Source organism: Bos mutus, chromosome 15 (assembly GCF_027580195.1).
Source record: "Bos mutus isolate GX-2022 chromosome 15, NWIPB_WYAK_1.1, whole genome shotgun sequence".
NCBI classification, from domain to species: domain Eukaryota; kingdom Metazoa; phylum Chordata; class Mammalia; order Artiodactyla; family Bovidae; genus Bos; species Bos mutus.
The window spans coordinates 30,468,262-30,740,018 of NC_091631.1; the positions used below are offsets into that span (position 1 = coordinate 30,468,262).

The window sequence follows — 271,757 nt, forward strand, 5'->3', positions numbered from 1 at the left end:
CACTGTGCTGCCTGGTAAGCCCACAGCCTCCATTTCCCTATCTGTAAAACTCAGAGAAATGTAAAATGAAATATGAATTCCCTAAGGGGCTGTGTGTGAGGATTGGATGTGGGAGAAACCCTTGGATCAAGTTTCCTGAAATGCAGGGTAGGGGATGCAGGTAAGGATAATGTGAGATAGTAAATGTTTGCTATTTAGTAATAAAAGATGTTCTTGTGTGGGTTGTCACTGGGGTGGGAGGAGGCTGGCCTGCTTCGGAAAGTCCAGGAAATGGAAGGAAAGGGCAGAACACAGGTTTGGGGACAGTTGGGTCCTGGGGCTGTAACTACTTGTGATAAGATTGGGGCGATTTGTGAGCTGGAGTGCTCAGGCAGTCAGGAATTCAGTCCCTGGTCTCTATCCAACATTTCTGGCTCCGTGAGTTCACTCCTCTGGGAGAGATTGTCAGGGAGGGGGTCAGAGCAGGACTGAGGCTATTATTTTCCAGAAAAAGAGACTTGAGGCCCAAGTGGGAGAAGGATGGTACTAATGCCCATGTCCTAAACCCCAGAACCTGGATATGTTACTTTGTATGGCAAAAAGGACTTTGCAGATGTGATTAAGGGACAGCTCTTGAGATAGATTATCCCGAATTATCTGGGTGGGCTGATATCATCACAAGAATCCTTATAAGAGGAAGGCAGGAGGTTAGAGAGTGACATAGAAGATATAAAGATGGAAATAAAAGGTTGGAGTGACATGAAGAAAGGGCCACCAGCACAGCCTTGCATGTGGTCTCTGGAGGCTGGAAAAGGCAAGGAAATGGATTTTTTCTAAAGCTTTCAGAAGGAATGCAGTCCTGTTGAAACCTTAATTTTAGACTTCTGACCTCCAGAACGGTAAGAGAATAAATCCATGTTTTGTTGTTGCTGTTGTTAACCCTTGGGACGTCCCTAATGGTCCAGTGGTTAAGAATCCACCTTGCAACGCAGCAGACATGGGTCTGCTCAGACATGGGTCTGCTCAGACATGGATCCCTCATTGTGCTTCACAGGTGGCGCTAGCGGTAAAGAACCTGCCTGCTAATGCAGGAGGTATAAGAGACGCGAGTTCAATCCCTAGGTTGGGAAGAATCCTTGGAGAAGGGCGTGGCAATACACTCCAGTATTCTTGCCTGGAGAATCCCATGGACAGAGGAGCCTGGCAGGGTACAAGTCCATAGGGTTACACAGAGTCGGGCACGACTAAAGCAATTTAGCATGTACGGGGAACTAAGATCCCACGTGCCTCGAGGCAACTAAGCCCGCATGCCACAACTACTGAGCCCACGCTCTCTGGAGCCTGTGTGCCACAGCGTCACAGCTAGAGAGTCTGTGTGCTGTGATGAAACATGCCTCAGGATGCAAAGAAGATCCCATGTGTTGCAACTAAGATCTAGAGCAGCCAAATAGATAAATATTTTATTTTAAAAAATCTTTAAAAAGTTCACCCTTTAAAACATATTTACTTTTATAGCATGTTTCTTTTATTTCCTTATTTATCTGGCTGCATTGGGTCTTAAGTGCAGCACACAGGCTCTTTAGTTTCAGCATGTGAATACTTGTTGTGGCATATGGAATCTAGTTCCCAGACCAAGGATCAAACCCAGGTCCCCTGCACTGGGGCATGGAGTCTTAGGCACTGAACCACCAGGGAAGTCCCAATCTATGTTGTTTTAAGCCACAAAGCTTTTGGTAGTTTGTTACAGCAGCCCTAAGAAACGAATACAGACCCAAGGTCACCTGGGGATTGATGGTGGACTTGGAACAGAGTTAGAATCCTGTTAGTCCAACTCTCTCAGTTTAAGCCTCCTTGCTCCCTCCATGCTTCAGCTGAGGTTTCTAGGTCAATGTGCAGCTCCCGGGGGCAATGACTGGACCCTTATCATATGTATTTCACTTGACCTTGACAAGAACCCTGTGGGGCAGACAGTGCCCCTACTTTACACATAGAGAAACTGAGGTTCAGAGGTGAAGTGTCTTGGTCAAAGTCAGAGCACACAGTGAGGAATCAATGGACTAGATCCCAAACCCAAGTCCTCTGTCTTTCCCTGGATGGTTCAGATACTGCATGCGTCCAATATATGTATTTTGGTCTCTCATTCATTCGTTCAACAAATATTGGGCATCAGCTGATTGCTGGTCACTGTGCTCAGTGCTGTGGATCCACTAGTAAACAATCATGACATTCAGGGAGTAGGAATCCTTTGTTCTTGCAGTGTCCACATAGGTCAAGTCACAATGTTCCTGTAAACCTCCAACAACACAAATATTATTCTCTGTTCTGCAACTTTTTATCTCTATATGAAGGGGAAAGTGTTATATTAATACCTTTAAAGGTAGGATGGAGCCTTGAAAATGGGCTATCATGTATATTTCAGACTATAGGCAACATTCGTTTTTAAATTAATTTTTATTGGCTTATAGCTAATTTACAATGTTGTGCTAGTTTCTGCTGTACAGCAAAGTAAATCTGTTATACATATATGTATATCCACTCCTTTTTGGATTCTTTTCCCATATAAGTCATTACAAAGTATTGAGTCACCTCCCTGTGCTCAACAGTAGGTTCTTATTAGTTACCTATTTTATATATATAGTAGTGTGTATATCGGAGAAGGCAATGGCACCCCACTCCAGTACTCTTGCGTGGAAAATCCCATGGATGGAGGAGCCTGGTGGGCTGCAGTCCATAGGGTCGCTAAGAGCTGGACACGACTGAGCGACTTCACTTTCACTTCTCACTTTCATGCACTGGAGAAGGAAATGGCAACCCACTCCAGTGTTCTTGCCTGGAGAATCCCAGGGACGGCAGAGCTTGGTGGGCTGCCGTCTATGGGGTCGCACAGAGTCAGACACGACTGAAACGACTTAGCAGCAGCAGCAGTGTTTATATGGGGCTTTCCAGGTGGCGCTAGTGGTAAAGAACCCACCTGCCAATGCAGGAGACATAAGAGATGCGTTTTTGATCCCTGGGTCAGGAAGATTCCCTGGAAGAGGTCATTCACTTCTCACTTTCATGCACTGGAGAAGGAAATGGCAACCCACTCCAGTATTCTTGCCTAGAGAATCCCCATGGATAGAGGAGCCTGGCAGGCTATGGTTCATTGGGTCACAAAGAGTTGGACACGACTGAAGCGACTTCACACACACACACACACACACATACAGCGTGTATATATCAATCCCAATCTCCCAATTTATAGGCATACACAGCTTTCTTCACTTGAAGCAAAAACAGTAGAATACAGAAGTTACAGTAAATCTAATGTGGAGTCAGATTTGTTCTGTTGTGCCTGCAACCACTATTCCCCTATCCTCTATGAATTTGACTTTTCTAGGGACCTCATATAAGTGGAACCATACAGCTTTTGTCCTTTAGTGACTGGCTTATTTCACTTGGCATAATGTCCTCAGGGTTCATTTATGCTCTGTTCTCATCAGTGTTTAAGGTAACTGGTGTAGAGGATGTTAAAACTAGGATGTAAGGACTGAGGGAGCAGAGTGAAGGCAAGAGAATTTGCCCAGCAGGTGAGGGTTTTGCTCTGTGCTTTCTCACAACAAACAAGAAGCAGCCCTAAGACTGCACCCTGCCCCACAGAGCACCCCTGCAGGCTCACTGCTCCCCAGCCTCCACTGAAAGCCTGTTCACATCTCCGGGTCTCTCTGCCCGGGGCTGTTCAAGTGTGTATGACAACGTGATTCAATGTCTATCTAGGCGTGAGGACATATGCATTGCCTGTGTCTTTTCTATTGGTGCCGTAACAAATTACCACACATTTTGTGGGTTAAAACAGCACATGTGTATTATCTTACAGTTCTGTAACTTAAAGTCCAACTTGGGTCTTGCTGAGCTACCACAAGGTGTCAGCAGGGCTATATTCCTGTTACCAAGTCTGAGCTTATATTGCTCCCTGCACAACAGGCCAATAAATGGAGAGATGAGTTGTTGAGGCAAGGAATAGCAACTTTATTTGGAAAGCCAGCAGACTGAGAAGATGGTGGACTCATTTCCCAAAGAACCACCTTACCTGAATTAGAATTTAGGCTTCTTTTACACTCAAAGGGGAGGGGGTATGGCTGGTTGTTGCAAACTTCTTGATTCAGGAATCCTTTGTTCTTACAGCTGTCCAACACCTGGTCATAATTCTCCTTTAGGTCTCCAGCAAGACAACTGTTATTTTCTGTTTTGCCCATTTTTATCTCTAAAAGTGTTGTACCTTTAGAGGCCAAAGTCTTGAGAATGGGCTATTGTGTATATTTCAGGCTGTAGGCAATATTCTTTTAGTGATTAACTTGCAGCAAAAGCAATAGAATACAAAAGTTAAAGTAGAAGAAACAGATCCAATATGCAGTCAAATTTGTTCTTCCCTACAACATTTCTTTCTGGAGGCTCTAGACTGAGAATTAGTTCCCTTGCCTTTTCCAGCTGCTAGAAGCTGCCTGCACTCCTTGGCTTATGGTCCCTTTTCCCATCTTCAAAGTCAGCAGTGTAGCATTTCCTTGTTTCTTTTTCCTTTCTCGTATTGTTTTGTTTTCTGACCAAAGCTCTTGGGAAAGATTCTTCAATTTTAAGGACTTGTGTAGACAGACTGGGCCCACCTGGGTGATCTGGGCTATGCTCACCATTTTAAGGTCTTTAATCACATCTGCAAAGTCCCTTTTGCCCTGTAAGACATGCTCACAGGTTCTGGGACTAGCATATGAGCATCTTTAGGGAGCCTTTATTCTGCCTAGCACCCTTGTGTGTGCTGGGAGTGTGCACCGGTGACTGTATGTGCATGTTTGTGTCCCCTCAGCCTTGCCATCTCATACGGAGGGCCTCTCTTCCCACTTTTTGTTTTTGCTTTGATCAGAGTGAGGAAACCTTAGCTATAGCAAGCAAATATGAGCAAATCCTCCATGCAAGTAGGGGCCTAGCCGGAGCACTATTACTGAGCAAGTTTCTGTGTGCTTATCAGAGAAAGTGCCTCCAAGATCCCTGGAGGGAAATGAGCTCTGGCAGCTGCTGGGAATTCAGGCAAGGGGCTGTCTGGCTGGGATCGGCCTGCCACAGGTGCAGACTCCTAGGCTGACTTCTTGCCAGAATTGCTGCTGAATGCAAGTTCCTGTGCCTGATGCACAGTGAGGCCAAACAGCCCTGAAATGTTGGAGTTTCGAGCAGAGAAAGGTTTAGTTCAGGGCCATGCAAGGAGAGTGACTCAATGGGTGGCTCATGCCTGCAAAAGCCCTGAACTCCCCGAAAGTTTTCAGCAAGGCATTTTTAAAGGCAATGTGAGGCAGAGGCATGGTGGGTTGTTGCCAACTTCTTGGTGTAGGAATGGTGTTTTCTTGCAGCTGGTCCCGTAAGTCAGGTCACCACGTTCCTGTAAACCTCCAACAAGACAAATGTTAGTCTCTGTTCTGCAAATTTTTATCTCCATGTGACGGGAAAAGTGTTATATATACTCTTAAAGGCCAGAGCCTTGAGATTGGGCTATTCTGTAGATTTCAGGCTGTAGACAACATTCTTTGCTTTTTCAAAAAATTGAGATGTAATTGACATATAACATATTCATACAAGATGTACAACATAAAGATGCAAAGTTTGTATGTACTGCAAAGTGATCACCACAATAAATTCAGTCAACATTTGTCCCCAAACAAAACATTTTTTTCTTATGATGATAACATTTAAGATATACTTTTTTAGAAACTTTCAAATATACAGTATTGTTAACTACAGTAACTATGTAATGCTGTAAAGTTTGTAAAATATGGCCTTCAAGGGCCTAATGATTTGCTTTATGCCTCCAAATTAGATGGGGGACTTCCAGGGGATGAGGACTCAGATATGACTCCTCCGTGAGTCCCCATCACTAAGCACAGACTGGCTAATAAGAAAGCTTTGTAGAGCGAATGCAAGATTGACCTTCTTGAGTTGTGGCTTCAGTTTGGAAAAGTCACTTCACTTTTCGGAACCTCATATTCCTCATATGCTAGCTAACTGGGAGCAGAATTTCCAGGACTGGGGTGAGAATAAGAGGAAATGACAGGTGTGAAAGCTCTTTAGAGAACAACTATCCCTTGGAATACATAAAAGATGGTAAATGTGATATTTTCCTCTGTCCTCTACTAGGGCCAGCCATACTCCTCAAGGACCATGGCAGCATTGAATTCACATCACTCAGCTATAAACCATCCTGGATCCTGGAGAATTCTCTGCATAGAGCCATGGACTTATCACTCCAGCCTGCAGACTTTGGATTTATCTCTGACTGTTGGGAAATACCTATCCCCACCCTGCCTTCTGCTTTCAGCCCAGGCCGTTTTGTGTAAAACCCAACGAAGGAGCAGGTAACATCTGAGGACAGAAAGGGCCAGGTTGGGGGCTTCCCTGAAAATCCAGTGGTTAAGAATCCACCTTTCAATGCAGGGGACACGGGTATGATCCCTGACCTGGGAACTAAGATCTCACATGCCCTGAGACACAGCCAAAAAAAAAAAAAGAAGAGAGAGAGAAAGGGTCTGCTCAGGGAAGTGCCTTCCAGGGACTCACACCAGAGCTGGAGACATGGTTTGTATATTATGCTAGAGAAAATGAAAGCGGGGGGATGGGGAGGGACCTGCCTGGGGTCTCCAGAAGTCAGTCATAGAGCCAAGATAAATCCCAGGATGCCCGACTCTCATCCCATCCACTCTATCTTATGGCCACCAAAGCCCTATGGCATCAGAGTCCCCTAACATTCTTTCTCATCTCTATCCCCAGACACCTAGTTCAGTGTAAAAATTTTCTCATTATCCTCCAAATACATCATTTGATTTTAACTCCATGCATTTGCATGCAATATGCCTTTTTGTGCATCCCCTTCTCCCACTTGTCTAGCAGGTAAACTCCTATTCATCCCTCAAGGCCCATGCAAATGTTTCCTTTCCTCAAACAAAATCTAAACTCATTTTATCCAGAACCCATTCATCTCTCCTTCCTCTGTGCTCTTATAACACTCTCCTTATACACTAATTTTAATATTGACTACTGTCTCCTATAACTGTCTATAACTATCTTAGTTTTCACTAGACTGTATTTTTCTCTAGAACACGGATTATTTCTACTTCATCTCTTTGTCTTGGGGCCTGTCAAGGTGTCTAGAACTCAGCTGGCACTCAAACAATATTGATCAAACAGTGGAACAAGTGAAGGACCATGAGGCAAATTTTTAACCTTTCAGAGTCTCGATTTATTTATTTGTCTGTACCTTGAGGCTTGCAGGATCCTTTAGTTCCCCAACCAGGGATTGAGCCCTTGGCAGTTAAAGCATGGAGTTCTAAGCACTGGACCATCAGGAAATTCCCTTAGAGTCTTAGTTTATCATCCTTGAAATGAAATGAAAAAAAGTCAAACACTTGGCAAGGATAAATAGTGGATAATGAATGTAAAGCAAATGGCACCATCATTAACTCAGTTTCCTGAGCCGAAAATAGGGTATCACATCAAATTTCCATTTCTCCTCCTTTTCCCCCTCCCCCTAGCCACCATGGCTTGTTGAACCTGGCCCAAGATCTAGGTAAGAAACTGTCTGTTAGTGGGGAATTTCCATCAGACCAGAGCCATCAGGAAGGATGGAGGTAACGAGTGCCAGGCATAGGGACCTTGTAACTAAATTAAGAAGCAGAAGGAGCAACTGATGGGAACACTGAAGGAGAGATAAGGGATCAAAAAGAAGGGAGAGGTCAGACTGGGTTCTGAGGATTTAGAAACCACTCAGTGTCTGCCCTCAAGAAGCTCCTGGTCTGCTGAGGAAACAGAAATAATTTTATACAGAAGCCCAGTACAGTGCAGCACTACCTCCTCCTGATACCCCTTTCTTTACTTGGATTCCAGGACACCACCCAACTTACCTGGGTTTCTGCTTATCTTTTTGGCCCTTCTCAGTCTAGTTTTCTGCTTTTCCTAGTTTCCTCAAAATTCTGAATTTTGAAGGAAATGTTCTTACATCTACACTCACTCCTTTGGTGGCTTTAAACACCAATCCTGTGCTGATGACTCTTAAAACTGCTATTTCCAGTCTTGATCTCTCCTTCCACCTTCAGAACTATTCCCCCTCCCTCTCCCTCAACATCCCTACTCTAAAGGACATCTCAAACTCAAAAATGACTCCAGATGTTTTTCCCCCCAAACCAGCACCTCTCATGTCTTTTCCTGCTTCTGCCACTATCCCCAACTGAATTTCTCTTTATAAAATTGCCAGAGTAACTCTGTTAAAACGTAAACCAGGTTGTGTAGATCCTCTGCTCATAACACTTCAAGGGATCCTGAACACAGGGTAAAAGCCGAAGTGCTATTGTGATCTGTGAAGCTGTCCTCTCTGGCTCCTATCTCTATCCTCATCTTCTCCCCTTCTCTCCATAAAACACTACACTATAGCCATTGGAGGCTCTTTGCACTTGCTCTTGCCTTGATGCTCTTCCCTAAATGTCAGAATAGTACCGTCTTTTTTTCTTCAGAACTTTTACTCAAAAGTCAACTTCCCAGTAAGGTTTTCCTCGGCCCTGTACGATAAAACATCTCCTCTACCAACATTTTATTCCCACTTCTCTGATTTATTTTTTCTCCTTAGTATTTACTGCAATCTTAAAATTATATTTTATTTAGCTATCTTTTTATCTCTCTCATTAAAACGGAAGCACCATGAGTCTCTTCATGATTTTGTTATTGTTGTTTTGTTTTGTTCACTATTGTACCTTCTTTACTTAGAATAATGATAGGCATATAATAAGGTACTCAGTAGATACTGGTTGAATGAATGAAAAAAAAAAAAGGTGGACATTTCCAAGGGGCAAATTTTACTCTTTAATGAAAAACTTTGTAACAACCAGAACTGCTTGGAAACAATTTGAGTCCATATGCACAGTACAGTAACTCTTAAATATGTTATCTCATCAAATTCTCACATCAGTCCAAGGTAGGAAGAAGCCTGGGCAGAAGAGGAAACGGAGTCCAGACACGGAAAAAGGATTTGTTAAAAGGCACACATTGGGTCAAGCAGTAGTGAAATGATGGATGATTGCTGGCCTTGAAATGGGCTGGTGGGTGATGGAGCTTAATGGGCACTGGGTTTGAAGGAATTCCGTTGCCAGAATGTATTATGATTTCTGGAGAGGAAGCTGAGTCAGAGGTCAGAATGAAGGCATCAGCAAAGGAGTGGGAGAGATGTGACAAGGCTGACCCCCTAAGCGGATTTAGCACAGACCTGGAGAGGGCAGCTCAATTCCCCAGTAAGAGAATGCTACGCCTGAGACTGAGTAAACACTAAAGCCCTTAGAAACTCTGGAATGCAGACTTGGAAAGGCAATCTTGAGATCAGTGAAAGGAATTCCCTGGCGGTCCGCGCTTCCAATGCAGAGAGCGAAGTTTGGATCCCTAGCCAGGGAACAAGATCCCACATTCCCTGGGGCTGCCCGTTCCGCTCCCCCACCCCCCGACCCCCGCCCCCCAAAAAAGACCAGGGAGTCCACTGCAGGTCTGCAGAGTCTGGCTTCCCTACTTGACTCTGAGGTCTTTGAGGGCAGGGACTATGTTCCTAGATTTAGCTCCCGCTTCTAGCAGGGCCTGGAATACAGAATATAATAGGGACCCAAATATTTCCGTTGAAGGCATACATAAATGAATGTATCCACCAAAAGGGGAAACTGAAGGAGAGAAAGGACAGACAGGAACAGCGAGAGGTAAAATCACCCAGCGACTCTGAGGTAGAAGTAGACTAATTTTCCTGGTACGCGGCGACAAACAGTCCTAGAACGAACGCTGGTCGCCGCCAGCTGTTTTTCAGCAGGGATTGGCCAGCAAATAAGGCCTGGGGAAGGAGAGGCGGGGCTACACAGGGCCGTTGGTGCGGGCTAGGCTAGAGAGGTCGGTTGGCTGAAACTCAAGGCTGGGCCGACAGAGCGGGCGCGCCAAATTTCCATACAGCACGTGACCGACGTATGGAACGTCACTTCCACTCTGGCGGGGCGGGAGCGGGAAACAAAAGAAGAGCAAACACGCATGCGTTTGGTATGTCCCTGGTTCTGGTGGGCTCTTCCGGTCAGGCAGAAAGAAGTGCTTCCGGGTCGCCGCCGGCTGCCGCCTCCCGGCGCGGTAAGTACAGAAGCTAGGCTGCGGCTCCTGACTCCTCGTCCCTCCTTCCCTCCCTATCTCAGAGAAACCCCATTCTCCTGATCCGCCTCCTCAGGAGCTGCCTGCTCACACTCCCCTTAACATTAAAGCGCTCCAACTCATTGGCCGCTTCCTCGAGAGTAAGCCCCACCCCGTCACACAAGACCCGTCACTCATTGGTACCACTTCCAGTCACTCAGCATTTCTTCCAGTTAATTGGCCTTACCCTGCCGCTCCTTTCGCGATTAGCGACCCTATAAGGGCAAATGCCTGTCCGAATCCCGCCCCTGCCTTCTTGTTGGTCAATTCCACGATTATTATAATAATAAGCAGAGAATGGGTGGTGGCTTTACGACGCTGGGTTGGTCTTTCGGAGCCGCGTTCTTTGGCCCATCAGTACTTCTGCGGGGGGGGAAGGGGTGTTATTGATCCTGTTAAACGCGCCGGGAAGCTGCGGTACACAGAAGGGCAGCAGCTAGCCCCGGATTGGTCAAATAAATTAGGGCAAGAACAGAATTAGACGTAGATCCTTTTCTTCTCATCTCTCGTGCCTGGCCTGGATCTACTCCCCGCAAGCGTTCCCCCCAGTTTACCGTGTGACCTAGAGCCAGTCGTTGCCTGTTGCTGGGCCTCAGTTTTCCTGTGAACTGGAAAGTTTTAATTCAGATTCTCTGGGACCTTCCTTGTCAGCTCCCTCAGCCGCTTAAGCCGAGCTGAGTTTATGTACTCTCTCACATGTTAGTTCATCTATTCAGTCTTTCATCTACTTATTTACTCATGCCTTTAGAATGTCTTACTGAGGCATACTTGCAAGTGGTAACACCTCCCTTCCCTGCCCCCCCGTTTGGCTGTGGTTCATTATAGAGGTAGTTCGTGTCCTAAATTTCTGACACTGGGTAGGTATGGGGTGGGGCAGCATGGAGGAGCAGAAAGTAAGTCTGGTGTTTGGAGGGGATAGAGGTAGTTTCAGTAGAGTCTTGCCATCTTTAATTTTGTTGAATTTTGTAATGCCAGTCTGCATTCTGGTTTCCTGTCTCTACATTTGGCTTCCATTCTCTTCCCTCCTTGAACAGCTTACAAACAGCTTTACTTAGCCATAAAGTAAATTACTAATTGTTATAATAATGGTGAAGTGAAGTCGCTCAGTCGTGACCGACTCATTGCGACCCCATGGACTGTAGCCCTGCAGGCTCCTTGGTCTGTGGGATTTTCCAGGCATGAATACTGGAGTGGGTTGCTATTTCCTTCTCCAAGAATAATGGTGAGGGTGGTATGTTGTTGTCCCATTTTACAGACGAGGAAACTGAGGCTCAGAGGTTAAGTGACTTGGCCAAGGTCAAAAACAGCTAGTAAGTGGTGGAGCCAGGACTCAAACCCAGGTCTGTCTGATTCCCACAGGGAAGGGGTGTGTCTCTGCTACTGTCCACTCCACCCAATCCCCAAGTCAAAATGTAAGCAAACAAAATCTAAAACCACACACATCTAAGAGAGCTGGATTCACCTGACCCTTTCCCTTAGTCTAGGAGCCATGTCCACCTTGTTCCCCTCACTGTTCCCCCGTGTGACTGAGACACTGTGGTTTAATCTGGATCGACCCTGTGTGGAGGAGACAGAGCTGCAGCAGCAAGAACAGCAGCATCAGGCCTGGGTGAGTGAGAACCTAGCATAGCAGGGGAGCTTCAGTCAGGCTCCCCATCCCCCTTCACTGGCCTTACCCTGGCCCTACTCTGCAGATCTGCCCTGGGGGAGGTTTTTGTCCTGAGCTGGGGGCCTAGGTTCTCACCTTTGTGTTACCCTAATCTGCTGAGGACTGTGGGCCCTCTAGGCCAGATCAGAGCCCAGGCTCTTTTCCCTAAAACACAGGAAGTATTTTTTGACCGTCTATCGAGGACTTTGCACATGTCATGTTCTAGGATGGTAGTGTCACTTCATTCTTACCATAATCTTATAAGGAAACCAAAGACCAGAGAGTTTACATAGGTAGATCAAATTCATAATTAAGTGGCAGATGACAGGAAAGAGACTGAATCTTCCTGAGAGTCGAGGAAGCTTCTCCTCCACACTTGGGGGGTCTTCTTGGGGGCAGGGCAGGTGAGTGCCATGCCTTTGACTGCCCTTCTTGGGCCCCAGCCTTGCTCTCCTCCCTGTTTGGCCACAGCTCCAGAGCATTGCAGAGAAAGACAACAACCTGGTACCTATTGGCAAGCCGGCCTCAGAGGTGAGTGGCTCCAGCAGGTGGGGCCTATGTGGGGCTCAGGTGGACGGAAGCTCTGATCTAATTCTGAAGGTCTGACCTCTGACTCCAGAGTAGGTGTGGTCCTCAACTTTGGTGGAGGCCAGAAAGAGGTGAGAGGGAGGGTGGGTAGTGGGCTCAGCACTAAGGTCGTGCACCAACCAGCTAGACTCAAGTGGGACAGGATCAGGGAGTGGAGCTCATTCACTGGCCTCAGAGAGAAGCTCCAAGTGGGCCAGTCCTTGAAGTGGCCCAGGCAGACCTATGGAACCTCCGAGCTCTTCCCTGCCTCACCAGCACTATGACGACGAGGAAGAGGAAGATGAAGATGACGACGAGGACAGTGAAGAGGACTCAGAGGATGACGAGGACATGCAGGACATGGATGAGATGAATGACTACAATGAGTCACCTGATGACGGAGAGGTCAATGAGGTAGGCAGGGGTGTAGCCAAGGGTACGAAACCCTGGATCTTGCCAGGGGCAGGATCTGGGACTGGGGCTGGTTGGGTGGCTGAGGCCCCTCCCCACCCACACCCAGCTTCCTCTGCAGGTGGACATGGAAGGCAACGAACAGGATCAGGACCAGTGGATGATCTAGGTAGACAAGAAAGGGTGGTCTCAAGAAAGGGGGTCCAAGGACCGCCCTGGACCCCCTGCAGAACCAGCTGATCACCCACCCCCATGCCCCACCCCAGTGCCTGAATCCTCATCCTCGGGCACTTCCTCAGCTGCTGCCAGGACCTGATCTTCTTGGTCCCTCCCAGGCCATCAGTCTGCCCTTGAATCCCCTGGGCCTAAGCCCAGCCCCCTCCCTTCTAGCTAGCACGTCACCCATTGTTTGTCAGATCTAGTTTCTTTCTAACTTTCTTTAATAAAGACACAGGACTGATTTTTTTCCCCATGTCTATTCCCTATTTCTTGGTGGAACCTAGAGGAATCCAGCATCTTTTCTTGAGCTTCGGGGAAAGGGTTTTCAAGGGACTTCAGGCAGATCTACCTGGCCGTGTGGGCTGGGGCTGCTGCTGCTAAGTTGCTTCAGTTGTGTCGTGGGCTGGGGCTAGGGAAGGCCATAGTAGCCCTGGCTGTCATCTGAGGCTCCACTGCCATTTCCTCTGGCCCAGCTTGCACCCAGCCATTCTTGCGAGGCCTCTAACTTAGTGTTTACTGTTTTCCTTTGATTCCACCTGAAATGGCATGGGGTTGGGGAGAGTCGGGGGCAGGTTCTCTGAGGCCCAGAACTGAGAGGCCCCTGCAACTCTCCTAGTCAACTTCCTTGGTGTTAGAACAGATTAAATCTCAAAACAGGGCAGAGACTCCCATGGAGTAACCTAGCAAGTCAGTGACAGGGCTGGGTTGGGAGCTCAAGTTTCTTGCCTGTCAGTCCATGACTCTAGACTGGAAGGAGAGGAACCAATGGAATCAAACAGCCTGACAGAACTTGAGGCCTCAGGTTAGCGTGGAGCCAGAGTGGGACAGAGGTGGGAGGAGAGCCCCTCTAGCCCTGAGCCCAGCCTATGTCAATCCACAAGCAGGGAATCGAGGGGAGGGGATATTCTGAGGTCCGTGCTTGGGGAGGGGTGGGGGGAGGCAGCAGTAAGTACCCCTGCACCTGGACTCAGCCAGGCCCTGCATAGGTGAGCTGGGCTATGCCATCCTTGATGGCAGGGAAGTCAGGGAGGCCAGTGTGGTGGAGGCGGCAACGGTAGCGGCCACAACTCTTGGCATACTGCAGGAAGCGGGGTGCGCCAGGGAAGAGCACATGGTCAGCTAACACAGTGGCACCAGCTGGCAGCAGAGCATGGCCTTCCAGAAGCTGCAGGTCCCGCAGGTAACATCGGGGCCGGTGCGCCAGGAGCACCAGGTCAGCCCGACTCAGCTGGTATTGGGTTCTTAGGCGTGGGATCACCTCCTCTGATCTCCCCACGATGAGCTCCACCTGTGGAGGGAGACAATGGAGGTGAGGTTGGGAGGGACAACTGTTCTCCCACACCAGACCCCACTGGCATTTGGCTTATTTTGTGCCAGGCCCTGGCCAAGGTCCCCATGTGTGTTCTCATATTTCCTCTGGCTTCAGAACAAGAAATCAGAACCAAAATTGTGATTTCCATTTTACCACTGAAGAAGCTGAGGTTCACAGGACAAGTGTTTTGCCCAGGATCACATAACTAACAAGAGGCAGACTAAGGTTTGAACCCAAATGGGTTCCAGAGACTTTCCTCTTAACTGCTTCTTTGTCATCCAGCAGCAAATATGTGCCAGTGACTTGGAAGAGGAAGATAGTTCCTCTCCAAGGTCACAGTTCCTAAGAGGAGCTATTTCTTTCTCTTAAGTGGGAGACAGGGGAGGCTGACTAGTGTAAGGCCAAGGGTGGTAGGAAAGAGATCAGGGGTGGGGAAGTGGGGCCTGACCGTGTGCTCATCAAAGCCAGCCAGGCGGATGAGTTTTTCAGCCACTGCTGCCGTGCGTGGATCCCGCTCCACGGTGAGAAGGCGACCCCCAGGGGGCAAAGCACGGGCAATAAGCAGTGTGGAGTACCCGCAGTAGGTGCCCAGCTCCAATGCACTGGCAGGGGCCTTCTCCTCCACCAGCCGCATCAGGATCTGACCTGTGGGAGGAAGTAGCTATTGCAGCAGACATGGGAGATGATGCAGGGGGCCTCATAGAAAGGGGTCTCAAATGCCCACTTTCCTCACGCAGCCCCCAACTGGCTAGAATCTCATTTCTTTTTTGGGTTATAGTCCTAGTAGCCCCATTGGTCTCCCTGCCTCCTTCACACCAGCCACTAGGAATCTTTCTAACAAATCTGACCCTATTGCTTCCTATTGTTTCCTATGATCCTAAAGGCCTTTGGGATTGAACATGGGATCCTCAGCCTGACATTCAGAACTTTCTTAGACCTGATCCTGTCCTTCCTTTCCGGTTTCAGCTCTCAATTCTTCCCACCACAACAATCCTGAACAATTGCGCCCAGAGTCAACCATGCTGGCTCATTCCTTCATGCCATATTCAGATACACGGCTGGCTTTGTCCTGCTCCACCTCTATCCTCAACTACCTGGCCAACTCGAAAGCAATCACTCTAGGCTCAGATCAAATGTTGCTTTCTCTGGGAGGGCCCAGGTGGAAAGCACCACCAAAATCCTAAGAGATCTTTGTTAGACCTTCCAGTTTCATTCTCCCTTGTTTTGTTCATTGAAATATCTTTCTAACCATTGAGTTGGATGAATCTCTTAAATAAGACTCCAAAACACATGTGCTGGGAGGTGGGATTCAGACAAATCCAAGCAGACAGCTACCCTGAATGGGATGGGGGAGCCTCCATGGTGGGGGAGAATTACAGACCCATAATTACAAGGTTATGGATTATGTGCTGAGATGTTTATTCCCTGTTTTATGCCCCCTTTGAGGCCAGCCTTTGTGGCTGATTCATCCTTGTGGCTTCTACCTCTTTCTTCCCCAGCACTTAGCACATGCCTGATACAAAACAGGTGGTAAATTTTACTGGATGAATGAGTAATTTTACCCAGCTCCCTGCTTTGCAGAGGAGAAAAAAAGAGACTCATTGAAGATCAAGAATCTGCTCAAGTCACCCAGTAAGACAATGGCAGATTGCGGATCTTCCTTCACCGTCTTGGAGGTGCTTCCTGGAGCAGAAGGCTAGGGAACACTGACCTTTGGCAGGCCCCATGTGGCTCAGGTACTCGCAGTGGCTGCTCCAGTGATCCAGAGTGGTGAGGATGTGACCAGGGTCCCCAGGCAGGGCGTGGGTGAGCACGTAGCTGAAGGCCCGCTCCTCCATCCGCAGCCCTGACAGGCAATCTCGGAGGCTCCGGAGCAAGACTGTGCGAACCAGGAGTCGGAAGTAATGCCGGTACCTCACCAACAATGTCACTACCAGGGGCAGGAAGGCCAGCGCGATGGCAGGGGACATGGTCCCTACCTGGGCCCTGGGGTGGAGGAAGGGAGGGAAACCACACATGTCATTTGCCTGTCATTTGTGCAGCCCTTACCAGTGGCAATTATCCCCGTATTTTATACACCATGGCTCAGAAAGGCTAAGTTCGTTGTCCAGAGTCACACAGAAGAACTAGGATTTGAATCCAAGCTGGTCTGATTCCAAGCCCACACACTTTCAAGGACTCCATGCCACCTAAGTTCAGCACCCAATCCCAAACCATCTCTTCCCACTTCTGGACCCTGGTACACCTTCATCTTGTTCCCTTCATCAGTTTTGTATCATCTCTGTAGTCTCCCTTTTCAGGACCCCTTTCACCAGTTCCTGCCTGAGTTCTCCTCCCACCTTACCCAGCGCCTGCTCGGTCTCTGACCCATTGCTACTGCTAAGTCACTTCAGTCGTGTCCGACTCTGTGCGACCCCATAGACGGCAGCCCACGAGGCTCCCCGGTCCCTGGGCTTCTCCAGGCAAGAACACTGGAGTGGGTTGCCATTTCCTTCTCCAATGCATGAAAGTGAAAAGTGAAAGTGAAGTCGCTCAGTCATGTCCGACTCTTAGCGACCCCATGGACTGCGGCCTACCAGGCTCCTCCATCCATGGGATTTTCCAGGCAAGAGTACTGGAGTCGGGTGCCATTGACCCATTACTGTGTAGCAAAATAGCATAACTCTGTAGTCAGGAACTCCTTCACTGTCACTGCTCTGCGTCAGTAAAAGGCCATCAAAATACTCCATAGTGTGTTAGGATGAGATATCCTTACCACCACAGAACTCTCCCTCTGTCAGCATTTCCCTGGAAGGTGAGAACGATCCTTGATTGGCATATTTATTCTCCAGTTCTGTCTCCCCTCTCCTGTACTCCCCTCCTCTGTCCTCTGAGAATTCCCTTCACAGTCACATAGACACACAGCACACACTTTCCCCTAACTCAGCCTCTTTTCTCTCCCTCATCCCAAGACACCCACCCCACTATCCCCATGGACCCTGTCTTCTCCTGTGCCCTGGACCATTTTACCCTTTTGAGGCCACTGGTGGTAGTTGGTGGGGGGTGGGGATAAAAAGCATGTATGAATGGGGTTAATAGGTAGGTGAAGTGAAGTGAAAGTTGCTCAGTCGTGTCCGACTGCGACCCCATGGACCATACAGTCCATGGAATTCTCCAGGCCAGAATACTGGAGTGGGTAGCCTTTCCCTTCTCCAGGTTATCTTCCCAACCCAGGGATCGAACCCAGGTCTCCTGCATTGCAGGCAGATTCTTTACCAGCTGAGCCACAAGGGAAGCCCATAGGTAGGTGGGTGATGGTGAATCTGAACTGGTGTGCTTGGGAACCCACATTCCAGGGCCCTGCTTACCTGGGCTGCAGGCTCCTGCTTGGGAAGATCAGAGCATAGGACAGGAGGGGGAGTCCTTGGGGTGAGGAAGAACCCTAAGGCAGGCTGGACTTGCTCTCAATTATTGATGCTGAGGCTGCTGTTGTTACCTGAGACCTGCGGTTCAAGTTACCAGCCCCAGAACGTGCTGGAGCTGCCTCCTACCCTTCAGGATCCCTCAAAGAACTTACAGAACTCCAGGACCTTGATTTGAGGGATAACAGAACTACTCCAGGACCTTGATTTGAGGGATAACAGAACTACTTGGTTTGGTGACATTTCCTCCAACCCCTTGATCCAAGACATGGGTTATGGTGTGAGCCAAGGTGATGGGGAGGATCATCATTTATGATGATGATTTATTAATTCCAAATAATGTATTATTTAATAATTTAGTAATTAACCCCAAATTATTTATTAACTTATTAATAATTAAATAGTAATAAAAACAATAATTTATTATTTAATAATTTATTAATTCGAATTATTTTATTAATAAATACTAATTAAATAGTAATAAATAATAAATAGTAATTTATTAATTCCAAATTCTAAGCCAGTGCTCAGGATCGAGTCACAGAGAAGAGTCAGATCCTGTCCCTGTCCCCAGGAACTTCACCTTTGGTAGAAGAGACTGATACAGGGACAGAGAATACAATATAACGTGATCACTAGAATGCGTGCTCCATGAACACCGGGACTTTTGGCAAGCAGACCAGGTTGGGGAGACAGACAGTGTGTCAGCCCATGGGTGCAAAGACCAGAAAGTCAATCAGGAAACTTCCTAAGTATTTCCCTGCGGTTGGAAACGCAGAATCTACAAGATCTTGCACGACAGTCTTGGACTTGTGTTCAGAGTCCAAGGGAAGATGTGTGATGGTTCTAACAGCACTGACTATGAGCTTTGTGCGTTAGATTACTCTGCTGTAAAAAGGCAGGATTGAAAAGAAATGCCTCAGGCCAAAGAAATCATCGAGGTGGCCTCTACCTCCTCCACCAGGATTGAGCTCCACTCTGCTTCCGTTTGTGAAGGTATAAAGTCCCTTCTTCCACTCTCAGAGCCCTACTCCAGGTTGGGGGCCACACCCGCTGTGTGAGCCCGGGCCTGGGGCCAGCTAACTAGGCCTGTGGGTGTGTACCCACACTGCGCTCTTGGAGCATAGGGCCTGGATTCCACTTGCCCTTCTAATGTCATTCAGGAGAGTATTTCATGACCGCAACTGGTATAAATTCATTCACTAGCCCACAAATATAGCCTAGTAGCCTCGGGAACTCATACACTTCACACGAAGACCTTTACACTCTGCAGTGGAAGTCTCCAGCTGAGACCGGCAAAAGCTAAAGTCATGTGATCCACCCCTCCCTTTCCTTGCGTCACGTGTCTGACGGCCTGTCACGCAGGGTGTGCCTTCCCATTGGTTGGCTATGATCACGCGGTAGGGGCGGGGCCGGAAGCTTGGGTTCTGGCGGCAGCCACGGCCCCGAAGGCGCTCGGGGAAGGGCTAGGCACGGGGGAGGTGGTTACTTGCTGGATCCTGGTGCCGGTCATGTGACCGGAAGGGCTCGTGACGGACGCCGTCCCTCCTCGGCGCGGCCTGAGCGCCCGGCCCGACCCCCGCCATGGGGTGCTGCTATAGCAGCGAGAACGAGGACTCGGACCAGGTGCGGCCGCCGCGGGCGGGGCTCGGGAATGAGGGCTGAGACCCTGGGGCATGGGGCCCAGAGAAAAGTGTGCAGAAGAGGGTCACCTGGACTGCAGGGCTTACTGAGTACGGAGGCCCGGAGGGGACAGATTACAGAGGAGACGCCGGGCCGGGCTCCTATTCCTTTTAAAGCCCGAGTTCTTTCTGCACACCCCCCACGTTAAGATGTGCAGGCAGCCGCCTGTCCCGCTGAGCTCCTGCCCCTTCCCCTACTTTCAGACGTTTACAACTTAAAGGGTCCTCAGCCTCCGTCTCTGGGAAGCACTCCCTTCCCAGCTTCTTGTGCCTTCTCTGTGCTTGTATTAGTGGGCTTTGTGAATCCATTGTAGAGGTGGGTAAGCTGAGGCTCTTGAATTGCCCCGATATGAATCAGGAATCTGTGTATACTCTGAATCCTTGGGGTTGAAGAAGGAAGGTCACTGCTGGTTTGGAGTCAGGGAAGGCCTCTGGAAGATGGTGTCATTTGAGCTGATCAGTGAAGGATTTAACAGACACAGTGAGGGCATTGAGACGGTGGGAATTTGGAAGGCAACAAAACGGGTTTAGCTTTGGCTAGATTGCGAGGAAAGAGAGGTGGGATGGGAGCTCACTTTGGCCTGCCTCAATGCAGTCTCCGCCTGGGGCCTGAGGGCTCCTGTACCTAGAGGGGTGTTCTGGGTATTCGGCTGTAGATCTGATTCCTTGGCAGGAAGGGTTAGGCTGGGGCGGCCTGTACAGTTTTAAATTCTGCCTCTTCCCCTTGGTGTATTCTCACTTCTTGCTACACTTTAATCCCTGCCCTGCCTGCCTAACCTTTTTGAGGAGGGCAAGACCTTTTCAAGAAGAAGTCCCAAGTCTCACTTGCTGTCTTGGTTGCCACTGAGCCTGGATTCTACGTTTCAAAACATATTGACAGGAAAACTGTAGAAAGATTTCAACAAGTAGTTCACAGTCTAGAGAAGTAGATGGTCACAGAAATGGATTTGTCACTGGTATAGGGGAAGTAGGTCTTTCCTCAGTGACTCACATGAATCTATTTTGGGTCAAAGACTTAAGCTTGGGAAGAAGTCATTTGTATGGGAGGCATGGGTGGCCCCTGGACCTCACTAAGTCTCCACACACCCAGTGAACATATATTCATATTTCTGTGCCTTATGTTAGGCGTGCCATCCAGGCAGTACTTCACACTTCACCTCCGGTTAGAAATTGGAGACAATACCTGTTTCTACTGGGAAAGCTATGGCCTAATGGGAAATTGTCCCATAAAGTATAATAATGGACTCTTGCACAGAATGAGTCAAGGGTTGACTTTTTGTGAGAAAGGATACCAGCTTTTGGAATTTCTCATTGGAATTTCTACTGTCCTGAATCTACACCTTCCCCTTGATGGGCTTTCACTTCTGGTGCTAGCTCCCAGAGATGGTGCTTGATCAGTCCTGGGTGATTTTTTTTTTTTTTTTGACGGTGGACCATCTTTAAATTCTTTATTGAACTTGTTACTGTATTGCTTCTGTTTTATGTTTTGGCTTTTTGACCAAAAGGCATGTGGGATTTTAGCTCCCTGACCAGAGATTGAACCTCCTCCCCCTGGAAGGCAAAGTCTTAACCCTGGACTGCCAGGAAAATCCCTGTCCTGGGTGATTTGAGGCCTCAGGTGAAGAAGGTCTGCTTTCCTAGTCTATGAGCCATAACCATTCACTGTCCACTCTCTCAGATCTTGGGCAGGCCTCTCTCCCATTCTCACATTGGACTCTTTGTTATAATAATAAAAAGAAATGTACATTATGTTACAGTTTTCAAAGATCTTTTACAGTTATTTTGCTGGACTCTTGTCCAACATCTGTCCTATAGGTTCTAGTTATGTCTATTTAAAGGTGAAGAAAAAGTTGAGAGAGGCTAAGTGATTTAGCCAAGTTTATAAAACAGAGGGCTTCCCAGGTGGCACAGTGTTAATGAATCCACCTGCCGTTGCAGGAGACGCAAGAAATGCAGGTTCAATCCCTGGGTCAGGAAGATCCCCTGGGGTAGGAAATGGCAACCCACTCCAGTATTCTTGCCTGGAAAATTCCATGGACAGAAGAGCCTGGTGGGCTACAGTCCATGGGGGTCTCAAGAGTCAAACACGACTGAACGATTGAGGAGACACACACATGCGCACACAAAACTGAGAAGTGCGACAAGCAAGGTGTTCTGCTGCCAAGGCCTGTCTTTATCCATTGTGCTAAGCAGTGTCTTCTGGCTGTACCCACAGATCAGGTGGCCAGTCATAGGCAGACCACATACATGTCTGTGAAGAGAAGATGGTGAAACTCTTCCCAGGTTGACATTGACTTTAGGACAAATCTTGATGTGAAAAACCCTCCCCCGTGTTCCATTCACCCTTTTGGGGGTGGGGGCGATGTTATTTGTCCGCTCTGATGGTGGTAGCATGGCCTCTTCAACGAGTTTAGGGCCCAGGAAAACAATCTTGTTCTTTTTCTTCTGTTTGGCCCTGCTGGGTCTTCACTGCTGTGAGGGCTTTTCTCTAGTTGTGGCGAGCAGCATCTAAGTTGTGGTGTGTGGGCTTTTCGTTGTGGTGGCTTCTCTTGGTGGAGAGCACTGGCTCTAGGGCATGCCAGCTTCAGTAGTTACAGCACTTGGGCTCAGTAGTTGCACAGAGCCCTCCTGGGCTCTAGAGCACAGGCTCAGTAGTTGTGGCGCACAGGCTTGGTTGCTCTGTGGCAAGTGGGATCGTCCCAGATCAGGAATCGAACCTGTCTTTCCTGCATTGATAGGTGGATTCTTTAGCACTGAAACCCCAAATAGCCTTGTTCTTAAAGGATCCCGGATAGGGGAGAAGTGGCCTTGTCCTGCAGGAGCATCTGTCTGAAGTGTGGCTGGGGAAAAGATGGACATATAGAAAGCAACTCAGGCTTTATTATGGAGCCAACTTTCCTTAGAGATCGTTTAATCTTTGGCACATGTTTTGTCTTTCAAGTTCTTTAATACTTAGCCTGTATTTTAGGTGGGTCAGGGGGTGTCTAAAGGAGTTGGGAGCTGATGAGGCTGGAGCCTAGAGCTTCTGTCTCACGCTGTTGGGAACGAAGGACATGGGCAGCCTAGGCTTGAGAAAGAAGAGGAATGTCAAAGGACTGACCTTGCCTAGGGTGGGGCAGGAGGAAATGTGCTCTGTAAGGAGAGTTGAGCTGTTGGCAGGGGAGCTGGGAGCCTGCAAGCGTGAAAGACTGTAATAGGAACTGAGATGGGCCTGGAACGGAGCGCTAAGGAGTCTGGTGGTCTGGCACTGAAGGCTGGTGAGTCAACTCTAGCCAGGATGGCCCCTTGTCCCTAGCATCGTCCTGGGTACCCTTATTCTTTATACTTTGGATACCCAGTATGACGGCTTATCCATTTTGCAGCTGACACAAAGCCAGCAGGGATTTACAGCTGATGGGCTCAAGGCAGGGTTGTATTCAAAAAGATCGCAGTAGATTAGATCAAGGGACTAAAACAAGATGAGGAGAAATAACACGTAGCATTATATAGGACCAGGGAGACTTGGTTTGGTCTCAGGTCAGTTCAGGGGTTGTGGTGATTGGCACAGGCCGGCAGAAACAGGACTGCTGACGCTAAGGAAGCCACGTTCACAAAGGTGTGGCTTGGTGAGGGCGGGAGCAGCTCCATGTTCAGGGGAAGGTACTCTGGGAGCACCGAGTTAGGTTCTGGGAATCCCACGAAAAGAGGAAAGGAGAGTGAATGCCTGAGAGTAGAAGGGGCCTACCCTCAGGAAGGGACCTTTGGATGGCAGGACCCAGAGCCTGCAGCCGGGACTCCTGAGATAATATGAGGAATGGCCATCGAGAGGATGAGCTTGCTTTCCCTTGGGGCCCAAAGCCTTGTCTGGCCTCACAGGGCCTCTCGGAGCAGACAGTCTGACCAGAGAGGATCTGGTCTCGGGGATCAGAAGGGCCATACTCGGGCTCCTGATTTGTATCAGTGTCCCCTCTAGACCCCACTGTTTTTTCCACCTTCTCTGGCTTCCAGCCTCCAATATCCTTTCCTCTACCAGGTGCTGGACTATTTCCTGCAGCTGCAAGGCTGTGACTAAATACCTACGTTGTGCCTCTGTCCATCTTTTCAGGGCCTCTAGGACTGCTTGGTTCCACTTTAGCTCATCCTAGACCACCACCAGCCTAGCTCCCAAAAGCAAGCAGGATCTTGGTCCTGGAGCGAACGCTTCTATACAGTTGGGCACTTGGGATTTTCCTAGTAGAAATATTTTTGGTGCTTAAAGGTCAGAGCTGGGCTAAGAGGAGAGCCCAATACAGGTGGGTTGGACTAAGGGCCTTGGGGCTGATGTCTCCCCTGTGGTCTCTCCTAGGACCGAGAGGAGCGGAAGCTGCTGCTGGACCCTAGCAGCCCACCCACCAAAGCCCTCAATGGAGCCGAGCCCAACTATCACAGCCTGCCCTCTGCTCGCACCGATGAGCAGGCGCTGCTCTCCTCCATCCTCGCCAAGACAGCCAGGTGGGCATCACAGGACTGGGCCTGGGACAGCGCTCCTCCATCCATGTTAAAGACTGGGATGGGGGGCCAGACCCAGGATGCAGGGGACAGGTCAGTGGGAAGAGGCACTCCTGGGCCCAGTCGTGCTCCCGTGAGCAGGCAAGGACACGATTGTCAGATAGGCTTCGAGTTGTCACCTGGCAGGGAGTCTGTTCAGCCCTCTCGGAAGCACTTCTCACGTGCTCTCTCTCCTTTCCCCGAAGCAACATCATTGATGTGTCTGCTGCAGACTCCCAGGGCATGGAGCAGCACGAGTACATGGACCGGGCTCGGCAGTACAGGTGAGCTCCCGGCCGCTTGGAGCCTGAGGCCGCTGGGCCCTCCCTCTGCCTCCCTCTCCTCCAGCTGTGGAGCCTGGGCCCCAGTCCAGGCTCCTGGTCTGGGTGTGGCCCAGGAGGGTGGCCACAAATCACTCGGGTGCCTCAGTTGATGTTCATGTTCAGCTTGCCCTGTGACCTCCAAGGGTGTGGAGAGCAAAGGACGTGGGCCTGGAGAAGCTTTGCGGCGAGCCCAGAGAGGCTTTGCGGCGAGCTAAGGCCTCGTCACCTGCTTCTCTGGTCTGAGGGATGAGGCCTGCCTGGGCTGGTTGGGCCGACTACTGTGGCCTGACTGCCTGTCCCCACCCCCACCTCCCCTCCGCCAGCACCCGTTTGGCTGTGCTGAGCAGCAGCCTGACCCATTGGAAGAAGCTGCCGCCGCTGCCGTCTCTCACCAGCCAGCCCCATCAAGTGCTGGCCAGCGAGCCCGTCCCCTTCTCCGACTTGCAGCAGGTGAGCCACCCCTCGCCCCACCCTCTCCGCCTCTGAGGAGGTGGAGAAGTAGAGGGAGGGAACCCGGTAGCCTGTGGGCCCTGCTGTCTCCCACCTCACTCTTTTTCTCTCCTCCCCATGTCCTCTTTCAGCCTTCATTCTTTTTCTATTCTTTGTTCTTTCCGCCCGCCTTTCCCATCCGTGCCTTTCTCTTTGGCTCCCCGTCCCTCATCATTCCCTCCTCCCTGACCATCCAATCCCCCTCTCCCACTCCGGATCTCCCTTCTCACTCCTCTGTTTCTGTTTGTCTCTCCCCGTCCCCCTGTCCCAGGTCTCCAGGATAGCTGCTTATGCCTATAGTGCACTTTCTCAGATCCGTGTGGACGCAAAAGAGGAGCTGGTTGTACAGTTCGGGATCCCGTGAAGAGAGGGGGGGTCCCTGGACAGCTCTTCTTCTCCTCTCTTCGCTCCGTCTCCACCCTGCCTCCCCTGGCCCCCAGCCACACTGCGGCTTATACAGTATCCTAACCTGCTACTAATCACAGAAGAAAGTGGAGGAGGAGGAGAAGAGTGAGGCGAGAAGCCTGAGCAAGTGAGGATGCAGCAAGGGAGGGTAGAACCATTTACTGGCCTTCGAAGCTCTGGCCAGGGGTGGGGTAGGGGTCACAGGGACAAGGCCCGGTAGCTCTCCCCCGTCACTGGGAAGGTGGAGGTGCCAGTGTGGGGGTGGTCACTAGGGGGCCTATTAGGGCCCCCTGCCCACCCTTCCTTGGCTCACTCCTGTCCCCCGTCCCTGACTTGGTGCTCACATGCACCTCACGAGGGCTTGTGACCAGGGTCTGGATGAGCTTGAATTTGAACGAGTTGAGTTTGTATTTCTAGCACCCTGGGTTTTTACATGTTTGGGGTTTTTTGGTTTTGTTTTGGTTTGTCATCCTCGATAAAGGACATGTATCCATCTGTGTGTTGGTTCCCGCCCCTCTGTCCTGCCCACCACCCTCCTTACTTGTGGCTACTCCAATCTGTGAGCGGCATGATGGACGAGGGGGAGGGGGTATCTTCTACGGGCACTAAATGGAATCCAGGAGATTCCCAGGTCTTAGCTTAGACTCGACCCGTGCTAACCTCAGATTGGATAAGACTGCTTGTCCCTTCTCCAGCGATGGGAACACTATCAAAGCTGAACAGGCTGAACTCTGAGGCAGCCATCATCCTTGTGGGCATTGCCTCAGGCTCAGTGGAATTCCCAGGAAGCCCAGTGAGGGGGTGGAGGTCTGCACACAGACCAAGAGCACCTGATAACGGATTCAGCAGACACACAGTTTCAAGCAGAGGATTGTTTTTATCAAGTGGAATCTTAAGCAGAATCATAACACGTAGAGGATTGTTTTTATCAACTGGAATCTTAAGCAGAATCATAACACATAAAACATGAGTGAGGAACTACTCTGATCTGATTGAAGTGGGGCATCCAGAGGTCACAGCCCATCTTCCTGGCCTCCTGTCACAGAGGCCTCTGGGGCATCTCTACAGGACCTTGATGCTCTGCGAAGCAACTCTAACCTCAGGATATCTGAACTAAAGAACGCCAAAGGTCCCAGACAGGTTAGATACATTTTCCAGGGCTATGCCATCAGCTGAGGCCAGTGGGCCTTTCTTTCCATTTCCTCCTTGTTTCAGTGATGTAAGACCAGAACATGATGCTGGTTACCTGATTTGGGGGGCGTCTTTGCATGGGACAAGGTGATCTGCCGAACAGTTCAAATCATTTATTGTCAAACCAAACGGACCACCCTCAGGCCTTTAGGACTGCTGGGGTCCTGGGAACCTCAGAGTGCATTGTGCTTTATCCGGACCTTCTTCGGTTTGATGTTCATGCGTTTCCACACTTCAGCCGTTGTGCGGTCTGCTTTGGTGACCCCACTGAAGTCGAACGTGGTGATGTGGGGCAGGGTGCACAGCACATATTGCCTGTGGGGAAGACTTGGGCTGGGGGCCAGCCCCTTGGAGGACCCCTTTCCCCCTCCACCAGTCACTCCTGTCTCCCCTGACTGCAAGGAATGGAGGGACTTGAGTTTGGAGGAGACTGGATTTATCCTGACTGGCAAGCAAGAAATGCCTAAAGCCTTCTCCTCCCTTCCCCGGTCCAAGCAGAGCAGAAGGATGGTGTTGGGTTTGTAACCCATGCTCTCCTTTCCCTCGTGGGGGCCTAGCCGGAGCCCACATCCAGGGCAGGGGACTCACCTATACCCCTTCTCCTCTTCAATGGGGTTCCCGTGCAGGGTCAGGCTCCGGAGCTGAGGGAGGGCAGCCAGCTTGTTCACTTCTCCAAGGCGCTGGATGCTGTTGCCATGGAGATAGAGGACACTCAGGTTGAAGAAAGTTGTCAGGACCTGTTGGGAAAGGAGCCTGGAAGCTAGACTGGACAAAGCCGTGTATCTGCTCAGGACTGACTGGTGGCCAAAAAGGAAGTTTGGGGAACAACCTGTCACCTTCACAGCCATGCTGGATTGAGATTGACTTTAGCATTTCATTTACCTTTGAAGGGGTTCAGGGGCACCACACTGACAGCACTGTAATCCGAGGGGCAGGAAGTACGGACCTGGGTCCCACCACTGCCACTGACTTGGCAGGCACCTGTGTGCTCTCCCAGAGCCTTAGCTGTCCCTTCACTGAAGACCATTCCAGCTTTAGTGTTCTAAGATTGTCACAACAGGGGACAGTACCTTGCTAGGTACATCAGAGCTTTTAAAAGAACAGTTAAATTGAGATCCCTGCACCTGGGGAATAGTTTCCAAGTCATACGATAGCTCCTGCCTTTCCTAACATAGAACTTGGATGAAAAGAGGCCAGCCAGTCTTGTTTGTTCCTTCGCATTTAGCCTGAGTTCATGGAAAGTAACTGCTGTTCTTTTAGTGACTACCTCTATTGAAGAAGTTGGCACAAAGCACAGTGGGTGCCCAGTAAGCTACAATTTTACTTTAGCCTCCTACGCGAGGGCTTGGTGTGTGCTGGTTGCTTTTCGTACGTTTTCGTTTAATCCTCACAAAATGTTTATAATGCTGGCCTTTTTATCCCCATTTTTCAGACAGGGAGGTTGAGGTTTTCAAAGGTTAGGAGCTTACCCAAGGTCACAAAGTCAGTAAGAGTCACATCTAAGATTTGAACCTATAACTGTGTGAGCCCACAGCTGTGTGCTTTGCACAGCACCATGCTGCATCACTACTTCCTTGACAGTGTGGGAGGTGGGGAGACTGGGGCTGGACAAGGTGGCTTTGGGCCCGCCCTGACTGGACTCACAGGATCAATGGAAGTCAGGTCATTGAAGGACAGGTCGATCCAGGCCAGGTTCTCTGGATGCTCCAGGAGCTGTGAAACTGCATGGTTGAAGTCTCTCAAGTCAGTGAGGACATTGTTGTTTAACCACAGGGACTGGGTCATTGACTTCCCCGACTTCGCGTGCCTTACTGGTCGTAGCCCTGTCCGGGGCTCCTCGCTTAACAGATCTGTGGGCACAGAGTGAGCTTTGGGTATGTTATCTTTGCTTTTCTGGCTCTGGGGGGTGGGAAGGGACAGAGCTGGGAGGGTTTGTAGCTAGAGGAGCTGGCAGGGCCATAACCCCATGCTCGTGTCTTGTGCAACTGCATGCACTGTCCCACAGGCCCCAGCAGTTGGAGCTGGGATTAAGGGCCAAAGACTTCCCTTCCCAGGCTCTTGGTTTGGGTCACATGCTCATGTCGACTGTCATTAGGTTCTCTGTATACCACCCCTTGGAGAAGGAAATGGCAACCCACTCCGGTGTTCTTGCCTGGAGAGTCCCAGGGATGGGGGAGCCTGGTGGGCTGCCGTCTCTGGGGTCGCACAGAGTCGGACATGACTGAAGCGACTTAGCATTAGCATACTACCCCTGTGTGGGAATTGGAGGGAGGCACATTTTATAGATGAGGAAACCAAGAACGAGATGTTGGACCTGAGCCAAGATGCTAAAACACAAAATCCAGGATTAGCCACCAGCAGACCCTATAGAGTTTCACTTCAGTGTTAACACACTCTGGATGTCCGTCCCCTTCTTCTGTTAATAGTAACTATGTGCATCGTACTGGACATACAGTGGTGAACAAAATGAGCGAGAGGCTCTGTATGGTAATAGAGCAGGGGTAAAGCAGATGTTTGTCTTGGAGGCATCACGTGGGCAGAATGAAAGCAAAACAGTCAATGTAATATGATAAATGGTCTTTAAATTGTGGAAGCACAGGCGAGGGGCTCCTAACCCAGTCTGAGACCTCAGGCAAGTTTCCCAGGGAAGGCTGAGCCTGAGCTGGATATCTCAGTGGGTTAGGAGACATTAATCAGGCACAGGAGTGGAAAAGGTGAGAAGAGCGCTAGCAAAGGCACAGAGGTGTGGGGTAGCATGGGCACACACGTATGTGCTGTGCAAGGGGGCAAGGAGGGGAGAGGAGGCGAGGAGCCTTGAAGACCAGGTTGAGCATCTTAGACTTTATCCTGTAGGAGGTGGGAAGCCACTGGGGGGTTGAAAGCAAAGGAGATGATTCACATCTTTCAGAAATGAAAGATCGCTCTGAAGCTTCCATTTTGGCTTTCAGTCATCCAAGCAAGGATGAAGGGGACACACAGCATGACTTGACGGTTGACTAGATGTAAGGGTAGAATAATATTCAAGGTGTTGTTCAGTTTCTTGGTATTTGGGGAAATGTCAGTCCTATGGGGTGATGGGGATGAAAAGGAGAAGCACGGTTGGGAAGGTGGGAGTTCAGGCTTGGCCGTGGCATGTCTGAGGTTCCTCTAGTACAGGAAAGAGGAGCAGCCAAGTAAGCAGTTGGATACGAAAGTCAAGCTCAGGAGAGACAGACTTGAGAATCATTAGCATAGGCTGTATAGAAGTTAGTAAAATAGATGAGATTGTTCAAGCAGAGTGAGAGGAGAGGGGGAAGGAGAGAGGAAGAGGGGGATTCCATTTAAAGAAGTCAGTGAGTCACCAAGGCAGGGCAGGGAAAACCAGGATGGGATAGTTTTAAAGATGCTCAGGGAATCCATAGTCTGTAGGAGTTTCAGGGAAATAAACTGAAAAGTAATTTTGGCAACTCAGAAGTCCTTGGTGACTGTTGAGGGCTGTTTCAATGAAATGACAAGGGCCTGGGGGCAAGCTAGATTGGAGTGAGTTCAGGAGCAAATGAAAGGTAAGGAAATATAAACAGGTGGTATAAACAGCACCCTCAGAAAGTTTGGCTGAGGAGTAGAGTTGGAAATAGAGCAATTTTTTTTTTTTAAAGAGCGATCTTAGAACCCATCTGTATGGACCCCTTCCCTTCTTTTTTTTTTTTGTTTTTCAACAAATAAGGACCATGCAGAGAATGGGCTCTGCCTAAGCTCACAGACTTGTAAGTGGCAGAGCCAGAACCACTCATCAGCTCAGCTGAGGTGATTAGATGTTTCCTGTTGTTCCTATTATGTATGCCTTTAGTTACTTGTCTAAAGCTGCCTCCCAGAAAGGAAATTATTTAGTATTTTCTGAACTGGCCAGCTTGTCTTCAACCTCCCCTCAGCTCTGACTGGACACGCTTCTCTTCCACCCCTACCCAACTTGAACTCAGCTGCAGGTCAGGCAGCATCCACCAGATGGCTCTCTGTATTAGTCCTGGAGTGAGCACAACCCACAGGTGGGGCCTGAGGGTGGGGGGAGGTGGCAGGAGGGTCCTGTCCTGGAGGAGAGTACCCTAGCTTATGAATAAACTAATCCTGACCTGTGTAGCCTCACATCTCCTGACTTCGAACCCTGAGATGAAAGAGGAGTAAAAGTTAAGATCAAAATAAACCTGCATACGGACTAGTCTCCAGTTTGAGGAGGCAGTGGCTTGGGAATACCACCAAGCATAGGGCTGATCCCTAGCTCAGGGGGAGCTCCTGGGGATGGCATTGCCTAAAAGTTGAGGCTGCCTGGGGTTGCTGTTATCACAGGTGGAGGAGGGAGTCCAGGTTGCTATGGTTACTGAGAATCAGACTCCATCACAGCACTGCATTGCCCGAGGATCAGTCAAAGCTGCCCTGTTCAGGGTAGGCCAAGATAGGGCTGGAAACTGGACCAAAACACCAACATTCAAAGAACTGGGGATTGTCTACCTCCAGGATGATCTGAGGAAAACATAATCTGTCTTCATATCTCCTGAAGGGTTGCCGTGCAACTTTCCCCATGTGTCCCCAGAGGGCAGGAGTTAGTCTGATGTGAAGAACTTCTGTATGTCATTGCTCACCCTGGAATGGAAGGGTTGGGAGGTGTGTGGCGTTGGACTCCCTAAGCTGTAGGAGTAGTTAGAGGACTGTGCATTGGAGGTGGTAGGCTGTTTGTCTTCTAAAGTCACTGTCATTTCAGATTCTGTGCTCCATATATTAATTCGGGAAATTGTGTACCAAGTTCCCCCAAACCACCCTGTCCTCTAACCCCAATTCTAAGTAAATACACCAAGTGCTGTGGAGAACCTGAGGCAACTGGCCTTTTGGGGCTTAGATGTACCTCTCTGCTTGTCCCTTCCTTGCTTAGCAAGAAGCACCATGCCTGGCATACGTGTACAGACTGACACACATATTTAGAAGTGCTTAATCATAGTTCGGTGCTCAGTATTTAAGTACTGAATGAAAGGGCATCTGTACAGATTATGTTTGGTGCTGTGCAGTTATCCTTGGTCATAGTAACTTCTCTCCTCATTCTGAGGACCGTGGAGGGCAGAACTACATCTCCCCACTCAGAGCTAGGAATTCCCAGGGTGGGTGGGAGTCATACTTCCTTCTTTCTCTGTCACCTCAGCTATCTTGTGCATAGCCATTATTTCAGCTACAACCCTGTGGAACATGGACTCCCATCAGTCAGAAGTGATGGTGTGCATAAGAAAGGAAGATCACAGCCAGTGGGTGTGTGAGAGAACAAGCAGGAGTTATTGTTGTGACTGATGTCAACCCAAGTTATAAGTACCCTAAACCCAAACCCAAGTAGTATCCAGTATCCTTGATAACTATTCATCTGCTTCTTGAACTTACAGGTGGCCGCTGATTACCTAAGAGAGACAACCAAAACCAGGTAATGCGTCTAAGATAGGCCAGCCTGTGTTCTGTGAGGGCAGACGTACTGATGTGTTTATGAGAGCAGATAACAAAGACAGAAGAACTTCCCTGGGAAGCATATTACCTTGAGAATATGATCTTGCTGAAGCCTCCCTCTGTCCCCTCCTGAGAGGTACTAACTGCCCCCTTACAAACACACTGAAAGATAAGATGAGCGTGGGCAGTGCTGGAACATGCAATAAGTGTGGGTGATAATGGAATAAATGTGGGTATGACCGGAATGAATATAAAATTTGTCAATAACTATTTTGACTGCAAACATTCCAGTTTGTTAGTAACAAGACCGTGCATGTTTCTACCGGTGATCAGGACAGGCTTGTGTCCTGAGATAGGAGAGAAGGTTCTGCCTGTTGACTGGGATGCTGAAGCAGCCTGTATTTTTCTTTTATTAGTCTCTTCTCTCCAAGTAAGAAATGGAGAATAAAACTATCAGCTGATAGACGAGCTCCCCAGTTTTCTTCCACCTGACTTTCCTGCTGTAGCCTGGATTCTTTTGAAGAACATCAGTTACCCTAAAAGCCCCCTGGGTTCCTTTCAGATGTGCTGATTTTTTAAAAGGTCAGATTCTTCCACTCCCACCTCCCTACCCACTACTTCTCCCCAAAATGATGACAAAAATCCCATAGGCTTATGAGAAGAATCTCTTTAGGCTTTTAAATAAAGGGCTGGTTTCTCCCTAGGGACCACACCCAGCCGGGCTGCCATGGTGAGTGGAGTGCTGTGCTCTGGGGGCTGACCTTGGGTCACGTGGATGCTTCGGAAGGAGTAGTCAAGAGGGGGCTCTTGCACCGAAGTGTTCATATAGTTCCGTTTGTTCATAGCTCAGGCCATCATTTGTCAGGTGTAAGCATGGGCCCTGGGAATCCGGGTTCAGCCTGGGAGGACAGAGAAGGACTGGTGTTCGGCTTTTGGGTTTTCCCCAGAGCCCTCCACCCCAGCTTTGTGTGGCTGCATTTCTACTTGAAGATCCCAATCATGATTCCTTGCATTTGTAGGGTACTTCCTACTTCTCCAAGCACCTTCACATCCCTGAGAGTTCACTGACAGTTAAAACACCTTCTACTTTCCAGATGAAGAAACTGAGACCCCAGGGTGAAAGCACTTGCCCAAAGTTAAGCCAGTGAGTCAGCTGAGGACTGCCATTATAGTCTCCTGAATCCTACTCTGAGACCCTTCCTGCTACTCCACAGTAGTTACCACAGATACCTATCTTGATACCTATCCTCTGATGACATCAGCTGGGCTATTCTGTTGCTTAATAAACCCCTGAGGGCCTGTAGTGAATTTGGTGTCTGCCAGCCCTTTGCAGCCTGACACAGATGGGGATTTGCTACCTTCTCTGCTTGTCTGTCAGCCCCCGTCATCTTTCCATCCAAAGACCTTACTTTCAGCTACATCCTGAATGTAGTTGTACATATATAAACACACACACATACACATAAAACCAGAGTCTGCCTCACTCTCACTCACCTGTCACTGATGCCTGAAACTCCACCATTAGGGATTCACTCCTTTGGGTTCAGGGATTGTTCCCTGTTAAAATGGAAATACCCCCAGAGGGGTGAACAGTGTTACCGTCATTTACAATGTGGTGTGAATTGTCTTATCAGATCCTTTCCAATTTGTTGGCTCAAATAAAGCTGAGAATTTTCCCAGACTGGGCAGAGCCATGAGACCACCACTCACCTGGGGAGGGGAGAGCTGGCACACTTTGCCAGAGGGGGTTTGTATGTGGCACAAACAGAAGGTAAATAGACTGACAAGCATGTGTCCCAATCAACCTCCCCTTCTCATGCCATCCACCACTGTCAACTTTGCATTTACTACTTCACTTGTTTTCTTAAAGGACTTGAGGTATTTTTATCATAATAACACGCTCATGGAAAAGGCTGATTTGTAGAAAAGAGCTGTCCTGATAGAAATATAATGAACGTCACAAATGCTGGCCATGTGTGTAGCTTTTTTCCCCACATACATAATTTGAATTTTCCTAGTAGCTGTATAAAGAAAAGTCAAAAGAAACAGGTGAAATTAGGTTTAGTAATATATTTTATTTAACCCACTATGTCCAAAATGTCATTCAACATATAATCAATATTAAAAATTGAGATACTTTACACTTACAGCACATCCCAGCTGGAACAAGCTACCTGTCAAGTGCTCAGTAGCCGCATGTGAATACAGGCTACCATACTGGACAGTATGGATACAGAAAATGAAAACATGGAAGAGAAAGATTAGAAGCCAGAATAAAGGAAGTGAGAGAGAAGTACCAGGGAATTAGAAAACTCTGCTTATCCCCGAAATTTCCTGGAAGCTGAAGCAAAAGGGGAAAATTTAGCATATGTGGTTCTCATCATTTGATTCAAATAAACAAATCATTTGTATGCAGAGACAATGAAATTCACAAATGTTATTAAAATGGAATTTCTCTTAAAAACCACAGACCTGGTAGCTTGTAATTCCACTTAAGCTTAATACAGTCCAGGTAAATTAGTTTTTTGGTGACTTAACATATGCAAGGATAGAGTGGAACAGGTTTAGAGGAATGGAAAGTGAATTTCTTCCTCTCAAAAAAGCAGCAGCCTCAGGAATTCCCTGGTGGTCCAGTGGTTTCACTGCTGAAGGTGCAGGTTTGATCTCTGGTTGGGGAACTAAGATCCCACAAGCCGTGCAGTGCAGTCAAAAAATAAAATATATATAAAAAAGTGAGATCTGTCAGCACACTTACAGGTTAGGAGAAAAAGCATTCTCAACTGAGTTCTGGGAAAATGCTGGCTTGAGTCACTTGACAGCTGAATTGTCAAGTGTGGGACAGACCTGGTGGGCATGGGTTGTCAGGAGTTCTCAATCATTGGATATCAAATCTACAGACATGACAAAAAACACTTTATTCTTTTGTAGAAATAGAGGAAGGTGGCTTGTGTTCTCACCTAGACTTGAGGACCCACAATGAGTTTGATGCCTCTGAGTAAGACTGGATATTTTCTCAAAGTGAGTCCTGTGTTGGGACCTCAGAGTTCAGCCCTACAGGACATGGATTTTAGTTTACAGTATTTAAGGGCAGATTTTTATCATTAGTCTCCTTGACCATCAGAGAACCTCAGTGGTGTTCCAAAGGGCTTCTGAATTTGTGTAGCACCAGCTCCTGGTGCATTTTTCTGGAAGAGTTAGTATTAAAAAAATGGAGCCCCGATAGTTGGATAAATCAGCCTATTGGAAAGGGTTATTAGTTTTCTCCATTTAAACAACAGCTCAGGCTGTGAACTAGTATTGGGTCTTATTCATCATCTAATACAGGACCTGGCTTATAGACACTCGGGAAATGTTTGTGGGAGGAAAGAATTGAGACACTGCCAAATACAAGGATTTCTGTTTTGGGAGTGTTGATGCTAAACTGCTCTTTCTAACAATTGGCTTCAAGATTCAGCTGTTTGAGTCCACACCTCATTCATAGTAAGATATTTAATTCAATTCTTCGAACATTTGTTGAGTGCCTGCTGTTCTATGCCTGACCAGAAGCAATGAAGCCAAGATACAAATAATAGAACCCTGTCTGTCATGAGTACAGGAAGGCCTGCTGGGTTGCTATTGGTTGTAGAAAACCAGCCTGCATCCAGTTCTAAGAAACAGCTGCATACTTAGTGGATACTCTTGTATTTCAATACTCAGCTCTAGTGTACCCTCTTCAAAGACTTTCTTTCCAAATAAAATTGATCATTGTGTCCTGTATTAATTCTCTGGATGAACCTTATCATGGTCTCCCCTGTATCCATCTCTTTTGCCCTCTGACTTTTAATAGTTCCATCCACTCTGATGCTTGGTTCAGCCATGTGACTTGCTTTGGCCAAAAGGATGCTGGTAAACATGAAGCAAACAGAAGCTTAAAGAGAGGACCTGCCCTCGTGCTCTTTGTCAGTGCCAAGAGAACACCGCTAGCCTGCTGGAGGGATATGAGAAACACGAGTAGGTGAGATACATGATAAAAAGAGCCAGCGATCCCAGGTGAAGCCATCCTAGACTAGCCTATAGCCAGCCCACCCGAGTCAAGATCAGGAGAGTCATCCAACCCACATGTGACTGCAAACACATGAATGAGTCCAGCCAAGACCAGATGAAACACATGGCTGACTCAGAGACCTGTGAGCAATAATACATGTTTATTGTTTTGAGCCACCATGTTTTTGGATGGTTTGTTATGTAGCAGTAGCTAACAGATACATGCCCCCACTGTACTTTGAAAAAAATTTCATCACAGCCTGTTTCCTCATTTGTAAAATGGAGACAAACCCTGTCTTGAAAACTGTTGTATGTCCTGTAACAGAGGTTCAATAAATAAAACCGGTTGTTCTCTCTGTACTCATAGGCTTGAGGACAGGGACAGAAAGCAGACTTCTTTCTCTCTTCCCACCTTCCCACCTACCCTGCAACTGAGCCTAAAGTGAAATGAAGTCGCTCAGTTGTGTGCGACTCTTTGTGACCCTGTGGACTGTAGCCCACCAGGCTCCTCTGTCCATGGGATTCTCCAGGCAAGAATACTGGAGTGGGTTGCCATTTCCTTCTCCAGGGGATCTTCCCGATGCAGGGATCAAACCCAGGTTTCCCACATTGCAGGCAAACGCTTTAACCTCCGAGCCACCAGGGAAGCACTGAGCCTGAGTATTCACTAAAGGCTTGATGGACAAATGGATAAATAGAAAAATGAATGAATGAATGAATGAATGATATCTTCAGGGTGTCACATAGTTAGCCTTGAAGTGACATATGTGAGGAGAAGTGTCAAGCTGTAAGGTTGCCTTATTCACTCCAGTGGCTGTTTCTGGAGTCTTTCTCCAAAGCTGCTATTCAGCCTCATGACCAAGAGCTAGTCAGACCCTAGTGCCTTCCTCATTTGCCTACACTGATTGACTTGATGAATGACAGGGTTAGGGGCATACCTACTCTGTTTCGAAGTTTTTCTTGCAACTGGAAATATCATTTACTGTTTTTTAACTTTGAAAGTTAACATGATAGCTGAACGAAGTCAAATAGCATAGAGAGGTACATAGAGTAGCAACTAAAAGTGTGACTCCCCATCTCACTCTCCAAGAACGCTCATGATTTACAGTTTGGGAATACAACCTCCTATAAGACATACATAACAAAAATATATTTTAAAATGAACACATTCTGTCTATTCCTTTGTAAACCTATTTTTTTTCCTTTTCAAATTATTGTAGATTATTTTACCCTTTTTAATAGCTGCAGTTTTCCACAGAATTTGTGTGTAACTTGCTTTACTTAATTTAACTTCATTTAATCAATCCCAAGTTGGTGATGGAAATTTGTTTTCAGTTTGGGGAAACTGCTAACAATTGCAATCCCTTCCCTCTCAGGTAAGTAGCAACATGATGGCCCAGGAAGCTTTGAGAAATATTCAGATGAAGAGATCTGATAGGAGATTCAACAGCCTGGCCCCAGTAAGAGCTATTTATGGGCTACAGGTGGAAGGAAAAATCGAAGAATGTCATGAAAAGTTTGCCACATAATCTAATGTATTCTGGGAAGATACATCTCCAGGTACCAAAGGGAGGCCCCAAATTCAACCTGGTTCTTGCCCCTCCTCCCCCAAAACACTTCCATTTCTTAGCCTCACCTCCAATTTCGCAGTCCAGCCAAATTCAACTACTCAGAGTAAGTTTCCTGTGCCTGCCTCTGGGCTTCTGCACATCCAGCTTTCTCTGCTTGGTGTACAGTTTCTTCTTTTCTGCTGTGCTAACTTTTAATGACTCAGCTCCGGTTTCCCTTTTTTTCCCCTGAGAAGCCCACCCTCATATCCAAGTCTGGTTGTGCAACTTTTCTTCTGGCCTCCCAATGCACCCTTTATTTACCCTGGTAGCACTCATAACATTAAGATTATCTCCTAACTACCTGTGTTTACATAAATTCCACTGGGGCAGAAGCCATGTTTTTCTCATGGCTGTATCCCTACAGTGGTGGCAAGAGTTATTTAGTTGCTTAATCATGTCTGACCCTTTGTGATTCTATGGACTGTAGCCCACTAGGCACTTCTGTCCATGGGATTTCCCAGGGAAGAATACTGGAGTGGGTTGCCATTTCCTTTTCCAGGGGATCTTCCTGACCCAAGGATCAAACCTGTATCTCCTGCATTGCAGGCAGATTCTTTGACTATTGAGCCACCCCGGAAGCCAGTGGTGGCAAGTAGTAAGTACTTAACAATATGTTAAATACTGTATCAGTGAATAATACTATAAAGGAGAGGGACACAAAGTTGCTATAATTGAGGGCTCTGAGCTGGTCTGGGCTCAGTCAGGGGAGCTATTCCTGAAGAAGTGACTCCAAGAAATCTGAAAGATAAATGCAAATAACTATGGCATAGGGAAAAGATGAACATTTCAGGAAGAGATAACAGCATGTGCAAAGGCTCTGTGGTGAGTGGTTTCTTGGAAATTTTGAAGACCTTAAAGAAGGCCATATAACTGGAGGGAGAATGGGAAGGAAATTGTATGGTTAGACTGGAGGTTGGAGAGGTGGGCAGGAGCCAAGTTGCTGCTGCTGCTGCTAAGTCGCTTCAGTCGTGTCCGACTCTGTGCGACACCATGGACAGCAGCCCACCAGGCTCCTCTGTCCATGGAATTCTCTAGGCAAGAGTAATGGAGTGGGTTGCCATTTCCTTCTCTGGGAGCCAAGTTGAGATGTTGCCTAATGCTAAGAGCAGTAGGAAGCCCAAGGTATATTTTTAATTGGGAATGTTGTGGGGGAAGTGAACAATATCAGATTGGCATTTTGAAGGATTAGTCTTGTTGCAGTATGCAAAATGGCTGGGAGGGAAGGCAGGAAGGATGTGATGGGAGCTAGGACTAGAAAAAAAGATACTTAGAAGTAAAGTTGACAAGATTTTATAATGGATGGGAATGGAAGAGGTATTAAAGATAACTCATTTTTTTTACTTCTGTAATGGTGGATACAGTGAGACATTGGAAGAGATCCTGGCTTGGAGTACATAGAGATTATGAGTTCAGCTGAAGACATGCTAAAGCTGAAACTCCAGTACTTTGGCCACGTCATGCGAAGAGTTGACTCATTGGAAAAGACTCTGATGCTGGGAGGGATTGGGGGCAGGAGGAGAAGGGGACAACAGAGGATGAGATGGCTGGATGGCATCACTGACTCAATGGACGTGAGTCGGGGTGAACTTCGGGAGTTGGTGATGGACAGAGAGGCCTGGCATGCTGCGATTCATGGGGTCACAAAGAGTCGGACACGACTGAGCGACTGAACTGAACTGAACTGAAGACATGTTTGTATGTCTTTGAGATATATGAAGGAGCTATTAAAGATGCAATTGGTTCTATAGATCTGGAGCTTGGGGAGGAGGTTGGGCAGGGTTGGAGATACATACTTGTGTACTGATGCATATAGGCGGTAAACAAAGATGTGGATAAGACAATTCAAGAGGAGAGTGAGGTGGGAAGTTAGCCTAGGACAAAGCATGAGGGAGCTTTAAGATAGTAAGTGACTCAATTAGGGTCAGTTAGGAGTCAACCAGAAGCTAGCTAATCATGGCAGGACCAGACAGGTGCTGTATTAGATTGTTTACTTCTTGTTTAGTTAAATCTGTTTGATTTCCATTGCCTTCATTCTCTCTAGTTCCCTTTCCCCATTTAAACTTTCAAGGAAAGATCTGAAACTCATTCAGGGTGAAATGTCAATAACCCAATGTAGGCTATAAAAGGGTCTTTTGCCCCAGGGCAGTTAAACTACTTTGAAAAAGTCCTTAAGCTTATTGAGAGGCTGTAGGCTCAAGCTAGAGACTTGGCTGGAAGATGGCAAACTGGGGTCTAGTCCTAGTTGTCACTGACTTGGTGTGTGGCCTCCGGCAAGTCACTGCTCCTCTATAGGTTTCAGTTTTCCAATCTGTGATATGGGAATAAATATCCTTGGACTCACTAAGTTCAAAAGAAGACTGGATGTGAAAACACTAGTTAAGTCGCTAAATATAAAAAACCGGTCATGAATACTGTTAAAAGGAATGAAGCTTTAACTGCAGAACTTGGAGAAGCAGACCACAGAGTAGTGTAGGGAGAAAATATAATTTAAGGACAGAACCCCTAATAAATATGTGAGGGAAGATCCTGCTGACTCTCTGAAAAGGAGGCCCTACCCTGGGGTCTTCCTGCTTGGAAGGAAAGGGGCAGTTCAAGCCCCAGAAAGTTTCCTACATCGCCAGAATTAGGGACTATGATTTACTCTAATCCTACTCCCAGGTTTTGAAGACTTAGTCGACCAGAGGAAAACCAACCCCACGTTTGACGGCGTTTCAGATCTCCCAGGATATGTCACGGATTTGAGACAGTAGTACTGCGGGGAGGGATCTGTCTGGGTGTGTTTCTCAGAATTCCCTTCACTCCCCTCGCCCATTTATCCCACAAAGGTTTGTGTCTTGTTCACTGTGAAAAGGAGTTAGAGGCAAGGGGTGGGGGGGTAGGTCTCAGGTTCCCAAGAAAGCAAGCTGTTAAGTCTTTCAGTGTGCCCCTCCCCTCTCCACAGAGTTCTTGTACCCTAGAGCAGGCTTCCTGTTTTCCCTCCCAACTCACCCGCAGTGGCTTCCCCTCCAGCCTCGAAGTCCACTACCTCAAGGTTACTCAGCGCAACTCCATGGTAACTGTTTACGTCACCACGTCCCCTCTAAGAGCCGTAGGCGCTGCCGCGATGCCTACCGGGAACTGTAGTTCCTCAAGGGAAGGGCTCCAAAGCCGCGGGTGGTGCTGGGATTTGCAGTCGTCTTTGCACTCAAGCCGCGGGCCAGGGTCCGGAAGTTGTGGCACCCTTTTCCCCCTCTCCAGTGGCCCTCACACTTCCTTTACCCCGGTCCTTCAGGCTGCTTTTGCGTGCGACGCCAGCCTACAGGGGCCAATCGCAGGGCGACGAGAGGGGGCGGGACCATAGTTTAAACTAATTGTGCGCTCACAGCGCTAGCGCGGGCCCGAGAAGAAGGCGATCCTGGGGAAGTGAGAGTCGGAGCGGGAGCGCGCGGCCAGGTAATCGGCGCGGGCCCGCTACTAGCGTGCGGCTGGGGCGCCTCCAGGGATGCCCGAGTCTAAAAGAGGTGCTGAGGAGGCGGGTGCGGGCGGAAGGCCTCCTTCATAAGCGAGGCTGACTGGGGAGAGTCTTTCGAGGGTAAGGTTTGTAAGGAAAGGGCCTTGTCCGAGAGGAAGGTGCGGGGCGTGCTTAGGGGGAGGGTGTGTTTGGGGGCGTGTCCGTGGAATTGTGTCGGGGGGCCGACGCGGGTGTGGGTAATGCAAGTTCCTGAAAGGAGTGTCGCCGAGGGTTTCTGTAGTGGGAAGTCTTCGCCTATTATTGTTAACAATAGTGGTAGTAGTAATAATAAACATTTTCTGAGGACCAACTACGTTTCAGACACTGTGCCACACCCTTTATATGGATCATCTTTTTAATATTCCTAACACTTTATTATAGTTTATTACAGATGGGCCGCCTGAGGTTTATGTTCAGCTTGGCCCCGGTTACATAGCTCGTGCATAGTTGGCTATACAGGGGTTTTTTGTGGGTTGGGTCTAAGTGAAGGGGAGGGATTGTGTTGGCTGTGAGGGTCGTCTTCGACGAGTCAGTTTCTTTTGAGTCTCACTTTTTTCATATGTAAACAATGAATTTACCTGCCTTATCTACTTTCCTGGGGTTATTAGGGTCAAATCAGGTGAGCTGTTTCTTGCAAGCATCTTGGAGAGTACACATTTTTGAGTATAAGTGTTGTGACTGCTGTGAATATATGGGAAGCTAGAGGGAATGTTCAAATCAGGTAAGGCAGCCTTCAGCCTGCAGGGTTGAATGTGTTCCCTCCCTTTCTGATCCTGTGTGGTATTTTCTCCTTCAGAGGAAGAAGCGCATACTTCTTTGTGAAAGCTGCCAAAGTACTCTTTTCTTGGCCCAAGTTCAAGCAAATGATGACTAATAATTATAAAGCCTGAATCCTAATCCATAGCCAAAAATTATACTCCCCAAAACTAGCAGATCTTAACCAAAAGCTCATATAAGGGACATTTCTATTTAGAATGTTCTTTTTTTAAATTTGTGGAATATGGGAGTGGAAAGAATGCCTTGAACTGAGACTCGAGTTCTAGAACTGTTAGGATGAGGGAAAGCCCTGCCACAGATGGCTAAACAGAGCTGATCAGGAAATGTTTTGGCAGCTTTGTCTAATTGATAAAACCATACGGTCAGTAGGTATGTTGGAGGCCATTTATTTCAGCACAGTGTACATTAAACAGACTCAAGATGATCCTTTCCAAGAATGAGACCACCCCCAAATGTTAGAACAATTCTAATAAATAGCATAGTTTTGTGCTTTCAGTGGTTATTTCATTTTACTGATATATGTTTACTGTTTTTTTCATCATTCTTTCCTGCATTTTATTTCTTCTTTTTCATCAAATAGATGAATACATACTTCTGATTTTTTTTTTTTTTTTTTTTGGGACCATATTATGCAGCATGTCAGATCTTAGTTCTCCCACCAGGGATCAAACCCATGTCCCCTGCAGTGGAAGTATGGTGTCCTAATCCTGGACTGCCACAGAATTCCCCCTTCAGATGTTTTCTTAATGAGAGTCTGTTAGTGGTAAATACTCTGTTGGAAAATATCTTTACTTCCTTATCAATCTTGATTGATAGTTTAGCTGGGTACTAGGCTTCCAATTATTTTTCCCCCAGCACTTTGAAAGTATCATTTTACTGAAATTATGGCTTTTTGTTGTTAACTCTTGAGAACTGTGTTCACAATTTAACTATTATTTCGTTGTATGTAACCTGCCTTTTTCTCTGGTTCTTTTTAAGATCCTCTTTTTTGTCATTTGTGTTTTGCAGTTTCATTACATGTGTGGATTTAATTTTATTCTACTTGGGCTTATAGTGATGCCTCAATCTGAGGTTTCATACCTTTCAGTTTTCTAAAGATTCCCAGTCATTATCTCTTTATTAAAAAAAAATGTTTTTCCATCTGTCACCATACAAAGATGCTACATTATACCCACTCCCTCAGCAGCCACCTGTTTGTTCTCTGTATGTGTGAGTCTTTCTGTTTTATTATGTTTTTTTCATTTGATTTTTAGATTCCACGTGTAAGTGAAATTGTACAATATTTGTCTCTCTCTGTGTGACTTATTTCACTCACCTAGTACATGTTATCACATGTACTTACCATCCATGTTGTCACAAATTGCGAGGTTTCATCCTGTCTTACTCCTTGGAAGGAAAGTTATGACCAACCTAGACAGCATATTAAAAAGCAGAGACATTACTTTGCCAACAAAGGTATGTCTGGTCAAGGCTATGGTTTTTCCTGTGGTCATGTATGGATGTGAGAGTTGGACTGTGAAGAAAGCTGAGCGCCGAAGAATTGATGCTTTTGAACTGTGGTGTTGGAGAAGACTCTTGAGAGTCCCTTGGACTGCAGGGAGACCCAACCAGTCCATTCTAAAGATCAGTCCTGGGTGTTCTTTGAAAGGAATGATGCTAAGGCTGAAACTCCAGTACTTTGGCCACCTCATGCAAAGAGTTGACTCATTGGAAAAGACTGATGCTGGGAGGGATTGGGGGCAGAAGGAGAAGGGGAACAGAGGATGAGATGGCTGGATGGCATCACTGACTCGATGGACGTGAGTCTGAGTGAACTCTGGGAGTTGGTGATGGACAGGGAGGCTTGGCGTGCTGCAATTCATGGGGTCGCAAAGAGTCGGACACGACTGAACGATTGAACTGAATATTCCATTAGATTATATGCCACACCTTCTTTATCCATTCATCTACCCATGTGCATTTAGGTTGCTTCTATATCTTGGCTGTTGTCAATAATGCTGCAATGAACATAGGGGTGTATATATCTTTTCTAATTAGTTTCCTTTTCTTTGGATAAACACCCAGGAGTGGAATTGCTGAATCATATAATAGTTCTGTTTTTAACTTTTTGAAGAACTTCCATACTAACTTCCATAGCAGCTGCACCAGTATACATTCCCCTCAACAGTGCATGAGGACAGTTTTGTTCTTTAGGATTGTTTTGGCTATTCAAGGTCTTGTGTTTCCATACAAATTTTAGAATTACATTATTTGTCTTAGTTCTGTGAAAAATTACCTTGGTATTTTGATAGAGATTGCATCAAATTTGTAGAATGCCTTAGGCTAGTATGCTCATTTTAATAGTATTAATTCTTCTAAACCATTAGCATGGTGTATCTTCCCATTTGTTAGTGACATCTTTAATTTATTTCACCAATGTCTTATCTTAAGTTCAGTTGCTCAGCTGTATCCTACTCTTTGCAAACCCATGGACTGCAGCACTCCAGGCTTCCCTGTCCATCACCAACTCCTGGAGCTTACTCAAACTCATGTCTGTTAAGTTGGTGACGCCATCTAACCATCTCATCCTCTGTCTTTTCTTAGTACAGACTTCTTACCTCCTTAGATTTACTACTAGGTATTTTATTATTTTTGATGCAGTTGTAAATAAAATTGTTTTCTTAATTTCTCTTTCTGATAGTTCTTTGTTAGTGTCTAGAAACAATAGATTTCTGTATTTTAATTTTATATTCTGCAATTTTACTGAATTTATTAATTGGTTCTAATGGTTTTTTGGTGGCACCTTTAGGATTTTCAATAATACCATGTCATCTGCAAACAGTGACAGTTTTACTTCTTCCTTCCGAATTTGGTTTTTCTTTTTCTTGCCTGATTGCTGTGGCTAGGACTTCAAATAGTATGTTGAGTAAAAGTGGTGACAGTGGGTGTCCTTGTCTTGCTCTTGATCTTAGAGGAAATGCTTTCAGCTTTTTACTATTGAGATGCTGTCAGCTGTGGGCTTGTCATATCTGGTCTTTATTTTGTTGAAGTATGTTCCCTATGGACTCACTTTGATGTTTTTTTTTAAATCATATACAGATGTTGAACTTTGTTTCTGCATTCATTTAGATGATTTTTATTCTTTAGTTTGTTAATACTGTGTTTTACATTAATTGATATTGAACCATCCTTGCATCCCTAGAATAAATCCCACGTGATCATGGTGTATGATCTTTTTAATGTGTTGTTGAATGTGGTTTGCAAATATTTTGTTGAGAATTTTTACAACTATAAAGTGATACTGACCTATAATTTTCTTTTTTTGTGTGATATCTTTGTCTGATTTTGGTGTTTGGGTGACACTGGCCTTGAAAGTGAATTTGGAAGCATTGCTTTCTGTAATTTGTTAGAAATTTGAGAAGGATACGTGTTAACTCTTCTTTAAATATTTGGTAGAATTTCACCTATGAAGTCGTCTGGTCCTGGACTTTTGTTTATTGGGAGTTTTTTAAATTGCCAATTTGATTTTATTACTGGTAATTGGTCTTCATATTTTCTATTCCTGATTCAGTCTTAGGAGGTTGTATATTTCTGGGAATTTGTCTGTTTCTCTTAGGTTGTCCATTTTTTGGCATATGCCTCTTTAAATAGTGCCTCTCCCTGATCTCGTATTTAACTTATTTTGAGCCTTCTAGTGGCTTCCCTGGTGGCTCAGCAGTAAAGATTCCAGCTGCAGTGCAGGAGACACAGGAGACTGGGGTTCAGTCCTTGGGTTGGAAAGATCCCCTGGAGGGAGGGTATGGCAGCCCACTCGAGTATTGCCTGGAGAATCCCACAGACAGAGGAGTCTGGTGGGCTGCAGCCCATAGGGTTTCGAAGTGTCAGACATGACTAAAGTGATTTAGTGGCGGCGGCAGCAGAGCCTTCTAATTCTGTCCTTCACATCTCTTATTCTTTATCATTTCCGTCTCTATCTTTCTGTGTTACTTCTGGATAATTTCCTTTAAGCTAGAATTAGTTTATTTTTTGAATTCTTATTTCATTCGCTAAGTTTTTCATTTATACAAGCACTGTGGTTCATTTCAAATCTGGCTGGCTGTTTCTTGGTATCTTGCTTTTGTCTTGTGTTTCCAATTCTTCTATAATAACTTCAAATAAGTTTAATGTGTCCTGTTTTTGAAGTTTTGGGGATATAATCCTGCCATTTGCTTTAATGACTCTGTTCATGATGGATTGTTTCCTCAAGTATTTTATAATTTTGGATTGTGAGCTCATTCAAAGGAGTATCATCTACGGTGGTCTTTTTAAAAAAGCATATTTATTTATTTATGTATTTATTTTTGGCTGCACTGGGTCTCCATTGCTGCTCTCAGGCTTTCTCTAGTTGCTGTGAGCGGGGGCCTCTTTGTGGTGCACAGGCTTCTCATTGCACTGGCTTCTCTTGTTGTGGAGCATGGGCTCCAGGTGCTCGGGCTTCAGTAGTTGCAGCACTCGGGCTTAGTTGCCTGCAGCATGTAGAATCTTTCCAGAGCAGGGATGAAACCCATGTCCTCTGTATTGGCAGGCAGATTCTAACCACTAGACCACCAGGGAAGTCCTATGGTAGTCTTGTGTAGCTTGAGTTGAGGTCAGTTCTCTGAAGAAAAGCTTTTTTTTTTTTAAATCAACTTTGCTTAATCATAATTTGTGTACAATGAAATTTATTTTAAGTAAAAAGTTTTGACAGATTTATACACCTCGAAAAAGTTGCCCCAGTCATGATACAGAGCATTCCCATAACTCCCAAAAGTTTCCTTATGCCTCTTTACAGTTCATCATTGGCCCCCAAGAACCAAGTAATCTAATTACTGAAGATTAATTTGTGTTTTCTAGAATTTTATCTAGAAAATATATACAGAGTATATGTTTGTGTCTGCTTTCTTTCAGGTAGTGTAATGCATTTGATATTTATGTATTTAGTGCATATATCAGTGATTTGTTACTTTCTGTTGCTGTTGCCAAAGAATGCTCAAACTACCACACAGTTGCACTCATCTCAGGGGCTTCCCTGGTGGCTCAGGGGTTAAAGTGTCTGCCTGGAATGCGGGAGACCTGGGTTTGATCCCTGGGTCGGGAATATCCCCTGGAGAAGGAAATGGCAACCCACTCCAGTACTCTTGCCTGGAGAATCCCATGGAGGGAGGAGCCTGGTGGGCTACAGTCCAGGGGTCTCAAAGAGTCGGACACGACTGAGCGATTTCACTTTCACTTTCTTTTTCACACACTAGTAAAGTAATGCTCAAATTCTCCAAGCCAGGCTTCAGCAATACGTGAACCGTGAACTTCCAGATGTTCAAGCTGGTTTTAGAAAAGGCAGAGGAACTAGAGATCAAATTGCCAACATCCGCTGGATCATCAAAAAAACAAGAGAGTTCCAGAAAAACATCTATTTCTGCCTTATTGACTATGCCAAAGCCTTTGATTGTGTGGATCACAATAAACCGTGGAAAATTCTGAAAGAGATAGGAACACCAGACCACCTGACCTGCCTCTTGAGAAATCTGTATACAGGTCAGGAAGCAACAGTTAGAACTGGACATGGAACAACAGACTGGTTCCAAATAGGAAAAGGAGTACATCAAGGCTGTATATTGTCACCCTGCTTATTTAACTTATATGCAGAGTACATCATGAGAAACGCTGGACTGGAAGAAACACAAGCTGGAATCAAGATTGCCGGGAGAAATATCAATAATCTCAGATATGCAGATGACACCACCCTTATGGTAGAAAGAAAAGAGGAACTCAAAAGCCTCTTGATGAAAGTGAAAGTGGAGAGTGAAAAAGTTGGCTTAAAGCTCAGCATTCAGAAAATGAAGATCATGGCATCCAGTCCCATCACTTCATGGCAAATAGATGGGGAAACATTGGGAACAGTGTCAGACTTTATTTTTTCTGGGCTCCAAAATCACTGCAGATGTTGATTGCAGCCATGAAATTTTTTTAAAAGATGCTTACTCCTTGGAAGGAAAGTTATGACCGACCTAGACAGCATATTAAAAAGCAGAGACATTAATTTGTCAACAAAGGTCGGTCTAGTCAAGGCTATGGTTTTTCCAGTAGTCATATGTGGATGTGAGAGTTGGACTATAGAGAAAGCTGAGCACCGAAGAATTGATGCTTTTAAACTGTAGTGTTGAAGACTCTTCAGAGTCCCTTGGACTGCAAGGAGATCCAACCTGGGTGTTCATTGGAAGGACTGATGTTGAAGCTGAAACTCCAGTACTTTGGCCACCTGATTCGAAGAGCTGACTCATTTGGAAAGACCCTAATGCTGGGAAGGATTGAGGGCAGGAGGAGAAGGGGACAACGGAGGATGAGATGGTTGGATGGCATCACCAACTCAATGGACATGGGTTTGGGCAGACTCCAGGAGTTGGTGATGGACAGGGAGGCCTGGCTTGCTGCGGTTCATGGGGTTGCAAAGAGTCAGACACGACTGAACGACTGAACTGGAACTGTTGCTAAGTAGTCCTCCTTTGTATGACTATATCATACAGTTTTGTTTATCACTTTTTTAAAATTTATTTTTATTGTAATATTTACAATATTGTGTCGGTTTCTGCCATACATCAACATGAATCAGCCATAGGTATACATATGTCCTTGCTCTCTTGAACCTCCCTCCCACCTCTCACCCCATCCCACCCCTCTAGGTTGTCATAGAGCACTGGGTTGAGCTCCCTGCATCATATAGCATTTCCCCACTGGCTATCTGTTTTACATATAGTAACGTATATGGTTTCAGTGGTACCTTCTCCTTCCCGCACTGTGCCCACAAGTCTATTCTCTTATGTCTGTGTCTCTGTTGTTGCTCTGCAAATTGGTTCATCGGTACCATTTTTCCAGATTCCATATATATGTGTTAATATATACTTGTTTTCCTCTTTCTAACTAACTTCACTCTGTATAACAGGCTCTAGGTTCATCCGCCTCACTACAGGTGACTCAGATCTGTTCCTTTTTATGGCTGAGTAATATTTCATTGTAATTATGTACCACACCTTCTTTATCTATTCATCTGTTGATGGACATTTAGGTTGCTTCCTTGTCCTTTGTAAATAGTGGCCTTTGTAAATAGTACTGCTATGAACATTGGGGTACATGTATCTTTGAGAACTGTGGTTTTCTCAGGGTAAATGCCCAGTAGTGGATCCTCTGTGTCATATGGTGGTATTATTCTTAGTTTGTTTAAGAAATCTCCATATTGTTCTCCATGGTGGCTGTATCAATTCACATTCTCACCAACTATGCAAGAGGGTTCCCTTTTCTCCACATCCCTTGCTAGCATTTATTATTTGTAGATTTTTTGATGATGGTCATTCTGACTGGTATATCATTTACTGTTGATGGACATTTGGGCTGTTGGCAGTTTTTGGCTGTTGTGAATAAAATTGCTGTGAGCAATCATGTACAAATCTTTGAGTGAACATACATTTTCCTGACTCTTTGGCGTGAAATGGCTGGGTCATATGGCAAGGTATTTTTAATTTTTAAGAAATTACCAGTTTTCCAAAGTGGTTGTACTATTTTATGTTTCCATTGCAGTATCTGAGAGCTTTGGTTTTTTAATTTTCTTACCAACATTTGGTATAGTGAGTCTTTTTAATTTTAGCCATTCTCATGGAGATGTAGTGTTTTTGTGGTTTTAATTTGCATTTTCCTGATGATGTTGAACATCTTTTCATGTATTTATTGGCCATTTGTGTGTCTCCTGCTACAACTTTGTATTTGCTTCTTTGGGAACTCAAGGCTGTTCCCAACCTGGGGCTAAAATGTCTGTAATTTTTCTTTTAGATTTCTAGGCCACAGATTTAGTATAAATTTTTAAATTCCAAATCCATCTCTTGTGTGCACCCAGGTTATTAATTCCTAGGAAGTTTTTTTCCTCCTACTTTACTACGTTTGTAAAGCAACCTTCCTTATTTTCCTGTGGACAGTTTTTTTTTTTTTCCTAGTCTCTTTTTACTGAGGGTCTCAGGGTCACACAGAGTCAGATGGGACTGAAGCAATTTAGCACACACACGCAGCCTTTGTATATACAGAGATCTCAGTTGCTTTTTATGAGCTCAAGATCTGAAGTATGAGGAGGTCACATATTCCTTACATTGCTAGGACAGCTATGCCTCACTAACCCAATTTTCAGCTTCTTTTGTTTCTGTTTCCTGGGATTTCTTTTACTTTCTTGTGAGTTCAGTTTATCTAGTGTCAGAATCCTATCAGGAAAATAGAAACCACACACAGGTATTTTAAGAGAGTGAATTCAGTAAAGGGGTTTAGTTTAAACCTTTGTTGGAGGGCTGAAAGAGCAAAAAGGGGAATCTTCAGGTAACTTATATTATAACTGCATTAAGCGGCTGCTTCATCCAGGACTGAAAAACAAAGGGAGAAGATTGGGGTTGGCAGAACTTAGAATTCTGGAGGGATCTGGTGGGACTGCGCCTGGATTCTCTGAGGAGAAGGCGTTGCCTGGTGTTGCTGGTGTCTCAGGAGCCCATAGGAGGGGCCTGGGGAGCCAGTTTTGGTTGAGCCCTGCTCTGGTGCCTCGAAGAGGGAGTTTGGAAGGAAGCAGGGAGAAACCAACTGCAGTTGTCAGGAGCAGAGAGCCACAGGAAGAAGGAAGTCCCTGGCAGCCTCCTCCTGCGTTCAGTTTTTCCTGTTTGCACCCCGTTAACAGACCCTAACTGGGAGCCAGCTGGCAAAGGTGAAGTGGTATTGGAAGAGTCCAAGCCCTGGCAACACAGAGCAGACCATAACCACAGGGTAGGTGTGGTTCTAAGAGACAGTAATTTAGCAAGTCAAAAAGGATTTTTATTCTATTTTTCTGGGCATTTTCAGGCACATTTAGTAGGAAGATTTTCAGGTTACCTGGTCCATTATATCAGCAGTCAGTAACAGCGATAGCTGACTTTGTTTTTTTTTTCAGCATATAATGTGAGCCCGGCACTGTTTTAAGCACTTTACATGAACTGCTTCCCAAAGCTCTATCGTACTATTGTTGTTACTATAACTTAGTTTACCCAAAGCCATACAGTTTGTAAGAGGTGGAGTTGGTGTTCTGATCCAAGCATTCTGGGTTCCGTAACATACATTCTTAACTTCTCTGTTGTGCTGAGGGTTCCTTCCCTACATCAAACCAGAATCTATCCTCCTCTGACTTCCACTTGCTAGTTCTGGTTTTGTCTTCTTGCAAGGGGTCATATGAGTCTTTCTCCTCATCTGCATGACAGGCATGCATACATTTGAAAAAGTTTTCATGCTTCATGCCATGAATTTCAGACACTTCACCAGGGTGGTTATCATTCTTCCTCTGCATGTATTCTCTGCTTTTCAGAGGTGGGACATAGATTAGTCTTCTACTAACATGTCCTTATTACCAAATTCAAACTTAAATTGAAGAAAGTAGGGAAAACCACTAGACCATTCAGGTATGACCTAAATCAAATCCCTTATGATTACACAGTGGAAGTGAGAAATAGATTTAAGGGCCTAGATCTGATAGATAGAGTGCCTGATGAACTATGGACTGAGGTTTGTGCCATTATACAGGAGACAGGGATCAAGACCATCCCCATGGAAAAGAAATGCAAAAAAGCAAAATGGCTGTCTGGGGAGGCCTTACAAATAGCTGTGAAAAGAAGAGAAGCGAAAAGCAAAGGAGAAAAGGAAAGATACAAGCATCTGAATGCAGAGTTCCAAAGAATAGCAAGAAATAAGAAAGCCTTCCTCAGCGATCAATGCAAAGAAATAGAGGGAAACAACAGGATGGGAAAGACTAGAGATCTCTTCAAGAAAATTAGAGATACCAAGGGAACATTTCATGCAAAGATGGGCTCGATAAAGGACAGAAATGGTATGGACCTAACAGAAGCAGAAGATATTAAGAAGAGGTGGCAAGAATACACAGAAGAATTGTACAAAAAAGATCTTCACGACCCAGATAATCACGATGGTGTGATCACTCATCTAGAGCCAGACATCCTGGAATGTGAAGTCAAGTGGGCCTTAGAAAGCATCACTATGAACAAAGCTAGTGGAGGTGATGGAATTCCAGTTGAGCTATTTCACATCCTGAAAGATGATGCTGTGAAAGTGCTGCACTCACTATGCCAGCAAATCTGGAAAACTCAGCAGTGGCCACAGGACTGGAAAAGGTCAGTTTTCATTCCAGTCCCAAAGAAAGGCAATGCCAAAGAATGCTCAAACTACCGCACAATTGCACTCATCTCACACGCTAGTAAAGTAATGCTCAAAATTCTCCAAGCCAGGCTTCAGCAATACGTGAACCGTGAACTTCCTGATGTTCAAGCTGGTTTTAGAAAAGGCAGAGGAACCAGAGATCAAATTGCCAACATCTGCTGGATCATGGAAAAAGCAAGAGAGTTCCAGAAAAGCATCTATTTCTGCTTTATTGACTCTGCCAAAGCCTTTGACTGTGTGGATCACAATAAACTGTGGAAAATTCTGAAAGAGATGGGAATACCAGACCACCTGACCTGCCTCTTGAGAAATCTGTATGCAGGTCAGGAAGCAACAGTTAGAACTGGACATGGAACAACAGACTGGTTCCAAATAGGAAAAGGAGTACGTCAAGGCTGTATATTGTCACCCTGTTTATTTAACTTATATGCAGAGTACATCATGAGAAACGCTGGACTGGAAGAAACACAAGCTGGAATCAAGATTGCCAGGAGAAATATCAATAATCTCAGATATGCAGATGACACCACCCTTATGGTAGAAAGAAAAGAGGAACTCAAAAGCCTCTTGATGAAAGTGAAAGTGGAGAGTGAAAAAGTTGGCTTAAAGCTCAACATTCAGAAAACGAAGATCATGGCATCCGGTCCCATCACTTGATGGGAAATAGATGGGGAAACAGTGTCAGACTTTATTGTTTTGGGCTCCAAAATCACTGCAGATGGTGACTGCAGCCATGAAATTAAAAGACGCTTACTCCTTGGAAGGAAAGTTATGACCAACCTAGATAGCATATTCAAAAGCAGAGACATTACTTTGCCAACAAAGGTCCGTCTGGTCAAGGCTATGGTTTTTCCTGTGGTCATGTATGGATGTGAGAGTTGGACTGTGAAGAAGGCTGAGCACCGAAGATTGATGCTTTTGAACTGTGGTGTTGGAGAAGACTCTTGAGAGTCCCTTGGACTGCAAGGAGATCCAACCAGTCCATTCTGAAGGAGATCAGCCCTGGGATTTCTTTGGAAGGAATGATGCTGAAGCTGAAACTCCAGTACTTTGGCCACCTCATGCTAAGAGTTGACTCATTGGAAAAGACTCTGATACTGGGAGGGACTGGGGGCAAGAGGAGAAGGGGATGACAGAGGATGAGATGGCTGGATGGCATCACCGACTCGATGGACGTGAGTCTGAGTGAACTCCAGGAGTTGGTGATGGAAAGGGAGGCCTGGCGTGCTGCAATTCATGGTGTTGCAAAGAGTCAGACACGACTGAGCGACTGAACTGAACTGAACATGACCTGAGCTGGATTGATGTTTTGGGTGGCTCTGTCAGATTCATGCTTCCTGTGAGGGTGTATGGCCTCTCCTCCCACCATAGGCAGCCTTCCCTGACACCCCCAGCCAAATGGCAAGCTTTTCAGTATGAACTATGTTCCAGGTCTCTACCATCCTGTATTAGTTTGGTTTATTTCTTTTATTCTAAATGCAGGGCTTTATATTTAGTCCTATTAAATTATACATTTGCTATTTTTGGTACATCAAACTTGTTAAGATCTTTTTGCCATATCAAATCTAAAAACATTGTATTTTCTTTTCTTCACAGTTTATAATTCCAGAGTTTAACAAACCAACCTTACATGTTACATTCTGTCTTTGGTAAAACATACTAAATTTGGTAGGTTTGAGAAGCAAGCTGAATGTTATACCTCTAGAGATCTTGAGGACTTCCCTGGTGGCTCAGAGGGTAAAGCGTCTGCCTTCAATGCAGGAGACCTGGGTTCGATCCCTGGGTGGGGAAGATCCCCTGGAGAAGGAAATGACAACCCACTCCAGTATTCTTGCCTGGAAAACCTCATGGATGGAGAAGCCTGGTGGGCTACAGTCCATGGAGACACAAAGAGTTGGACACGACTGAGCAACTTCACTTTCACTTTCTTTCACTAGAAATCTTACTTCAGTTGATGGAAGTTTGGGGGGAATAGTTTTGACTAGACTTTCTGCTAAATTGTGGGAGGAGCTATCCGGAAGTGACAGAATCTTGGCTGTCAGTGAGGGGAGGAGAGAGTCAAGGTTAAGGGCTGGCCATTGGGCAGTCAGTCACCCTAATAAGGGACCACTTGGCAGAAGTAAAATGATCTGGTGTCTGAGGAGAGGAGAGGGAGCATATTGCACAGCATGCTGCTGGGCTGAGGCCTCTGTTGGTAGCTGTGGCAGCTGCCCTTTCTGTCCTCTTTAAGGACCAGTTTCTTTGAAGTCAGTGCAGGAAGTGCCAGTGATTCAGCCTTGCATATTTCTTCTGCCTTATTGCAGCTAAGGACTGGTTTGTCTGGTGAGGAGTAAAGACCGCGCAAATATTTCAGGCTTATTTATTTGACTACTTGAGCGCCTTCCTGTGATGGGCCAGAGACGCTTTGTAGGCTGTTGAGTTTTGGGTATCCTGTGGTAAGGTGGATACAGAGCCCTTTGTCTTATGTGTGGGTAACGACTGCATTCTGCCCTGTAAGGGGGCATTTGCTGAGTGTCTGACTTCTGGATGGTCTCAGTGAGGGATGAGGTAACAAGAGCTTTGATTGCCTACTTTTCTGGCTTGCTTATGGCATGACAGTATGAGTTTGAGGGAATCTTCTGGTTCACTTGGAGTTTGCCACTGTACCCCTCATGCACTGCTGCCAAGTGGACTCTGTCTGGTTTGCTGACCCCCAAAGCCCAGTTTCCTTGTGCAGTGAGCAAATACATAATGTGTGTCTATTTCACCTCTCACAGAGCTGAGTATTTACAGATATATATATACACACACACCTACACACACACACACATATGTGTATATATATATATATAATATATATAAAATACAGGAGTTACGTACTCCCCAGGCTCTTCAAATCTACAGATACTTTACAGGAATAATGTAACAAATGTTTCTGTATTCTTCACCTAGGTTCACTGTTAACATTTTGCTGTCTTGGCCTCTGTCCTTCATTTTCGGAACCTTTTGACTAGTAGATGTGAACTTCATATTACTTCATCCCTTAAATAGCTTAGCAAGTATTTGCTGAAAAAATCAGAATATCTTCCCATGCTAACCACAGTAAAATTACACTCAGAAATTCAGTACGTTTGTCCAATACTTGTTCAAGTTGCTCTGGTTTTTCCAGTGATATCTTTCATGGATTTTTTTTGTCATTTCAGGATCCATTGAAAGATCATGCATGTGTTAGTTGTCATGACTTTGTCATGCCCTTAGTATGCTTTAACTTTGAACAATTAAAAAAAAATTATCTCTTTATTTGCTGCGTTGGGTCTTACTTGTGTCACGCGAGATCTTTTGTTGTGTCTCATGGACTCTCTAGTTTTGGCGCATGGGCTCAGTAGTTGTGGTGCAAGGGCTTAGTTGCTCCACAGCATGTGGGATCTTAGTTCCCTGACACCAGGGATCTAACCTGCATCCCCTGCATTGCCATGCAGATTCTTAACTACTGGATCACCAGGGAAGTCTCAACTTTGAACAGTTTTTAAATCTCTTTTAAATGCCTTTTTGTCTGAATGCCTTTTTGTCTGTCATATCATTGACATTCTTTAGAGTTCAAGTTAGTTGTTTGCAGAATGTCTCTTAATTTGGATTTGTATTTCCTCTTGATTATTTGTGATTTGTCTTTCCTCTTGATTAGATTCAGGATCAACATGTTTTTGGTAGAACTAGGTAGGTTACTACAGTAGTTTGGTAGTGAAGCTAGACAGGGAAGCAGTGTTCAGTTTTGCGTGACAGTATATAATTTAGCACCTGATTATGTTTTCTGATCTGTAAGCCCCACAGGAATTGAGTATGGAGTTCAGTAGGACCTAGAGGAACCAGGAAAGACTTTAGCTGGAAGATGACAGAATTTTGGGGGCAGTTAGACAAACTGCTCTTTGGACTTCTCATCCTGCTACTGAAGTTACATATATATATCATGAAAAGTGAAAAGTGAGTTTCCTCTTCAGAGTTTAGAGCTCTGTATCTTCCATGGTTTTTGTACTGCTGGGAAGCCTAATAGTTTAGAGCTCTTGCTTTGGTTTCAGATAGGCCTGGAGACTGTGCTCAGCATTTTTCCAGCTGCCCAACCTTAGGGAAGTTTTCTTACACGAAAGCTAGAAAGACTATTGGTAACTCTTTAAAATGTTACTGTGATGCTTATAGTGCAATATTGCCTAAATAACTTGAATGAAAATATTTTAATGCCATTATGTGGGGGCCACACTTCCTAGTTTTTCCGGGTGCCTCACTGGAACATTCATTTCTATTACCTGCCAAACCTTGGAAGGGGCTTGAATTTACCACTGCTGGATAACTAAAGGCATAGAAATGAGAAAGGGCTTGGCTCATGAGAGAAGTGAGAAGACTGCCTTGATTAGTTCAGAGTGTACACTGTGGAATAGTGAGAAACAAGGTCGAATAAATGACTTGAGGCCATGTAATGGAGGGCTTGGGAAGTTAAGCCAAAGAGATTGAATATGGTGCTTAAGGAAGAAAACCATGGAAGGTTTTTGAGCAGGCGGGCAACCCTTGGAAATGTGAATGGTACGGAGTGTCTTGAGGAAGGACCTTTCCTGCTTTGGAGACTGGAATTCTAGTAGGGCAGAGTCTTCCCTGTGCTGACCATGTTGGGGTGTGGTTTGGGCTGTCTTGCCACAGGAGGCCAGACTTTCTGCCCCAGTGACTCTTCCTGCTCTGTCACTGACTCACCCCGTTGACCTAGGCTGGGTGGCTTTCCTTCCGGTGGCTGGCTGATCTACAGAGCGCTGGGGCTGCCCAGGGTGAGGTGAAGCCGAGCTGACCCACAGCTCTTCGGTGAGATGGGGGCATGAACAGCATTCCTGTCCTTTTGCCCCTTCCCTGGGTTGAGGCTAGTTATAAGCCAGATTGCCAGGGATCGCTTTGTCCCAGCCTTAGAAAGCTGTTCACCAGGAGGTAAGTCAAGATGGTTCCTGCCCTCTCTGCTTTTTCATAGGTCAGTTTTTCCTCAAACAGGATTTCTACTACTTTCTTTTTCCTTGATCCAGGTCCTTCTAAGTAACCTCTTTCACTTACTTGAAGTAAACAGGTTACTGCAGGAGGTGGGCAGAGATGTTTAATAAATATATTCTTCTAGCTGTAGGAGTGTCTCGGGGGGCTCACTGACCCCTGTTGTAAGGTAGTTTACCCAGAATTCTTGTGAACTAGACATCGAATGAAGGCTCAAACTCATAGGGAGCGACTGCAGAGAAGTTCTGGTTTTAAGCTATCATTTCTTAGCAACTGGGTTTCAGAACCATTCTTGGTATGCATTAGTGTCCTGAGTTAAAGACAACAGTGAGGAACAGGAAGGGGGAGGTGCCTGGATTAGGATATGCTTGTGGTTTATGCTAGGAGTTAGGGTGACTAGGTTTCTAGTCCTGATTACTCCTCACCAGCTGTGTGATCAGGGACCAACTGTCTAGCCCCAGTGGACTGGAGTTTTCTCATGTAAAAATGAGCAGTTTATATGATCTGCTGAAAGATTTCTTCCAGGGCCAAAATCTATGATTATATAATGTGTGGTTATAAATCAGTATAATAGTTTAAAAGGCAGTTCCCAAAGGAGTATTTGTAAACTTTAGGAGACTATTTTGATTACCATCTTCATTTGATTTAACAAGATGGGAAAGGTTTGTTTGAAAGGGTGTCACTTCCTTTATACTCACTGTGCGTTTGCTTACTTCTAGGTCAAGGTGACTAGATAGTGGAGAAAATTAACCTTTCTCGTGGAAGTCCTTCTAAATCACAAATGTGTTAAGGGCCAAAAAGTGTTGGAACATGTTGCTGTGGAACACTTCAACTGAGGAGCCACTGCGGTCCCAGCTCCAGGAGACCCACAGCCACAAGTTCTGTAGGCTACAGCAGCCACTGCTCACCAGCACGCCATGGTCCATCGGGATGCTTCCCAGGTGGCGTGCTGAAGCAGATGATTTGGTAGCTCCATGCTTTTGCAGGAGAAGTGATGTACCAAGTTACTTGATTTTTTGTTGTTGTTTACTTACTAGGTTTGGTCAGCACTTTGAGAGACAGTGGGGTTGTTGGGAAGGGGGTGGTCAAAGCAGAGGGGCTCTCCAGTGCATTTCAGTTAGGCTGTCTGTAGTACCCTTGAATCTGTGCCAGGCAATGGTGGTCTTGTTGATAACTAGTCAGAAAAATAAGGTGTTAGGCATCCTAGTCAAAAGATTCTGTCACCAAGATACTCTGTGATCATTCACAATTAATTCTCTTTCTTAAAGCCATGTTTTCTTCATTTATATATTGAAAAATTTAGATACTAAGAGTTCCAGATCTGAAACCAGGTAGGCCAAAGGAGGTTTGAGGTGGGAAAGGATCTGTTTGTTCTAAGCTGCTTGACTATTAGACAAGGGGTAGAAGTGGAATTCCTTTTTAGTACTTGAATTATAGCAACTGTGCTCTCTACTCACAGTCACAGCTGAGTGATCAAACGTGAAGCAGCTATTGAATGAGAAGCAGGCCCTGGGAGCTTTCTCCTGAAAAACAATCACAGGACTTGTTGGTCCTGAGAGAAGTAGTCGTTCCCTGGTAGGACCTATTGTTTGAAGGAGGTGGGGGTGAATGTCATCAAAATGGACAGTGTGGATATTGTGATTTAGATGGTTTAGAGAATTTGTTCCCTGCTGTTGTTAATTTCAAGCCTCTCTTTAAAGAGATTCTCTTAATGATTGGAGCAGTGTGGGATTCATTTAGAGAAAAGGCCCCGAGTAACCACAATTAGAAATTAAATGCCTAAAAGCGGAGCCAGTTGCTGGAGAGACTGAAGTGGCCTAATCAGTTGCTTTTCAATACTCAGGTCCTAGGGCGACAGCAGCCAGACAATAGGCTGCTTGGTGAGCTCGCTGGGTACTAGGCTGGGAGATTTGGGCTCCCAACAGAGGAAAAGGTGACCTGTAGTATCCACACCGGAGAAAGCAATGGCACCCCACTCCAGTACTCTTGCCTGGAAAATCCCATGGATGGAGGAGCCTGGTGGGCTGCAGTCCATGGGGTCGCTAGAGTCGGACACGACTGAGCGACTTCACTTTCACTTCTCACTTTCATGCACTGGAGAAGCAAATGGCAACCCACTCCAGTGTTCTTGCCTGGAGAATCCCAGGGACGGGGGAGCCTGACTGAAGCGACTTAGCAGCAGCAGCAGCAGCAGCAGTATCCGCACCTCTTAATCTCTCTGTTTCTCTTCTTTCCCTCAGTGCCCTTTAGTTTTAATTAGGATTGTGTAAACACACCCAGCTTGCCAGTCCCCTTAAAGTGGCAGGCCCATGACAGCTTTTTGCTGGTCACTCTTACCTAGGTATGTGGCTTTAAATTAGAGGGCTTGTCCTCTGACAGTTCAGCTTCACTGGCTGCCTCACTGAAATAATCCATTAGAAGAGGGCCAGTTGGCTGTCATTCAGTCGGGCAGCATTATTTAGCACCTGTGGTGTGCAAGCATTGTGCTGGAATGGAGCTGATAGGTGAATAAGATGGTTTCTGCTCTTCAGGAGCTTAGTCAAGTGAAACATATATGCAGCTAGTGTCGACCCAAGGAGGAATGAAATGAGGTGTGTAGAGGAACAAGCAATATGGGAGCATATAGAGGAGACAACAGAGTTGTTCCTGAATTGGGGGGAACAAGGAGAGCCTCTGAAGGGACAAAGCATTTGAGCCAGGTTGTAAAGGGTGAATTAGAATTCCTTAAGTTTATAATTTTATTTATTTATTTATTTCTGGCTGTGCTGGGTATTCCTTGCTCCAAGGGTTTTTCTCTAGTTTTGGAGAGGGGGGCTACTCTCTAGTTTCTGTGTACGGGCTTGTCATTTCGGCGGCTTCTGGTTGCAGAGCACTGGCTCTAGGGTGCCGCGTCAGTAGTTACGGTTCCCAGGCTCTAGAGAACAGGCTCAGTAGTTGTGGTGCATGGTCTTAGTCGCTCTGTGGCACCTGGGATCTTCCTGGATCAGAGATTAAACCTGTCTCCTGCATTGGCAGGCAGATTCTTTACCCTGAGCCACCAGGGAATCCTAGAATTCCTTAAGTTTAGAAGGGCATTTTGGAGGAGGTTATAGAATGGCAGCAGCACAGAGCCTGGGGAAATGTTTGGCATATCTGGGAAAGTGCTCCTGAGATAGAAGATACTTTGGAGGAATGAGCTGGAAATGAGGCCGGAAAAGATGTTTGGTTGGATCTTAAGGAACAGTAAGAGTCATACTAAGAGATTTGGATTTTATTCTGCATGAAGTTAGCTCATGAATGTTTTGGATTAGGAGTGACACGATCCCAGCTGTGTGATTTAGGTTTTGATGTGTTTTTCAGGTGTAAGATCTTCGATTTCAGGGTTGAGAAGGTGGTTATCTTGGTTCTTTACAAAGTTTGTCAGGCATCTAATGTTTAGGTTCTTTATTCCTTAGTTATATTTTCTAAGAAAGAAAAGTAAGTGAAGTCTCTCAGTCGTGTCCAGCTGTTTGCGACCCTATGGACTGTAGCCTACCAGGCTCCTCCGTCCATGGGATTTTCCAGGCAAGAGTACTGGAGTGGGTTGCCATTTCCTCCAAAAGCAAGAAGACAGGAAGTAGTCAGCAGTGTCCCTTTAGACTGAGCTTTCCTTACCCCTCAAAGATGAAAGTTTTCTTAGACATATATATCATGCAGTCTTGTTTCATAGGTTGCTTACTACTGCTTATTCTTTGAGGATAAAACCCATCATAAGGGGTCAACTTCTGATTATATAGTGGAAACCAATGACATTTTGTTGAATTGGTTGAAAAATAGTATATAATCATTGTAGGAAATATGAAAAGTACAGAAAAAATACAGAAAAATATATAAAGAAAAAGCTAAAATCATCCATAACTGTACCATCTGGAGAAAAACACCTATTTTCATTTTGGTATTTTGTACCTATGCATATTTCTCTGGAGTAGTCCAGGTCATATAGTACCTACAGTTTTGTCTTCTGCTTTTTCTCTGTTTCCCCTTGGTTTTCATTATATGTGTGTGTGTGTTAGTTGCTTAGTTGTGTCTCACTCTTTGAGACCATGGACTGTACCCCACAAGGCCCCTCTGTCTACGAAATTCTCCCGGCAAGATTACTGGAGTGGGTTGCCATTTCCTTCTCCAGGGGATCTTCCTGACCCAGGGATCGAACTCAGGTCTCCTGCATTGCAGGTCCAGTGCTATACAGCGGCTTCCCACTAGCTATCTGTTTTACACATGGTAGTATATATATTTCAATCCTGATCTCCTAATTTGCCCCACCTTCCCCTTCGCCCTCCATGTCCACATGTTCATTCTCTATGTCTCTGTCTCTATTCCTGCCCTGTAAATTGGTTTATGTGCACCATTTTTTCTAGATTCTACATGTATCCTTAATATACAATAATTGTTTTTCTCTTTCTGACTTAACACTCTGTATGACAAACACTCTGTATGACAAACTCTAGGTCCATCCACATCTCCAAAAAGAACCCAATTTTTTCCAGCCTTTTTATGGCTAAGTAATATTCCATTGTATATATGTATCACATCTTATTTATCCATTAATCATATAGGATTTTTATAGTGCTTTCAGTTTTTTCTATTTTAAACAATACTGTAATACTTTGATACAAATTATAAAAGTAATATACATAATAAGTAAGTCCCTTGCACTTCACCCTTTATCCTAATCTTACTCTACAGAGGTAACAATGACTTATTAATAGTTTTTATTACTTTACAATTTATTAGTAATTTCTTTTGTATCTTTGCATGAACATTATTATGCATAAGTTTTGGTCAGTATTTTTTGTTATTATGATTTATATCTGCAAGTGAATTACTGGGTCAAATAATGTGAAATTAAATTTTCCTGATTGTATGTCATGGTACAGTTTAGAAAACTTGAAAAATAAGATTTTTAAGGGAGAAAGTAAGAGAGATCCATAATTCGACAAATCAGAAATAAACATTATTTGACCTGTTTCCTTATAAATATACACATGCACGTTCATACTCACAAGTGTGCAGATGTGTGTGTATGTATCACATACACATCTGTATATGTAGTTTAAAAAATAAATGGTCGTACCCACTAACACTATATATGCTGCTTTTAAAATTCAACATTCCTTGTGTCATTAAAATTATTTAAAATATTTTTAATGACTGCATAAGGCTCATATGCATGTATCTTAATTTATTTGAGTTATTGTTAGATATTTAGTTTTTCTCCAGTTTTTCATAATGTTAAATAATTATATTAGTACCTATATATGTATTTATATTTCAGATAATTTTCTAAACTTTTATTGCTGTGAATGGAATTATTTGATCAAAGAACACCAAACTTTTTTTTTTAGCAGTCTCACTTTAAAATTTTTTGGTAAAATATGCATAACAAAATTTACCATTTTAACATGTTAAATTTATAATTAGGAGTACAATTTAGTGGCATTAAGTGTATTTACAGTGTTGTGCAATCATCACTGCTATTCATTTCCAGGACATTTTAGCATCCCAGACAGATTCTCTGTACCCATTGAACAATAGTTCCCATTCCTTCCTCTCCCACTCCCTGGTAACTTCTGTTCTACTTTCTATCTCTATGAACTTGCCCATTCTAGGTACCTCATAAATGGGATCATACCATTTTTATCCCTTTTTGTCTAGTTTATTTCACTTAGCATGTTTGAATATGAACATTTTTTAGGTTCTTAATATGTATTGCCAAATTTCTTCCCAGAGAATCATTTAAAGAATGCCTGATTACTTACATAAGAAAATGTGCTGTTCCTTTTTAATCATTAGTTTCTCAATTAAAATCCTAGATTGTTATCTTTCCATTATTATATTAAATTATATAATTTAATACATATTAATGGGCTTCCCTTGTAGTATGCTGCGCTGCTGCTGCTAAGTCGCTTCAGTTGTGTCAGACTCTGTGCGACCCCATAGACGGCAGCCCACCAGGCTCCTCTGTCCCTGGGATTCTCCAGGCAAGAATACTGGAGTGGGTTGCCATTTCCTTCTCCAATGCATGAAAGTGAAAAGTGAAAGTGAAGGCGCTCAGTCGTGCCCAACTCTTAGCGACCCCATGGACTGCAACCTACCAGGCTCCTCCGTCCATGGGATTTTCCAGGCAAGAGTACTGGAGTGGGGTGCCATTGCCTTCTCCGTCTAACACGCACAGACTTCATCAGTTCCAATTATTGGTACATATCCTAGAGAAATATTAGCTTGTATGTAAAAAGGTTCACTATTTATCGCTGTAGCATTCTTTCATAATACAAATTATACAGTATGACTGTAGGTAGGTAGACCAAACACACGCACACTTTGTCTAAATACACACACATTGTGTATCCACACATATGTGCATGTGTGTGCATGCTTAGGAAAAGTCTGAAAGGTTATACAACAAACTTCCAACAGTGGTACTTCTGAGGAAGGGACTGCCATTGGCAAACAAAGGTTAAAAGTTTGACAAATGGGGTGTTTTGCATTTTACTCTCTGTACTTCTTTATTATATTATTTCATGGTGATAATGTATTCTCCCTCCTTCCCACTTGTTTGGATAGCTGGTGGGCCGGGAGTGTGACACAGTAGAATTAATTCACCAAGCCAGCTCTGCCCACGTCAGTTGAGCTGGAAGCAGCTGCTGGGCTGAGAGCAAGGAGCGCATGTGCGAGGGCCTGGGAGTCCACTGTGCACAGGCGGCTGGGAGAGGCAGCCAGACAGGCCAATTCTGATTCACCAACAGTCACTATCGTATGTCTTGTCTTGACACTCTCCAAATTGCTTTATTCGTGGTTATCACACAGGGCCCAGAGAGGAATTCAGTGAGCGTGTAAAGCATGGATGTTGATAGGAAAAAAAGCAGTCATGTTTGGGACAACAAGGAACGTGTGTGAAAAGAAATACGTACAGGGATATTCATTATAGCACTGTTTGAAATCTAACACGGGAAATATCCACGTCCATCAATAGGAAAATATGTGAACACATTATGGTATATCTTTTATATGCACTGTTATTATACAGTTTTTTTAAAGTATGAGTTAGAATTAAATTTACTGACCCTTGGGATCTTCATAATCAATTATTAAGTGAGAAAAGTTGCAGAGCAATGTTAATGTGTAAACCTAGTTTTTGAAAAATAGAGAACAATTAAAAAATCCTCAAAATATAAAAAATATACTTGTGCTTATGATTTTGGGGGCCTGGAAAAATCTGATAACATTTCTTTTTTTAAAATTATGGTGATCTATACACAAGCCTAGGAACTGAATGCCTGCAAGTTGTACATTTAACTTAATTTTTGGCCACGCTGCACAGCATGTGGGATCTTAGTTCCCTAACTGGAGGTGGAACCCACCTCCCCCACCCCCCGCAGTGGAAGCATGGAGTCCTAACTATTGGACCGCCATGGAAGTCCCTAATGTTTCTTATCTTATGGGAGGACTTGGAGGCTGAGAGATTATGGGAGGCTAATTTTGTTTTTATCTAACTTTGTATTGCTTCATTAGTTTTACAGAACAAGGAAGATAAACTTCCTGAGTAAAAAATGAAGTTTCCTAAATAGTTTTTCATCTTAATTGATTTCTAAGAGGTACTTTAAATTTTTTTTTTAGTGAGTTAATGAAGTAAAAATAGAGTTATCATGTAAATCCCTTGGGTTTAGTATCTGGGTAGTAGAAAGAGAACACAGGAGTAAGGGAACCAACTTTGTAGTTGTAGTTCTAAACTTTCTTATGTGTGAGCTTTAATTTAATAAGGTCATTTAACAACTGTTAAACAAGGGCCTCAGTCTTTTCATCTGTAAAATGAAGAGCTTGTACCAGGAGACAGTGGTCTCCAAGGTCCTTTCTAGGCCTGACATTCCACAGGTTTAGGGTCCTACAGTTCTACAATTGCAACACCTCTTGAGATTTTAGATTGTATTTCATTTACTTTTAAATGCCTTTTGTTTTTGTTACATTTTAACAGTCTGAAATTAAAATGCATTTTATAATTGGCACTGGCTATTTTTTCACATTTTTATTATCTCTAAAATTGAGATATCTTATCATTGAAGATACAGGATAGTTCTACTTTTCAGTGCCTTTTTTTTTTTTTTTTTCATTGACTATATATTGTTGGCCCCTTTCTGGGCTTCCCTTGCTCCTGATCCCAACAGATTCACTCATATCACCTGGTCGTTCTGGGTAGGGAGAAGCAGGTGGGTGGATATGGTATTTGAGTGTGCAAGGATTTTGTACTTAATTAACTGGTAGGTGTCCTATATGTAGCTGCTGCTTGAGAAGTCAGGAAAATATACATATAGTTCTGAGGCATCCAACGTAATGCTTCTGAATTTTGATTAGTCTGTCGTAGTTTTGCCTGGTATTTACTTTTTACAGTGTAACACACGTAGAACAGCTTGTAAAGTATATAGTTCCTGAAGTTTGCAGAAAGTGAGCACATCTGTGTAACTGGTGCTACATCAAGAACAGGAGCAGCACCCAGCACACCCACCCTTCCAGTCATTGTCCCCATGCGGTTTTCTTTTTAAAAGGAGTGAAAGTATATGTCAGGATAGCTCATGGTTCTCTTGGGTGAGTCTGCTGGAAAGGGCTCCAAGTCTGGAGCCAGAACATCAGAGTTGCATCGTGGTCCTATCGCTCTTTCGTTGTGGAACCTTAGGGGAGATACTTTTCTGAACCTCATTTCTTTTTGATAAAATGAAAACAATAACGTCTACCTCACAGAACTGTTGTGAGATCACATGAAATATTTTGTAGATGGAAAATACTGTCAGTGATGAAAAGCCAAACACAACTGCTAGTTGGTTTTGGTGAGGGAGGTATCCAAGCAGGAGATGATGTGAACCTCAAGTAAGAAGAGAAATGAAGAAGTTTGTTTGATCCCAAATCCATTCTCTTATCTACCAGTATTATCTCCTTTTTTGTTGTTGTTGACATTTGGTATAGTCACTAGTTTCTGTTAAATGCTCCAAAATGGAAATAATATAGAGGAGTAGAGGACCTAAATAGAATCCCCAAAGATGTGGAATTTCTTCCATTTTTCTCTCATTTCCTCTCAATGCTGGTGCCTCCTAGAGTTGTGTAAGGCAGAGGCTTTGGCCTCAGATTAGCTGATTTCAATAGCAAATGAATATACCACTCCTTTACAGGCCCAACAGGGCAAGCATGATCCCACCACAGACCCACTTCTGATTATAGTCACAGTGTTCCAAATGTGACCCAAATTGATATCTCTAACCTATATAAAGATTGCATCTTATAAACAGTTCATTTTAAAAATGTAATTTGAAACCTTTCATTAATTCTGTAAATGCCTATCAGGTGCGATGCACTTTACTCAGTTCCAGGAATTCGGTGGTGAGCACATGGTATGTGTTTTCATGGAGCTCACAGTAGTAGAAAAAAGAGAATGAAATATAGAAAGATATAACTAGAGACTATGAGAGCTATAAAGGAAAAGAATATGATGCTGTGCCTGACCTAATCCAGGTGGTTAGGGAGATTTTACATGGAGACGTGGCATTTGAGCAAAGATAGGAAGGATAAGTTGGGGCTTCCCAGGTGGCCCTAGTGGTAAAGAACCCGCCTGCTAACACAGGAGACTTAAGAGACTTGGCTTCGGTCCCTGGGTGGGGAAGATCCCCTGGAGGAGGGCATGGCAACTCACTGCAGTATTCTTGCCTGGGGAATCCGAGGACAGAGGAGCCTGCAGGCTCTAGTCCATAGGGTCCCACAGAGTTGGACATGACTGAAGCAACTTAGCATACAATCATGCAAGAAGAGTAAGTTAGAATTAATCATGTGAACAGGAAGAGAAAGCTTTGGGTAGGAGGAAGAGCGTGCACAACACTAGACCACACACAGAAGTAACTTTTTACTAATGAACTTCAGTAACTTTTTACTAATAAACTTTCAACCTTTCTGCTGGGTACTGTGCTAAGCACTTTCTTCACACATACTATCTTGTAAATTCCCTATATCACCCTCTGAGAAAGTATTCTTACTCCCATTTTACAGATGGGGAAGCTTGCAGTTATTAAAGTCCTAGAGCCAGGATTTTTTTTTTTTTTAATTTGGCTCCAGCTTTTTTGGCCGTGCTGGGTATTTGTTGTTGCATGTGGGGGCTCTCTAGTTACGGTGATCGAGGGTTACTCTTTGTTGCATGGGCTTCTCATTGTGGTGGCTTCTCTTGTTGCGGAGCACAGGCCCTAGAGCACGAGGATTTCAGTGGTTGTGGCTCACAGGCTCAGTAGTTGCGGCTCGAAGTTTCTAGAGCTTGGGCTCAGTAGTGGTGGTGCATGGGCTCAGTTATTCCATAGCACATGGAATCTGCTCTGACCAGGAATTGAACCAGTGTTCCCTGCATTGGCAGGTGGACTTTTTAATCTACTGTACCACCAGGGACGTCCCTAGAGCCAGAGTTGTAATTAGCCTGTCTAACTCCAGACTCCATGCTCTTAACCGTTATGCTATATTGCCTTCCTTCTGTTTCTCACCATTCTAGCCTGTACTTTATACAGCCGGGAACATAGGTCTGATCTGTGTTACTCCCCTTTACTTCTTCCCTTCAGAAACCTTGATTGTTTCCCATCACCTCCAGGATAACTTCTGAATTCCTTAGTGTGATGTCAGTACCTCATGGTTTAATGCTCCTTAGCCTCACCATCTGCTACACCTTCCTAAAACTGCACGCCATGGCTCAGATGTAATAAGCTCTGTCTTTGCACATGCTGTTCTCCCTGCTAGAATGCTTTTTTTTTTTTTCTTTAACTTCTCTTTTGGTGAAACCGTACTCATCCTACTCATACTTTAAGTACCCAGCTTCAATGCCACTTCCTTGGTAAAGCTTTCCTCATCATGCCTTCCTGAGTTAATCTGTCCCTCACAGGGCCTGTAAAACAGTAGCTCCTCCTGTGTTCCTCTTCTGAAGTCTTTCACCAAAGTGAGAATCCTAGAGGTCTTTACTGCTCCTCACCTTTCCCATACTCCTGTTTCCTAAGATCTTGGAGCCTTTCCACAGTGCCTTTTAAATATACCTTTTTAAAGTTCCTACTGCCCTTGCCTGAGAGCAGCAGTTTTACTTCTGCTTTATCTGCCTCTGGACTCAGTGTCCTGCCAGATCCATCCTTTCCACAGCACGTAACACATATGCCATCCTCCTACTCAGAATCCTTCAGTGCCGCACACTGCTCCTTTAGTAAGTCACTCCTGGTCTCCACTGCGCTTTCCAGTATTCTCTCACCTTCTGTTCAGCACTACCCAAGGCCTTGTCCTTTGGGCTCATGTTTAGGTGAATTATAGGTATGTCTCTTCACAGGATTCTGAGCCCATCTCATTCATCTGAACACAGTATTTCTAGGTTGGTTGTTTCATGTTTATAGTTGAATGTCTCTGATTAAATTTCATTAACTCTAAGAGTACCATATCTTAGGCATTTTGGGGACTTTGTATCGTGAATAGTTTTTTTCAAAAGGGGTTTGGTCCTAAAGGGAGATTTCAGTTTTTAGAAAAACTGCTTGTTGGGGATTCTGTACTTCTCAGTGACGCCAGATATATGGAATGTTATTTTGTCAAATGGTGTTTAGTGTCTTTAAAGATGGAGAAAATCATTCCAGCTCTGCCACTTCACAAGCTGTAGTAGAAACAGTTTGAACAGGGAATTCAAAAGTGCTTTGAATGAATAAAAAGCTGTGCTGATGGGAAAGGTATATAGGATGTAGCTTAGTTGGACTGGAGAGAGCCATGGATTTAGAAGATGAATTCTGATTCTGCACCCTTGGTGGTTGACCCTGAGGGCAGGTATTGCCTTCTTTTTTGAAGCCTAGGGTCCTAGTTATAAAAATGTTAATAAATATACTTGCCTTTTAGGGTTCTAAGTTTAGGGGGGTTAATTGAGACATGAGACGTAGCCTTCTTTAAATCTTTGAAATCTGTTAAAATGTTAGGGTTTTTCAATTGTTTACATTTTTTATCATGACCATGTTAGACACTAGATCCATTTATTTTACTTATTAGTAACATATTGACAGGTTTGGTTCTTGAGTTACCTGGCACCCCACTGAGAAATCTAATCCCTATTAATATGTTTTTGTTCATTTCTGTCAGTGGTTAAAATCATCCTGGTGTGGTAGAAGAAGTGGATTTGAACCAGAAAGACAGAGGTTTTAGTGCTGAGTGAGAGGTGGAGATATGAAAGAGAGGAAGAGGAAGACAGAGAGAGGATGGGAGAGAAGAGAAAAGAGAGAGATGTCCTCTGAGTTTTATGGCTACTTAAAGCTGATTTGAAACAGACCAGATCCTGGGCAGTATCATGCTCTCCCAGCTCATGTTCTGAAATTACAAGTTGTCTTGAATTGGCAGTCCTTGCTCAGGCATAAGCAAATAAGCTTTTACAAATAAGCTGTAAAATTTCTCTTGGGCAGAAGATAGGAAATCTTCAGCAGAGCTGTCACATGTATTCCAGTGTTGATCTAACGGGGGACTAGAAGACCATTAAGGGCTCTTTCATCCTTGAGGTTCTGTGATTTGTTGGCCGGGTATAGAAAGCTGGTTTTCTTTAGGGTGTTGAGATCAATGTAATCATAAATTGCACTTTCTCTGTGGCTTTTATTTATGAAACCTTGTAAATGCCAAGTATGGCTCCTATTACTTTTCATTGTACCCCATACAAAGTTGGAACTACCAGTTTTTGAGGACCTCCTCCTCTCATCAGGATTAATGAAACACCCTTGAGTGCCTCGCTTTGGCATGGGACCCAGTAGGGTGACAGACAAAGTGCCTGTTTCTAGTGGACTTGCTATTTGGGGGAGAAGGAAGCCCTAACTGGTGAGGTTTTTGACCAGGTACTGAGGAAATTCATTTTATTACAAGATTCTTGTTGTTGAGAATGGTGTCCTGGAGAAAGAACCATGGGAAATTTTTGGAGATACCTTTAGATATGATCTGACCCTCACCTTTTCCTGAGGCCCAAGTTAGGGCAAGTGCCTTGCTTGAAAGCCACAAGTACAGTCTGTGGCTGATGCAGAATTTCCCTCCAGTCACTTCCAACACCAAACCTAGTGTGTTTTCTATTACTGGCAAGGCTGTCTCCAGGAGTTGCAAATCTTTACATTAAAACTGTTCCTTTTGTTTCTTTGACCGTTCTCATCATCAGTTCTGTGCTTGTGAGCAAACAGTATGCTAGACATGTTGCCTGTAGGGACAGAGCCGTTTGCTCCTCTGTGACAAGGAAACAGGGTGAACAGGTTCTTAGGTGTTTTGCAGAAAGACCTCCTTGAGGGAGAAGTGAATAGAGCCTTTTGGATGTCATAATGAATCCTCTCTGGGTTTTGATATGCCCTCTGCTTTTCTCCCCAGGAAGCTCAGGCTTGCCAACACTGCCTCATTACTTAGCCCCTACCCTCTGGAGAGGGAGAATAAGGCCTGGTAAATAAGCTCCAGGTCAGGGTTCTGAAATATTGTCCTTCCCTCCAGCCAATGGTATTTCCTCCAGCCTTCTTTCTCCATGGCTTCTCACCCTTTAGATATGTCCAACATCTCTTCTAGGAGAAGACTTCTCTTCTGTGCTTGCTGATTCAGAAGAGTTTTGGCCCTTTAATGTTTATAAAGCTCTTGCATCTTCAGAAAAAAACTTTAGTGATTACTTAAAAATGCTTTATTTATTTGGCTGCGCCAGGGGTTAGCTGTGGCACACGGGATCCTCGATCTCTGCTGTGGCATGAAAACTCTTGGTTGCAGCATGGGGGCTCTAGTTCCCTGACAGGAATTGAGCCTGGGTCCCCTGCACTGGGAGTGTGGAGTCTTAGATACTGGACCACCAGGGAAGTCCCTTTAGGGGTTATCTTGGAACTTGGAACTGTTGAATGTTTTTGATTAAACAGTTGATTTTGGGGAGGAGGTACAGGTGCGAGGCTTCTTTGAGCCACTGAGGATGTGCTGCTGCCTTTTTTTTTATTCAATGATTTGAGAGCATCAGAGAATGGTCTAGAGACCAGATAGACAACTCACTACTCAGGTGACCAAGTCACTTAATTTCTGAGTCTCAGATTTTGTCATCTTTAGAAATAAAACCTACCTTAAGACTTCCTGAGAATTAGATAAAAGGACCATGTAAGAGGATGGGATCTGGGCTCAAATTGGGTTCAGATTTTACCTCCAGCACTTATTCTTTGTGACCTTCAGCAAGTTATGTAGCCATTCTCAGTTTTCCATTTTGGTAAAATAGGGATAATCATAGTGTTTTGGGTCATTGTGTTACTGGGTTATTGTAAGGATTAAACACAGTAAAGCTAAGAAGTGTTTCGCATAGTGTCTGGCATATACCAAGTGCTCATTAAATGCTAGCTATTAATTACAACAGTGACAGCAACAACAGTAATGATAGTCTTTAGGTATTTATTATGCTGGGACATCAGGTGGCAGAGGAAGGACTTAGAAGGCATTGCATAGGGTAGTGGATCCATAAGCATTTCTCCTGCCAACATTCCTTGTGGGAGGGCCTGTAGGGACTGAGAGAGAGGCTCTCATTAGGCTTTAGCCTGTAGCTTTCTGTGGTGAAAGCTTCCCTCCCAGGCTGGTAGGCTGAGGTGTGAGGTTCAGAGGGACCTCAGAAGACAGTGCGAAGACCAGTCTGGCAGGGTGGAGGGTTTGGGTAAGGGCAGTGACTGTGGAAGGTAAGACCTGGGCCGGGTCCCACAGGACTGTGAATGCCAGGCAAATGGTTCGTATTAAGAACCACTCATTCCTGAACCATCTCAGGGAAAAGCTCCCTTCCTTTCTTCAGTTTAAACTTGTAAAAATGATAATACACTTTAAAAAATCATAATGTTTATATCTTAAACAAGAATAATAAATACCCATACACCATATACCACTCAATTCAGGAGATATACCAGATGCCTTGAAAACACCTTGTGCGTTCTGCGCCCATCCCCAACGCCTCCAACCTCTACCTGAAGCCTTTCAGATTTTGTGTTAGGTGTCGTTTTCTTCCCCTCCTTCTCTTTCTTTTAAAAATGGTTTTACCACTCTTATCGCAATCTTTCGGGGACTGTGAGCAGGGGCTGTGGAATCCAGCAGTAGCCATGGCCGGCTGACTGCCTGGCTAGGCTGGGAGGAGGGGTGGGGAGGTTCTTCTGGCCGGCTGCCCTGGGAGGGGAGGGGAGGGCCGGGGAAGGGAGGGGAGTGGCGCTCTGTGGTGGGGGAGGGAGAGGCCAGGGAAACTGGCCCAGCTCCTTGGGCTGTCCTGAAGAGCAGGCCCAGAAGCTTGGCAGCTGCGGTGGAGAGGTTCCAGAGGAGAGTTCAGCGCCTCTGAGGCCGCACAGCTGGAAGCTGTTGTCTTGAGTTTAAAGCCAAGGGAGAGCGGGAGGAGGACTTCTTGTATTCTTTTGAGACTCAGTATCAATCCTTTCGTGTGCTGGGGCGCTTCAGAGCTGACACAGTGCCAGATGTGGCAATGGTGATTTTAGGAGGCCTGCCTCCTATTTTCACCTCAGACCTTTTCTGGAGTATTGATCATGCCAGTCATTAAATCATGTTTGCCTCTTTGCTTTTCTATAAAAGCTTTGGTTTTTGCTTTGCCTTTACTTTCCTGGTGCATATTTGAATACCAAGAGCAATTGCTAACCACAGACTGCAAGTGATACGATGGGAATAGGATACAGGGTCTGCCCAGGAGAAGAAGTGGGACCATGGAGGTCTCTGCAGCAATGGGCCTTGTTTTGACCCCTTCCAGAACACCCCCACTACTCAGCACAGTCCTTCTCTGGTGGCCAGAAGGTTGAATTTGGCCAGAAGGTTGAAAAGGCCAGAAGCCTTCCATCCAGATGTAGTTCCGTGGAACAGATTCAAGGAGCCCTAGGTACTATGGGGTATCATAGATGGTTATGCCCTTGAGGAATTTACATTCTAGATGTGAAAACAAGACTTCCCTGCATATATAGTCAAGGGAATACAAATGACAAATGCAGTATGTAGACACATTTTTCTGATCACCAGTGTAATACATGGTTATTAAAAATAAACTCAAACATAAAAAGAAACCCAGTGTAGAAAGTCCCCTACAATCTAACCCCATCACAAGATAACCAGTAATCGGGGTGTTGATAAAGTAAAATCCATAGAAGCATACTGATGGAAGGAAAGCAAGCATCCTGGCTGGGGACCTAGTCTCTTTCAGGGAGAAGCACCCCACTAGCTTCCCTGACAAATGGTGAGTGAACTTCTGCTTGGACATCTTGGTGAAAAGGGGCCAAAACCCGTAAGTAGGAATTGACCTTTAAGTACCACCCTGTGCCTTACTTGCTAGTCAGTGTGCTGGGTTCCCTGGTAGCTGAGCTGGTAAAGAATCTGCCTGCAATGCAGGAGACCCCGGTTCTATTCCTGAGTCAAGAAGATCCCCTGGAGAAGGGATAGGCTACCCACTCCAGTATTCTTGGGCTTCCCTGGTGCCTCAGATGGTAAAGAATCCACAAAGCAGGAGACCTGGGTTTGATCCCTGGGTTGGGAACATCCCTTGGTGGAGGGCATGGCAACCCACTTCAGTATTCTTGTCTGGAGAATCCCCATGGATGGAGGAGCCTGGTGGGCTACAGTCCATGGGGTCGCAAAGAGTTGGACACAACTGAGTACGTATGCTCTCTGGAGTGTCCTCTAGCAGCACCTTTTGCATAGTTCAGTTCAGTTGCTCAGTTGTGTCTGACTCTTTGCGGCCCCACGAATCGCAGCATGCCAGGCCTCCCTGTCCATCACCAACTCCTGGAGTTCACTCAGACTCATGTCCATCGAGTTGGTGATGCCATCCAGCCATCTCATCCTCTTGTCGTCCCCTTCTCCTCCTGCCCCCAATCCCTCCCAGCATCAGAGTCTTTTCCAATGAGTCAACTCTTTGCATGAGGTGGCCAAAGTACTGGAGTTTCAGCCTTAGCATCATTCCTTTCAAAGAACACCCAGGACTGATCTCCTTTAGAATGGACTGGTTGGATCTCCTTGCAGTCCAAGGGACTCTCAAGAGTCTTTTCCAACACCACAGTTCAAAAGCATCAATTCTTCGGTGCTCAGCTTTCTTCACAGTCCAACTCTCACATCCATACGTGACTACTGGAAAAACCATAGCCTTAACTAGACGGACCTTTGTTGGCAAAGTAGTAGTTGCTTAATAAATGTGTGTGGTGTAAGTGCAGGTAAGATGAGGGGCTTCCCAGTGACCCATGGGTTTCTCTCATGATTGGTGAGGGTCACTGTTTGGTGGGTGGAAACTCTGTGGTTTTGTTTTATGAGCATCAGACATCTTTTCTTTCCAGTTGCAAAGAGTCGGACACTACTGAGCGACTAAGCACAAGAAGTGTGTTGGGCATTTTATAGATGTTATTGAATCTTCATCACAATCTTACAAAATAAGTATCTATCCTTGTTTTACAAATAGGAGAATTGAGACTCAGTGTCCTGCGATTCACAAGCTGTGTGATCTGGGGCAAATTATTTTATCTCTGTGGCTCAGTTTACTCACTGTACAGGTGAGTGATAATAGTATCTACTCTTTGAGGGGAGTTTTTCAGATTAATGAGTTTAACACAATTAATGCGCAGGAGACCAGCAGAACAGTGCTTGGCACATAGTCTGCACACAGTAAGCATTAGCTGCTATTTATTGCACCTTGTTTTCTTTCTTGTTCTATTAATAATGTGATCCCTAGCATTTCTACACTTATTTTAATTCTGTATATGGCTTCTCTGTCCTCCCTCCCACCCCTCACACTTTGTTCTTTACAATTCCTCCCTCAGCTTTCAGTCATTCCCTTCCCTTCATCCTGTCCCCACTGTGTCTGTCATTGCCCTTTCCACTCTCTTACCTTCAACCTCCCCACCCATTGCCTGTCTCCTGTCTGTTATGGCAGCCTTCTGACCTGCTTCCCTGCTGCTAGTCTCATTCATTTATATACCAGAATAATTTCTCAAAGTACACTTCTCATCACACCACATCTCTGTGCTAGAAACAAATGATAAAATAAATATCTAAATCTTTGTTCCATTTCTTGAAGTTCAGAATTTTCCAAATCTTACCCCAGTTCTCCCTTCAAGTTTGTTCCTCCACTATGTCCATATCTTTCTGCTTTCCTTCTTCCTTACTTCTCTCTCCATTTCTATGTGGGCAAGTTCTACCTATGTGTTTTAAGAGCCAGATTAAAATATCAGTTTTTATAGTCCTTCCCTACTCTCGACTGGTTAGAATTTTTGTGTCTTTTTTTGTGAAAATTAGCACATGCTGTCTTGAAATATAATTTCAAGTCACACTGCTTATCTCCTGTGGAATTATAACCTACCTTAGTACAGATGCTTGGTGTAATTCTTCTTTGTGTGCTCTCTGGGCTTCCCTAGTGGCTCGGAGGGTAAAAAATCTGCGTGCAATGCAGGAGACTCAGGTTTGATCCCTGGGTTGAGAAGATCCTGTGGAGAAGAGAATGGCAACCCACTCCAGTATTCTTGCCTGGAAAATCCCATGGACAGAGAAGCCTGGCGGGCTACACAGTCCATGGGGTGGCGAAGAGTGGGACACGACTATGCTCTCTAGAGTGTCCTCTAGCAGTACCTTTTGCATAGTAGGTGCTTAATAAATGTTTGTGGTGTAAGTGCAGATAAGATGAGGGGCTTCCTGATGGCCGGTGGGTTTCTCTTGTGATCGGTGAGGGTCATTGTTTGGGGGGTGGAAACACTGTGGTTTTGTTTTATGAGCGTCAGACATCTTTTCTTTTCGGCCCTGGCGGGGAGGCGGGAGCAGACTCTGCCGACGGGTCCCAGTGCCTGTGTCTGCTGAGGGGCTCCTGCCTGCCGCCCGAGGTCCCGAGACTCGGCCCCTCAGCCCCTCCCCACCAGTGCTCGGCGGAACAGGGGATTAGGTTCTGGCAGCACAGCTGGGGTTTTGGCGGCCATTCCGCAGCCGACAATAGCCCGCAGTCACCCGGACAGGACAGCGCAGGCCCGCGCTCCAGGGCCGCCGTGGGCCCGGGCACCTGGTTTGGGTGGCCGAGGGGGAGGAGCGGGCGCGGCGCAGCAGCCCGGCCTAGCCACGCAGAAGGTACGGGCTGGAGAGGTTCCCTCGGGGAACGGGGCGGCCATGTCCCGGGGCAGGCGGCGCCCGCGGACGGAGGCCGGCGCTTTGTGTGCGAGCGAGCGGCGTGTGTGCTTAGAGACGCGACCCGCCCCGGGGCCGGCAGGAAGCCGCCCCTTGTTTCCGAGGGCCTGCGTCCCGTGCGCTCTCTAAAGCCTCTGTTCCCGGGTCTTCCTCCCTGCCCTGCTCTCCTCCAGGCAGGGCTGATCTAACCGGCGGGGCAGCCCGCGGCCTACTCTGCAGCGGCTGGCCAGAGATGGACGGGCTGTCACTGCCGTCTTAAGAGCGCGAAGGGGGAGTGTCCGGGGCTATCAGGTTTGTCAGGCAGGCCTCTGTGAGATGCGTTTCGTTGTGTTTATGCCACAGTTTGCTTTGGCGCTCGCCACTGTCGCAGTTCAGTATTTTTGTCTGCCGGCTCCTCCCCCCGCCGCCCCCACCCCGCGCGTCCTGGGCTCTTGTTTGCGGCCGGCTTCGGCAGCTCCCGCTCGGGCGCGCCGGGGACCCCTCCTCCCGGCCCCCGACTGCCGCCCCTCCCCCCTCGCGGAGAGTGCCCTGCTCCCCGCTCGCGGAAGCTCGCTGCGCCTTTAAAGAAAGCAGACTCCTGGCTGTGACGCACTTCTGGCTGTCAGCCAGGAAGATCGCTCCTGCCAGGCTGACTGAGAAGAAAACCAACAACTTTTCTTTTGTGTGTGGGGGGTTACTTTCCACTAGACCCCCCCTCCCCACTTCCTCCTCTCCTTTCAAGATTTAAATGCTAATGGTGGATTAAAACCTCTAGATCCGTGTGGCTTTGGGAGTCTGGTAAGGCCCCCCTCCCCTTCCCCCCCCTGCACTGAGACTTTTTCTCCCTCACTGTTTCTCTGGGGTTTTGTTCAAACATGGAGGAGGGGGTGCGGTGGACTCTCCCCCCTCACCTCCCTTTCCTGCGCCATCCTTGAAGGGGAGGGAGAGGAGAGGGAGAGCAAATAAACACTCAGAAACAGGCGCTGGGAGCAGAGCTTGCCAACATCCGGGAGTTGGCGCCTTTTAGAGCAAAGGGTCGCTTTCTTTCCCCCTCGCGTAGATGTCAGCGTGTGTTTTTGTTCGGAGGGAGAAAGCGTGTGCGCCTGCACGTTGAGCTGTAGACAGCTCGGGAGAGCGTCTATTCCCGAATGAGGCCTGGGTGTGTACACAACGGTGGGGAGTGAAAAGGTTCATTTTGTCCGCTGGTAGAGACCAGGGGGTGTTGATATAGCAGTGGGGGCAGGTGCTGATAAGCTGCTGGAGTCGGGGTGTGTGTGTAGTGTCGGGCTGTAGGCCCCAGATCTGGTTCTTGATTGCAGCCCTTGTGCCCACATCTTTCTGATGTGGACCCTACAGAGCATAGGGGGAAGGGCAGATACTAGTAAGCCACTTTGAAGAAACCAGGGAAACCTTGGTTTCCCTTGCAGTCCTTCGCGTGTTCCTCACCGGGACACTGGGCCAAATTCTAGGCTACACAGAGGGGCTGGTCTTCGTGCAGAGGGGGAGGCCTGAGTCCAGAGTGAGCCCCTTCGAGGGCTTGGGAGTACAGCCAGCACCACTGGTTTGCCCTGACCTCAGGAGTGCAGAGAAACCCTTTGGAGTTGGACAGGACCTCCTGCTCAGAACTCCTCAGGGGTTGAAGAGGACTGTGTTTTCCCCTCATTGGCTTCTCTTAGAGCTGCTGGTTCTTGGGCTTTTTACCTCCTCCTAGCCAGGGCTGCACCAGCAGGATATTTCCTATCCTGTTCTTTATGACCTGTGAGCCAGTGGTGACATGAATTGGCCTTTGCTGGGTCACTCTGGAGTAACCCAGCAGATTAGGTCTGGGTGCTTGCCTGAGTGTGCCTCCTCTCCTGTTAGAGGAAAGGAGCACCCTCAAGATTAGGGTGTTCACTCTGGATGTGGGGATATCCTTTTAGAAAGACGTATGGAGGTCACAAGCAGGCAGGCTGTCTAGGTAAGTAGTAGTAAATCTTGCATGGGCACAGAGTTGGGACAGCCATTTCTCTCGTGAGTTGTGGGCCTTCGGAACCCATGGTAGAAAAGCAGTGGGTCACACAGCTGGAACCTTTGAGGTGAGGGTTTGTGTGGGCTTTGGGTCCCAAAAGTCTGGGAATGGGAGTTAGCGCCTAAAAGAATGAAGATTCAGCAGAGGCAAGGGCCCCTGTTCTGAGTACAGTTCTGCAGCTTTCTGAGACCACAGGGCACTTTGGTGTTATCATGGTGTTCATGAGGGCAGTCAGTGGCTAAGAAGTGGTCTCAGAAGGAGCTGGCACCCAATTTGGGGGGCGGGGTGAGGAGAGTAGTGCTGCCACAACTCAAAACTCTGGCCTTTGGCCTGTATTTGGTCAGTGCTTAAAACTGAAGCTTTTCCAGAACAGACCCCAGAGCTCAGCAACCTGACCCTCCAGTCCTGGTCCTTCCATCTGAGCAGGTGGTTTGCATTAGCTTCAGCCCTGGTAGGAAACCAGGACTAGGTTTTAACTCTTTAAGACCCAGAGAGGGTACAGGCCAGGTCCCTGCATGTCTCTTGAGTGTCAAGGTTTTGTCCTGATTTATCTTCTCTGGAGACAGAGGGGTTACCTTAAATGTGGGGATTGATCCTGACATGAGGAAGTTACATTATGTGAGTTGTGAAAATGTCAAGAGGATACAAGACCTTTGGTTTATAAGGCAGCTGCTTTTGTGTCTTGGTTCCTTTTTGAGCCCAGGGCAAAGAGAGAGTGCCTTCTCTGCTGAGGGCGCTTCTTTTCAAAGAAAAAGATAGGTTGGAATTCTGAAGGTGTCCACAGAGGGCCTGCATCTCAAGATTTTTGTTTGTTTGTTGATTGAGGGTTTGGGGGGTGGGTTGGGGGTGAGTTGCCTGATTGAATTGGGGGTGAATCTTAGCAGACCTTTCTGTGAAATGGTTCCAGGCTGCAATCGTGGGGATCTGTTTTTCCATCACCATCACCCAGTCTTCTGGGTGGGGCCTGCCTCAGATTTCAGGGGGAGGGTGTGGAGGATGGTGCTCTGGCTGGGAGCCCTAGGGTTCCAAGCCAAGGTCTGCTTAAAGTCGTAGTCCCATTGCCGAGGTCTAGCTGTGCCACTGGCTTCAGTCATTCATTACCCACGGTGAGTGAATGAGCTGCTGTCAAGGCTCTCACCCCAGTGTCCTGTCTCTGAGAAAGTGCCCCTCTGTGGGATTTGACCTGGTAAGGTCTTTCCTTATGTTGAATATTGAATTCTGCCTGTTCGTGTGCCTGGGGAGCACAGAAGAAGGCATTTGGCCTTGACACCAGTATTAGACAGGCTCCCCTGGGAGGACGTAAGGGTTGTGTGTTTTGCCTCTGAGATGAAGGGAAGAGGTGGGTCAGGTCATTTTTAGCAACACAGCTGTGGAATCTCTCAGAGGCGGCAAGATCCACCTCCGGTTGCAAATGCAATTTCTGACTGCTGTTTTGGGCCTCATCAAAAGGACAGTGAGTCTGGAGAGGCAGCAGTGGGGTTGACGGGGAGGTGATCAGGGCCTCATTGCCCTTGTTCCTGAATAGCTCTGAACTTTTATTTTTTTTGCACTTGGACATTGCTGCCTTTACTCCAAGGGCCAAGCGTGGTCCTTGTGATAACTTTGACCAACCACAGAAAAGACTTTGTGCAGTTCAGTAGTTGAGGCCATCTGCCTTCATCCTGTTGAGGGAGCAAGACAGTCAGTGCCCATAGATGGGCCACACTGGGTGAACATCATCAAAAACCGAGGAATACATAAGCCCCTTAGCTTCTCTGCCCTCCTGAGAACTCTTTGTTAACCACTACACTTGCTTTTGCCAAAACCTGGGTGAATTGGCTCATTTCCAAAACTGTGATGTTTGTATGGCAGGTGGACTCACATTGGGTTTTGCAGGGTCAGGAAGCAATTAATTACAATTAGCATTTAGTTATATTTGGCATTTAATTATTCTATTATTTAGTGCGCTTCTATGTTTAATTTTACTTCCTCTGTGAGCCCCTCAAAGCAGGGACCATGTCTTTGTCTCCCATTTCCCATGTAGCTTCCAGCACAGGATGAGCATATGTAAGGACTAAGAAAATAACCTTTTTGGTTGGTTTTATTAAGCAGAGTACACTTGCAGAGGAAGGCCTAAGAGATGATGGGTAGTGGATTATCAGATTTATGTATCTCTTTCCGCTATTAGACAGTGAGCTCCTTACGGACAAGCATGGCGTCTTATCCCCAGCACCTTGTATTCAGATAGTACTCAGCATGTGTTGGTCCCACAGAACCCACAGCTTGGAGATGCTGATATATGGGGAAAGTTATAGGTGATGTGGCTCTTGCCACTCTTGTTCCTCCTTCTACTAGAGTACTGACAGACTTGGCACCCATGGCAGTAAGAGGTGGGGGTGGGGCTGATTACTCTCATGAAGATTTGTGGGAATTATGCGAGCTGCTAAGAGATGTTGGGGAATATGTAGTCACCGGGTGTGTGGTCTCTTGAGCAGGTTGGCAGACAGATGGAAGATTCCCACTGGAAAGGAAAATTGGGAGTAAAAATACCAGAACAAGTACCTAATCTTTCATTAACTGTCCCCTGGGATCTCTACCAGCATTGGATTTGGCTTCATCCAGTCTCCCATGGCACCCTGCTCCAGTACTCTTGCCTGGAAAATCCCACGGATGGAGAAGCCTGGTGGGCTGCCGTCCATGGGGTCGGGAAGAGTCGGACATGACTGAGTGACTTCCCTTTCACTTTTCACTTTCATGCGTTGGAGAAGGAAATGGAAACCCACTCCAGTGTGTTTGCCCGGAGAATCCCAGGGACGGGGGAGCCTGGTGGGCTGCCGTCTATGGGGTCACATAGAGTCGGACACGACTGAAGTGACTTAGCAGCAGCAGCAGTCTCCCATTGGAGCCATGTCTTTGATATTGGTGTGGGGGATACAGAAATCCAGAATTTGATGGTTTTCCCCAAAGACTTGGTTATTGTTAATTAGGCAGACTTTGGGTACCTACAGAAAGAGCCAGAAATCAATCTTTTTGCTTAAGGATTGTGATCATTTATTGAATACCTACTGTGTGCCAGGCACTATGCTATTTGCTTTATCTGTTTTATCTTGAAGCATCACAGTAAATAACCTGGAGAGGTTTTTGCAGATCCTTTTTTGCAGGTGAGGAAACTGAGACTAAAAGAAGTTAATGCTACTTGTCCAAGGTCACAAGAGCTTGGTCACATGGACTCAGCATTCAGACCTAGATGTGTCTGAAAAACGATGTTTGTTCCACGTTTTAAGGGCACCATGTCCCAAAGAGTAGGGCTGAAGTCCAGCTTTGAGTGTTGTATTTTCTAAGGGACAGAAAGATTGTGTGTAGAGCTTATGGACGTTAAATGCAGAATTCTTTATTGTCAGCTGTGACACTGTATGTTATATAGAATAATTTTGATGTATGCTCTGAGCTCTCTAAAAACTGCAATGATGTCTTGGTAGATTAAGTGCTGAGTAACTTATCGAAGCTGGTAAATGAAGCCATTTCCCCTTTCTTCCTTCATCGTGGATATCTGATGTAATTAACCACCCTGACTCTTCTCTTGGGTTCCAGGTGCGTCGGGGTGACTGTCTGGTTTCACCAAGATGACGCTCCATGCCACCCGGGCGGCTGCACTCCTCACTTGGGTGAGTGGTCTTCCTCTGCTTTTGTGAGCCACACTTCTCCAGGAAGCTTGGGAGAGGTGAGAGAGGAGTTCTCTAGGAGTCAGAGCTATGTAGAGTCTTCTCCTCTCCAGATAAAGAAAACACAGTTTTCTTTTGCCTTTCCCTGTAGCTTTTTTTAAATTGGGGTATAATTGATTTACAATGTTGTGTTACTTTCAGGCGTACAGCAAAGTGAATCTGTTACACATATATCCACTCTTTTTAAGATTTTTTCCCCCGTATAGTCCATTACAGAATATTGAGTAGAGCTCCCTGTGTTGTACAGTAGGTCCTTATTAATCATCTATTTTATGTGTAGCAGTGTGTATTCGTCAGTCCTAATCTTCGAGTTTATTCCTTACCCCCTTGTAACCATAAGTTTATTTTCTATCTCTGTAGCTCTATTTTGGTTTTGTAGATAAGTTCATTTGTGGCCTCTTTTTAGGTTCCACATATAAATGGTATCATGTGGTACCTGTCTTTCACTGCCTGACTTACTTCATTTAGTATGAGAACCTCTAGGTTCATCCTTGTTGCTGCGGATGGCATTATTTTGTTCTTTTTATGGCTGAGTTCCCCTCAGTTTTTTAAAATTTATTTATTTATCTGTTGGCTGTGCTGGGCCTTCATTGCTTCAAGGGCTTTTTCTCTAGTTGCGACGAGAGGCGGCTACTCTGCAGTTGTGGTGCGTGGGCTTCTCATTGTGGTGGCTTCTCTTGTTGCAGTGTGTGGGCTCAGTAGTTGTGGCGCATGGGCTTAGTTACTCCGAGACATGTGGGATCTTCTGGGACCGGGTATCAAACCCATGTCTCCTGCATTGGCAGGTGGATTCTTTACCACTGAGCCACTAGGGAAGCCCTCCCCTTGGTATTTAACTTTGATTATTTCTGATGATGTTGCTGCTGACAAGTGATCCATGCCTTCACTTGTATAGCTTAGAAAAGGCCTCTCTGAGGTATATATTCCCTTTCAGTGAAGGGAAGGGTGGCTGCAGAACAGCCCGGGAACCCATGTCTGCCCCCTCCATGTGCATGTTTCTTTCTTTTTTTTTTTTTTTTCTTTCACGTTTCTGTAAAAGGATTGATGCTGGATTTCGTTGACGTGTAGGGACTTTGGTCTTGAAAGGCCTTTAATCTCAGGGCAAAGTTCTCCTTGCTTTCTTTACTGTGTTTCTGTCAGCTTCCATTGTCCTCCTGGTGCCTTGGTTACTTCACCAAAATTCTTCTGCTAGGTCTTTTCATATACTTCTGCCTAAGACAATGGCAAATGACAAAATAACGCTGAGCATTGGGAGCTTAAAGCTACAGAGAAACAGAAGCTGCACACAGTGTAATGATGACATGCGAGGATCTTAGAGGCAGACAGCCCAGCTTGGTTAGAATCGTTGCTCTGGCTTATCTGTGTGACCCAGGACAAGTTACTTAGCCTCTCAGCACCTCATTTTAAAAATGGAAATAATAATAATACCTCATGGAGTTATTATGAGAATATGAGATATGTCTGTAAAAAACACTTAAATATTAAAATATTGCCTGGGGGAATTCCCTGGCAGTCCAGTGGTTAAGACTCCATGCTTCTACTGCAGGGGCATGGATTTGATCTGTGGTTGGGGAACTAAGGTCCTGCATGCTGCACAGAGTGACCAATAAATAAATAAGTAAATAACACGTCACACAGAGTGACCAATAAATAAATAAATATGCTCCACAGAGTGGCTGATAAATAAATAAATAAAATGAGTAAGTACATACAGTACTGCCTGGGCATGCTATTTGGTAGAGGGTATTTTAGTAGTCACCCTAACTACTGATCAAAAAGACTAATTAAAGAGCCACCTTTAAGAAAAAATTACAGAATTAGGAAATGAATGTTTAATTTCCAAGTAAGGTGGATTTACTAAAACTGTCTTTATAATCACTGTCGATTCTGTAGTCAGGAAATAATGTGTTTAGTGTCCAAAACGTGTGTTCTTAATCTTCAGCTTCTGAAATAGATGCAAATTTTAGTTGTATAGTTTAAGATGGGTGTTTTATATTTATATTTTTTATTTACATTTCAGTGTTTTATGTGTGTATTAGAAGCATTATCTCTTTCTTCTCTTGCCCAGGAAAAGACTGGTTGAGTAGTGTCTGTGTGCCTAGTTCAGTTGATTAAGTGATCTTTAGGGGTCCTTCAGCTGCATTGTTTTAAGTTTATCAGTTTATTTATATCGGTTTTAGGCTTGGTTTTATAGTGACTACTACAGTTTACCGAGAAGACACAAAAAAGACTGGTTTTATTTAACAGCAGATACTTGTATGCTTTTTTTGAAAAATCAGAATGAACGTACATTAATATATTAAAATATAGTTAGATACAATTTTTCAATTGAAATACGTTAGGCAGCTAAAGTGGATTTTATAACACTGTAGCAACATGGAATGGTGCTTGTTAGTGAGAGGAGTGGCATCCACACAGACGCATGCGTGTGACAGTCACAGCGGTGGTTTCTTTTTTAATGACCTAGGAAAAAGGAGAAAGAAATCAAAATGCTAGAAGTACAGGTATTAAAATACTAGAGTGAGTGGAATTTTTTGTTTTCCAAGTTTTCCGTAATTTATTTTCTAATGTAAAGATAAACCTATATTTTATTTAAATTGAAGTACGGCTTGAAATTATTCTGTACCCAGCAATTATAGTGAATAAATTGTTGTAGGGCATATAAGGAACTTTAAGATTCAGCAACCGTAAATGACCCTGGTAGCCTCACAGGAAGTTCCTGGGTTCTTCAGTGAGCTTGGCCCTCTCTCACATTTTATATCCTGACTAGAGATGAAGGAGCTTGTCTGCTTCCTCAGCTTTTAAATGATTTCCCATTTGAGAGCAAAATAATGCACAGGAAGGAAATATATTTTTATATCCATGAAAGAAACTGTTGCTGAGTTATTGCTTAATTGATATGAGATGAATCCTGATTCCTCAAGTTAAACTAGCTAACTGGTATGATTTTTTTCCAATCTTGTTAGTGAATGAGCATTCACAGCCCTTGAATGTATTTATGTAGGTTCAGATATTAAAAGAAGATAGTTTTTGGATGCTTAAGTCATTGTAGTCTCTTCATTTTCAACAGATAGAAAGGGACTGTGGCTTGGAATATTCAGAATCTTCTTTAAAAATGCACACGGGCCTTTTCTAATTAGATTAAGCACACACACACATGCACACACGCACGCACACACACCTGTGCCCCTAAAGGTGGTATAAATTATTATCTTTAAGAGTCCAATGAAAGGTTCTATTTTATATTCCACACTTAAATTTTTTTTTTACTTTCAATCCACTTTAGATTCATTTAGAAGTTCTCAATATAAAATTATTTAATGGAAATAAGTACTATTGTTTCTGTAACTGATGACTGGTTTTTTGTTTTTTTTTTCATTCTCATTCTCATGATTCTCCAGTGCAGTCAGCTAATTTAACTAAGAAGTAGAAGTATTGCTGGATCTGTTTCATTATTTTAATTTTTATTAACCATAGCAGAGCCTTGCATTTAGTCCTCTTATTTGATAATGTGTTCTTTCATCCACAATTTCATTTGAACACACACTGGCCCCCTAAGGTAGGTAAGTTTGACAAGCGAGAAAATAGGCGCAGAAAGAAACAAAATTGGTAACAAATGTTCCTGGCAAGTTAGTGGACGTAGGAGCTGGATTCAAAATCCTTGTCTGGGAGCCTCTTCTAGTGCCTGTTGAAGAGCACATTTGAGGGGGAGGGACAAATTAGGGGTATGGGATTAACTGCTACACTAAATAGATAAGCACCAAGGATATACTGCATAGCACAAGGAATTATTTGCAGTGTTTTGTAATAACCTATCATGGAGGATAATCTGCAAAATTCTGAATCACTGTGAAACAATTTTGTCAATCAGCTACTTCAATTAAAAAAAATAAAGAGTACATTTAATAGAATGTACTCATTTGCGCATAACTGCTACTCTGAAGTTTTTAAAAATACCTTGTAAAGCAGGATATGTCTCCCTTCTCCTTCAGTCTTGCATATGTGATTGACTGACTTAGCAAACTCTTCCTTCCTAATAAGGAATCGCAAAGGTAAACTTTAGCCCAGACTTCTGCACTTGGTACCAGTGGAATTTATGAGGTTTTCCTGTAGAAGTCAACCATGCGTGCTTGTTGAATACCCTGTGTACCTGGTTCATCTATGTGTGACTGCTGGTGAACTTTCTAGCGGCAAAGACTGAGTTAGATGAATGCCTGCCTGAAGGCCAGGAACGGGAAAGGTGATGGAATCTGAATTGACACGTTTTTCTTTGGGGTTTGTAGCTCTGCATTTCCTTCCTCCCTCCTTTTTTCTTTGTTATCGTGTGTTCCCATCGTTTCTCCCTGCTTCAGCCAAAGTTTCATGTCTGGAAAGAATTTAAAAATGCATCTATTATGAGATTTTATATCTGTGTGGGAGTATATAAAATATACCTGATATTTAATATCAACTTTAAGTGGATACAAAATTCAGATTTCAAGAGCTATAAAATCAAGAGATACAAAGGGCTGTAAATATAACATCTGAGCTGTAAACATTCAAGAAATACAAAGGGCTATATAAAAAAAGCCTTTCTTTTTCCTACCCCTCACTCCCAGCCTCAGGTTCCTCTCTTGGGGTACAAGTTTCTTTCATTCTTTCTAGAACCATTTTATGCCCAATTACATTTAAAATACACCTGAGTGCTGGAACATTCTAGGAGAACTTAAGCTCTTATTCAAAGGATAAGAAGCCAAAGGAAGGACTCTGAGAGCAGTTTTCAGGTGGCCTTTAGTGGATGAGTTGGTGCAGCAACATTCCTTTGCTGAAATTAAAAGTCCTAGAATCGCCTGTTCCTGCATTCCTTTAGCTGCAACTATAGGCACTCAGAAGGGGCACTAGCAGGAAAGAACCTGCCTGCCAATGCAGTGAGACATAAGAGATGCGGGTTCGATCCCTGGGTTGGGAAGATCTCCTGGAGAAGGGAATAGCAACCCACTCCGGTATTCTTGCCTGGAGAATTCCATAGACAGAGGAGCCTTGCAGGGTACAGTCCAGGGGGGCGCAGAGAGTTGGGTACGACTGCAGCAACTTAGGACGCACACAGGCACTCAGAACAAGCAGAGTTGCCAACACCTGGGGAAAGGAGCAAACCCCAGAGCTTTTTGCACTAGACGGTTTCACCAAGTGCTTCCCTTTGCCTCGCAGGTGAACAGTCTGCGCCTGGCTGACCCGGTGGAGGCTGTGCTGCAGCTGCAGGACTGCGGCGTCTTCATCAGGATCATTGACGGCATGTAAGTCTGCACTGCCTTCCCTGCAGCCTCTAGTGCAGCTGTAGGCTGCGGTGGGAACTGCATCTGTTTCCTTTCCTGGCTGGCCAGAGAGCGCCACCGGATTGGAACGTCTTCCAGTCACTGTGTGTCTCTACGAGAGAGGTTTCACTCTGGTCCCGTCTTGAGGCTTCCTCGCTCTTTCGTAGGAGAGCTGCCACGTCTCTGTTCTCTGGGAGCCTGCCCTGGCATTCCCTGTCCTCTTGTCTCAACAAGAGTCTTCTACAGCCCTCCTTATCTCACAAGATCATCCTTACCTCACAAACCCTCTTTGCAACCTTTGGGGCCAGAAAGAAGAAAGGGGAAGCTCATAAACTTGAGAGAAAGAAGCAGGACCTAAAAATCTTTTAACTTGTTAGCACTGCACAGATTTATGCTTTTCTAACCCATTAGCGCATTTCTGGGGTTTTCACCTACCTCATTTAACTTATTCTCTGAGGTCAGTTAGCATTTGGTAAGCTGCTTGTCATGTAGCCAGGATCTCAGTTTAGGCCTCTTCGTTTTAGATCTGTGTCTTTAGCACATTTCCTTTGAACTTCACAATTATCTGCGAAATGAGTGGAGTGGGCCCTCCTTCTCTTGCCTCACCTTTCTGGAACCCAGCAAAGATGGGTCAAGCCATAACCTATATTTATCTTTTTAAAGCTCATATGGTTCATCTTGTTTCCTGTACCCTCAACTTTAAGGAATTATGAAGGGCAGACTGACTGACCTTTTACTTCTTTGTGCTATGGGCAAAAGTACAGGCAAACCATGATGTAAGGAATTGGGGGGACAGTGGAGAGGACCGACTTTCCCAGTTTAAAGGAAAGCACAATAGATGCTGAGTCCCCCAGACCAAGATCTGAAGTGTTGAGGCGTCCTATGTGGCTCAGTGATAATCTGCAATGCAGGAAACACAGGTTCGATCCCTGGGCCAAGAAGATCTCCTGGAGGAAGAAATGGCAACCCACTCCAGTATTCTTGCCTGGGAAATGCCATGGAGACAGGAGCCTGGCGGGCTATAGTCCATGGGATCGCAAGAGTCAGACACGACTGAGCGACTGAGCACGCACACACCTGTATGCGTTGTATCCACACACAGAATGGGGGAACTGGAATTCAGCATCTCTGTGAAGCAGGTTGGCTGCATTTATAGGCAGCAGCTCATTGACAGGGAAACAAGGTAGAACTGAACTTGTCAAAGGCAGGGTCTGGGTCTAATTCATCTTCAGGTCCTCTACACCTAACTTAGGACTGCAGTGATTAGTTTTAATTAATGTTTGTTAGGTGAAAATGAGTGAATGAAAATACAGTTGATATTCTAGTGGGGCTGAGTGCCCCCACGACAGATGTGTTTGCTAGAGTGGGTTTTTTTGGTTTTTTAATCTTTTGAGATTTATATTGATAATGAGATGTCTAATATGATTTCTTAAAGGTCCCTTTGGCTCTGACTGGCCCACTTGCCTTAGTGAAGGAAGCCACTGTATTTCTTATTTTGGTACAGACACTGCCATTTTCTTTTCTTTTGGTTGCACCGCATGGATTATGGGATCTTAGTGTCCTGATCAGGGATAGAATCTGGGCCCTGGTAGTGAAAGTGCTGAGCCCTGATCACTGGACTGCCAGGGAATTCCTGGACACCATTTTTTTTCCCGGTTACCCAGACACAGGACATTTCAGCATCATTTTGAATTCTCCCCTCACCTGGGCACTGATTTCTAATGTCACCATCTTCTCAGTTTGTCCTTTCAGGAGATTTCTCACATCCCTTCCTCTCCCTCTGGATACCAGACTCTCATGACTTCATTCTTCTCTAACCTATTCTTAGTCCTGGGTATCCCTGTAGTGTGATCTCAAGACCTTCCTCCATCCTGCTTTCAAAACTGTGTGCTCAACAGCTCATGGATCTCAGCAACTCTTCATTGCCAAGAGGTTGAAATCTAAAAACTTCAGTTTGGGTATTCAGAGCTTTCATCAGGGGCCCATTTCTTCCCTCCAGTCTTGTGTCTTGCTCATTTCTACCTCTACACCCCACTCTGTTTTGTTTTTTTTTTTTTGATCTTGTAGACTTTCCTAAATTCTGACCTTTGTTAATTGCATCATCATGGTACTGCGTAACTTGTTCTTCCCCTTGTTGCCTATAAACTGGTAATTAGATCTAAATTTAGCTTAAGATTTTTTTTCAAGGATACTTCATAGATGGAGTTGTGCACCACCTGTAAGTCAGCATTTTGTAACTCATAATGTAACTAGTAACCATTTTGCAAACCCTAATGAAAGCACTAGATCTAGGCAACTAACATCAATGGCCAGTAAAACCATTAGGCTGGCAGTAACTAACCTACAATTTAATTTTAACATCACCAAAGGAGAGACAGCCAGGTATGACTTGTAACAGATAATAGTGTGCAGCATGGGTGGATCAAGCTTTTGCTTTTGAGGAGATAAATTTCCTTGCCTGATGACAAAAGCAGTAGATGTGCCCAGGGGTACGGATGTATATCCCTGGTTTAGCCACTGTAAGTTTATAACCCAGTGGGAAATTTGCATAAGGCAGGTCAAAATTTCAAGATGCCCATTTTCCAAGTTATTTTCTAAGGTGCTGCCTGAGCTTTAGATTAGAAGAGACAGGTGGGGAGAAGAGTAGCAGTGGGGAGAGAGTGAGTGTGTGTGTTGGATGGAAGTGCTACTGAAATCCCAGGTTAACCCTGATCACAGATACTGGGCAATGCTGACCAACTTTCTATGGGAAAACGTTATTGGTGAATGTGTTCTGGCTGATTCGTTTGTGATGCTCCTACTGTTGCTAACAGAAATCAGACAGCTGGTTCTCAGGGAAAGACAGCGGAGGAGGGCTAGGTTGGCAGCGGATAGCATCTGTGGGAATTGAACAAATGCTTGTTCCTTGGCCACTTGGCTTTCTGTCTCAGAAAATTCATTAGAGTCAATGCCTCTGACAAGTTTCTCCATTTTTCTGTGTGTGAATTCAGTTCAGTTCAGTCGCTCAGTTGTGTCCGACTCTTTGTAACCCCATGAATTGCAGCACGCCAGGCCTCCCTGTCCATCACCAACTCCCGGAGTTCACTGAGATTCACGTCCATCGAGTCAGTGATGCCATCCAGCCATCTCATCCTCTGTCGTCCCCTTCTCCTCCTGCCCTCAATCCCTCCCAGCATCAGAGTCTTCCAATGAGTTAACTCTTCGCATGAGGTGGCCAAAGTACTGGAGTTTCAGCTTTAGCATCATTCCTTCCAAAGAAATCCCAGGGCTGATCTCCTTCAGAATGGACTGTGTGTGAATAGCCTGAACGAAATAGGCTATCCCATCTCTTTGATATCTGCAAATCAAAGTTCAGTGGAGGCATTTTCCCAGAAAACTTAAAGCCCTGATATTTGCCTTACTGATGTTGATCTCTCCTCATCCCAGTTAAAAGCATTCCTCATCGGTCAGTCAGCCCATACGTACTCAGCACCTGCTGTATTCCTACCTTTCAGCTCACACAGAGTGGTCACTTATAAATGATGTGCATGGGTCTGTGAGTGTTGTAGGAATGCCTGAAAAGGAGGGGGAGACATGACTAGCAGTGGTTCTGTTTGGCTTCCTGCCAGAGATGAGACTTGAATGCAGTTTTCTTAAAGGATGGGCTGTGTTTCCCCAGGACCAGCGTTCTCCAAAGCATGTTCCTTGCAACTGTGCTATATCAGGGGCTCAGTGGTAAAAAAATGGGTTTTGTGGTCAGATATGTTTAGGAAATAATGCGTATTATGCCTTCTTCTTTAGAAAATGTTCAGTTGGGTTTAACCCAGTATTTCTCAAACATTTAACCGAAGTACCATGTTTATTTTTTTTATCAAATGGAATACACTTAGGTAAATTACTACTCTGTGATGAGGCAAAGAAAGAGTCACAACATTCCACAGTGTGGGTGGGTAGGGAGGATGGCTCTTTTGGGAGTCTGAGGAGATTAGCATCTCTGAAGGAATTTGTAGGTGTCCCTAATCACAGACCAGCTACCCAGAGTGCTGCTTGTGGGGCTTCCCTTGGAAGAAGCCTTTGTAATCACTCTGGAGCTGGACAGAGTAACTCCCAGTCTTGGCTGGGATGCTTCTGTGCTTTGCAGGGGGATTCTCAAGTCTGCCCTGCCCTCTGGAAAGTTGATTGAAACCTGGAGATGTGGGATCTGAATAACAGGAGGCCTTTTAATCAGTATCTTCATCTGTAGCCTCGATTGAAAAGTCAGCTTTCTAACGTCTAAATGAGGGTAGTCACTTCTGAAAATGAAACTGCATTTAGCCAAAAGGGCTGGGGCCAGGCCTGTATGAGAGCGCCCCCTGCTGCTCCCTGCCGTCCTTGCTCTTCACACTTCGCTCGCCTTTCCACTTAAACCAGCGTGGCGAAGGTCACAGATCAAGAGTGATCGTCCCTTGGCCTGGCCCCTCAGAGGCCACCTCAGCCTTCAGCCTCGTGAGTGCTGAACTTTGCCGGGCCACTTGAGAGCCTTGTTCCCATCTGCTCTGTCAGTTCTTGGATCTGATTTCCTGTTTCCATAGTCCTCTCACTCTAGCCGCACACATAGTGCACCCGCACTTGTCCTCTTGTCACGTGTTCCCAGGCGTCCTGACCTTTTACACTGAGTCCTTCCGGACTATTGACCCCAACTTCCCCTTCATCTGTGCTCCTCCATCACTTCTCGGCCTGCTTCCCACAGAGCTTTTCCATATTCACAAATAGGGTGGCAGAGTGCCGTCTTTTCCAGGAGGGCCTCAGGCCTCAAGTCCCCACTTCTCAGCCACCACACAGTTCCTTCTGGGTAAATGGTGTCTTCTCCCCTGCTTCCAGCGCCTGGCCTGGCTCTCCATCAGATCCAACAGAGACCCAGCCTGAAGGGATGGGAAGGTGGTAGGTAATGCAGTAGCCAGGAGGGAAGGCTGGCCAAGTACTCTGGTTCTAACACGTGTTCTTTTTCTAGCCTTGGCACTGATGAGGGGCAGCAAATCCTGCAGCGGCCGGTGCCGAGAGACTGGAGTTTGTGTGCAGTTTTCTGCAGAGTAAGCGCCTTTCTTCCTGGCTGGGAAGGAGCTGCTTCCTGGGGCTCGGGCAGCCAGAAGAACCAGGTCTCAGGTGTCGGGAGGGGCAGAGGCTTGAGGCCGCCCACTGTGTGCCACCGAGATGAGTATGGCCAGGGTGGCTTCTCTGAGTCTGGCCTGCACCAGTTGGGGGAGAGTATCACTACAGTCCCAGAGTATGAGTCTGGGATCCAGGTAGAGCAGGGGGTTGATTCTGGGGACTCATTACCTTGGGTTCCCATTCCTTCCGCTGCAAGGAGACAGAAAGATCCATGTTACCTTCTTCCCCTTGCTGGGAGAACAGTTTGCCATGGTAACCCTAAATTAATTGCGTAAGTCATAGGTATAGGGGCACAGGCAGGGCAAGAGAGAGATCTTGCCCTTCTGTTCCACTGTTCGTGTGACCTTTCTAGACATGGGTTCCCTGTCTATAAAATGAAGATGATTAATAATTGCTCTTAAGATTGACGTGCAGAGTAAATAAAGATACATGCAAAGCTTCTAGTGGGCTTCCCAGGTGGTGCCAGCAGTAAAGAAACTCCCTGCCAATGCAGTGAGACATAAGAGATGCAGGTTTGATCCCTGCGTTGGGAAGATCCCCTGGAGGAATGCATAGCAACCACTCCAGTATTCTCGCCTGCAGAATCCCATGTACAGAAGAACCTGCGGGCTACAGTCCACAGGGTCAGAAAGAGTCAGGGGCACCTGAACAGCTGAGCACACGGGCAGTCAGAGCTTCCAGCGCAGTGCTTGTCAGCCCCTCCCCCATAAGGCTGTGGACACAGTTCTCACCTTTGATCCAGGCGCTCTCTGCCATCCCCAACTCAAGAGGCTTATCAGAAGGGTGATGATGGATTAAGATAAAGCAGGGTATTAGTAATTGAGCCCAGCCCCCCTGGCAGCATAAGAAGCAGGTATCCCCCCCAACCCTGGTCTGACTCAGCTGCAGGCAGGCTTCCTCTGCACCCTCAGTTGGAAGGAGACTCTACAGTGACCTAGAATCTGGGCTCCTTCCTCTGTGGTGCTGAGGGGGAGTTGGTGTGTGGGTGGGTGAGTGCTATGTCAGGCCCCAAATCTGCTGTGAATTCCCAGCCTGTTTTCTCCTTGAACTGTCCCTGTAGTCCTTGGACTAGCCCAGGATAGAATTAACTTCAGGTGGAAATGTGCGTGTCGTCTCCTGGCCCCACCAGCCGTTCTGTTCCTCTGACTGCGAGGTGTTCTGATTATCTCAGGGATGGTTCTAGGAAATTCACCTTGTTTTCTATATTATTGTCATTACAGAAAACCGAAAACATCCCTCTTCTGCAGAATGCTTGGTGTCAGTGCAGAAGGTGATGGAGGGCTCAGAGCTGGAGCTAGCGAAGGTACCTGTGGAAAACGAACCTGATGGGGGTGAAAGGGTGGCACCAGAGGGGCCTGCGGGGGGGCCTTCTCTCAACCCACAAGTGGTGGGGGCTTTATTTCTGAGCCTTGTGGAGGTTGGTGGTAGGTCTAGGCAGCCACCTAGCTGAGGCTTGATTCAGTCAAGGATTTTAGCCCATCCTAATGACCAAGAGGTTTACTGGACCATTACTGTGGCCTCTCTGGACAGCTGTCAAGAGTCAGGCCTTAGCCGGCTGTTGTCATATTTTTCTTTTTAGCTCAATCCAGTTCACTCCCCTTCTGTTTCTGGGTGCTGTCGTATGAAGGATGCCTTAGGTGTCATACCCTGGGTTCCATGAGTGCAGGGATTCTGGCTCCTGGCTTTTTGCACAGTGAGCACTGAATCCTCGATCAAGAGGGATGGGGTGGGGAGAGAGGTGGGAGGGGGTTCAGGACGGGTGACACATGTACACCTGTGGCTGATTCATGTCAACGTATGGCAAAAACCACCACAGTATTGTAATTAGCCCCCAATTAAATAATTTTTTTAAAAAGAAGAAAAGTGTTTCCTGATACAGTTAAGGGCAGCGGCCTGAGGCTGCTGAATTCTGGGAGAGCTCGGAGTCCCCAGAACAGGGCAGGGGTTGGGGCCTGAGCAGAGAGGCAGCCCTGCTCAGCAGCCCCTCCTGCTTGCTCCTAGGTGGCCATGCTGCTGCTGTACCACTCTTCCATGAGCTCCAGGAGTCTCAGGGACTGGGAGCAGTTTGAATACAAGATTCAGGTAAGCCCTGCGCGTCCATCCCACCCAGCAGGCTTGCTTGCTCATGTTTCACCCCATGCCAGTTGTTTTTCTCTAAACAACATGCATTGTTCTTTTTAAACATTATGTTACAGTAGTAACAGCCATTCAGTATAGAAAGTCTGGAAAATACCGAGAAGCACAAAGAAGGAAATAACAGTTGCTGGTAATGGCATTCTCAGCAGTAACTGCGGACTTTTAAAGAATATACGTCCAGGCCCTTTTCACGTACATGTGTTTAACTGTACCTGTACGTGAACTATGTTTGGATAATACATAGAAACTATTTTTCCTTCTTGTGTGTGCTTCTGAATGTTTAAGTGGGTGTTTTACACAGACTGTCACTCCATTTCACCCTCCTTTCCTCTAGTAGGACGGATCAGTGAGGGCGTCTTTATCTATCGTGACAATCTAGCTCAGAGCGGTTGCCCCTCTTCCCTCCTCTGCATGGTCCCTAAGTGAAGGGGAGTTGGTGCATCTGCTTCATTAGAGAAGGAACTACCTGCCGTGCAGTCCTGATGTTGTCCTTGCTTCCTGCGTGAGCAGCTGTGCTTTGTTTAGAGCAGCAGCAGCTGGGGTGCCAGCGGGCCATGTCAGTGACTGGCAGGGCGGTGTCCGGAGAGCTGCGGCCTTGCACGTAGTGGTGGAAGTGTTGAGTTCACCCCCTTTCGTACTCACTTAGCTTGTGGCTTGTCACAGGTCGGGGTTGTAATGCTGTGGGAGGAACAAGTGGCTCCTTCCTTCCTTTAACGTTTTCTCTGCTTTAAGCTGATCATAGACCAGGTAGAAAGAAATTCTAAAGAAATAAGGAAAATGGCCAGAGAAGTCAGATCAACTCTGTAGCTTTGGAATTCAGACAGCGAAGGCAAGATTTTACAGCTGAGCTGGTGGTTAAGCCCTGCATGAGCCCCAAAGGTGTTTTCACTCAGACAGAGAACAGCGGTAAGGGCCAGCTGGGAGGGGCCAACAGAGTTCTGTGTAAAAGCTTTCTGACTGGGTTGCTTTGCTTACCTATTCTCATCTCATGGTCAGGAGTGAAGTCAGGTTGGACTTCTGTCTGATCCTGGGTGCATCTTTGGGGGAAATGAGGGGCTGGGGACGAGTAGAGTGGAATGTCTTTGGTGGGACATTCGGGACTGGACCATGGGGCTCTGAGGGCAGGGATGGGTTCCAGCAGACTCTTAGGGCACCTCCAGGATGGTGCCCTCCATCCCTGCAGGCCTCCCGAACACCTCAGTGATGCTCTTTCTCTGTCTGTGGCCCAGGCTGAGTTAGCCGTCATTCTCAAATTCGTGCTGGACCATGAGGATGGGCTAAACCTAAATGAAGACTTGGAGAGCTTCTTGCAGAAAGGTAAGTAGGGGCCATTCCTGACGATCCCGTCTTTTCTGAGCTGGGGACTGCTAGGATCCTGAGTTGTCGGGAAGTTCTGGGGGTTTGTCCCCACACAGGGCGCTGAGTAGGTGCTTAGGAAACGTGTGGAACATGGAGTGACATGACTTCTGGCCATGTTGCCTTCATCCCAGTTTCCACAGAGCTCCTCCTTGTGCCTGGCAGCAGCTCAGCAGGACATTTGTAAGTGATCATGTCTGCTGTCAGTTCTCCTGGTTTACCCCACTACCCACATGTACATCTTGTTTTGTTTTTTATTGTTTAAACAGTCATTACTCTTGACTTACAAGCTGGAAGTACACAGTTTTAGAAGACTGTTATTCCTTACATATTGTTCGTGTTCTAGGTGGGAAGGCAGATACATAAACCAGAATATATGATGAGAAAAAAGTGCTAGAACAGGGAGGTATTGAATCTACCAGGCATCTTGCTGGAAGTACAGTCAAGAGTGAGAGTGCTGCCTGTTGGGAAGAGCCATCTAACGACGACAGGTGTCTGGTGGCAGGTCTCGGCACATTCACCCAGCCCCTGGATTTGGTATTCCTTGTGTTCAGGTTCCCCGTGAGCAACTTCAGGTGGAGATGTTGTAGATGTGGGTGTAGAATGCAGGAGAGGGCTCTGGGCCAGGCTGTGGGCTTGCACGTTGGTATATGGATGGCCACTGAGGCCTTGGGTACTGTGGGCAGAGCATGCAGGCCCCATCAGAACTCTGGGGCTTGGTGGGCAGGTGGGTGGGAGAGGAAGGAGCGGGTGCGGGAGAGGGAGCCCGGGTGTTAGAGGCAGGAGGGCCTTGTGAAGGTCGCCATGAGAGCCAAGAAAAGAGGAGATTTTGAGAAAGAAGTCATGCTGGCAGTGCACGATTTCAGAATGAGGGTTTCAGTGAGGAGGCTGCTGGTTCTGACTTGAGAGGCCACTGGGACTGAGAGGAGTCTGCTCAGGGTTGGCTTGAGGGGAAAAGCGTGAGCGCTTGGTCCGGTCTCTTGAGTACAGAGTCTGGGCAGGGAAGCCCTGTACATTGGCTTAGGGCACTGACTGCTGGATAACCCAGACCCCAGGCTTCAAGCTCTGCCCAGCCTTCTTCTGCAGCTGACATATAAGTGTCTGGATTCATCCCCACTAAGGCAAGTTCTCAAATAGCATAAAGATGCAAATCTGTCCACCTCTTACTGACCTCTCTGTGGCTTGTCTGCTCCTTCCACTCCAGCTCCTGTCCCTTCCCCTCGTTCCAGCACCATCTCTGAAGAGCTCTCTCCACCCAGCCACCAGGCCAAGAGGGAGGTTCACTTCCTAGAGCTACAGAAAGTTGCCTCTTCCAGCGGGAACAAGTATGTGCTGTGCCTCTTCTCCCAGGATGGGAGGCCCTCGACACCCAGCGCTCGGATCCCTGCCTCCAAGGGGCCAAACTGTTGACCAGCCCCTGAGTCATCAGAGAGCTTGGAGTATCTTACAGACCTGTGACGTCCTCCCCTATGTCAGGATCAGTGGGGGACTTGGTTGGGATCTGTCCTGGGCAAAAGGCCTGTCAAAGACTGGTCCTTGTTTATGGGATTTCTTGCTTTCTTGAAGACTAGGCTAAAATCCCTTAGTGCAGTTCTGTAAAGGCAAAGAGAATGCCCTCCTTTTGCAGCTGTGGGGGGTGGGGAGGCATAGAGAAATTAAGACTTGAAGAAAGAAGAGGAGCTTTCTCTAGGTCACGTCATAAAGCACGAGGTAGCACTGCAGGCAGAACCCAGGTATTTGGGCCTCGCCCCCGTGCGCATACCCACAGAGCCCCCTGACCCCCACCCGCGGCTTTGGTTGCTTCCACCCTCAAGTCTTGGGCTCTGACCATGGCATCTGGGCCATCTCCTTCCGCAGCTTCCTCTCAGGTTCTCCAGCCTCCCCCATGGGTGACATCTTGCAGACCCCACAGTTCCAGATGAGGCGGTTAAAGAAGCAGCTTGCAGATGAGAGAAACAATCGAGACGAGCTGGAGCTGGAGTTGGCTGAGAACCGCAAGCTCCTCACCGAGAAGGGTAGGTACCTGGCTCGCTGGCGGATGTGTGTGGACGGGCAGCATTCAGGATTTTCATCTGGGAAGGTGCTGGGCTTGTCTGAGGTGTGGCCCTTCTGCCTTCTGTGTTGTCTCCTCTGCTGGCCCGGGAGCCGAGCTCCTCCCTGGGCCCACTGGCTGACCCCTGGAAGCTGGTGCTATCCGTGCCCCCCTCCTTCTTTCCCTGGACCAGCTGCCCCCTTCCTCCTCCCTCCTCGCTCCTCCCCTCATCCTGGGTTGAGTCCTCTCCTCTCCTCCGGGGCAGATGCGCAGATAGCCATGATGCAGCAGCGCATTGACCGCCTCGCTCAGCTCAACGAGAAGCAGGCGGCCAGTCCGCTGGAGCCCAGGGAGCTGGAGGAGCTGCGTGGCAAGAACGAGAGGTACGGTTCTCCTGCTGTCCTTCTGCGCCCGGCACAGCGGCCATGTGCTCTTTCCTCACTGGCCCCCTCTCTCGCAGCCTCACTGTGCGGCTGCATGAAACTCTGAAGCAGTGCCAGGACCTGAAGACAGAGAAGAGCCAGATGGATCGCAGAATTAACCAGCTTTCTGAGGAGAATGGGGACCTTTCCTTTAAGGTGAGAGTTGGGGTTTCTGGTCCACACCTGGAAGCCTGGTGCAGCTGAGTTGGTCTGTACAATTCCCCCAGAGGATTGAGGAGAGTGTCCTCATTCCTTAATTGGCTACTGCCAGGGACGGACTGGCTGGTGGCCGTAAATTTTGATTAGTAGTCCTGTGCTCAACAGGCAGACAGCAGTGGTTCTGGCAGTTTTGACCCTGTGTGACGGGGGTTCCCTCTTGTCTGTCTCAGCTGCGGGAGTTTGCCAGTCACCTGCAGCAGCTCCAGGGGGCCCTCAACGAACTGACAGAAGAGCACAGCAGGGCCACTCAGGAGTGGATGCAGAAGCAGGCGCATCTGGACAAGGAGCTCGGCACAGCCCTGCAGGACAAGGTAGCCCTCTGCTGTGGGAAGTCAGGGCCGCGGCCTTGACCACATGCCCAAAGCTGAATGTCGTTTACCTCTGTGGGACCTTTGGACTTCCCTGGTGGCTCAGATGGTAAAGCTTCTGCCTCCAATGCAGGAGACCGGGTTCAGTCCCTGGGTTGGGAAGATCTCCCGGAGAAGGAAATGGCAACCCACTCCAGTATTCTTGCCTGGAAAATCCCATGGATGGAGGAGCCTGGTAGGCTATTGTCCATGGGGTCACAGAGTCGAACATGACTGAGCGACTTCACTTTTCACTATGGGACCTTTGGGAATTATGCTAACTACTCTTCAAGGTTTAATAGTGTGCTGTAATGGGCTTCGGTTCAGTATACCTGTATATCCTGTCTCTGCTGTTTACAGGTGTGGCTCTTGGACAAGTTACTTCTTTCTAAGCGTCTTTTCCCTAAAATGGGAAAAAGAATTAGTAGCTACCTTATTGTCTGTTGTAGGATAATGCATATAGAGCACTGAACACACATTGTCTGGTACGAGGTGAAGTTGCTGAGATTATTGTTGCTATTAAGAACGCAGCTCTGCCACGTATTAGTAACCATGTAGCCCCCGGACAAGGCACTTAACTCGTCAGCTTTGGATTCTTACTCTGTAAAAACAGTAGGGATGGTAGTTGCTACCTCTGGATCTGTTGGGTGGATTAAGACAGGCCCTGGCCCATTGTAGTTGCGTAGTGAACAGTGGGGTGAAGGGGGGCAGGGGATCAGGGGTGCTGTGGCTACTGCTGCTGTTGGTGTTCAGACAGGGTATTTTAAGCTGCTGAGTGTTTGGATGCTCTGAGAGCCAAGACATGACCGAGGAAGGGTATACAGTGAGGAAATCTCAAGTAAACTCAGAAGAAATGAGCAAGTCACCCAACTTAATTTAGCCCTGGGACTGGGGCTGGTAAGTCAGGTCTCCATTCGTTTCTGCCAGTTTGCTCCTAGGTCGGGGCCAGAGGAGATCTTGGTAACAAGGTAATGGGATAATAATATTGATGCTCACAAGGGCTTGTGTGGCAAGCTGGTGCCTCTTTGATTTCTGTTAACCTGGGGCTCTCATTTACTTCCAGAAATGCCTTGAAGAGAAGAACGAAATCCTTCAGGGAAAGCTTTCACAGCTGGAAGAACACTTGGCCCAGCTGCGGGAGAACCCACCCCAGGAGAAGGGTGAGGTGCTGGGTGACGTCTTGCAGGTAGGGACTCGGGCAGTGGTGACACCTGTGGGCTGGGGTGGCTGCTGACCCGTGCTCTCCATGTTCAGGTTCCTGGTGGTCCTCAATCCCTGGAGGGGCAGAGGGCACCGAGTCGTGCTGATCCCCGTTTGTCTCTTTATTTCACCAGCTGGAAACCCTCAAGCAAGAGGCAGCCACTCTCGCTGCAGACAACACCCAGCTTCAAGCCAGGGTGGCAGCATTGGAGACCGAGCGGGGCCAGCGGGAAGCCAAGCTGCTCGCCGAGCGGAGCCACTTCGAAGGAGAAAAGCAGCAGCTGGCCGGCCTGATTGCCGAGCTGCAGGGCTCCCTGTCCAACCTCAGCCAGGCCAAGGAGGAGCTGGAGCAGGCTTCTCAGGCTCAGGTGGCCCGGCTATCCACCCAGGTGGCCACATTGACCTCCGAGCTGGATACCCTCAACACTGCTGTGCAGCAGCGGGATGGGGAACTGGCCGGCCTGAAGCAGCAGGCCCAAACGGAGCAGGCACAGCTCACACAGACTCTCCGGCAGCAGGAAGAGGCTGCCCAGGGCCTCCGCCAGCAGGTGGAGCAGCTGAGCAGCAGCCTGGAGCGGAAGGAGAGGCAGCTGGAAGAGGCCGCCACGGAGAAGGAGGCCACCCGGCGAGACCAGGCCCAGCAACTGGCTGCTGTGGCCGAGGAGCGGGAGGCTGCTCTCCGGGAGAGAGACACAGCCCTCCAGCAGCTGGGGGCGGTGGAGAAGGAGAAGGCTGCCGAGTTGGACGTCCTGCAAGAGCAGCTGCGGGCCGCCCATGAAGCCCAGGATGGTGCCCAGTCCTCGCTGACACAGGCCCAGCAGGAGAAGGCGGAGCTGAGCCAGAAGGTGGAGGAACTCCATACCCATGTTGAGGCAGCCCGCCAGGAGCAGAGTGAGGTACAGGCCCAGGTGGCAGAGCTGAAGGCCCAGTTGAGGTCTGAGCAGCAGAAAACAACCGAGTGGGAAAGAGTGGCCCAGGAGAAGGCCCAGCTCCAGGAGCAGGTCCGGGCCCTGGAGGAGTCCCTTAAGGCCACCACAGGCAGCCTGGAAAAGGAGAAGCGCAGGGCTGCAGACACCCTGGCAGAGCAGCAGCGGTGCATCTGCAGGTTGGAGGCGGAGACGCAGAGCCTGGTGGAGCAGCACGAGCAGGGACAGAAGGAGCTGGAAGAAGAGAGAGCTGGGCGCAAGGGGCTGGAGGCCCGGTTACAGCAGCTCGGGGAGGCCCATCAGGCCCAGACAGAAGCCCTGCGGCAGGAGCTGGCCGAGGCTGTAGCCTCCCAGCGCGAGGCCGAGAATGAGTGTGAGCAGCTGGCCAAGGAGGTGGCCACCTGGCGTGAGCGGTATGAGGACAGCCAGCAGGAGGAGGAGCAGTATGGCGCCATGTTCCAGGAACAGCTGATGACTCTGAAGGAGGAATGCGAGAAGGCCCGCCAGGAGCTGCAGGAGGCAAAGGAGAAGGTGGTGGGGATCGAGGCCCACAGTGAGCTCCAGATCAGCCGGCAGCAGGACGAGCTGGCTCAGCTCCACGCCAGCCTGGCCAGGGCCCTACAGCAGGTCCAAGAGAAGGAGGGCAGGGCCCAGCAGCTCGCCACCGACCTTGCCACCCTGCAGGAGAAGATGGCGGCCACCAGCAAGGAGGTGGCCCGCCTGGAGGCCTTGGTGCGCAAGGCAGGTGGGCAGCCAGAGACGGCCTCCCCAGAGCTGTTCAAGGAGCCGCCCAGGGCAGGAGACAGAGAGTCGGAGTGGCTGGAAGAGCAGCAGGGACGCCCGTTCTGCAGCACGCAGGCCGCGCTGCAGGCTATGGAGCGTGAGGCTGAGCAGATGGGTAGCGAGCTGGAGAGGCTTCGGGCCGCGCTGATGGAGAGCCAGGGGCAGCAGCAGGAGGAGCGTGGGCAACAGGAGAGGGAGGTGGCGCGGCTGACCCAGGAGCGGGGCCGGGCCCAAGCTGACCTTGCCCTGGAGAAGGCCGCCAAGGCGGAGCTGGAGATGCGGCTGCAGAACGCACTCAATGAGCAGCGTGTGGAGTTTGCTGCCCTGCAGGAGGCACTGGCCCAGGCCCTGAGGGAAAAGGAGGGGATGGACCAGGAACTGGCCAAGCTTCATGGGCAGGAGGCAGCCCAAGGGGCAGTACTGAAGGAGCTTCAGCAAACTGTGGAGCGACTGAAAGAACAGCTGGCCAAGAAAGAGGAGGGGCGCCCGCAGTCTCTTGGGACAGCCAGCCGAGAAGACGCTTGTGGATTGCGAACCCAGTCCGAGGCTACTGAAAAGACTGAGCCAGAAGGCTCTGAACTGCAGGCCCTGCAGGCAGAGGTGAGCCGGCTGGAACAGCAGGCCCGTGAGCACCAGGAGAAGGCCTCCAGCCTGGAGCAAAGCCTTGAGTCTGAGCGCGCTGCCCACGTGGAGCAGGCCAGTACTCTGAAGACTCTGCAGGGCCAGTTAGAGCAGAAGGCCCAGGAGCTGGGGAGCAGTCAGGACGCCTTAGCCTCAACCCAGAGGGAGTTGGCCACCCTCCGTGCCAAGGCCCAGGAGCACAGCAAGGCCGAGGACGAGTGGAAGGCCCAGGTGGCCCGGGGTCAGCAGGAGGCGGAGAGGAAAAACAGCCTCATCAGCAGCTTGGAGGAGGAGGTGTCCATCCTGAACCGCCAGGTGCTGGAGAAGGAGGGCGAGAGCAAGGAGCTGAAGCGGCTGGTGGTCGCTGAGTCAGAGAAGAGTCAGAAGCTGGAAGAGCGGCTGCGCCTGCTCCAGGCGGAGACCGCCAGCAGCAGCGCCAGGGCTGCGGAACGCAGCTCCGCTCTGCGCGAGGAGGTCCAGACCCTCCGGGAGGAGGCTGAGAAGCAGCGGGTGGCTTCTGAGAGCCTGCGGCAGGAGCTGGCATCGCAGGCGGAGCGAGCAGAGGAGCTGGGCCAAGAGTTAAAGGCCTGGCAGGAGAAGTTCTTTCAGAAGGAGCAAGCCCTCTCGGCCCTGCAGCTGGAGCACACCAGCACACAGGCCCTGGCGAGCGAGCTGCTGCCCGTCAAGCACCTGTGCCAGCAGCTGCAGGCTGAGCAGGCTGCTGCCGAGAAGCGCCACCGGGAGGAGCTGGAGCAGAGCAAGCAGGCGGCTGGCGGGCTGCGAGCAGAGCTGCTGCGGGCCCAGCGCGAGCTCGGGGAGCTGCTGCCTCTGCGGCAGAAGGTGGCAGAGCAGGAGCGCATGGCCCAGCAGCTGCGAGCGGAGAAGGCCAGCTACGCGGAGCAACTGAGCATGCTGAAGAAGGCTCACGGCCTGTTGGCGGAGGAGAACCGCGGGCTGGGCGAGCGGGCCAGCCTCGGCCGGCAGTTTCTGGAAGTGGAGCTGGACCAGGCCCGCGAGAAGTACAGCCAGGAGCTGGCAGCTGTGCGCGCTGACGCTGAGACCCGTCTGGCTGAGATGCAGCGGGAAGTGCAGAGCACTGCCCGGGAGCTGGAGGTGATGACCGCCAAGTACGAGGGTGCCAAGGCCAAGGTCCTGGAGGAGAGGCAGCGTTTCCAGGAGGAGAGGCAGAAACTCACTGCCCAGGTGAGGCCCTGGCTCAGCCACACCCCCGAAGGGCAGACCTGAGAGGCAGAGACGTTGTCCCTCTACATTCCCTGGCCTCTGATCCCCATGTGATGCCAGAGTGTCGGTGGCAGGAGGAGAGGTGGCTGCTAGTACAGGTCGTCTGTGGCCCCTGCTGGCCTAAAGAAACTCTCAGTAGCCTCCCCTTCCCCGAAGGCTCTGTCTCTGGTGAGGCAGGCTGTGAGAGCCATCAGCCTTTTGAGGCGCTCTGTCATGAGGAAGCATACTTACAGTGGAGGCCCCAAGAGCCACCGGGGCCTCCAATGAGCCAAGATGGCATTTAAAGAGGCTGCTAGACGTCTAGTTCCTTGGGGGCAGATTAGAGCCTCGGTGAGGTCAGCCTGGGAGCAGGGCGGGTGCCTTTTGGACCCCCATCTCACGCTGTCTCCGTTGCTCCCCCATGTGCAGGTGGAGCAGCTAGAGTTATTTCAGAGAGAGCAGACTAAACAGGTAATGCCTGAGGTCCTCGATAAATGCTGGCTGCTTAAGCGGTGACTGGTCTCGGTGCATGACCCCGGCTGCAGCTTGCCTCCGTGGGCTCCTGTTGTGAACTGTTTGTGAAGGGGCAGGGTCATGCCGTGGAACCCAGGCCGTCCCGGAGTGCGGTGTGCTGGGCCCTTTCAGGCCTCGCCCCACCCATCCCAGGTCGGCCTCTCCACCCGTCTGTATTCTCATCGTCTGTCAGGGACGAGGGGTAGGGCAGGCTTCGTCTTTCCCGTACCAGGTCCAGAGACAGCCTGCCCTTGGGACTCCCAGACCTTCAAGTCCTGCTCCCAGTTTGGGTACTCATCTGTGGGGACTCGAAGTTTGGCCACAGGCCTGGTGTGGCATAGCTCCCTTCTTTCTTGCAGAAGCTAGAAAGGTGATGTGCCAGACGGCCCCCACAGATTAGCAGGGCCGTGAGCTCAGAACGCTTGCCCATCACCTTCTGGGGTTTTTAACCCCCAGCATAAGATAGAGATGTTTGGGAGCAAGAGGGCCAAGGTTGAGAGGAGGTGAGGTCTGACTGCCTCGCCCTCACCAGGGTTTCTATGCTGCCCTAGACATCAAAGCTATCAAACTGGCATTTAGTGGGCGCCCCCTTCCTCCACTCCCTTTCCTACCCCATCATCTGGGGCCTGCTGAGGAGGTGGGCCCTCCTCTCCTCACATCCCCTCCTCCAGGGAGCCTGAGATGATGGGGAAGATCGGACAGAAGAGCAAACAGTTAGCAATGGAGCTCCAGCCTTTTGCCTTTACTGATCGTGCTTGAGCTCCCAGAAAGCCCAGGGGAGCCAGGAGCGTCTGTGGCTGCCATGCGCCCTCTCATCCCCTTCCTCCCTGAGCCCTTCCTCTCTGTGGGGGTGGGGTGGGCGTGAAATACGTGTGCTGCCCTGCTCTCGTCTTCCAGCTGCCTGACCCAGTGCTAATCACAGCCACCACACCACTAGCGCCAGCCCTGATGGCCTGTGGATGTCGGGGAGAGGTCCGAGCAGTGGGGCTTTTGCTCTGGCAGTTTCTTGCGGTAGGGGTTGGGGGGTGTAGTCATCGAGCGTGTCTGCTGGCGTTTTAGAATGGGTGCCCTGCTCCTGTCCCGCCGTGGGAAGGTTGGGGCTGGGAACGGCGGCAGTAAGTTGTGGTGGGGTGTCAGCTCCCGAGTGACCCTGCTGCCTATCTCTGAAGCAGAGCGTGGAGGCAAGCGCGGGCAGGTGGCTCTGACAGCACTTGCGTTGGGTCATGTCACTCAGGTCCTGCCCACCAGCCAGGGTGGCCCTGAGTTTCTTACAGGGACACTGGGGACTGGCCTGGGGAAACCCCATAATTTGGACCTTCAGCGGAAGGCCCCCTGAGTCTCTCTCCTCTTGCCTCCCTGCCTCAGGTGGAAGAACTGAGCAAGAAGCTAGCTGACCATGAGCAAGCCAGCAAGGCGCAGCAGCAGAAGCTGAAGGTGGGACAGCAGGGGATGGGCCTGCCCTCCATCGGCTCAGGGGAGCAGGGAGGGAAGCGCTAAGCCCCGGCTGGGGCACCCTGGGGCCTGGCAGCCTCAGGAGCCCTGCCTGTGCCTCTGCGATCTGAGTGACCAGAGTGGCTCGCAACCCGCAGACCTTCACTGTCTGCTGCAGTAGCCACTAGCCATGTGTGGTTATTTAAGTAAAAAAATCCAGTTTCTCAGTTGCGCTAGCCACGTTTCCACAGCTCAGTAGCCATGTGTGGCTAGTGGCTACCATACTGGACAGGGCAGATCAGAACATTTACAGCACTGCAGAGGCTTCAGTTGGGTTGTGCTGTTTAATCTCAGGGAATGAGCATTAGTGACATTTAGTACTACAGTGCAACTGAATATTCTTAATGCTTTCCGTGGTATCACCTTCTTTGGTTTAATGTTTGCTTTTTTGCAACTCCAGGCTTCACAGCTTTTAGTTAAGGGCAAAGGAACTTGGCCCCAGTGGCCCCAGGAGGGTCACAGGAGTTGGTGGGAGCTCAGAGCTGTTTGCCCAGCTCACTGCCCTGTGCTCTACACCGTGTCACAGTCATGCTGACACAGGCGGAGTACACTCCTCTCAGGGGCCTTCCTGGTGCCGAGGGGTGAGGAGGGAAGGCTGGGTGGCCCTGGCCAGTGCCTGCTACAGACTTAGTACTTGCTGGCGCAGATTGCGGGTGGACAGAGAAGCCGCCAAGGACAGACAGATCCTGCGCCCAAGGAGTCTGTGGTCTGTCTGGGAGGTGGCGCCTGCAGCATAACTGAGCCCACACCCGCTTCGGAGTCAGGTGGGCAGAGGCGCAGATCTTACTCTGCTGCTCAGTCCCCGTGGCCAGTGTGCTTTCAGGCTCTGCACTCAGTTTCTTCATCTGTGAAGCAGAGCTGAAGTTAGTTCCCAGAGTGGTTTTGAGGAGAAATGAGTTCTCGTGTCCTCAGCACACATGCCTGTGCCTAGACCCCTGATGTTCCTGGGGGTCCGTGCCTTTCCTCCCGGGAGACTGTGTCCTCATGGAGGGAGGGTGAGGTAGCATGTGCCTGGTGTCAGGGCAAAGGCAGGCTGCCAGAACTCTTCCAGAAAGGGCATTGTCTGGACAGGAAAAGCTCCTACAGCATCTGGACTCTGAGGGGGGTGTGGTGCTTAGGCTGGAGCTGGGAGGGGCCCAGAGGCCTGTTGTGTGTCCTCAGAGAACATGCAGGAATCTGTAAACACCGTGGAGCCCAGGAGGTTAGGGGTCGGTGGATTTGGGTGAGCCAAAGAGGCCAGCGGTCATCAGCTTCTCTCCTCGTGCAGGCCCAGGGCGGTGAGAGCCAGCAGGAGGTCCAGCGCCTCCAGGCCCAGCTGAGTGAGCTGCAGGCCCAGCTGAGCCAGAAGGAGCAGGCGGCTGAGCACTACAAGCTACAGGTGAGGAGCCCGGCCCCAGCCCCAGCCCCGGCGCCCCCCACTTCTCAGACCCCACCACCCACTCGCCCTTCCACCCACCCAGATGGAGAAGGCCAAGACTCATTATGATGCCAAGAAGCAGCAGAACCAAGAGCTGCAGGAGCAGCTGCGAGGCCTGGAGCAGCTGCAGACAGAGAACAAGGAGCTGAGGGCAGAAGTGGATCGGCTGGGCCGGGAGCTGCAGCAGGCCGGGCTGAAGACCAAGGAAGCCGAGCAGACCTGCCGCCACCTCACGGCCCAGGTGCGCAGCCTGGAGGCACAGGTGAGGCTCTGGCCGTGCCGGCACACTGGCCTCCAGTGCCCTCCTCTCTGCAGCCACCCTGCTGAGGCCTGCCTTCACTCTCTCTCCGCCCCCTTCCCCAGGTTGCCCATGCCGACCAGCAGCTTCGGGACCTGGGCAAGTTCCAGGTGGCGACTGATGCCTTGAAGAGCCGGGAGCCCCAGGCTAAGTCTCAGCTGGACTTGAGTATTGACAGCCTGGATCTGAGCTGCGAGGAGGGGACCCCTCTCTCTGTCACCAGGTCAGGGGGCACCCTTCCTCCCTGTCTGTTGTCCGCCCACTGTGATCAGGCAGCCTCCTGTGGGGAAAAGGCTGCTGAGGTGCCATTCCTGGGCACTGGGGCTATCAGAGAGGAAGATGGGAACCCTTTGCCCTCTGGAAGCTTGTTCTTAGAGGAGGAGTATGTATTAGAGGTATTAAGCTAGATGCTTGCATGTAGCATAGCGGGAATGAGAAGTAATGAGTGGTCAGAAGAGGCTTCATGGAGGCTGTCACTCCTTCTCTTGAGTCTTGAAAGAAACTATAGGTGTGTGTCCCATGGACAGAGAAGAGTGATAACAGCAAAGGAGGTCGAGAAGGAGCCTGGCTGGACAGTGAAGTGGGGAGGGTTGGGCCCAGGCCCCTGAGGGCAGGCTGGACCCCCCCCCAACTGAAGGAGGCTGGGGTTTAGACCTGATCCTGAAGGCACTGAGGGGCCTCAGAAGGGTTTGCAGTTGAGCACATGGTCAGTTTTGCATTCTTAGCCTACCTATCCTGATAGGGAAAACTGAGACTTTAATGAGATCAATAAATGTATTTTTATGTTAAACACTTTATATGTGCCAGAGATAGTGTTACATACACCTGAGAAATATGAATTCATTTATCCCATAACAACTCTGAGGTAGAGTCTATGATTATCTCCTTTCACAGAGGAAACTGGGGCAGCCTGGGGTCCCACAGTGGCAGGGCTAGGCTTGACCCCAGGCAGCCTGGCTTGAGTCCTAGCTTGTCACCACCGTGTGTCTCTCAGAGGCTGTTGTAGTCAAGGCGAGAGGGGACGAGGTAGACAGGAAAGGAGAGGAGTTGGGTGTGGTTAGGGGGCTCTTGGATTTGGCAGGAAAGGGAAGAGATGGAGGCTGGCTGGAGGTTGCTCCCCCCAGCTTCGTGTTGGCTATAATAGGAAACAGAGGAGGAACAGACAGTGGACTTAGTTTGGGACATGTTGTTGTGGAGTCCAGAGGGGCAGTCTGGGGCTGTGTCTGGGAGGGTCTGGGGAGCAGGGTCTGGGAGTTGCCTGTATTGAGGAGCTCAGGGCACCGTGGGGTGAGTGGGCTCACCAACAACGGAGCAGATGGAAGGCAGGGTCCCAGTCAAGGACTCGTCTTGGTACCTCTGAAAAATCAGAGGGTGGGGTGCTTGACCTGGTGGTCTTGTTATAAATGTCACTGGAACGGGATGGACAAAATGTGGTCTAGCCCCAGGAATGGCACCTCAGCAGCCTTTTCCCCACAGCAAGTTGCCTCGCACCCAGCCAGACGGCACCAGCATCCCCGGAGAGCCAGCCTCCCCCATCTCCCAGCGTCTGCCCCCCAAAGTGGAGTCCCTGGAGAGCCTCTACTTCACGCCCATCCCTGCTCGGGGTCAGGCCCCCCTGGAGAGCAGCCTGGACTCCCTGGGGGACATCTCCCTGGACTCAAGCCGGAAGACCCGCTCCGCTCGTAGGCGCACCACGCAGATCATCAACATCACCATGACCAAGGTCAGGCTGCTGGGAATGGGGCTGTAGGACAGCACCGGTTGCTTCCTCTCCAGGGCCTTTCTCCATCAGGTCTCCAAAACCGCCTCCAGACACCCACAGACGAGAGCAGCAGAGCGGTGACTTGCTTTGGCCTCCCGTAGAAAGGGGCCAGGCTGGCCTCGGCTGCCTGTCCACTGACAGGCTGCCGTGCTCTCTGTGTACAGTAGCGACCCTGTGCAGGCTCAAGGGGACAATGCAGAGAAGCTGCCCAGCCCATGCCTCCCAGCACGCATGCTGGGTGACAGATATGTTGTGCTGCCCAGGGGGCTGCCTACCTGCCTGGGGCTCTGGTCCTTGTTTCCACATCCCAAGGAGGTTGGGGAAGAGAGGAGGGGAGCACTTCAGCTACCAAGAAACCAAGTTCTAAAAGATGGTCCCCTGGTGCGCTTGGTCCGAGGGACCTGTGGGACAAGCCTGATGTACTCAGGAGCCGCGGAGTCCAGCCCCAGCTCTGTACCCTGCTCTGTGACCCTCAGGCCAGTCCTTTCACGCCCATGTACCTCACTTCTAAGACAGCCTGAGGCACTCGGCCCACCCTCCCTCAGAGCATTGTTAACAGACTCAACGAACAATGGGCAGGAGTCCTGACAGTCTCAGCACCTTGTGTGGGATTAAGAAGGCCCATTTCTTGCAGATGGGCAGCTGAGAACCCTGTGCAAAGCAGTGTGGACATGGGCAGCCATGGGATCTGAGGCGCTTCGGGAAAGGAAATGGGAGGCTTTTAAAAAAAATGTTGATGTATTTGGCTATGCTTGGTGGCGGGTCTTAGTTGTGGCATGTAGGATCTAATTCCCTAACCAGGGATCAAACCCCCCTGCATTGGGTTCAGTCTTAGCTGGTGGACCACCAGGGATGTCCCAGGACATCAGGGCCCAGCCCCACTGCAGCAGGTGCGTCTTCTCTTCCAGAAGCTGGACGTGGAGGATCCAGACAGTGCCAACGCCTCCTTCTACAGCACACAGTCAGCCCCCACTTCCCAGGCAGGCCTGAGGGCCGCCTCCTCCACCCAGTCTCTAGCCCGCCTGGGCTCTCCCGACGATGGCAACTCCACTCTATTCAGCCTGCCTGGCTACCGGCCCACCACTCGCAGCTCCGCTCGCCGTTCCCAGGCCGGGATGTCCAGTGGGGCCCCTCCAGGTAGGGGACTGTGGGGGCCTGACACCCAAACATGAAACTGGAGACAGATCCCGACACAGCCAAAGGACAAGCTGCGATCCAGCACCTCACCCCTCTCCTCCCTACCTGTTGTTCACCCAGGGGCTGTGCTAGGCAGTAAGGCTGATGTCATTCTCAGCCAAACGCTGCATGAGGGGCGGGGGATTCCCTGCACAGGAGTGCTCCAGGCCCCTTCTCAGGTGGGGAGGGGCTGCCAGGGGGGCCAGACTGCCAGGGATCTATCTTCAGATTCCTTTCTGAGGCTCTTGCCTTCAGGGAGTGCTCTGGGGTATGGATTCCTGGTCCTCCAATAGTTTCTTTTGGTGTCACAACCTCTGCATGGGACCCCAGGGAGGAGGCAGGGAGCCAGTCCCCAGGGAAGAGATGGTTGTGGGCCTCGTGCCCGTAGCTGCAGCATGGAGCAGAGCAGGACCCTGGGGTGCTGGAGTTCAAGGGCTAGGAGGGACGGAGTGGTGGTACCAAGGCCGGCGGGGTGCTGCCTCCACCCTCTCGTGCTGGCCTTGCAGCCCTGCTTGTTGCTGTCTCCCTGGCCCCGCACAGGCAGGAACAGCTTCTATGTGGGCACCTGCCAGGACGAGCCCGAACAGCTGGATGACTGGAACCGCATTGCAGAGCTGCAGCAGCGCAACCGAGTATGCCCACCGCACCTGAAGACCTGCTACCCCCTTGAGTCCAGGGTGAGCTCTTGGGTTCCCTGACAGGGACCCGCCCCTGCTGGCTTCCCTCTTCCTCCTGGACCTCCCTCCCGTTTCCTAGCCTGCCGAGGAGGGGGACCTGCTTCTGGTCAACTAGCAGGCAGAGAGGAACTCAGGAGGAGGTTCTGTGGAGGTCCGGAGTTGGCAGAGGTCTCTAGGGACGGCTCCTGTGGCTCTGGTGCATGGCATAGGCAGGAAGACAACAGGACGGGAGCCGTTTGCAATAGGAAGGCTCCAAATGCCTGGCCAGTGAGGAGTTCTAGGGCGGTCCTGCTCCATTTCCAAACAGCTCAGGTCTACCGACCACTTCTTTTACCCCACACAGCCCTCCCTGAGCCTGCCTGCCATCACAGATGAGGAGATAAAAACCGGCGACCCCCGGGAGACCCTGCGCCGAGCCAGCATGCAGCCAACCCAGATAGCTGAGGGCGCTGGCATTACCACACGGCAGCAGCGCAAGCGGGTTTCCTCAGAGACCCACCAGGGCCCCGGCACACCCGAGGTGGGTGACTTGGACTTTGGTCATCTCTAGTGGCTGCCATGTTTGCGAGTCTATTAGCAGGGAGTCTTCTGGTGCAGGAGGGAGGCAGGTGCTGGCTGGACACGGTCCACTTGCCTCGTGTGCTGTGGACCTAACCGTCCTCTTCCCCATAGTCAAAGAAGGCCACCACATGTTTCCCGCGCCCCATGACCCCCCGGGACCGACACGAAGGGCGCAGACACAGCAGTACCGAGGCCCAGAAGAAGGCAGTTCCAGCTGTTAAACAGGTTAGCCGGGGGTTGAAGGGAGAACCTGGAGGGGCCCAGCCCGCTGAGCCCTAGAGCAACTGTGTGGCCAGTGGTGCCCCCAGTTTGACAGCCCTTCCCAACAGGCTGACCGCCGCCAGTCTATGGCCTTCAGCATCCTCAACACACCCAAGAAGCTTGGAAACAGCCTTCTGCGGAAGGCAGCCTCCAAGAAAGCCCCCTCCAAAGCCTCACCCAACCCCCGCAGTGGGACCCGCCGCTCTCCGCGCATCGCCACCACTGCAGCCAGCGCTGCCACTGCTGCTGCCAGCGCCGCTGCCACCACCCCCCGGGCAAAGGGCAAGGTGTGGGCACTGACCGGGAAGGGGGAGGGTTCGGCTCCTAGAAACCCAGTAAGGAGCATGGGTGACGACCCCCACTCAGCCACCCCAGGGCTCCGAGTAGGTCCCTGGAGGGCAAGGGCTGAGAGCAGGTGCTCCCCTCTGGTTAGCTGCTGCTCCTCGAGGAAAGCAGAGAGTAAAACACTCAGAGCTGCTCAGGTGAAACCAGCCCCTGCAAACCTGCGGTAGATGCGTCCAGGGCTGCAGCAAGACCACCCTAGTCTGGGCGTGTGGGAGCGGGAGGGGGCACAGGCTGGCGCTGAGCAGCTGTCTCTCTCTTCCAGGCGAAGCACTGAAGAGCCAGTGCCAGTGAGCGGCCCCGCCCGTGTTCCTGATGCTGCCCTCGCCTGGCCCTTCTCCTTCTGTCCCTTTCAGTGCCTTCTCTCAGCTCCCAGGCCAACAGTGGCCCAAATCCTCGAGACAGTGACGCCTGCCCACACCCTGGCCGGGACCCGGACCATCCCCAGGTGAACGGTGTCCTCAAGAGTGGCCCAGAGCCTGGGCACTTCTCCCTGCCTTGCCTCCTGATGTTTTCCTAGAGTAAAGTCACTTCTCCATCATAACCAGATTTGAGGCTGGCTTTGTGTGGCTGGGTCCTTGGGCCTAGCCAGTCCTCCCAGCCTCTGGATCTAGAAGGGACCATTGGAGGAGCAGGCCCTGGCCCCTGCTGCTCCTGGCCGCTGGGCCTCGCGAGGGCCCTTGCTCTTGAAGTCCAGGACTGGGCACTGACCTAGTGGGAGCACCCCACCCCCAGGTGCATCCATCCACCCAAGGACCCAGTTGCCCACAGGATGCTCTTTTCCAGGAGAAGGGCCCTGCACCTCGGGGGGGTGGGGGGCAGCCCTCAGTGGCAGCTCCCATTGCCCACCCTCCTGGGTGGGATTTGGAGTGATGGGAAGGTTTTTAAGGGCCAGAGATGGATCTTTTCTAAATGTTATTACTTGTAAATAAAGTCTATTTTTTCTCCCTTGAATGCCGAGATGCCTTGGTCTGTGTCGGGGAAGCAGGGAGACTCCAGACCACCTGCCTTCTCTCAGACCCCTTCTCCTGGCCTCTCTGAGGCCACAGGTCTTCCACTGTTTCTGGCCTCTGCTCCTGAGGAGCGTTACGGGCCGGCATCTTGTGAGGGCCTGTGTCCCTGAATCTGGTTTTGCCTTCAGCTTCAGAGTGGCATTCTCTCTCACTCCATGCTCCCTCCTCGCACGAGCCGCGTTCTGCGCTGGAACGACGGCCTAAAGGATAAGTGACTGGACACACGTCAGATGCTGCCGTTGAAGATGGTTTATGAATGCCCCCCCATGGGCCTTGCTGGGGTGACAGAGATACAGCAGCGGGTCAGAAACAGCCTCTGCCCGCATCCCAGGAGCCCACAGAGGAAACAAATATATTAAATGGATGCAGACTGTGGCCTGGACTTCAGTAAAGAGGTGGTGTTTCAACCAGGTGGCGGTGGAGCTCAGGTTCACCATCGGGATGGTGCAGCAGAGGGGACTGGCTGGAGGGCGGGGCTTCCTGTGGCAGGGGCACACTTGTCTTCGGCCCAGCCTGGAGGAGTGAAGCAAACAAGCATCAGGGGTGGGAAGAACTTCCCCCTATGCCATGTCTCTCCTGCCTGAGTGGCTCGGGCAGTCAGTGGGTATCAGCTGGAGGCTGCTGTGGGCAGAGCCCACCCTTTCCTTCCCACACTGAAGCAGGGCTCCTTATGTCCCGGAGGCCCTCCCTTGGGTTCCTCACCCAGAGCTGGGCCAGGACAAGGTGACGCTGGACAGTCTGCCCAGGATCCATGAAAACACAGGAGAAGTTGGTATCTTGCAGGGTAGGGCTCAGCTCCTCCAGCACCAAGGGCCTCCACAGCTGGGTCCACTTGCCCCTGTACTCCCGCCTGGAGCAGACGAGGGGGAGAGGCTGTGAGAGGACCGCAGCAGCAGCCTGCCTCCAGCCAGCCTCACCACCACGCCCTCACCTGGTGTTGCCCTCCCACAGCCGGCCTGGGAGGTGCTCGATGAAGGAGCCGTTGCCCAGCCAGTAGAGGATGCTGAAGTGGGGAAAGCGGCTGCAGGCGGTACAGGACAAGGTCAGCGTTCCATCTAAGGGGCACACGTGGCTGTTAGTCCTATAGAGCAGACCCTCCCGCCTCTGCCACGGTCTGCCCGCCCTGCCCCACAATTCAGGAATCTGGAATGCAAAGTCCAAGGGGAAGGCTGAGCAACAGGAATCTGGGGATGGGTCCCTCATCTGGGTCCTTGACTCCTAAGCTTGTTTCTTCAGAATGCCCTGGGGTTTCTAGCACCCAGCTTCAGTGACTCTAGGAGCTCTGGCCAAGGAGGCAGCACAGTAGGCAGTCGCTCAACTGAGAAGGCCAGAGGGCAAGTGGGCCCTGTGAGGAAGGAAGGGCTGGGCTTGGAGGCACCTCCGTCAGGACTCTGGGAGTCCTCTGTTCTGAGTCCTCTCCATCCCACGTGACAACATCTTGGGAGCTGTGAGCTGAGCCCTGCACCAACTCGCAATGCTGGCTGGGAGAGGGAGAATGCCCACTGCTCAACCGAGCTGCTCGGTTGGTGACAGGCTACGTGGCAGAAGGCTGGGGGGTGCGTGCTCAGAGGCCAACCCACCCTTGGCGCCACTGTTCCCTCAGCCCGCCCTCGGACCACCGCGCCCTCCCATCCCACTGGAATAGCTCCTTACTCAGTGAGACTTCCTCTGCTGGCCAGGTCACTGTCAGCGCTGGGCACTGTTTAGCTGCTGGGAGTGCTAGCGGCCGCGAGGAGGAGCAGGGGGCCTTTGCCATCCCAGGTGAGGCAGCTGTGGTGGCCTGAGGCACAGGTGTGGCTCTGGCCAGGTGGGAGATGATGTGGGCACAGAAGAGCAGGGCCCAAAGAGGGCTGGGGTCTGAGGAGAGGACAGTCACAGAGGTCAGCAGCTGTCTGACCTCCTGGGACTGCTCGGCATCCCAGCTCTGCTCTTGCTTGAGAGGGAGCTCCTACCAGGATTAAGTCTGGCAGATTCTTGGCTCTGCTGGGAATGGGTGGGGCAGAAGAACCCCTCCAGCCCTAGCTCTTGTCTCTCTGAATGGAGCACAGGGAGACCTTGGAATGGAGCCAGAGCACAGCATGCAGAGGCTGAAAGCCACAGCACAGCAGCTGAAGGGACCGCCTGGGGTCAGGTTCCTCACCGCCCTCAGGCCGCACCCCACCCCTTCCACCCGCACATGCACAGCCCCAGGGCCCACCTGGAATCCAGTTCTGTCTCATGGTCATGATGAACTGTGTCAGGAGCTGCCGTGCCTTGCTCTATATATCTGTGACAACTTCCTCTCTGGGGAGGCGGGGGAGGTGACCGTGACAAACGGCTTCTCCTACAGATTCCAGGCACACTAGTACGGCCTTCCTGTGGTCTCCACAGCCCCTTCCTACGTCTGACTTTTCAGGGGGCTGCCAGACACTGTCCACTCTGCCCCATCCACCTGTCCCAACTGACAACTGGAGGACCAGCATCAAGCGCAGGCTGGAGCTCTTCCAGCCCCTAGAAACAAAGCTGGTGGATCCCCACCTAGCTCTTTCTACCTTCAACATTATACTTGTCACTAGTCCAATCAAACGCTTCATTACAGGATGGAAACTGAGGCCCAAAGAGGATCAGGGACTTACCTAGTCACAAAGGAGGGAAAATTCTGCTGCCAGAGCTGTTCTGGGAAGGGCAGGATAGACAGTGAAATCCTTCTGGGAAAGCACTGCCCCCCCTCCTATCTTAGTTTCAGTTTTATTTAAGCAGGGGATCTAGAGTAGGCTCTTGGCCACCAGCAGACACATGTGCTCCACAGCAGTCTGGACCCAGCCAGTCCCGAAGGTTCCTGCACACTGTGCCTTCTGCTGAGCTGGAGCTCACCGTGGCCGTGAGCCTTCTCACTCACTCCCAGGCCCCCTGCTCTGCAGGTGGTATCAGCCTTCAACCATCCTCAGCCTCACCCTCCAAGGGGTGCACAGGGCCATGAACTAATGAAAGTCTCTCCATCCCAAGACTCTGCTCTTCTATGTGAACAGAAAAGGCCTCCTGCTTCTTTCTTTAATCACACTATATTCAAGGGGACAACTGTCCTAGGCACTGGGGACCCGAAGTTGGATCAAGTGGACCATTTCAGACTCACACCAGCCCATCCACATCCTGGCCTTTCTCAGGCTCCCCACTCCCTCCAACCAACCCAACATCCACCCCTCACCCCCATGAATCCTCACTTCTGTCACCCCAGCTCCTTGGCCAGAGCTACAGATCTAAGCTCACCAGGAAGTCTAGTTTCCCCTTGCCTGGATCCCAAGAAGCCCTGAAGAGCCCTCTCTTTTGGACGCTGCCCCTTTCGGAGCTCCCCAGCTCAGTTTGGCTGTGTCTGGCCCCACATGAGCCCCATCATGGGAGCTACATTTCCCGGCCTCCACGGGAACCTCTCAGACACGCTTGGAGCACAAGCTAGAGCACTGGCCCTACAGAGAGGAGAGGGTGCTTTCCAGGGAAGAGTAGGTACACCCAGCACTGGCTGGAGCAACAACAGAGCTACAGAAGTCAGGGTCACACATGTGGCTTCAAGGGGTGGAGAGACCAGGGCTGGTGATCCACGGAGCAGGTGTGAAGGACCAGACCTGAATGTCTGGGATCAGGAGGATGGGGTCCTGGAGACAGAGCCAGGGAGGCCAAGAGATGGAATAAAGTTTGGAAGATGCGTCAGGAGCACGGCTGCAATCTCAAGGGGTGAGTGTGTTGTGTGTTTGTAAAAACCATACATTTCCAATTTAGATGTGGGAGACTAAAAGTCAACTCCTCTTCTCCAGGGCTCTAACTCACATCTTCTCAGTCCCTCCCCCACCGCCTGCCCAGGAGCTTCTGGGCTGCAAGACGCAGAGAAGCTCCTCCCTAGGAGCGCCAGTGTCTCCAGCAGGGAGGTCAGGAGGCAAGACTGTCGGGGCTTCTGAGACCCAGTTCTCCGGGGAAGGGGGTGGGGATGCGAGGGACAGGAGACAGGATTCTACCTGTGAGTGTAAATAAGGCCAGAGTCGGGCTGCTGGGAGGTCATGGTACTCAGGACTGCTGAAGGATGGAGAGAGTGCCCCGGAGAGAGACTGGCCTTGGCTTCTCACATGACCTGATGTGGGGGTGGGGGTGGGGGCAGTGGTTTATTCACTAAGTTGTGTCTGACTCTATGACCCTCTGGACTGTAGCCCACCAGGCTCCTCTGTCCATGGAATTCTCCAGGGAAGAAAACTTGAGTGGGTTGCCATTTCCTTCTCCAGGGGATCTTCCCAACCCGTGGGTTGAACCCGCATTTCCCGCATTGCAGGTGAATTCTTTACCGCTGAGCCACATGTGGGTGAAAGAGGGACAAAAGTGAAAGGATGACCGCAGGCCCCAATCCACTGAGGACGGGCCCATGGGCATGAGTGAGCAGCATGTTGGGTAAGCCACAGTTGGGTAAGAGAGTGACTGGGGAGAGGGGTGGTTGCGGCAGGGCACTGACCTCAGGTCGTGAGGACGGTCACCCTGTGATGACCCAGGGCCCCTTCTGCGACAGGAGAGAAGCCCAGCAGGCCATCTCACTCAGGGATGTTGGACGGGACCCACCACTCGCCGGACCCAGCTCTCAAATGGGAAGAGCAAAAAGGCAGCAGAGGCCAGGCAGCCCAGGGGACCGCAGGAAAAGAGGTGGGAAGAAGAAAAGCAAGATGGATGTTCAGCTTTCCAACCCAGCTCACGGAGCTTTATTAAGAACAGATGACAAGACCCTGCTTGGTTCCTGCTGCACCTGAAGGGCCATATTCCCTAGGAACCTGGCGTGGAAAGTCCGTATTTGCCCTCCTACTTCCTTCAAAACCCCTAGGACCAGAGCTGGGACCTACCTGAAACCCCCTTTCAGACACCATACTCACCCGGCCCTGACCCTCTTCCCAGCCACCCCAGCACTCAGGCTGCTGGGCCCAGGCAGAACCCAGGGATGACGGGGCTGACATGAGGATATTCCTTGAGCTGGGAATCCCCTGGCAGCTTCAAGGGAACAACGTGTGACTACAGGAAGAAGTGTCACGTCTGTCAGTCCCTCCACCGCAGACACACACACACACACATGCTCACTCGGGCTTGCTGGGAAGGAAGTGATGCGGCAGTGGCATTCGGCGCATGTCACCACTTCTGGGCAGAGCGTCAGCTTGCATAAGTGGCCCTCAATCACTGCTCTGTACAGATGGTCTCTGTTCTTGACTCAGTAAGCCCTGCTTAGGGGAAGGTTCCCCAACAAATTCTCAGGGAATTCTGAGGTCCCAGGGCTTCCTTCACTGGAAAAGCCATGACAAGGTTCCATTTGCCTCAACCAGCCTATGGCCACCTCCACAGGGAAGGCCCGCCCGTGGCCTTAGCTGGGAGGAAGGATACTTCACCCCGCAGTGCTCTTCAGTGGCACCGGCCACAGTTCTCTGGCCCTTCCGCACTGAGTGTACCAGGCTCGAGCCCCACGCACGGAAGGAAGAGGGGGGCAGGGCCTGGGGCTCACAGCCAGAGGTAAGATGGCTCCTTTACGTCAAAAAATGTTGTGGCTCTGCTCCTGCCCTGCTCAAGCAGGGAGGTGAGGCCTGGAAGAACTGGGGCAATTCCTAAGCTCCACAATAAAAAAGGTTTTTAAATATATTCATCAAAATAGTTTTCTTTTAAAAAGCCCCCACTGCTGACAGCCCCACCGGCTGGCTCTCCATCACCTCCCTCCCCAGCCCGGACACAGCCGGAGGAGTCCTGAGTGGCCCAGTGCCCCTCTGAGTCTTTCCCACCCAAGAGGTCTTGGAGGGCAGGGAGGAGAGTGCCCTGAGGTCCATGGTGGGTGGATGTTCTTCCTCCTGACTATTCCAGGCCCAGGATATAGTTGATGCCTTGCACCAGGCCAATGATGACAGGCTGCCATGCTACCAAGTACCGAAGCCAGTCCAGCAGTTGTCCGTACATGACATGAGGCCTCTCCCAGCTGTCAAGTGAGTTAAAGAAAAGGGGCTACATGTTCGAGCTGCTGAGGCTGGCCTAGGGGATGGGTAAGAGGGTCTGTCTACATGTCCCAGACACTTCACAGAAATCAGCCTACAAAGAAAGGTGCTTTCTAGAAAGCCCCACCCAACCTCTCCATGTTGGAACACAAGTCTGAACCTGGAGAATGAGGGAAGTGGGACAGAGGGGATCAGTGCAGAGGATCAGACAGACAAGGCAAAGGGTGGAGTGGTGAAATGAAGCTCTCTGTGGCTGATACACACAGAGGGCTCTGCGTGACCCCCTCTGTAAGCTGGGACTGCCAGTGAGCCTGAGACTGCCATAGATTTCTCATGACAACAGCTTCGGGGAGATGGGGAAAGAGATAAGGTAACCCGAAGGTTCTTTTCCAAAATGGGAAGATTTCTAGGTCAACGGAGGGGTTGAGTATGAGGACAGAGGCATATAGGGGCAGAGCAAGAGGCTGGTCACAGGGGATAACTCCTGGTAGAGAGGCTCCAAGGAGCCCCATCCAAGGGCACTGAACATGGGGGCCCTGCTGAGGCCAAGCAGCCCTGGAGAGGAGTCCCTTCCCTCCACTTTACAACCCACTGCCGGGAAAGACACTGGAGAGGGAGCCTAGGAATCCAGCTCCGGGGAAGCACAGACCTCACAAGACTGTGGGGAGTCCTGAGGGCATCAGGAACCAGTCTGGCCCACTACTGGGAACCAAGAGAAGCCCCGACCCTCAGCTTGACCATGGAGTTACTGAACTAGACCCCAAAAGAACCAAGCAAGGAACCATAAAGGGGAACACCAAGGCCCTCCACAGCCCGGCTAGTATCCAGGGGCCAGGAAACCCCCATACAGAGAGAAAGGGCAACTGGGAGAGGTACCTGGATCCAGGGGCAGCTGAGAGCAGCACAGGTCCTGTGTTCAAAGTGGAGGGGACAGGGCTGGTCTCCAGCCCCGCCTGCCAGAGGTGAGGCATCACATGTTAGTTATATCACCTTGAGAATGTTAGTCAACCTTGAAACTGTTTCACTGGTAAAAATGAGGATACTATTACCCAGGTCACAAGGCTCTAGAGAACGAGTGAGCTCACAGAAGGAAAGCGCTTGGCACAGTGCCGCCAGATGCACAAGAAGCAGGCGGGCAAAGGAAGTCGCTATCACTACCGATTCACCCTCGAGGGATCCTGAGTGGTGAGGAGAAGCTGAGCTGTTGGTCCTGCCCCATATCCCACCCACCTCCCTAGACAAGCCAAATGGACTGGTGGGCAGTTACCAGACAGGGCTCAGGAGGGGCACCCCAAGACCCACCTGATGCAGGCTGGTACTTTCTTACCACTGCCCGCTCCCAACAAGAGCCCAAAAAGGATACGGGTTGCTGAACATCCTCTTGAGGTCTACTTTCTCTTTGCAGTAGGGACACGTCTGCTTCTTTCCCACAATGCACCAGCCGCGGATGCAGAACTCGTGGAATCTGAGCACCACTGGTCAAGGGAAACAGTGGGCAGCCAGGATGGCACTCCAGCCCCATGATAGGCTTCACGGCGTCCAGGCCCTAGCTCTGGAGGGAGGTTCAAACCCTGGCTTCACCTCTTACCAGCTATATTGTCTTAGGCAAGCTGAGAGTACACCTCCGGCCCTGCTTCCTCACACATAAAGTGGGGTTAATGAACTCTGCCTTACAGGGCCGCTCTGGGCACAATGGAGAGCACACGGCCCAGAACGGGAGCCAAGTAAGGACGTGGTGAACACCAGAGGCGCCACTCAGGGGCACTTGATTCCAGCACTGAGGGAGCCAGTTAGAGGATGCTCTTCCCTGGCGACTGACCCAATCTTGCAGCAGCTGGTGTAGCTGAGGCTCCCTTCTGACCTGGCCAGGCTATACACGCTGCTTACACACAAGTGGCTCCCATCTATAAGAAAGACCAAAGGAGGCAGCCGTTTCCACTCCCTGGGATTGGCTTCCCTATCAGAGGACATCACCCAGATGTGTGCCTCTTGTGACTCCTCCTCTCAAAGGTCTGGATGGCATGCCCAGGGTCATGATGGTCCCCTCCCTCCCTGACTGGAGTGCGCACGTGGTGAGAGAGGCAGCCCAGGAGCTCCAGGCAGGATACACGTGATTGCAAGACAGCCTATACGTGTTCTCAATGATGCCTTCTTCACTGACATCCACAAAGATCTGCTGCCCACACACTGCGCACACACTGTCCGAGAGGTGTTTGGTGGGCATGCCCGACTCGCTGTAGAACTGGGAGAGAAGAGCAGGAGGAAAAGACAGGAAAGACGTGAGAATCAACCAAAGTGGGATGATACCAGCGAGGCCTGGGGTCTTCTGGAGAGAACGTGACACGGCAGGTGGAGGATCCCAAGCTGGAGAATATCTCACCGTCAATCATCCTCATCTCTGTGGGGCAGATGGGGTGAAAGGACTAGACCAGAGATGGGCTGGAAGTCGGGTCAGACAGAACCTGAAGACGGGGCTGGTCAGCATCAGGGTAGGAGACCAGCAGGGAGAAGGGTTCGGGGCCGCTGACAAGGAACCACATCAGCTAAGCCACTCTGTGGCCACACCGTGGTTCCCTCAGGTGGGCGACATCTCTTCTCCAAGAGGCACATCAGTGAAACACCTGGTGCAATGGTGGCTGGGTGACAAGGGCATTTTCAGGCACTTGTTGCAGCAGTAAAACAGCTTCAACCCATTTGGACAGCATTTGGCATGATGTCTCAAACTGCCACACCATTTAACTCATTAATTTCACCTTAAGAAATTTAAAGAAATTTCTTTAAAAACAAAAAAAGCTTCATGCATATAGATACTCATTTAAGTGTTATTTATAACTAAACAAGTGAAGAGTCTGGCAACCTCTCAAAAAGTTAAACACAGCAATACCATATGACACAGCAATTCCATTCTTAGATAATACTCCTAAAGAATAAAAACCAGGCCTAACCACACACTTGTACACCAATGCTCATTAGCAGCATTAATCACAAATAGCCAAAAGGTGGAAACAGCCCAAGTGTCCATCAACAGAAGAATGGATAGACAAAATGGGATCTATCCCTCCAATGAAATGTTACTCAGTCACAAGAATAACGAAGTTCTGATACATGCCAAAACGTGCAGGCACTTTGGAAACATGCTAAGTAAAACAACTTAGACACAAAAAGATAAGCATTGCACTGATATATGAGTCTATTTCTATAAAATATCTAGAATAGCCAAATTCATAGATAGAAAATAGAACAGAGGTAACCAGTGGTGGGGAGGAGGAAATGGGTTATTGCTTCTGTTTGGGATGATCAAAAATTTTGGAAATAGCACACTGAACAATGGGTAAAATGGTGAATTTTATGCTACATATATTTTCCCAAAAAAGCAAGAAAAAAAAGCAGCAAACAAAAACAAGCAAAGAAATGGAAAAAACCATAAATGACCAACAATAGAAGGATGCCTCGATAACCTGTGGCACCCACTCAAGGGGCTAGACAGGCAGCGAGTCAGCTGAAGCTTGAGATACAACATTAAGTGTCAAAAGCAGGGCACAAAATTGGAGGCATAGTACTGTTGTTGGTACCATATGTAAAGACAAGCAAGCAGATCGATCAAAAGGTCAGAAGGAAATGTATGAGAATATTTACACCAGTGATGTCTTGGTAGTAGGATTATAAATGGGTGTTTTTTATTTTGCCTACTTTTCTGTACTCAAATTTTCCTTAATGAACATATATAACAGGCAAGCCTCAGAGATATTGTGGGTTCCATTCCAGAACACCACAATAAAGTGAGTCACACAAATTCTTTGGTTTCCCAGTGCATTTAAAAGTTATGTTTCTACTTACTACTAGGTGTGCCATAGCATTATGTCTAAAAAACCAACTATGACAGTAACATCCAAGACCACAGATCACCATAACAAATAATAATGAAAAAATTCAAAATACTGCCAGAAGCACCAAAATGTGACACAGAGACACAAAGTGAGCAAAGGCTGTTGGAAAATGGTGCTGATAAACTTGCTTGATGCAGGGGTGTCATAAACCCTCAATTTGCAAAAAGCGAAACAAAAAATTATCTGCGAAGTGCAATAAAGCAAAGCATGATAAAAAGAGGTATGCTCATACCTTAAAAGATTATTTATTACCATGGTTAATCACAGTGAATGAGGAATTCCATGCTCCAAACAGAAATTCAAAATTTTGTGTACTTTCCTTATCGTTTATTGTTCAATAACTACATAGCATTTCCCCTTGATCCCAAGAATAAAAGACTTGAATTTTGTTGAAACTATTGTTTTTTTTCTTTTCTTTGTTCTTAAAAATGATGGTAAAACACACGTAACACAGAATTTACCATCTTAACTATTTTTAAGTATACAGTTTGGTAATGTCAGTAAGTATATTCACATTGATCTGCAGCTCATCTCCAGAACTTTCACATCTTGCAAAACTGTAAAATTAATTCTTTAAAAGGCTTCTGTATTTATTATTACAATTTAATCTGTACCTATAAAGGGAAACAGATTATACTTAGCCTTTTTTGTATTGTTATTTTCCTAACTTGAGTTTCCTCTGTTTTTTGTTTCCAAGCAACTGTCTTCTGAAAACTTCACGGCCCGTCAGCTGGGTGAGGGACAACAGTGGAAGAAGGGCGGGGGTAAAGGAGCTGGGGCGAGGAGTAGGGAGGACACAGCTACGTCTGCCACGGCCTCCACTCCACATGCGGCTTCTCTACTCCAAGCAGCCCTTCTGAGAAATGGCCTCTCCTGACTCCAAAAGTTCTCAGGGGTAGAGGGCAGAGCTGCCCCAAGAATCCATGAATATAGAGTTTCTGGCCTTCAACGCTCCCTCCCTGTCTTGCAAGAATGTCTGAAGTGGCTTAAGGTGAGCCTGTTACTGTCACAGAACACCAGAGCAGCCCCGTCACTGGGGAAACCAAAGCCCAGAAAGGAAAGAAACTAGCTGTGATGAGAACCCAGACCCCCTGACCAAGATGTTCACTGACATCTGAACACTGGAGAAATGCAGCTACTTAGCTCAGTGAGGGCCAATAATTCAAAAGGTTCTGATTTGTGTATCAAGAGTGCAAAAGGATAAGTGAGAGTTAAAGTGAAGTTGCTCAGTCATGTCTGACTCTTTGCGACCCCATGGACCGTAGCCTACAAGGCTCCTCTGTCCGTGGGATTCTCCAGGCAAGAATACTGGAGTGGGTTGCCATTTCCTTCTCCAGGGCATCTTCCTGACCCAGGGATCAAACCTGGTCGGGAAACCGCATTGGAGGCAGGGTCTCCTGCATTGGAGGCAGACGCTTTTTAACCTCTGAGCCACCAGTGAGAGTTAGAGTGAAGCCAAACCCATGGGAGCCCACTAGCTGCAATTCTCCAAAGCAGGAATCTGAATGTTTGTGCTGAGAGGACCTCTGAGACAGACTCCACCAGAGTTCAAGAGGCTGATGGCTCTGAATGTGCCTGCCTGAGTATTTCTAGGCACATCAACTGAACAGTGAGAAGAGAGACCAAGAAGTCTGAGCCCAGTTCTGGCACCAAATCCTTGCACACTTGTGCAGCACAGGAACACCACCACTCACTCTGGCCCATGGCATCGGCAGTGAGAAAGGGGAACCCTCCAACTCAGGACAGGAGAGCTCTGAGGAAGAACTTAACCTCAAACCACTCCAAGTTCTGCCCCAGGATACTGGGGCAGGGATACAGCATCAGAGAGAACCTGCATGAGGTGATGAGAGTAGGAGGGACACTGAGGCAAAGTTCTATTAGGCCTCTAGCTTCTCCATTCTCCCTGCGAGCTAATGTAGCGACAGGCCAGCAGGGTCAAATCCCACAATGTTTCAACAAAGTCATCAGATGAGTCTGTCAAGTCAGGAAGGTCCCAGCAACCAACAGTTCGCAGAGCCCACTGAGACTGCATAAGGAGGCCCTCGGGCTGAGTAAGGTAAAGTACAGGGAGGAAGATTCTGGTTTAACCTCAAGAGCCTGATGCCTCAGTGTGGAAAGGGCTCAAGGGGCCACACAGTTTGTCAGGACAGACTGCATTTCCATCCTCTGTCACTTACTATCTTGATGATCTTGAGCAAGCCACTCAAACTCTTCTTTCCTTCCGTCAGATATACTGGGTACCTACTAGGTACCAGTCACTGGACTAGGTCTTGGGCTATAATGTTGGAAAAACACAGACCTGGCCTCTGTCTTCAGGAACCCTACAGCAAGGGGAGACTGGCATTTAATGGCCATACCACTCAAAGCAATCTACAGATGCAGTGAGGTCCCTTTCAAATTCCCCATGACATTTTTCACAGAACTAGAACAAATGATCCTAATATTTACATGGAACCATAAAAGACCCAGAACTGCCAAAGCAATCCCGAGGAACAACAACAAAGCAGGAGACATAACACTCTTAGACTTTAGGCAATACTATAAAGCTATAATAATCAAAACAGGGTCCCATTACCACAAAAACAGACATATATAGATCAACGAAACAGAACAGGGAGCCCAGAAAAAACCCACATACCAACAGTCAATTAATCTTCAACAAAGGAGGCAATAATATAAAATGTAAAAAAGACAGTCTCTTCAGCAAGTGGTGCTGGGAAACCTGGACAGCTGTATGTAAATCAATGAAGTTAGAACACACCCTCACACCATGCACAAAAATAAACTCAAAACAGCTTACAGACTTAAACATAAGATATGACACCATAAAACTCCTAGCAGAGATCAAAGGCAAATATTCTCTGACATAAATCATAACAATGTACGCTTAGGTCACTCTCTCAAGGCAACAGAAATAAAAACAAAAAAATGTGGCTTAAACTTATACCATCCTTTAAACTTATACCAGCTTTTGCATAGCAAAGGAAACCATGAAAAAAAAAAAAGGACAACCTATGGAATGGGAAAAAATATTTGCAACAGAAATAAAAACAAAAAAAATGTGGCTTAAACTTATACCATCCTTTAAACTTATACCAGCTTTTGCATAGCAAAGGAAACCATTAAAAAAAAAAAAAGACAACCTATGGAATGGGAAAAAATATTTGCAAATGATGCGACCAACAGGGCTTGATTTCCAAAAAATACAAATCGCTCATACAACTCAAGAACAAAAAACCAAACAGTCCAATGGAAAAATGGGCAGAAGACCTTAATAGACATTTCTCCAAAGAAGATGTACAGATGACCAATAGGCACATGAAAAGGTACTCAACACTGCTAATTATTCAGTTCAGTTCAGTTCAGTCGCTCAGTCGTGTCGGACTCTGCGACCCCATGAATCGCAGCACGCCAGGCCTCCTTGTCCATCACCAACTCCCGGAGTTCACTCAAACTCACGTCCATAGAGTCAGTGATGCCATCCAGCCATCTCATCCTCTGTCGTCCCCTTCTCTTCTTGCCCCCAATCCCTCCCAGCATCAGAGTCTTCTCCAATGAGTCAACTCTTCACATGAGGTGGCCAAAGTACTGGAGATTCACTTTAGCATCATTCCTTCCAAAGAAACCCCAGGGCTAATCTCCTTTAGAATGGAGTCCAAGGGAGTCTCAAGAGTCTTCTCCAACACCACAGTTCAAAAGCATCAATTCTTCAGTGCTCAGCTTTCTTCACAGTCCAACTCTCACATCCATACATGACCACAGGAAAAACCATAGCCTTGACCAGACGGACCTTTGTTGGCAAGGTAATGTCTCTGCTTTTGAATATGCTATCTAAGTTGGTCATAACTTTCCTTCCAAGGAGTAAGCGTCTTTTAATTTCATGGCTGCAGTCACCATCTGCAGTGATTTTGGAGACCAAAAAAATAAAGTCTGACACTGTTTCCACTGTTTCCCTATCTATTTCCCATGAAGTGATGGAACCAGATGCCATGATCTTCGTTTTCTGAATGTTGAGCCTTAAGCCAACTTTTTCACTCTCCACTTTCACTTTCATCAACAGGCTTTTTAGTTCTTCTTCACCTTCTGCCATAAGGGTGGTGTCATCTGCATATCTGAGATTATTGATATTTCTCCCGGCAATCTTGATTCCAGCTTGTGCTTCTTCCAGCCCAGCATTTCTCATGATGTACTTTGCATTGAAGTTAAATAAGCAGGGTGACAATATACAGCCTTGACATACTCCTTTCCCTATTTGGAACCAGTCTGTGGTTCCATGTCCAGTTCTAACTGTTGCTTTCTGACCTGCATATAGGTTTCTCAAGAGGCAGGTCAGGTGGTCTGGTATTCCCATTTCTTTCAGAATTTTCCACAGTTTATTGTGATCCACACAGTCAAAGGATTTGGCATAGTCAATAAAGCAGAAATAGATGTTTTTGTGGAACTCTCTTGCTTTTTCGATGATCCAGCACATCATTGTTGGCAATTTGATCTTTGGTTCAAATCAAAACTATAATGAGGTATCACCTTACATCAGTCAGAATGGCCATCATCAAAAAAATCTACAAACAGTAAAAGCTGGACAGAGTGTGGAGAGAAGGGAACCCTCTTACACTGTTGGTGAGAATATAAATTGGTGCAACCACTGAGGAAAACAGTATGGAGGCTCCTCAAAAAATAAAAATAAGAGTTGCCGTGTGATCCAGCAATCCCACTCCTGGGCATATATTAGATAAAACTACAATTCAAAAAGATACATGCAACCCTATGTCGATAGCAGCACTATTTACAATGGCCAAGACACAGAAACAACCTTAATATCCATCAACAGATGAATGGATAAAGAAAATATGGTATATATACACAATGGAATATTACTCAGTAATCAAAAAGAACTAAACAATGCCATTTACAGCCATCTCTAGGATGGACCTAGAGATTACCATACTAAGTGAAGTAAGGCAGAAAAAGAAAGAGAAATACCATATAATAAAACTTATATGTGGAATGTAAAATACGATACAAATCAATGTATCTACAAAACAAAAACAGACTCACAGACATAGAGAAGAGACTTGTGGTTGCCAAGGGGCAGGGAGGATAGAGGAGGGAGGGAATGGGACTTTGGTATTATCAGAGTCAAGCTATTATATATAGGAAGACTAAACAACAAAGTCCTACTGTATAGCACAGGGGACTATAGTCAACATCCTGTGACAAACCACAATGGAAAAAATATGAAAAAGAACACACACACACACACACACACATATGTAACTGAGTCACTGTGTTGTACAGAAGAAATTAACGCAACACTGTAAGTCAACTATACTCCAATAAAATTTGTTTTAAATGTACATAAAATGAGAACTAATTACTTAGAAGGCTAAAATAAGAGTTAGTTAATTAAAAGGCGTTCAAAGGGCTATCAAAGAACACTGCAATGAAGGGGTCTCCTAACTAAGCCTAGGTCATCTCAGGAGGCTTCCTCAGAGGAGTGGCATTTTAGGCTGAGAGGTTAAACGTGAGTAAAGTTAGTGAGATGAAGACAGGCAGAAGTGACAAGAGGAGGCCAGGGGCAGGGAGAACCTGATGCACTTGAGAAACTGAAAGAAGTCTGTAAGAAAGAGGAAAACAGTAAGTCCTTAAGGCCAAAATGGAGGACTTTGGACTTTAAATGAGAAGTCATCTAAAGGCTTTATTTTAGACTTGTATTGTTTAAAAGATCACTCGATCTTCCATGTGAAAAACGGACTGGAGACGAGGCCAAAATGGATTCAGTGAGACCAGCTAAGAGACAGTTACAATATTTTAAATGCAATGGATAATGGGGCCTATGCTCAGGTGATACGCTATGCTATGCTAAGTTGCTTCAGTCCTGTCCGACTCTGTGCGACCCCATGGACAGCAGCCCATCAAGGCTCCTCTGTCCACAGGATTCTCTAGGCAAGAATACTGGAGTGGGTTGCCATTTCCTTCTCCCATGCTCAGGTGATAACTTGGGCTAATTTGATGGCAATAAAAATTGGGAGAAGTGGACCAATTGTTGATACCAAAGAGACAGCTGACTAGGAAAGGCCTGGAGTTCAGAATAGAGTTCTGGATTACAGATCTGGAATTCATGGAAAAAGAAAGGAAATAACTAGTGAAGAATAGAGAAGATGGTTTCGCCTTGAGCTCATAGGAACAGTAACATTTAAGGGGAAGGAAATTTAGCAGAGCAGACAGAAAATACCACAGAGAAAGAAAACCAGGACAGGGTAATGTCACAAAAGCCACTGTCAGGAGGCGGGGGTGGGGTGGGGGAACCCTTTTTCAGAAGAAAGAAGTGCTGAGTCAACTGTGCTGTTGACTGCTGAGATCATAATCAGTCCCCAGAATAAGTGACATACAGTCCCTGGTGATCTGAGTAAGAGTCACTGCAGAAGAAGGGTATGACTTGAGGTCAATTAGAATAGACCAGAAAGTAAGTGAAAGGTAATCAAAAAGGAAACAGAAACTTTCCACAAATTTAACTGTCAATGACAGGAAATGGCTCAGTAGCTAGAGAAAGTATGTCAAAGAAAGGACATTTTTTCAAACAGAATATTTAAATGATTAATAGGCAAGAACCCAGTAGAGGGAGAAGTTGAAGTTCTAGGTGAGAAAGGAAGTCAGTGGTACACCAGGTCCCTGGGGAGGCAGGAGGTGTGGAATCTAGAGCACAGGTGGAGCTGGTCTCTGATGGAGGAGAGGACACTTACTCCACTGTTCCTGGAGGGGAGGAGAAGACAGGTGCAAACAGAAGTGGGTCTACAGGTACCGTGTCAGGAATTGGGGGGGAGTCCTGTTTGGTTTCTAGTTTCTCAGGAAAATAGGAGGCAAGATCATCTGCTGAGAATGAAGGGCAGAGGGAAGGGGTGTTAGAGGTTTAAGAGTGGAGGTTTGAAACAGAGGTTACTCAAAGTGGGAGAGGGTGCGCTCCCGATGAACAGTCAGATTTCTCCTTTTGCACAGGAGCTTGTCTGTAGTAGGGGCTCAGGATACAGGAGTTCCAATCCACACCATTGACCATCACAGGAAACGTGTGCCATGACAGCCTCGAGGGCTCTTCTGGTCCACCCCTCAACTAGTGAGGAGACTAATGGCTAGGGAGCAGAGCCTCACTCGAGGCCAGAGAGTTGGTGGCAGGGGTCAGCTGGCTCCCTGTCAGTTCAAGATGGCTTCAGAAATACTTGCTGAAAAAGTGAATAAAATACCCATTTCCAGGATTATAGAGGAGGAAATTCCATACCACAGAGTGGTTGAAGGTGATTTCAGACAAAAGATAGCATCAAGAGAGAACTGGCACTCATGGTTAATGATCTGTCTGGCTTGCTTTATGTGTTGAGTATGATGAAGATACAAAGTCTACAAGGGCCCTGTGCTCCAGGTGATTAGATATAAAATATGTAGCACAGGAGGACTGTACAGCAGGTAACAGTAGTTGCTATCATCATCACCATCTGAGTGTCTGCCATGGGCCTGGCTAGTCTGCAAAGTGCTTGACATTAACCCATCTGTTCCTTACCACAATTCTATAAGGCTGACAATATTACTACAGCTAAGAAAAGACGATCAGAAAGGTAAAGCAACTTACTTAAGAGTATACAGATAATTAAAAGTGGAGGAGAATCTGAAACCAAGTCTGTCTGACTCTGACCCCCCAGCTCTTTACACTACTACTTCAAGTCAGATGAATGGGTAGCCAGCCCTGTCCTCATATTATCTGGGGCTGCTGAGGCTCCAGGAAGTAGGAAGTCTGAGGCACAGCAATTTGCTCAGGAGACAGAAAATGTGAGCTAGGACACCAGGCCCAATACAGCACAATATGTTGCTACCCTGCCTATTAATCAATCCCACAGAGGAGGAAGTCCCAGAAATAAGCTTATTTCCCAATGCGCCATTGCCCCACCCTCCATGACTTTCGGGTGTGAATGGAAACTAAACTGACTGGCTATCACAGGCTTATGACCTCACAGTAACCAGCTGGAAAACACAGACTTCATCCAAGAGTCCCTTGAATCAACTGACTCAACAAAACAGTCACAAATTTCTCCAAGGGAGGCAAAACAAAGAGCTGCTGCTGCTGCAGCTAAGTCGCTTCAGTTGTGTCCGATTCTGTGGGACCCCAGAGGCAGCAGCCCACCAGGCTCCCCTGTCCCTGGGATTCTCCAGGCAAGAACACTGGAGTGGGTTGCCATTTCCAATGCATGAAAGTGAAAAATGAAAGTGAAGTCGCTCAGTCGTGTCGGACTCTAACTAAAGAGAGTAGTAGCGTAGAGTACTGTAAAAGGAGTTAAGAATGCTTAATACAACTATAAGAAGTCATAGTTTTATTTCTAGGAATTGTGAAATAAATTAACCACAGACTTTTTTTTTAGGTCAAACCACTCCCAGAGGGGGACTAAGAGATGAATCAGACCTAGTTCCTGACTGGTACAGCTCCAGAATCAACTATGACTCTTTGGGATAGAAGCTGTGATCACCGAATATACAAAAAACTATGAAAAAATAAATAGAATTGAAAATGTGGTATATATACACAAAGTGAAATAATATGTAGCCTTAAAAAGGAAGGAAATTCTGACATGCCATAACAAAGGTAAACCTTGAGGATATTATGCTAACTGAAATAAGCCAGTCACAAAAGACAAATATTGCATATGAGTTCACTTATGTGAGGTATCTAAAGTGGTCAAATTCATAGAGACAGACAGAATGATTGTTGCCAGGGGCTGGGGAGAGCGGGGATTAGGGAATTATTGTTTAATGAGTATAAAGCTTCAGTTTTGCAAAATGAAGAGTTCTATAGATGGATGATGGTGACAGCTGAAGAACAATGTAAATGTATTAACGCTCCTGAACTGTACACTTCAAAATGGTTAAGATGGTATGTGTATTTTTAGCAGTTTTTTAAAAAAACTAGGGCTGCTATTGAAAGTGAGCAATGAAGCTAGTACAGGCTGTACTTGGTCACATTCTGTGCACTGTAGACTACTGATAAATAACTGTTGCTTGAATAAATAAATGAATGAGTTGGCTAATGAATGAGTGGAAAGCTGCTGTCTCTTGACTTCCTCAAATTACCCTCCCCAAAGCACTGATCAGATTCTGGCTTTGAGACCACAGACATTCTCTTTTTTTAACTTCTTTATTTATGTTTTAAATTTTTTGGCTGTGCTGGATCTTTGTTGCTGCACATGGGCTTTCTCCAGTTGTGGTGAGCGGGGGCTGCTCTACAGTGGCAGCTCTTGGACTTCTCATCTCATTGCGGTGGCTTATCTTCTTGCAGAGCACAGGCTCTAGGTGTGCCTGGGCTCAGTAGTTGTTGCACAGGGGCTTAGTTGCCCTGCAGAATGTGGAATCTTCCTGGACCAGAGATCAAATCTGTATCCTCTGCAAAGCCATGTGGATTTTTAACCACTGCACCACCAGGGAAGCCCCAGGAATATTCTTGAAATTCAGGCTGTCATGGTTCAGGGGCCTATGTGTTCCTGAGAAGACCAAAGCCCATCTGACCAAAGTGGGCAGAAATAAAAACAGTCCTGAAATTCTCAGGGTTGGAAAGAACTCTAAGATAGATCCCTTTAATCTCATGTTGGAGTCTCTTCTCCCACATTCCTGTCTGATCTAATCTGCTGGCATCCTGAGCCCTAGCAGAAGACCTGTTACTAAATCTCAGCAATATTTATGAAGAAAATTGGAAAACAACAAATCAATGAACTCCTGGTGACTCACCCGGTACTATCACAGGCCATCCTAGTATTCCTATGACCTCCAGGATGGGACCCTGGGGAAATAGCAAACTGCCTGTCCATAGTTAGGATCAGCAAGGTCACATTCTGTTGGATGGGAGTTTTCAAAGTGACTCCTCTGAAAGAGATAGTTGGATACAGTGGCTCCTCTGAAAGGGAAAGCCATTCTCAATGTCAATTACTTAGGGAGAGGTAGCTATCAGGTAAGATACTAGGATTCAGAAGATTAGCCTGTGGAATAAAGGAGGGGCAGCACTATTTTTGTCAAGAACACAGGCTCTGGGTGTTGGCATCTGGAGGACAGTCACTGTCCAGGTGTGGATTCCAGGTTGTGGGTGCTAAGATGACACCCAGTACACTGATATAGGCCGAGTTGGATGAGGCAGGGTCTAAAAGCCCTGGAGAGCAGGCCGCCTGGTAAAGAGGCTCACACTTTATTTTCACGCTCTTATCCTCAACTCTTTAATAAAATCCAATGTGACTGTTTGATTCTTACATTCTGTGCTAAGAGGTACAGTGAGGTATGTGGTTTACCCTTGGGACAGACTGTTATCATGGAGTGGTGGGGGTAACTAGTGACATCCCATGAAAGGAAGGAGAATACAAGGGGTCAAGAGCTAGTGTTTGAGGCACTCTCCACCCTAACGAGAAATTCTCCCACCAGGTCTCCTGGTGAAGCTGGAATTTATCATTATTAGGGAATTATCTCGGAGAAGGCAATGGCACCCCACTCCAGTACTTATGCCTGAAAAATCCTGTGGACGGAGGAGCCTGGTGGGCTGCAGTCCATGGGGTCGCTAGAGTCGGACACAACTGAGCAACTTCACTTTCACTTTTCACTTTCACGCATTAGAGAAGCAAATGGCAACCCACTCCAGTGTTCTTGCCTGGAGAATCCCAGGGACGGGGAAGCCTGATGGGCTGCCGTCTCTGGGGTCGCACAGAGTCGGACACGACTGAAGCGACTTAGCAGCAGCAGCAGGGAATTATCTTATGCGGGATTATCATTTACAATCACTGAAGTACCCAATAATTCTTCCCAAGAACATGGGAAGAGGCCCATGTCAAATCCTATCTTGCAGAGGCCAATGTAATAACTCCTTCTCCCAGCTGCAACTCCTGCTAAGTCACTTCAGTCGTGTCCGACTCTGTGCGACCCCAGAGACGGCAGCCCACCAGGCTCCCCTGTCCCTGGGATTCTCCAAGCAAGAACACTGGAGTGGGTTGCCATTTCCTTCTCCAATGCATGAAAGTGAAAAGTGAAAGTGAAGTCGCTCAGTCGTGTCCGACTCTTAGTGACCCCATGGACTATAGCCCACCAGGCTCCTCCGTCCATGGGATTTTCCAGGCAAGAGTACTGGAGTGATGCTAACTTGGTAATCAATCAATTCTGAGCTTAGCTCCACCTGGACAGAAAAGGGATTCTGCAGATTAGTCATTAGGGACCCACCTGGGACGGAATAAAGGCTATATTTAAATTGGCAGCTGATAATAACCTTGAGATAAAGTTGGCAACTACTTGGGAAAATCATGAGAACTGGTCCTGTAAAAACGAAAAAGAAGAAGAAATCACTAGAGAGTAAAGGACAGGATTCCAGTAAGAGACACTTCGAAAAGCTGGTTGTGCCACCGAAGGAAACAGTTTTAGTGAACAGCTGCTGCTGAAAGTAAAGTGAGTAATTAGACAATCTAGGGTCTGAAAATCTCTTCAGGGAGTGAACTAGTTGAATGAACAGCTGAAGACACAACTAAATAAGAGAAAGTGAGATGCTGTTAAAACATGAGACAGCTGTTCAGAAAAGAATCTAATAGGCTGTCTATAAAGTGACCCAATATACTTTGTTTTCTATTTAATCCATTACAGGAAAAATAAGAGTCCCATGATACTGGGACACAAAGTTCCAGACCCAAAACTGTACTTGGTTGACATTACACAAGGTGATAGGGCTTCCCAGGTGGGACAGTGGTAAAGAATCTGCCTGACAATGCAGGAGACATAAGAGATGCAGATTCAATCCCTGGGTCGGGAAGAACCCTTTGAGTAGGAATGGCAACTCACTTCAGTATTCTTGACTGGTAAATTCCACGGACAGAGGAGCCTGGCAGACTATGGTCCATGGGATCACAAAGAATTGGATATGACTGAGTGACTAGCACACACACCCAAGGTTATTGATAGCTGTATCTTCTGTTTAACCTGAATTGCCCTAAGCCTACCAGCCCAAGGCACAAATGAGATCACAGTAGCTGTGACATACAAATTTGCACAGCCAAGAGGTCCCCATCTGCAAAACTGCCACAAGCTCAGCAAGAGGTCCTGAAGTGCCTCACATGAAGTCAGTGCCAAGCCTTTCTTTTCTTTTCAATTGGTCTCCACTGATATCTCCTGGCTAAAAGCCAGGACTTGTATGTGGCAGAACCAGGAGAACCCACTTCCCTGATGTTCTAGGGCTTCTCTCCAACTTGCCAAACTTCGACCTAGAAAGAACTTTGGAATGCCCTTCAGTCCCCACACACCAAGAGTCACAATTATTTCAGCACAGAAACTGGAGAAATGTCTATTAAAGTTGGAAATATTTCTTCTTGGGGTGGGGTCTAATGGAATGATACCAAGATGGGGAGCACTTCTGTGTTGTTCACACAATTACAAAAAGAACTCATTATTTTTACAAACAACAAAACAACAAACATATTTCCATTGTGGAAAAAAAGGAGTAAGGATACCGAGTTGGGTTTCTTAGACTGACTGTTACTTTATCTATATTTTAGGCTTGAAGAATCTTTGCATGGTCTCCACCTGGTCCTCTCACAGCATTTCCTATCTCAGTGAAGGATCCGAGGAGTTGCTTGAGTCAGAAATGTCAGCTTCAGTACCTACCTTTCTTTTCTTCCTGTTTTTTCCTTCAGTCCCCAGAACCAATCTATATCCAAGTCCTGTCAAACTTACGTCCAAAATACCTCTCAGTCTACTTCTGTCCCTTTTCACCATCTCTACACTAATCCAAGCTGCCCTCATCTTGCACAAACTACTGCAACTGTCTCTTTAAATAGTCATAGTGGGTCACGCTCATCTGTGGACCCCCCTCCCATCTGTTCTCTATCCAAAAAGCCAGAATGAACTTTTCCAAGTGCAAATCTGATGACATCATTTTCTATCTTAGACCCTTAGTATTTTTAGTATAAAAATCACAATCTTTCATTTGGCCTATATGGGTTTTTCTAGTCTAGCCTTTATTTCTCTAGACACTTCCACTATAATTCAGCCCCACAACCACGTTAGCCTTAGTTCCTCAAAGTTCTCACCTTTTCTCCCACTACAGGCCTCTTATACATGCTATTTCCTCTACCTGGTACACACTTCACTTTTCACTTCATCTGGTTAACTCCCACTCATTGTTCAGGTCAGCTCAAAAGTCACAGCAGGGAAGGCACCGTTGAGCCACAAGACTAGGTCAAATGCTGTATTTGTTAATAGTATCATGAACCTCCCTTGATAATATTTATTAGTTATAATTTCTAATAATATAATTTCATAATATATTATTATGAATAATATAATGAATGTATCATATATAATTTATTGGTGTTTTAAATTACTTTAATACCCATCTCTCTCGACAGTAAACTCCATTTGGGCAATACTCAAGTTTATTTTTGTACACCTTTCTAATCTAAGCACATTAGATGTGCTTAAGGACACAGGAGACATTAAATAATTATCTGTTGAGTGACTCTCAACTTCCTGTAGGGTAAAGTGATTTTTACCTTATGGCTTAGAGTTAAAAATTCCAGGGTACCTCTGAGATCTAGCTTTCCAAATTTTAAAGAGGAAATCTCCATATATAACCACTCACATCTTGAAGGATTTTGTAAGGCTTATCTCTTCCATCAAACAAGTAATGCTATCTTGAACTCTTTGAAGGTGGCAGGAGGCAGTAATAAAAGCCCAGGTGAACTCACCCCTATGGTCGATGCCATGTAGTCTGCACACATTTCTGCAAAGTCCCGCTCAAGAACACCATAGTAGAGGCCATAGAAGAGGAGAGAAATGCCAAAGTCCATAGCATCTTCAGGTTTGATCCTGTAAGGGAAGCAGTATGGCCTGTAAGACTTGCCCTGAGACGCACTTGCTTTGCATTACTACTCTGGGACACATAAGGCAGCGCCTAAAATTGGAAGCCTCAAGAGTAGAGCAAGTATTGACAAACTAAAACCAAGTCCAACCTGTTTGCATATGGTCTGTGAGCACCTCCTGACAGGCTAGGACTGGAAGCTGTGAAGACCAAGACAGAGTATCCCCTTCTGCCCATTTCCTCACGGGGTTTCCAGTGCCTGCCTCCTGTGACTGATGACCATGCCTTGCAGCAGCCTAGGCTCTGTTCTGGTTCGCACTTACACATTGGGGACTCCACCACTGGCAACCACTGCACACCAAACAGTGGGATTTTCGGTCTGGAAGTCAGCAACTCACTAATGAATTGCCTCTCCTCCAGCAAGTTGCCTAAATTGAAATGGCCAAGCCCTCCAAAAGAAGGGAAGAGCACAGCAGGTTCTGGGTGTCACAGGAGCAGACTGAAACTGATCCCAGTGCTCACCCACCCCCTTCAGGCCCCTCCTTCAGAGAATGTTTCACCTGATGGCAAGTGGACACAAAGAACGCCCACCATCTGAGACAGTTCACCCAGGCAAATACATGGGGCAGGGAGGCGTTTTCTCTCTTGTTACGTAAATACCTAAAAACCATCCTAGATCTTGCCTTTTGTCCCATGAAACCTAAAATATTTATTTGACCTTTTACAAAAAAAAAGCTTTCTAACCACAGCTTTAGAAAAGAAAGATACGTTAGTAAATATACACATACCCGTTACAAACAATTTTTAAGTTGCAACTACATATATTCTGTATCATGTCACCAAAGTTAAATTTTGGTTCAAGTCTTCTTACTAAGGGCAACATGCCTATAATATTAGGAAGCTTGTTTTAGTGATTTCACGGACCAATAATTTGCAAACTTGAGTCTTTAAATGTTTATTAAAGAAAAGTATCTTTGTTAAAACATTTGTATGAAGAACTGAATGTGTTCACTTAAGACTGTAAATTACATTTATCTCAGAAAGTTGAATTTGCCCACCAATCTTGTAATATTTAACATACTAATTTGATATCATGGTCTTATACCAATTAACTAATTAGCATCATAAAAATGGTCAAGATTCTCAAGTATATTTTCCTCCTTATGTAGTTTATCAAAGTAAAAATTATAATTCTAGAGTAAATACCTTTAAAAACATAACATAAAACATGGAGAATCTTGGTTTTTACTTTTTTTAATCACAAAGGTTAGGAAGCTATCTGGAAATACCTGGGTTTTCTTTGATGAGACCTGATGACTCTTCACTGATAAATTCCTATAAAGATCTGTGGCACCTGTTTATTCTTTCAGCCTGTACTACACCTGGAAGGAAGAATTCCGTGGTTGTCCTCTCACTATATAAAGTACGACTGACATCTTTCAGTATCAGAAACTCCTGCCTACAGTGTACTCAGTTTGGGGAAGAGGTCAATGGTCATGAATTTAAATTTTAATCCTAAATCTCTAGCTTCAATGCACTGTCCCAGGCTTAGAATTCCTCATGACCCACAGACTACAGCCCCCATTCCCTCAGCCAGGAAACCACATTTCTACCCTTTTCTGCCCTACTTTTTGTACCCTCCAGTCCCAGAGTCATTATCGTTGTCATAGTCATTGTCCCAGAGTCCAGGACAGGATTATCTGGCTTTCAATCTAATGAGCAGGGGCGTGGGAGGGGACCTATATGCTGAATCAGATCTTTTGGAAAGCTTATGACAATAGGAAAAGCCAGAATCCCACTCCTAGTCGTGTATCCTTAGGAGGCAACTCGGCAGTGTTATCCGTGGCAGCAGTACACTGAAAAACAACCTACACGCCCAACAGTGGAGCAAGACGTAGAAGTCCACAGGTTAATTCTGTCTCCTGAGAAATCTCTTAAAAGCAGAATGTCAGCTGTGTTACAAAGCAACAATGCTTATGTTGAACCTGATCTGCAATTAGAACACAGGATCTGGATCCAGGAAGTTTTAAGCCTGATGTGTTCCTTGGAGAAGTGCAGCTTCTGGGCCTGGGTGGCTCCCACACTCACCTGCGTGGTCTCATTCCCTCAAATCTCAGCCCTGGGACTACTGGAAGGACTCCAGCAAGCACTGCCTTATTATTTCTGGTCTTGTATCTTTCTAGGCGGATCTGCTGCCAGGTGCAACCAACCGTTCCATGAGTTCAACTGTCTAGCCTGGGGTCAGCAAACTTTGTCTGTAAAGGTCCAAATTGTAAGTATTTTAGATTTATGGCCCTTCAAGTCTCTGCCACAATTATTCAACTCTGCTGTTTTACTGCAAAAACAGCAACAGGCAATGTGTAAACAAATGAGTGTTTCAGCAGAAATGTTTTATTTTATAAAAATTGAAGGCAGGTCAATTTGGCCCATAGGACATAGTTTGCCAACTCCTACTCTGCTTGAACATAAGACCACTAAGGTAGAGTGGATACTGTAAGAAACAATACACACATGGAAAAGGAAAATGGTTCTGTTGGGGTGATGAAGTTACGGGTATAATCATTATTATGCTTATTTTTGTTATTATAGTTTTCCATTAAAATATAAATTCTTAGAAAGTACAACCAATGATTTGAGACTCTTAACTCTGTATTATCCAGACATTCCTTTCTCTGTACCAGCACAAAATCATACAGGGGCCTCCCATCCTCCCATCCTCCACAGCCTGAGTCGCCTATCCTGAGTGCCATGTTCCTCTCGCTAAAACTCAGGACTTGTCCCAGGAACAAAGGCACATCTCACCAGTCCCTTCTCCCCAAACACCAGCAAAAACAAAAGCAAAGGGTACTCACTTGAATAATAAGTTAAGACCAAAGAGGGTAAACATGACAGCCATGTAGCCAACGATGCCAGTGGCATAGCTGATTTTATAGATCAGCAGGAACCACTTATAAACCAACCTGGAGAAAGGAGAAAAAATTAGTAATGCTGACCCAGAAACACTGGCCTAAGAGCCTCTGCATGACCAGAATTCCTTTCTCTCACATCAATGGGGACATCAGGCTCTTTGCCTAGGACTTATATTGAGCAACTTCAGTTACTATACATGGCTGATCACTCCCTCAATTGCAAAACACCTCCACATACCCGGGAGGTATTTAGTATTTGTATTTTGGTATTTATATTTTCCTGGTCTCAAACCAAGGGAAGAAAAGGGAGCATTAAAAGGAGGTTTCAACATATGTAAAATAGATAGCCAACAGGAATTTGATGTATGTCTCAGAAAACCCAAACAGGGGCTCTGTATCAACCTAGAGGAGTGGGGTGGGGAGGGAGATGGGAGGGAGGTTCAAGAGAGAGGGCATAAATGTATGCCTATGGCTGATTCCTGTTGATGTTTGACAGAAAACAAAATTCTGTAAAGCAATTATCCTTCAGTGTTTGTTTTTTTTTTTAAAAGGAGGTTTCAACATCAAACAAAGAACGCCTGCCTAACCTCAGACAACTATGTCATGTCAAATTTAGGTTAGCTGGATAAGGAAGTGAAAATCAGTAACTATAGCTATGCTCAGAAGGAAACAGGTATTCTTGCCAGGAAAGAGGATTCAAGGAAAAATGAATAAGAGGTAGAACTAGCTACAGGCTTTTGTAACTGGGCATGGTTAATCTGAATACTGCTTTGTTCTAACCCAGAGAACAATAACAAAATGAATGATGTCTAATGAGTTTGCTTCTGAATTTTTTTCCCCCTTGGAAGAGAAGGGATAAGGAAGGAGGCACTCAAAGAATACCTTTATTTGGATGTGTGTGTGTGTCAGTGGTGTGGGTTGGGGAGTGGGGGTTTGATGGGGGTATGAGATTCTCCTGAAAGAGGAGCCATGCTCCCTAGGATCCAATGAAAAGAAGTATGGAATCTGGTTGGTTGACTGCAAGTAGGTTCGGAGAGGAAAGACTGTTCCCAGAATGTACCAGAGCCTTTTAAATGCTGTGGACGTAGGTCCCTTATATCATGGGCCACTGTTCTACTGGCAAGGAGAGCTAAAGAGCAACTCAGCAAATCCGTCTAGCTATTGAGAGCCAACAAGGTTACTGTCACTCTAATGGGCTTGAGGGAAGATGCTCAAGGTCCCTGCTTGGGCCTCCCTGCTGTGGCTAAGCAAGGGTATAATGACTTCTCAGGTTAGCAAAGGGACCCAAACACCTTGCAGTGTCCACCTTCAAAGACCACAGAAGCTCCACCATCCAGAGTCTGCAATGATCAGCTGGGAGTGAGACACAGCGGAAAGGATATGGCATTTTAGGAGGAACGTGGATTAAGTAACCCCAGGTAAGTCATATTAACTTGAGACAAGTTTATTAAGTCCTAAAACAGGAACCCCTTACTACCTTTCTCACTGGATTGTATATAGCCCATTTCCTAGTGTATAAAATATATGGTCAATAAATGCTGCAAAAATAAATGTGGATGTTTATGAATGTGCTTTGAAACTGTAAAGCATTACTGAATGCTAGTTGTTAATCACTGAAAACCTCTCATGTTAAAAACATATTTTCAGTGATTTAGCTAATATATTTAAATTACCTGATGATACTTAACATGCTTTATTATACTTTCTTCATATTACCCTATATGAGGTAGCAATTATTATTGCATTTTTAGGGATAAAGAATTCAAGGCTGAGAAACATGCAGTCATATGGGTCATATAATTAACAAATGGCAGGGTTGGGGGTTTCCAATCCACATCCATCTGGCTCCAGAGCCTATATATTTTATAATGGCTTTTACTATAGGAGACTTTCCAGGTGGCCCAGTGGTAAAGAACCTTCCTGCCAAGCAGGAGATGCAGGTTTGTCTTTCCTGTGTAGGAAAGATTCCTAGGAGAAGGAAACTGAAACCCACTCCAGTATTTTTGATTGGGAAATCCCATGGACAGAGGAGCCTGGCGGGCTGAAGTCCATGGGCTCACAAAAGAGTCAGACACAACTTAGCAACTAAGCAACAGTAACAACAAACTGCTGCTGCTGTTGAGTCGCTTCAGTCGTGTCTGACTCTGTGGGACTCCATAGACGGCAGCCCACCAGGCTCCTCCATCCCTGGGACTCTCCAGACAAGAACACTGGAGTGGGTTGCCATTTCCTTCTCCAATGCATGAAAGTGAAAAGTCAAAGTGAGGTCGCTCAGTCATGCTGACTCTTAGCCACCCCATGGACTGTAGCCTACCAGGCTCCTCTGTCCATGGGATTTTCCAGGCATGAGTACTGGAATGGGTTGCCATTTCCTTCTCCATAACAACAAACTACCATAGCCAGAGAGGCGGTTCTGGATCACTGACTTCACCTTGTAAGTAAACTTTATTTTGTAGAATAAAACAAACATGTAGAATAATAGAAGGCCAAGAAAAGGCTGGCAGTAAAGTAGAACATAAGAAGCATGGGAAAAAGAGTAAGTTTCAAGTTGGAGGTCTCTGGATCAGGTAGTCACAACTCTGAGACTGGCCAGTTCTTCTGTTAGGCTCTCCTAGACCTGCACACGTGTCTCAAAGCACTTACCAACTGCACTGAAACAGCTGCTTTCTTGTCCATCTCCTCCATTAAAACGAGTACTCCTTGAGGGCAGGGACCATGTCTTATTCAGCTCTGTATCCCCAGCACTCAGCACAGGGCCTGACACAGAGCAGGTGCTTGTTGAATGAATGAATGAGAAAATCTCTCTCTCTTTTTTTTCTGTCAAGCATAGATATAAATGACCTCACAAGCTGGTTGGGAGGATCAGATGAGAAATGCATTTGGAAATACAAAGAATTATACAGGAAGGGGCTGCTTTGTGACCAAAGAAGGAAGTATTGTTTGTTATAATTCTCCAGTTTAAATTTGCTAAGATTCATTCATTCAACAAAAATTCAGAATAGGCTACTATGTGCCAGGCCCTTTGGCAGAGCCTGGATATACAGTGACAAACAACATGGATGTGGCTCCTGATCTCAGTTAGTTAGTGGGGGAGACAGACACTTAAAATAATATTTAGTCATAAACTGTGGTAAGTTCTATGAAGGAAAGCTACAGGGCACTAGGAAGAGAACGTGACAGAAAATCTACTTAGAGATCAGAGAAGAGTTCACAAAAGAAAACAACACTTAAAATGAGACCATAAGGACCAGGATTTGCTTACTTATATTGTTAGCTTTTAATATAAACAGACCTTGATGTAAACCATAAGGTAAGCTATAGGGAAATATTTGGGGGGTTTTATTCTGTGAATGGGGCAGGAGATCTCCCAATCAGCTTGTTTTGGTGGGGCTGTGTGCCAAGTAATCTTGGCAGATAAAAACTGCAATTTTTTTTTTCCCAGTTTAAGCCCACCCACCTCCCATGCATCCTAACCCATTAGTTTCAGGAAACTTGGCTCCTTCCCACTACCCACTAGCTAAATTCTCACCTTGGGGTTGTCTGGACTAGTGGTTTTCGGGTGGCTCGGAAGGTGACAAAGGCTGTGACAGCAGAGAACAAGATCCAGATCACTAGGAACCTCCACCAGTGCAGCTTCACTGTGAAATAGAGGGGAACAACCCACATCTGAAAGAGGGTCACCATCTGAAACACAAACATAAGCACTTCAGCTCTAGCCAGCTTCCTCTGCAGATCCATCCACAAATCCAGAGCATGTCTTTTGTGTTCCATTTTAGCCTGATCCTTTCTCTGCACTTCCAGTTTTGGATAAAAGCACCTCCTAGTGACCCAAGTTAGAAACCCTGGGACCATGCTTGACACCAACCTTTTCCCCCACCCAACTTTTCATTGTATCTACTCTTTCCTTTCCATTTGAGCCCTTGCTGTCTCTTACCTGGCTGACCATGACCTCATTAAGTCTCCCTGAATTCAATGTCTCTGTTTCAATTTATCCTTCCCAGGAGCATACACAGTCGTGAAAATGTCACTCCACTGCTTAGAACCCTCTGAGGTCCCCCTTTCTATAGATAAGATCTGACATCCTTAGGCAGTCATATCTCCTACAATGGAGCTCCAAACGACTGTTTCAGGACCATCTTCTACCACTCCCCATGACTGCAGTCAAGGTGTCCCGCTCTGAGACTAAAACATCCTTCCCACCTGCCTTTCAGCCTGAGAGTACCATATGAGAGACACATGAAGCCTTCAGTCTCCTTGCTAGGCAGAATAAGTCACGATTTCCCAATGCTCCAAAAGCATTTTCCTTTCTACCATCATTACAGTGCTTATCTAGAGTATGAGGCTAGGTTTGAATTCATTCTCTACCTTACTGTAAGCTCCTTGAGAGCAGTGACAAGGCCATACTCTGGCCCATGATAGATCCTCAATGAATTTAGATAACTGAGGGGAAAGCTAGACTAGAACCTTAAGAGAGAGGCACAATTCTGTTATAAGAGTATCTATTTTACTTTCCCTCCTTCCACCTCAGACTTGTTAGCTAAGGTGTTCCAAATGTATACAACAATTCTAAGTCAGAAGCTGGGACCAACACCAGTCTTCTGCTTCCCCAAGTCTTCTAACTCCTTCCCCAACCACCCAACTGTCACTAGATGGCACTCTTCTCAGGTGAGCAGCAGGTATAAAAAAGATAATTGGCACTCAGAGGCTTTCTTCCTGGTATTAAATGAAATGAAAGAATATATTTTTTTAAAAGGGGGGGTGGGTATAGAGAGGACAATAGCAGCTAGCATCCTAAAGTTTCACAGAAGAGAAAACTTTTGAGAAAATATTTACTCTTGAGGATTTCTAGACTAGTGCTGCCTAGTCCAAATATAACATGAGTCATATGTGTAATTTTAAGTTTTACAATAGCTATGCTTTAAAAAAGTAAAGAGACACAGATGATCTTAATTTTAATAATATATTTTATTTAACCCAATACATCTAAAATATTACCCTTTTGACACATACTTAATATAAACTACCCATGAAACATTTTACTCTTTTTTTTTTTTGTAATAAGGTTTTAAAATCCGATGTTTTATATTTACAATATATCTCAAAACAGACCAGTCACATTTCAGGAGTTCCACTGCTACATCAGATTGGATAGTGCAGCTTAAAGCATCTTTTTAGTTGTAGTTACTACTCTATTTTTATAGACTGCTCTGTGGCAAGAAAAAGCTTTAGTTTTTTAGTGTTATTTGTATATTTTAAAAGACAGAGAGGGAGAAAATGGTGATCAGCCACTTTGCCTTAGAGCCTCTAGTGCTGTCTGCCCACTGCTCAGTGAACAATGCAGCCTCAGGACCAGTTCCACTGTACAGGAACCTGCAGCTGACTCCCTGAATGAAGCATTCTAAAATATTTAAACTAGGGGATAAGGCAACCAGAATCATGACACTAGAAGTGGGTAGATGAAGGTGGGTGTGCAAAGAAGGGCTGCATGGTCTTCAGCCTTCACATCATTTACTCTGACAGGCTCATGGGGGTGTTTATAAAGCAGTAGGCCCAGAGACTTGAGAAGAATTCAATCACACGGTCCAGTCACATATGTTTTCTCTAAGAAAGAACAGGAATTCTTGTCTACTTCCAGCTTTTCCAAAAACTTGGCTTTTTACATAACAACAACCAGCCTGCCCTCACAGCCTCTTTCCCACTCCCCATCACCAATAGCATGTTCTGGTGGGGAAGGGGTGGGTAGAAAGCAAGTCAGATAATTATCCCCACATGAGCTGTAGCTATGCATATTTTGGGTTAGGAATTGGATTTTATTTGCAGTGGAAGAAAGACATAGTTAGGAGTAAGTCTGGGCTTCCCTCATAGCTCAGTTGGTAAAGAATCTGCCTGCAATGCAGGAGACCTGCGTTTGATTCCTGGGTCAAGAAGATACCCTGGAGAAGGAAATGGCAACCCACTCCAGCATTCTTGCCTGGAGAATTCCATGATCAGAGGAGCCTGGCAGGCCACAGTCCATAGGGTCGCAAAGAGTCAGACACGACTGAGCGACTTTCACTTTAGGTTCTTCGAAACATATGTCCTGGTAGAGGCCCAGCAAACCTGGATTCTAGTTCTGATCTGCCTCCAAATCATTACGTCACCCCAAGGAGGGTTTGACTTGATTTTCAAAGCCCTTTAAGTTCTAGCACACTAAGGTTCTGTTAGACCTTAGCTGAGCCTTGTATCGCAGACTCCCTGGGAGAGTAAAGGCAGTGTGCACTCTCACTCATCCATCAAGTATTTACTGCGCATTTAATGGGAAGAGAAATAAACATGACTTCTAGTTCCTGTCCTCAAGGAGCTAACAGTCTAGCAGCAGGCGAATAACATAGATCAAATCCTTATTTAATGACTCAATAAAACTTTAGACCCTTTCTAAAGAAGAAAAAATCATTAAAGATCAAGTGGACACAGTAGAATGATATAATACAATGAAATGACTAGCGACTTAAGAATTAAAGATATCTAGATATGAATCCCAATATAGCTACTTACTGTTACCTAGGCAAGTCACTCAGCTCTGATAGCCTCAGTTTTTTAAAGTATAAACGAGGTTAAGAGTATCTACTCCATTAGGCTATACAGATTATGTGTTAATGCATGGAAAACTTTCAGAACAGTACCCAACAAGGCAAGCATTCAATACAAGTAATGTAATAAATATAATGTAAGGATTCAATATGATAGCTCTTTTATTTCAATGTCAGCTTTCCAGGTGGCTCAATGGTAAAGAATCAGCCTGCAATGCAGAAGACATGGGTTCAATTCCTGGGTTGGGAAGATCCCCTAGAGAAGGAAATAGCAACCCACTCCAGTATTCTTGCCTGGAAAATCCCATAGGTAGAGGAGTCTGGAAGTTGCAGAATCCAAGAAGTTACAGAGTCAGACATGACTGAGTGACTAAAAACAAAAATATTTCAATGGCAACAATGTGTATAAAACCATAAGCACAGCTGCATAGTAAGCACAGTTGCTTAAATAAATGAGAACTCTTACAATGGCTTCACATGATCAAAAATTCATAAAGTCAAATATATAAGGGAGCAAAGATTGCAATGAGGTAACTAAAACAATCAACATATTAAAAGTGGTGAGGTATCAAGACACTCTCTGCTAGGGAAGTTTGAAAGCCAGATTCTGTTCAGGGACTTGAAAGCAGCTGCTGGGGTGAGAGCCCAGTGCCCGACAAGGGGCAGGCAAAGGGGCTGGGTGAACACAACAGTTTACCATGGGGAAAATGGTAAGTTACAATTCTGCCTGGTTAATTTATTTGTGTCTACTGTAGTATCTACTGGCATTCTGCTTAATAAATTAAGTTGAAGGCATTTTTAATGGCTAGCTTGGCAATAAATGGCTGAAAGTTACTCAAAATTCTCAAGACTAATGGCAGGGACTCTGGTGCCATCTGGTGGCAATACTCTGGTTCAACAGTTTGTTTAACCAAATGCTTATACCTGATGCCCTGAAAGGCACAAAAGAAGGGGAAGCTGTGGCCCTAACTTGTCCTCCAGAATCTGGGGTAATGAGACATAAATGCAGGAACTGGGCAGTCATGCAAAGCGTCAAGCACTGACATGGGAGTTCAGAGGAGAGGTGCAACAGTGCTGGCAGAAGCTGTCAAGGGGAGACTGGCCAGAAACGGCAGTGCTCTGGCTGGTTCTGAAAAGTGAGAGTGAAAGTCGCTCAGTCGTGTCCGACTCTTTGCTACCCCATGGACTATACAGTCCATGGAATTCTCCAGGCCAGAATACTGGAGTGGGTAGCCTTTCCCTTCACCAGGAGATCTTCCCAGCCCAGGGATCGAACCCAGGTCTCCCATATTGCAGGCGGATTCTTTACCAGCTGAGTCACAAGGGAAGCCACAAGCGAAGCTGGTTCTGAAGGAGGTTTCATTATGGTGTTTGTGCGTGCGTGCGTGTGTGTGTGTGTGTGTGTGTATGCAAGTGCACATGTATGTGTGAAAGCCATTCATCCTCTTTCCTGAATCTGCAAATATGAAGCTGAAGTGAAGACCAGCCTGAAACTGACTTACTGATTCTTTCAGCAAACATTTACCGAGGAACAATCTCAGCTTCTCCACAAGACTACACAGTTGACATGATAATGTTAGATGCTACAGGAAAAGTTAGCTAGCCCTTATTCAAATGGACTTTGTTTAGATTTCTTTCATCTCAGAAACTGTAATTCATGAAAACAAAAAAGAGCTGCCAGATTACATCCTTCTCTGGACACTAGCTCCCTTGCCAGAGGCACGTCTGACTTTCAGGATTCCCATCACTTCTTATTTGCCTGTGTTGTGGGGACAGAGATCACCTACTATGCTTGACTGCAGAGGAATACCAAGGATGAAATGAAAACTACAAGTCCAGGTAGCACAACAAAGTAAGAGACTCACAGCTTGAATCAGCTTGAAAAAAAATTGCTGATAAATGGACAGAGGTCAACCGGAAGAAGGTCTGGGATATGCTCCAAAGCTCTGATCAATACTGTCATGAATGATTCAGATGAAAATACAAAGGATCTGCTTATCAAACTGTGAGCAAGACAAAGCTTGGGAGAAAGGAGAGAGGAGCAAGGCAGTGAACATGGAAAATAGAAACAAGATCCAAAATGAATGAACCTCATTCCTACAGTTCTTCTAGATCTACCATTCTGTGATCTGGTAAGCTGAAATGAAGAACCAAAACCTCAGGCTGAAACTTCACCAACTACCCAAGTATAGGATGGGGAAGGAGCTGCTCACATGAAAGAGATCTAGGGGTTTCACCTGACTACAAATTGCCAGGGAATATATGCCAACAGGGTCATTATCCGAAAGCCAAGGCAACACTATGCTACTTAACTAAGAGTAAACTCTGAATGAAGGAGCAAGTAGCTCTACCTTTCTCTGCTCTGTCAAAGAATCCTTCAGCCCTGAGATCTGGTTTTAGGTCCACAATACACAAAGAACACTGATGAATAAACATGACCATAACAGAGTAGCCAGGATTACAAAGGGTCTGGAAACCAAATCACATAACAAACAGCTGAAGACACTGGGATAACAGGCCTGGACAAAACTAAAGGAAGGCGTGGCTATTATCTGAAGATCATTCAGAAGCCCAGCAAGCAGATATAGTCTGCATGGTTTCTGTGACCTGGTAAGACCCCAAGTATTGCTAGAATATTACAAAGAGAAAAAACTGGGTTGGCAATTACCTCCTACCACACCCCTGGAAAATGGTCAACTGTATCATAAGAAGCAGATAGTCCAGTGATAAAAGATGTGCTAGATAGTTCTTTCCTATTGCTGACCTGAAAAAACCTGCCTTTGTCTACCTTCTGCCTCTGAGTCAAATTCTTGTCCCTCAGAGAAGTGCAGAGTATATTTACTCCCTATTGCTTATGCCTACTTTCCTAATACCCCAAATTATGTCTTTTCCCCTCAAGTCTTCTCCTCTTCAGGTGAAAGTCACTCAAGCAGTCATTTAACAAACACTTGCTGGGCATTTACTGGACACCAGGCTAAGGACTGGGGAATTCAGAGTTGATAAACAAAAGCTTCTCAAGGAGAAGTCTACTTAGGATAAACAACCATAATACAGTATGCTGCTGCTGCTAAGTTGCTTTAGTTGTGTCCGACTCTGTGCGACCCTAGAGACGGCAGCCCACCAGGCTCCCCTGTCCCTGGGATTCTCCAGGCAAGAACACTAGAGTGGGCTGCCATTTCCTTCTCCAATGCATGAAAGTGAAAAGTGAAAGTGAAGTCACTCAGTCGTGTCTGACTCTTAGCGACCCCATGGACTGCAGCCTACCAGGCTCCTCCGTCCATGGGATTTTCCAGGCAAGAGTACTGGAGTGGGGTGCCATTGCCTTCTCCGATAATGCAGTATAAGTGCTATACACAGGTCCTGGTGGCCAAAAAAGCAGAGCAGAAGTGCCCCACCCAACGTGGAGGAATTTTCATCTCTGTCCTGGGTGGTCCAACAGGTGCAGATGGAGAAAGGCATCATGACGCAGGAACAAGGTATCCTTGAGAGAGTACACAGGTACCTGAGGGAAGTGTGAGAAATGAGCCTACAGAGGTAGGCAAGGCTCAGAGAAGGCTGATCACACTTAGGAGTTTTTAATTATATTCTGGGGAGAAAAGTTTTTCTCACAGAAAGTGGATTACAGCCCTTTACCATCTTAGTCAGCATTCTCTAGCCACATTCTAGTGACCCTCTTATTGTCTCGGTCTGAGAAAAATCTATAGTACTTTAAAGATTTCCAGGTAGGAGATTTTGCCACTCATCCATTCCAGGAGGGAATAGCAGTTCAGGAGACAGGAGTCTGAAAAGATAGTATATTTGGTAACAGACAGGGATGATGAAAGCTTCTCCTTGGAGATCTTTAAAAATAGGATAGATACTTTTCCAGGCATAGGCTTAGTCCTTCCCCTAACATCCCTGAGGGAGCTAAGGAGCAAGTAAGATTAGACTCTGAACAGATGATGAAAACTGAATTATAGAGAAACCAAACATCAAGTCCTGAGCTAGGCTTCCAACCCAGATCTTCTGTCTCCCGAGTCCTGCCTCCCAGCACTGGTCACCAAGTTAGGGGGAACCCTGAGGAGGCAAAATAACATAGACCAAAGTGAGGATGGTTGTGAAAATACTGAAATTCAAGAAAAGGACATGGGCAAAAGTCATTAAAGGAAAACCCGGGGCGAGGAGGGGGTGAAAAACAGAAATGACTATGGCAGAACTGTCAACAATCTCCTGAAACTTTTGGAAACCTCAAAAAATGTTGAGTACTCTATGGAAAGAGCACTTAACCAAGAACCAGATTTTACATCCAGCACTCCAATATGATGGTCATGTGCTCCTGGCAAATCACATCTGGATTTTGCACTTCAGTTTCCTAATCTGAAAAATGGAGACAAACCCCTATCCTATCTTATAAAACCTATTTGTTGTGAGGTTCCAAAGCAATGGCAGATGAGAAAAGTATTTTGTTTTTAATCAACAAATTCAAAACTATAAAGCAGTGTAAGGTATTATTATAGTTGTTGCTGGTACTGAAAAGAATAGTACCTGAAATTTAAATACAGAAAACAGTAGGATTGCTTGTTCCCAAGAGCAGTTAATTTAGACTCTTCTTTTAATCTAAAATTTCTTTTCTTTGAACTCCTGTATTACAGAAAGAAGTCTGATAATCTTGACAGTGAAACCAGTAGATTGGCATACTCGCTCATAATCAACCTCATGGCTGGCAACATCCGTGCTGCTCTAGGTTCCAGAGTCTAGGACAGTGTTTCTTATTATGGATGAATTTTCTCCCCAGGGGACACTTGACAATGTCTGGAGATAGTTTCGGTTGTTACAATCAGAGGGAGGAGATTCTAGGTAGAAATCAGGGCTGGTGCTCAACACCCTATGATGCACCTCATAGCCCCCGAAAAAAATAAAGAATCATCTGGCCAAAATGTTAATATGCTCCCTACTGAGAAACCTGGTCTAGAAGAACAGAGCTAGTGTTTTTCTACTTAATGGTCATGGGTGCCTGATGGAAGGTTGGGCCACCAACCAGCACTAGTAAAGAATAGAAAATTTCATTCAGTTGGAGAGAAACAGAGCCTTATCAATTAATTCCATCATTTCTTGGCATGCCCTGAGAAGCATTTTCTGTGAAGCTCTGATAGCTAACCTCTAACAGCTCATGTTTCTACTACTCAACAACAATCCGAGAGCTTCTCCTTTACACAACATTCTCAAAAGAGTTGTTTTGATTCTTGTTTATTCCCATTCCTTACTCCACAGACATTTTAATATGTTTAATATGTGCATTTTGGGTTTGTTTTTGAAATAACAATAAAATTTACTTTTCACATAGATCTAAGTAGCAAAAGAATTTTTTAATTAATTTTTTTTGGAGTATAGTTGCTCTATAATGTTGTATCAGTTTTAACCATTATTAATCACCACAGTTTGAACTGTAAACCCATAGCTATAGCAAGTACCTAAAATCTGTTTAGGCAGGGAGAAGAACTTTAGATGCCCCAGGATGGAAAACAAGGAATAACAAGATGGGATATCCAAATAGAACAGCAAGGAATAGAATCCTCAGTCCACAGGACGGTTCAAAAATCTAATCTATAAAGTACCAATCCTAAAAATAAAATCAAAGCAATCTGGGGAAACAGATTGCAACACATATGTCAAAATGCTTATTCCTAACATACACCTTATAAATCAGTAAGAAACATTCTAAAAGAATCCTAAGCAAGGAAAGAAATGTGACTGAACACACCACATGGTTCAGCTGTGAATAACATTTACATGTCACAATAATGTAAATAGAGAAAACTTATTTACTAAAAACTGGAAGGAGCAAAAGTGTGTATGTGATGGGTATAGACGTAGTGGTATAAGATAATCACCACTTTCCATGGCAGAATGTCAATACATGTTCAAAAGTAAAATTATATATATATATTTATATATATATATTTTTATATTACTTATTTATATTTATAAGGCAATGGCACCCCATTCCAGTACTCTTGCCTGGAAAATCCCACGGATGGAGGAGCCTGGTAGGCTGCAGTCATGGGGTCGCTGAGGGTCGGATATGACTAAGCGACTTCACTTTGACTTTTCACTTTCACGCATTGGAGAAGGAAATGGCAACCCACTCCAGTGTTCTTGCCTGGAGAATCCCAGGGACGGGGCATCCTGGTGGGCTGCTGTCCATGGCGTCGCAAAGAGTCGCACACGACTGAAGTGACTTAGCAGAGCATAGCATACATTACATATATATATCAAGGATGAATAGAGATAGGCAGAGGATTGTTGGTTTCTAAACATTACAGAACTACCTGATTTTTAAATTAGATATTTTCACCATATTAGATTTGACAAAGATTAAAAATACTGAGGATTCTCTATATTCTCTTTAACACTGGGTAACAGCACTGTTTAACATCTGTTGGTGGGATTGTAAACTGCTATAACTTTTGTGAAGGGCAACTTGACAAGATCTATTAATAATTAAATGGCAATTCCACTTGACCAAGAAATTCCATTTTTAATTCTACAAGAATGCTGGCCCAGCTATGCAAATTATTTCTGTAAAAAGCTTACTGAATCACTGCTATAACTAAGATAAACATCACATTGAACAAGTCTACTGGTGCCATTTTTCCAATAGCATTTACTCAGTTCATGTAAGTCTCTGTGTCACATTTTGGTAATTCTCATGACATTTCATCATTATTATTATATTTGTTATGGTGATCAGTGATCTCTGATGTCACTACTGTACCTGTTTTGGAGCACCACAAACTATGCCCATATACGACAACAAACTTAATCAACAAACACTGTCTATGTTCTGAGTGCTCCACTGACCACCCATTTCCCATCTCTCTCCCTTGCCTTGAAAAAGTGAAAGTGTTAGTTGCTCAGTCGTGTCCAATTCTTTGCAACCCCATGGACTGTAGCCTGCCAGGGTCCTCTGTCCATGGAATTCTCCAGGCAAGAATACTGGAGTGGGTTGTTATTTCCTTCTCCATGGGATCTTTCCAACCCAGGAATCGAACCCAGGTCTCCTGCACTGCAGGCAGATTCTTTACTCTTTGAGCCACCAGGGAAGCCCCTCCCTCTGCCTGGGTCTCCCTATTCCCTGAAACACACAATATTGAAATTAAGCCAATTAATAACCCTAAAATCACCTTTGAGTGGTCTAGTGAAAAGAAGAGTCACACGTCTCTCATTTTAAACCAAAAGCTAGAAATGATTAAGCTCAGTGAGAGCTTAATCTCACTGGCATGTTGAAAGCTGAGACAGGTTAGGCCTCTTGGTGCCAGTTAACCCACGTTGTGAATGCAAAGGAAAAGTTCTTGAAGGAAATTAAAAGTGCTACTCCAGTGAACACATGAATGATAAGAAAGCAAAACCACCATATTACCGCTGACATAAAGAAAGTTTTAGTGGTTGGATACAAGATCAAGCCAGCCACAACTTTCCTTTAAGCCAAAGCCTAATCCAGATCAACTCTCTGAAGGCTGAGAGAGGTGAGGAAGTTACAGAAGAAAAGTTTAAAGTTACCAGTGGCTGGTTCATAAGGTTTAAGGAAAGAAGCCATCTCCACAACATCAAAGTGCAAGGTGAAGCAGCAAATGCTGAAGGAGAAGCGGCAGCAAGTTATCCAGAAGATCTAACTAAGATGATGAATGAAAGTAGCTACACTAAACAACAGATTTTCAAACAGATGCCATCTTTAACTTTCACAGAGAGGAGGAGAAAATGCCTGGCTTCAAAGCTTCAAAGGATAGACTGACTGACTCTCTTCTTTAGAGGATAACGCATCTGGTGACTTTACGTTGAAGCCAATGTTCATTTACCATTTCAAAAATCCTAGGGCCCTAAGAATCATGCTAAATCTCCTCTGTCTGAGATCTGTAAATGGAACAACAAAGCCTCAATGACAGCCCATCAGTTTACAACATGGTTTACTGGATATTTTCATACTGTTCATGGGGTAGATCATGGCATCTGGTCCCATCAGTTCATGGAAAATAGACAGGGAAACAATGGAAACAGTGAGAGACTTTATTTTGGAGCTCCAAAATCACTGCAGATGGTGACTGCAGCCATGAAATTAAAAGATGCTGGCTCCTTGGAAGAAAAGCTATGACCAACCTAGACAGCATATTAAAAAGCAGAGACATTGCTTTGCAAAACAAAGGTCTGTCTAGTCAAAGCTATGGTTTTTCCAGTAGTCATGTATGGATGTGAGAGTCGGACTATAATGAAAGCTGAGCACCAAAGAATTGATGCTTTTGAACTGTGGTGTTGGAGAAGACTCTTCAGAGGGTCCCTTAGACTGCAAGGAGATCCAACAAGTCCATCCTAAAGGAGATCAGTCCTGAGTGTTCACTGGAAGGACTGATGTTGAAGCTGAAACTCCAATACTTTGGCTACCTGATGCGAAGAGCTGACTCATTTGAAAAGACCCTGATGCGGGGAAAGATTGAAGGCAGGAGGAAAAGGGGATGACAGAGGATGAGATGGCTGGATGGCATCACCGATTCAGTCTGGGTAAACTCTAGGAGCTGGTGATGGACAGTGAGGCTTGGCGTGCTACGGTCCATGGGGTTGCAAAGAGTCGGAAACGACTGAGCGACTAAACTGAACCGAACCCTCAGAATGGGAAAAAATACTTGTGAATTAGATATCTAATGATGGCGTAGTATCCAGACCATATAAAGAACTTCTGTAACTCAACAAGAACAAAAAGACAAAAACCGAGGAGTTCCCTGGTACTCCAGTGGTTAGTACTTGGCTTTCACTGCCATGGCCTCAGTTAGTCAGGGAACTAACATCCCGTAAGCCACATGGTGCAGTCAAAAAAAAAGGACAAAAATCCAATTAAAAAATGGGCAAAGAACTTGAAGAGACATTTCTCCAAGAAAGATATACAGCCAGGCAATAAAAACATCAAAAGGTGCTCAACACCATTCAGTTCAGTTCAGTCGCTCAGTCGTGTCCGATTCTTTGCGACCCCATGAAGTGCAGCACGCGAGGCCTCCCTGTCCATCACCAACTCCTGGAGTTCACTCAAACTCACGTCCATAGAGTCAGTGATGCCATCCAGCCATCTCATCCTCTTGTCGTCCCCTTCTCCTCCTGCCCCCAATCCCTCCCAGCATCAGAGTCTTTTCCAATGAGTCAACTCTTTGCATGAGGTGGCCAAAGTATTGGAGTTTCAGCTTTAGCATCAGTCCTTCCAAAGAACACCCAGGACTGATCTCCTTTAGAATGGACTGGTTGGATCTCCTTGGAATCCAAGGGACTCTCAAGATACTTCTCCAGCACCACAGTTCAAAAGCATCAATTCTTCAGCGCTCAGCTTTCTTCACAGTCCAACTCTCACATCCATACATGACCACAGGAAAAACCATAGCCTTGACTAGATGGACCTTTGTGGGCAAAGTAATGTCTCTGCTTTTCAATATGCTATCTAGGTTGGTCATAACTTTTCTTCCAAGGAGTAAGCGTCTTTTAATTTCATGGCTGCAATCACCATCTACAGTGATTTTGGAGCCCCCCCAAAATAAACACCATTAGGGAAATACAAATCAAAGCACAATGAAATCCCACTTTTATGCAAAATAATGTGGCTATAATACAAAAAACAAAAAAGAAATTGGAAAATAAGTATTGGTGAGAACGTGGAAAAACTGAAACCCAATATAATGTGAGTTAGAATGTAAAATGGCATAGCTGCTGTAGAAAACCATTTGGCAGTTCCTCAAAAAGTTAAATATAAAGTTACATATGACTCAGCAATTCCACTCTAGGATATATCCAAGAACTGAAAATAGGTGTTCAAATAAAAACTTACAGTGAATGTTCATAGCCACACTGTTCAAAACAGCCCAAAGGTGTAAACAACTCAAGTGTCCACCAACTAATGAATGGATAAACAAAATGCAGTATATCCACAGAATGGAATATTATATGGAGGAGCCTGGTGGGCTGCAGTCCATGGGGTCGCTAAGAGTCAGACACGACTGAGCGACTTCACCTTCACTTTTCACTTTCATGCATTGGAGAAGGAAATGGCAACCCACTCCAGTGTTCTTGCCTGGAGAATCCCAGGGACGGGGAGCCTGGTGGGCTGCCGTCTATGGGGTCGCACAGAGTGGGACATGACTGAAGTGACTTAGCAGCAGCAGAAGGAACAAAGTACTGGTAGATACTGCAGTGTGAGTGAACTTTGCAAATACTGTTTAGTGAAAGAAATCAGGCACAAAAGGCCACATATTGTATGATTCTATTTATATCTAGAATAGGCAAATATATAGAGCAGCTTAGTGGTTACCAGGGTGTGCTGGGAGGGGGGAAATGGGAAGTGATTGCTTAATGGGTATGGAGCTTCTTTTCGGGGTAACAAAAATGTTCTAGAACTAAATTGTGACAGTGGCTGCACAACAATGTGGACACTGAATTATACACTTTAAAACAGGTAAAATAGCGAATTCTGTTATGAAAATTGTCTTTAACAAAAATAAAATTATATTCCATTTCCACATAAAATAGTACCTGAAGATATTTTTATGTCTTGAGCTTTTTTTCTCTTAAGAATAGGAGCAAAAAAGTCCCTAACATTAGCTTTGGAGTTTACAAAATACTTTGCCATGTGATCTTATATAATCTCCACAACACATGAGATAGACATTATGACCCCAATTTAGAGACAAGAAGAACTGAGTCTCAGAGAAGTACAAAGTCAGATAGCCAGGAAGCAGGAGCATTGGCTAATCAAGTCAGACAATCTGACTTAGAGTATTTACTGTTGCAAGGCAAACAGCTCCAACTTCTGATAAGCTTGAAAAAGGACAGGAGATGCCATTGTGTACATACATCTTGGAATTTTTCTTCTTCCAAAGTTAGTATTTTAAAGCAGCAAAAATATTCACTGTATCCAAGTTAATCAAAGTTTTAACAAAACCAATATAGATAATTATTGAATAAGAGAAGCATAAAGCAGGACATACAGATTTCCTCTTCCAATTTTCTAAAGATATGAGTTTAAGTTTCTCGGTACAAGATATGCTACAATGCTAGCGTGTCCTCTCACCAACACAGTTCAGCATAATGTTTACAGGGCATGGCACTAAGTAATGAGATGACTGTGCATTTCCTTATACAACTGGCCTCACTAATTTACAGTCACATTCCTATTAAGGATTAACTACTGAATGGCACATTAGTGGTTTTCTAACACTCTGATGAGTCCTATATATGTTCTTGAGAAAGTGGAGGGGTGAGGGTTACCCAAGCAGAGCATCCTCTCATTTTCTACATCAGGTTTTTTCTTAAGATACTGTTTTAAGTAAGGATGTGATTGCTTTTTAAAAAAAAATACATACAGAAAGACACTCCAGTATATATATGCATCTTTAATTCTTCAGAGATTTTCAAAAATCTCTGCAGATAAGCTAACATTATATAATCATTTCTAAATACAAGCACAGAAATGCAAAGTGGGTTCACTCGACATTTGACTTAAGATTTTTCTTAGTTTCTAGGTTCAATTAAACTACCCTGATAATCCCTATTTTATAGAATAGGTATTGTAAGCACACAAGGAGAAACAAGTGACTTATTTCACATGGTAGGGTGAAGCCCAACAGGGTCTAGACATCAAGCTCCACCCAGATGGCTCAGTCTGTTGGATGGTGCCTAGTTCAAAAAGCCTTGGTGTCACGCGGTCATTCCATGCACTATGACCTGAAGATACAGATGTCTCTACTTGAGGTACATGACAATACTTGAGGTGGCTATGTGCCAGTAATGTCTGGAACATGTGCCAGCTCAAAGGCAAAATTAGTCTCTCTTCCTCCTATGCTTCAGATTATCCTTTGGTTCCCCCGATAGAAAATCCTTTCCAGAAGCACAGTCAAAATTGTGAAACATGAAACAGAAGATCTGAATTCAAATCATGTCTCTATTGATTAGTTTCTCCTTCATGCCTGAACTCTCTGGGCCTCAGTTTGTTCACAGTATTTCCCTCAAGGGCTATTAGGAGGGTTAAATGAGATAGTTTAGCAGTTCCCATCCTGTGGGCTATAGACCCCTGGGCATCTGGCCATATTATAAGAGGTCTGAAAAAGCACATACTAGAGAAAACGAATTATTTAGGGTTTAAGACTAAAAGCTCTGGAGTAAAACTGTCTGGATTCAAATAATGGTTTTACCACTGGAGCAGGTTACTTAGCCATTCTGTCTCAGTTCCTCATCTGTAATTGGAGGCAACAGTATTCATTGGATTATTGTGAGGATTAAATGGGGTATATATGTAAAATGCTTAGAACAGTGGCTAGCATAATAAGAATTCAATAAATGTTAGCTATTACTGACATTTACTGAATTAGTAATTGCTATTACCTGAAAGAGATGGGAATACCAGACCACCTGATCTGCCTCTTGAGAAAGCTGTACGCAGGTCAGGAAACAACAGAACAGACATGGAACAACAGACTGGTTCCAAATAGGGAAAGGAGTACGTCAAGGCTGTGTATCATCAACCTGCTTATTTAACTTAGATGCAGAGTACATCATGAGAAACGCTGGGCTGGATGAAGCACAAGCTGGAATCAAGACTGCCAGGAGAATATCAATAACCTTAGTTATGCAGATGACACCACCCTTAACAGCAGAAAGTGAAGAACTAAAGAGCCTCTTGATGAAAGTGAAAGAGGAGAGTGAAAAAGTTGGCTTAAAGCTCAACTTTCAGAAAACAAAGATCATGGTATCTGGCCCCATCTCTTCATGGCAAATAGTTGGAGAACAGTGGAAACAGTGGAACGGGAGAAGGGGACAACAGAGGATAAGATGGCTGAATGACATCACCGACTCAATGGACATGTGTTTGAGTAAACTCCGGGAGTTGGTGAAGGACAGAGAGGCCTGGCGTTCTGCAGTCCATGGCGTTGCAAAGAGTTGGACACAACTGAGTGACTGAACTGAACTGATTACTACTATATGTGTTTACATATTCTTTCAAAGTATAATTATCATCATGTGGATGCTTGCCAAGTTTATGTTAAAGAAGGGTTGTTATACTTGAAAAGGTTAAATACTTCTATGATAATAGTTATAAAAGAATTCAGTATACTACCTGCCATGTCCTCATCCAGAGTAGTTGCATTTGTGATTTCAACATTTTTTAATTTACTGAGGTTTACTCTGTGGCCTAACATATGGTCTATCGTGGAGAATGGGCTATGTGCACTTAAGAAGAACATGTATCCTGCTGTTGTTGAGTACAGTGTGCTGTGTATGTCTATTAGGTCTAATTGGTTTATAATGTTGTTCAAGTCCTCTGTTATCTGTTAGTCTTCTATCTGGTTATTCTATCCATTATGGGAAGTTGGGTAATGAGCTCTACAACTATTACTATAGAACCATCTGTTTCTCCCTTCAATTCTGTTAATTCTTGCTTCATGGATCTGGGGACTCCTTTGTTAGGCTACATATATGTTTATAATTGTATCTTCTGGCTGCAGTGAACCTTTTATCAATATGTAATCACAGCAAATAGATGGGGAAAAAGTGGAAGGAGCAACAGATTTTATTTTCTTGGGCTCCAAGATCACTGTGGATGGTGACTGCAACATTGAAATTAAAAGATGCTTGCTCCTTGGAAAGAAAGCTATGACAAACCTAGACAGTGTGTTAAAAAGCAGAGACATCGCTTTGCCAACAAAGGTCTGTATAGTCAAAGCTATAGTTTTTCCAGTAGTCATGCATGGACATGAGAGTTGGACCATAAAGAAGGCTGAGTGCCAAAGAATTGATGTCTTTGAATTGTGGTTCTGGAGAAGACTCTTGAGAGTCGCTTGTACAGCAAGGAGATCAAACCAGTCAATCCTAAAGGAAATTAACCCTCAACATTCATTGGAAGGACTGATGCTGAAACTGAAGCTCCAATACTTGCCACCTGATGCAAAGAGCTCACTCACTGGAAAAGACCCTGATGCTGGGAAAGACTGAAGGCAAAAGAAGAGGGCGGCAGAGGATAAAATTGTTAGATAGCATCACCAACTCAATGGACATGAATCTGAGCAAACTCTAGGAGAAAGTGAAGGACAGGGAAGTCTGGTACATGCTGCAGTTCACGGAACTGCAAAGAGTTGAACATGATTTAGTGACTGAACAACAACGTCCTTCTTTATCTCATGTACCTTTTTTGATTTAAAAGTCTGTTGTCTGATATTTAGAACTAACACCCAAAAAAGATGTCCTTTTCATTATAGGGGACTGGAATGCAAAAGTAGGAAGTCAAGAAACACCTGGAGTAACAGGCAAATTTGGCCTTGGAATATGGAATAAAGCAGGGCAAAGACTAATAGAGTTTTGCCAAGAAAATGCACTGGTCATAACAAACACCCTCTTCCAACAACCCAAGAGAAGACTCTATACATGGACATCACCAAATGGTCAACACCGAAATCAGACTGATTATATTCTCTGCAGCCAAAGATGGAGAAGCTCTATACAGTCAGCAAAAACAAGACCAGGAGCTGACTGTGGCTCAGACCATGAACTCCTTATTGCCAAATTCAGACTTAAATTGAAGAAAGTAGGGAAAACCACTAGACCATTCAGGTATGACCTAAATCAAATCCCTTATGATTACACAGTGGAAATGAGAAATAGATTTAAGGGCCTAGATCTGATAGATAGAGTGCCTGATGAACTATGGAATGAGGTTCGTGACACTGTACAGGAGACAGGGATCAAGACCATTCCCACAGAAAAGAAATGCAAAAAAGCAAAATGGCTGTCTGGGGAGCCCTTACAAATAGCTGTGAAAAGAAGAGAAGTGAAAAGCAAAGGAGAAAAGGAAAGATATAAGCATCTGAATGCAGAGTTCCAAAGAATAGCAAGAAGGGATAAGAAAGCCTTCTTCAGCGATCAAAGCAAAGAAATAGAGGAAAACAACAGAATGGGAAAGACTAGAGATCTCTTCAAGAAAATCAGAGATACCAAAGGAACATTTCATGCAAAGATGAGCTCAATAAAGGACAGAAATGGTATGGACCTAACAGAAGCAGAAGATATTAAGAAGAGATGGCAAGAATACACAGAAGAACTGTACAAAAAAGATCTTCACGACCCAGATAATCACAATGGTGTGATCACTGACCTAGACCCAGACATCCTGGAATGTGAAGTGGGCCTTAGAAAGCATCACTACGAACAAAGCTAGAAGAGGTGATGGAATTCCAGTTGAACTATTCCAAATCCTGAAAGATGATGCTGTGAAAGTGCTGCACTCACTATGCCAGCAAATTTGGAAAACTCAGCAGTGGCCACAGGACTGGAAAAGGTCAGCTTTCATTCCAATCCCAAAGAAAGGCAATGCCAAAGAATGCTCAAACTACCGCACAATTGCACTTATCTCACATGCTAGTAAAGTAATGCTCAAAATTCTCCAAGCCAGGCTTCAGCAATACATGAACCGTGAACTTCCAGATGTTCAAGCTGGTTTTAGAAAAGGCAGAGGAGCTAGAGATCAAATTGCCAACATCCGCTGGATCATGGAAAAAGCAAGAGAGTTCCAGAAAAGCATCTATTTCTGCTTTATTGACTATGCCAAAGCCTTTGACTGTGTGGATCACAATAAACTGTGGAAAATTCTGAAAGAGATGGAAATACCAGACCACCTGATCTGCCTCTTGAGAAATCTGTATGCAGGTCAGGAAGCAACAGTTAGAACTGGACATGGAACAACAGACTGGTTCCAAATAGGAAAAGGAGTTCGTCAAGGCTGTATATTGTCACCCTGTTTATTTAACTTATATGCAGAGTACATCATGAGATATGTTGGACTGGAAGAAACACAAACTGGAATCAAGATTGCCGGGAGAAATATCAATAACCTCAGATATGCAGATGACACCACCCTTATGGCAGAAAGTGAAGACGAACTCAAAAGCCTCTTAAAGAAAGTGAAAGTAGAGAGTGAAAAAGTTGGTTTAAAGCTCAACACTCAGAAAACGAAGATCATGGCATCCGGTCCCATCAATTCATGGGAAATAGATGGGGAAACAGTGGAAACAATGTCAGACTTTATTTTTCTGGGCTCCAAAATCACTGCAGATGGTGACTGCAGCCATGAAGACACTTACTCCTTGGAAGGAAAGTTATGACCAACCTATATAGCATATTCAAAAGCAGAGACATTACTTTGCCAACAAAGGTTCGCCTAGTCAAGGCTATGGTTTTTCCTGTGGTCATGTATAGATGTGAGAGTTGGACTGTGAAGAAGGCTGAGCGCCAAAGAATTGATGCTTTTGAACTGTGGTGTTGGAGAAGACTCTTGAGAGTCCCTTGGACTGCAAGGAGATCCAACCAGTCCATTCTGAAGGAGATCAGCCCTGGGATTTCTTTGGAAGGAATGATGCTAAAGCTGAAACTCCAGTACTTTGGCCACCTCATGCGAAGAGTTGACTCATTGGAAAAGACTCTGATGCTGGGAGGGATTGGGGGCAGGAGGAGAAGGGGACGACAGAAGATGAGATGGCTGGATGGCATCGCTGACTCGATGGACATGAGTCTCAGTGAACTCCAGGAGTTGGTGATGGACAGGGAGGCCTGGCGTGCTGAGATTTATGGGGTCACAAACAGTAGGACATGACTGAGCGACTGATCTGATCTGATCTGATCTGTCTGATATTCAAGAGCCACCAGCTCTTTCTCGGTTATCATTTGCATGAAATATCTTTTTCCATCCTTGTATCTCGTTTCTTTGTATCTAGAGTATCTTGCAGACAGTATATGGATGGATAATGTGTTTTCTTAAATCAATCTGACAATCAGCCTTTTTAAAGGAGAATTTAATTCACTTAAAGTAATTACTAATAAGCAAGCATTTATTTCTGCCATTTAGCTATATGTTTTGTATGTTTTTGTTCCTCATTTCCTCTATTAGTACTTTATAGGTCTCTCTAACTCTGACCCTGCCTTCTCATCACCTGCTACATTGCGTCCCTACTATCATTGCCTTTTTAAAATATTAATCTAAAGATTCACTGGAGACCTACTCTTTCTAACCTATTTGAATAGCTCCTGATGAACAGTTCCTTCATGAATTTATCCCACAGTGTTAAAAGGACCTACCTTTTCTGGCCATGAAAGTAGGTTCAGGTGCTAGCCCAGTTTTCACCGTCTGAATCACTTGTCCCTTAAAGGCACATTCACCACACACTATTCATACACAGTTTATTATTATTATTATTGATTCCTTGCCTACATGAGGCCTGGGTTAGGCTGGACTCTAGAATACTTAAGAAGAGTCTCTTGATGACTGGCAAGCAAAGAAATGAGCAAAGTGGCTTACATTGTAGGAGCGGGGATGTCTCTGTTTCCACTGCACCAGGAGCAGCTGGGCCACCACCAAGGTAGCGATAAGGATGAGGACCATTTCAGCATGCATGGCTTCGTGGCCGCGATGCTTGGCATGCATGCGTGCGTGCTCGATCCTGAAAGCCAAACAGATGCAGTGAGCTAGGTCAGGGATGGTGTGGTGATAAAGGGTCAGTGCTTTCCAGGGATACCCACTGGTCTATAGCTCAGAACACACTGTTTTAAAAAATAATAAACATTTTTATTTTTGGCTGCACATGGGCTTTGTTGCTGCATGTGGGCTTTCCTTAGTTGCGGTGAGTGGGGGCTACTCTCCAGTTGCAATGTGCAGGCTTCAGCAGCTGTGGCACACAGGCTTAGTTATTCCGAGGTATGTGGAATCTTCTCAGACCAGGGATCAAACCTGTGTCTCCTGCGATGGCAGGCAGATTCTTAACCACTGGACCATGAAGGATGTCCAGAACATACTCTTAAACTACACAAATTAGGGGCTAGAAAGACACATGCCTTAGAAGACAGGAATTCTGAGATAGAACAGGGGTTCTAGGGGCTCCAGTCACCAAGGTTACGTATGGGGTTAAAGGTTGGTGGCCTGCTCCCTACCCCCAATGGTAGAAACAGTGGATTCCTTTCCATTTTGGTCCTATTTCAACCTGTCACTGGAAGGAGAAAAGTAACCCAGAGAGAAGGTCACAGCCATAAAGGCTCATACTCTTATTCAATGATATTTATGACACCAATAAAGGAATAATATTGCAAATGTGTGCTAATTTCAGGGTTAAAGTCTTGCTTTATTTGTCCTACCCTCTCTGTCAGGATCAGAGATCCTTAAGACTAAAGCCTGAAAAATGTGAACTGCTTCAGCTCTATATTACTCCAACAGTGACTTCACTATCAGTATCCAGAGGTAAATAGTCTCCTCAAGGGCTCAGGAGAGAAAACCTAGAAACTCTTATTTAATCCAAGGCTGGCATTCTCTTGTCTTAAGGACTGGCAGAAAGTGATTCCCTTGGCCAATACAGGCAGAGAGCTTCCTCTGAGAACAGCAAAGTCAATCCTACCATTCTGTGTCAGAGTCAGCTAAGGGACAGGAATAAAGGAATTAGAAAACTGAATACAAATATAACCTATGCTCTGAAGTTTTGGTGCAAGTTCTCCATGGTGGTGACGGTGGGGGTTTAGTCGCTCTGTTGTGTCCAACTCTTTGCAATCCCATGGACTGTAGCCTGCCAGGCTTCTCTGTCCATAGGATTCTCCTGGCAAGGACACTGGAGTGGGTTGCCATTTCCATCTCCAGCAAGTTCTCCATACCCAAGGGTATCAGGCAGAAAGGGAAAGGACAACATAAATGGTATGTATCTTCATGGAATCCCCAAGGGCAATGAGAGACTAAACAAGAAGAAACAGTGGGATGCATTATAAACAGATAAATCATAAAGAAATATAGCAAAAAGTTAGTTGTAGATTCTAGTTGGTAGATACAAGGGTGTTCAGTGTACAAATCTTTCAACTTTTCTGTATCTGAGATTTTTCATAATATAATAAAATGTTAAGTTGGAAGATTTAGTAGGCAACCAAATGTCAGCCAGCCAGGCAGCCAGAGTACTTAAGGGTTCATCTTACATAAATTTTTATCCTAGGTGGGAGAATCTGACAAAATATATTAATACGGGGAGGAGTCAGAAACTTAGGTTCAGAAACACCTAAGTGGTCTTAGCCAAGAAAATGTACATCTCTTCACCACAATTTCTTCATCTATCAAAAGGAGTCCATACCTTTTCTGCCTCCCTCATAGGATTGTTTATTTGTTGCCCAAACTAAAAGGGCAATGGATATTTAAAAACCTAAGGACTGTGGGGAGTTATAAAGACAATAAAAGATAAATTTCCTGTTCTCAGACAGTATATAACTGATTGAATGTGTACAAGAAATCAAAGAAAGGATTGAGAAAAAATAGAAGTCATCTAGCTCAAGTTTGCAATCCTGTGTTTGAATACCTCCATTGGCTGAGAATATATGCCTCTTAAAGTAACCTATTTAGAACCAGAAGTGTCTGACACATTTTTAATACTCATATGTGCCTATGAAGGAATACAATACTAATGCTTTAAGAAGCAGGAAGCTCAGTATCTCAATATACCATGATTTTTTTTTTTTTTTTTTAGTATTTATTTACCTGCCCCAGATCTTAGTTGTGGCATGTGGGAACTAGTTCCCTGATCAGGGACTGAGCCCAGGTCCCCTACATTGGGAGCATGGAGCCTTAGTCAATGGACTACCAGGGATGTCCCAATATACCACGATAATTTTAATTATGTTTCTGATAATGAGATAAAATCTATCTTACTACAGCATCAATCCTTCAGACCTAATCCTATGCTCTGGAACATATCCACTCTCTCTTTCACAATGCTGCCCCTTCAAATATTTATCATAATATTATTTAAAAACAAAACAAAACCAGGCTTCCCCGGTGGCTCAGTGGTAAAGAATCTACCTGCCAATGCAAGAGACACAGTTTCAATCTCTGATCCGGGAAGATCCCGGATGCCACGAAGCAACTAAGCCCATCCACTACAACTACTAAGCCTGCACTCTAGAGTCCTGGAGCGGCAACTACTGAAGTCCATGGCCGAGAGCCATGCTTCCAACAAGGGAAGCCACTGCAATGAGAAGCCCACCCACTACAACTAGAGAGTAGCCCCTGCTTGCTGCAACCAAGACCCAGCACAACCAAAAAGAAATGTAATTTTTTTTTAATTCCATAAAAAAAAAAAAAAATCCTGTTCCTACCACCATTTTCCTGGACCCCTTTAGGCTAACAGTTCTAGATCTTTTAAACATGATGCATATAACATAATGTGAAGACCATTAATTCTGAATGCCTTCTAGATGTATTTAGCTAAAGATCTTTTAATATGCAGTTTTACAATACAGTCAGTGTGGACTCAGCAAAACAGAACACAGTAGTACTGTTACTTCCCTTAAGGCAGACAGCATACTTTCAATGAACACCTTCCAAAATGTGGAATATTTTGGTAGCTCAGGTATACAACTGGTGCATATTACACTTAAAGTCACCTAAAATCTTGTCATATGAGTCACTATCTTTGCCATTCTATATTTTTATCATCAATAGTTTTCCTCTAAACGAAGTGCTTTTTTCTCACTATTAAAATTTCACTGGGTTGATTTCAGCTCATTGGTCAGCTACCTTGTGAAGTTGAAACTCATTTACTGAGGAGAAATAATGATAATAAGATATTTGTTGACTCACTCTGGTTACAAAGCAAGTCAGTAGCAGATGTGAGATCAGAAAATACACCTCCCATTTTCTCAAACAGAGCTCTCTGCCCTGGTTCCCAGATAATGATGATGCTGATGATGATAACCATTCTCAAAACAGGTAAAACTTACTGGAAGCTTACCACATGCCAGGCACTGTTCTAAGAATTTCACAATTATTAATCTTCAACTCTATTATGGGTACTGTAGTTTTCCTCATTTTACAAATTGGAAAAACCAAGGTAGTATGAAGTAAACTTGCCCAAGATTACATCATTAGGAAATCGCAGAAGTAGTATTCAAACCCAGATGGATGGTTTGGTACAACTATCTATTTACTCCTAAATAGATTGAGCGAGCTACCCAGGAGTGACTCAAATACTGGGAAAGATCTCAAATGACCTGTCCTCCTCGTCAAAGGTCACTGTCTCCCATAGATAAGGAAGCAAAAAGGGTAGGTGTACAACTCTATCAGGAGGATTAATCTATGATTCCCACCAGGAGGGGCCCGTTCTGTCACACTTACTTCCATTGCTCCTCAGGAGAGAGTTCTGACATATCCACCTGTAGAAAGACACCACCATAAACATCCATTACTGTCTTAGAACTGTTCCTGCCCAACATACAGGGATCACACATTTGCTAGAGCTAAAAGTATGAATCAGGATTTGTGGGATATGAAGCTAGATAAAATATTCTGCCATATAATACCATTTGACTCTAATTGGCCTCATTAGACTAAGCATCAGTCCCTGCTCTGCTATCAGCTAGTGGTATGACCTTCCAACCACAAAGCTCCAGTTCTATTTGTTAGTCTTATCCTTTTATAGCAGGATTTCTTAAACCTGGACACTAGTGATAATCTGGGACTGGTTAATTCTCTGGGTTGTTTGGCAAGGGGGGATTCTGTAGATTGTATAATGTACAGCAGCATCCCTGGCCTCTACCCACTAGATGCGAGTAACATCTTCACAGATACAACAACCAAAGAAGTCTACAGATATTATCCAATGTCCCTTGGGGGATGAAAAATTGCCCCCAGGTGAAAAACCACTGCTCTAGAATTAGAGCAGTGGTGAGACTGCATCACTGACTCAATGGATATGAGTTTGAGCAAGCTCCAGGAGATGGTGAAGGACAGGGAAGCCTGGCGTGCTGCAGTCCATGGGGTCAGAGAGAGTCAGACACGACGGAGCAAATGAACAACAACAGAATACTACTAAATTCTTTGAGTTCAGGGCTTGAGTGTAGCCATATGGAAAAATACCCAAACCTCAGGACATAAGTCACTCAATACATTCTTACATTGAACTGAGCTGAAAATGCTTTTTGATGTAGAGAAGAAAAGCCGTCATAAACACTCAAAGGAATCAATCAACAAATATTCCTTTAGTACTTATGAAGTTCAAGACCCAGTTTCCCACTGTTCCTCTAATAACTTCAGAAAAGTACCTTAAGTGGAATGTGTGAAGTAAAATGGGCAGAACATCACTCTACTACTAAGTAAGTTGGTACATATTTACCATATATCTTTTATGTGTGTGCAGTGGGAATTCACCATTGCTTAGGGAGGGGTTTCTGGTTTCTACATATCCCATCTAGGGAAGGAAGAAAAGGGAGGGAAGAAAGGAAAGGGAGAAAAGGAAAGAGGGGAGGGATAGAAGGGAAGGGAGAAGAGGGGAAGAGAGAGAGGAGGGGAGAAACAATATCCCAAGGCTTTCCCCAGCCAACCAAGGTATTGAAATCAACCACCCGTTTATCCTACTTTACACTGTTTCACGGAATTTATTCAAGTGACTGACTCAGTCCTTCATCTCCCTGGAAGGACAGAGGTCCCCTCCCAGAGAGGACAAGTAGATGCAGGAAATGGAAAGGCCCAGCTGGGTGGTACCTGAGCAGACAATTCAGAACCACAGTCTTATATTATCTTAGATATGCTTTCCAAGTGATTTAACTGCTGCTTAAATCCAGGGTCAGGGCCAGGGTGATATAAGCAAGGCATCAAGGACCCAAAATTTACAGAGGCACACACTTTCAGGTACTGACCCTGCACTTGCATGACCTTAACAGTGAGTGCCTCCTTCAAGTCTGTGCCCTGCACTTTGTATGCTTCACCCTAGTCCAAGTCCTGCTTATGTTTATCTTGCTCCCATCCTAGAGCATCTCACAGAGCTAAGGAGAATACACTGCTTTTGTGTCTTTCAAGAAGAGCAGAGCTGAGCATACATTAAACACTCAATGAGTACTTATGGAATTGAACAGAATTCCTTCCAACAGGGTAATAAGTAAGTATGCTGACAAACCAGCATCCTACCTGGAGATGCTTAAATGAGGATGTAAACAAACACTTGAAAAATACCTAAGGAGCATCTGGGAAATAAGTATTCATTTTCTGGAGGCACCCAGAAAATCATGCTTAAAAAACTGCATGTCAAAACAAAACACAACTACATATTCAAAAAAGCAAGACAAGTCTGTTGAATGGAAAACAAGGAAGATCCAGAGAACTGGGCCAGGCATGGGGACACCTCTCTGTGAGATAGTGCTCAAGCGTGCTACTATTTGTGCCTTAAAGTTTCTCTCATTGGAAAACAGAGACTGTCTTCTGACTTCATTGTGGGGCTGTGAGAATATACTAGTATTATACTGCAAGTGATTTCACTGCCTTTCCTCCTAGGATCATAGGTGCTCAGTTGCTAAGTCATGTCCAACTCTTTGCAACCCCATGGACTAGCCCATCACAGTCCTCTGTCCACGGAATTTTCCAGGCAATACAGAAGTGGGTTGCCATGCACTTCTCCAGGGAATCTTCCCAACCTAGGGTTCCAACTTGAATCTCCTGAGTGTATTTCACAAAGTACCTGGAGAGGCCAGGGAACTGAATGTTGGTGAAGCACAGGACAGTGATGCTTTCAGAGCCTCAGGGAGGCTCAGAAGGGCAAGCTCTTACACTGAGACTAGACCTGGTGCTTAGAAGGCCATTTAGCATTTCATGGAGTAGCGTGAGTACTGGAGTGGAGTAATGCTAAGAGTCAAGAAATGATGTGGCTTTAATATTTCCATCCTGAACCAAAAGATTTTAAAAATTACATCCAAACCAGTCATCTAGCTCAAGTGGAAAAACAAGGAGAGCTATAAGCTATTCTGTAAGTAAGCTGTACCCTAGAAATACATCTGCATTTTCTCCCTCACTAATGAGTTTATTCATCTGGGGCCAAGCAGTAAGTCATTCAGGTCCCCTGTCCAGGCTCAGGTAGCTAATTGGGCAGGCTCTCAGGGCAGGATTGATAGGCCCATATTCCACTCCTAAGACTCGAACACAGAATGTCTTTTTGACAACCAATCACTCCTCTCCTAGGATTTCACAAAGCTTCTAGTCGTGTTAATCTACCAAAGTCCAGATTTGAAAGAATTTAAATCAAAAATGTCAGGCAGAGGGCAAGATAAAATTTCACAAAAATGGAAAATGATCTGTGGTTGACTGATATATTTTCTCAGATGCAAAACACAGATGGATCCACCAGTGTAATCCCACAGGCAGGCCTCTGTCCCCCACAAATACTGATACTCTGGGGTCTCTTGAATCTTTACACAGACTGATTAGTTTGTCCCTTCAACCTTTCTCTTCCACCAAACCACATTCTGCCTTCCTGCAAAATGCCAGCCAAATCCTCCTGGGTCCAGAAAGGCCCATTAGACTGACCCCACTCACTGAAGGGAAAAAAAAATCCTCAACTGCTTTGAGCATGATCCACAGTCCAGAAGCATCAGCACCCTGAGAGCTTAAAAACAGAGGCTTCAGAATCCATCCCGGACCTCCTGGATCAGAAGCTGCATTTAATAAGATACCCAGGTAATTCACACGCACATAAAAGCACTGCTGTTGCATTCCAGCACTCACATTCAGTCTGTCCTACAGTCACACACCTCCACACACCTGAACTGCTTTTGTTAACAGCTTTCCTGAGATCTAATTCACATGGCATAAAATTCACCCATTTAAAATGTGCTATTCAATGTTTTTAGTATATGCAGAGTTGTGCTACCATCACTGCTCTTTAAATTTAGAACGGTTTTTACTACTCTAAAAATGAAACCAAGTCGGCCATCACTCTGCAACATCCCTCAGCCCAAGAAACCACTAATTTAATTTCGATCTCTATCTACACATTTGCCTGTTCTAGACGTTTCATATAAATGAGATTTGACAATATGTGGTCTTTAGAGAATGGCTTCTTTCACTTAGCATATTTTCAGTGTTGCTGCAAGTATTATAGTCATTCCTTTTTACTGCCAAATAATACTATATTATATGGATATACAATATTTTCTTTGCCCGTTCATCAGCTGATGGACATCTGCATTGTTTACAGCTTTGTGTTATTATAAATAATGCTGTTATGAACATTAACTTACAAGTTTTCATACAGACATGATCTCATTTCGCCTGAGCATATATCTAGTAGTGGAATGGTCTGGTTGTATGGTAACTCAATGCCTAACCTTTGGATGAACTGACACTTTGTTTTCCACAGCAGTTGTACCATTTCACATGCCCCCAGCAGTGCACAAGAGTTCCAATTCCTCCACATTGTTGACAACACTTGGTATTATCTTTTTGGTAAGAAGCATCCCACTGAGTGTGAAATGGTAGATTAATGTGATTTTGATTTTGTGTTCCTCTGACGTATAACGATGTTGAGCACCTTTTCGTATGACTATCAGCCATTCACATATCTTCTTTGGAGAAAAATTTATCCAGATCCTTCGTCCACTTGTTAAAAACAGATTTTTTTTCCCAGCAGTTTTAGGTTCACAAACTTCCCTGGTGGCTCAGACAGTAAAGCGTCTGCATACAATGCAGGAGACCCAGGTTCAACCCCTGGGTCAGGAAGATCTCCTGGAGAAGGCAATGGCACCCCACTCCAGTACTCTTGCCTGGAAAATCCCATGGACGGAGGAGCCTGGTAGGCTACAGTCCATGGGGTCGCAAAGAGTTGGACATGACTGAGTGACTTCACTTTTAAGTTCACAACAAAACTGAGTGGAAAGCAGAATTTTCCATATGCTCCCTGCTCCTCAATATGCATAGCCTCCCTCATCAACATCCCTCATCAGAGAAGTACCTTTGTGCCAACTGAGGAACCTACATTGACGTATCATCACCCAAAGTCCATAGTTTACCTCAGAGTTCACTACTGATGTACATTCTATGGGCTAGGACAAACATAACATTCTTATGGACATATATCCATAAACAGAGTATCATACAGAGTAGTCCTACCGACTTAAAATTCTCTGTGCTCCTCTTATTCATCCCTCCATCTCCCCTAATCCCTAGCCACCACTGCTCTTTTTACGGTCTCCATAGTATCACCTTGTCCATATAGTTGAAATCATGTAGTACACAGCCTTTTCACACTGGCTTCTTTCACTTAGTAACATGCATTTAATCTTCCTCCATGTGTGTACAGGGTTTAATAGCTCATTTCTGTTTTAGTACTGAATTAAACTCCACTGTCTGGAAGTGCCACAGTTTATTTACCCATTCACCTACTAAGACGCTATGTGTGCTCAGTCACTCAGTCACGCCCGACTCTGCACCACCGGAACTACAGCTTGCCATGCTCCTTTGTCCATGGAATTTTCCAGTCAAGAATACTGGAATGGGTTGCCATTTCCTACTCCAGGGGACCTTCCCAACGTAGGGATTGAACATGTGTCTCTTTGTCTCCTGCACTGTCAGGCAGATTCTTTACCACTGGGCCACCTGGGAAGCAAAAGACATGTTGGTTGCTTCCAAATTTTAGCAATTATTAAGCTGCTATAAAGATCTGTGTACAGGTTTCTGTATGAACATACATTTTCAGCTCCTTTGGGGATATATTAAGGAGCACAACTCCTGGATATGGTATGGTAATAGTAAGTTTAATTTTGCAAGAAACTGCAAAACTATCTTCCAAAGTTTGACGGAAGATATTCTCTTGCATTCCCACCAGAAATGAATGACAGTTCCTGTTGCTCCACATCCTCCCAGTATTTGGTAGTGTCAGTGTCTCAGATTCTGATGATTCTAATAGGTGTGTAGTGGTATCTCACTGCTGTTTTAATTTGAATTTCGCTGACTACATGAGGTGGGACATCTTTCACATGCTTATTTTCTATCTATGTGTCTTCTTTGGTGTATCTTTCTAACTATGTATCTTCTTTGTTAAAGTCTCTAGCCTACTTTTTAAACAGGTTTTCTTATTACTGAGTTGAAAGAGTTCTTTGTGTATTTTAGGTAATAGTCCTTTATTTCTTTATTGTATACTTCTTTATGGCTGTGTCAGGTCTTAGTTGTGGCATGTGGGATCTTGGGCTTCCCAGGTGGCTCAGTGGTAAAGAATCTGCCTGCCAATGCAGGAGACGCAAGAGACATGAGTTCAATCCCTAGGTTGGGAAGATCCCCTGGAAGAGTAAATGACAACCCATTCGAGTATTTCTTGCCTGGAAAATTCCACGGACAGAGCAGCCTGGGGAGCCACAGTCAACGGGGTCATAAAAAATCGGACACAACTGAAAACACACACACACACACGTGGCATCTTAGTTCCCCAACCAGAGATTCAACCTGCACCCTCTGCATCGGAGGATGGATTCTCAACCACTGAACCACCAGGGAAGTCCCTGACAGTCTTTTTTCCTGACAATCTCTTTTAATTGATGCATTTAAACAACTAATGTTCAAAGTGATTGATACAGTTGGATTAATATCTACTATATATTTGTTACTGTTTTCTATGTGTTGCCCTTGCCTGTTCCTATTTTTGTCTTCTAATCTTTTTCTGCCTTTTGTAGTTTTAACTGAGACTATTATATAATTACATTTCCTTTCCTTTCTTAGCTTATCAGTTATACTTTTTTTTGGCCACGCTGTGCAGTTTGTGGGATCTTAGTTCCCCAACCAAGGATTGAACCTGGGCCATCAGCAGTGAAAGCACAGAGTCATGACCACTGGACCAACATGGAATTCCCTATACTTTTATTTTTACTTCTTTTAGAGGTTGCTCTAGAATTTACAATATACATAAATAGTAAAATCCACTTTCAAACAATACTGTATCACGTCACAGACAGTGTGAGTACCTTATAACAACAAAATAATCTTAATTCCTCCTCTCATCCCTTGTATCATTGCTGTCATTCATTTCACTTATCCCTAAGTACACATACAGAAACATATGCAGTCAAATATAGTGTCGGTATTACAACTTTCACAAAACTATTCACTGTTATATCAATCAACAACTTGTAAACTAAAAGAGCCACTACAAAATTCCTATAGCTTATATATTTAATGGTGAAAGACTGAATGCTTTTCCCCTAAGATCAGAAATAATGTCAGGATGTCCACCCTCACCACTACTATTCAAAACATACTGACGTTTCTGGCCAACAAAATAAAGTGATAAAAGGTACAGATTAAAAAGAAATAAAACTGTCCCTTATTTGCAGATGACATGATGGCCTACACAGAAAATCCCAAAGAATCTATGAAAAAAAAATTCTAGAATAACAGCGTTCAGCAAGGTGGCAGAATATAAACATACACACAAAAGTTATATTTCTATATTAGCAAAGAACATGTGGAAAATGACATTTAAGATACAATAAAATTTACAATTAAAAAAAGAATTAGTAAAATAAATGTTTTTTCAGTCTACTTTCACTTACTCCCATTCCAATGCTTTTCCTTTGTTTAGGTAGACCTGAGGCTCTGACCTCTCTTATTTTCCTCTCTCTAAACAACTTTTAATATTTCTTGCAAGACAAGCCTGTGTGTGTGCTCAGTCGTGTTTGAGCCTTTGCCACACTGTGGACTGTAGCCCGGCAGGCTCCTCTGCCCATGGGACTTTCAGGCAAGAATACTGGAGTGGGTTGCCATTTCCTTCTCCAGGCTACCTTCCTGATGCAGGGATCAAACCCGAGTCTCTTGAATCTCTGCACTGGCAGGTGGATTCTTTACCACTAGTGCCACCGGAAGCAAGACAGCCTACTAGCAACAAATTTGCTCTATTTTTGTCTGTCTTTTTTAATTTATTTGGGTCTTTGTTGCTGCACATGGGCTTTCTCTAGTTCCAGTGGGCTGGGGCTCCTCTAGTTGCGGTGCAGACTTCTTAATGTGGATGCTTCTCTTGTGAAGCATGGGCTCAGAAGCCGTGGTGCACCGGCTTAGCTGCTCCGCAGCACGTGGAATCTTCCCAGACCAGGGATTGAACCTGTGTCCCCTGCACTGGCAGGTGGATTCTTAACCACTGAACCATCAGGGAGACCCTATTTCTCCTCTTTTGAAGGCTGATTTTCAGGATACAGAAATCTAGGCAGATGGGGGTTTGTCTTTACTCTTCTATAGGTAAAGTGTTTTCTCTGCTGGCTTCTTTCAGAATTTTTTCTTTGTCTCTGACTTTCTATGATTTGAAAAATGATATGCCTAGATGTAGTGGGGGGAGGGGAGGCACGGTGTTGGCATTTAACCTGCTTGGTGTTTTCTGAACTTCCTGGATCAGTGGTTTGGTGTCTGACATTAACTTGAGGAGATTCCCTGTCATTATTGTTTAAAATATTTGTTTCTCTCCTCCTTCTGGTATTCCCATGATGCACCTGTTTCTGTCTATTCAGGTCGCTGTGACAAAGTACCATTGACTAGGTGGCTTATAAACAACAAACATTTACTTCTCACATTTCTGGAGGGTGGAAGTCCAGGATCAAGCACAAGCTGGAAGGGATTAGGAAACTCTGTGGGGCCTCTACTGTAAGAGTACAGACTCCAATTATGAGGGTTCTGCCCTCAGGACCTAATCACTTCCTATAAGCCCCATCTCCTAACACCAATACCTTTAGGATTAGGATTTCAACATATGAATTTATGGGGAACATGAACATTCAGACCATAACAACACACCTTTACTTTTGTAGTAGTCCCACAGTTCTTGGGATATTTTCTTTCAAGTCTTTATTTTTTAATTTTTATAGGTTTCTACTGAAATATTCTCAAGCTCGGAGACTCTTTCTTCGGCTTTATCTAGTCTATTGATAAGCCCATCAAGGGCATTTTTCATTTCTGTCAGGGTGTTTTTGATCTCTAAACATTTCTTTTTGATTCCTTCTTAGAATGTAAATTTATCTGCGTACAATGCCCAGCTGTTCTTGCATGTTGTCTCGTGTATCCATTTGAGCATACTTAGCACAGCAATCAGTTATTTTAAATTCCTTGTCTAGTGATTCCAACATCCCTGCCAGAGATGGGTTTAATTCTGATACTTAGCCTGTCTCTTCAAAGTGTGTTTTGCCTTTTAATATATCTTGCAATTTTTTGATAGCTGGGTATGATATACGAGGTAAAAGGAATTTCTATAAACAGGGATTTAGTACTGTAGTGGTAGGATGCTGGGGAGGAACAGCCTTCTCCAGTTCTATGACTGGGTTTCAGTCTTTTAGTGAGTGTGCGCCTGTGGAGTGTGAACTTCACAAGTGCTTCGCAGTGCCTCACCCACCCCTCTTAGGTGGGGCACAATGGCTTAAGAGGACGGAGTTGGGGATTTCCCTTATCCAACATAAAAAGCTACAACTGGTCAGAGATGGGTATTTTCTTTCCCCTAGATCAGTCAGGCTCTGATAAAACCCCAAAAGGTTAGACTGTGGTTAAACAGTTTCCCCTGATGGCAGATCTTAAGAAGAACAGAATGCTCTGTAGTATTTTTAAAAGGTTCTTTCCCAGCCCTGCCAGCCACAAAAGCACAAAGGGATTTTTCTCAATACTCAATGTAAGAACCTGCCAGATACCTGGAAGGTCATTGTGGGGGCTATGAATATCTATGAGTACCTGTGGAGTTCTTAACTTTGAGTTGTCCACACTGAGCCTCTAGCAATTTATTACAATCCAGGTTTCCCTGCGCCAATACTGGTTCCCACAGAGGTTTCTGCTTCTGTAAGTTGTGATTCATGCCAGCAGTTTGTCTTTGTCCTATGACCTCACTTTTCTAAAGATCTAAGAATTGTTGATTTTTCAGTTTTTTCAGCTTTTTACTCATTCTTAGGACAGAATAGTGATTTCCAAGCTTCTTACATGCCATATTGAAACCCTTCTGTCCATTTTTTAAAAGTAGGTTATTTATATTTTAATTGTTGAGTTATAAAAGTTTTTTTAATATATTCTGGATATAAAGTCTCTTATCTGATACATGACCTGCAAGTACTTTCTCTCATTCTATGCTGTGCTTAGTCGCTCAATCATGTCCAACTCTTTGCGACCCCATGGACTGTTGCCCGCCAGGCTCCTCTGTCCATGGAATTCTCCAGGCAAGAATACTGGAGTGGGTTGCCATGCCCTCCTCCAGGGGATTTTCCCAACCCAGGGATCAAACCCAGGTCTCCCGCATTGCAGGCGGATTCTTTACTGTCTGGCCCACCAGGTAAATCCCCTTCTTCCATTCTGTGGGTTGTCTTTTTACTTTTTTTGGTGATGTCCTATGCAATACAAGTTTTTCATTTTAATGAAGTACAGTTTTCTTTTTCTTTTACTGCTTTTGCTTTTTGTGTCATATCTAAGAAACTACTGTCTAATTTGATAGCGATTTATGACTACTTTTCTTCTGAGAGTTTTATATTTTTAGTTATTACATTTACGTCATTGGTCTGTTCCCTGCCCCACCCCCCACCCCATTGGCCTGTTTTGAGTCAATTTTTTTATATGGTGCGATGCAGGGGGTCCAACTTCATTCTTTTGCCTATGGCTATCTAGCTGTCTCAGCATCATTTGTTAAAAAGACTATTCATTTCCCCTGTGGACCTGATTGTTCACATTGGCTCTTAACTCTCTAAGAAGGTACAACACCCTTGTTTCCCACATTATTTTCTTAAGTGTCCACATAGCTCTATATATCAGAACCTCTGAAAAGATAGCTGGACATACATACTACCATATATACAATACCAGATCTACAAGACCTTTTAGAACTAACATCCAAAAAGATGTCCTTTTCATTATAGGGGACTGGACTGCAAAAGTAGGAAGTCAAGAAATACCTGGAGTAACAGGCAAATTTGGCCTTGGAGTGCAGAATAAAGCAGGGCAAAGCCTTATAGAGTTTTGCCAAGAGAACGCACTGGTCATAGCAAACACCCACTTCCAACAACACAAGAGAAGACTCTACACATGGACATCACCAGACGGTCAACACTGAAATAAGACTGATTATATTCTTTGAAGCCAAAGATGGAGAAGCTCTATACAGTCAGCAAAAACAAGACTGGGAGCTGACTGCGGCTGAGATCATGAACTCCTTATTGCCAAATTCAGACTTAAGTTGAAGAAAGTGGGGAAAACCACTAGACCATTCAGGTATGACCTAAATCAAATCCCTTATGACTATACAGTAAAAGTGAGAGATAGACTTAAAGGACTAGATCTGATAGAGTGTCTGATGAACTAGGGATGGAGGTTCGTGATACTGTACAGGAGACAGGGATCAAGACCATCTCCAAGAAAAAGAAATCCAAAAAAGCAAAATGGCTGTCTGAGGAGGCCTTATAAATAGCTGTGAAAAGAAGAGAAGCAAAAAGCAAAGGAGAAAAGGAAAGGTATACCCATTTGAATGCAGAGTTCCAAAGAATAGCAAGGAGAGATAAGAAAGCCTTCCTCAGCAATCAGTGCAAAGAAATAGAGGAAAACAATAGAATGAGAAAGACCAGAGATCTCTTCAAGAAAATCAGAGATACCAAGGGATCATTTCACGCAAAGATGGGCTCAATAAAAGACAGAAATGGTATGGACTTAACACAAGCAGAAGATATTAAGAAAAGGTGGCAAGAATACACAGAAGAACTGTACAAAAAAGATCTTCACAACCCAGATAATCACGACGGTGTGATCACTCACCTAGAGCCAGACATCCTGGAATGTGAAGTCAAGTGGGCCTTAGAAAGCATCACTATGAACAAAGCTAGTGGAGGTGATGGAATTCCAGTTGAGCTATTTCAAATCCTGAAAGATGATGCTGTGAAAGTGCTGCACTCAATATGCCAGCAAATTTGGAAATCTCAGCAGTGGCCACAAGACTGGAAAAGGTCAGTTTTCATTCCAATCCCAAAGAAAGGCAATACCAAAGAATGCTCAAACTACCGCACAATTGCACTCATCTCACACGCTAGTAAAGGAATGCTCAAAATTCTCCAAGCCAGGCTTCAGCAATATGTGAACCGTGAACTTCCTGATGTTCAAGCTGGTTTTAGAAAAGGCAGAGGAACCAGAGATCAAATTGCCAACATCCGCTGGATCATGGAAAAAGCAAGAGAGTTCCAGAAAAACATCTATTTCTGCTTTATTGACTATGCCAAAGCCTTTGACTGTGTGGATCACAATAAACTGTGGGAAATTCTGAAGGACATGGGAATACCAGACCACCTGACCTGCCTCTTGAGAAACTTGTATGCAGGTCAGGAAGCAACAGTTAGAACTGGACATAGAACAACAGACTGGTTCCAAATAGGAAAAGGAGTACGTCGAGGCTGTATATTGTCACTCTGCTTATTTAACTTCTATGCAGAGTACATCATGAGAAACTCTGGGCTGGAGGAAGCACAAGCTGAGATCAAGACTGCTTGGAGAAGTATAAATAACCTCAGATACGCAGATGATACCACCCTTATGGCAGAAAGTGAAGAACTAAAGAGCCTCTTGATGAAAGTGAAAGAGGAGAGTGAAAAAGTTGGTTTAAAGCTCAACATTCAGAAAACTAAGATCATGGCATCCAGTCCTGTCACTTCATGGCAAATAGATGGGGAAACAGCGGCTGACTTTATTTTTGGGGGCTCTAAAATCACTGCAGATAGTGACTGCAGCCATGAAATTAAAAGACACTTACTCCCTGAAAGGAAAGTTATGACCAACCTAGAGAGCATATTCAAAAGCACAGACTTTACTTTGTCAACAAAGGTCCGTCTCATCAAGGGCTATGGTTTTTCCAGTAGTCATGTATGGATGTGAGGGTTGGACTAAAAAGAAAGCTGAGTGCCAAAGAATTGATGCTTTTGAACTGTGGTGTTGGAGAAGACTCTTCAGAGTCCCTTGGACTGCAAAGAGATCCAACCAGTCCACCCTAAAGGAGATCAGCCCTGGGTGTTCATTGGAAGGACTGATGTTGAAGCTGAAACTCCAATACTTTGGCCACCTGATGTGAAGAGCTGACTCATTTGAAAAGACCCTGATGCTGGGAAAGACTGAAGGCAGGAGAAGGTGACGACAGAGGATAAGATGTTTGGATGGCATCACTGACTCAATGGACTTGAGTCTGGGGAAACTCCAGGAGTTGGTGACAGACAGGGAGGCTTGTCATGCTGTGGTTCATGGGGTCACAAAGTCGGACACGACTGAGCGACTGAACTGAACTGAAAGAATGTATGTAAAGCATACTATAGAGAAAGAAAAGAAAGCCTCTGAAGCTATCTGTAAAGTCTGATACATTTATTCATTTACTCAACTCTCATTTAAGGCACTTGTGTACTGAATGTGTAGGTTCTGGCTAGTCATGGAGATACAAAGATGAACCAGACATTTTTTCCTGCCCTTGAGAAGACAGATAAAAAATAAAACAATTAGGCTGTTTTAAAAGCATTTACTCAGTAGAGGGAACACAACTCTCCATTTTACAAAACACACAAATGAGGTATAAAGGAGAAAATCACTCACTAAAGATGACATTATGGGGGACAGGGACAGGAGTGACGGGGAAAGAATCACAGACCTTAAGGACGAAATCAGAGTCAAAGCTTTGGGCCTCAAATGGCCAAGCCAATGACTAGCCTCAAGGTCATGCGAGGGCCACATTATGACTTTCTTGGGCCCTAGGTACTTTCGCCTTTGTGGAACGCTTCCTACATTAAAAATATATATATTAGGGACATCCCTGGTGGTCCAGTGGTTAAGAATCTGCCTGCCAATGCAGGGGACACAGGTTCAATTCCTGCGCTGTGGAGGTTGCACATGCTGAGGGGCAACTAAGTCCATGCATCAAAACTACTGAGCCTGTGTGTGCAAGTACTGAGGCCCACACGCTGGTGCCCATGCTCTGCAACAAGAAGCCGCTGCAGTGCAAAGCCCATGCACTGCAACTAGAGAGCGGTGCCTACTTGCTGCAACTAGAGAAAGCCCGGGCACAGAAATGAAGACCTAGCACAGCCAAAAATAAGTAAAAATAAAAAATTTTTTAAGTATTTCAAAATATATTTTATAACTGCATTAATATAAAGATGTACAATCCAAGGTGGATTATATCCATTTTTCTCTTCTGATTAAAAGAAATTAAGACATTTTTATGGGCCACTGGGCACTGTGCCTACTGGGTAAGTCAGCCCTGAATCCTGCTGTCTCTCCACAGCTATGCACCAAGAATTCTCTCCCCAGCTGCCAAGTCACATTGCTCTACCGCTTCCAAGATTCTGTCCTCTACTGGGTTTAACTGATCACGTGGCTAAATCTTTTTTTTGTTTTTTTCAAGTGGCTAAATCTTATACCATCTAAATCCACAAAAAAAGGTAACCTCATTCTCTACTCATGTAAGCACTATAAAGTTACTGGACAGTCATTTGCCAATAATGTGTATTCTATGTTTAAGGAAGGTTTAGATATATTCAAGAATGATCAATCCCAAACAAAGAAACAGACATGTCATGACCTGCAAATGGCAAAGTCCTAGGAAGCATGTGCTTGGCATCTTGGGGACAGCCAAAAAGTATCTGTTCATCTGCTCATTCATTCAAGCACAAGACAGTCATAAAACACATCTCTTCCCTTATAAAACCATCTAAGGAAGAAAACAGATAATAAATATGCAAGTAAATATATATTTATAGTATGAAATAATTTCTGGTAGCAGTGTTATGAAGAAAAATAAAGCAGAGTGAGAGAAGAAAAAAATGAAAAAGTAGGCTATCATGTGGCTACATGTAGACACTCTGGTTTCCCCAAACAGGTTTCCAACAAAAGGAGAACATGGGCAGGCTGGATAGGAAAACTAGCCCATGCGGAATGCCTTATTTCCTTGGCTTTTACGTGGCTCCAGAGCAACAACCACCTTCCTCAGTGATAAGAAAAAGTTGTAAGTCCTCATTTGGCATAGCTATTCACTTGCTATATATCAACAAACAAGGCACTTCTCTCCACGCCTCAGTTTCCCCAAATATAAAACGAGGAGGTGGGCTTAAGTGATTTTCAAGGTCCATTAAAGTTAAAATACTGTAATAATTCATGCCAAATCTAACTCCAAAGCTTTGGAGTCAGCTATAATACTCTGACTTTCTAGACTACCACAGTTTCCTTAGTTACCACAGAAGTGAAAGCAAATGCCTCTACTGTGGTGAGATGTGATATAACAGGATGCTACCAAATTAAGTCAATGAAAATTTACCAAGCAACGACCATGCATCAGAAATCTCCATCACTTGGAGGAGGGCCTCTTGCCCTAGCTTCAAGCACCTGTTAACTGCAAAGGGCCCTAAACTCTGGAACCCCACCCACCAGGGCAACCTGGCACTTGAGAGGTCTCAACTGATCCTTTCAAGTCAGAGACTGAGCAACCACGCAGCTAGAGACATCACTCTTTCACAGAACCTTAGAGATGACTAAGTCCAACCTTTGCCCTGCGGTAGTCACAGTCCAAGGGGTAGAGTGGAGACAGACTATTAAACATAATATGATAAAGATAACCATTGACACATAAACAAAATGCTGTGTAAATCCAGGGAAAGGAGAGATTAGCTAGTTTCTAAGCCTGTTACGAATACAGCAAAACCATCATGCTAGCTGCCTCTGTCTCCTGGGAAAGATACCATGGCCTGCTGAGTGATTAGGATAACATGTCAAGTCCAAAGTTTAATGGCCTACGCATATTTGTAACTTCCACTTTCCTTCTTGCTCACATTCTTCTCTAACTCCTTAGCCCTAGCAAGAATTCAAGGCCAATTAATTAAAGTGCAATTATCTCATTTTTCAGACCTCATAAGTCATCTGGGGACCATGAAGACATTGGTCATGCTTAGTCAAACCGTGAAGCCTGCCATGGCCAGCACACTGGGCAGCGGAGTGAGAGCAGACGCTGGCTGGGATAACTGCTATGGCTGCTGTCTGCCCACCACTCCACCCCTCCCACTATCACCAGAAAAGCACAATCTCCAGGCCAGCTAACTGGAAAGCTTTTTAAAACAAACTTTTCAAATTTCTACAGAAGTGGAAGGAATATTTAATGACCTCTCTCACATTCAACAATCATCAAATTTGGGGGCATTTAATGCTCACTTCCTGGGTTCTTCAATTCCTACCTCATAAAATTTCTATTTCTCCAACTGGCTTCCTCTCCACCTGGTCCTCCTCTCTCTCTCCTACCTGCACTCCAGCTTTCCACACACTTTACTTTTCTACCCATCCTTAAAGACCAACCCAGATGTCACCTCTTCCAGAAGCCCTTCAAGACCAAAACTATAAAACTCCTGAAGCCCATGTGTCTGGAATATTCACCCACCTATGAAATCTCCCTCCAGATTTTCATTGCCACACCTCGTTGGTCCAGACTTTATCTTGTGCTCTCTCCTAGACGTGCAGTCACTTTCGAGGTGCTCTCTCTGCCAGAACAATTCATAACAGAAGCAGCCACAGTAATCGTTATCAGACACCATCTGACTGCATCAGCCCCCTACTCTGACAACTATGACAATTTTCTACTGCCTTTGGATTAAAGTCCAAAACTCCTTGGTATGACACACAAGGCACGTCATCATCTGGTACAACCAGCTACTTATCTCAACACCTCCAACAAACGGCCTTTTACTCCAGCCTCACTCCATCACCTACCACTCTAACATGCTCCTCCCTTTTCTCCCTCAGTGCTTTGGCTGCTGCTGTCTTCTCTTCCTAGAATTCTTTCCTGACCTTCACTCTCTAGTTCATTTCTATTCCTTAAGATGCAGCTCAAATATCACCTCCTTTGTGACATATTCTCCAACTTTATTCACTCACACCCCCATTCAACAACTGTTAACTGATCATGCTATGCTCTAGACAGGGAATACAATAATAAATAAATAACAGCTCTCACTCTCAATGAGCTTAGAGTCTAGCAGATCTCCTCAGGCAGAGAGTAGTTCCCTTCCTCCTCTGTTCTCCAGAAATTTACAATTTGCACAAATCTCTAAGGTCATATTTATTACATTTAATATAATACTTGTTTCTGAGTCTGTTTTTATCTCTAGACTCTAATCATCTTGAGGTCAAGGATCTTTTACTTTTAAGGCTTTATTAAGGCATAGCAACCATCTCAGGTGGACAATTCACTAACTGTTCATGTATTTATAAAGTTGTACAGCCATCTTCTTTTAAATCATTTCCATCACACTATAAAGAAAGCTCAAAGCTCACTGGCCAACTCCCCATTCCTGTCCCTAGACCTGCTGCTGCTGCTGCTGCTAAGTTGCCTCTGCTGCTGCTGCTAAGTCACTTCAGTCATGTCCAACTCTGTGTGACCCCAGAGACGGCAGCCCACCAGGCTCCCCCATCCCTGGGATTCTCCAGACAAGAACACTGGAGTGGGTTGCCATTTCCTTCTCCAATGCATGAAAGTGAAAAGGAAGTCAGTCAGTCGTGTCTGACTCTTGGTGACCCCATGGACTGCAGCCTACCAGGCTCCTCCATCCATGGGATTTTCCAGGCAAGAGTACTGGAGTGGGGTGCCACTGCCTTCAGTTGTGTCCAAATCTGTGTGACCCCATAGACAGCAGCCCACCAGGCTCTAAGCAACCCCTTAATCTACTTTATATCTCTATAGATTTGTCTGTTCTGGATCTTTCATATAAATGAAGTCACACAATATGCTGCCTTTACTTACTGGCTTCTTTTATGTATCATAACAGATAGCATGCTTTTCAAGGATTATCCATGTATCATGATACAGCATGTATCAGTAGTTCACTCCTTTTTTGTAACAGGTAATCTTCCACTGTATGGATATACATTTTATGTATCCATTTACCAGTTGATAGACATTTGAGCCATCTACTATTTGGCTATTATAATACTGCTATGAACATTTGTATGTAAGTTTTACGGAGACATATGTTTTTATTTCTTGAGTATATTTCTAGAGTGGAACTACTGGGTCATATGGCAACTCTATGCTTAACCTTTTGAGGTACTGCCAAACTGTTCTCCACAGCAACTGTACCATTTTACATTTCCACTAGCAGTGCATGAGGAGTCCAATTTTTCTACATCCACAACACCTGTTATTACATCTTTTTGATTATAGCATCATATTGGGCATGAAGTGGTGTCGTGGTTTTGATGTGCATTTCTCTGATGGCTAATGATGTTCAACATCTTTTCAAGTGCTTATTGGCCATTTGTGTATTTTCTTTTGAAAAAGGTCTAGTCAGATCATTTGTTTATATTTTACTGGATTATTTACCTTTTTCTTATTAACTGGTAAGAGCTCATTACATATCCCAAATATAAATCTCTCATCAGAAATATGGTTTACAAATATTTTCTCCCATTTAGCAATCCAAAGTAGTCTGATAATCATCTGAATCTTACTCATTTTCACATTTCAAAGAACTAGCATGTAATCTGACTCATTGCACATGTTCAGTAAATGTTAGGTGGACATTACTGCTTTTAACTGCTTTGAAGGCAAGAATAATGCCTTACTTGTTCAGCATCTCCGTCACATGTCACACCTAGCACTAGACCTAAAGCACATGCTTTGGAAATACACAGAGGCTGAGTAACTCTCACTTGAACAAAACAGTGGGAATGATGTTGCAGAAGAATCCAGAAGAACTGGGAAAGCCACCTGAAACCAAAAGAACTTATTTACATTGGCTACTACCAGTTACCCCTGAGACTGCTGCTGCTCCCTGAGAGTAAGAAGCAATTCTTACAGTGGCCCACACTAAGAAGTAGTCATCAAAACGTTCCATTACTTAGAAAACCAGCCACCCTCCCTCCACTCCCTCAGCCAGTGAGAGACAGCAAGCACACGACAGCACTAATTGAAACGCTGGCTCTGCTTGAAATGCGCTTTCTTCTCCTTCAGTTCAGTTCAGTTCAGTTGCTCAGTCGTGTCCAATTCTTTGAGACCCCGTGAATCGCAGGACACCAGGCCTCCCTGTCCATCACCAACTCCCGGAGTTCACTCAAACTCACGTCCATCGAGTCAGTGATGCCATCCAGCCATCTCATCCTCTGTTGTCCCCTTCTCCTCCTGCCCCCAATCCCTCCCAGCATCAGAGTCTTTTCCAATGAGTCAACTCTTTGCGTGAGGTGGCCAAAGTACTGGAGTTTCAGCTTCAGCATCATTCCTTCCAAAGAAATCCCAGGGCTGATCTCCTTCAGAATGGACTGGTTGGATCTCCTTGCAGTCCAAGGGACTCTCAAGAGTCTCCTCCAACACCACAGTTCAAAAGCATCAATTCTTCGGCGCTCAGCCTTCTTCACAGTCCAACTCTCACATCCATACATGACCACAGGAAAAACCATAGCCTTGACTAGACGGACCTTTGTTGGCAAAGTAATGTCTCTGCTTTTCAATATGCTATCTAGGTTGGTTATAACTTTCCTTCCAAGGAGTAAGCGTCTTTTAATTTCATGGCTGCAGTCACCATCTGCAGTGATTTTGGAGCCCAAAAAATAAAGCCTGACACCTTTCCACTGTTTCCCCATCTTTTTCCCATCAAGTGATGGGACCAGATGCCATGATCTTCTTTTTCTGAACGTTGAGCTTTAAGCCAACTTTTCACTCTCCACTTTCACTTTCATCAAGAGGCTTTTGAGTTCGTCTTCACTTTCTGCCTTAAGGGTGGTGTCACCTGCATATCTGAGGTTATTGATATTTCTCCCGGCAATCTTGATTCCAGCTTGTGCTTCTTCTAGCCCAGCGTTTCTCATGATGTACTCTGCATAGAAGTTAAATAAGCAGGGTGACAATATACAGCCTTGATGTACTCCTTTTCCTATTTGGAACCAGTCTGTTGTTCCATGTCCAGTTCTAACTGTTGCTTCCTGACCTGCATACAGATTTCTCAAGAGGCAGGTCAGGTGGTCTGGTATTCCCATCTCTTTCAGAATTGACCTAAAGAGACAGCCTGGTATCTGGATCACATCAGAGATGCACAGCTGGCAAAGGTGCTCCATCCTTTGTGGGTTTTAAGTTAAAAAGTGCTCCTCCTCTTAAGCACTAGCATGAAGTCCTTCATGATTATCAACAGCCTATAGTAAATACTGAATACTTTCCAAACTTGTAAGCATACAAATAGGACTGAGGGAAGCTTTGGGAAGAAGGAAAAACTGAAGAACATGGTTGGTTCTACCAGAAGGCCTAGATCAGTGGGGCAGGAAATGTCTCTATCATCGCTTCCTATTATTCAAGCTACAAACATAATCCATGTCCTTCAACCTCATGCCTTTCTTGCCAGTCACTGTGTCACTCAAGTTCAAAATCTTCTGGTTTCCTAATACTGCCTGTAAGAGAAAATAAGAACTCCCCAGTAGGCTACATAGTGCCCTCTAAGAATGCACTGACAGTGAGCTCACGTGACCACATAAGGCCATGACCTGCCCCAGACTGCCTTCCAGTTTCACCCTCCTCTGCTCCTGCACACCTCTGGCATTTAACATGCGCTCTCCTGCACTATACGTAATACACCAGAAAGCACACTTTGAAATTAGATAAATCTGGAAGCACTACTTGCCTGGGTTAAGGCATGTCTTCCCTGCCTCTCTAATCCCTTCTCCATTTCTGTCCCCAGAGCGATCTTTCTAGAATGCAGATCTGATCCACGCCACTCACCTAAGTGCTTAAAGTTCTTCCACAGTTAATCACCCAGTACACATAAAAATCCAAACTCCTCAGCGATCTCACACCCACCTCCCTTTCTCACCACGCCCCACCCTCTGCTCACCATGCAGCAGTGACACTAAACCTGACTCAGTGCCCCGGCCCTGCTGTTCCCTCCCTCACCTCCCACCTTGCTCATGATGCTCCTTCTGCCCAGAGGCTCTTTCCCTTCTTTTCTTGGCTGATTAACCTCTGGTCATTTTCCCCACACCAGCTGAAATGCCACTGCTCTGGGGAGCCTCTCTTGATCTCTTGTCCCCCATTTTCTGTGCTCACAGAGAGCTCTGTGAGTCTCTGTATCGCAGCAGTTGTTACATCTGCTTATTTCCCTAACTCTTCCACTGGACTACGAGCAGCCTGAGAGCAGGGCCTAGGTCTTCATTACCCTTCATAGCTAAGACAGTCCCTGATAAATGCTCAGTGCATGCTTGATGAATGGATACATGAATAAACAGGATTCTCCCGCCATACACACAAGCCTGGCCTAACACATACCTTTATTACTTCTTTAAGCCGACGACACTGTGACTCAAGTGTCTCACTGACTTGTCTCAGTAACGACTGTGTGGTAGAGACAGGATAAAAAGGCAGCTCTTCAGAATCTCAGACCAATGTCCAGAACTCTCCTCCCACTCTACATTCATATTTCCAACTGCCTAATTAACACCACCACTTAGATGTTTACATAGGCATCTCAAACTTAGCATAGACAAACACAAGTTTTCTGTATTTCCTTCTCCTCACCCCAACAAAAATTTCTCCTAGTCTGTCCTGTCAGTACACAGTAACATCAGCCATGGTGTTGCCAACTACTCAAGTGAAAGCAAAACAAACTCAAAAAACCTGAAAGTCAAGCCTGATTATTTTCATTCCCTTACGTCCCATATCCAATCCACCAGCAAGTCCTGTAGGCTCTACTTCAAACCATTCTAATTTCACCTCGCCATCTCTGCCACCCTACTCACACTCCCCCTAGCCCCCAACTCCAAAACTATCATTTTTCACTCAGACTACTGCCAACAGCCTCTTAACTGCCCTCCTCGAGTGCTCCCCTACAATCCATTCTTCTCAAAGCAGCCAGAAAGATCTTTTTAAAAAATGCAAATCAGCTCGCCTCACTATTTTAAAAACCATCCAAAATCATTGTACTCTCAATAAAATTCAACACATTCAGCAGCATCTACAGGACCTTACATATCTGACTCTACCAAACTCTGTGACTTCATACGGTACTATTTTTCTCTTGCTCACTGTAACTCAGCCCCACTGGTCTTCTTTGGTCCCAAGACATGTGTAACCCGTTACCACCGATTTGTAGTTGCTTCTCCCTCGACTTGACACAGTATGCTTCCAAATCTTCAAGCTGCTAAGTCTTCTTCATTCAGGTCTCAGTTTAAATATCACCTCCTCAGAGGCATTCCATAAACCTCCCAATTGAAAGTAGCATCTCTCCTCAAGTCATTCTCCATCCTTTTCTCAGAGTATTTAACACCATTTGAAGTTATCCTGCTAGTTACTTATTATCTGTGTTTCCCCTATTAGAAAGTAAACTTCTCAAGAGCAAGGACCTTCATTGTCTTGTTCACTGCTGAATTACTGGGACCTAGAAAAATTCCTGACATTCTGAAGTTGCAAGTATTTGAATAAATAATATAGATTATATATTTAATAAACGCTTGACGAATGTGTGAGTGAATGAATTAAGAAATGGAATGGAAAAGGCAAAAAATAGTAAGTGCACTCTATGTAATATTTTTATGGCTGCTCACTTTTCTCCACCCTGCTTTTGGTTTTGCTCAGATCCCCACAATCTCTTGGACCACTGCAGTACTCCCAACTAATTTCTTCTCCTTCGTCCAAGCTGATTCTTCCAAAAATAACTTCCACCCTTCTACCAGATTTGATCATTCTGAGACATATATCTGAGTGTATTATAAGTTCAAGCCTCTTAGCATGTTGTTAAAAAGGCCTTGCCGACCTTATCACTCACTGCCATCCCCCTACATTTAATCTATATTCCACTAATACAGGAAATCTTACAGTTCCCAGAATATTCTATGTGGAATAGAATAGAATAGAATATTCTAACGCCTCTAAGCCTTTGCAGATCTTTTCATTTTGCTGGACTACTCTTCCCTTTCTCACAGACTATCTACTGAACTCAATCCTCAAGAACCATCTCAAGCATCCTCTGTTAAGTCTTTAATGATTCCCTCAAGCAGTTAGTCACTCTCTCCTTTGTCACCACAGTACGTGACACACACTTGCACTACACTGCAATCATTTGTTTCCATGTCCGTCTTCCTCTGTGTGACCATTAGCCCCCTGAAAGCAGGAGTTATGTCTTCATGTTTGTGTCCCCAGCACTGTATCTGGCGTATTGAAGCACTCGATAAATGCTGACTGAAGGAATGAGTGGATGTCTTAATTCCTCAACCTGGCATTTGAAGTCAACCTCATACTGGCTCCAACCTATGTTTCTGCATTTAGTACTTAGTCCTCTCTTACTTCGGAGAAGGCAATGGCAACCCACTCCAGTGATCTTGCCTGGAGAATCCCAGGGACGGGGGAGCCTGGTAGGCTGCCGTCTATGGGGTCGCACAGAGTCAGACACGACTGAAGTGACTTAGCAGTAGCAGTAGCAGCCTCTTTTACTTGCTGATCCCCAATCACATTTACTTTCTCATATTTACTTGGGACCTTTATTTCTAACGCTCTCTCTCAGTTCAGTTCAGTTTCTCAGACATGTCCAACTCTTTGCGACCCCATGAACCACAGCACACCAGGCCTCCCTGTCCATCACCAACTCCTGGAGTTTACTCAAACTCATGTTCATCAAGTTGGTGACGCCATCCAACCATCTCATCCTCTGTCGTCCCCTTCTTCTCCTGCCCTCAATCTTTCCAAGCATCAGGATCTTTTCAAATGACTCAGCTCTTTGCATCAGGTGGCCAAAGTATTGGGAGTTTCAGCTTCAACATCAGTCCTTTCAATGAACACCCAGGACTGATCTCCTTTAGGATGGACTGGTTGGATCTCTTTGCAGTCCAAGGGACTCTCAAGAGTCTTCTCCAACACCACAGTTCAAAATCATCAATTCTTAGGCACTCAGCTTTCTTTATAGTCCAACTCTCACATCCATACATGACCAAAGGAAAAACCACAGCCTTGACTAGACAGACGTTTGCTGGCAAAGTAATGTCTCTGCTTTTCAATATGCTGTCTAGGTCGGTCATAACTTTCCTTCCAAAGAGTAAGTGTCTTTTAATTTCATGGCTGCAATCACCATCTGCAGTGATTTTGGAGCCCAGAAAAATAAAGTCAGCCACTGTTTCCCCATCTATTTGCCATGAAGTGATGGGACTGGATGCCACGATGTTAATTTTCTGAATGTTGAGCTTTAAGCCTCTCATTAATGTTTTAATTAAATTAAATTAAGCTTTAATGCTCTCTCTAGTGAAACTTAAATCATCCATTAAGGTCCAGCTCAGGCGTCTCCTTCTCCATGAAGTCTTCCCTAACCATTTTGATAAGAAGAGATTTACTTCCCCAACAGCACTTTGTTTTTTCTACTGATGAGGTATTTAGAATGTCTTACTTTATAATTATAGCCTTTCTAATTGAACTACATGGGCTACTTTTCTAACTGAACGATGAAAGCTCTTTGAAGGCATGAAACATGAATTAGTATTATTTCTTCTCAACTTAAGTACCTAACACAGTGCATTGCACAAAGCAAGCAGGTATCACTAAATGTTTTATTAGTGGAGAAAAGTAGTATGCTTAGAGATAATAAGCCTCCTGTCCTTCACATATATGTGCTTTTACCTTTGTATAAATTAGTCTCCTGATCACATGATAAACATTATTCTTGCTTTAAGAATGAGCCCAACGTCATATCTTCTCCGAAGTCTTCCCTAACTCTCCCAAATATACTTTCACACTTTGCCATGTACCTGTGGTACCTGTACATGACTTCACTCATCACACTACATTGGTCATTATCACTTAGGGGGTCCCTCTCCCTACTAGACCATGAACTCTTGAAGCACAGAGTCTCTTTAAACATTTATGGGGTTCTTTTGGTTTGGCTGTTTTTTCTTTTTGGCCACAACGTGCAGCATGCAGAATCTTAGTTCTTTGACCAAGGATCGAACCCACGCCCCCTGCAGTGGAAGAGTGGAGTCTTTACCTTGGACTGCCAAGGAAGTCCCTCTTTAATCATTTATGAATCCCCAACACAAAATAAAGTATCTGGCAAAATTAAACGCTTAATAAATATACAGTGAATTTTGAAAACAGTAAATTAATGTTATAGAGTATACCAGCAATAGAGATCATGGCATCCCATCGCTGGGTTCAAATCCCAGTTCTACTTACAAGCTATCCACCCCTGAATAAGTTACTTGGCAATGCCTCAGTTTTTACTCATCTGGAAAGTGAAGACAATAATAGTATTAAAAGAGAATTAAAATAGCTAATGCATGTAAAATGCTTGGTGTAATGCCTGCCATGCAGCATGCACTAAAAAATTTAGCTATTGTTTGTTATCACTAGAAAGAGAGCTAAATGACAGGAAGCTTAATGACAGGCTCAGCAAGAGGGTGGGCTCAATCCTATGGGCAAATGGGGAGTAGAACGCCACTGGAGACGTCCTCAGTAACAGACACACTCAGGTACTGAGAACATCCTACTGGGAAGGGGGAAGGAGGGCAGAGGGAACAGACCACAGCAGGGCTATGCTCTCTGCCTCCAGCTTCCCCTTTCCCCACTGGTTCTCCCTAGTTGCTCAAGGCCAAAAGCCCCATGGCCACAACTCAGCATCCTCTTGGGATAGCTACACTTTAGAGGGAACTAATGAGTTTATGTTTACCGACAGATTTTCCTCTGAGGAGCAGAGAGATAAATGACTTCAAGAAGGGAAAACACAAAGAAATAAAATACAGAAGAGGAATGACACTGGGTAGATTATCCTGGGTTGACTTCCACAGAGTAAGCTTTTAGGCCAATAGCCCTAGGTGAACTGAACCTAATTAACCCCAAGTGGAGTGAACCTAAATTCATCAGAGGATTCTCTTGCAGGGCCATGTGCCTCCATCATGGGTCAAAGATGCAAAGAAGTAGGATCTAGGAAAAGAGGACTAAAAAGATGAAGCTACAGAAATAAGAATTCTAGCCCAATCTGAAGAATACTGCAACAGAGGAAATCAAAGAAGGAAGAGGCTGACCAAAGAATGATAAACTCCCTTTCACTGTTCCTTAGTTGAGCTAAGTTGTGTCCAACTCTTTTGTGACCCCACAGACTGTAGCCCACCAGGCTCCTCTGTCCATGGGATTTCCTAGGCAAGAATACTGAAGTGGCTAGCCATTTCCTCCTCCAGATGATCTTCTCCATGCAGATCTCCTGCATCAGCAGGTGGATTCTTTGTGTTTAAACACAGACTAGGTGACCACTTGCCGGGAGTGTTTGACATGGGTAAATGGATTAGATTTAAGATCCTTCAATAAGCATTTGAATATCTACTCTACGATAACTACTGTGAAAGATTAGGTGCTGGGAACACAGAGGTGAAAAATAATATGGTCTGTCCCCTCAGTAAGTTCACTGCTCACTGGGGGAAACAAACAATGCAACACAGTAAGGAAAAGCAGGTCCTCAGATTCTGTGCTTATGACTCACTGCTGAGCAGTAATATGGCATTAATTAAAATTGGAAAAGCAGTTTATAAGCAAACAGTACTGTCAGGAGCTATTGTATTACTGCCCGGCCAGGACAGACAGTATGTCAGTTAATCTTTGCAATTTAGTCAACACTTCCTTAAACCTGAGTAGAATCCACATCTACAAACATTCTCATTTATTCAACAAATATAATCAATGTCTGCTATTGCCAAGCACTGGGTAAGGCAGAGGAATGCAGAGATGAGAAAGACAGTTCCTGCATTCAAAAAATTAGAACATTCCTCTTCATCTTTTCTTATTCTCTCTCCAACCTTCCATTATTGACCAGCATGTGTATGTGCTCATCGTGCCTGATTATTTGTGACCCATGGACCCGCCAGGCTCCTCTGTCCATGGACTCTTCCAGGCAAGAATACTGGAGTGGGTTGCCATTTCCTGCTCCAGGGGATCTTCCAGACCCAGGGATCAAACCCATATCTCTTGCATCTTCCACATCTCCCTCACGGGCAGGCAGATTCTCTACCATTGTACTGCCTGGGAAGCTCTTTATTGATCAGAGGACACTTTAAATTCCTTCTGGAAGTAGATGAGTTATTAAGTAAAAGGTTAATTTTAAAAAGAAAGAGTGAGCTGGGGGAGGTGGGGCGGTGGGAGGTTTGTAATGGGAAATCAAATGGGAAAAACTGTAGACATGTAGACAGGGTGTCTGCCGGAGTATGAGACTCTGACTGCACAGAAAGTCAAAGGTTACAGTATTGGAGGTTATACGTAGGCCTTTTTGTCTACAACTTTCCTATCACCATTTTTTCTACTCTTATCCTAAGATTATGAGCACAGATTATTAATAATAATTACACCTTCATTCGGTCATTCTCTACCATTTACCGAGTACCCAACAGGAATTACAGGACTCACAAAGCAAAGTAAAATACTTTCAAAGCTGCAGGAGACCTCTAGAAGTCATGTGGTCCAAACCTATCATTTCAAAGATGAAGAATTAAGGTGTGGAATCTCTCATAAGCTCTTATCTTCAAACATTTATTGAGTCATACTCTATGCCAGGCACCAAGGATATAAGGATGGATAGGAAAACAGCAACTGACTTTATTTTCTTGGGCTTCAAAATCACTGCAGATGGTGACTGCAGCCATGAAATCAAAAGATGCTGGCTCTTTGGAAGAAAAGCTATGACAAAGCTAGACAGTATACTAAAAAGCAGAGACATCACTTTGCCAACAAAGGTCCATATAGTCAAAACTATGGTTTTTCCAGTAGTCATGTATGGATGTGAAAGTCAGACCATTAAGAAGGCTGGGCACCAAAGAATTGACGCTTTTGAACTGTGGTGCTGGAGAAGACTCTTGAGAGTCTCTTGTACGGCAAGAAGATCAAACCAGTCAATCCTAAAGGAAATCAACTCTGAATATACACTGCAAGGACTGATGCTGAAGTTCCAAATACTTTAGCCACCTGATGCCAAGAACCGACTCATTGGAAAAGGCTCTAATGCTGAGAAAGATTGAAGGCAAGAGGAGAAGCAGACAACAGAAGAGGAGATGGTTGGATGGCATCACCAACTCAACGGAGATGAGTCTGAGCAAACTCCAGGAGATGGTGAAGAACGGGGGAAGCCTGGAGTGCCACAGACCATGGAATTGCAGAGTCAGACACAACTGAGCAACAAAAAGCACTTTCAAAGAGAACTCAGTCTCAAAGAGTGTGATTCCGAGTCAAATCACCTCTGTAAATGAAGTCCCACCCTTACACAGTAGAAATATCTAGCATAGGACAGCATGGGAAGTTATAGTACTCATACTGCCCACAGTGGTTAAGAGTACAGATGCTGGAGTCATCTTGGATTTGAACCCTACCTGTCACCTACCATCTGTCCAAATTAGGCAAGTTACTTAAATCTCTGTGCCTCAGTTTCCACATCTGTAGAATGGATATAGCCATAATAATATCTATCTTGTAAAGTTGTGGTATGAAATTAGATAATGCATAGAAAACACTTGGCACAGGAACTGGCACATAGTAAGTACTGTATCATTTTGCCTTCAGCACTCTCCCGCTGAGCCCTGGCCTTAGAATCCTTCTGAACACAGTCTTCTAAGCATCTATTATCATCTGGCTGTCTCTGAGATAAAACAAAATCTGCTATTCCTAATCTAAAACCTAGGTCTATCATTTATAACTAGTTTTTTTTTTTTTGCACACTACATTATGCTACTACTCATTTTAAAATGATTAGTCTTTAAAAAGTCTTTAAAAAAAATCTGAAGATACATGGTCAGATAGCCAAGATTAAACTTCAGTCACACATGCCTCAATCCTTCAACAAGCTCTTGATTTTCCCTAGAGAAGAAAATCCCTGGAAACAAGGAGCATTTATCAAATGTCTACAGGGAGAAACCCATGGGAGGGAAAACAAAAAACAAAACAAACAGTCCAAGATTGCTACTTTGAAAAAGCAACAGATGGGAATATCTACAGTCTGCCTGAGAAAAGAAGATATGATACAGATTGCCACTTCCTCCTTGATGTACCTATGGCACCTACTCCACTGACACAGCACCTGTGACACAAATTTGTACTTATCACTCTCTACCCAGGCTAGTCTGTGACCTCCTTGAAGGCAGTTATCACACATTATCCATCATGATATGATCAAGCATAGCACACTACCTGGAACAATTAATTAAGTTTGATGAATTGATAAATGAATACAGAGAAAAACCATGAAAGACAAGGAAAGAGGGTATTAGTGTAGATCAGACTAGTTCTACAAGAAAAGAGCGCCTTGGGCTTGGACCTTAAATACACATAAGATTTGGAAAGACACAGGGAGAAAGGGAAGGTACTCCAGGCAGACAGGACAGCACAAACAAAGGCCTGGCAGGAATCAGAAACATGGTTCACTGGATGTCAGAGCTTTAGCCACGATTTAGTTCAACAGTTCAATTCTCATAGGGATGCTGTAAACATTCAATTTTTAAAAAAGCACATACTACTAAGGAGAGGAGTGTATTACCACTATTCAAAAATAATAATTGTTGAACACTGTTCGGTGCCTGCTTTATGCCAGGCCCCACACCGAGTGAAGGGACTGTGACCACGAGCAACACAGACCTGGACTCTGCTCTTGGGCAGCCAACAATCTAGTGGGGAAGACACAGACAGTTAAAATAATGCTTGGTAGATGTGGGCTAGAGGAAGTACAAGGAGGCTGAAGGAACATAAAATAGGGTCACCCAATCAGTGGACAGTAAGAGAAAGCTCCCTGGCTTTTAAAGTGTGGTTTGAGACACTCAACGGGTTCTGAGTCCCTTCAAAGACTACGAGTCTTCAAAGTGAGTTTTTTTTTTTTTAATAAAGGGTTTCATGACTAAGGTTTAAAAACCACCAATCTAATCCAATCTTTTCTTTTAACAAGAATAAATCAGGGCCCAGAAGAGGTAAATGATGCACTAAAGGCAACAATAAGTTAGCTGTAGGCTGCTTTGAACTTGATCTGGAAGCTACTCACTGATCTACATGATATCATATCATTTTGGCAGATGGACAACTACTGGGAGCAGACACATCCAGAATTCACAGGAACTATCCAGGCAGGCAGGCTGGCCCCAATAGGATGCTGAAGTGCTTTTTTAAGCTTAGGTCCCAAGCCAGGTCTCCATGCCAAGATGGTGCCTCCAATTCCTCTAATGGCTGGCCCACTACCCCTTCACGAAGGAACTCATAGGCTCCAGGAGTAAGTCAGCTTCCAGGCCTCCAAGCTGGTATCCATGCTTTATCCTCCCCAACACGCTCAAGCACCCTATGGTGTTCAGCAAGTGAAAGAACTTAGCCAGTCATCACAGCCTGTTTAATACCTAGCCTGAGCTGGCTAGACCCATAGCTTATCTCCCTAACTGCCACTGGGCTGGTCACTCCCCATGACCAGGGAAGGGCTCAGCAGAATCACGTTATTGGTAAACTAAAGGATCTATATAGAAAAACCATATTCTTTTAGTTAACCCCCACTCTGAACCTCTCAGGAATGAAATGCTGCTTCACATATTTGTGATGGGTCCTTTGTAGATTAAGAAAGGGGTAGTTTACTTTGGTAAGATGAGTCTGGCTTGAGAATGGAACCTAGGTGCTCAGCATAGCACGGTGGTGTAAAACTTAGTTCTGCACAGCAGAGGCAGACTCTAGCTGGAATCTGCACTTCCCCATCATGAACTGTTGGAATCCTGGGAATGCCACTTAGCCTCTCTTGCCTCAGTCTCCTCATTTACAAAATGCAGTAAACACCAACTAATTCACAAGGTTGCTGTTAATAATAAATGAGATAATGCAGGCTTTAAACGGGAGCTGGTTTATGATAAGGGCTCAATAAACAGTGGTCTTTTCTACTAGTAGCTCTTTTCCTAAGCCCTCTTTTCTATTCAGGAGAAGCAGTAAGTGAAACCTAAACTACCTTAACTACTATAGAAAGTAATAATGAAAAAGAAAAAAGGAAAGGAAAAGAATATGAATAAACTAATGGCTGCTATTCCAGATTACTTATGCTAAGGACATCTGATACTGGAAAACAGATCAGATATCCTAAAGAAATCAGAGCATGCAGTCTTTCCATAGAAGTGGCATCTTAGCTAGGTTATCCATTACTTTTTTATAATCTGAGCTTCACAGTAGTCTCTCTACCAAGTAGAAAGTGTTAAAGGAGAGCAACTCTGATACCACATGCTTCTTTGTAAACCTGACCTTTCATTTTTCAGCTTCAACCCATCTCCATCATAAAGACTTCAATGACTCTCAGCAGATTTGAGTGCTTGTCTCTAGCGCCCCACTGAATCTATTACACCCTTCCACTATAAAAAGTATCTAGTATTGCAGCGGGCCATTTGCATGTCTTTTCTCTACATTACAAATTGGTAAAGATCCTGTCTTACTCATCTTTGAATTCCCAGTGCGTAATACATGGAAGATTCCCATAATTACAAATTAAAGGATGGATTTCACCTTCTGTTTCACTAGTTAAGGATGCTAAAAAACAGCTGGGGAAGCATTAGTAGAAACTCACTCACAAACTAAGGTCAGCCAGACCATACCCCTGCCTCTCCCCCTCCTTATTTGAGCTTGAAGGGAAAACTGTTACTGCTTCCCAGAGTTACTTTCTTAAACACACAAGGAAAAGGACAGAACCAGTCCACATAGAATTTCCAGACAGCAGATTATATTATTTCTTACTAAATGAAACAAGGAACAGAAGTTTCTGGGATGAATGCTAGTGCTTCATATAAAGTTGACTTCTAGGCATGACACTCTGGAAGTATAATTATGATACTAGAAGCACTTAGGTTTTTAAAACAATAAGGAAGATAAGCAAAAATCAAAAATAACCTAACTTCAAAACTTAAGTTATTTTCTCCTTTGCCAAAACGTTTGCTCTTTATCTCAACGAACCCTGGTATATGTAACTGATATCAGCTCCCCCCGGACCCCGCCCTGGTTCAAAGGATCATATTATACATGATTAACAAAGCATGTATAATAACCTAAACACATTATTTACTTTTACCAAGGCACTTTCAAATACATCTCACTGAACTACAGGCAACCATAATCACAGAAACTTAAAGCTGAAAGGGGCTTGGAAGTCATTTCCACAATTACCCCACTTCACCAACCAAGTGGTATCCAAACACTCCTAGTTTTTAGTGACTGAAAGATATGGGTCTAAAACGGTTCTTTAAAAATCTCTCCCTGCTCTGACTACTTGTCAGTTTCTCAGTCTCCTCTCCCCATCTTAATGTTCCCAATCAGGTAAACCAAAACCTCCAAGTCATCCCACCACCAAACAACAAGCTTTGCTTCTCAAGTCCACTTCTACTCCTTTTCTCTGGGCCTCATCCCCAATCCCCACCCAGCCAAGGCCTCTAAGAAGCTGATCCCTCAGAGATCCCACTGGTTCCATCCCTGACAATCAAACCCCTTTCTCCTATTCCTCCCTGCTGTCCATATGCTGTCATGGGCAAGACCACTGGCACCCCTAGCCATGAATGTACCTTTGGCCTCGGTATTTTTTCCCTTTCCTTTCTCACCTTCTCTCTCTGCTTCTCAGCGCTGTCCCTTCATTCCCTTCAAACTCAATGTCTCCTTCCTCCTAGTGATTTCCTTCAAGGACCACTGGTCACTGAATACACCCGTTGTTAAATGCCTGTTACGTAGGTAAAAGAGACACACACCCTCAACAGCTCACTCTCAAAAAACTCGTAAATCTAACAGGAAAGAGGGAAAGGGTGAAAGAGAGAGAATCGCTGATTCTTTAAGACTCGACTCCTCGGAGAAGCCTTCCCTACCCCAAACTGAACTGGTCCCCTCTTCTCAGTGCCACCGTCTTACCTCCGATGAAAAGACTTCTTGTGCGTCTCCCACCACCATACCTTGGGTTCTTCTATGGGAAGGTCCCTAGCACCTACTCCTGAGCTTCGCTCAAAGGTGATACTGAAACTCTTAAGTGAGTGAATGGATAAATTTCGCTATACAATCGTTCATTCACCCATTCGTTCTATCATTCGTTGACCAAAACTCTATCGAGCCCACATTACGTACAAAGTTCTAGAACTTAAAGCGCTCTAACATAAAAAATAACTCAAACCTGTAATACTGGTAGATAAACACTCTTTCCTGGTCCGCGTCCCCCGCCCCGACTCCAAACCCAGACAGTCCTTTCCTTTCCCTCAGTGAAAACCCAGCTTTCCCTCACAGAAGTCTACGCCCCTCTAACTCAAACCACCTGGCAGCCCATCAGTCCTCCCCAGGACCCTTAGCTAATAATCCTAAATCTTAACAGCCCCACCCCTCTGGCTTCTCTCTCTGTCCCCCACCTCCACCCTTGAGGTTGCTGCAAATCTTCTACCCCATGACTGCCTCCGAGTCCCCGAGTCCCGGGTACCTCAGATTTCCCTCTCCGCGCACCAGCTCCCCAGTTGGCTCCTTCCCTCTAAGGATCTCGTCTCTCCTAGGACCCCTACTCCCGATACCTCCCCTCCCTTCCCTTCAGTTTCAGGTTGAGTCTTTCTTCTCCTCAACTCTCAACTCTTCTCACCTCATCCAGCTCCCGTTCCCCGGCAGCACCGGCTCCAACCTCCACCTCCACCACTGCCGCCATCTTCACGGCTCTCCCCCTCCCCGCAGGCCCCGCGCGAGCCAGCTGCTTCCGCCGCTCAACTGCTTTTAGCCAATCGGCTGTACAAGCTTCGGCAGAGGGGGCGGGGCACCAAGACAGGCAGAGACCCGAAGGCAACTAAGAGACCGTCTGCCTGCTACCCACTTAAAGGTTAAGGAGGGGTGGGTTCCGTGTACTTGTAAGCTTCGGCGGCGGAGGAGGGATCTTGGGAAATGAGAAATTAGCCTTGTATTATTTTCATACAAATATGTCACCAATTTTCCCCTGTGTAGAACCAAAGAGAAGGGCACCTAAGCTGTCTACTTTGCAACGCTCCCTCAATGGGCAACTCGAGGGAAGCGTGGAGACTACGGACTACATTTCCCAGAATGCATAGAAACTGACCCGGAAGTTTAAAGTCCGCTCTCTCAGGGAGATTTGCAATGCGTGAAATATACATAAACCACCCGAATGTATTTTTCTGTCTATAGCACGTGTCTTCTTACCTTGGTGGTAGTCATTTTCCGGAAACAGCGGTTTCTTGAGGCCCCAGAACCTGTTCCTGGGCTTCGGGAGGCGGAAGAGTGGTGCTTCGGGTCAGAAGGCGGAGGTTAGAGAGCCAAATTGGCGGGAGAATTTTTTTTTTTTTTGGTCCAAGATCTAAGGCAGCGGTGGCACTTCGAGGTCCATTATCCCGGGTGAGGGTCATTCGGGTTTTCGATGGGGAGGAGAATGGACAAAAGGGAGGAAGGGTGGCCATAAAGGAAGTGGACAGAATAGCGCATTCCGAGAAGCGGTGAAAGAAAGTAGCGGCTTAGACTCAGGAATCTGAGAGCTGAAGAGTCTTGCGGGACTTAAACCGCCCCCAAACTGCTTCTTAGGCTCTCACGCCTCCGGATCCATTTCACACATCTTCGTATTCTTTACTGTGCCCACACACTGCGTCCGCAGCTTCTACCCTTACTCCCGTCCTGCACATCTTACTCACTATGCTGCACCCCAGCTTACAGTTTTCCTATCTCATTTCCAGCACCCTGTTTTTTTTGTACATTGTACATCTGAATCCTACACCTCGCAACCCTGTGGTCCCTGCTTACACTTCACCCTGCCCCGGAGGTCCCGGCTGAATCCACAGCATAGATAGGGCTAGGATGTCTTGTGGGCTCATTTTATTAGATTGACCGTCAACTTCATTTGGGACCATCTACATTTATTTAAAATGGGAATTATATTTATTATGTGAAACTGGGTACAAAGAATATTATAAACACCGTATACTCACCACCCCCAATTGACGATTGACATCATAATCTATTTGCATACTCATTTTTTAAGAAAGATAATATGAAACAGAAATGGAATTTATCTGTGTCCTTTAGTATCAGATTCATTACCCTTTCATTCTCCCTAGAAGCAAGTCCTATAATTAGCTGTGTATTCTCCCAGTCTGTTGAAAAAAAAAAAAAACAGTGTGTATTCAGTGGGCAGTACAAGTACTGTTTGATTTCATTTTGTAAAGAAACTAAATGCTATTTTTCTATATATAGTTATTTTTTTATAACTTATTCTTTCACTCTATTTTGGGAGGAGGCAGTCTGTCCATGTTTGCATATATTTACATCTAATTTATTCCTTTTAACTGTTACATAGTATTCCATATGATACAGAACATTTCATTCATTCATTCCTCAACTAGTGGACATTAGAGTTTTATGCTTTTTACTATTAGAAACATTACATGTATCTTTTTATGCACAGGAGCTAGAGCTGCACTGTTTAAGTAAACCAGGACAAGTGGCTATTCTTGAAATGTAGCTAGTCAGAATTAAGATGTGCTGGAAGTGTTTATGAAAGAGCCCATTTCCCCATATTATTGCTACTCCTTCATATTGTAGACTTTTCTATTTTTTCCAGTCTTAGAGGAACAGGTATTTGCACTTTCCTTATTATCAGTGAGGCTGAGCACTTTTTTATATGGGGTATTGGTCATTCAGATTTTATCTTATGTGAACTGTGTGCTTATATTGTCTCCCCAGTTTTATATTGGACTGCTTGCCCTTTTCTTGCTGATTTGTAGTATTTAAAATTTAAAAACAGTAGCAGTTTGTGGCCCATTATTGGTTGATGAGTTTGTTGTGTTTGCCAGAAACTTCTGCGCAATTCTGATTGAATTATATTGACCTAAGAAGTACTCTTTTCAATGGCTATTTATTTATGCCTACTGTGTCCCAGCATCTCTCTGAAGTGTGGGAGATGATGAGCATGACAAATATCCATATCCTCAAAGAGCTCACTGCTCAGTGTGGGTACACACAGGATAAATAAGCTGGTGCCAAAAAATAAGAACAACAGCATATGCAAGGGCAGTGAAGTCAGAAAGCACTTAATCCTGTGAGAACAAGCAATTTGATAGATAGTGATCTTCATAAAAAATACTGTATATGTCTTATTCACCACTGTGTAACCTAGTCCAATGTCTGGTACCTGCTAGACACCCCCCTCCTCAAAATATTAGCTAAATAAAATATCTAAGATTGACAGCTTCAGGGTCCCCAAGCCTGGAGTGTAGTGTTGAGACTGGTTCAGTCAGATGTGTATGTTAGTTATGAGAGATGGTGGAGTTTTTCCATCTAATCACAGGTGTATACTGGGAGTTTCTCCAAAACAGAGACCCTATCTATGTTATTTATTTTTCTGTCTCCAGTATCTAGCAGAGAGTAAGAAAAATTGTTGAATGTTCAGTGAGTTCCTAGAATGAGAGTAATCAGCTTTAGTTAATCTAAAGGCCTGGGAGGTGACTCGGGACTCACCCTGACCTCTTCTTTCTTTGAAGCCTTGGTACCATCTTGAATGTAACCTGTGACCTTTAGAATGGTATTCATTAGACTTTGGTTACTGCTGTCACAGCAGCTACCTCACTCAGAGCATTCCATGACGGCTGACCATTTGGAGCCTAATTTTTATGGTCATTCATTCAGCAGACACTGGTTAATCTGAAACTATGTTTCTCCCTCTTAATGAGGATACAGAAATAAATCAAACATGAAGCCTGTCTTCCAAGAGCTTACAGTTGGTCAAGGGACAAAAGACATATGCAGATCATTGTAATATAGAATTGAGAGGAGGGAGCTATCACTTTGAGTGCTGAGCAGAGTGGGGTGACATTTGGCCATCAAATATGCATTAGATTTGTCAGCGAAAGAAGGAAAGAGCATTCCAAGCAGAGACAATGGCATGAACAAAGTCTCAGAGGTGGGAAAAGGTTTTTTGGTGGGAAGGACACAAGACCATTATGACATGAATATATCGAGGTCATGGACTCATTTCAGGGACCAAGTGAGTGAAGAAACGTGAGTGAAAGGGCAGGTAAATATTTGAAGAGAGATCCCATCTAAAGACATTCTGACAACTTTAAAACAACTCTCTCTGCCCAAGGAATTGTTGAAGCTAGGTGATGCACTAGAGTTCATTATACTAATATATGTGTGTGTGTGTGTGTGTTCGCATATATTTAAATTTTTCCATAAAAAGTTTAGCAAAAGACAAAATACAAATTCCCACATGAACTTTTAAGATTAAATAAACAAAGTAATTACGGTAAAACATCCTCTGCTGAAAGGAATAGTAAGAGATAAACCAGGAAATGGACAGATCTATGTTGTAGATGCTTTGAGGGGTCAAACTGAATTAAAATTTATTTAGTCCTACCATATAGCAAGGGATTTGCGTATGTCAGCAAGCCCTTGAAGATCTCTAGTAGAGAAGTAACTTAATCTAAGAGGATTCGTTTTATGGGAAGAAAAAAAAACAAGAATCTTGTATCCCTTATTTAGTTGAATGTTTGTTGCACCTCTTTACTATGTGCTAGGTAGAATCTAGGGTTGTAAAGATGGATAATTTCAGGCATAGTTCATGCCTTGAGGGTTCACCTTCATGTAAATCCAGCATCTGCATGTTTATATATATATATATAAAATATATATATAGTATAATAATTCTATTTATAATATATATATGTTGGTACTTGCTGCTCTATTGCATTCCAGTTGTTTTACTTTTGTTGGAATTTCATCAGCGACTCTAGATCTGCTCCCACCACCCCACCAACCCCATCATGGTCATCAGAAATAGTGACTGATGTACTGATGTAAATAACTCCTGTTACCAGAAAAACATTCAAGGCTTGTTTACTTTCCTTTTGTTCTCTTCTTCAGTAGTAACATGATGATTCCTTCTCTTCTGGAAGCGGATGGGACCAAAATATAGGCACCAAAGTGGTGACAGAAGAAATCTCAGGAGAAAGCATTTTGCCTTGTGCTTGGGACAGCTGCTGGGCCCACCATGGCTCCAGTGAGAATTAGCCACGTGGTGTCATTCTCCTCTCAGGTATGTTAATTAGCAGGCATGGTTTTTTCTTGGTGACTGAAAAGAGTGAAAGAAAAAAAGGAGACAGCTCCACTTTCAGAAAACTCCCAATTCAAAAGAAGAGCCATTGTCCCTTCTTTAGGAGTTCAGAGTCAAAGGCAGGAAATGCAGCTCTTGCCTTCAGGTTGCTCTCAGAGCAATGCAGGATACCTGAAAGCGGGTCTCAAAGGTAAAGAAGGAAGCAACCTCAGGATTCCACCCTTCTCTGGAGGCAGCTGGCAACGCTATAGGCCCAGAGTCCCTACCAGGGTCCCCAGAAGGGCAATTTAGGCACACTGTCGTTGAGATCAGGCTAGGGCACTCAAGGTCATCCCTGACCTGTAAGGATAACACCACTGCCATCAAAGGGGATCTCAGCATCCCTCCTGTGAATCCACTTCCAGGAAATCGCAGTTATCCCAGGTAGTGCTAGATGCTGGGCCCTGTCCTCCGCTGTCATCTCTCTATCCATTTCCTACTCCTCCCCACACTTCCCTTTCTGTTACTCTAGTCCTTCTCAAGAGGTGCCATTGGTGTTTTGTGTAGAAGTCTTCGTTTTTATAGCGATATCCTATGCCTTGTAAGATGTTTAGTATCCATGGCCTCCAGACCCTAGTGACAACAATGCTTCCTAGTCACTATGACAGTCAAAAATATCCCCACATTTCAGAAAGCCCCTTAGAGAATCTTTAAGAACTACTGTGTCAACTCCAAAGTGAAATAAAATAAAAATTACCGTTATCTTTCTTACCTACATGGTCAGCCTACATGGTTTTCTTCATGGACTCAGCCTCATGAAATGCTAGAGGACATTAGCTCTCTTCTAATATTGTGAATTTCAAGCTGTACTCCTAGAAACCCCCTTCTGGAAGTTGAAGGGAAGCGCCAGAAGTATGTCTCCGGGCTCCTCAACCAGTGCTTTAACCATAGCTCTACTTTTATTTTTGAAAAATTTTTAAATTATTTGATAATGATAAGTAATATTGATAATTAGTATCAAAATATTTTTGAAAATATTTATTATTGAAAAAATAAATAATCTTTAGTGTAAAATTTCAGTTAAAAGGAAGGGTTTTATTGCTAAAACAAAAAAATAAGATTGAAAACCATGAATCTAGTCTCCCCCTCCTTAACTTAGAAATTTAGACCCAGGGAGAAAAAGTAGTTTGCTCAAGGCCTTTCCACCAAAAAACACCTGACTTGGGTCAGAACTGAGAATTTTTATCTCAGTTTTAATATTGTTGTCTTTGAACAAATTACTTTATCTCTAACCATCAGTTGTAAACTTAGAGTAAAAATCTTTGTGTTTTTTATCTCATAGGATTACTTTGAAGATACATGTCTGTGAAAGCACCTTATAAATGATATGAAACAGTCATCCCTCCATATGGATGGGTTCCACATCCCCAGATTCAGCCAACCACAGGTCAAAAATATGCAGGGAAAAAAATATTCCAGAAAGTTCCAGAAAGCAAAACATGAATTTGCCACATATTGGCAACTATTTACATAGTGTTCATATTGTATTTATAACTATTTACATAGCATTTACATTGTATTAGGTATTATAAGTAATCTAGAGATGAGTAAAGTACACGGAAAGATACACATACATATCCATTTTATATAAGAGACTTGAGCATCCACCGATTTTTATATACAGGGGAGTTCTGGAACCAATCCCCTGTGGATGCCTAGGAAAGACTGTAGTATTATGTGGTGGTTAAGAATTCTGAATTCAGACACCTAGAAGTTCCAACTTTGGTTGGTTATTTGGTCTTGTGGACTTGGGTAAGTTTCTGAACTTAAGCATCTGTTTGTTCATCTTTTAACTAAGAAGCAATGATAGTAACCACCTAAAGTTGTTATGAGGAGGATTAAATTAAGTAATGGAAACCAAAGAAGAGATAAGCCATATCTGTAAATCCCTTGGTACATGAGAGATGGACTCCTGTCTAAAGTCTTCCATTAGGATCCTGGAAAGGTTTAAGAGTATAGAGATCCCTCATTCATGGACATCCTTTTTTCCCTTGATGAGGTTCCTCATTTTCTCCTCCTCTCTCTGACTTAGGATCCCAAATATCCAGTGGAGAATTTGCTGAACCCAGACAGTCAGAGGGGACCTTGGCTCAGCTGTCCTCAGGACAAGAGCGGGCAGCTGAAAGTGGAGCTGCAGCTGGAGAGGGCAGTGCCCATTGGCTACATTGATGTGGGTGAGTGAGTTCTCCAAGGCCTGGGAACCTCCGTGGGGAGCACAGGAATACCATTCCCTCTCAGGGCTGCAGCAGTGTGTTTGAATGCAGTCTCGCTGAACAGCCTTCCTGGCGCAAGCCCTACCTGGTGTGAAGGGGATATGTGGCCCTTGCCCCTGGGGAAGGCATTTGATATTGCTGAACCCTGTGAATGCCATTCCCTTAGTTACACAGCATACTTGCCTTGCTTTGATCTGAGTGGTCTCGGTGAAGCCTTAGGACATTAACAAACTTAAGTGCCAACAGATAGAACTTGTATATGCCTCTAAATATTAGTGGTATATAGCGGTGGTCCAGTGGTAAAGGCTGTACTTCCACTGCAAGGAGCTTTGATCCCTGGTCGAGGAACTAAGATCCTATAAGCCACACAGCACGGCCAGGAAAAAGGTAAAATTTAATTTAAAATTTTAAAAATGTATATATATATATATATAGGGGGGGACTTCCTGACGGTCCAGTAGTTAAGACTCTGCGCTTTGTACTTCCACTGCAGGAGGTGTGGGTTTGATCCCTGGTAGGGGAACTAAAATCCCATGTGCTATGCAGTGCCGTCAGAATATTAAAAACGGAAAACTGAAAATGCAATTAAAAATAAATATCAGTGGCAGGAGGATGCTTGGGGATAAAGTGTGCAGGTTCATGCAGGAAGGCTCCACAGGAGTTTTGGGTTAAGGAGGCTGGCCTTAGAATTCTCTAGAAATAGAGAATTGACAAAGACTGTCTGTCTCAGCTCTGTCAGGACAGAGAGACGTCAGGCTCCCTAGCAAGGATTTCAGAGAGAGACAGAGTTTAGCACTGCCCACCAGAGCCAGAGGACAGGGAAACTGTGAGTCTCTTGGGTAAGGAAAAGTTTCTGGCTGGGAGGAACACAGTGAGCCTTCATTTAGCGGCTGAGGTCCCATCCCACTTCAGTTACTGGCTCACTGTGTTGCTCGACCTCTCTGGGCCTCCCCTGAGCTCTAGAATGGAGGAATGTCCTCTGCCCACCGATCCCCTTGTGGGCAGTCAGGGGAGCCCGTCATCCCACCTTCACTTTCTCGCAACCTTCTGTCCCCAGGTAACTGTGGTTGTGCTTTCCTGCAAATTGACGTGGGTCGTTCCTCCTGGTCCCTGGACAGACCTTTTGTCACCCTGCTCCCTGCAACCATGCTGATGTCCCTGGCTGATTCAAAGCAGGGAAAAAACCGCTCAGGGGTCCGCATGTTTAAAGATGGTAAGGAGAGGGAGTTCCCTGGTGGTCTGGTGGTTAAGACTCTGTGCTCCCAACGGAGGAAACCTAGGTTTGATTCCCTAGTCAGGGAACTAGATCCATGTTGTAACTAAAAGATTCCGTGAGCCAAATAAATATTAAAAAAAAAAAAAGATGGTGAGGAGGGCAAAAGCAGAAATGAGAGACTGAGAGAGACAGTGGTAATGAAAAAGAGAGACACTGGACTCTAGAGGGCTGTGCCAGCTGGAAGGTGTGTATTGTGGAGGGAGCCTAAGCAGGGGCTCACTTACAGCTGTCGGGGGGATAGGGTAATGAGTGAACCACTGCCTGGTGTGTTTGTGTGTGAGTTCTCTGTGATGACAATACCTGATAGAGGTACTGATACCTCTATCATACCTGATACCTGATAGAGATATTTACGAGCTATGATTTATATTTACACATAACATGTGATTCAGTGAAGCCAGATATAGAACCCACACCTGTGATTAGAGTGTTTGTATAAATGTGTATAGGGCTTCCCCGGTGGCTCAGTGGTAAAGAATCCGCCTGCCAAGCAGGAGATGTGGGTTGGATCCCTGGGTTGGGAAGATTCCCCTGGAGGAGGAAATGGCAACCCACTCTAGTATTCTTCTTGCCTTGGAAACCCCATGGACAGAGGAGCCTGGCAGGCTGTAGTCCATGGGGTCACCAAAGAGTTGGACACGACTTAGTGACTAAATGACAACAGCAAATACACGTGTGTGAGTGTAGGAAAAATATTCCTGTAAGTGCAGGAAGGCTGTGTGATGGTTGTGGTTTCCCGAGTCCTCTTCGCTGCACATCTCTGTGTTCACTGGGCACTGCACAAGAAATGCGTGTCTGATTCCTCGCCTCCAGGGACGTGCAGTCTAGGAAGGACTCATTCGTCTGTGTCTGAATTGGAGGCATTTGTAATGTTGTGAAGGAGAAGTGACCTGGGATACGAGGTGGGATACGAGATGAGGTATACTTAGATCTGGGAATGGAAGATGAGAAGGGTCGGGAGTACTGGCCTGTGAGCCAGTGATCAAGCATGTAGAGCAGGTAGTGCCTTGAGGGAGATTGAGGTCTCATGGTCCAGGAAGGGTGGATGTAGCTCAGCTGATCCACTGGGCAAGTGGTCACCCCAGACTCCAACCCTCCGGATACCCCCTGTTAAAACGAGACAGCGGTAAGGTCTGTGGAGAGGTATGGACCGAGGATATAGTCATGCTGGGAACAGCGTGGCACCAGGACAGAGGAGCGACGGTGGGAAGGCAAGGTGCTGGGTCTGAGAGGGCCCTGACTGGCCTGCGTGGTGCTGCCTGATCCTGAGTGCCCGAGCCTGGGAGAGGAAAGGCCTCCATTCTCCCTTAGGGTGGAATTCACTCTGTAGTCCCAGTCCTTTCTTTCCTCTCCGCAGTACTGACCTTCTCTCCCTTTCTCCCAACCACTCATCCATTTCATTTCTCCCTCATTTCCTTCTTGTTTTCTCCTTGAGCTGACTTCCTGGCCCCAGCCTCAAGTGAGTCATGGGATCGACTTCGCCTGAGCTGCTCCCAACCCTTCACACGTCATCAGCCCTTTGGCCTGGCCTTCCTGCGGGTGTGTTCCTCTCTGGACTCCTTAGACGACCCTGTGGAGGGTCCCTCGGTCCCTGTGAGCTCAGGGCTGAGCCAGGTATGTACCATGGGGGACTTAGCAGGTCCCAGCCTTTTCTGTTTCTAGTTAGGAAGCTGGTGCTTGATTTAGGGATGGATACACACACACACACACACATTCAAATATGAATATAAGTTCTTCCGTGATGGTCCAGTGGTTAAGAATCTGCCTTCCAGTGCAGAGCATGCAGGTTTGATCCCTCATGGAGAACTAAGACCCCACACGCTACAGAGCAGCTAACCTTGTGCACTGCAGTGAAGACCCAGCACAACCAACAAGAAAGAAATTAATTAATTAAAAAAAAAACAGGGCATCCCACTGGCTCACTGGTAAAGAATCCACCTGCCAGTGCAAGAGACACAGGTCTGATCCCTGGTCTGGGAAGATTTCCACATGCCACAGGGCAACTAAGCCCATGCACAACAACTGCTGAGCCTCTAGAGCCTGGAAGCTGCAACGACCTACTGAGTCTACATATCATGACTACTGAAGCCCACACACCCTAGAGCCCATGCTCCGCAGCAAGGGAAGCCACTGCAACGAGAAGCCCACACACTGCAACTCAAGAGTAGCCCCTGCTCTCTGCAGCTAGAGAAAAACCCTCATAGCAATGAAGGCCCAGCACAGCCAAATAAATAATAAATAAGTAATTATTTAAGAAACCAAATACTAACATAAATAGGCTTGTGGCCCTTTCTCACAAATAGGCATGAACACCTTTCCTTCAGTCTCACACACACAGGAGCCAAGCGAGTGAGCCTTCGGTACAGTGTGCACAAAGCTGTGGACCATTTGTTCTATTGTTATTCAGTCGCTGAGTCATGTCTGACTCCTTGCGACCCCAGGGACCACAACACACCAGGCTTCCCTGTCCTTCACTATCTCCTGGAGCTTGCTCACACTCATGTCCATTCCGTTGGTGATGCCATCCGACCATCTTATTCTCTGTCGTTCCCTTCTCCCTCCTGCCCTCAATCTTTCCCAGCATCAGGATCTTTTCCAGTGAGTCGGCTCTTACCATCAGGTGGCCAAAGTATTGGAGCTTCAGCATCAGTCCTCCAATGAATATTCAGTGTCGATCTCCTTTAGAATGGACTTGTTGGATCTCCTTGCAGTCCAAGGGATTCTCAAGAGTCTTCTCCAACACCGCAATTCAAAAGCATCAATTCTTTGGTGCTCAGCCTTCTTAATGGTCCAACTCTCACATCCATACATGACTACTGGGAAAAGTTTTCTAGTTATTTTTTTCTTCTATGGCTGATCTGACTCCTCCTGGTTTCTTACCACTTATGTCTCCATTTATCTTTCCAAGTTAATACCCTCCACCATAATTCACTCACAAATATGAAGATGTAATCACACAAGGCTAGAGCCAGAGAGTTCTAGAGATTAAAAAAATACTTAGAGATCATCAAGCCACAACCCCATCATTTTATATCTCAGATAGGGAAATGTATATATTTTAATTCACAGAGCAGAGTAGGGACCGGAAGGAAGCCAGGTCTCCTGCCATTACATCACAGTGCTTCCTGTGCACACAGTACATTTTTTAGAAGCTTCATTTGGTAAAGCCAAAAGAATTTTGATTCCCAGGAGTGAAACTCACAGGTGTTGCTCCTGTTGAGGTTACTGGAAAAAAAAAAAAAACAAGAGACCACACTTTGGGAAGAGAAGATGGAGTTGGAGCGGATAGAGTGGGAGAGGGGCTTTTGTCACACAGCCTTGGGAGAGGCCCAGAATGCAAGGTAAAGCCTGAGATTTACTCTTACCCTGTGGGAAGGGCTGAAAATGCAAAAAGATCAATGGAAGCAGTTCTCTGTGCTCTGCCAGGTGCCAGGATTGTCCCTGTGGGTTCCGGAACTCTGTGGCCTGGCTGTTCAATAAAGTAGGAGCTCTGGGAGATTAGGGACCTGTTTGTCTTGTTCCACCAGGCATTCCTGGCAGCTAGGATGGTGCCTAGAGCAAAGTAGACTTTATAGTATAAATGTTGATTATATAAATAACCTTTCAGAGGGGAGTGGTAGGTAGGGTCACCATAAAATTTATCATCCAATCTGAGATACTTCAAGAGCCAAAAAGAACGCTATTAGTAGTTATACTTAAGACAACAGACATAAAGCAGGGTGTCCCGGGAAAACTAGGACATCTGGTGTCCTTAATGATAGGCTAAATGAATGCTTCCTAGAGTCTTTTCCATTCTGGTCAGATATCTAAATTACTCTGCACCTTTAGGGCCATGGTGGGATCAAGCAGGAGGCAGTCAGCAACTCGGAGTCATGTCAGACATTGAACAGCAAGAGCAGAATGACGCACATTCCAGGCCCTTTCTGATACCCCAGGGAGAGGAGTCCGGAAATATTTCCATAAGAGAGGGCTCATGCTGCTGCTGCTAAGTCGCTTCAGTCGTGTCCAACTCTGCTCAACCCCATAGACAGCAGCCCACCAGGCTCCCCCATCCCTGGGATTCTCCAGGCAAGAACACTGGAGTGGGTTGCCATTTCCTTCTCCAAAGAATGAAAGTGAAAAGTAAAAGTGAAGTTGCTCAGTCGTGTCCGACTCTTCGCGACCCCATGGACTGCAACCTACCAGGCTCCTCCGTCCATTGGATTTTCCAGGCGAGAGTACTGGAGTGGGGTGCCATTGCCTTCTCCGAAGAGAGGGCTCATACATGGAAACAAATGGATGGCACTCCGTTTTATAATTTAAGATGTCTCAAATGCCATAGACTTTTTTCTAATATGTCATTCTAATGGTATATTATTGTGAAAGCACTATATAAAGGCTTATTACTCTGTGAGGTAAGGTCTTGCATGATCTTTGATTTTCCAGTTAGGAAACAGAAGCACAGAGAAATGTAGTAGGTGTTCCAGGTCACTGCCAAACAAGTCCTGGACTGGATTGGAACCCAGGCCACTAGACTCCACTTAGCCTGTGCTTCGAAGCTCGGTTTGTGATAACATGCATGCGTGCTTAGTCACTGCAGTCCTGTCCAACTCTTTGCAACTCTATAGACTATAGCCTGCCAGGCTCCTCTGTCCATGGGATTCTTCAGGCAAGAATACTGGAGGGGGTTGCTGTGCCCTCCTCCAGGGGATCTTCCCGACCCAGGGATCGAACCCACGTCTCTTTATGTCTCCTGCATTGGCCCGGTGGGTGCTTTACCACTAGTGCCACCTGAAAAGCCTTCAATTCCTGATACTTAGTCTCATTTATATAGTTAAAATTAGAAACCCATCTCTACATACCCATCTAGTAACCCTTTCAATTAGTATTCATTCTGAAATGTATGAGACAAGATAAGAAAAGAAAAAAAACCTGGAATATTTTAAAAATAATGTTAAGTCCAAGATGAGATTGTAATGGTATATTAGAAAATTGTGAATGTGAATAAAAATGCTACTTCTCAAACTTGTAGAATGAGGTCAAAGTCATACTTTACAAGAAAGACATATATATGTATAATTCCCTACAAGAAAGAAAGACATTTTACCTTTAAAAGAATTTGTGAGGGAATTCCCCACAAATGGTTGGAACGTGGAGCTTTCACTGCCAAGGGTCCATTTCAGTCCCTGGTTGGAGAACTAAGATTCCACATGCTATGCAGTGAGGCCAAAAATAATAATAAATAAAAGAATCTATGATAGAAGAAGGAGAGCTTAAAATTAAAGGAATTTTTTTTTCATTTAAGGGAAAAAAGGAAATTTGGAAAAAGATAAAAAGGAAAAAGCCACAGATGAATTGACACAGATAAATTGAATTTTGATAAATTAAGAATCTGTAGCATACCACATGAATAAAATCGATGTAGAAATTACCCATACTTGATTATTGCTTATAGACATTTCTGAATTTAGAAGCCAAAAGGTTTATACGATGCCTGTTGATAGTTCCAGTGTCTGATGCTAGAAAGAGACATGGGATATCTATATGCACATCTTTTCATAGATAGCTAGAAGTGGTGGCTAAAACTGGTAGGTTTTTAGTTGCAAGTGAGCAAAATTGTTCACAAAATAAATCCTACTGGAATTTAAACATTTAAAAGAGAAAAATGACTGAAATATCCCCAAATAGTTCAAAATAGAACTATTTTTAAATATAAAGAAATACCTATGTATGTATAATTTGTTTCTCTCACATGGGTATATAAAAATGAGTGATTTTTGTACCTACATGAATCAATTTTATATGTGTTCGATTTATGTATGTACAAATTTTAAAAAATATGTGTTGTTGTTCAGTCACTAAGTTGTGGTCTTAGTGACTCTTTGCGACCCCATGAACTGTAGCATGCCAGGCTTCGCTGTCCTTTATCAGCTCCTGGAGTTTGCTCAAACTCATGTCCACTGAGTTGTATATTTATGTATATGCATGTGTGCGTGCTCAGTTGCTTCAGTCATGTTGTGCTCTTTGAGGTCCTGTGGACTGTAGCCCTCCAGGCTCCTCTGTCCGTGGAGTACGTATATGCTGTACTGTGCTTAGTCGCTCAGTCATATCCAGCTCTTTGCGACTCCATGGACTGTAGCCCACCAGGCTCCTCTGTCCATGGCAATTCTCCACACAAGAATACTAGAGTGGGTTGCCTGTCCTCCTCCAGGGGATCTTTCCAACCCAGGGATCGAACCTAGGTCTCCCGCATTGCAGGTAGATTCTTTACCAGCTGAGCTACCAGGGAAGCCCATGTATGTATACAAATTAGCATATAATATGAGTCCCATAGACCTGGTTTTCCCAATAGCTTGTGTTCTTTTATCTTGGAGTCTTTCAGAATCATAACAAAATCCTTAATACTAGGGATCTAACTATACAAAATCACCAAATCTCACATCTTAGAGCTGGGAAAAGTGTGTACATAGACAAGCCAAAGTGCCGTGTACAAGTTATAGCAAATACACTCCCTCACGGAAACCCTGAGTTTGGTAGTGTCCCTAGCATTATGTGACAGTGCCCCCTGGTGGTGAATATATGTACTTCATATTTCTCCATTTTCTTCTCAGGGCTCTTCTGATGCTCAGGAGTCTGGTCCCAGCCCCTGGCTGGCTAATCCTTCCATCCGGAGGACATTCTTCCCGGATCCCCAAACGTACGTAACTGCCAGAGTGAGGTCTCTTGGCCACTTCTCAGTTCTTTCTCCTGGAGGAGACTACCAGGTCACTCACAGACACACAGGACCTGTCTGGGTTCTCTCAGTTACTTCCACACTCTAGGCCTCACCCGATATATATACCAAACCTGGCTTTCTTGGTTAGATGCTGCTGACCTGGGTGAGCAAAATGCAATCTCTGTTCTGAATGAAACCAAGTGCTCCCTGTTTCCCCACAGGACCACCAAGGAAATCTCAGAGCTCAGGAATTTCCTAAAGCAACTGCAGCCGGGGACTCTGGGGCGTTCAGCCTGCATGGTGCTTTCAGCTGCCCACAGGGCACCTCCAGCCCGTGTGGCAAACCCTAAAACCAACCATGCAGAACCAGGTCCCGCTCATCAGGACAGCACAGGTGAGGCCCCGTGACCTACCTTCAGCTCCTTACTTCCCAGCACCCTCCTTCCTCCCTAAATGCATCGTTGCTACACAAGGATGGCTCACAAACAGGACGTCAAATGGGAGAAAAGATGATGGTCAGTGTCCTGTTCCCAGAAGAAAAATCAAATAGTGTATATAATTGAAAGAGCTCTGGCCCAGGAACTGAAAGTCCTTATCACTTTGGGCTTCAAATCTTTTCCCTTCAAAGTGAAGGAATTAAACCAAATAGTATTTAGGCCTCTTGCAGTTTTAATGTTCTGTGAGTAAGCAAGAGAGGACAATTAAGTCGAGGTGGCGGTATATGGAGCGTATTAGAGACACAAAGTAGGGGAGTAATGTGGTTTCATCACAGAGACAGAAAGGATTAAACATTTTGGAGTTCCTACTTTGCATCAGATACTTCTAGGCACTTTTACTAGCTAATGTTCACCACAAACTCATTTTACAAAATAATCTGAGGCTACATATTCTAAGTCACACAGCTAATAAGTGGCAGAGCCAGAATTTGGACCCCAGAGTTCTTGTCCTTCTCACTATTCTGAACAGCCAGAGAGCAGAAACAAGTAGCATTCTCACTGTAAACCCTTGATTCCACTCATTGCTTCATTGGGAAAATTTTTTTTTAAGGAATGGTTTGTCATTTCAAAGAACTGAATGAATTAGTGAAATCATGAGTATATTATTTCATTGCAGAAATAGGCTACTTTTTTTTTGATAGGTAAGAAGTGGATTTATTTAGAGAGAAACACACTCCACAGACAGAATGTGGGCCATCGCAGAGAGGAAGTCCAGCAGCAGAAACAGGGTACACTGGTTATCGATTGTATAATGCTGCTGCTGCTGCTGCTGCTGAGTCGCTTCAGTCATGTTTGCCTCTGTGCAACCCCATAGACTGCAGCCCACCAGGCTTCCCTATCCCTGGGATTCTCCAGGCAAGAACACTGCAGTGGCTTCCCATTTCCTTCTCCAATGCATGAAAGTGAAAAGTGAAAGTGAATACTCCAAAATACAGTGGCTGAATACAATATTTACTGTCTCACTGTTTCTCACGGTTAGGAATCCAGGTATGACTTAACTGAGTCTCAGGCTCTGGTCTGTCACAGGCTGCTGTCGTTTCAAGGCTCAGCTGGAAAGGCTCTGCTCCCTCACCCCTCCACACAGTTGTGGTAGGATTCAGCTCCTCGAGAGTTGTTCGATTGAGGCTCCCCTCGGTTCTGCCATGAGAGCCTCTCCATAGAGCATTTCACACTGTGGCAGCTTGCTCCATTAGAGTGAGCCACCTAGAGGGCAGGAGACACAGTGCTAGCAAGAAAGGAGTGTCTGGTAACCTCATCACAGAAATGCCGTCCCATCACTTTTGCCATATTTTTTTTTTTTAAAGAAACATCTGCACTAGACGCTTTTTGTTCTTTGGCTTCACTGAGTCTTCGTTGCAGCACGTGGGATCTTTGATCCCCCCGCAAACTGGAGCAGGCTTTTTAGTTGCAGCCTGTGAACTCCCAGTTGCAGCATGTGGGATCTAGTTCGCTGACCAGGGATCAAACCCAGGCCCCCTGCACTGGGAGTGTGGAGTCTTAGCCACTGGACCACCAGGGAATTCCTGCTGCTGCTGCTGCTGCTAAGTCGCTTCAGTGGTGTCCGACTCTGTGCGACCTCAGAGACGGCAGCCCACCAGGCTCCCCCATCCCTGGGATTCTCCAGGCAAGAACACTGGAGTGGGTTGCCATTGCCTTCTCCAATGCATGAAAGTGAAAAGTGAAAGTGAAGTCGCTCAGTCGTGTCCAACTCCTAGTGACCCCATGGACTGCAGCCTACCAGGCTCCTCCGTCCATGGGATTTTCCAGGCAAGAGTACTGGAGTGGGTTGCCATTGCCTTCTCCACGGTAATTCCTAACCATATTCTATTCATTAGAAGCAAATTCCTAAGTCCTTCCCACACTTAAGGGGAGGCATGTATATCAGGAAGCAGGAACCAGTGGGAGTCATTCTAGAAGCTGCCTACCACATAAGGAAGGATGTATGTTATCATTTTAAAATAGAGAGAATGGTGAAGGAACTCATCTTTGGGGGGCACCCTACAGACTGGGTGTTAGAGCTATGAAAACACTTAAAATATAGTAAATGCTGGACTTCCCTGGTGGTCCACTGGTTACGAATCCACCTGTCAATGCAGGGACACCGGTTTGATCCCTGGTCAGGGAAGATTCCACGTGCAGCAAGGCAACTAAGCCCATGCATCACAACTACTGAGCCTGCATGCCTGGAGTTGTGCTCTGCAACAAGAGAAGTGACGGCTATGAGAAGCCCTCGCATCACAGTGACAAGTAGACCTCACTCACCACAACTAGGAAAGGAGCACACGAGGCAACAAAGACCCAGCACAGCCGAAAATAAAAATAAATAAAAACTTTAAAATATTATATATAGTAAATGCTGTATGTGGTGCTCCGTAAGTTCTGAATAACTAAACAAATCGTTGTTGCTAGCTTTTGTTACTGTTCATTTGACAGATGTTAGTTGCACATCTCTATGTGCAAGGCTCTGGGCTAGGTGCCAGGAACACCACAATAAATAAAATAGCAGTGCTTCTACCCTGATGGAGAGATACGCATCCATGTCACACAAGGAAATCTAAAACTTAAAAGTGTGATAAGCACTTCAAAGGCAAAGCATAATAGGATGACCAGATTTAGACGAGAGAATCCTGCCTCACAGCAATTAGCATTTCATCTAAGACTTGAAAAGTAAGAAGGAATTGACCAGGGAAGGGGGATAGAATATTCTCAAAATAAGGAATTTTGTATGTGAAGGGCCTTTTATTAATGAGATAGATTTAATGAGTGTTTCTAATACAGAGCCCAGAACAGAGGAGCAAAACACAGAGAAGGACATGGGCAGGGCGAAGAGGAGGAAAGTGGGAGCCCGCAGGTAAGTAGGTCAACCTGAAAGCCCCAAATCACCTCCCCAAACCTACTGTCCTTCTGCACCTGTCCACCCCCCACTCATGTTTCAGTTATGCTAGAGAGCACCCTGGTGTCTGGTCTTGCTCTCATGGTCTGGACTTGGAAGGTAGCAAGAGAAAAGATGTCCTTGTCTGCATGGTGTCAGGCGTGGAGCTAGACAAGGAGGTGGCCCTGGAAGCGAACCAGAAATGAAAACAAGTGCACTATATCTCATGGGCTTTAAGATTTAAGTTGTTTTCTGCTTCAAAGGACACCGTCAAGAAAATTAAAAGACAGCCCTCAGAAAAAGGGGGGAAATATTTGCTTATCGTGTATTCAGTAAGGGGTTTTTATCTAGAAATATAAAGGAACCCTTCAGTTCAGTTAAGTTCAGTGGTTCAGTTGTGTCTGACTCTTTGTGACCCCATGGACTGCCAGGCTTCCCTGTCCATCACCAACTCCCGGAGCTTGCTCAACCTTGTATCCATTGAGTCGGTGATGCCATCCAACCGTCTCATCCTCTGTTGTCCCCTTCTCCTCCTGCCTTCAGTCTTTCCCAGCATTAGGGTCTTTTCCAGTGAGTCAGTTCTTCACATCAGGTGACCAGAGTACTGGAGCTTCAGCTTCAGCATCAACCCTTCCAGTGAATATTCAGGGGTGATTTCCTTTAGGATTGACTGGTTTGATCTCCTTGCAGTCCAAGGGATTCTCAAAAGAGTCTTCTCCAACACCACAGTTCAAAAGTTGTAAGGAATCCATACAATTCAATAATATAACCTCATTTTTTAAATGGACAAAAAATATGTCAGAGTGTGTGGGAACAGAGGAATACGGAGTGACTACGAATGGGCTCAGGGTTTCTTTTGGGGGGTGATAAAAGTATTCTGGAGTAAGCTGTAATGGTTACATGACCTCGTGACTATCCTAAAACCACTGAATAATATTTCTAAAAGAGTGAATTATATGAGGTGTGTATTATGTCTGTAAAAAAATAATAATAATAAACCTGAAGGCAGTGATAGAAGCTCTGTTCTCAGATATTCAAAGATTAAATGACTTCCCTCAAGTCTGATATGTCAAGTGAGCAAACCAGGACCCCAGCCCAGGGCTTCTGGCTCCACAGCAGCGCGTCTGCACCCTTTCACCCTGGTTTGAGGCTCCTTCAGTCCCAAGGACCTCTTGCTAACAGCTGGTCTTTAACCATTCTTTCTCACAGGCCTGTATCCAACTCAAACTCTCGGCCAAACCAGCGGGGGCTAGCAAAGGCAGGCCAGAGAGAACACCTGCGGCCCCTGGCCCGAAGCAGCAGAGTCCAGGAGAGTGGGTGGTGCCCCATTTGTGCAGGTGAGCTACTTGGGCACAGGGGTGGTTGGGGGTGGTACTAGGCGTCCCTTGAGGGAGGAATAGGAGATCTGGGAGTGCTGCCAGGAACCAGGTGAACCAGGGCCCCTGGCCTCTGTCATCTGCAGTTACATACAAGGCTGTATTGAGCACCTCCTCACGTTGTGTTCACCAAGCTGAGGAAGGGACCTCAGCTCTGTCCTTGGGAGAAACGTGAAACAAAGCAAACTATAACACTATCAACGAGGACCTAGAATTTCGTTCAAAACTTCTTCTCCATGACCAAATTCTGCTTCCCCTTAAGGCTCTGTTCAGGTGGTTCTTATTTGCCAGGTCTTCTCTGACCTCAGATATTCTCTCCCACTGAGCTCCTGCTGCATTCTCTGATTCTCCTGGGCGTAGCACTTCTCCCCCTGTGGTTTGTGACAGTTATTTGTGGTCACAAGTTATCCTTACCCCTAGATGCCATAGTCCATGAGGACAGGCCTGGGCTTACATCCCTCAGCACCTCACACAGTGTCAGGCACATAGGACTTACTCAAAAAATGTTTGGTGGACTTGTGCCTGGATGTCATCAGGTGTCAAATATTCAACCCTAGTAAAATTTTCTTGTGAAAACAGCTGCATTTTGCCAGCAGAGGTTCCCTTCAGGCTGCGTGGGGTGACCTCCCGCCCGGGAGTGGGCCCAGGGTTCTTACCTCCTTCTTTCCTCTCCCCCTCAGGCTCCTTCAGCGTTGACCTGCTTCCCCAGCATGCTGCTACTTGTGGAGGGGCCTCCCCGCCTCCCCCAGCCTCTCCCGCCTCGTCACCATCTTCGTCTCCGCACGTACTGTGGGTTTCTTCTCCGGAGAGCTCGCCACCCATTTCCTGGGTCCAGTGTCCTATCTGCGAGTTGCCATTCTCGGCAGGAGAAATAGAAGAACATGCCAGCACGTGCGGGGAGGTCCTTCAGGCCTGAGCCATGAAGTCCTGTGGCCTTGGCCCCCCTCTGCCCTCTGTGACAGAAACGGACGAGGGGCTCTCTTGACAGCTGGGAGGGGCTGACGAGGCCAGGCCGCCCTCTGTCCTCCCCGCACTCATTCCCTTAGGACTCTCTGCCTGAGGGCACCTCTGGGCCCAGCCTGCTCCCCACTCCCAGTTGTCAAGGCTTCTGTCACCATGGCATCCTACTCTCCCAAGGACAGCTCCATGTGTCTCTTCTTTGGGACTTCTGGGATAGAGTTGGTGAGTTCTCAAGGGCTTCAGGACACAATCCAGAACATCTTCCCCTCAGTGAGTGGTGTGTATCCTTGTGCCCATTTTCTTGAGAGGAAAATTGAGGTCCAGTGTAAAGAAAAGCACTCCCCCACAGATAAGATCCTGTGGTGTCCTGGGAAAAGTGAGAGTGATTTTTGAGTATGAGCATGACCTTCAGCGCCCCATGAACTGTACTCTCAGTATCCTTTGGGACTTTCCTCCCTAGGATGATCAGGTAACAGTGTTGCTGTGTGTCTTTAAGCAAATTATTTATCTTGGGTCCAGAGTTAACCCTCAGTAATAGAGAAAAAAAAAAATCCCATCCTCCTGTTTTACGGGAATCAGACAGACTAAACACTAAGGAGTGGCTGGCTGTGGAACCCTGGGCGAATCCCAGGCCACATCAGCACATTGGGGCAGCTGGACCAGAAGGTCACTAAGGTCCCTTCCACCTGTGGTTTTCTAAAATACATTCCTACCTTTTTTGAGCATCTGTGTCCTCTCTCCTTTCCCAGAAGGTTTCGTTGTGTGGCACTAACACCAGTTCCCCTGGTCTCCAGGGTACAGGGCAGAAGGGGAGCAGCTGAGCCTGGCAGAGGGAGGGCAGGGTTTGGAAGGGGTAGGAAAGAGAAAGCTGGGCACAGCTAGGGGAGCAGACAGAGGAGCCGGAGTTCTCTCCTGCCATCCCCACCAGCATAGGTGGGTGCAGCCATGGACCCCCTCACGGTAAGAGGCCTCTGCTCCCTGCCTTCCCCTATCCTTGTCCCGTTTCTGGCTGTGATTAAAACAATAGACCGACTCAGAGGAGTGGCGGGAACAACATAGCTGCCAGGCATGTGGGGGACACCACCCTGCGGGTGGGAGGAGAGCGGCTAGAGGCCCAAACCTGGGCACAGAAAGAAGAGCGCTGAGGAAGGGCTGGGCTGGTGGGAAAGAGGGGCAAGGCAGCACCAGGGGGTTGGAGGGAGTGCTGCCCAGAGCAGGAGAGGGCAGAGCTGGCGAGTTGGTGGAGGAGAGCCTGGTGGGATCCTGCCGTGAGGCTTGGTCAGCACTCAGGGGCTTGGGAAAAACCCAGTTTAAAGACCCTCCTGCGTGGACGTGTCTGGACCTGTCCTTCGGAAGCTCTGGGACTTCGCCAGGGAGGAGCAGCTGGAAGAGGATATCAACAAGATGGGAGCAGATCCTGGAGAGATCTGTGTGCCCGCCCGGGGGTTCCACTCCCAGTGCAACCCTGTCCTGCTTCAGTATGCTCCTGCCCAGGCTGCCCACATCGGCCCCACTGTGCGTGGTTTCCTGTGAGGTGGGAGTCGTGCTGAGGGAGGGGCCCCCCGTTAGAACTGAATGAGTACCTTGGATGAAGAGTGTGAAGAACTCTTCTAACCTGAGAATCCACACAATAAAATAGCGACTAAGAACATGTTTTTAATCTTTGTATCTTCAGGAGACGTGAGAGTATGCCACTGGCTTTTAAAGCTGAAGTGGCCATAAACTAAGGAATGCAAGGGATGTAACTGGAACGTAGCTGCCAGGCAGTCGCGTTGGAAAAGGACTCTGCCCTGGAGCCACCCTGCCCCGCTAGCACCTTGACTTTAGCCTCATGATATGATCTAGTTCTGACTGCGTGAACTGTAAGAGAATAAATGTGTGTGGTTTTAAGCCACTAAACTTTAAAAAAAAAAAAAATGCGTTTTTCAACCAAGACCAATTTTCTAAATATTATCAGCATTTCATACCAGTCAATGGGATATTGTTGACTAACAGCTTAACAAAAATATACAAGAAGCTGTTATGGTATGAAAGGGTATTTCTAAAACAATTAATTCCTGGAAAATATGGACATGAAGTGTATTCCCTACACAGATATAACTGGGCAGAGGAGGACATTCATATTGTCATCATACAAGATGATCACATATAAACTATACATACTAGAGTATATGTCATTAATGTAGAATTTAGTTTCAGAGTAAAACAGATAAAAGTGGTAGCATCGTTATTTTCCCTCTTAAAGGAGGGAAAGTGTTTACCTACCTACCACATTTGGGAGGTTTTGAAGTAGAGATTCCAAAAATCCAAAAGCTACCTACTACTACTAATTTTTGAGTTGAGAGGTACCACGAAAGAATAGCTAGGAACACCAGCTTCTCAACCAAACTGCCTGGGTGACCACCCTGTCTAAGTGGCTTGGCAAGTCTACCTTGGTTTCCTCTTCTGTTAAAGTGGGGACAGGATGAAGTGATAGCTCCTGCCTTATAGGGTTATTTAAGAATTGAATGGGTTACATACTTCTGAGGGTTTAAAAAACTACCTATACTTAAATACTATATGCTAAGTCCCTTCAGTCATGTCCAACTCTTTGCGACCCTATGAACTGTAGCCCACCAGGCTCCCATGTCCATGGGACTCTCCAGGCAAGAATACTGGAGTGGGTTGCGATGTCCTTCTCCAGAGGATCTTCCTGACCCAGGGATGGAACCCACGTCTCTTCTGTCTCCTGTGTTGGCAGACGGGTTCTTGACCACTAGCACCACCTGGAAAGCCCAAACATTAAATGTACATTAAAACAAAAAGAAACTTGTGTTTGAGATGAAAGTCAAAGTGAAGTTGCTCAGTCATGTCCAACTCTTTGTGACCCCATACTGTAGTCCCCCGGGCTCCTCCGTCCATGGGATTCTCCAGGCTAGAGTGGGTTACCATTTCCTTCTCCAGGGGATCTTCCCCACCCAGGGACCGAACTCAGGTCTCCCACATTGCAGGCAGACTCTTTACCGTCTGGGCCACCAGGAAGACTATAATGGTGGCTGGGTACAGAGGGTTAAGGGCTTGAAAATGGAAGGGTGAGGGAGGCCCCCAGCAAAGAAGGTTGGGGACTCGAGGTCCCACCCTGTCTGCTCCTTCATCCAGCCTCAGCCTAACTGGACAGAGATCGTGAACAGAAAGCTGAAGTTCCCCGCTCCGCTGCTGGGTGCCATCCAGGAGGGACATACAGGCCTGGTGCAGCAGCTGCTGGAGGTGGGGGTCGAGGCCCCGGGCGGCGGGCCAGGCGGGCCCCCCCGGAATGTGGAGGAGGCCGAGGACCGCTCCTGGAGGGAGGCCCTCAATCTGGCCATCCGCCTGGGCCACGAGGCCATCACTGATGTGCTGCTGGCCAACGTCAAGTTCGACTTCCGCCAGATCCATGAGGCCCTGCTGGTGGCTGTGGACACAAACCAACCCGCAGTGGTGCGTCACCTGCTGGCCCGGCTGGAACGCGAGAAGGGCCGCAAGGTGGACACCAGGTCTTCCTCACTGGCTTTCTTTGACTCGTCGATCGATGGCTCCCGCTTCGCCCCTGGGGTCACGCCCCTCACCCTGGCCTGCCAGAAGGACCTGTATGAGATCGCCCAGCTGCTCATGGGCCAGGGTCACACCATCGCACGGCCGCACCCCGTCTCCTGCGCCTGCCTTGAGTGCAGCAACGCGCGCCGCTACGACCTGCTCAAGTTCTCCCTGTCTCGCATCAACACCTACCGGGGCATCGCCAGCCGCGCCCATCTCTCGCTGGCCAGCGAGGACGCCATGCTTGCTGCCTTCCAGCTCAGCCGCGAGCTCCGGCACCTTGCCCGCAAGGAGCCTGAGTTTAAGGTTGGTTTCTGCTCCCTCCTCCTGCCCTCAGTGCCCTGTATCTGTCCGTCCACCGGGGCATGATCGGGCCTCTAGTGGGTGTTCTGGGAAGAGAGAAAAAACAAAAAGATGTTCTCAGGAAACCTCCGTTCTGATGGAGAGTGCCAGAATCCTGCCCTGAAGGGGATTCATTCTAATAGCAGACAGCTGTCACTCCAGGGGGCAACACATACCCCACCCTAGGGGTGTCCTGGGTCTGTCTGATGGAGGAGGGAGAACACAGATAGAAAAACAGCTGGACAGACTTAGAGATGACATTCAGTAGAACCTGTCCTTTCTGAATGCCTACTGTGTGGTCCCACCTAGAGCATCCTGTGTTGGGGCCTTGAGCTCATGATCACATCAAGGTGGAAGAGGGCAGAGTGAGGTGGACCAGACTCCCCAGAGGCTCAGCTTCATTTGGGGCCTCTGTGGATGGTGCTACAGGGCTTCCAAGGGCCAGAAAATAGGTCAGGAGGCTACAGCTGTTGTGTGCAGGGCAGACTCCTTAGAGGAAGTGGGATTAACCTTGGCTACACGACCAGGTGGTTTAACACAAGAGGAGTAGGGAGGACATTTGATGTAGGGGTTCAGGGCAAGCAAAGACTCTCAGCTAGCAAAAGGTGACACGGGATGAGAGCAGAGGCTCTGTGTGGACAGAACGCCTGAAGGGAAGGCCTGGAGGCCAGGACTGATCAGGGGCCTTGAATTCACAGTCTAGTTCCATTCATCACTTATCCACTGACATCCTCTCGGTGCCAGCCCAACTTGATCCCCATGGTGACAACTACCATTAGGTGAGGAAACAGACAGGGATATTAAAACAGAGGCCTAAGGCTGGATGTGACCTGTGCCAGCTGAGCCGGGGGAGGAGCGTGCTGCTTCTCTGGAGTCAAAGGATCAGAGAATGAGGACCCCCACTTCCAGGTAGCAGGAAGAGCAGCCCTCTCCCAGGGCCTTTCCCTCCACCCACACAGCAGCCCACAGAAGGAGACACAGGAATGACCATCCCCTGCTTCTCGGCAAGGGACAGAGGCTTGGAAAGGGGACATGCCTAACCCAGGGTGCTGCCACCTGAGGGACCGTGCTGGGCCTCCTGAATCCTAGCCCGGATTCTCTCTGGTGTTAGGGCCCCAAGTAAGACCGAAGCTAGGCAGGGGAAAGTGGAGGCAAGAGCTGCCCACTCTGCAGCTCCCAAAACTGCCAGCATGTGTTTTCATATAAGGTAGCAAAAGTAAAAGAACCCAAGAAGGCATGAAGAGTAGGAGCAAAATCTAAACAGGCAGAGGGAAAGGAAAGGACAAGGCGGGGGAGCAGAGGTGATGGGAATGGGGCCGTCTGTGTTGAAATGACTCAGTGATGAGATAGATGTGGTACCAGAGAAGCAATGTTGACACAGCAGGTGCCTCGTTATAGCCAGGAGGACAGGTGGGGTGGCAAAGAAGAAAGGAATAGATGGTTTAGGGTGACATCAGCTGTGGGGAAGTGGCGGCTGAGGGCAGGACAGAGTGGCCCAGGCCCAGTGTCGGGAGGGTGGGCTGACCCAACTGGCTGGGCCCACAGGATGGCCAGCACACCTGGACTTTCTTCCTACAGCCCGAGTACATTGCCCTGGAGTCGCTGAGCCAGGACTACGGCTTTGAACTGCTGGGCATGTGCCGGAACCAGAGTGAGGTCACCGCGGTGCTCAATGACCTGGGCGAGGACAGCGAGACTGAGCCCGAGGCCGAGGGTCTGGGCCAGGCCTTTGAGGAAGGCATCCCCAACCTGGCGAGGCTGCGACTGGCCGTCAACTACAACCAGAAGCGGGTCAGCTGGGCCCTGCCTGCCTCCCCAGCCCTGCCCTGCCCCCTCTAGATGGCCCCTATCCAACACTAAGCAAGTCATTTCCCTGCCCTCAGGACCCCCTCATTTTTTTTTTAATATTCATATTTATGTCTTTGTGCCGGGATTTAGTTGTGGCACATGGGATCTAATTCCCCATCCAGGGATCAAACCCAGGTCACCTGCATTGGGAGTACAGAGTCTTAGCTACTGGGCCACTGGGGAAGTCCCAGGACCCCTCTTAGCTCTTGATTCTGAGCACCCTTCTCTCCAGGCCCTTGATCCTATGGGTCTCCCACCCTCCCTTCTTATCGTCAGTCTAAGTCCCTAACCTCTGCCCAGCCTTGGAAGTCCCATGACCCAACCAGACCAGACTTCTGAGCTTTACCTGTTGGCCTGCTGAGTAGGTTTGGTCTGGTCTTTTTCTGTGGTTATACTTCAATATCTCCCTCTATCCAGCAAGATTAGACTAGATCTCTCAGGGCTGAAATATCAAGTGATTCCTTTATTCCCCATCTCATTAGATGCCTACCCCTAAGCCAAAGACATGTTCCCTTTCTAGCCTCCCCCTGCCTCTTACTCCTCCCTCTCACCCACCCTCAGATATCCTAGCCCACCAGGAGCTTAATTAGAAACCTTCCTTTCCAATGACTGCCCAAGTCAGCAAATTCCACCTTCCCTGCTCCTCCCTACCTCAAGACCATGCTGCCTGGTGCCCCACATCGCTAAGAAGACAAAGAACCCTCAGGGTTCTGGGACCCGTATCCAGTTGCACCCACCACTGCCTGGCTTAGATTCAACAATGTGGGATCTGGAGAGTCCAGAAAATTCTTTGAGCTCAGTTTCTCCTTCATAGACTAGGAAACTAAGTCCCAAAGAGGGGTGGGGTCTGCCCAAGATCACTTGGTAAGTGTGTTGCCTCTCTTCTTAGCTGGCTGGCCTGGGGAGAAAAGAAACGTGGTTCACTTTCTATACCTGACTGACTCCTCTTCTTCCTCCCTGGCCAGTGGTCACTCCCTCTGCTCACACCCTTATCTGTTTAGTTTGTAGCACATCCCATCTGCCAGCAAGTCCTGTCCTCCATCTGGTGTGGGAACCTGGCTGGCTGGCGTGGGAGCACCACCATCTGGAAGCTCTTCATCGCCTTCCTCATCTTCCTCACCATGCCCTTCCTCTGCCTTGGGTACTGGCTGGCGCCCAAGTCCCGGGTACTAAGAATAGAAATAATGATAATTGTCATTTATTGAGCACTTGTTTTATGCCAAGCCCTGAGCTGGGCCCTTAATGTTCCTTTTAGGTAGTTTGAGGTGGTTCTGGAAGGTAGGCATTGCACCTGGATTTTACAGTGAAGACATAGGGAACAGAAATTCTCTTTTGTCCGCAGGAAATAGCAGAGTTGGGATTGAAACTGAGGTCTCTCTGCCTCCAAAGCCTGAGTCTTATATGCAGTCTCTCCTAATGAGACCCCTACCCCAACCTCAAATTCTTTGGGAGCTCTTTAGGACTCAGATATTTCTATTCCCTACTATGAGCCAGACATCATGCCTGGCACTGCGGACATAAAAAAGATCAAGACCCTGTAAACCAGGTGAGGAATAGGGTAAGCAGTGCTCCAGGAGGCAGGAAAAGGGCATCCATCCAACATCCCAGGGAGGGAGAATGCAAAGCATTAGAGAGACTGAAAGGAATTCTGTGCAGCTAAAGCCTAAGTGCAGATAGCAATTAGCGAATGGTGGGAAGCGAGCAGGGGCCCGGGTTCCACAGAACCTTATGCAATGTTGGGAGCCACTGGAGGATTGTAATGAGGTGAGAGATTCTATTAGTTTTGTGCTTTAGAGAGCTCTCTCTCCCAGGGGTGTGAAGGATGAATTGGGGGAGGGGTGGGAGTCCGAGAGACTGTCAGAGTGTGTGAAAGAAAGGAAAAGGATTCAGGGATGCCTTCAAGCTTCCTGGTCTGGGTGTTCGGGATGTTTTCTAAGATGGGGACACAGAAAGAAGAGGAAGACGTTTGAGATCCAAAGATGATAAACTTACTTTTTAACATGGTTGTGATCGAAGAGTCTGGGGGAGCCCCCTAGGGAAAGTTTTACTTCTGTGATCCTCAGTTCCTAGCTTAAAAATGGAAATAATGATACCCACCTCCTACAGTTGTGAAGGAAAACATCAATATGAAAGGGGAAAGCCTAATATACAGTACATTCTTGATAAACGTCTGAATAAGTGAGTGAGTGAAAGGAGGAGACACGTGGGGGCTGAGCATCCCCGAAGTTCTCCTGGGAGGGGAGAGGTGTGAGCAGGACTCTGAGAAGCCTGCTCTCCTTCCTTCCCCGCAGCTTGGCCGCCTGCTGAAGATCCCGGTACTGAAGTTCCTGCTGCACTCGGCCTCCTATCTGTGGTTCCTCATCTTCCTGCTGGGAGAGTCCCTGGTCATGGAGACACAGCTGAGTACCTTCCGAGGCCGCAGCCAGAGTGTCTGGGAGACTTCACTACACATGGTTTGGGTTGCAGGTACATGGGTGGGGCCTTTTATTTGTGGTAGACTCCCTCCTGGGGACCCCCTCACTTTTCTTCACAGTGAGCACCCCTATATGGGGTGGCCCCTATAGATGCTCCCTGAATATGCAACCAGACCTCTCAGGGCTCTAGTTCACCATGGGTTTCCCCTTCACCTCTAATCAGGGGATCTCACCCTGTGATAGATCCCTGAGTATGGACCCCATTCTTCCCCTACCCTGGCATTAGTCGCTACCCACTCTGGATATTCATATCCTCTCACAAATAAGACACTGGTCCATGGTGTCAGGTGGCAGATCACCTTGGCCTAAAGGTAGCCAGCAAGTACACCACCAGGCAATCTATCCCAAAGGTCATGGAGCAGAAAGACTCATAGACCAAATTAAGATGCTTGAATCGTACAGTTTATTACATAAGTACATACAAATGGTGTACTTACGATGGTGCTGTTTTAAGGACCAGAGGTGAGGTTTGAGCAGAGGATACAGTAGCCAGAAGCTGCCTGGGCCCAGCAGTTGATCTGTAGGAGAAACACAGGGGCATGTATGTACAGCTGTAGCTTACTAATCATCCTGGTGAGCAGCTATGACTTTTCTTTGCAATTTTGTTGCAGAGGACTTGTGAGGCCACTAGATATTACCAGTGGGGAGCTAATTTAAGTCAGATGAATCCTAAGGGCCTCATTTGTCTTGTGCATATTCAGTGTGTCACTAATATTGAGTGTCGACCCTGAATATTCTACATGTGTTCACACACACGTGTGCTTTGTGTGTGTGTGTGTGTACGCACTCAGTCACTCAGTCATGTCTCACTCATTGTGACCCCATGGACTATAGCCCACCAGGCTCCTCTGTCCATGGAATTTTCCAGGCAAGAATACTGAAGGGAGTTGCCATTTCCTACCCCAAGGGATATTCCTGGCCCAGGGATTGAACCTGCGTCTCTTGCGTCTCCTACATTGGCCGGCAGTTTCTTGGCCACTGTACCACTTGGGAAGCCCAACATGTGTTCTACTTGCTTTATTTGTCCAACGTGTCACCTGGATAACTAACTTACATATGCTTAAGGCAGAAGTTTCATCCATTCTATTGGTGTTCTTTCCTTCTATAGCAAAATTGCATTTTCTCAAACAGTTCAGCAAATGCAGTTGACAAGAATCCCTAGAGCTCTGCCGAGCATTTGGTTAGTCAGCTCAGCAGCTAGGTTGGGCACCTTCCTCGTCTATCTTCTCTTGACTTACCTCTAGCTTAGTTGGCAACTCCCAAACCACCAGTAGACTAAGTCTGCTCCTCTACCCAGTAACAAATCAGTCAGTGAGGCACGAAAGGAAATTTGGCCAAGAACTCTGGAGAAGAAAATAAGAGTGATCCAAGAGGAAAAGTGTCCCATCCAACTGTTTACCAATCATTATTGACCTGTATTGGGTGGAAGTGAAACCAGTATAGTTCCTGCCTGCAGGGGAAGAAGTTTTAAGAAACAACATTCCTCATTTCTTCATGTAGTGAACACCTGCTGCTGGTCTATTGTGAGCAAAGCCCTGAGAACACATGGATAAATTAATTAGGATTCTATCCAGGAATTTCTCTTGTGATCCGGTGGTTAAGACTCCACACTCTCAATGCAGGGGGCCTGGGTTCAATCCCTGGTTAGGGAACTACATCCCACACACCACATTTAAAAAAGATTCTGCATGCCACAGTTACAGATCCCACATGCTCAACAAAGATTGAATATCTGGCATGCTGCAAGTACGACCCTGCGCAGCCAAATAAAGATATTTTAAATAAATAGGATTCCATCCACCCATTCAGCATACATCACTGAGCATCCATCCCACCTTCTTGGTGCTCTGCTGCCATGGAAACGGACTCAGTTCCCACCACGCCCTGCTTGTCTCCAGGCCCAAGCGAGTTCTCTTTCCCCACAACCCCCTCCCCTTCCATGCTGCCCCAGCTTCCACTCCTCCATCCAGTCTCAGCTCAAACATCACTCTGTGGGAAGTGAAGCTTTCCCTGGTTCCCAAATCAAGGTGAGGATCAGTTCCTGGATACTCCAAAGACAGCCTCTGTTCCCCTGTTCTCCTTCACCTTAGCACTGACCACTCTGAGCTGTAACAACTTGGCTACTTGCCCACCTCCCTCACTAGATTATGAGCCCGGGGAGGCCTGTATGTCTTCTTCACCACAGGATCCCACTGGCACATGATAGGAGCTTAATCAGTGTTTATTCAGTAGTGATTGCTGGGCCTTGTTCTGGGCACTGTGGACAAGGAGGTGAATCGACCACAGTCCGTGCCCTTGAGGGGTTCCAAGTTCAGGGAGGGGAGGGGGACAGACCCAGGAAGAGATACCTTGCAGTGCTCCATGGAGACGGTATCACAGAGGTCTTAAAAGAGCTGTGAAACTCACTGCCCCGGTTAGAGAAGGCTTCAGAGAGGAGGTGAGACTTGTCCTGGGGTACAAAGGTGAGCCCACCTTCTAAAGGGTGTGGAAGGGCTTTCTAGGTGTGGACAGAACCATGAGTGAAAAAGCATGTGCTTGTATCCAGGGAGCAGAGAAGGGCACGACATGGCAGGGTCACCTGGCTAATGGGGTCCAGCTCCCAAGACCCTCCCTCCCCAGGCCTGGCCTTGGGCCCTGGGCTGATCATGAGCAGGTTGATAATTTGGAGCCCCTTCAAATCAATATTCTCTAAATATTTGTCCAGTGTGTATTTGGTGGAGGGCAGGGAGACCCAGATTTAGATCATCCCCTCCCAATAACCAGCCTCTCCAGGTGTTACTTTCTGAGTTTATCAGGTGATCAGATCACTGAAACTGGCCCCACGGCCACTGAGTCTGCATCAACCAGGAGTCCTTTTTATTTCCATGTAAGATCTTTATGACATTGAAGCAGACTAAATGCCTACATTTTATCACCTTCAAGCCTGGGATATTTTAGTTCCCCTCACTCGGTGGAGAGGTTCCCCCGCCCACCCACACCCACACACCCAGCTCTGACCTGGATGTAGGGGGTGCCTCACCCAGTGCTGACGCCCTGCCGCCTCCTTCAGGCTTCCTGTGGTTTGAGTGTAAGGAAGTGTGGATCGAGGGCCTGCGCAGTTACCTCCTGGACTGGTGGAACTTCCTGGATATGGTCATCCTCTCCCTGTACCTGGCGGCCTTCACGCTGCGCCTCCTCCTGGCAGGGCTTGCACACAAGCACTGCCGGGATGCCCCTGATGGGGCTGCCTGCCACTACTTCACCTCGGCTGGTAAGTGCCCCTCAGCGCAGCCCTGAATTCCCCCGCCCCCTCTCTTCCTTGGCTCTCAACCTCAGCCCCCCATCCCCCCTGGCACAGAGCGGAGTGAGTGGCGCACGGAGGACCCCCAGTTCCTGGCTGAGGTGCTCTTCGCTGTCACCAGCATGCTCAGCTTCACCCGCCTGGCCTCCATCCTGCCGGCCCACGAGTCGCTGGGCACCCTGCAGATTTCCATGGGCAGGATGATTGACGACATGATCCGGTGCGTACCACCTTTGCTCCGAGCATCCTCCCCTCCGATGGACCCCATCTGACCTCCTTCTGAAGTTCCCCAGCTCTAGTTAGCACAGGGGTTCTTAACCTGGTTTCCTTGTACAGGCTCCAAAGACCTTGGAAACCCTGGAACTATAGGAAAATTGGGGAATGTAAATGTCAAGATACATTTCTCTGCAGAGAGGGTCTATACGTGCTGCATGCATGCTAAGTTGCTTCAGCTGTCCAACTCTTTGCCGCTCTATGGACCGTAGCCCACCAGGCTCCTCTGTCCATGGGGTTCTCCAGGCAAGAATACTGGAGTGGGTTGCCATGTCCTTCTCCAAGAGATCTTCCCAACCCAGGGATTGAACCTGTGTCTCTTAAGTCTGCATTGGCAAGCAGGCTCTTTACCACAAGAGCCAAGTGGGAAGCCGGAGAGGATCTATAACTTTCATCTAATTCTCAAAGAGACCTATGACTCCAAAGATCAAGAACCACCGAATGCAGAAAAAGCCCTTGGTTGGCATGCCAGTTCTGTTGCTGTCTCCATGGCCAACCTGGGGCTCCATTTTCCCATTTTTGAGGTGAGACACTGGACTCAGAGGTCCCTTTGGATGGTTCCCCTGTACAACTGCTCTTGGAACTCATGGAATTATCTGGTCTTCTTGATAATTATCATCTAATCATTTACAGCCTACCTGGCCTTTCGCCCTAGTCAGAGCCCATAGTTAATGCCTGCTTCCTTGGAAATGCTCTGCCTGAGGTAGGATGGGAGTGGGTGCCCTTGGTGGGAAAAAACCTTGGTTATATCTGTGAACGTCTTCAGCTCAGCTCAGCTTCCATCCCTCCCTGCAACAAGGCAACTCAACTCACACACGGCTTTAACTCTGCTGGTGAGAAATCCTGTCCAGTAGGACTCTGTGACTCTCCCCTATCCCTGTACCACATCTCAGCATCTCAGTCCCTCCCTGGGAGCCTGGACCATCCTCAACTTTGACTGTTTCAACCCAGAACCCTTTATTCTGGATGGAGACTTTCTGCTTCAACACCCTTTCAATCCCTTCTCATTTCCCACCCCCTAACTAATTTCTCTCTTCTTAATAATAACCAGACTGAATGCTTGTCAATTAGAGGCTGAGCCTAGGAGCCATCACCCCCATCCCTCTTCCTAGAGCCTGCCTTCTCCCAGGGTACAGCCCTGCTCTGACCCTTCCCCATCCCGCCTCCTGCCAGGTTCATGTTCATCCTCATGATCATCCTGACCGCCTTCCTCTGCGGCCTCAACAACATCTACGTGCCTTACCAGGAGACCGAGCGGCTGGGCAAGTACGCCGGGGTGGAGGCGGGCCAGGAAGGTGGGAGTCTGGGCATTCTGGGCAAAAGGGGCACATGTACCAAAGCAAGGGGGTATGTTTGGAGACTAGCAAGACTTCCTCCATGGCTGGCACATGGAGGGGATTTTGAGAGAGGAGGCAGGAGAGGGTAGAGGGGCCAGGTCATGGAACTCTTGAAGGGCCTGCCAAGAAACCTGCCTTAACCAAACTTACCCAACCTGTCTTACCCTGCCTTTCCCAGGCCAGAGAGCTCCAAGTGGCTTCCCAAGCAATCATTCAATCATGAATTCATGAGTGCAACTACATGATGGTTTTATTAATGATGCTGAAGGACTTGTGGTTGAATCTGTGGATGTTTGTCAAAGCTTTCTCAAAGTAAATGGAGGCTTTATTTAGACCAACCCTTTTCCCCAAGAATCCTTGTTCATGTTCTGGCTTCTGGATGTTGAAAAACTCTGCTGACATGGTTTAAAGCATGAATCTTAGTGCTAGGGACAGAAACTACTCCTTCCAGCCTCCTTCAAGGACCCTGGAGGAATCAGTCACTCCACACTGGCATGAATAGGCTGAGCCCTCCTGCTCTTTGATGGGTGACAGCTAAGTAAAAGTATTTTTGCTAAAAACCTCAGATAGGCATCTGGACCGAGAGTAGTTAGGAGCATTTAAAGTTTGACAAACAGAAGTCCAGCTCATCAGCTCAGCATTGAGAAAGAACACACTGAATGGCAGTGTGGAGGATGGAAGAGGTAGAGTTAAGTGTCCATCTTACCCCCATCTCCACCCAGAACATAAAGTCCCTGAAGACAGGGACTCTGCTTGTCTTGTTCATGGCTGCATCCTTAGCGCCTGTTCCTGGTACTGCTGTGTGCTCACTAAATTCTGGCTCAGAAACAGCAAGCAGTCCAAAGGGCTTCATGGAAGCAGAGCGCCCTTGGCTGGGTCCCCAGGGTGAGGAGGAGTGAGTCTGGGTGGCCCCCAGGCTCATCTCCCACCCCTCACATCCTACTCTTTGGCCCACTGTGCCAGTTTCAATGAGACCTTCCAGTTTCTGTTTTGGACGATGTTTGGCATGGAGGAGCACAGTGTGGTGGACATGCCTCAGTTTCTGGTGCCGGAATTCGTGGGCCGGGCCCTCTATGGCATCTTTACCATCGTCATGGTGATTGTGCTGCTCAACATGCTCATTGCCATGATCACCAACTCATTCCAGAAGATTGAGGTATGTGAACTGAGGGCAGCTCGGGCAGAGGGAAGAAGAGGGAAAGGGAAGGAAAGGAATAGGGTGCAAGGAGTCAGGAGATTTGGGTTCCTGCTCTGTCGCCACTGCTGCCTTGTTTTGAGACTGGGGACAAGTTTTCCTCTCAAGCCCTCAATTTCCTCGTCTGTAGATTGAGGGTCTTGATGTTATTGTTTTTATCAGACACAAGTCTAGTGCTCATTCCACATTAGGGCTGGGAGAAAGTGTGTGTTGTGGAAAAGTAGGTGTAAACATGAGAAGTGAGAGGGAAGGAGATGGCTGAGTTAGGGTTTGTGGGCTGGAGAACAGGCTGGCAGGAATTGAATGTCAGAAGGAGGCAAGATGATGGGGAGAAAGTGGGAAGGGGGGTACCAACAGGGGAGATGTGGATGATAGGTGAGGATGGAGACAAGAATGGGGAGAAGAAAGTGATGGGCACACAGGAGATAAGAGACCAGAGGATTGGGGGAAATGGGGCAGACTGAGTGGGCAGGAGGGCTAGGCACCAAAGTGGTCCTTGCTGAGCCCCCGCTTCCTGGCCCTCAGGACGCTGCTGACGTGGAGTGGAAGTTTGCTCGCTCAAAACTCTACCTGTCCTACTTCCGAGAGGGCCTGACATTGCCCGTGCCCTTCAATATCCTGCCCTCCCCCAAGGCCATCTTCTACCTGCTCAGGTGAGGACCTCAGAGCCCTCATTCCCAAGCCCCCAGCACTCAGCACTCCCACCCCGCTCCTGCCCCATCTCCCTGGACCCTTTCCCCTGACTAACCCCTTCCCACCATCTCAATGTCTCAGGAGAGTTTTCCGCTTCATTTGCTGTTGCCACCTCTGCTGCAAAACCAAGAAGCCAAACTATCCCCCAATCCCCACCTTTGTGAGTATCTCATGTGCTTGTTGTGAGTCTTCCTCACATCAGGCTTTTAGCTGCACTCTCTGTACCATCCATTTGTCTGAACACCCCTGGCTCATCTGACTTCCCAGGTATGTTTGCAGAAAGTCTGCTCCCAGTTCCTACTCTCTCCTGTGGCCTTTCCCTCTACCTGGCTCTGGCCATGCCCTAAATCTCCAATCCTATATCATCCAGTTTAAAATAAAGTCCATGCCACCCTCCTCGCAAGCCACCAATACCCCGTAAGCTCCAGGCAAAACTTTTTGCCCTAAACCGAGCCAAGAACCTATTGAATGTTTTCCACAATAAAACATTTAGAAGCTAAGGGAAGAGTGCCCCACACACTGGGAAATTCGAAGGTGACTGAGGCCTGAGAGAGGAGGGCAGGCCTCCAGGGGATTAACTTACCTCTGCTTCTCTGCTCCCTAACTCAGTCTGGCTTGGCATGGGACCCCACCTAATTCAGATAGCATTATTGTAGGGGGTCCCATCTTTTCCCCTTAAAACATGTTACCTGAGGGTCTCTCTAAGGCAAGGTCTCTCTAAGGTCAGCTCTGTGAAGCCATAGGCCAGCGCTGAGGCTCAGAGGCTCCTGGATCCCCTGATGAGGCAGGCCTTCCCTTTATCTGATTGGTCAATACTTTGTTTAATAAATACTTACCTAAGCACACCTATGCTGGAAACAAAGATATGCAGAATGGTGGACCCTTGAAGTGCCGACAGTCTAGAGCAGCAGAAAGAAATGGCATGTATGATCTTTCCTGGCCAGGGATCGTACCAGCATCCCCTGCATTGTAAGGCAGGTTCTTAACCACTGGACCATCAGGGAAACCCACCATCTCCATATTCAGTCTGGAGACATTCAGCCTGAAGAAGCTGAGCAGCTTGGCTCAAGGCTCACAGAGGCAAAGTGACCAAGCTGAGATTTCAGCCTGTTTTCCAAGCCCAGCACTTTGCCATCTTCACCTCTGCTCCCTCTCTCTATTATCTGCCCCAAAGGCCTGACTTGCCTTCCTGGTTCTGTCCTGAGGTCTGAAACTGGACCCAGAACCAATCACTCTTACACGATGGTTTCCATTTTCTTTGCATGAGCTAGTCTGTGCACATGCATCCCCATATCCTCTAGTCTCCCCTCTGAGGAATCGGAAGGACAAGGTTAACCTGCCCTGACTCAGCTCAAGAAAACCAAGGATGGATTGGTGGCACAAGAGAGCTCCACTCTGTCCTGCTCAGCATTTCTCCTTGCCCACTCCCCTCTTCCTCCTCTTCCTCTCCTAACCATCACCCACCTCCGTCCCTGGTTCCCTGCACTCAGCCATCCCACAATGTGTGGCCTCCATCCAGACTACCTGCCAGACCTGCACGAAGGTCTGGATGTGCGGCCTTCAGGGACAGACAACTCTGCACAGACTGTGCCTCCATCCTTCATTGCCTGGGGCAGGTTGCAGTGAGGAATCCCTCTTACCCTCCTGTCTTCCCATCCCAGGCCAATCCTGGGGCAGGGGCAGGGCCAGGGGAGGGAGAGCGTGGATCCTACCGGCTTCGGGTCATCAAGGCCCTGGTGCAACGCTACATAGAGACTGCCCAGCGGGAGTTTGAGGAGACTCGTCGGAAAGGTTAGTTGCTCACTTCCCAGCCTTTCCCATTCCTGTCCCTTGCTCATCTGGAACACCCAGCCTCACACCCCTTGTCCAGCCTGCAGTTCTCTCTGTGGCCCCCTCTGACCCACCCTCAGAAGCCACAACTTACAGAGAGAGTATGTGCCCTTGCACTCAATATCCCCCGGCCCCACCCCCCATTCAGACATTTATCCCACTCCCTTCATTTATCCCTTCATTCCTACCTTCATTTATGTGTTCATTTATTCTCTCAACCGTTCCCTTATGCATTCACTCTTTCACTTTATTCATCATTCATTCATTCATTCAATCAGAGTTCATTGCTATGCCCTCTTATTCCCAGCAGGGACACATGGGAAGCTTTCAGTTTGGTGAGGAAGAGAAACCATCTCCCTAGTCAGGAAGTGCTTTAAAAAAGAGAAACAAATTGCAGTGGGAGCTCAAAGGAGAGGAAGAGCCTATCATTTTGAGAGGCTCATGGGAAGGCAGAAGGCTAGAGTACCAGAAGCTGGAGAGAGAGAGAGGGTTGGGTCTGCACTTGGCCCTGAGGGTGGGTGTGAGCAGGACAGATGTAAATGGGGAAGAGGAGAACTGGGCAGATATACATATATCTACCCATAGACAATTCTCATCCCTATGACTCCTGACCCTTCTCTGGTCCATAAGACCTTCATTTTGCTATCTTCTAATCCCATCACCATCCCAGCTCTGCTGATTCATCCACCACTGACGCAGCCTGCTCACCTGGCCCACAACCCAGTGCCAGTCCCTCACTTCCTCCAGTTCTCCTGCTGCAGGATGCTCCAGCATGCCCTCCCCTGTTGAGGGTAGAAATGGAGCGGGGCAGACTCACCTTCTGAGAGACGCCCCCATCTCTACTCCCACCCCCAGACCTGGGCAACAGACTGACAGAGCTCACCAAGACGGTGTCTCGACTGCAGAGTGAGGTAGCATGTGTGCAGCGGGCTGTGGTGGAGGCAGGGCCACGCCGGCCGCCCGGAGGAGCCAGCGTCCTCAGTCGCTACATCACCCGAGTGCGCAACAGCTTCCAGAACCTGGGGCCCCCCATCCCTGAGACCCCAGAGCTGACAGTGCCAGCGACAGTGGGGACCCAGGAGTCATCAGAAACAGGGCTTCCGGATGCTGGAGGGGCTCAGGCTCCAGCCTCTGGGGAATCTGGCCCCTCCTCCCCAGCTCACGTGTTAGTGCACAGGGAGCAAGAATCAGAGGGGGCTGGGGACCTGCCCCAGGAGGCAGACCTGGGAGCCAAGGAGGGGACCTGATGCTGGGGGAGGGGGTCACTTCCCTTCTGTTGCTGACTAGAGCAGCCTAGATAGCTGAGGGCAGGGGTCACATCATGGGAGCCCCCGCTGCTTTCCTTGCCTCAATAAAGCCTCTGCTCTGGAGCTCAGATGTCTCCAGAGGATGTGAGAATCTCTGATGTTTTTAAATCACCAACGCCGAAATGAACCCTGATGGGAGCCAGAACACAGAGAAATGGCTTGCTCTGGGGAACTGATATCTTGGGCTTAGGATCCTACTTTGAGCTCCTTCAGACTTTTGATGGAACTGAGGCTGGGTGGCAGGGGTCCTGGTTTGAAAACAACCTCTCGGACCTTCAGCAAGTTGCTTCCTTCCTTGGATCTGCATTCCTTGTCAGACAAACAGCCGAGGAAGCCATCTGTCCCCCTTCCTGCCTTCCGGGCTGTTGTGAGGAACCTCTAGGTCTATTAAAGCATCTGGGGTTGCAGGCTATGGTGTGTGACAAGGGTCTGCACCTGGACCATGTCTAAAAGTGATCAAGAAGTCATTCATTTGAGTCCCTGAGTCCCATAAAACCAAAGCAGGGCAGAGAGTCCAGTCTCATGAAACAAAGCAGTCATGAAATTTGATGTCACCATACTGCAGCACTGTTTAATGGAGTAGCCATCACAGCACTGTCCTTGCTTGTTCCCAGGAGTCCCCACCACAGAGCCGGGCTCCCTCCACCCTACCATGGCCTCAGATCCCCCGACATCCTGGTTGAAGACATGCCTGCTAGGTCTGGGTCTGAAACCATCTTGTTGCTTCTCCAGGCTCGTCGAAGCCTCCCTTCTTCATCTGGAGGTCACATGTTCCCAGGACTCCTAAGTGGCAGGCATTGAACGTTCAGAGCCCAGCTCCTAAGAGCTGGAACCCCCAAGAGGCCAAGAGCAGGGTCTTCCAGGAGAGCAGAGAAAAGGCCCCCTGGAGAGTGAGTCTGCCTGCCCGCCTGCTAGAGAGAAAAGAAAAGAAAAGGCAGTGAATGGTCAGCAGGGCCAGTGGGGAGTCAAACAGCAGAGGGAGGGACCCGAGGGTGACTCACTTGGCACAAACTCACAGCTCGGCCTCTTCTTCTCTGCAAAAGACACCACAGTGAGGCCTCCAGGTAGACAGACCCTCACACCGCAAACTTCCCTTCCCATCAGGCCCTGGCAAGGCCACTCCTCATCACAATCCACCTTTCCCTTCTCCCAAACACACTCTGACTTCCCTTCCTCCTCCTTCTGCAAGAAATCTTCCCCGTTTGCCTTTCCATCCCGCCCCACCCTGGCCCAGTCACTCTGTCCTGCCTCAGCACTGGGGAATAGCACATGTGCGTCCCATCAACCCACTACGCCCACCTCCTCCTGGGATCTGAAGCAGCGCTCCTGCCACTTTCCTCTGCTTATTGCCCTCCTTAACCAGGTTCTTTTGGTCTATTAGACTGTGTAGCAGAAGGAACGGAGAAGGCAATGGCAACCCACACCAGTACTCTTGCCTGGAAAATCCCAGGGACGGGGGAGCCTGGTGGGCTGCCGTCTATGGGGTCGCACAGAGTCGGACACGACTGAAGCGACTTAGCAGCAGCAGCAGCAGCAGAAGGAAAATTTTGAGAACGTTTAGAGAATCATCTGAGAATATCACATGTGCAGAAAACACTTATCTGACTACCTCTGAGCTGGCAGAACCTGAGTCACAGAGAAAAATATCTCCAACTAGCTTCTGGCCTTCAGCGTCCTCATTAATCACGTGGGTCTCTTGAAGGCCCTGGGGACTGAAATCAACTGGGGACCTCCTGGCAGTCCTGTTTCCCTCATGCATGGCTCACCACCCAGATAGGCGCAGTTAAAGTGGCTGCACATCTGATCACTGCTCGAGAGAGTCACCAGGCTGTTGTTTCCATCCTTAAAGAAACTCGTCACCACGAAGACTTCATGCGGGGGGATCAGCACCTCACGCTCTTTAGGAAAGACAGACAGGGCCTGGATGGGGGCCCCAAAGCAAGTCCTTAGAGAGAAGAAGGTGGCATTACCAAATCCGCGGGCCACTGTCTCATCCAGGGAACTGGAGGTAAACTGGCCCAAGCGGATAGAGTCCCCCACACTCTTAGGTTCAAAGCGAATGGTGCCCACACCACGGAACACCACCTGCTCAGGTTCCCTGCTGCAGCCCCCACCACCCCGCAGCAGCTGCAGGGCCCGGGTCAGGTAGAAATGCAGAGCCTTGAAAGGGAAGTGATTCATGTAGGACTCCCAGGAGCCACCGCCAGTCCGCACAGCCTGGTTCAGCTCCCGGTACAAAGTGTTGGATGAGTTGGTGTAGACCATGATGGCAATTCCGTGCTGGCTTCTGAAGCCAGGAGGCAGAGTGAGCCCTGGACGTTTTTGTTCCCAGGCCTTCTGGGCTGTCTCCCAGGACTCTCGCAGCAGGGCATGGTCAGCCATCTCCTTCTCTAACAGAAGCACTGCTTTCTCCTCCATCTCCTCCGAGCAGCCCACATAGGCATCATCAAATGTGTCTGGAGCCAGGCTCAGGTTTTGGATGGAGATATTCTGCGGTAATGGAGAAAAGGAAGAGAGGAGCCACACAGGAAAACACATAAGTTCAGGGTACTGGACAGAGGTCCTGGTGGAAGATCAGTTTAGAAGCACAGAATCTCAGTCTGGGACTTCCTTGGCAGTCTAGTGCTTAAAACTCTGAGCTCTCTATGCAGGAGGCAAAGGTTCAATCCCTGGTCAGGGAACTAAGATTGGCTGCACTGTGGGACCAAAAAAAACTCCCACCCCCCCCAAATGCCCCCAAATCTCACTTCTATGCCCAAAATAGAGTGTGAAATTTGGCAAGAGCTCCAAAATTTAAATAACAGGCACTGGAGTCAGTCAAATATGGGTTAATTCCTGAATTCACCACTTACTGCTTGTGAGATCTTGGGCAAATCTCAACTTTTCTGGGCTCAGGTTCTCCCCCTATACACTGAGGATACTTCCAACCTCAGGGTTATTGTCAGGACTGCGTATAGATCCTCACTGTGTACTAACTAAGAGGAGTCATCTATCGTTAGAGAGGGTCCTGCGTGTGGTGGGGACGTGGGGCTGGACGACCTCCAAGCACCTTTCTGGCTCTGAGACTCACTGTGCAGATAACAAACAAATATACAATCTCCAATCACCTGACCCCATGCCCAGCCTCTGACTCTTTCCCTCTCCCACACAGGTGTGTAGACACCACACCAGATCCCTGTCAGCTTTGAGACTCAGTCCTCTCCTGCTCTAGAAGCCTGCATCCTCCAACCTGGGTGGGAGTGGGGAGGAGGTCAAGCCCTGGTCTGGGAGGGGCTGCAGGAGGGTTGTACACAGGTGACCCTAAGGAGAGTGTGCAGGCTGGGCCCCGGGGTGGGAGATGGGAAGTGAGAGGAGGAAGCTGGAGGCTGTCCCGAGGGAGGCGGGTATGAAGGCAAGAGGGTCACAGGAGGACCAGTGGGTGGAGGTGGGGTTCTGGGAGATGGAATGGGAACTTGGGGCTCCCTGCAGTGATCCTGAGAGGAAGAGGGTTCAGAGGATGACATCCTAGAGAAGCATCCCTGGGAGGGATCTTTGAGGAGTCAGGCAATGGGTTCCCCCCAAGTGTTCCTTACGTGGCAGCATATAGTTCCCCCCTCCCCTGCCCCCGTTACCTGCCAGGGGACAGACGGGCGGACACTGCTGCCGAGGGTGTGGAGGCTAAGGCAGCTGAGGGCGATCAGCAGAGCTGCCAACATTATTCCTCAGAGACACTTGGAGAATGAGATCCAGCTGAGGGTGGGACCAGCGATGGTCCAGGCTTGGCTTCGATGGGCTGGGGGACAGAAATTTGGCCCGGCAGGGCCTGGGCGGAGCCAAGGGCGGGTCTAAGTGAGTGGGCGGGGCTTGGGTTTTAGCATCCACCGCCTTCACCCCAGCACAACGTCAGTCTTTGCTCCCCTCCTCCCGGCTGCCGGAGTGCTCAGCACCTTTTGCCCCGGGGGTGATATAGGCGGATGGGTAATTTGGTTCTACTTGGAAAGAGAAGATGGGAGTCAAGGACCCACCTGGAGGTGGCGAAGACCCAGAGCGGGAAAAAGCACTTAAGTTTCCGGGCAGCGGGGGCTGAAGTCTATGCGGGCGCTACGATGTCCCCTGTCCCCAGAGTCCCGCAGAACAACAAAGTCGGCGGCTAAGTATAGCACCGGTGGCGGTAACCCGACACCTCTCTTCCACAACAACAGACACCGGAGTAGGGGAAGCGGGACTGAGGGCTGTAACTCCCCTTCCCAGTGACTGCGCGGTCTTTCTCGAGGAACTTCTTTGTCTTCTAGCAAGACCAGAGCTAGAGAAAGGGAATTTTGAGACGTGGTCTCTCCCTCGGGAGGGCCCTCACCGCTATGGCCGGCCTCCAGATCAGTAGGTGGAGGGGACCAAAAGGGTTCCGCCCGCAGAGAGGTCCCCACTTGTGCACTCGTTGATTTGCATATAATTTGCATATGGCCAACTGTTGGTGATGTGTACTCCAGCATCTGAGCGGTCTCCACCCCTCTCCTTTCTTTTTACACCCCTTCCCTTCGGTAAGCCTTGCCCATATGCAGGGCTCTCTCCCTGACATTCTCAGGGGCCAGTCCCGCCCCTCCACAGATCCTCTGTCCCCTGACCTCTCAGACTCAGGTGACCCCATGTTTATAAACACTAACCTTTCCCCTCACTTTCCTGGGCTTGCCTATAAATAACCAACTCTGTGTTTTCGATGTCCCCTGGGAGGTAATGGGAGAAGGGACCAGTGAGGAATCAGTCAGCAGCTCTGGGAAGAGCTTTCTGGCAGCATGAACCTCTGCGGGTGGCAGGGTTCCTCCCCCAGAGTGCCCAGAGGACCTAGGGGTCCAGAAACCAGGATTAAAGAGACGTGCCTGCTACCTGCTGTGTCTGATAAGCGTAAAAGTTTAGATTTATCCCAGGGCCTAGACCTGGTCTGGCTCATTAATTCAGTCCAATCTTTGTTCCCTCATCTATTCAGGTTGCCAGCCAAATAAAGAATTTCCTTCGCCTAGAGTACTGCTTCCTCCAGAAATCCTTTCTGTAGACCAAAAAGGAAGACAAGCTGTGTCCAAGGTTGAGGGAGGGAGGTGAAAAGAGGGGCATCCCAAGGAGTTCCCTGGTGGCCTAGGGGTTACGATTTAGGCATTCACTGTGGTGGCCCTGGTTCAATCCCTGGTTAGGGAACTGAGATCCCACAAACCAGAACATAAACAAAAAAGAAGAGAGGCAGTCCAAAAAACCAGACTGCTTGTCAGCAAACACAGCAAATCAAGACAAGTTCTTTCATCCCCTTCCAGTGAGACTGGCCCCCATAAGCTCTCCAAGATTAGAAATCAGGAGTCACTCTGCTGTTTTACATTATTGTGAAAAACAGCATCTCACCTACATATCCTGTTGCCTCTCCCCCTAGAGGGTCCTGAGCACTGGAACTGAGTTGCTGGAACTGAAGATACTATACTGTCTGGGACAACTAGGCATGAAGGGACACTCCCTGTTACAAGATCTGCTGGTATCAGTATTTTGTCCTCTCTCTATCCTCTGGCTTTGGGAATTGCTTCTCCCATTGGGAGACTTGGCGTCAAGAAAGGCTTCAAGAGATGGAGTCAAATCTAGTAATTGAGCAGTGGTCTGGAGTGAAGCAGACCTGGAGAAGGAAATGTCAATCCACTCCAATACTATTGCCTGGAAAATCCCATGGACAGAGGAGCCTGGTAGGCCACAGTCCATGGGGTTGCAAAGAGTCAGACACGACTGAGCGACCTCACTTTCACTTTCACTTTGTGGAATGAAGCAGACAGTCCTCCAAGAGCACATGGCCATTTAATGCTGGAGTTGGGACCTAGACTCTCTACTCTGGGAATCTCTTCTTGTTCCTCAGGTGAGTCTCCATGCTCACTTGAACGGATCAATAAGGAGATACTCCCCAAGGCCAGGGATTTTGAATGCAGGACCAAACCCAGTGGGGAAGCACTGTTCCACTGGATCCTTGTTCCAGCCTGGATCCTTGATTTCTCTCTGGATTCAGGGATTCCCTTTTTCATGAGAAGAGCTCTGGCCCAAGCACCCTGGGCAGACATTAGTGTTCTGAGCCTAGAGGAGACATCCAGAATGTCTAACTCTTTGTGACCTCATGGACTGCAGCACGCTGGCTGTCTGTCCATTACCAACTCCCAGAACTTGCTCAAACTCATGTCCATCAAGTCGGAGATGCCATCCAACCATCTCATCCTCTGTTGTCCCCTTCTCCTACCTTCAATCTTTCCCAGCATCAGGGTCTTTTCCAATGAGTTAGTTGTTTGAATCAGGTAGCCAAAGTATTGGAACTTTAGCTTCAGCATCAGTCCTTCCAATGAATATTCAGGATTGATTACCTTTAGGATTGACTGGTTTGATCTCTTTGCAGTTCAAGGGACTCTCAAGAGTCTTCTCCAATACCACAGTTCAAAAGCATCAATTCTTCGGCACTCAGCTTTCCTTATGGTCCATCTCTCACATCCATACATGACTACTAATGTCTCTGCTTTTTAATATGCTGTCTAGGTTGGTCATAGCTTTTCCTCTAAGGAGCAAGTGTTTTTGAATTTCGTGGCTGCAATTACTATCTGCAGTGATTTTGGAGTCCAAGAAAATAAAGTCTGTCACTGTTTCCGTTGTTTCCCCATCTGTTTGCCATGAAGGGATGGGACCGGATGCCATGATCTTAGTTTTTTGAATGTTGAGTTTTAAGCCAGCTTTTTCACTCTCCTCTTTCACTTTCATCAAGAGACTCTTTGGTTCCTCTTCACTTTCTGCCATAAGGGTGGTGTCATCTGCATATCTGAGGTTATTATATAGATGGAGAAGTGTCACATTTTTGAGCAGCTGTGTGGGAGAGGCACAAGAGGGGTGGGATTTGATGGTATAAAAGAGAAACCCACCCTCCTTCTCCCCTGGTGGTTGTCATTAGAGACCAGCTTTCCTGCCCCGGAGAAGGTCGAGGTAAGGGGCACACCAACCTCCTCCTGGGCACTGGGTATGGAAAACAGTTTCTGAAATGGAAAGTTTGGGGTGTTAATGGTAGAGTCATAGCAATCATTAGGAAAAGTTTCAGGACACCTTTTATCTGTCTTTTCAAAACACTATAACAAAATACCACAGACTGGGTAAATTATCGACAAGCACTTCTTTTTAACAGTTCTGGAGGCTGAAAGTTTGAGACCTGAGTGCTAGCCTGGTCAGATGAAGGCCTTTTCCTGGTTCATAGCCAGCACCTCCCCATTGGGTCCTCACAGGTTGGAAGCTGCTGGGGAGCCCTGTGGGGTCTCTTTTATAAGAATAGCAATCCCAATCGTGAGGGCTTATGAACTAATAATCTCCCAGAGGCCCCACATTCTAATATCATGACACCAGGCATTAGAGTTCCAGCATATGAATGTTGGGGAGACTACTTCAAATTATATGGAGAGGTTTGGGATACTTAGGGAGGTTTCAGGCCATTGGGAAATTTGGGGATTTCTGGGGAAGAATTTGGAGCCACATCCCCAGTATGAAATGTTCATCACAGGCCTGGATGAGGGGAAACTGAAAAGAAGAGTGTCTTGAGCAGGATGAAGGAAGGACAGAAGGGCAGCAGTTGGGAGATGAAATCATGGGCATCCCAGAGAGTTCCCTGGTGGCCTAGTGGTTAGGGTTTTGTGCTTTTTATGCCAAATTCAGTTCAGTTCAGTTCAGTCACTCAATTATGTCCAACTCTTTGCTACTCCATGAACCACAGCACGCCAGGCCTCCCTGTCCATCACCAACTCCCAGAGTCCACCCAAACCCATGTCCATTGAGTTGGTGATGCCATCCAACCATCGCATCCTCTGTCGTCCCCTTCTCCTCCTGCCCTCAAACTTTCCCAGCATCAGGGTCTTTTCAAATGAGTCAGCTCTTCGCATCAGCTGGCCAAGAATTGGAGTTTCAGCTTCAACATCAATCCTACCAATGAACACCCAGGACTGATCTCCTTTAGGATGGACTGGTTGAATCTCCTTGCAGTCCAAGGGACTCTCAATAGTCTTTTCCAACACCACAGTTCAATAGAATCAATTCTTTGGCACTCAGCTTTCTTTATCGTCCAACTCTCATATTCATACATGACCACTGGAAAAACCATAGCCTTGACTAGATGGACCTGTGTTGACAAAGTAATGTCTCTGTTTTTTAATATGCTGTCTAGGTTGGTCATAACTTTCCTTCCAAGGAGCAAGCATCGTTTAATTTCATGGCTGCAATCACCATCGGCAGTGATTTTGGAGCCCAGAAAATTAAAGTCAGCCAAGGGCCAGGTTTAATCCCTGGCTGGGGAACTAAATGCCACATACAATAGAGCATGGCCGAGAAAAAAAGAAGAAAAAGAGTAGCAGTCTAAAAAATTCAGATTGCTAGTCAGGCAAACACAGCAAACCAAACCAAGTTCTTTTGTCCTCTTCCAGTGAGACTGGCCTCCCAAAGCACTCCAAGAGTAGAAATCAGAAGTCACTCTGCTGTTCTCCATTATTGTGAAAAACAACATCTCACCTACATATGCTGATGCCTCTCTCCCCAGAGGGTCCTGAGCAGTGACAGTTGCTGGAACAAAAGATACTTACTGTCTGGACAGCTAGGCCTGCAGGGACAGAACAGAGGACCAGATCCACTGGTCTCATGGTTTGGGGTGTTAATGGTAGAGTCATAGAAATCATTGGAAAAGTTTCAGGGAGCCTTTTATCTTTATCTGTTCAGGGTGCTATAACAAAATACGACACATTAGATAGCTTATCAGCAACAGACATTTACTTCCAACGGTTCAAGAGGCTTAAGTCAGATCTGTGTAACATCTGGTCGGATGAGGGCACTTTCCCTGGTTCATAGCCAATACCTTCCCATTTGGGTTTTCACAGGTGGGAGCTGCTAGGGAGCTCTGTGGGGTTTCTTTTATAAGAACAGCAATCCCAGTCATGAGGGCTCATGAACTAATGGTCTCCCAAAGGCCTTACCTGCTAATACCATCACATCAGGCATTGGAGTTCCAGCATATGAATTTCAGGGAGACACATTCAGACTATTGCATATTTGATGGAGAACTTTGGGATATTTAGGGAGGTTTGAGGCCATTGGGAAATTTGGGACTTTTTAGGGAGGGATTTGGAGCCACACCCCCAATAGGGAATGTTCATCACTCGCCTGGAGGAGGGGAAACCAACAAGAGAGGTGCCCTGAGCAGAATGAAGGAAGGACAGAAGGGCAGCAGCTGGGAGAGGAAAAAGGGTTGCCAGTGCCTCCACTTCCTGACCTCCCAAGCCCTCCCTGTCACTCTGGCCCCCACACCATTGCGCCCAAACTGGTCACTAAGCCATCAATCCACCTGTTCTTCAGGGATCTCCATTAGTAGCGACACCCAGAAAGCCTCTCAGACTCAGACAAAACATTCCAGGAGGCCTCATGTGTGCCTGGCCTTGGGCTGAGCCTTGGGCTGACCCACAGAGTGAGTCATATCTAGCCCTCAAGGAACTCACAGCCCAGCAGGGGAGGCAGACTCGGAAGGCAGCACAGTATGACTAGCACAGTGACAGAGGAAAGCGCAGGGGATTCACGAGGCCAGAGGAGTGGGAGGGCTTCCTGGGGGAGGTGGCCGCTGAGCTACTCCTGGAAGAGTGGGTAGCAGGAGAAGGGCAGCCCCAGCACGTGGAAGGAAGCGGCAGTGTTTCATCTGGGATTTCGTGCTGTGCCATCCATGTGAAGCAGGTGTGGTGGGGCACGAGGCTGAAGAGGTCATGGAGGATCAAGTCACAGAGAGCTTCAAATGCCAGCACCAGGAGGTTGGACTCTGTCCTGAGGGTAGGAGGGAAGTTTTGCTTTGTTCTATTGCCTTCTTTTTTTCTCTCTCATAGTGTTCTCATCCCTTCCCTCATAGTTTTCATGTCTGTATTTTGAGATATTTCTCAAAGCAGGTTTGGCACACAGGGTTCTGAAGCAGGTGAGGAACATGACCAGCTGTGCTCCAGACTCATTGCTCTCCCTGCTCCAGGGGAGCGTGGAGTTGCAGGGGCCACAGTGGAGGCAGGGAGACCAGGGAGGAGCCAGGGGTTGACTGGAGCCCTGGTGGGGGAGATGGCAATGGGGAATGGAAGGACCATTGAGATGGACCCATACTGTGCACACATTAGTTGGCAACTAATTTACTGTTTGATAAATGACTGAATGAATGCAATCCCAAGTAACCATCTAGGGGGACTGGATGAATAACAGGTAGTAGATTACATGAGACTCTTCTGGTGCCGAGTTCAGAGGAACCACCCCGAGCTGGATGAAGTCTAAAGAGAAATTGATCATGAGGATCCCAGGGTATTTCTCGATACCCAAAGGCTAGAAGTGAAGTCTCTAAAAACCCAAGGAAGTGCTTTACTTCACCTGTGCCTTGGTGTCTTTGCTCTTCAGCCCTCCCTGCCTCTTTTCCTGGAACCTCTTCTCTCCCTGAATTCAGTAGACTTGTGACTCTCAAATGTCTCTTGTTATTCTGCTCCCTCTCAGACATCTGCCCCTGGAGGGTCCACATGTGCCAAACTGAACTCACCACATCTGCTCAAAACTGATCCTTTACTCAATACATTTTTTTTAAATTGAACACCTACTATGTGTTGGGATGAGAATGGTAAGCTTACAGTTCTACTCTGTTTTCTTCCGTATTTCCAACTTAGAGCATGGGAACCTTGTTTTCCTTGAGTGTTTCCAAGAGTGCTTGCCTTCATTTTCCCCATCTCATCCCCTAAACTGTACAGATATAAAGTCCAGTCAATTCTACCTAGTAACAATGGGTGCACTCTAAGTGCCCATACCTTAGTCTGACCACATGATTCAGTGTCCTCAGTCTGACTTCACCATTCCCTGTCCTGAAATCTTTTATTGCTGTCCTTCTGCAAGGCAGAGATGTGGACAGAAACAAGGCAATGGAGAGGCAGTGAGAGATACAGTTGGCTTCTGGTTTTCACTACATGACCATTTTGCTGTGGGCCACAAAATCTCAGGGGGAGGTAAACATTTATTCTCATGCTCCTGGGTCTTCACGGAGAAGGCAATGGCACCCCATTCCAGAACTCTTGCCTGGAGGATCCCATGGACGGAGGAGCCTGGTAGGCTGCAGTCCATGTGGTTGCTTGGAGTCGGACATGACTGAGCGTCTTCACTTGCACTTTTCACTTTCATGCATTGGAGAAGGGAATGGCAACCCACTCCAGCGTTCTTACCTGGAGAATCCAAGGGACGGGGGAGCCTGGTGGGCTGCCGTCTATGGGGTCGCACAGAGTCAGACACGACTGAAGTGACTTAGCAGCAGCAGCAGCAGCCTGGGTCTTCAGGTTGACTGTAGATGGGCTAAAGTGAGCTTGGATGGGCAGCTCTACCTCAGGCTGCCAGTCTTCCTCAGCAGGCCGCCTCCTTGTTGTGGGCTGGACCCAGATCTGCTCCTCTGGGGTCCAGACTGGAGGAACAGTTCTAGGCCATGTTGTGATGGTCTCTCACCCCAAAAGGAGACCTTCTCTTTTGATTTGGGTTCACCCTAAAGCAGACTAGAGGCAAGCACTTGGGTAAACTAAACATATTTGTAAGGTGATCTCAGGAATTACAAGTGAAGGAGCGGAAAAGTGAGATAGAGAAGAGAGACAAGTACCCCTGCCAAAAGTGTGTGACCACTGTGGTCAACTATGCCTCTCTGGAAACCCTCTGTGGACTAGGGAATCTGATGTTCCACCCTCATTTGGTGAGAGTTGTACCTGGGAACATTAAATCTCCTGTGCACTTTGGGGCTGCCCTGAGCAAGTTCCCAGGATGATGGAGAAAGGCTTGGACACAGGAATATATGGAGCACTAGGGGTGGGAAGCTGCCAGATGCTTGAGAATTATTCATTGCTCCTGTGTTTCAACCTGAAGATGAGCTGAGGCAACACTGTGAATCGACTGTCACTGGCAGTCTCCTTTATACCACATCGCTCTATGAAATCACAGGAAAGATTCTGAGTTTCTTGCTTGAGTTATGTGTCCACCTGTGAGTCAATCACAGTGGCCAGGGCTTTGAGCACCTGTTTGGGGTCATGTGTTCCCCTCAAGAGTTGCAGATTGAAGAAAATCCCACAGAATCCATGGACCGCATTCTCCACAAAGAGACGATCTATCATAGATGCTCAGGCGTCTTTGGTAGATTTCAAGAGGCCACAAGAGTTCAAGTAGTTCTTAGTCTACTACATACTCTGCCCACTAACATTCTATCCTGGAGTTAAGGAGAACAACCTCATGCTTTACATGCCACTGCGATGCCATTTTTCAATTCTACCTGCTTCATATCTCCTCTGGACAGCTCATCACTTAAACCCACTCCTGGTGCAAATGTGTTTCCGTCAGGCTCTTTGGCTTCTTGGAACATGCATCACGTGCTACGTGAAATTCCTCACTCCAGCTCCGTCTCCACCTTAAAAGAGTTTAAAAAGCAGGGATATGGGTTTTGTAGTTATTTCTACTCATAATTTTATCCTCAGCACCTGACACAAGATGCTCAAGAGTTTTCTGTTGAATGAAGAGTAACCAGGTCTTGAAGGAGGGAAGATAAGGAGTTCAGTTTGGGACACGTTGAATTTGCCAGAAGCTGCTGTTAACTCCATTGCCCAGAGACGCTCACACCTCAATTTAAACTGTGAATTGGCAGTGACAGGATCTTCAATTGGGAGACTCATAAAATTATAGCCACAGAACATTCAAGTGTCCTGGGATCATGGAACTTTCAAAATTAAACCCCCACCAAGAGCCAGAGGAGATTACGGAGCAGGGTGCTGAAACTGAGCGAGACTGGGGCCGGGTGCACAACCACCCTGAAATTTGTGTAAAATCGACGTGAAGGCACAGATCCATTTTTGGAGGAGAAGTTTCAGCTTTCATCAGATTTCAAAGATTAAAAACCACTAATTGCATTACGGTTCTTATAAAAGAAGAAAAACAGAAATACCTGCGAATCTGCTGGTGTGTGTCTCGAATACCTCTGCAAGGATGACAGGAAATGGGAACACTGGGACCTCTGGGGAGAGGAGGTGGGGTTGAGAAATCAGTGAGAGAAGGGCATTTCACTGCACGCCTTGTGGACTGTACATTTTGAACCAGGTAAATGTATTACCTTTCTGAAAATTAAGTTAAGACTTTATAATATTAAAATTAAAGTTATGACATGAGTGGTAGTAGAGAGGTCAGGACTCTGGCCTTTCATGGCCAAGGACCTGGGTTTGATCCAGTTCACGGAACTAAGATCCCACAATGCATGGTGCCACCAAAATAATAATAATAGAGTTATGATTGATCCTGTTAGAGAGCAGAGACGTAAGTTAACAACTAGGTAGTGTTTGTGGCCACCAGTTAAATGGAAATTAAAAGAGATTAATATTGCAAGTGTTGGCAAAGACACGGAGAAATCGGGTACTTTTTCCACTCTTGGTGGGAGGGTGAAGAGGGGCGTTTTGGATGGCACCTTGGCGGTGGCTGCCTAAAGGAACACTATTCGGGGCTTCCCTGCTGGCTCAGTGGTAAAGAATCTGCCTGCTAAATCAGGAGACACAGGTTCAACCCTGATCCAGGAAGATCCCACAGAGCAGCTAAGCCTGATTGCCAGAACTATTGATCCTGTGTTCTAGAACTCAGGAACTGCAAGCACTGAAGCTGCGCACCCTAGAGCTTGTGCTCTGCAAGAGAAGCCGCCACAGTGGGAAGCCCGAGCACTGGAACAGAGTAGCCCCTTCTCTCAGCAACTGGAGAAAAGCCCACACAGCAATGAAGACGGCATAGTCAAAAGTAAAGCGTAGTCAAAAAAATATATATATATATATATATGAACTGTATTCAGTTCCTTGAAATATCATATTTTTATATCTTTCCTATAAAATTATGCAGACAAGTAGAAAAGGATTTATACACATGGATAAATCACTGTGATCAAATGTGGAACATCAAAAACTAGGAAAAAAATTCTGTCTCCATCATAAGGAAAGGGTTAAATAAATTATGGATTAACTGTACTATGAAATTCCTTGTTACCATTATAATGAGCAGGGTAGATATGAACGTAGGACATGGAAGACTATAGTCAACATTTTCCTGGGAAAAGGCTGTAGAACATGTACGTGTAAGCACGTTTCCTTTCTTTTTCAAAAGAGTGGCAGTGAAACATCCAAACACACACAATATTGTAAAACAATTATTCTTCAATTAAAAAGAAATTACAACGCTTTAAAAAAAAGCCGATTAAAAAAACCACCCCCCAGACTCTTCAATAAATGGTGCTGGGGAAACCGAACAACTACATGTAAAAGAATGAAATTAGACACTTCCTAACACCACACACAAATACAAACTCAAAATGGATTAGAGACCTAAATGTAAGACCAGAAACTATAAAGCTCTTAGAGGAAAACATAGGCAGAACACTCGATGACATAAATCAAAGCAAGGTCCTCAGTGACCCACCTCCTAGAGTAACAGAAATAAAAACAAAAGTAAACAAGTGGGACCTGATTAAACTTAAAAGCTTTTGCACAGCAAAGGAAAGTAAGCAAGGTGAAAAGACAATTCTCAGAGTGGGAGAAAATAAGAGCAAATGAAATAACTGGCAAAGGATTAGTTTCCAAAATATACAAACAGCTCATACAACTCAATACCAGAAAAACAAACAACCCAATCAAAAGTGGGCAAAAGACCTAAACAGACATATCTCCAAAGAAGATATACAGATGGCTAACAAACACATGAAAAGATGCTCAACATCGCTCATTATTAGAGAAATGCAAATCAAAAGCACAATGAGAATCACTGCACACTGGTCAGAACGGCAAACATCCAAAAGTCTACAAACAATAAATGCTGGAGAGGGTGTGGGGAAAAGGGGACGCTCTTGCACTGTTATTGGGAATGTGAATTGATACAGCCGCTACGGAGGACGGTATGGAGATTCCTTAAAATACTAGGGAAAAAACCACCATGTGACCCAGCAATCCCACTCCTAGGCATATACCCTGAGGAAACCAAAATTGAAAAAGACGCATGTACCCCAATGTTCATTGCAGCACTATTTATAATAGCTAGAACGTGGAAGCAACCTAGATGTCCACTGACAGATGAATGGATAAAGAAGTTCAGGTTCATATACACAGTGGAATATTTCTCATCCATAAAAAGGAACACATTTGAGTCAGTTCTGAAGAGGTGGATGAACCTAGAACCTATTATACAGAGCAAAGTAAGTCAGAAAGAGAAAGACAAATATCGTATTCTAATGCATATATACGGAATCCAGGAAAATGGTACTGAAGAATTTATTTACAGGGCAGCAGTGGAGAAACAGACATAGAGAATAGACTTATAGACCTGGGGAGAGGGGAGGAGAGGGTGAGATGTATAGAAAGAGTAACATGGAAACTTATATTATCGTATGTAAAATCAGATCAGATCAGTCGCTCAGTCGTGTCCGACTCTTTGTGACCCCGTGAATCGCAGCACGCCAGGCCTCCCTGTCCATCACCAACTCCCGGAGTTCACTCAGACTCACGTCCATCGAGTCGGTGATGCCATCCAGCCATCTCATCCTCTGTCGTCCCCTTCTCCTCCTGCCCCCAATCCCTCCCAGCATCAGTCTTTTCCAATGAGTCAGCTCTTCACATGAGGTGGCCAAAGGACTGGAGTTTCAGCTTTAGCATCATTCCTTCCAAAGAAATCCCAGGGCTGATCTCCTTCAGAATGGACTGGTTGGATCTCCTTGCAGTCCAAGGGACTCTCAAGAGTCTTCTCCAACACCACAGTTCAAAAGCATCAATTCTTCAGCGCTCAGCCTTCTTCACAGTCCAACTCTCATATCCATACATGACCACAGGAAAAACCATAGCCTTGACTAGACGAAACTTTGTTGGCAAAGTAATGTCTCTGCTTTTGAACATGCTATCTAGGTTGGTCATAACTTTCCTTCCAAGGATGGCTGCAGTCACCATCTGCAGTGATTTTGGAGCCCAGAAAAATAAAGTCTGACACTGTTTCCACTGTTTCCCCATCTATTTCCCATGAAGTGGTGGGACCAGATGCCATGATCTTCATTTTCTGAATGTTGAGCCTTAAGCCAACTTTTTCACTCTCCACTTTCACTTTCATCAAGAGGCTTTTGAGTTCCTCTTCACTTTCTGCCATAAGGGTGGTGTCATCTGCACATCTGAGGTTATTGATACTTCTCCCAGCAATCTTGATTCCAGTTTGTGTTTCTTCCAGTCCAGCGTTTCTCATAATGTACTCTGCATATAAGTTAAATAAGCAGGGTGACAATATACAGCCTTGACGAACTCCTTTTCCTATTTGGAACCAGTCTGTTGTTCCATGTCCAGTTCTAACTGTTGCTTCCGGGAATTTGCTGTATGACTCAGGAAACTCAAACAGGGGCTTGCTATCAACCTAAAGGGGTAGGATGGGGAAGGGAATGGGAGGGAGGTTCAAAAGGGGAGGGATATATATGTACACCTATGACTGATTCATGTTGAGGGTAGACAGAAAACAACAAAATTCTGTAAAGCAATTATCCTTCAATAAAGAATAAATTAATTTAAGAAAAAACATCCCTCAAAAAAGATCCTGCCTGTCACAACTAAGACCTGGTGTAGCCAAATAAATGAATGAATTAATAAAATTTATTAATAAATTTTAATAAAGTTAATAAAATCAATAAGTTAATAAAGTTAATAAAATAAAAATGAGTTAATACAAATTTCTTTAAGAAAGTAAAAGAGGATAAAACAGAAAACAAAAATAGGCTGTAAGACAAATGTGTACATCTATATTTAATATTATATTACTGGCAGTGCATCAAAAAAGGTCTTAAATGGTACCATTAGCACAAGAGCAGCAGGCAGGGGTAAAAGTGAGAAGAGGGACGTGGAGGAAGAGGAAGCAAAGGGGGACTTGGGCTCTGTGATTCATTCATACACAATAAGCACACATTTCTTGGAAATAAAATGAAATGAAAGCACCAAAGTGGAAACTGTCTGTTCCAATCTTGACCCAAACCAGGGACGCCTTCTTGGAGCCACTTCAGGTCCTCAGCGTGCCCACCACCAGGGTGTAGGGAGCTTCCATGGGGAAGCACTACCCTCTGGACTCACCCCTATCCAGCCCCTCTACCCTCACAACCTGGAGGTCCCTAAGTGAAATCATCTTAGGGTCCCGGTCCCTAGTGGCTCAGATGGTAAAGAGTCTGCCAGCAGTGTGAGAGACCTGGGTTCGATCCCTGGGTAGAGAAGATCCCCTGGAGGAGGAAATGGCAACCCACTGCAGTATTCTTGCTTGAAAAATCTAATGGATGGAGGAGCATGGCAGGCTACAGTCCGTGGCATCACAAAGAGTTGGAAATGACTGAGTGACTTCAATTTCAGTTACCTGCAGGCATGAGGGAGAGTGGAGGACCCTCTGGATCCAGTAGAAATTTCCACCTCTATGACTCATGACCCCCTGTCTGGTCCATAAGACATTCCTTCTTGGTATCTCTGAACCACACCACCCTGCTGATTCATCCACCCTGATGCAGCCTGCTCACCTGGCCCACAACCCAGTGCCAGTCCCTCACTGGCTCCAGTTCTCCTGCCTCAGGGTCCCCCGGCATACCACCCCCTGGGGTTGTGTTGAGGGTGGAAATGGACCAGAGCAGACTCACCTTCAGAGAGAACACCCCCTCACTACTCCCACCCCAAGACCTGGGAAACAGACTGACAGCGCTGACCAAGGCGGTGTCTCGACTGCAAAGTGAGGTAGCAGGTACGCAGCAGGCTCTGGGGGAAGCAGGGCCACACTGGCCGCCAAATGAGCCAGCATCCTCAGTCGCTCCATCACCCAAGTGCACAACAGCTTCGAGAACCTGGGACCCCCATTCCTGAGACCCCGGAGCAATGCCAGGGTTGGTGGAGTCCCAGGGGTCCTCAGAAACTGGGTTTCTGGACACTAGAGGGGAGGGGCTCAGGCTCCAGCTTCTGGGGAATCTGGACCCTCCTCCCCAGCTCACATGTTACTGTACTGGGAGCAAGAATCAGTGGGGTCTGGCGACCTGCCCCAGGAGGCAGACCTCAATGCCTAGTAGGGTCTTCCATGGGACTGATGCAGGGGGAGGGTCCCTTTTTCTGTTGCTGACTAGAGTAGCCTAGAGAGCTGAGGGCAGGAGTCACTTCATAGGCGCCACTGCTGCTCTTTTTGCCTCAATAAAGTCTCTGTTCTGGAAGGCAAATGTCTCCAGTTCTGTTCAGTTCAGTCCAGTTCAGTCACTCAGTCGTGTCTAACTCTTTGCAACTCCATGAATTGCAGCACACCAGACCTCCCTGTCCATCATCAACTCCCAGAGTCTACCCAAACCCATGTCCATTGAGTTGGTGATGCCATCCAGCCATCTCATCCTCTGTCGTCCCCTTCTCCTCCTGCCCCCAATCCCTCCCAGCATTAGGGTATTTTCCAATGAGTCAACTCTTCACATGAGGTAGCCAAAGTACTGGACTTTCAACTTCAACATCAGTCCTTCTTATGAACACCCAGGACTGATCTTGTTTAGGATGGACTGGTTGGATCTTATGCAGTCCAAGGGACTCTCAAGAGTCTTCTCCAACACCACAGTTCAAAAGCATCAATTCTTCGGTGCTCAGCTTTCTTCACAGTCCAACTCTCACATCCATACATGACTACTGGAGAAACCATAGCCTTGACTAGATGGACCTTTGTGGAAAAGTAATGTCTCTGCTTTTAAGTATGCTGGAAAAGTAATGTCTCTGCTTTTAAGTATGCTATCTAGGTTGGTCGTATCTTTCCTTCCAAGGAGTAAGCATCTTTTAATTTCATGGCTGCAATCACCATCTGCAGTGATTTTGGAGCCCCCCCCCAAAAAAAAGTCTGACACTGTTTCCACTGTTTCCCCATCTATATCCCATGAAGTAATGGGACCAGATGCCATGATCTTAGTTTTCTGAATGTTGAGCTTGAAGCCAACTTTTTCACTCTCCTCCTTCACTTTCATCCAGAGTGTGTTAATCTCTGTCTCATGATACTTTGAGATTGGCAACGCTGAAATGAACCCTGGTGGGAGAGGACACACAGAAATGGTTTGCTCTGGGGACCCGATATTCTGGGCTTAGGATCGAACTTTGAGCTCCTTCAGATGTTTGATGGAATTGAGATGGGGGTGGGAGCAGGGGTTCTGGTTTGAAAACAACCTCTCTGACTTCCTTGTTGGCTCTGCATTTATTGTCAGACAAACGGCTGAGGAAGCCATCTGTCCCCCTTCCTGCCTTCCGGGCTGTTGTGAGGAACCTCTGTTTATTAAAGCATCTGGGGTTGCAGGCTATGGTGTGTGACAAGGGTCTGCACCTGGACCATGTCTAAAAGTGATCAAGAAGTCATTCATTTGAGTCCCTGAGTCCCATAAAACCAAAGCAGGGCAGAGAGTCCAGTCTCATGAAACGAACCAGTCATGAAATTTGATGTCACCATACTGCAGCACTGTTTAATGGAGTAGCCATCAAAGCACTACCCTTGCTTGTTCCCAGGAGTCCCCACCACAGAGCGGGGCTCCCTCCATCCTACCATGGGCTCAAATCCCCCAATATCCTGGTTGGAGACATAGCTGCTAGGTCTGGGTCTGAAACCAGCTTCTTGCTTCTCCAGGCTCATTGAAGCCTCCTTTCTTCATTTGGAGGTCACATGTTCCCAGGACTCCTAAGTAGCAGGCACTGAATGTTCAGAGCCCAGCTCCTAAGAGCTGGAACCCGAAGAGGCCAAGAGCAGGGTCTTCCAGGACAGCAGAGAGAAGGCCCCCTTGGAGAGTGAGTCTCCCTGCCCTCCTACTGCAGAGAGAAGAAAAGGCAGTGAATGGTCAGCAGGGCCATGGGGGAGTCAAAGAGCCGAGGGAGGGACCCGAGGGTGACTCACTTGGCACAGACTCACAGCTCTTCCTCTTCTTCTCTGCAAAAGACACCACAGTGAGGCCTCCAGGTAGACAGACCCTCACACTCCAGACTTCCCTTCCCACCAGGCCCTGGTACAACTATTCCCAAATCAATCCATCTTCCCCTTCTCCCAAATATACTTCTGACTTCCCTTCCTCCTCCTTCTTCCAGTAAATCTTGCCTTTTTGCCTTTCCATCCCTGCCCCACCCTGGCCCAGTCACTCTGTCCTGCCTCAGCACTGGGGAATAGCACACGTGCGTCCCATCAACCCACTACGCCCACGGCCTCCTGGGATCTGAAGCAGCCCTCCTGCCACTTTCCTCTGCTTATTGCCCTCCTTAACCAGGTTCTTTTGGTCTATTAGACTGTGTAGGAGAAGGAAAATTTAAGAACATTTGGAGAATCATCTAAGAATATTCACACATGCAGAAAACACTGGCAGAACCTGAGTCACAAAGAAAAAGTATCTCCAGCTAGCTTCTGGCCCTCAACTTCGTCATTAATGACTTGGGTCTCTTGAAGGCCCTGGGGACTGAAATCAACTGGGGACCTCCTGGCAGTCCTACTTCCCTCATGCATGGCTCACCACCCAGATAGGCGCAGTTAAAGTGGCTGCACATCTGATTATTGCTGGAGAGATTCACCAGGTGTTTGTTTCCATCCTTGGAGAAACCCGTCACCACGAAGACTTCTTGCGGGGGGATCAGCACCTCATGCTCCTCAGGAAAGACAGACAGGTTCTGGATGGGGACCCCAAAGCAAGTCCTTATAGAGAAGAAGGTGGCACTACCAAATCCGCGGGCCACTGTCTTATCCAGGGAACTGGAGGTAAACTGGCCCAAGCGGATAGAGTCCCCCACACTCTTGGGTACAAAGTGGATCCTGCGCACGCCACGGAACACCTCTTGCCTGGGTTCCCTGCTGCAGCCCCCACCACCCCGCAGCAGCTGCAGGGCCCGGGTCAGGTAGAAATGCAGAGCCTTGAAAGGGAAGTGATTCATGTAGGACTCCCAGGAGCCACCCCAAGTCCGCACAGCCTTGTTCAGCTCCTGGTACAAAGTGTTGGATGAGCTGGTGTAGACTATGATGGCAATTCCATGCTGGCTTCTGAAGCCAGGAGGCAGAGTGAGCCTTGCACGTTTTTGTTCCCAGGCCTTCTGGGCTGTCTCCCAGGACTCCCGCAACCGAGTATGGTTGGCCATCTCCTTCTCTAACAGAAGCACTGCTTTCTCCTCCATCTCCTCCGAGCAGCCCACATAAGCATCATCGAATGTATCTGGAGCCAGGCTCAAGTACTCGATGGTAACACCCTGGGCATACGGAGGTAAGGAAGAAAGGGGCCACACAGAAAAGTGTATAAGTTCAGGGTACTGGATAAGGTCCTGGACACAGATTATTTCAGAAACCCAGAATCTATTTTCTATGCTCAAATATCTGGAGTCTGATACTTGGCCAGACCTCAAGGGTTTAAATAACAGGCAATGAAGTCAGAGAGACATTGGTTCAAATCCTGAATTCACCACCTACTGCCTGTAAGATCTTGGCCAAGTCTCTTAACTTTTCTGGGCTTCAGGTCCTCCACTTATAAAGTCAGTATACTTCCAGCCTCACAGGGTTATTGTCAGGACTGCATATAGATTCTAACTAACTAAAAGGGGTCATCTATCATTAGAGAGGTTCCTGCACGAGGTGGGACATGGGGCTGGATGACCTCCAAGCACCTTTCTGGCTCTGAGACTCGCTGTGCGGATGACATACAAATACGTCCTCAGTCTCCAATGACCTGACCCCATGCCCAGCCTCTGACTCTTCGCCTCTCCCACACAGGTGTGTAGACACCACACCAGATCCCTGTCAGCTCTGAGACTCAGTTCTCTCCTGCTCTAGGAGCCTGCATCCTCCAACCTGGGTGGGAGTGGGGAGGAGGTCAAGCCCTGGTCTGGGAGGGGCTGCAGGAGGGTTGTACACAGGTAACCCTAAGGAGAGTGTGCAGGCTGGGCCCCGGGTGGGAGATGGGAAGTGAGAGGAGGAAGCTGGAGGCTGTCCCGAGGGAGGAGGGTATGAAGGCAGGAGGGTGTCAGGAGGACCAGTGGGTGGAGGTGGGGTTCTGGGAGATGGAATGGGAACTTGGGGCTCCCTGTATGAGTGGAGGTTCCTGAGAAGAGGATTCAGAGGATGGCATCCTAGAGAAGCATCCCTGGGAGGGATATTTGAGGTATCAGGCCCTGGGTTTACCCGACTCCTCAAGTGTTCCCTTTGCTGCAGCAGAAGGTTCTCCCCAGTTACCTGCCGGAGGCTGAGGCAGCTGAGGGTGATCAGCAGAGCCACCAGCATTATCCTCAGAGATACCTGGAGAGTGAGATCCAGTTGAGGGTGGGACCAGCGACGGTGAATTCTGTTTTCCTGGGATGGTGACAGAGACTTGGAGCCTTTCTTCTCTGGTGTGAGGGGTCCCTGGCCCAGGACTTGGCTGGGCAGGGCACAGGCAGGTCCAAGGGTTTGTCTAATTGGGTGGGTGTGGTTTGGATTATAACATCCCCCACCTGCACCCCAGCACAAACTTAGACTCTGCTCCCTGCCACCTGGTTCCTGGAGTGCTTAGAGCCACCTACACAGGAATGATAACGGCAGGGGTGGGGATTGAGGAGGGGACGTGATTTGGCTCTACTTAGAGTCAGGAGAAGGCAATGGCACCCCACTCCAGTACTCTTGCCTGGAAAATCCCATGAGCTGAGGAGCCTATTAGGCTGCATCCATGGGGTTGCTAAGAGTCAGACACGACTGAGCGACTTCACTTTGACTTTTCACTTTCATGCATTGGAGAAGGAAATGGCAACCCACTCCAGTGTTTTTGCCTGGAGAATCCCAGGGACAGGGGAGCCTGGTGGGCTGCCGTCTATGGGATCACACAGAGTTGGACACGACTGAAGCGACTTAGCAGAGTCAGGAGGGGCCTGGAGTCAGAGACCCAACTTTAGGCAGCCCAGGCCTGTTAGAAGGAGGAGTCAGCTCTAACTCTGGGATGGAACTGTTTCTTTGACTTGCTTTTGTTTCTTCAGTTTTTATAATTATACATGAAGTCCTGCCTCAGAGAATCCTGCTCCTCAGCCTGACTATTAATCTAAAGTACCTCTGTTCAGCTCACAGAAAAACAATCTAACCCCCATGCCAGTGAATGGCTGCCAAAAAAGAAGAGATTAACAAATCCTTTCCATAGGCTAGGCATTTCCTCCGAGATGTTCTGCCCAGCCTCTCCCTCTCTGTTTTGCCTTTTTACTTTAGTCCTCACCTCGCTTTCTCTGCCGTTAAAAAAACAAACAAACAAACCTGGCAATACAGACCCCTATAAGATAGTTAGTTGAGACATTCGTCTGCCATTTTCCTGGTCAGCTGCCTTTCCACATAAAGTCGTATTCCTTGGCTCAGCACTTCCTTTCTCAATTTTTTGAGCTGTTGGGTGGCTAGCAGAGCAACCTTGGATTTGGTAGCAGGCCAAAAACAAGAAGGAGCGCTGACAGTTCTGGGTGGCAGGCCCTGGTGTCTGCTCAGGAGCTGCCCTGTCTCCTGTCCACTGTGTCCTGCAAATCTACAAAGTCCATGGCTAACTATAGCCGCCCACCCAGGCAGTGACCCGATACCTCCCTTCCCTGACAGCAGACACCCTGTGGGAGCAGGGCCCAGAGCTATAACTCCCCTTGCCTTGGACTGTGAGGCCTTTGTCCAGGACCTTCTTTGTCTCCTAGCAAGACCAAGGCTACAGCAAGAGAACTGTGCAAAGTGTTTTTCCCTCAGGCAATCTGTGACTGCCACGGCCCAGCCTCCACACCAGAAGTCTGAGGGGACCAAGAGAGTTATAACTGCTGAGAGTTCACGTCCGGCTTATGTGCTCCTTGATTTGCATACAATTTGCATACGGCCAACTCTTTGGGTCACATGTACTCCAGCATTTGAGGGGCCCCACCATTCTCCTTTCTCTTTAAGCCCCTTCCCTTCAGTAAGCCTTACCCAGATGCAGAGCTCTCTCTCACATCCTCAGGGGCCAACCTCACCCCTCCACAGACCCTCAGTCCCTTGACTCTCAGACTCAGGCACTCTATGTTTATAAACACTAGCCTTTCCGCTCACCTCCCTGGGCTTGCCTATAAATACCCTAGCTCTGGGTTTTGGATGCCACCTGGGAGGTAAATGCAAAGGGACCAGTGAGGAATCAGTCAGCAGCTCTGGGAAGAGCTTTCTGGCAATATGAGCTTCTGGGGTGGCAGGGTTCCTCTTTCAGAGTGGCCAAGGACCTGGGGGTCCAGAATCCAGGATTTAAGAGATGTGCCTGCCGCCTGCTGTGTCTGAGAAGGGTGAAGAAAGTTAAACTCACCCCGGGGACTTGTCCTGCTCTGGCTCATTAATTTAGTCCTATTTTTCCCCCACCCCTTAGGTTGCCAGACAAGTAAAAAATTTCACCTAGAATCCCATTTCCTCCAAAAATTCTTCTGTAGATCAAAAAGGAAGACAAACTGTGTCCAGGCTTAGGGGAGGGTGGGGAGGGAGGTGAAAAGAGGCATATCCCAGGGAGTTCCCTGGTGCCATAGTGGTCAGGATTTCAGGCTTTCACTGCTGTGGCCCAGGTTCAGTCCCTGGTCAGGGAACTGAAATCCCACAAACCATGAAGCATGACCAAACGAAGAAGAAGAGACGTGGTCCCGAAACCGGACTGCTCCTCAGGCAAACACAACAAATCCAGACAAGTTCTTCATCCCCTTCTAATTTAGACTGGCTTCCCCAAAGCACTCCAAGATCAGAAAATCAGGAGTCACTCTGCTGTTCTCCATTACTGTGAAAAAACAGCAACTCATCTACATAACCCTCTCCCCCTAGAGGGTCCTGAGAATTGACAATGGCTGTAACAGAAGAGACTATACTGTCTGGATAGCTAGGCCTGCAGGGACACAACACGAGACCAGATCTGCTGGTATCAGCATTTTCTCCTCTCTCCATTCTCTGGCTTTGGGGAATTGCTTCACTTATCCTGAGACCTGGCACCCCAAGAAAGACCCCAAGAGATGGCTTTAAATCTAGTTCAATGACTAGAGTGAAGTGGAAAGTCCTCCAAGATCACATGACCAGGAGCACTGCAGCTGGGACTCACTCTCTACTCAGAAATCTCTCCTTACTCCTCAAGTGAGTCTCCATCACCTGAAAGGATCAATGAGGAGATACTCCCTGAGGCCAGGGATGCTGAATGCAGGAGCAAACCCAATTAGGAGACAGTTGTTTCAGCCTGGATCTTTGATTTCTCTCTGGGTTCAGGGATTCACTTTTTTCACGGGAAGAGCTCTTGCCCAGAACACCCTGGGCAGAGGCTAGTATTCCTGAGCCTAGAAGAGATGTCCAGAAATAAATGGGAGAGTGTCACATTTCTGAGCAGCTGTGTGGGAAAGGTACAAGGGGTGGTATAAAAGAGAAACCTGCCCTCCCCCTCCCCTGGAGGCTGTCATTGGAGACCAACACCAGCTTCCAAGCCCCAGAGAAGGTCTAGGTAAGGGGCATACGACCCTCCTCCTGGGCACTGGGCACAGAAAGCTGTTTCTGAAAGGCAAAATTTGGAGTGTTATTGGCAGAGTTATAGCAATCATTAAGAAAAGGTTCAAGAAACTTTTTATCTTTGTCTGCTATAACAAAAATACTACAGACTGGGTATCTTATCAACAACAAATACATATATATAAAAGTTCTGGAGGCTGAAAGTCTGAGATCAGGGTGCTAGCCTGGTCAGATGACAGCTCTATTCCTGGTTATAGCCAGCACTTCCCCACTGGGCCCTCACAAGTTGAAAAAGCTAGCGAGCTCTGTGGGGTGTCTTTTATAGGAACAGCAATCGCAAGTCATGAGGGATCATGAATTATGAACTAATGGTCTCCCAACGGCCCCACCTTCTAATACCATCACATCAGGCATTAGGATTCCAGCCTATGAATTTTGGGGAGACACAAACATGCAGACTATTGCATATTTGACAAAGAGGTCTGAGATACTAGGGAGGCTGAGGCCATTGGGAAACTTGGGGACTTCTGGGGAGGGATTTGGAGTCCCAGTCCCAGTAGGGCTTCCCAGGTGGTGCTGGTGGTAAAATCCCTCTGCCAATGCGGGAGACCCAGGGTTGTGGGTTAAATCCCTGCATTGGGAGCATCCCCTGGGGTAGGAAATGGCCACCTGCTCCAGTATTCTTGCCTGGAAAATTCCTTGGGAAGAGAAGCCTGACAGGCTATAGTCTATGAGGCTGCAAAGAGTTGGACAGGACTGAGCAACTGAGCACAGGTTTAGGTCACAGCCTTAATGCTTTTGGCCCCAAAACCATTTTGAAACTTCTAGGGAGTTCACACAAAACAAGCTTAAAGTAAACTAGAAAATATCCCCAGTAAGGGATGTTCATCATGGGCCTGGATGAGGGGAAACCAACAAGAGAGGTGCCCTGAGCATGATGACAGGAAGGACAGAAGGAGAGCAGCTGGGAGAGGAAAAGGGGTTGCCAGTGCCTCCACTTCCTGACCTCTCAGGCCCTCCCCACCACTCTGGCTCCCACACCATTGCCCCCAAACTGGTCACTAAGCCATCAATCCACCTGCTCTGCAGGGGTCTCCACTATTAGTGACACCCAGAAAGCCTCTCAGACTTTCAGCAAATATTCCAGGAGGCCTCATGTGTGCCTGGCCTTGGGCTGAGCCCTGGGGACACAGAGTGGGTCAAACCTGGTCCTGCCCTCAAGGAACTCACAGCCCAGCAGGGGAGGCAGACTCGGAAGGCAGCACAGTATGACTAGCACAGTGACAGAGGAAAGCGCAGGGGATTCACGAGGCCAGAGGAGTGGGAGGGCTTCCTGGGGGAGGTGGCCGCTGAGCTACTCCTGGAAGAGTGGGTAGCAGGAGAAGGGCAGCCCCAGCACGTGGAAGGAAGCAGCAGTGCCTCATCTGGGACTTCGTGCTGTGCCATCCATGTGAAGCAGGTGTGGTGGGGCACGAGGCTGAAGAGGTCATGGAGGATCAAGTCACAGAGAGCTTCAAATGCCAGCACCAGGAGGTTGGACTCTGTCCTGAGGGTAGGAGGGAAGTTTTGCTTTGTTCTATTGCCTTCTTTTTTTCTCTCTCATAGTGTTCTCATCCCTTCCCTCATAGTTTTCATGTCTGTATTTTGAGATATTTCTCAAAGCAGGTTTGGCACACAGGGTTCTGAAGCAGGTGAGGAACATGACCAGCTGTGCTCCAGACTCATTGCTCTCCCTGCTCCAGGGGAGCGTGGAGTTGCAGGGGCCACAGTGGAGGCAGGGAGACCAGGGAGGAGCCAGGGGCTGACTGGAGCCCTGGTGGGGGAGATGGCAATGGGGAATGGAAGGACCATTGAGATGGACCCATACTGTGCACACATTAGTTGGCAACTAATTTACTGTTTGATAAATGACTGAATGAATGCAATCCCAAGTAACCATCTAGGGGGACTGGATGAATAACAGGTAGTAGATTACATGAGACTCTTCTGGTGCCTAGTTCAGAGGAACCACCCCGAGCTGGATGAAGTCTAAAGAGAAATTGATCATGAGGATCCCAGGGTATTTCTCGATACCCAAAGGCTAGAAGTGAAGTCTCTAAAAACCCAAGGAAGTGCTTTACTTCACCTGTGCCTTGGTGTCTTTGCTCTTCAGCCCTCCCTGCCTCTTTCCCTGGAACCTCTTCTCTCCCTGAATTCAGTAGACTTGTGACTCTCAAATGTCTCTTGTTATTCTGCTCCCTCTCAGACATCTGCCCCTGGAGGGCCCACATGTGCCAAACTGAACTCACCACATCCCCTCAAAACTGATCCTTTACTCAATACATTTTTTTTTAATTGAACACCTACTATGTGTTGGGATGAGAAAGGTAAGCTTACAATTCTACACTGTTTTCTTCCGTATTTCCAACTTAGAGCATGGGAACCTTGTTTTCCTTGAGTGTTTCCAAGAGTACTTGCCTTCATTTTCCCCATCTCATCCCCTAAACTGTACAGATATAAAGTCCAGTCAACTCTACCTAGTAACAGTGGGTGCACTCTCAGTGCCCATACTGACCACATGATTCAGTGTCCTCAGTCTGACTTCACCATTCCCTGTCCTGAAATCTTTTATTGCTGTCCTTCTGCAAGGCAGAGATGTGGACAGAAACAAGGCAATGGAGAGGCAGTGAGAGATACAGTTGGCTTCTGGTTTTCACTACATGACCATTTTGCTGTGGGCCACAAAATCTCAGGGGGAGGTAAACATTTATTCTCATGCTCCTGGGTCTTCACAGAGAAGGCAATGGCACCCCATTCCAGAACTCTTGCCTGGAGGATCCCATGGACGGAGGAGCCTGGTAGGCTGCAGTCCATGTGGTTGCTGGGAGTCGGACATGACTGAGCGTCTTCACTTGCACTTTTCACTTTCATGCATTGGAGAAGGGGATGGCAACCCACTCCAGTGTTCTTACCTGGAGAATCCCAGGGACTGGGGAGCCTCGTGGGCTGCCGTCTATGGGGTCGCACAGAGTCAGACACAACTGAAGTGACTTAGCAGCAGCAGCAGCAGCCTGGGTCTTCAGGTTGACTGTAGATGGGCTAAAGTGAGCTTGGATGGGCAGCTCTACCTCAGGCTGTCAGTCTTCCTCAGCAGGCCACCTCCTTGTTGTGGGCTGGACCCAGATCTGCTCCTCTGGGGTCCAGACTGGAGGAACAGTTCTAGGCCATGTTGTGATGGTCTCTCACCCCAAAAGGAGACCTTCTCTTTTGATTTGGGTTCACCCTAAAGCAGACTAGAGGCAAGCACTTGGGTAAACTAAACATATTTGTAAGGTGATCTCAGGAATTACAAGTGAAGGAGCGGAAAAGTGAGATAGAGAAGAGAGACAAGTACCCCTGCCAAAAGTGTGTGACCACTGTGGTCAACTATGCCTCTCTGGAAACCCTCTGTGGACTAGGGAATCTGATGTTCCACTCTCATTTGGTGAGAGTTGTACCTGGGAACATTAAATCTCCTGTGCACTTTGGGGCTGCCCTGAGCAAGTTCCCAGGATGATGGAGAAAGGCTTGGACACAGGAATATATGGAGCACTAGGGGTGGGAAGCTGCCAGATGCTTGAGAATTATTCATTGCTCCTGTGTTTCAACCTGAAGATGAGCTGAGGCAACACTGTGAATCGACTGTCACTGGCAGTCTCCTTTATACCACATCGCTCTATGAAATCACAGGAAAGATTCTGAGTTTCTTGCTTGAGTTATGTGTCCACCTGTGAGTCAATCACAGTGGCCAGGGCTTTGAGCACCTGTTTGGGGTCATGTGTTCCCCTCAAGAGTTGCAGATTGAAGAAAATCCCACAGAATCCATGGACCGCATTCTCCACAAAGAGACGATCTATCATAGATGCTCAGGCGTCTTTGGTAGATTTCAAGAGGCCACAAGAGTTCAAGTAGTTCTTAGCCTACTACATACTCTGCCCACCAACATTCTATCCTGGAGTTAAGGAGCAGAACCTCATGCTTTACATGCCACTGTGATGCCATTTTTCAATTCTACCTGCTTCATATCTCCTCTGGACAGCTCATCACTTAAACCCACTCCTGGTGCAAATGTGTTTCCGTCAGGTTCTTTGGCTTCTTGGAACATGCATCACGTGCTACGTGAAATTCCTCACTCCAGCTCCGTCTCCACCTTAAAAGAGTTTAAAAAGCAGGGATATGGGTTTTGTAGTTATTTCTGTTCATAATTTTATCCTCAGCACCTGACACAAGATGCTCAAGAGTTTTCTGTTGAATGAAGAGTAACCAGGTTTTGAGGGAGGGAAGATAAGGAGTTCAGTCTGGGACACGTTGAATTTGCCAGAAGCTGCTGTTAACTCCATTGCCCAGAGATGCTCACACCTCAATTTAAACTGTGAATTGGCAGTGACAGGATCTTCAATTGGGAAACTCATAAAATTATAGCCACAGAACATCCCAGTGTCCTAGGATCATGGAACTTTCAAAATTAAACCCCCACCAAGAGCCAGAGGAGATTACGGAGCAGGGTGCTGAAACTGAGCGAGACTGGGGCCGGGTGCACAACCACCCTGAAATTTGTGTAAAATCGACGTGAAGGCACAGATCCATTTTTGGAGGAGAAGTTTCAGCTTTCATCAGATTTCAAAGATTAAAAACCACTAATTGCATTACGGTTCTTATAAAAGAAGAAAAACAGAAATACCTGCGAATCTGCTGGTGTGTGTCTCGAATACCTCTGCAAGGATGACAGGAAATGGGAACACTGGGACCTCTGGGGAGAGGAGGTGGGGTTGAGAAATCAGTGAGAGAAGGGCATTTCACTGCACGCCTTGTGGACTGTACATTTTGAACCAGGTAAATGTATTACCTTTCTGAAAATTAAGTTAAGACTTTATAATATTAAAATTAAAGTTATGACATGAGTGGTAGTAGAGAGGTCAGGACTCTGGCCTTTCATGACCAAGGACCTGGGTTTGATCCAGTTCGGGGAACTAAGATCCCACAATGCGTGGTGCCGCCAAAAAAATAATAATAAAGTTACGATTGATCCTGTTAGTGAGCAGAGATGTAAGTTAACAACTAGGTAGTTATTGTGCCCACCAGTTAAATGGAAATTAAAAGAGATTAATATTACAAGTGTTGCCAAAGACATGGAGAAACGGGCACTTTTATCCACTCTTGGTGGGAGGGTGAAGAGGGGCGTTTTGGATGGCACCTTGGCGGTGGCTGCCTAACGGAACACTATTCAGGGCTTCCCTGCTGGCTCAGTGGTAAAGAATCTGCCTGCTAAATCAGGAGACACAGGTGCAACCTCTGATCCAGGAAGATCCCACGGAGCAGCTAAGCCTGATTGCCAGAACTATTGATCCTGTGTTCTAGAACTCAGGAACTGCAAGCACTGAAGCTGCGCACCCTAGAGCTGGTGCTCTGCAAGAGAAGCCACCACAGTGGGAAGCCCGAGCACTGGAACAGAGCAGCCCCTTCTCTCAGCAACTGGAGAAAAGCCCACACAGCAATGCAGACGGCATAGTCAAAAGTAAAGCATAGTCAAAAAAAAAAATATATATATATATGAACTGTATTCAGTTCCTTGAAATATCATATTTTTTATATCTTTCCTATAAAATTATGCAGACAAGTAGAAAAGGATTTATACACATGGATAAATCACTGTGATCAAATGTGGAACATCAAAAACTAGGAAAAAAATTCTGTGTCCATCAATAAGGATAGGATTAAATAAATTATGGTAACTCTACTATGAAATTCCTTGTTACCATTATAATGAGCAAGGTAGATATGAACGTAGGACATGGAAGACTATAGTCAACATTTTCCTGGGAAAAGGCTGTAGAACATGTACGTGTAAGCACGTTTCCTTTCTTTTTGAAAAGAGTGGCAGTAAAACACCCAAACACACACAATATTGTAAAGCAATTATTCTTCAATTAAAAAGAAATAAATTACAATGCTTAAAAAAAAAGTCGATTAAAAAAGCCACCCCCCAGACTCTTCAATAAATGGTGCTGGGGAAACCGAACAACTACATGTAAAAGAATGAAATTGGACACTTCCTAACACCACACACAAATACAAACTCAAAATGGATTAAAGACCTAAATGTAAGACCAGAAACTGTAAAGCGCTTAGAGGAAAACATAGGCAGAACACTTGATGACATAAATCAAAGCAAGATCCTCAGTGACCCACCTCCTAGAGTAACAGAAATAAAAACAAAAGTAAACGAGTGGGACCTGATTAAACTCAAAAGCTTTTACACAGCAAAGGAAAGTAAGCAAGGTGAAAAGACAACTCTCAGAGTGGGAGAAAATAAGAGCAAATGAAACAACTGACAAAGGATTAATTTCCAAAATATACAAGCAGCTCATACAACTCAATACCAGAAAAACAAACAACCCAATCAAAAGTGGGCAAAAGACCTAAACAGACATTTCTCCAAAAAAGATATACAGATGGCTAACAAACACATGAAAAGATACTCAACATCGCTCATTATTAGAGAAATGCAAATCAAAAGCACAATGAGAATCACTGCACACTGGTCAGAACGGCAAACATCCAAAAGTCTACAAACAATAAATGCTGGAGAGGGTGTGGGGAAAAGGGGACGCTCTTGCACTGTTATTGGGAATGTGAATTGATACAGCCGCTACGGAGGACGGTATGGAGATTCCTTAAAATACTAGGGAAAAAGCCACCATGTGACCCAGCAATCCCACTCCTAGGCATATACCCCGAGGAAACCAAAATTGAAAAAGACACATGTACCCCAATGTTCATTGCAGCACTATTTATGATAGCTAGAACGTGGAAGCAACCTAGATGTCCACTGACATATGAATGGATAAAGAAGTTCAGGTTCATATGCACAATGGAGTATTTCTCAGCCATATAAAGGAACACATTTGAGTAAGTTCTGAAGAGGTGGATGAACCTAGAACCTATTATACAGAGCAAAGTAAGTCAGAAAGAGAAAGACAAATATCGTATTCTAATGCATATATACAGAATCCAGAAAAATGGTACTGAAGAATTTATTTACAGGGCTGCTGCTGCTGCTGCTGTCGCTTCAGTCGTGTCCGACTCTGTAGGACCCCATAGACGGCAGCGCACCAGGCTCCCCCGTCCCTGGGATTCTCCAGGCAAGAACACTGGAGTGGGTTGCCATTTCCTTCTCCAATGCATGAAAGTGAAAAGTGAAAGTGAAGTCGCTCAGTCGTG

General features: G+C 46.5%; 10 protein-coding genes and 1 long non-coding RNA gene across 15 annotated transcripts; 4 read left to right on the top strand and 7 right to left on the bottom strand.

The window, feature by feature from the left end:
- Window positions 1-9,987: 9,987 nt before the first annotated feature.
- ANAPC15 (anaphase promoting complex subunit 15) lies at window positions 9,988-13,289 on the top strand. 2 transcript variants are annotated; one of them, XM_014477502.2, is made up of 5 exons: window positions 9,988-10,134; window positions 11,676-11,800; window positions 12,311-12,370; window positions 12,683-12,820; window positions 12,939-13,289. In XM_014477502.2, the coding sequence occupies exons 1-5, from the start codon at window positions 10,053-10,055 to the stop codon at window positions 12,984-12,986; spliced, it is 453 nt and encodes a 150-aa protein (XP_014332988.2). In that variant the 5' UTR covers window positions 9,988-10,052; the 3' UTR covers window positions 12,987-13,289. The 2 variants fall into 2 exon arrangements, with proteins under 2 accessions (XP_014332988.2, XP_005893562.1); XM_005893500.2 differs by lacking the exon at window positions 9,988-10,134 and adding an exon at window positions 11,515-11,531 and having other exon boundaries at window positions 11,671-11,800.
- A 74-nt stretch (window positions 13,290-13,363) lies between these two features.
- Window positions 13,364-18,300, bottom strand: LOC102277953 (transmembrane O-methyltransferase). The gene is made up of 4 exons (XM_005893511.3): window positions 17,696-18,300; window positions 16,060-16,334; window positions 14,797-14,993; window positions 13,364-14,324 (listed from the first exon to the last, which is right to left on the bottom strand). The coding sequence occupies exons 2-4, from the start codon at window positions 16,316-16,318 to the stop codon at window positions 14,004-14,006; spliced, it is 777 nt and encodes a 258-aa protein (XP_005893573.1). The 5' UTR covers window positions 16,319-16,334; window positions 17,696-18,300; the 3' UTR covers window positions 13,364-14,003.
- Window positions 18,301-19,194: 894 nt separating this feature from the next.
- LAMTOR1 (late endosomal/lysosomal adaptor, MAPK and MTOR activator 1) lies at window positions 19,195-25,649 on the top strand. The gene is made up of 5 exons (XM_005893495.3): window positions 19,195-19,375; window positions 23,756-23,901; window positions 24,144-24,221; window positions 24,584-24,710; window positions 25,021-25,649. The coding sequence occupies exons 1-5, from the start codon at window positions 19,334-19,336 to the stop codon at window positions 25,111-25,113; spliced, it is 486 nt and encodes a 161-aa protein (XP_005893557.1). The 5' UTR covers window positions 19,195-19,333; the 3' UTR covers window positions 25,114-25,649.
- A 794-nt stretch (window positions 25,650-26,443) lies between these two features.
- Window positions 26,444-40,860, bottom strand: LRRC51 (leucine rich repeat containing 51). Of its 2 annotated transcripts, none has more exons than XM_005893496.3 (6): window positions 40,544-40,860; window positions 33,294-33,356; window positions 32,561-32,698; window positions 27,990-28,195; window positions 26,934-27,082; window positions 26,444-26,660 (listed from the first exon to the last, which is right to left on the bottom strand). In XM_005893496.3, the coding sequence occupies exons 3-6, from the start codon at window positions 32,640-32,642 to the stop codon at window positions 26,519-26,521; spliced, it is 579 nt and encodes a 192-aa protein (XP_005893558.1). In that variant the 5' UTR covers window positions 32,643-32,698; window positions 33,294-33,356; window positions 40,544-40,860; the 3' UTR covers window positions 26,444-26,518. The 2 variants fall into 2 exon arrangements, with proteins under 2 accessions (XP_005893558.1, XP_005893560.1); XM_005893498.2 differs by lacking the exon at window positions 40,544-40,860 and adding an exon at window positions 40,421-40,508.
- A 30,183-nt stretch (window positions 40,861-71,043) lies between these two features.
- Window positions 71,044-75,702, bottom strand: LOC138990995 (uncharacterized). The gene is made up of 3 exons (XR_011467027.1): window positions 75,525-75,702; window positions 75,259-75,382; window positions 71,044-71,446 (listed from the first exon to the last, which is right to left on the bottom strand). It is a non-coding gene; the product is annotated as an uncharacterized lncRNA (long non-coding RNA).
- Window positions 75,703-76,630: 928 nt separating this feature from the next.
- NUMA1 (nuclear mitotic apparatus protein 1) lies at window positions 76,631-112,888 on the top strand. Its single transcript, XM_070383795.1, is given in 27 exon segments — window positions 76,631-76,844; window positions 81,625-81,698; window positions 86,943-87,028; window positions 92,016-92,056; window positions 92,059-92,094; window positions 93,394-93,476; window positions 94,175-94,255; window positions 95,539-95,626; window positions 96,870-96,990; window positions 97,523-97,680; window positions 97,963-98,080; window positions 98,158-98,275; window positions 98,509-98,649; window positions 99,749-99,871; window positions 100,020-103,418; window positions 103,866-103,907; window positions 105,315-105,383; window positions 106,708-106,818; window positions 106,901-107,119; window positions 107,221-107,378; window positions 108,632-108,878; window positions 109,826-110,054; window positions 110,634-110,770; window positions 111,114-111,290; window positions 111,443-111,556; window positions 111,661-111,879; window positions 112,200-112,888. Coding segments are annotated over 26 exon segments (6,369 nt in total). The 5' UTR covers window positions 76,631-76,844; window positions 81,625-81,656; the 3' UTR covers window positions 112,212-112,888.
- Window positions 112,889-113,032: 144 nt separating this feature from the next.
- On the bottom strand, window positions 113,033-117,124 carry IL18BP (interleukin 18 binding protein). Its single transcript, XM_005908733.3, has 6 exons — window positions 115,563-117,124; window positions 115,145-115,230; window positions 114,601-114,804; window positions 113,879-114,002; window positions 113,650-113,797; window positions 113,033-113,460 (listed from the first exon to the last, which is right to left on the bottom strand). Exons 2-6 carry the CDS (start codon window positions 115,170-115,172, stop codon window positions 113,332-113,334), a joined length of 633 nt encoding a protein of 210 aa, XP_005908795.2. The 5' UTR covers window positions 115,173-115,230; window positions 115,563-117,124; the 3' UTR covers window positions 113,033-113,331.
- A 1,450-nt stretch (window positions 117,125-118,574) lies between these two features.
- Window positions 118,575-200,613, bottom strand: RNF121 (ring finger protein 121). 3 transcript variants are annotated; one of them, XM_070383798.1, is made up of 10 exons: window positions 200,494-200,567; window positions 199,487-199,602; window positions 167,318-167,355; window positions 163,481-163,622; window positions 143,094-143,248; window positions 139,508-139,615; window positions 136,543-136,663; window positions 121,031-121,164; window positions 120,286-120,387; window positions 118,575-118,906 (listed from the first exon to the last, which is right to left on the bottom strand). In XM_070383798.1, exons 3-10 carry the CDS (start codon window positions 167,347-167,349, stop codon window positions 118,786-118,788), a joined length of 915 nt encoding a protein of 304 aa, XP_070239899.1. In that variant the 5' UTR covers window positions 167,350-167,355; window positions 199,487-199,602; window positions 200,494-200,567; the 3' UTR covers window positions 118,575-118,785. The 3 variants fall into 3 exon arrangements, with proteins under 3 accessions (XP_070239899.1, XP_070239898.1, XP_070239900.1); XM_070383797.1 differs by lacking the exon at window positions 199,487-199,602 and having other exon boundaries at window positions 200,494-200,613; XM_070383799.1 differs by lacking the exons at window positions 167,318-167,355; window positions 199,487-199,602 and having other exon boundaries at window positions 200,494-200,582.
- Window positions 200,614-200,946: 333 nt separating this feature from the next.
- XNDC1N (XRCC1 N-terminal domain containing 1, N-terminal like) lies at window positions 200,947-238,955 on the top strand. The gene is made up of 23 exons (XM_005908731.2): window positions 200,947-201,251; window positions 204,768-204,939; window positions 207,029-207,170; window positions 208,267-208,422; window positions 209,921-210,099; window positions 215,076-215,161; window positions 215,401-215,573; window positions 218,455-218,527; window positions 219,758-219,885; window positions 220,605-220,713; window positions 221,634-221,679; window positions 224,023-224,742; window positions 226,357-226,569; window positions 227,628-227,792; window positions 228,918-229,092; window positions 232,150-232,350; window positions 232,438-232,600; window positions 233,827-233,919; window positions 234,954-235,146; window positions 235,711-235,838; window positions 235,960-236,038; window positions 237,540-237,669; window positions 238,564-238,955. The coding sequence occupies exons 2-23, from the start codon at window positions 204,895-204,897 to the stop codon at window positions 238,953-238,955; spliced, it is 3,789 nt and encodes a 1,262-aa protein (XP_005908793.1). The 5' UTR covers window positions 200,947-201,251; window positions 204,768-204,894.
- Window positions 238,956-239,632: 677 nt separating this feature from the next.
- On the bottom strand, window positions 239,633-243,113 carry ART5 (ADP-ribosyltransferase 5). Its single transcript, XM_070383809.1, is given in 5 exon segments — window positions 239,633-239,900; window positions 239,903-239,926; window positions 240,017-240,049; window positions 240,782-241,505; window positions 242,627-243,113. Coding segments are annotated over 5 exon segments (945 nt in total). The 5' UTR covers window positions 242,711-243,113; the 3' UTR covers window positions 239,633-239,820.
- A 16,343-nt stretch (window positions 243,114-259,456) lies between these two features.
- LOC102265122 (ecto-ADP-ribosyltransferase 5-like) lies at window positions 259,457-261,623 on the bottom strand. Its single transcript, XM_070383810.1, has 2 exons — window positions 261,274-261,623; window positions 259,457-260,315 (listed from the first exon to the last, which is right to left on the bottom strand). Exons 1-2 carry the CDS (start codon window positions 261,315-261,317, stop codon window positions 259,457-259,459), a joined length of 903 nt encoding a protein of 300 aa, XP_070239911.1. The 5' UTR covers window positions 261,318-261,623.
- Window positions 261,624-271,757: the final 10,134 nt, after the last annotated feature.

Excerpts from the sequence above, each read along its gene's own strand:
- XNDC1N (XM_005908731.2), top strand. The coding sequence starts at position 204,895 with ATGGCTCCAGTGAGAATTAGCCACGTGGTGTCATTCTCCTCTCAG. Across the intron at positions 229,093-232,149 it reads ACACATGGTTTGGGTTGCAG|GCTTCCTGTGGTTTGAGTGT; the intron begins GTACATGGGTGG and ends CGCCTCCTTCAG. Across the intron at positions 232,601-233,826 it reads ATGATTGACGACATGATCCG|GTTCATGTTCATCCTCATGA; the intron begins GTGCGTACCACC and ends GCCTCCTGCCAG.
- LAMTOR1 (XM_005893495.3), top strand. The coding sequence starts at position 19,334 with ATGGGGTGCTGCTATAGCAGCGAGAACGAGGACTCGGACCAG. Across the intron at positions 19,376-23,755 it reads AGAACGAGGACTCGGACCAG|GACCGAGAGGAGCGGAAGCT; the intron begins GTGCGGCCGCCG and ends GGTCTCTCCTAG. Across the intron at positions 23,902-24,143 it reads ATCCTCGCCAAGACAGCCAG|CAACATCATTGATGTGTCTG; the intron begins GTGGGCATCACA and ends CTTTCCCCGAAG.
- LOC102277953 (XM_005893511.3), bottom strand. The coding sequence starts at position 16,318 with ATGTCCCCTGCCATCGCGCTGGCCTTCCTGCCCCTGGTAGTGACATTG. Across the intron at positions 14,994-16,059 it reads CCACATGGGGCCTGCCAAAG|GTCAGATCCTGATGCGGCTG; the intron begins GTCAGTGTTCCC and ends TTCCTCCCACAG. Across the intron at positions 14,325-14,796 it reads CTGGCTTTGATGAGCACACG|GTGGAGCTCATCGTGGGGAG; the intron begins GTCAGGCCCCAC and ends CTCCCTCCACAG.
- RNF121 (XM_070383797.1), bottom strand. The coding sequence starts at position 200,556 with ATGGCGGCAGTGGTGGAGGTGGAGGTTGGAGCCGGTGCTGCCGGGGAA. Across the intron at positions 167,356-200,493 it reads GGGAACGGGAGCTGGATGAG|GTGGATATGTCAGAACTCTC; the intron begins GTGAGAAGAGTT and ends GTCTTTCTACAG. Across the intron at positions 139,616-143,093 it reads CTAGTCCAGACAACCCCAAG|GTTGGTTTATAAGTGGTTCC; the intron begins GTGAGAATTTAG and ends TCCTTTCTCCAG.
- IL18BP (XM_005908733.3), bottom strand. The coding sequence starts at position 115,172 with ATGACCATGAGACAGAACTGGATTCCAG. Across the intron at positions 113,798-113,878 it reads CTGTGGGAGGGCAACACCAG|GCGGGAGTACAGGGGCAAGT; the intron begins GTGAGGGCGTGG and ends CGTCTGCTCCAG. Across the intron at positions 113,461-113,649 it reads TTGTCCTGGCCCAGCTCTGG|GCTGGGCCGAAGACAAGTGT; the intron begins GTGAGGAACCCA and ends TCACTCCTCCAG.
- ANAPC15 (XM_014477502.2), top strand. The coding sequence starts at position 10,053 with ATGTCCCTGGTTCTGGTGGGCTCTTCCGGTCAGGCAGAAAGAAGTGCT. Across the intron at positions 10,135-11,675 it reads GGCTGCCGCCTCCCGGCGCG|GAGCCATGTCCACCTTGTTC; the intron begins GTAAGTACAGAA and ends CCCTTAGTCTAG. Across the intron at positions 12,371-12,682 it reads TTGGCAAGCCGGCCTCAGAG|CACTATGACGACGAGGAAGA; the intron begins GTGAGTGGCTCC and ends CTGCCTCACCAG.
- LRRC51 (XM_005893496.3), bottom strand. The coding sequence starts at position 32,642 with ATGAACAAACGGAACTATATGAACACTTCGGTGCAAGAGCCCCCTCTT. Across the intron at positions 28,196-32,560 it reads AAGCATCCACGTGACCCAAG|ATCTGTTAAGCGAGGAGCCC; the intron begins GTCAGCCCCCAG and ends CTGTGCCCACAG. Across the intron at positions 27,083-27,989 it reads ACCTGACTTCCATTGATCCT|GTCCTGACAACTTTCTTCAA; the intron begins GTGAGTCCAGTC and ends CTTTCCCAACAG.
- LOC102265122 (XM_070383810.1), bottom strand. The coding sequence starts at position 261,317 with ATGCTGGTGGCTCTGCTGATCACCCTCAGCTGCCTCAGCCTCCG. Across the intron at positions 260,316-261,273 it reads CTCAGCTGCCTCAGCCTCCG|TTCCTTACCTCCGTATGCCC; the intron begins GCAGGTAACTGG and ends GTGGCCCCTTTC.